This window comes from Schistocerca serialis, chromosome 2 (assembly GCF_023864345.2).
Source record: "Schistocerca serialis cubense isolate TAMUIC-IGC-003099 chromosome 2, iqSchSeri2.2, whole genome shotgun sequence".
Classification (NCBI taxonomy): Eukaryota; Metazoa; Arthropoda; class Insecta; order Orthoptera; family Acrididae; genus Schistocerca; species Schistocerca serialis.
Window position 1 is genome coordinate 917,246,995 of NC_064639.1, and position 280,975 is coordinate 917,527,969.

General features: G+C 42.4%; 2 protein-coding genes across 2 annotated transcripts; one reads left to right on the plus strand and one right to left on the minus strand.

Annotated features, from left to right (window-relative positions):
* The first annotated feature begins 5,084 nt into the window (after nt 1-5,084).
* On the plus strand, nt 5,085-169,165 carry LOC126456516 (sterol O-acyltransferase 2-like). Its single transcript, XM_050092264.1, has 10 exons — nt 5,085-5,472; nt 81,489-81,681; nt 92,565-92,735; nt 106,589-106,640; nt 128,106-128,294; nt 130,022-130,185; nt 139,388-139,661; nt 151,927-152,161; nt 157,274-157,413; nt 169,073-169,165. The coding sequence occupies exons 1-10, from the start codon at nt 5,085-5,087 to the stop codon at nt 169,136-169,138; spliced, it is 1,872 nt and encodes a 623-aa protein (XP_049948221.1). The 3' UTR covers nt 169,139-169,165.
* Nucleotides 169,166-205,658: 36,493 nt separating this feature from the next.
* LOC126456517 (juvenile hormone acid O-methyltransferase-like) lies at nt 205,659-268,766 on the minus strand. Its single transcript, XM_050092265.1, has 8 exons — nt 268,614-268,766; nt 262,725-262,945; nt 258,774-258,906; nt 237,823-237,970; nt 234,448-234,557; nt 229,246-229,264; nt 213,223-213,388; nt 205,659-205,758 (listed from the first exon to the last, which is right to left on the minus strand). Exons 1-8 carry the CDS (start codon nt 268,764-268,766, stop codon nt 205,659-205,661), a joined length of 1,050 nt encoding a protein of 349 aa, XP_049948222.1.
* Between the last annotated feature and the right edge of the window lie 12,209 nt (nt 268,767-280,975).

The window sequence follows — 280,975 nt, forward strand, 5'->3', positions numbered from 1 at the left end:
AACCCAGTGGAATGTTGTATGAGAGAAATAGGATGCTCAATAAGAACCTATTGTAATAGTAACCGTAAGGTTTGAGGAAGATATGTTAGTGAATTTGAAAGACCTATGAATACATTACCCCATAGTTCTACAGGCTTTTGTCCAGATGAGACAATTCTGAAAAATGAAAGCAGAAGTTTGCTATCTAAATTAGTGTCATTTCTAGCAAGTAAAGATATCCCATTGGATGAAAGAAGGAGATGATGTGAGTGAAAATGAAGAAACAGGCTGAGGTGAATGCAAAAAAGCATGATGCAAAAGTAATTACAAGCAAGTTCAAAGAGGGAGATTTAGTCTTGGTCAAGACACACACTAGATCGAGCGAAATTGATTAAGAAATTTTAAAATTTAATTTTATTTACAAAGGTCCATTTGTGATAGACAAATGTCTGCATGACAATGCCTACAATTTGGTATTTCCGATATCAACACGGAGGTACGGTCATCACAATGTCGAGAACATTAAAAGATATTTTCCTCGAGAAGTAGAGGAGTGAAACATGTTGTAGTCTTTACAAAAATTTGTATATTAACGAAGTTTCGAAGGTTGAGAAACTTAGGAAAACCTCAATAGTTATGTTGAAAGTAATACCAGAAACCGAAAACAGAGATAAATTTTCAAAAATGTGATAAAGGAACTGTTGTGACTTCCGACAGTCTGAAGTAGTGCATTTCATTAAATCAAAAAAGTGAAATTTTATTGAAGGTGAAAATTAATTAAGAATTGAAAAAGTTTGCGTCAAGCATTGTCCGAATGAAACTAATAAATTTTTTAATATTGCAATGTGATAGGAAGACATGAAGAACGGTTGCACCCAAAGCACGTAATAGTGTTTATGCTTTACACCTGATTATCCAAAGATATCCAGAAGTAAAACAGGGGCATGTGTAACACTATCGACCTTTTTAGAGTCGAGAGACATTGCACTAATGAAGCAAAGAATTAGATTTGTACAGTATGCAGTGTGTAATAGGGTTTATAGAAGACAATATTCTTAGATGGTGTGAAGTTTAATGTTTATATGGAATTAACAAATGTTTATAGTATTATGTAAATATCAGTAAGTATCTTTTATTTAACTGTGTATACTTGTTTACAAAGTGAAGTCAGCACCAGCTCAGGGCTAAAGTTAAATATAGGTGAAAACCAGTAGGGATTTACCGACGTTCTGGAAGGTCGGAAAAAGTGGAGATTTTTTGCTGCTAATGAAAACAGGGAGGAGAGGGGAGAAGTGGAGAGGGTCAGACAGGCGTAAGACTCTGTTGAGGCAGGCGACGAAAGCTGATGCGCGCTGTACTCGGCAGTATTGTTTAAACAAAGCTAAAGTTTAACTGCTTAATACATGTGAGTGAAGGGGAAGTGCTAAGGCACAAGTTTGCAACGCTTTAGATGAGATATAAAATTACGTCTGCAACGAGTGTTGGTTCCTGGATGTGAAATGGTCTAAGGCATCAATTACTTAGACTGACGCAGATCCCCAGGAAAGCCAAATTCATACACTCCTGGAAATGGAAAAAAGAACACATTGACACCGGTGTGTCAGACCCACCATACTTGCTCCGGACACTGCGAGAGGGCTGTACAAGCAATGATCACACGCACGGCACAGCGGACACACCAGGAACCGCGGTGTTGGCCGTCGAATGGCGCTAGCTGCGCAGCATTTGTGCACCGCCGCCGTCAGTGTCAGCCAGTTTGCCGTGGCATACGGAGCTCCATCGCAGTCTTTAACACTGGTAGCATGCCGCGACAGCGTGGACGTGAGCCGTATGTGCAGTTGACGGACTTTGAGCGAGGGCGTATAGTGGGCATGCGGGAGGCCGGGTGGACGTACCGCCGAATTGCTCAACATGTGGGGCGTGAGGTCTCCACAGTACATCGATGTTGTCGCCAGTGGTCGGCGGAAGGTGCACGTGCCCGTCGACCTGGGACCGGACCGCAGCGACGCACGGATGCACGCCAAGACAGTAGGATCCTACGCAGTGCCGTAGGGGACCGCACCGCCACTTCCCAGCAAATTAGGGACACTGTTGCTCCTGGGGTATCGGCGAGGACCATTCGCAACCGTCTCCATGAAGCTGGGCTACGGTCCCGCACACCGTTAGGCCGTCTTCCGCTCACGCCCCAACATCGTGCAGCCCGCCTCCAGTGGTGTCGCGACAGGCGTGAATGGAGGGACGAATGGAGACGTGTCGTCTTCAGCGATGAGAGTCGCTTCTGCCTTGGTGCCAATGATGGTCGTATGCGTGTTTGGCGCCGTGCAGGTGAGCGCCACAATCAGGACTGCATACGACCGAGGCACACAGGGCCAACACCCGGCATCATGGTGTGGGGAGCGATCTCCTACACTGGCCGTACACCACTGGTGATCGTCGAGGGGACACTGAATAGTGCACGGTACATCCAAACCGTCATCGAACCCATCGTTCTACCATTCCTAGACCGGCAAGGGAACTTGCTGTTCCAACAGGACAATGCACGTCCGCATGTATCCCGTGCCACCCAACGTGCTCTAGAAGGTGTAAGTCAACTACCCTGGCCAGCAAGATCTCCGGATCTGTCCCCCATTGAGCATGTTTGGGACTGGATGAAGCGTCGTCTCACGCGGTCTGCACGTCCAGAACGAACGCTGGTCCAACCGAGGCGCCAGGTGGAAATGGCATGGCAAGCCGTTCCACAGGACTACATCCAGCATCTCTACGATCGTCTCCATGGGAGAATAGCAGCCTGCATTGCTGCGAAAGGTGGATATACACTGTACTAGTGCCGACATTGTGCATGCTCTGTTGCCTGTGTCTATGTGCCTGTGGTTCTGTCAGTGTGATCATGTGATATATCTGACCCCAGGAATGTGTCAATAAAGTTTCCCCTTCCTGGGACAATGAATTCACGGTGTTCTTATTTCAATTTCCAGGAGTGTATTTGCGATGGTGGAAGTCGCATAATTCGATGCCACGACGACAAGTAATAATTTCCGTCGCTGCAGAACGGTACGTGCCTTCAAAGCACTTAAATCTCCAGCAACTATGTGCACAACGACACTACTGAAATTTACCGTCCATAGTTCTGTATACGAGCTGTGTTGACAAGTTTTTGCGTGTTTTGTTCAGTAATCATTTAATTTTTTTTCGGAAAACTACTCATTTAACCTAAAATGTTCCAAGTAGGGTTCCTTTCCTATACTAAAGAGAATGAAACCGAGAATCCATTGGTGTAGAACATTATTGCGCAACTGAGTGTTTTCTAGCAAAGTAAATTTAAATTATGACTCAAGTGCTACAATTAAAGTAAATGTGGAGGATTGTAGATTGCCTTGAAAGTGAGTAAAGTAAATAACAATTCTGCCTAGTGTGTGAACTTGGTTATTGAGGCCTTCTGTCCAAGAAATTACGTAAAGTAACTATTTCAATAAAACTGAGAAAAACCAAGTATAAAAAACCTTTTGCAATCATTTCGATACTAACAAAGGTATCGTACAATATTTCTTGTGTATAATACATGTTTTCAGAGGCAGTGTTGCCGATTTTACCATCAGAAACGTAAGTAGGCATTATTGTCGTTCCATCGTTGTTTTCATGGACCAGAACGTTCTATGTGTGCGTGTGACCAATTCTGAAAGCAGTCATTATTCAGCTATCTACGTGCATTAGCCTTTTCCTTCAGTTGTAGAAATTATTAAAAAAGAAAAACTTTTAATGAGAACTAAGATATAGTAAAGACCAAATTTGGCGAATTTGTTGAATAACGTCAATCGATTCGTCATATTGGCTGGCGACCGTGTTTTTCAGTATTATTATCACTCGCAAGAAGTAGTTCGACGAGAAAGAAAAGCTGCAAGCAAGACTATACGATAACTTCACATTGGACCCAGCTTTCTCCATTACGCGGCATCTGAGGTCACTTGCGGTTGTTAAGTAGGTAGTTGTGTTTAAGTGCTTCAACTACCGAAGCTAGAATAACATCTGAAGTACTAAACATAATTGCAAGAGTAGAAACCGTGAGTGTTGTAAGCGGCCTTTAGACAGGACTAGAACAAATACTACGTGTACATACTATCGTTATATATGTCTTCAAATGTCAGAACAGACCTTACATCGCCATGCTACCGTTATAATGGGGCAGATTAGTGCATTCCTCCAGTCTTATGGAATGTTTTCAGTGTTCCAAATAGTCTCTATTAATTTGTGAATCCTTGCGATAAGGTATTCACCTCCTTCCTGAATTATTTGAGCATAGATGCCAGCTTATCCTGTGCTTCTGTCCTTTTTAAGCCGTTTTATATGCTTCCAGATCTCTTCTACAGTTGGCGGTAGGTATTCAGGGTCTGCTGTCTGTGGTAGGGGGAAGTTAGAGAGTGTCGTTGGGTCTTCACAATTTGACAAGTCACTGAAATATTCTTCCCATCTCTTTGAAATTTGATATTCATTTGTCAGCATCTCTCCTTTGGCATCTTACCACAAATCTCGAAAACTTTTTTACCGCCCTACTTAAAATTTTTACACGATACTCTAACATTCGGACGGAAATAGGCAGATATATGGACATTGGCTATATACTCTTGTAATATACTACACATGTATACGTACACACACACACACACACACACACACACACACACACACACACACACACACACAAACATCATAATTTAATAGTGGTCGACTACAAATGACAAACGAATCATACAACAATGCTAAAGGCATACGTTTGACGTTAAGTAAACTGTACTACTCAGTGTGCATGGGTGTACAGGTGTGATACCGTTAGTTACATAAGCCCAGTCGCCACAGCAAGATGATATCACATCGGATGGGAAAAATCGGTTTTTAATCGTCCTGTAGCCTAAAACCGCATAAAAAGAGTCAGAACATTTAGCAACGCGGAATAGGCATACTGATCCATTAGCTCACAGTCAACCCCAGGCTAGTAGTAAACCTGAAGATAACAGTACAGCTGATATTCGCACCGTCGAGGAAACAAACGGTAAACAACCTGAGTGTCAAAAAGACAGTGCAGTCGCGGTAGGACAACAAATAACTCAGAAATGCCTGCCAAGGAGATTGTTCAAGGAGACAAGATGGGCGGTCCTCGAGAGGGAAGTCTTGAAGCGCAATCAGTGGTACATCCACAGGAAGCAGCTGTGGATTCGCCATCTGGGACAAGAGAACAATCACAAATTGACACAGTTGATTCTGCTGGTACAGAAAAGTCGAGTCAAGTTTCTAATGGGACTGACATAGTGAAAAGCGAGATTGATGGTATACCAGTGCGTTACTCGGAAGCGATCTCCCTTGATGGGCTCGAATTGTCTGCGAACAACCGTTGTAGAGGAAAGAAAACTGTAGGACTGCAGAGTGAAATAGAACCAAGAGGAAATTTAGGAAAAGAGAGGCGAAGGCTATTCTCAGCCCAAAATCCAGACCTAGTACAAGGTCAGGAACAAGTGTAGACATCGGAACTGAGAAGAAGTAATTCACAACTACAAAACACAACAATGGCCTGTTAAAGTTCTGAAATTTGTTCTTTAAACAACGGTCTATCAGCTAAGATAAAACTGACATATCTCCAAAGATTCTTACACTCGGCTGAAATCGATAAAGCACTTCTACTGGAAGTTGAAATTGACAGGTAAATAAAATTGCAGAATATGATGCAGTTCTCAACAGATCTGAAAGTGCAGGCACAGTGATGTTAAAAAAAGACGGTATTCAAGTAGCAGAAACTGGTAGGCTTTTTAACGCTAGAAGAATATCGGCACAAATAGAAGATATAGTCTTTGAAAATCTGTATGTTCTGTCTGGAAGCTGTCGTCGAGGAGCGAGGAACGAGTTTTTCCAGCAGGATGTTATATCTGGTTCACCAACAACATGCAGCAGGGTGATTGTAACTCCTTTATTACGAGAGCAAAAAAGACCAAAAGCCAAATTTCAGCAGCTGTGTGGAACTCTTATATGTAATCAAAAGTTTAAATATGATCGACAGGTGGAAATCAACGAAAGCAGATTCACTGGTATACAGTCCATCTATGTCACTAATCCTTCAGCGAACTGAATACACTGGATTTATGTTACTTAAGTTTTAGTACGTATACGCGGTCTCTAATTCTCTCCCATCATTACGCTTATATTACCAGACTCAATTTCCGCAAACAAACAACTTTCCGTGGGAAAGAGTACAAGAAATTAAATACTACCTTACTTAGGGATAAGTGACTGAGAATTATGGTCCTGGAAACGTGGGAGACCAGTGTCACTAGCGCAAAGAAATATCCCAGCAGGTTAAATTCGTGGGTAGAGAATGTAAAACCCAAACTACAGAGGTTGCTTGGACAATACGATTACAATGAAAGTGAGTAGGAAAACGCACAGAGAAATTTTCTTTCACGCCTCAAAAAATTATACCAAAATACAGGAGATATATCTGCTAATAGTTCAAGACAAGGTGCAGATATTGTCGGTTCAGAAAAGGAAACTACCGGGTCGGAAAGTGACGTCAAGAGTTGACAATATCATCCAAGGGCGGAATGCGTTGTATCATCATATAACCCAAACACTGGAAAGAGCAGGACATTAAATAATAGAGAAACACAAAATTAGAGACGAAATAACACAACAACAAGCTGTATCGAAACCGGAGTGAGTCGCTTGCTGCCTTAGGAGACCAGAACCTCGAATCAGTTTTTCTGAATGATGTCGACAACGTTCTGACAGAAGCGGTAGGCTTATCTCAGCGAAGAATTTACAGAAGAAGAAATGCACAACGGTGTGCAAAACTTACGGATGAAAGAAATTTTCGCATGGTACGTCACTGCCAAGTAAGATAGATGAAACTTTGACCATATAGGAAAAGAACTGCTGCAGTATAATGTAGTATAGAAAGTAACTGAAAGAAATACGCATTGAGACGAAAGGAACCGACAGTTTTATTCAAAGACATCAATTACGCTAAGGTCACTGCGACTCATGATAGTCCTCGGGACATTACAAACGATAGGACACTCTTCTTAATAGGGTGTGTGATCATCACGGATTGCAGTGCAGGGCCTGCAACGTGCTCGCAGGCTGGCCACATGGGTGGTACGGAGTTGCTGTGGTCGGGCGTTCCGTTCCTCCGAACTGCTGGATCATCGCTGATGCATGTGAACATGCTGGAACCCGTTTCCCCAACGCGTCCCACACGTGTTCGATTGGTTTTCAGTCAGGAGAACGGGCAGGCCAATCTATTCACCTAATATCACCTCGTTCCAAGAGCTCCTCCATGTGCGCAGTTCGATGCAGTTACAGTCTTTCAAAAAGAGCCTTGAAACACTCTGTGCTTACTTCTACTTTGTGATACCAGATAGGTTATTAATCATAATTGAGACGTTGAGACCAGAAAGGGGATATGTCACTCAACTGATGTTCTGAGATATATTGAAAAAACTGTATAATTCTGAATAGCGTTATTCCCAAACCCCATAGACTCGTGAGGAAGAATGCAATGTTGTACCCACAATCTGTAATCATAGGATGAAGGTAACTAATAGAAAATGGTAGGCTAATAGAAAATGACTCACATATCCTCTTTTTGATTTAAACAACAGTCAGTGTACTGAAATATTGACTTAAGTGGCACAGTCTCTCCACTCGGCGTTTTGATATGCCATGGAGTTCAACAATAAAGCTTTCTTGCATACCATAGTTTCCTTGAAGCCAACTTTAACCTGTAGATACAAGTGAATTAGTATCATAAAACAAAAATCTACGTAATCGTAATACCTTAATGCCTTAACAATTTGCCTTAAAGACGTTAGAAAACGTGGATCAAAGAAGTACTTAATTCGGGAACGAAATGGTCAATAAAATAATATTACAGTTCTTATGCCAGTTACCTTATTATAATAATTTGCTGTCCTTCCACGACTGATAATGGAATTTGGGCGTGGTCTCCTTGCTTTTGGAAAGAAGGGAAGAATGTGAGCTCTCAAGCACCCATCCTGTCCATCTTTGTTGGGCATATTGTTGAATTCTGTCAACAATAGTTTCTTCTCAGCAAATGAGAACTTCTCAAAACATTTACGCCGGCATCTGTAAACAGATATTAGCGTATTATTAAACTATATACTCGGCGAATAACATATTTTTACCGATTTCCTGTATTACAACTAAAACATAAATTGAAACCTTGAGTCCATGAAAGGAATTTATATTCACACTTTAGTACACTGTTTCTACACAACTTGCCTCTGCTACAGAATATTATATTATGTACAGATAATTCAAACAATGAACATTGTATGACTATTTACCTGCAGTCTGCACCTGTTTCCCTCCTAGGAATAATGTTTTGCTTTCCAGTTGGCATGCTCCAAACCCTTGAGCTTCTTTTGTGTAATCACATTCCTCTTCCACAATACGGGGCGTCTTTCCTTCCTTCTAAATTCATGTAAATCGTCTTCGGACTCGTCTGATGGTTGCGTCACCGAAGTCATTTGGAAATCTCACAGCTGATTATTGCAAACTGCTACAGTGCTGCCCTCACGCCTCACGTTCTTTCGTGCAATATAGGGACTTGTCTCTGTGACCAGTCTTCTTTCTGCACGAAACGTAATTTCAACACTGATTTTGAGAGGGAAAAATCACTGAACAACCATTTTAGAACCAACAGATGCGGAATCATGTGAAAATACCTCATGTACCCCAAAAATGATGACAAGTCCCGTTTCTGATCTCAACGCCTTAATTATATTTGTAATTGTTTTCCATGTTGTTGTACCTGAGAAAAGTGTGTATGTTTTGTTTTGTCTCACTTGACGACCACGGGGGAGGCAAGTTATTCCAGAGGTGCGTTGCCGTCGCGAACCTGTCTGAAACGGTCGATATTGAATTCCAGCCGACAACCAGCAAACGGAAGAACGCCTCGGAGAATTTGACCGTACTCCTATTACATTGTTAAAATGTCGAAGAAAAAGTGATGAAATGTATTGTTGTAACCGCTTTTGTAGAGATGCTCAAAATGTGAACAATAAAATGTGTGTGTGCTTCATTCAATCTGTGTCGCTTAATACTGTTAATAAAGTTAAACCACTTCAAATGATTTCTGAAGAATGTTCCGAAGTTATCTCAATCTAAACTGGGAAGTTCAATAATTTGTGACAGGATATTCAAGAGAGATTAATCCGTGTCAAATTGGTTAAAAACTGATTCAACGAAGGAAGATAATTCGAGTTTCAGGAAAGGTGAATAGTATGTCATTAATATAGAAATGGGGAAAAAGTCGTTGTTACGTGTTACGGCGTACAGCCAGCGCCGGCACGCCAGTTGGGAACGAAAGAGAAGAGACGGCTGTGAGAAGAGGTCAGCCATTCGCACACTGACCGACCTCCCTCCAGGACGACAACGGGACAGCAGTGGCCCCTATGTGGAGAGAACATAAGCGCCACGCCCGACTGGTGGCAGCCCACTTTTTGTCCATGCTGAAGAAGACTGATTATTTTGTACGTCGCGCTTTGCTTGCGACACATCTATCAAAGCTAAGTTTTGTAACTGTCTTGTGATAATAAAACTCATTAATAAGAATTGTTTGATTGTTTGTCTGGCGAACGGAGAATGCAGGATCCCTAGAGAAAACATTGGCAACAAGGGTGGGATTGTTGTTTGAAATGACAGTGGACAGTCACATGTGTTGATCCCCAAAGCTTTACAAAAAGAAGTAATTTAGTTACTTCAAGAAGGACACTGGGGGATTGTTCGTACGAAACAAGCGCGTCGGCACTGTACTTGTTAGGGAGTCGACACCCAAATAGAACAGATAACGTCACAGTGTCACGAGTGTGCGGAAAGTCAGTCCGCTCCGCCACAGAAATTCTCTGCTTGGCCTAAGTCGCAATCGCCATGGCAACGTGTGCATACAGACTTTGCGGGTCCTTTTTTGGAACATTCTTGGTTGATAGTGGTAGACTCTTGTAGCAAGTTTCCTTTTGCTGTGCAAATGTATTCGACAACGTCACATAGCACAATTCAGGCGTTGTCCTCTATTTTTTGCCTCGAAGATTTGCTTGAAACCATATCGTCGGACAACGGCCTTCAGTTCACGTCAAATGAATTTGAAACAGACTGTGTACGCAAGTGCATACAGCGTCTAACTAGTGCACTGTTCCATGGCCAAACTTCGCACCGCACACACACCATGGATCAAGCGTTGCAACTGTTTCTCCCCTCCTAGCGTTCGCGTCCACGAGGTGGACGACCGTCGGCGGAATTGCTTCACGGCCGCCGCCATCGGACACTGCTCCACCTGATCCACCCTTCTCAGCATCCGGCGCCGAAGGAAGGCCGTAAGTATCTCTTCGCGCCGCATGATACTGTGCTTTTGAGGGTTTTTAGCGGCAGCAGACGGTGGGAGAGAGGCGAGATCCTTCGTCGACTTGGAGCATGCAGGTATCTCATTTCAGGCCCAGACGGATGCTGCGCCGGCATCACAGTCAAATTCGCCACAGTCATGTGCACGGTGATCCTTCTGCATCTCTTTACCCACATTCACGGATGTCGAGGACAGCGCGGCCACAGCAGCCGCCAGAGGGTGTCATCACGACACTGCAGGACGACCACATGGAGAAGAAGCCTTCGCCTCCTCCGCCTCCTCTCGCCCTACCGCTCTACCGATGGAGCTGGACCCACCCACGCCGCAGCGGTCGACACCTCCTACATCTCGGAATGGGCCTCAGGAGGTGGACGCGTACCCTTCTGGGCGCTTTTCGGGGGACGTTTCCACCAATGCGAAGGCCGGATGGCAGGGTACGACCGGAAGCCTGACTTCCCTTGCAGCCACAGCTTCCGGCCCATCAGAGCGTGCACCAAATTCCTGCCTCCCCCCCCCCCCCCCCCCTGTTGTCGTGCTCCATATACGACAAAGGTCCGTCGATTTCGAGCTGTGGGGGGGCGAAGGAGGGAGGAAGGTCTTGGCGTAGAGTCAAGCGCCGGCAGGCCAGTCAGGAATGAAAGAAAAGAGATAGCTGTGAGAAGAAGGTCAGCCAATGGCACACTGACCGACCTCCGTCGAGGACGACAACGCGAAAGCAGCGGCCCCTATGTGGAGAGGACATAAGCGCCGCTTCCGACAGGTGGCAGCCCACTTCGATAGCAGTTTCAACGTTAGCCACTTCGTTAGGAATCTCTACATAGCACACACTTGTTTGTCTGTTCTGAAGAAGAGTGATTACTTTGTATGTCGCCCTTTGCTTGCGACACATCTATCAAAGTTAAATATTGTAATTGTCTTGTGATAATAAAACTCATTAATAAGTGTTGTTTGATTGTTTGTCTAGCGAACCGAGTATGTAGGATTTTTAGAGACAACATTACATACAGTAATATCTCTTCGTATAAACAGTGTATTCGAAATTCAAGATGATGCGTTTTTGATCGTAATGGGGAATCATACGCAGTTCGTAAACTGTGATTTCTAGGGTGGAACAGTCGAGAAGATCGAAATAACTCATGACGTTGAAAATTCAAGACAGTTCGTAATATGTTTTTAGTGAAATTACATTAACAATCAGTACTTCTGAGAAATATTAACTAAGAGTAATGGACTTCATTGAAACTTCCTGGCAGATTAAAACTGTGTGCCGGACCGAGACTCGAAATCGGGACCTTTGCCTTTCATGATGGACTTCATTGATAATCATGTAATCTCGAAAAGCTTTTCAGCAATCGTTAGATACATTTTGTTAAGCCAAATGGTCGTTTTAATCAATTTAGAACGGCAATAACATTAAATGTGAATGCTCAGCTTCAACCTGACTACGATTCGTAATTAAGTAAGGTTGTGACTGCAGATACGCTGAATTGTATTGCTGGAACGCTCATGTTAATCGAAGTTATTTATTTTAAATTTAGACGATGAAGTATCGAATCACGATAGTCCATAGTTGTGTGAAAAATGAAATAAATAGTTAATGATAGCAGAGAGAATATTAAAGATCATTATAATAGCGACGGCGTTTTGTTTCTAGAAAATTGCAAATTTACGGGAACAGCTGTGGGAAGATCTACAGGTCTCTTTATTTCAGATAAAAGAAGCTGGTAGACTGAACTTAATCCATTATTTTAAGAAGTTATACCGTCGTGAAGACTAACCTTTTTGTGCGTCAGCCCTGTTTCTGAGTTGCGGAGACAGATATACACTCCTGGAAATTCAAATGAGAACACCGTGAATTCATTGTCCCAGGAAGGGGAAACTTTATTGACACATTCCTGGGGTCAGATACATCACATGATCACACTGACAGAACCACAGGCACATAGACACAGGCAACAGAGCATGCACAATGTCGGCACTAGTACAGTGTATATCCACCTTTCGCAGCAATGCAGGCTGCTATTCTCCCATGGAGACGATCGTAGAGATGCTGGATGTAGTCCTGTGGAACGGCTTGCCATGCCATTTCCACCTGGCGCCTCAGTTGGACCAGCGTTCGTGCTGGACGTGCAGACCGCGTGAGACGACGCTTCATCCAGTCCCAAGCATGCTCAATGGGGAACAGATCCAGAGATCTTGCTGGCCAGGGTAGTTGACTTACATCTTCTAGAGCACGTTGGGTGGCACGGGATACATGCGGACGTGCATTGTCCTGTTGGAACAGCAAGTTCCCTTGCCGGTCTAGGAATGGTAGAACGATGGGTTCGATGACGGTTTGGATGTACCGTGCACTATTCAGTGTCCCCTCGACGATCACCAGTGGTGTACGGCCAGTGTAGGAGATCGCTCCCCACACCATGATGCCGGGTGTTGGCCCTGTGTGCCTCGGTCGTATGCAGTCATGATTGTGGCGCTCACCTGCACGGCGCCAAACACGCATACGACCATCATTGGCACCAAGGCAGAAGCGACTCTCATCGCTGAAGACGATACGTCTCAATTCGTCCCTCCATTCACGCCTGTCGCGACACCACTGGAGGCGGGCTGCACGATGTTGGGGCGTGAGCGGAAGACGGCCTAACGGTGTGCGGGACCGTAGCCCAGCTTCATGGAGACGGTTGCGAATGATCCTCACCGATACCCCAGGAGCAACAGTGTCCCTAATTTGCTGGGAAGTGGCAGTGCGGTCCCCTACGGCACTGCGTAGGATCCTACGGTCTTGGCGTGCATCCGTGCGTCGCTGCGGTCCGGTCCCAGGTCGACGGGCACGTGCACCTTCCGCCGACCACTGGCGACAACATCGATGTACTGTGGAGACCTCACGCCCCACGTGTTGAGCAATTCGGCGGTACGTCCACCCGGCCTCCCGCATGCCCACTATACGCCCTCGCTCAGAGTCCGTCAACTGCATATACGGTTCACGTCCACGCTGTCGCGGCATGCTACCAGTGTTAAAGACTACGATGGAGCTCCGTATGCCACGGCAAACTGGCTGACACTGACGGCGGCGGTGCACAAATGCTGCGCAGCTAGCGCCATTCGACGGCCAACACCGCGGTTCCTGGTGTGTCCGCTGTGCCGTGCGTGTGATCATTGCTTGTACAGCCCTCTCGCAGTGTCCGGAGCAAGTAGGGTGGGTCTGACACACCGGTGTCAATGTGTTCTTTTTTCCATTTCCAGGAGTGTACTTCTACGGGTGGCGGCCCACGGTGTTATGATAGAAGTGACAAGTGCAAACAAGTCCTTATCCATTTCGGACATTATTGCCCCGGAAGATTTGTGGACATCTTTCGTAAAGCAGAAATGAGAACCGAGTCGTAGATCTAAAACTCTCGTCTAAGGCTGGGACATTGTATGTTGGCTAGGCACAGAACCTCATTGTAGTTGTGTGTCTGATACCAAGTACCGACACGGCTATTGAACTGTGTCACCGCAACTGTTATGTATAAAAATGGACAGGCCCGAATCCACACCCGGAAAGACACACATGGGAAGCACAATGGCACAATAACATGTTGAAGGATATGAAGATCGATATTCCCAAACAACATTATGCTTCCCCACACCATAACACCTGGACTATCAAAACAGGCATGGGTACATAACGTGCTCCCACATGACGCCAAATGAGGCTCTGTGCAGCACAGTCGAACATGATCCTTTTGGTGGTCCAGGTGTCGTGGTGTGGGGAGGCATAATGATGGATGGGTGTACTGACCTCTACATCTTTGAACACAGTACACTTAACGGTCATCGCCATTCTGATCCTGTCACACTTCTCCCTGTCTGTCTTTTCAATGGTGTATTAATCCCAGACATAACTTTTATGGATGGCAGTGCGCGACCGTATCAGACAGCGCAGCTGGAGTAACTTCTGGAACGAGATTTTAGGCGTATGGACTGGCCTGCTGATTCCCCCAACTGAAATTCCATAGAGTACATGTGGGATGCGTTGGTGAGAGCTACTGCAGCACGTTCACATGCCCCAACGATCATCCAGCAATTGTCAACAGCGCTAATGGAGGAATGGAGCGTCATACCATAAGAGCTCCTTACCAACATTGTGGCCAGCATGTGTGGACGTCCATAGTGATCACTGTTATGTATGTGGCGGAACTATGGGCCTCATGGAAATAAGGTGACCCGGCTGAGTCACGAAATTTGACTCTTAGTCTGATTACGAGGTGTGGCCATTAATTGCACGCGTTGATCACGTAGACTGACGTGAGGATCAATGACCTATACTTGACGGGATGTATCTGGAACATCTTAGGTGATTAGAAGTTAGTAGATAGGAATACAATTAAATACTTAGCTTTAATTCAGCATCAGCGGTGAACGTCGATCCTAACTTTGTACAATAATATTTAAAAGTGCAGTTATAGACTGAACTGCGCAGACTTCTTTACAATTCTGATTGCTTCACACATATAGATCAATTGTCAATGCATAAACTGTATGTGGCGCCTGGCTAGGTCGTAGCTACTGACTTAGCTGAAGGCTATGATAAGTAACGTCTCTGCAAATGAGACCTCTGAAGCTATAACAAGTGAACCATTCCTATTAAAGTCGGCTGTAGAACTGGCCAGTACGCTATCTTGTCTCGTAAGACCAGCCGAGTGGCGGCGCTCGGTCTGCTAGGGTCGACAGTGGCGACTAGCAGGTCCGATGTGTACTGGCGGACCGCGGCCGATTTGAAGCCTACAACCTAGCAAGTTTGGTGCCATGCGGTGACACCACAATCACACACCGTATTAAGAACCATATCTCGCCTTTTGCAGTGGCTGGGGGATCGTCATGAATCGTGGTGACTTCAGTGAAATTACAGTGACGGAAAAAAATCACAACCTCAAGAAGGAGTCATGCGACATAAACGAAAGTTGGTAGGCATCCTTCTACATCTGAAGCACGAGCCTATTACAATTTCGCGACAGTCACATAAGAGCGGCGCCAGTAGCACCACTATGAGGGTGCAAATCAAGTTTGCATTAAATACACGCTGTAGCGGTCGTGAGGGTTAGTTACCTTTGAGACTGGACGTGGTGAGCTGATGTTAGGTAAGAAGGTCTTGAAGGCGACAAAGGTGCCGTTATTAACACCTCACTGAGATTGAACGAGGTCGCGTTATAGGGCTACGAGAAGCTGTGCGTTCATTCTGTGATATTGCAGGAAGTGTTGGCGGGAATATAGCCACTGTATGTGGTAGCTGACAGCAGTGGTCACGAGAATGCACGGCCGCAAGGAGATCGGGCTCCGGACAGCCACGTAGCGCTCCTGAGAGTGAAGACCATCGCGGTTTGTTATATGGCTCTGGGGCATCACACTGCACCTGCAGCAGCAATCTGAGCAGCAGTTGGCACCACAGTTACACAATGACCTGTTACAGATCGGATACTTCAAGAACAGCTTCGATCCAGACGCCCTGTAGCGTGCATTCCACTGACCTTAACCCACCGCAATTTACTAATTGAGTGGTGTCAAGCGGGAGCTAATCGGAGGGCAGGGTGGAGGTCACTTGTGTTTTCTAATGAAAGCTGGTTGTGCCTCTGTGCCAGTGATGACTGGATGTTGGTTAGAAGGTTGGTTTAAAACCTGCAGCAAACCCGCTTGTGTGCTAAACACACTGGGCATACACCTGGAGTTCTGGTCTGGGAGGCGGTTTCTTATGACAGCAGGATATTTCCCGTGGTTATCCCAAGCAACTTGAAAGCAAATTTGTATGTCAGTCTGGTGATTTGATCTGTTGTGCTGCCATTCATTAAAAGCGTTCCAGGAGGTGTTTTCCAACAGGATAACACTCGTCCACGTGCCAATATGCTGCACAGAGTGTCGAAATTTGTTTTGGCCTGCTCGATCTGTCTCCAGTCGAGCCCATATGGGATATCATCGGACTACAACTCTAGAGTCATCCACAACTAGCAGTAACCGTTCCTGTATTGACCGAACACATGCAATGGGCATGGAACTTCATCCCACAAACTGAGATCCAGCATCTGTACAACAGAATGCATGCACATCTGCCTGCATTCTACATACTGGCAGTTACACCGGTTATTAATGTACCAGCATTTCACATTCACAATGACTTATCTCACGCTTACATTAACTAGTGATCTTCCAATGTTAATCACTTACATATTTTACCTAGACAAATGTATTCCCAAAATTTCATTACTCTACGTCAATTATTTTTTGGTGTTGGAAGTTCTTTCCATCAGTTTGTTTTCATTGGACAAAAGTTCCATTTCTGTTCGTTTCATTGCGTAGTTGTTTTAGTTACATTCTGTTCTACATTGCAGCAGTCCTTTTCATGTATGGCCCACGTTTCATCGAGATATCTTACCTGTACTTTGCGGTGACACATCATGTGAATGTTGCTTCCGTTCTTAAGTGTTGCACACCAATGTACCAAGCGTTACTGAAAAGCCCAAAAGGAAAGTCACCAGGTATAGATGGCAGACCAACTGAATTTTACCTGAGGTGTTGCGATATATATAAAAAAGAGCTAATTCACATATTCAACGAGGCATGTAATGGCCAACTGCTTCCTACAACCTTCTGCAAACGGCTCATCTTATTGATACGCAAGAAATCCGCGCCAACGAACATCGAATCCATTAGGCCAATAACCTTGATGAACAACGACTGCTCAATACTAACCCAGCGGGTACAGATTTTCTGCGCATAGTATAATTGCCCTGAGTGACTACTGTGACATAATAACCATTATGCATTTTTGTAAAACAAGGGGCCATGTAATATCTACTGATTTTTCCAATGCTTTCGACCAGATCTCCCACAGTTTTCTACTGATAACATGACAGCAATTGGGAATCTGGAACAAATTTTATGATCTTGTTACAGTAATTTTACAAGGATCCCAGTCCAAAACGAGGATCAGTGGTCAACTAACTGAGGCTTCCAGTGTAAGTCGGTCAGTCTGCCAGTGTTGTCCACTTTCGACAGCCCAGTATGAAACTGCAGTCGAACTGCTCTTGAGGAAACTTAACAGTCCGCTTCCAGGCTTGAGCTTATTGTAAAAGAAAAGCATATGTAGAGTATTTGCAAATGACCTCATCATATTTATGTCTATTCAAAACCAGATAACACATGCAAACCATTTACTCAACACTTAATCTGAAGCAGAAGGAGCCAATATTAACTGCAACAAATACAAGCTAATGAACTTAAAAAAATCGTTACTGCTGGCCGAGCAATGGTGATTGCCCACAGGAAGAAAGATACAATGTATAGCCCCACACCTGGTTTCAGACCCATAACATATGCAGACTACTAACTGGCACCTGATGGTGATCTTTATTTGGGGCAGCAAATAGTTATGTTCCAAGTGAAGTCTTGATATGATTCAAAAAGTAAACCTACTGATGCTAGTGAATAGGCTCATCTTATCAAAAATTTATTGCATAGTGTCCATTTTGCGAATACGAGTGTGAACAGTCAAAAGTCTACTATCAGCGACTGCATATTTCGTATGCTGTGGAAATATTTTTGGAGTAAGATGCAGCCCACCAACATTATGTGCAGGCGTAAGCTGTTGCCAGCACACTGATTAGCAAAGATGTAGCAAGAAGATCGATGGCAAGCGTTGGATAAAGCACGCCTATCAGGAGAGAGGCCAAAGACAGACTCGCAAGCAATAAGCTGCCAACGCCTTCTCGACTTCAAGTATTGAGGCCGCCGCCGCTGACCGGAGACGCTCAGGTCCTAACGTAGTTGCTCAGTTACTAGCTGAGTCACTGACGCACCAACTCGCACTGCAGTTTGGCGTCTGTCATTCATCGCATAGTGGGACTTGTACTTCACCAGCAGTAAGGCTAACTTGGACTATTACGGAAGAGCTAGTACCACAGCACAGGACTCTCTTAAAGATAAGTAGCTTTCTGTCAAATAATTAAAGAACACTGTTAATCCATGTGTGCAGTTGTGTTGTAGAAAGAGGATTCTGGTCACCCATAACATCCTTTCCCTTGCTTCTGCGGTATGAAGACACAACAGTAGCGACGAGGATACAACACATTACCAGTAGAAGAAGGAGCATTAGTATTAAAAAGACATTTACGCAAAATGCAAAGCATTACTAGTACATAATGTCCTTAAGGAGATAAAAGTGCAGCCCTATCAACACGATAAATCTACTTATAAAAGTAATTCAACCACAAAGCCAAGCAGTACCCATCAATGTTGGAAAAATAAATTCAAAGCTCAGCTTTCTTAGAAACGCCACAGTTGAGAGCAGCTACATAACCCAGGGAGGAAAAATGTTCAATGGAAAGAAGTGGTACTACCACATTAATAAAATGTCGAATAAAACAGAATGAAGGTAAATACCCTCATGTAACTGACGTGCAGTGTGGAAGAACATTTACAAAAACCAGCTCACATTAGCTGGCAGGACCACGTGATATAAGATCGCCACTGAAACGATTCCAGTGCGCATAAAGCTATACTCAATACGTTTTGCGGGTTCGTCCAATTGTGAGAGGCGTAATGCAGAAGATACATTTATATTCCGATTCACAACGCAGGTGGCTTGAGGTGTATTGACGTAGATGATGCAGATGTAGAAGAAGTTGTAATATCAGACAAAAAGGGATACCGCGGCCAGAAAAACAATATATAGAATACCAACGTTATACCATGAACTGCAAAAGAAATGGAATTATGAAAACAATTTTGCAAGCTACGGAAGAGTGAGATATTACGACCAGTTCATAGACTGCTAAATCCTCTACTTTTTATGTTGTATTTGGGATGAATACTTTTTCCACTACTATTATTCAAAAAGTTTCCCTTTGAGAGCGTTGTTGCAGATTACATGCCACATAATGTGACTCCGATGCGTGTATATAAGATCGACATATAGACAAAGGATTAGTGTAGCATTCGTGTCTTTCCTTCGCCTATGCCGTGATTGCGGGAACATGAACTATGGCTACGTTATTACCAAATGCGCCCAAACAGGACCAACGTGCTGTTATCCTTTTCTTGGCTATCGAAGAACAAACAGCGGCAGACATCCATCAGGGAATGAAGAATATGTATGCAATTACGGTGAAATGTCCTGCGAAAACTGCGACAAGGGATGCTAGTGCTTCATGATAACACACGTTCTCGTATCACAAATGTCGTAACGCAGAAGTTACGCAAACTCAAGTGGGAGACACCGCCCTACAATCCTCACCTCTCCCCATGCGATTATCACGACTTAGGTCCCTTAAAAAAGAGGTTGAGGAGTCGACGATTCACGTCGGACGAGGATGTGCAGCAATCAGCTACAGGCTTCTTAGCGCAGCAGGACACGATGTTTCAGCAAATGAGTATCTTCAACCTGGTGTGTCAGTGGGGTGAGCACCTCGGTGATCAAGGCGAGTTTGTCTGCTTGGTATGCCGACTCTGACCTGTACGACCTTCGAATGGAATCTTTTTGATCGCCCCTTATATTTTAAATGCAGCTTACGCACTGGAAGTAGGATCACAGTGGTAAAAAGGGAAAATGCTACAACGAAGGAGAAGAAATCTATTTTGTTAGTTATTTTTTCTGTTAAAACGAAACAAGAACTTCAGTTTCTATAGATGTCGAAGTGACTGGATTGCGACAAAATTTCAGAACTTATGCATTTATAAACAAGCATAAATTTCAGTTTGCGGGCTATCCAAATAATATAAAATGATGAAATGATGTTGGTGGCCCTCAACTACGTACCCTCCGACTCGACGTTGAAATATTAAAAGTTTCGATGTGTAGGGGTTGGGATACGTAGTTGCCGCAGTACAGGCCAAATACTGCTGAGTCTACAGTATACGATAAGAATGCACACATGAATCGAATGGTCGAAGGTTTCTATCACTCGGCAACTGCGAATTATGAAAGTAACATATAAACTTATAAACGAAAAATTGCAATTAAAAATATGCAGGTACTATCCAAACGACTTTAAATGGTGAGTACGATAGTAGAAGCTCTTTTGAGATTGCGGTATATTCCTGCAAAACACTTACTGGTGTCGATGGTCCAGCAATTAAATAAAAGTTGAATAACAGGGAAACATTAGATTCCTACTGCACGTAATAAGTTATGAACAACAACAAAACTCGCGAGATATCCACTTCTAAACGCACACTACGTCTTCACTGTATAAACCGTGGAAATCTCACAATTGCATAAGTCAGCACTACGAAATATTTCTATCTGCCGCGACCACGCGCAAACCGCTCCACACTCCAAGTCTCTCTCGTGACCGTGCGTCCCGGCACTTCCTGTGTCCTATGCCGTACTCTCCAGAACTGCCGAACTCCATTCACTGCGGTAGTCCCCTCCCTTAATAACGAGCTCTGTGATTGGCGATAGCGCTCCTGTCATGTCTCCAAGCTAACGCACAATCACGGACATATTGAAACACATACGAAATACTGGATTTACATTTAAATAACTTGAAATTAAATAAATATTCCTACGGCTGGACCATAAACACGCTCTAACACACATTATTAAATACACAAACAAATTAAATAAACATATATTAAAGAATAGCAACAAAAGATAGGCCAGTAGCCTAATGTCTCTGTGCTTTCTAAACACAGTAAATATTTAACCAATTTCTTCATGAATAGTATATATCGGATATAAACAAAGACATAGATGAATAAATACATTTATAAGCATGCTGCTACCGGTTTTTCGTGTAACTGTATAGTACTTATGGACAGACGCAATCGGTAGTAATCGGCCACTTTGACCTCCAATAACTCATGTACTATTCAAGTTACATGCCTGTAATTTATACCAATTTAGGTTTACACTAATAGCTTTCTAAAGACACGTCGATCGACGAAATCGGATGAAGTGTTTAAATTTTGGAAATTCGTTGCTGGGTGTTACTTGTATAATTTACCGTCAGATACTCAACTTTAAACTAATAAAGATATTAAAAATCTGATTACACCATCAGAATGGTTGTGCAAATAATAGTAATGTACACGTTTATTTTTGAGGTATCATGATTCATCTGGCTACTATTAATTTCTATACGAACTGTCAAATGTCTGCCATGTTGGTTTCACAAAGTCCGCTTCTTTGGCACTCTCGGCATACAAGTCTCGTTCATTGACACAGCGTCACCATGGAATTCCCAACCACGCGACTGGACCATGCGCTGGGGCTACCCCTCTCGTCCGGCTAACATTCGGAACCACGTGTCTGCCGCCGGGCCCCGGCTGAACGAGCGGCCCGTGCGGTCACGCCAACTTAGAGTATTTTCAGGGCGCCACAATTCGCCCGTCACCTCACGAGTTTTACATCAAAGAGAGACATAATAGAATGAGAAGAAGCAGAAATCACGTTTTCAGAGTGAGGGAATATGCAGTCACCAGAAGGCGCTGTAGTACGTTATCACTTTTTTCAGCTCCACTAGGAAGAAATGTAATTAGAAAAATTAAAGAAGTTGCCTCATGAAACGAAATACACTGAAGCACCAAAGAAACTGGTATAGCCATGCGTATTCAGATACAGAGATATGTAAACAGGCAGATACGGCACTGCAGTCGGATACGCCTATACAAGACAAGAAATGTCTCGCGCAGTTGTTAGATCGGTTACTGCTGCTACAGTGGCATGTTATCAAGATTTATTCCAGTACGATCATTTCTCGAGTATACCATGAATATCTCGGAATCCGGTGAAACACCAAATCTCTGCCGGCCGAAGTGGCCGTGCGGTTCTAGGCGCTGCAGTCTGGAACCGCGAGACCGCTACGGTCGCAGGTTCGAATCCTGCCTCGGGCATGGATGTGTGTGATGTCCTTAGGTTAGTTAGGTTTAACTAGATCTAAGTTCTAGGGGACTAATGACCTCAGAAGTTGAGTCCCATCGTGCTCAGAACCATTTGAACCAAATCTCTAACATCGCTGCGACCGGAAAAAGATCCTACAAGGACGGGACCAACGACGACTGAAGAGAATCGTTCAACGTGACGGAAGTGCAACCCTTCCTCAAACTGCTGCAGATTTCAGTGATGAGCCGTCAACAAGTGTCAGCGTGCGAACCATTCAAAGAAACATCTTCGATATGGGCCTTCGGAGCCGAAGGCCCACTCGTGTACCTTTGATAACTGCACGACACAAAGCTTTACGCCTCGCCTGGGCCCGTCAGCACCGATACTGTTAATGACTAGAAACATGTTACCTGGTCGGACGAGACTCATTTCAAATTATATCGAGCGGATGGACGTGTACGGGTATATAGAGTAGCTCATGAATCCGTGAACACAGCGTGTCAGCAGGGGACTGTTCAAGCTGGTGGAGGCTGTGTAATGGTATGGGGCGTATTGTAGTTGGAATGATATGGGACCCCTGATACGTCTAGATACGACTCTGACAGATGACACGTACGTAAGCATCCTGTCTCATCACCTGCATCCATTCATGTCCACTATTCATTCCGACGGATTTTGGCAATTCTAGCAGGACAATGCGACACCCCACACGTCCAGAATTACTACTGAGTGACTCCAGGAACAATCGTCTGAGTTTAAACACTTCTGCTTGCCACCAGACTCCCCAGATATTAACATTATTGAGCATATCTGGGATGCCTTGCAACGTGCTGCTCACAAGAGATCACCACCCCCTCGTACTCTTACGGATTTGTGGCCAGCCCTGCAGGATTCATGGTGTCAAATCCCTCCAGCACTACTTCAGACATCAGTCGAGTCCATGCCACGTGGTGATGCGACATTTCTCCTTGCTCGCGGGACCTTACACGGTGTCAGGTAGGTAGACCAGTTTCTTTGGGTCTCCAGTGTAGTTACGTCAGTTAACTTCTTCTATCGTCCAGGAGAATTACGTTGTTTTAACAAACAAGGTAAAAGGCACAGAAGCCAGGCCGGGAAGACAAATAACTGAGCGAATGTAAGGGCTAAGGTAAATTAAGGTGGCCCATTAAAAAAATTAAAAAGAGTGTTTATCGTAGTTGCCCCTACATCATGGTGTTCCTGGTTCGACGCCCGGGCGGGTTGAAGCTTTTTTGCTCTGGGGAATCGGTGCTTATGTTGTCCTTATCATTTTATCTCATTTTTATAGACACACGATTCGTCGTAGAGGCATCAAGCGAAATGACTTGCACCAGACGCCCAAACACCGCCAGACAAGCTCTCCCTGACAACAATGCCATACCATCATTTTATTTTCATCTACCAGCAGTCAGCTTCGTTGGGTTGCAGATGACAAGCAGATGTTTCGTACACGCCGTAGGAAGTTTAACAACACCATTCATCGTAACCTACAGTTACTACAGCTACAGCTACAGCTACAGCTTTACGGCAGAGAAAACTTGAAACAGCTCGAAACAAACAGGATGGCCAACTAAAGAGTAGTTCTCTGTTCATGAACTAGTGTTACTTATTTCATGTCATACTCTTTCCTGTGCCGGTTTTATTTCGGATACCATGTACCTGGTGGTTATAATGAAAATGCAGCTACTCACAGAAGTCAACAATGATTTGTAATTAACGTGTGGCAGCAAAACTTGGTAGATATTCTGATGCGTTAATGCAGAACCGATTTTCGCTGAAAAAAAAGTTCAAATTTTGGCCTCCTATGCAAATCTGTCTCTGTGAATGCAAGAAAGACGCAGAGAAATGTTTCCATATGTAATGGTTCAAATGGTTGAAATGGCTCTGAGCACTACGGGACTTAGCTTCTGAGGTCATCAGTCCCCTAGAACTACTTAAACATAACTAACCTAAGGACATCACACACATACATGCGCGAGGTAGGATTCGAACCTGCGACCGTAGCGGTTGCGCGGTTCCAGACTGTAGCGCCTAGAACCGCTTGGCCACACGGCCGACCATATGTAATGGATTAGGAAAGACCGTGGACAAAAAAGCTCAAACAAGTGAGAAAGCCATAATGTTTATTTTATTATTAATCGCCGCTTACACCGTTTGTTCATTATGAACAACGGAGACATCGGCGAAATGCTGTACAGTGCCAAATTTGCATCTGGTGGCCAAAATTGGAACTAATTTTTTGCAGCGCAAATCGGTTCCGCTGCCAGACAGTAATTGCAGCTCACACTGGACCTCCGTGGGTAGCTGCACTTTAATTATAGCCACCCCGTATTAATTTCTCGTCTATGCATGTTCCGTAGTGCACATGATAAAGTTAAAAAAACTGCGCAAAAGAGTGAAAGGGTCATTTTTTTAAACCCCTTCATTTTCCCCTACTGCGACCCAAAAGTGTGAAATTTGTCTCAAAGGTGCCTACAGCCTTTCTCTGTAATGATTCAAAAGCGTGGCGCCCTGCGATTTCACACTTGCGCTCGGCGACGCCTCAAACAGCAAAAGTATCGACACATGCGAAAAGAAAGGCCAGAGCTCGGAAGTTCACGTGTTATGTGTGGTAGAAAATTAAGTCACAATGGCACCAAATTTCACCACGGTTCTGCCCAACGTCGCCTTGGACGTATCACACTATGGGGAGGTCGTCACTCTCCTTCGCCTCCCACCCCCACCCCCATCATCATAACGTTTCAACCCTTGGTTGACGTCTCTTCGAGGAAGGTCTGCATCACGATGCCCAACAGAGAACTCACACGATTTTCTTATGTGTGGCCGAGAAAATATTTCAGACACACTCCCTCTCAGAATCGATACGAAAAGGCTAAGTGAGGTGCCTTAAGGGCACCGATGAACTCACCCCCCTCCTTGGGACGTTCATTTATAAATATTTCGCGCTCAAAAATGACAGTTTTCATCGCGATATGCAACGAAACGATGTTCTTGACAACTTTCGATATTATTAATAAAATGTTACGGGTTATTATGGACTTCTTTGTAGAAAAATTCGAGGAGCAAGCATTGGAAACTGCGAACAAGAAACGGAATATTTGGTTCCTGCAAGTGTATGATACGTTTGGTTTGTGGTGGTGAGGGGAGATCGATAGTCAGCTGTTGTGGAACATGCTTTGCAGCCAGAAGATCAACACATTCATTTTGACAGGACTCAAGTACTGGCAACCAGAAGCGGATACCATGAAAGGCTATACAGGGAAGCCATAGAGATTGCAAGACACCCCAGGAATTTCAGTAGCAAGGAGGAGGACGTGAAATTGAATGACATTTGCATTCCGGTGCTGAAGAAGCTATGTACCTTTCTTCCACCATGGAATGATAGTAACAGTGGACGACGGCAGTGGACAACGGCCAATTACGCTCGCGTACTCAAAACATGTGACGTTACGCCACTGCGCGGAAGCGGAATTTTCCTGTAGTTACTAGCGAGCCAGAGTGTGAATCGCACATTCAAAGAAACTACTGTTCCCCTTGAAAATGTTCTTTGCAGATGGGGACGAAACTTTGGGTTTTAAGGCAAAATCCATTCGACCACGGCAATGTGACCCGGAAGATTTTATTATCTGTGACGTTTCCAGCATTGAAAGTTTACGCTATACAACTTTTGATACTGCCGGTACCCTTCCCCCTTCTCGCAGGATGATGCAGCTCTTCGCTAAGGACATTATGGGGCTGCGACTCCTATGGAAATGTTCTGACACCTCTGGCGTGTTCACAGGAACAAAACAGCAAAGTATCCGTTTAAGCCTCACCCCCATACCCAGTTCGACAATACTGTCGCACACCTCCTACACATCTTCGTCGACTGCTTTAAAAATGTACCTGTATGGAGACAACCCTTGACCGATGATAGCTAGGTACCTGCCCAGGGCAGGCAACTCCTTCGACAGTTTCAGATTCTGCATGCCTGCAAGCAGGTGCTGAAGCAGAAGCATAGCGCCAGTCAGCTGGAAGGTTTCGAAGGGTTGCCCGCCTACAGGTGCCTAGGAATCGGTCAAGGGTTGTTTCTGTATAGGTACATTGCTAAGGTGCTCAATAAAGGTGCGCTGGTGGCACCGAGTGTGCTGTCGGACTAGAAGTTGGAAGTCTTAGAGGAACCATTTATTCATGCCTGTCTCAATGATCAATATCGGATCGCCCCCCCCCCCGCCCCCACCCAAATCCTTCCTGTGATCAAGCCACAGGAGTGTGCTTTGGATGACATTCAAATTTCGTCGAATGATTTTGATCGGCCTTTAGCGGTTTCACCCTCTACATTCTCGCTCTACACTCCAAAAGGGTCAGATCAAAGGGGTTACAGCCCCACGAGTATTTAGAGAAGGGTTAATCTATCAAGAGGCTGTGCAAGCAGTGTCAAAGTGTTGTCCGAAATGTCCTTCTGTTGCGCATCACACTCCCGACTGTCGTTTTCGATCGCGAAATGAGTGTCAATCAACGCCCCAAGGAAAGGGGTGGTTTCATTGACGTCTTTTACACCACCACCTGAGGTCTTTTCATGTCGATTCTGAGAGGTGGTGTATCTGAAATGTTTTCCTTCGTCATTCAGAAGAACATCGAATGATTTTAATGCTGGACGTCGCGATCTTGACCTCCACAGTACAGGTGTCAAGAGAAGGAGTGATATGTGGGTAAGTGAGGGAAAGTGGTAGTGTTGGGCTGAATTATCGTGAAATTTGGTGCCAATGTGACATCATGAACCCACCAAACACCTCACATGAACTTCTGGGCTATGGCCTTTTTCTTCGCATGTATCAACACCTTGCTGTTTGAAGTGTCGCCAAGCCCGAGGGTGACATCGTCGGGTGCCTCGCTTTTGTACCATTGCAGAGGGAGGTTGCAGGCACGTTTGAGTCAAATTTCGCACTTCTGCGTCGCAACTGTGGGGAATAACGAGGTTTAAGAAAAATGTCCCTTTCATTCTTTCATACTGTGTAATTCGGGCATCGATTTTAGCTGTACATCGTTTACGGGCAGAAAAGATGTGGGGAAAAGGTAATGGTTCAATTTGTACCTTCTGCAGCATTCCTTAAGGTGGATTTCTGAATACAGGTGTGCTAACTGACCACAGATCCAAACTTACAGACTACCATACCACCATGTTCGTCTTTAGTGGGTCTCTAGTCTATGTTTCAGAGTGACTCGACTTTTCTCGATAAGAATCAGCTTCTCTACAAAATCAGCACAGTTTTAGAAACGAGCTTTATTGTGAAATTCTCAACGAGTGAAATATTGAAGACTGTTGGCGGCGGTGAGCATCTAGGCTCAGTGCATCGAAACTTTCAAAGGTTTTCGACACAATGCCTCACAGTCTTCTGGTACCAATTAAACACAGATATGTCAATGAATCATACATTTATAGACACACAAAGTCAGTATGGTAGTTTAAAAGTGCATCTTCCTTAGAAGCGCAGGTGACTGTGGCGCTATCGAAACCAGGAATTGCTCATATTCGCCATCTTTGTAAACAACCATTCAGCGTAATCTCAGCTCTGAACAGCACTGCTAATTGCGAGTGCTGGAAGATACACTGTTTTTTGACTAGTGAATCACCATCGTCCCAGAAACTAAACTGGTCGTGTTCGCAGTCTGTCATTGTGACTAACTGGACCAATACAGCGACAACACATTATATATGGTATATTAATATCTTAAATTTGATATTTTACGTCTTTTTTCATGTTTTGGTAAAAAACGAAAAAAAGCAGTGAAGTGTGAACGGTTGGGAGATCCCGAAGGGCAGATTCAGCCGCCTAATTGGAATGGTTTTCCCTCTCCTCCGCGTCCACAGGGACGTTTCCTTCGTGAATTGTTACAGCTGCGTACGTACAGAGTGACAATTATTGGAATATATGAAAAAAAGTAAATTAGTGACAAACTTTATTCAACATGTAAACGGCACAACACATATTCGGATCTGGGTTATGACATGTTCGATACGTCTACCGTTATTGGTGATGATGTGGCGCAGACGATTAGCGAAATCCTGCATGACCCGCTGAAGGGTCGGAACATCGACGCTGTCGATGACCTCCTGAATGGCTGTTTTCAGCTCAGCAATGGTTGTGGGGCTATTGCTGTACACCTTGCCTTTAACATAGCCCCACAAAAAGGATTCGCATGTGATCAGATCCGTAGAACATGGCGGCCAATCGAGGCCCATTCCAGTGGTCTCTGGGTACCCCAGATCCAGAGTGCGGTCCCCAAAGAGCTCCTGCTGGACATCAAACCTTCTCCTGCTTCGATGGGGTCGAGCTCCGTCTTGCATGAATCACATTCTGTCGAAATCAGAGTCATTTTTGTGTAATGTGGTTGAAATCATCTTCCAAAACCTTCACATACCGTTCGGCAGTCACCATGCCATCAAGAAATGTTGCACCGATTATTCCGTGACTGGACATTGTACATCACACAGTCATTCGTTGAGGGTGAAGAGACTTCTCGGTCGCGAAATGCGGATTCTCAATCCCCACTGCAACACTTTTGCTTATTGACTAGCTCGTCCAAATGAAAGTGGGCTCCGTCGCTAAACCGAACCTTGCATGCGCATACTAATTCCTATCATGCCCAGCGGCCAACCGTGCAGTTTGAACGTCCTATTATTTCGTATAATACAATAATTGTCCTACTGTACGGGTAGATGACAGTGAAACGTGTGTGTGGAGTGTAGTGCCATGTTGGTGTTAGGAGTAATAAAAGATGAGGGTGAAATCCGTTACCTACACATAGCCTACTGTTCTCGAGGTGCACCAAAGGGACCGCCGAGCTTAATGTCCCCATCCGCGGGCGGATCACCATCAACAGTGTCGTATACTTACTTCGCGAGACACTGCGGAGAGGTTTGGAATTTAACCCAGGCCACTGGCGGAAAAAGCGGTGAATAGGAACTTTACGCCACCATTCCTCCTGTTCCCTCTGTCTTCCAGGGAAAGAGAAAGTTGTGAACAGTAGACGGCGTACCCGTACGGTCACCCATCCAATTACTGGCCGCAATCGACGGTGCTTGATTTCGGTGGTCTGTTGGGAATCGGTGTGTCCACCTCGGCACAGCAGTTGGCATTGTCTTGATACGAACTCTTCTCTTACATCTACAGCTACATCTCTAATTCGCTAGTCCCCTTACAGTGTGTGGCGCAGCATACTTCCTGTATGCCACTTATCCCCTTTTTTGTTCGTCGTAAATCGTGCCAGGGGAGAACGATTGTTTCTAAATTACCACGCGAGCTGAGATCTCCCTAATTTTACCTTCATGGTCTTTTCACGATGCGTCCCTACACTGGTCTTTGACATACATTATCCATCTCCAGAATGAGGTAGCTAAAATCAAAACTCGTAACAATACCAGGTCTGTTCAAAAAATTCGGGAACTTTGCCCACAGAATTTTTCTACGACTACCCCTTACTTATTGTGCATGATCTCCTTCTAAATACTTTCTTTCTTTCTTTTGCTTGTGCCTTTCTCCCGCAATGACGCAGGATCGGCATGGTTAATCGGATTTGGCAAGGTTAATTTAAGGGGTGGCTGGATGACCTTCCTGCCGCCACCCCGTACCCCCCGGGACGGAATTAGTGTACCCCAACTGTCTGTGTCTAGTGTAATCCATGGAATAGTGCGAATGTGTTCAGATGTCTGCGAGCCGTGTAACTGAGGCGGGACGTGGGGACCAGCCCGGTATTCACCTAGGGGGATGTGGATAACCGCCTAAAAACCACATCCAGGCTGGCCAGCACACTGGCCTCCGTCGTTAAGCCGCCGGGTGGATTCGATCTGAGGCCGGCGCGCCTACCCGAGTCCAGGAAGCAGCGCATTAGCGCTCTCGGCTAACCTGGCGGGTGGATCTCCTACGAAATACTCTCCTCCACAATTGATACATCGCTCCCAACGCCGGTTCCACCATCGGAAGCAGTCTTGGTACGCCTCTTGCTGGATCGCGCGAAGCGTCGTCTGCGAATTTCCTTTTATCTCGTCTCTCCTTGCAAATGTTCGTCCTTTCAACGGGTGTTTCAACTTTTGAAATAAAAAAAGGTCCTCAGGGCCAGGCCAGGAGAGTACGGAGGATGGGGCAGCACAGTGGTTTGGTTTTTTGTGCAATGGTCACACACCAACACAGATGATTGTTCGGGTGCGTTATCGTGATGCAAGAGCCATGAAATGTCTCGCCACATTTCAGGCTTCTTACATTTTCTGAAGGGCGTCGCAACACATCCCAGTAGTACCATCGATTAACAGTTTGTCCCTCCGGCACGAATTCATGATGAACTAATTCTTCAAAATCAAAGAAACCTATCAGCATGGCTTTGACATTTGATCTGACCTGATGAGCTTTTCTTGGTCTTGGAGAACCTTTCCCGACCCACTGCGAAGACTGAACATTGGTCTCAACATCATAATCGTAGACCCACGTCTCATCATCAGTTATGATTCTCTTAAGGAACATCTCGTTCTCATTCGCTCTATCCAAAAGCTCTTCTTAAGTTACGAGGCGAAGGTTTTTCTGGTCTTGACTCGTAGGCCGTGGGACCAACTTGGCGGCAACACGATGCATTCCAAGGACGATGCTACTCAATAAAGCACTGAAGAATAACTAACAGATGTACTACAATAAAACTTCCGGCAGTTACACATTTAAACACAGCCTTGTGCAGGGAGGCCAACCGCATTTCGCTCCAACACACCACTGGCGCAAAATTACGAATGTTCCGAAAATTTTTAAAGAGACCTTTTACAGTCCAGAAGTTAACAGGAGCCGCCTGGGGTGTCACTGAAACAGTCCTCAGATCATCAGCTTTAGCTCTATCACACTGAGCTGAAGAATACCGCTGTTCCATCTGCATAAACAGTGCTTACTTTAAAATAATCAACACACAGCACAATCAAACAATGCCCCTCATCACAGGGTGTATTCGTCCCATAAACATTCACTGGCTACCAGCGTTTAGTGACGTTCCACCACCATCCATAAGGAGATCACAGTCATTGCTGAACGTGTGAAAAAGAATAAAAATGCACCCAGAATTAACTAATCATTCAGATATTTCATTATCAGAAGCCCAGCAACTGAGGTCTGAAAGGCCATCGTCGAGCACAGCAGTCAGCCTGCAGGACACTGACTTCAACATGCAATGTGCCTGCCTCTATCAATGGCAGGAACAATCTTCCGTCAACCATCGTCAACTAATTAAAATTCCCCGGGAGCAACCTGCAGGTTTTCATCTACCCCGAAGACACTAGTGCGTACTGAATCGGATCAGAAAAAAAGGTTCATATGGCTCTAAGCACTATGGGACTTAACATCTGAGGTCATCAGTACCATCGAACTGAGAACTACTTATACCTAACTAACCTAAGGACATCACACACATCCATGCCCGAGGCAGGATTCGAACCTGCGACCGTAGCAGCCGCCTGGTTTCCGACTGAAGCGCCTGGGACCGCTCGGCCACAACGGCCGGCAATTGGATCAGAACTGACGGGGACATATGTGGAGCATTGCTGCATCAGTGGGTAGGGAAATCCTCCCCTGAATCTGACTGCAGCGAAGATCAGCAAACTGTACGTCATGTAACACTTGAATGTTGCGTCAGAGCTTTCAGAGGTACGATGGAAGACCTTCTCAATTAGTCTATACAAGCTTCTGACTGTATTTCAAGACTGAACTTAGAGCTATGTATCGATTGCGAACTTCAAATTATGTGTATCTGTGTATGAATGTACATATCTGTTGTATGTAGTTGTCTAATATTACTCATGTCACAAATTAATAAATTGCTAACATGCCGCATTTTTGTTTCCGTATGTCATTTCGCATTTTAAGTAGTGGTCTGGTATTAACAATAATGTCATCCTCCAGAACGTTTATCCTTATTCAATGGATTGGGTTCATGGTTCCGCCAAAGTGAGCTACATTTTCTATGGCTTTCCAAAGTACTGTCAGATAAATTATCGATGGTCCCACTAACACGGTGCCGGACAATGTCTTAGCCATTTGTATCGGGAATAATGTTTCGTCTCTGACCAACAAGCGCTTTTATGAGTGCATCTAACTCTTGAAATTCCTGTTTCATCTCGTCTTGATATATGAAGGAGGAACACATCAGGACCACGCCGATAACGTCGAATGCCAGTGTCAGGAGAAGACATGCCGTAGATCAATGCAGTTCAAACAGACTGCTTTCGAGTTCTATTTTTAAGGGCCCCATGCACACACCAACTGACAGACCAGTCGATCGACTAACCGAATTCGTGTACAGCCTACACACGTCCCGACCGCCTTTAAGCAGCGATTACAGCGCCGTAATGACAATAGATGAACTTTTGTGAGGGCGGTTGGCACGACAGCGCTACATAGGGCGCAGGTTGTTTGGTGCAGCGTTGTTGGTGGAGGTGCGTTGGTTGTCGAGTTGGCATACCCAACCGACCCTCCGACAAGTAACACAGGTGGTCGGTCGATTGGCCAAAGCGTATGCACGCGTCCAATTTGTCGCTCGGTTGGTCGGTCTGTCGGTTGGTGCGTGCATAGGAGCCTATAGGCCTCGGTTTTATTAACACCGACTTTAACTCAAATATTTCTTTCGGTTCTTTAAAGACATTACTTGGTTCAAAGCAAAGATTAACATGTACTTGAACACACGTACTGCAGAACACTTTGACACCACTACTGTCGTTGCACAATGCCTGTGTACGGGTATAGCTTAGTTAGTGTCTTTGGATCAATCAGTTGATGCAAATCTGCCTATGCACTGTTAGCTATTTTTCCAAAGAGTGGTGAGGTGAGTTGAGCTTGACCCAGTGATGTCAACATAGTCCACCGTCTCGACGAGTTCTTGTGTACTTCAGTGTTTTAGAGTGCGTTGGTGGCAGTGTGAGGCTAGTCGTTTGTTTCATGCCTCGTAATTATAAATGTTTCTCGGTTCTGAAGAATTTTGTTGCCAGCAGCGTAACTGTTTACTAGACAAAAATTTGTTTTGCTTATACAGGCAGTGATTCCAGATACTTTTTCAGCAAGGTTTCCGTGTATACTAACTCAAACTTTTATGCCTTTCGTATTAGAAAATATTTATATGTGTAATGAAAACTTTTGCAAATCTTCCGTTTTTGTAATATATAGGAATTAAGACATCAATTTATAACTGCCATTTCGGTTTGAACTTATTTCAAGTGCGACTGCTCATGAAACGAACTTCCTTGTGTTTGGCACAATCGACCTCATTTATGGACTAAAATTCATATCCATCTTCGAAGTTTTTCCATCGGAGGCTATTTGCTTTGATGCCATATTAAGTGCGAATATAGGACGTTTCAGTCTGTGGAAAATGGAAAGTATCCCATGGCGTAGAAAAATTGTAGTTCATACTTCTGCAGGAATGTGGACTGAAGTAATTTTAATTTGAACAGCGTTATAATATCTGATGGCACTTTTCACCGCAACTTTTACATGTTACACACGGTGTGCTCCTAATAAATTTAGATTCATTAAGATACTGGCGTAAATTTTCTCAGATTCGCGAAAAAAAAAAAATTCCATTTTAAACCTCAGGACAGGAAGAGGACTGTGGAAGTGGTGTAAGAGATTCTAATAGTTAGTCTTGGTCTCATGTGAACAAGGAGGGGGCTAATTTGGCCGTTTCTTTTCCGCTTAAGACTCCACACATTCTTTCTGGAGTATATGCAACTGAGATGTTGTGAAACGAGAGCACTTAAATTTGACTCTTAAATAGCCCGTTAATACGCGTTTGTCTTCTGGTATTGGATGGTTGAAAATGTGAACCTGGATGGGTATCTTGCGGTTAGTCTTATTTAGCGGTCTCCACCGAAGAAAACTTAAAGCTGCCAGTTTAATACATTGAGGTTGGTTTCACAGTAGCTGCTGTGACTTTATCTGTTTCGAAACCTTGTGAACAATTAGCCATAAAATGCTATCTGCGGTGTGCTCTGCTGCAGTGATTGTTATACATTTGGTAAACGGGTTTCATTTTTTTATGAATTAGTGAGACCAAATTGTCTCCGACCCGGGTATTACAAACCACGTTTCTCATGTAAACCAATCCGAATATTCCTAAAATGTATGCGTTGAATAGCATAGCTTGATAAGTGAATTTTTCAAATACTTTCAATGTTCATTCAATAGTTATAGCAACCAAGGTATAGGACAAAGCGCTGTGTCATTAACTTTTCCAATATTATTTAGCGACTCAGTGTGGACTGAATCAAGCTTCCACTGACAGCCAGGTGAACTATTTTGAAAATTTTGGAATATGCTTTCTTTTTATTAAACTTAAATAATACATTTTCTGGCGATGGTTGTCACTCTTATGCTACTTAAGGTTGTCTTGTAGAAGTTGATGAAAGCGATAACTTTTCACTAAATAGCGTTTAACGAACTTTTAACGGACTTCCTAATAGCAGTTTTTAAGAATTGTAGCAAGTAGAATGTAAATGAAATGGACTGATTCCGCTTCAGAAACTTGTCAAACTAGGGAACAGATGCTACTCATCCGCTTTAATCCATTACATGATCAGAACTTCGCACATATATGTAAAATACGCCCAATAATAAGCCAGATAGTTCTTTTCACAACCACCGAGCGAGGTGGCTTAGTGGTTAGCACACTGGACTCGCATGCAGGAGGACGACGGTTCAAATCTGCGTCCGGCCAGCCATAATTAGGTTTCCTGTGATTTCCCCTAAATCTCTCCAGACAAAAGGAGGGATGGTTCATTTGGACCATTTTGAAACATTAAATATGTACTCCGTCCCTAATGGCAACAATGTTGACAGGATCTTAAACGCTACTCTTATTTCCTCCGTAATAGTGTATTAGGTGGCTTCGCGAAGTATAACTTTTAGCGTAACGTAGACCTCGGGCACGCTACATATCAATCTCGCCACATCCTATATTTTAAGAACAATTTATTAATGTTCTGTTGAGTGTGCCCTGTTATGATGTCACGTCGCATGTTGTCAGATGTGAAAACAGACATCTAGTATTGGTAGGTCAAACCCACCAGAATCTGGAATGACGGCAAAATTCGTAACAACCTTTGTTTCCTTTAAGAGTTTTAATAAAGGAAGAGTTACATACATTAATAGAGCGTTGGTTGCATCAAAAACAAAAAAACTGGATTGTTGTTGGTGTGGATTCAGTCGTTGACACTGTTGTTGGCCTGTCACACGTGATTCTCTGGCAGCAATGATTCAATGGAAAATATTAAGCAGAATTTCAGACGTAAATCTTTGGATATAAGTCGACTAATTTTTACTGGAAATGCAAATTATGTATGCTGTATATGGATCAAGTGAAGTCTGATTTGACCCGAGACGTAAATGTGTGTTATGAAGTCACAGAGGCTCGGTGTGTCTGAAAGGAATTATTTGCAGATGCCGTGTTGACGTCAACGGTGGCGCGCTCTAGTAGGATATGTGTTTCTAATGTGTTCATGAATGATGTTCATGCGGCATTGGACTTAGTGCTGTATTACTCAGTGTTTTGTAAGGTTGTTTCCGTGTCAGTTTTGTGTCGTTAGTTATTGGCTACTAGATTGTTTTAGGTTTTGATATTTAGTTCGTCATATTGTTGTTGATTGGAAAGTATATATATATATATATATATATATATATATATATATATATTTTTCTTAGTTTCGTTTGGTACTATTTATGGGTCTTACAACGAAATTTACTTTGTGGTGTGTGGCTGATATCGCTACTTTCGTTTGAGCTACAGCTCAAATTAAATATTAGATTCCAGTTTTTTTTTTTTTTTTGGGGGGGGGGGCGGCAGTTTATTCTCGAAGATTTCGTGTTACGTTTCGGTTTTGTTTGTTTTGGAATCGTCACGTAATTATTGTTAATTAGCTTGCCACCGCCCTAACACCCATACTTCCGGCATTTCTCCCGTTAGTTTTATTTTATTGCAGAGTTTGCTGGTGTATTTAGTCATGTTATGGTCGTCACATAGTATGTGCTGGGAAGTAGGGGTGTCCGTCATCTCGATGATGTCATGGATCTGAGACAGATGGAATCAGAAATTTCTATATATTCCCTGTATTCTATTAAGAATAACCAATAAACGTTTGTAGCATGCCGGCGTTTTTGTAAATTAAGTAAACAGTCAAGTTTTCTCTGTAGTTTGTTAAGGATGCAAATTTCGGGAGCAGTTTGAACTGCTTCAAGAAACAGGCTAATGTCTTCAGTTGTAACCAGTGGTCCCTTGCAAGATGAGTTTGATAGCGTGGCAGAGGATAAGTCATGTAGGCCTTCTGAGATACATCGTAGAGCGAACGCGTGGCGAATAACATGTAGTTGTTAAAAATTGTAATCACGCAAGTAGTTTGAAGGGAACGCAGAGAATTCTTGCAGAATCGATGTGTAGGATCTAACCGAAGTATAGGTACTTTGCGTATTTCTTCATGTGACAAACTTCTCAGGGGTGCCTACTCTCGTAGAGCAACAAACGTAGCAGTCTGTGTTCTGTACTTCATTGTCTGTAGTCAATCCAGAAGCTTACCTTCTTCCATTCCATCGAGTGAAATATATAATAAATAGCGTATACCTTCGTTGTTTTAATACAGATCTCAGAAAAACAGCGGAATTTTAAATCAGAAACTTGCTTATATACATTTGTGAATAGGCTTAATTCTTGTAACGTCTTTTTTGATTTTCGGTAATTTAATTGGTTTATTCTAGCTAAAGTATTATTTTTGCCATGAGTGAGAAGTGCCTGACTTGCCGTAGAATTGTTAGTTCCGGGATTTGGTGTGATGGATACAGTAGTTTTTTTCACGGGGGGACTGCAGTGGCGTGGGTGTTAGGAAAGTGGATCAGGCTCATCAGTGGTTATGTAGGATTTGCAGCAGAGATAGGAAGATAGTGGAACAGGAGGGGAAAATTGCTGCCCTTCAGGCTGAGCTAGATCAGGCTAGGGAAGATCTGGACAGGTTAAGGAGGGAGAAGGGCAAAGAGAGGTGGGAAGTGGCAACAGGTAGCAGAAGGAACAGGCCTAGAACTAAGTCTGACAGTTTTGTGGTGAATGTCAAAAATAAGTTTGACCTGTTGCTTCAGTTAGAAACTGATGAGCCTCAAGCAGAGGTAGGTGTAGACAGGAAACAACAAACTTTCAATAGGAAATTGAAAAAGAATGTAGGAAAGTCATGGAAAAGGAAGAAAGTTTTGTTGTTAGGCAGTTCTCATGCCAGAGGTGTAGGCCAACTTCTGCAGGAGGAATTAGGACCAGAATACCAGGTCACAAATTTTTTCAAACCAAGTGCTAGTCTGGATCAGGTGACAGAGGATTTAGGTTCACTCTGTAAAGGATTTACCAGGGAAGACACCGTGGTTATTGTGGGAGGGCCAGGGAACAGCATCGACAGAGATCCTGGGTACAGTATAAAGTGTGACCTGGTAAAGATTGCGTCTGCATCGAGACACACCAATGTTGAATTTGTATCTGTCCTGAGACGCCATGACCGGCCTCATTTGAACTCTTCTGTTGGGAGAGTTAATTTGGAGTTGGAATGGCTGCTTGGGTCGGGTGCGGGGGCTCAAATTGGTGTGGTTCCTGTTGATTATCTCTGTAGGTGGGACTATACCAGGCACGGCCTACATCTCAACAGGAAAGGGAAGGGGAAACTGGCTGGGGTAATAGCAGGAAATTTAAGGGGGGGAGGCACTGCCATGAATGGTAAAATACCAGTGGTTACAGATGTTGTAGCAGCACCTTTTTTAGGATAGGTAAGACAGAAAGATGTCAAGTTCTACGAGAGGTTAGGATTGAAACAAATCTTCAGTTTAGGAAAGAAATTAAACAGCACAATTCTAGCACATTGGATCACCAATCACAGCTATCAATTATAAATTTTCACCAATCACCAGAAATTTTATCTCCACCAAGTTGTATCTCAGTCCTAGGTAATTGCATTGATGAATTAGTCACCCAACCCAATTGACATAATCTGCCTCTCTGAACACCATGCGACCACTGGTATAGGAACTAGGCCTAAGCACAATGAGAAACTCAGACAGGAGAGTACTGCAAATGTTAGAATAAGGAAAGGTTCTCATAAAAGTATAATTAAAAATAATGTAAGTATATTTCATCAAAATATTGGGAGTTTAAAGAATAAAGTAGATGAGCTTCTGGTTTGTTTAGAAGATTTAGAAGCTGAGAATGAAATAGATATACTATGCCTGTCTGAGCATCACATTGTTACTGGTATGGATAAGGTAAATGTTAGTGGTTATAAGCTCTCTGCACATGTAATGAGAGAAAATATGGAGAAAGGAGGAGTTGCCATATATGTCAAAAGTTATCATTGTGCAAAAAGTATAGAAACAAGAAAGTTTTGTGTAGAGAAACATATAGAAGCATGTGCCTGTGAGCTTAAATTAAATAAAGGCACATTTATAATTGTAACTGTATATAGGTCCCATTCAGGAAATTTTCATCTATTTCTGAAAAATTTGGACTCCTTGTTGTGCTATCTGTCAGACGGGGGAAGCAAATTATTATTTGTGGGGACTTCAATGTAGATTCTCTGAAAGAGGGTAATAGGAAAAATGACCTTGAAGTATTACTCGGTTCTTTCAATTTGACACCCGTTATTGATTTTCCTACTTGGGTGGTAAAGGATAGCAGCTCACTGATAGATAACTTCTTTATAGACCAAGATAAGTTTAACCAGATAAATGCTCAGCCTGTTGAGAATGGTCTTTCTGATCATGGTGCACAGCTAGTTACAATATATGACATAGCTCCATTCAGCAATACTAAACAGTCCTCCAAAGTAGTACGTTCAGTCAACGATTTAACAATTGCAACTTTCAGGGAAAGCCTACAGCAGTTAGACTGGGATGAGGTGTACCGTGAACCTGATGCCAATTTAAAATATAATTTATTTCATGACATTTTTGTAAATGCATTTGAAAACTGCTTCCCCAAGAAAATAGTTAAATATACTCGTAAGAAACCTTGTAACAAACCATGGCTTACTAAGGGTATAAAAATATCTTGTAACCGGAAAAGGGAAATGTATCTGACAGCAAGAAAGAGTAGTGACCCAGAAACTATCAAAAATTATAAAAACTACTGTGTTATATTAAGAAAAGTTATTAAAAAATCCAGGAGTATGTGTATCATGTCTGAAATCAGCAACTCTGATAATAAAATTAAAACAATTTGGAATATTATTAAAGGAGAAACAGGTCAACCAAGAGCATAGGAAGACAGTATTACCATCAAATTGAATGAAAACTTTACGAACAAAAAGTCAGAAGTTGAAAATATTTTTAATAATCATTTTCTAAATGTTGTGGATATAGTAGGATCCAGGTGTTCATTAGAAGATGCTAGGCTGTTAATGGAAGAGGCCATACCTATGCAATTTGATACAATTGAAATCTCACCCACTTCTCCCTCTGAAATTAGGAAAATAATAAACTTGCTTAAAAGCAAAAACTCACATGGAATTGATGGCATTTCCAGCAAAGTACTAAAAGCTTGTTCTCAACAGATAAGTAAGATTCTCAGCCACCTGTGTAATAGCTCTCTGGAACAGGGCATTTTCCCTGATAGACTGAAATATGCTATTGTTATACCTTTGCATAAAAAGGGGGATAGATCTGATGTCAACAATTACCGTCCAATCTCCCTTCTAACAGCTTTATCCAAAATTTTTGAGAAAGTAATGTATTCAAGAGTAGCTTCACATATCTGTAAAAATGAAGTACTAACAAAATGTCAGTTTGGTTTCCAGAAAGGTTTTTCAACAGAAAATGCACTATATGCTTTCACCAGTCAAATTTTGAATGATCTGAATAACCGAACACCACCCATTGGGATTTTTTGTGATCTCTCCAAGGCTTTTGATTGCGTAAATCATGAAATTCTGCTAGACAAGCTCAAGTATTGTGGCATGAGTGGGACAGTGCACAAATGGTTTAATTCGTACCTAACTGGAAGAGTGCAGAAAGTTGAAATAAGTAGTTCTCGTAACATGCAAAGATCAGCACATTCCTCAAACTGGGGAACTATCAAGAATGGGGTTCCACAAGGGTCAGTCTTGGGTCCTTTGTTGTTCTTATTATATATTAATGACTTGCCATTCTATATTCATGAAGAGGCCAAGTTAGTTCTCTTCGCTGATGATACAAGTATAGTAATCACACCTGAGAAACAAGAATTAACTGATGAAATTGTCAATACTGTCTTTCAGAAAATTACTAAGTGGTTCCTTGTAAACGGACTCTCACTGAATTTTGATAAGACACAGTACATACAGTTCCGTACAGTGAATGGTATGACGCCATTAATGAATATAGTCCTTAATCGGAAGCATATAGCTAAGGTAGAATATTCCAAATTTTTAGGTATGTCCATTGATGAGAGATTAAATTGGAAGAAACACATTGATGATCTGCTGAAACGTTTGAGTTCAGCTACTTATGCAATAAGGGTCATTGCAAATTTTTGTGATAAACATCTTAGTAAATTAGCTTACTACGCCTATTTTCACTCATTGCTTTCATATGGCATCATATTTTGGGGTAATTCATCACTGAGGAATAAAGTATTTATTGCACAAAAGCGTGTAATCAGAATAATAGCTGGAGTCCACCCAAGATCATCCTGCAGACATTTATTTAAGGATCTAGGGACATTCACAGTAGCTTCTCAGTATATATACTCTCTTATGAAATTTGTTATTAACAACCAAACCCAATTCAAAAGTAATAGCAGTGTGCATAACTACAATACTAGGAGAAAGGACGATCTTCACTATTCAAGATTAAATCTAACTTTGGCACAGAAAGGGGTGAATTATACTGGCACTAAAGTCTTTGGTCACTTACCAAATAGTATCAAAAGTCTGACAGATAACCAACAAGTATTTAAGAAGAAATTAAAAGAATTTCTGAATGACAACTCCTTCTAATCCATAGAGGAATTTTTAGATATAAATTAAGAAAAAAAAAGAAAAAAATATTTAAAAAATAAAAAAATAAATAAAAATAAAGAAAAACAAAAAACACAAAAAATAAAGTTATATTAACTTAAGTATGTTGTTAAATTAACCTAATTATGTCATGTATTGGAAAATTCGACTCGTTCCACATCATTGCGAAATATCGTATTCATGATCCGTGGAACTAGTATTAATCTAATCTAAACATAGGGTACACTCTACAGCGATGCAATACTCCATTTTAGGTAGCAAAGCATTTCGTTAGCATTACATTTGTTGATTTGACTGCATTTCCTTAATATCGAAAGTGAGAACAGCAGGACTTCCATTGTTCACTTCGGACTGAGTCACGCCCCACGTCATATTGACGAACAGTACTTTCACTATATGGGGTCTACTTGTTACAAATGGATTACAGCTTACACCACTTTCCATGTCCTTGGTCACTGCATGGAACTATGCTAATCTAACATTGGGCGATCCAGCAGTTCTGTTGCAGTATCGTGCTATTTTCATGGAGTAGCAGATTGTCTGCTGTGGAGTATGAAAGGTTGTGGAGATTCTCGTTCGTGTTTACAGGTGGACTGTTGTGATCCTACACGGCCGTTGCGTGGATCTGTACAAAGCTCAGGAGTGGACCCTGGGTCCACACCAGTACGACGGTTCTCGCTGGGCGAAGGCAGCGTTAGCGCTTCTGTCGGAGTAGCACAAATAGACTTCAAAGGTGAAGGGAGCTTCTAACAGTCGGAAGACGTCCAAGTGGAGAAAATGGCGGAGGAGGCAGATGTGCAGTCTACGGGTGAGTGCTTACAACCACTATCATAAAGATCCTGTTTGTTATATAGTATTGTACAAAGGATTCTTGTACCATAGTTTAGTTTCAAGTAGGAAATGTTCCCACGATATGGTAAATCAAATCCATCACTTTTCTTGGGAGGTGGTGGGTGTAGAGAAGTGGTCACAGGTATTGTGACTGGTCGGACATGGCATTTCACGAATTTGTCCTGTACCAACTTCTCCATCTCAGAATAGCTAACCCAACACCCTCAATTACTTGTTGCATAGACCTATATTCTAGTCTCTGCCTTTCTCTACAGTTTTTACCCTCTCCCTCCTACTCCCTCATGTGTTAAAACAACCCCTATCACTGTCCCCTTCTTATCAATGTTTCCCAAATGCTACTGTCCTCACCAATTCTGAGGAGAGCCTCATCATCTCAGTCCACCTAATTTATCAATCTTCTGTACTACCGCATCTCAAACTTTTCGATTCTCTCTTAATTTGTGCCACAAATTTCTCTGCTCTCACATTAGATTCAGTAACACATCACTCTGTCCAGCCATCCAACCTTTTAGTCTGCAGCTCATGGTGAAGTGGCTAGTGTTGCTACTCCTGGATCACAGGGTTCTGGGTTCGATTCCTGGTTGGGTTGGAGGTTTCCTCTGCCTGAGGGAGTGAGTATTTGTGTTATCCTCATCATTTCACCATAATCTTCATTCGTGACTGTGTAAAAGTTGGACTGTGTACGGGCACAGATGACTGCGCAGCTGAGTGCCTGACAAACCAGTCATCAGCCAACCTTTAGTATTCTTCTGTAGCAGTACTTTTCAAAAGCTCTACCTTCTTGTCAACTGATACTGGTTAATGTATCACTTCTGCACAAAGTTACACTCAAGGCAAATGCCTTTATGAAATTCTTTGCAACTCTTAGATTTTTGTTCCACATAAACAAATTTCTTTTACGGAAATTCTTTCCTTGCTACTGGTAGTCCGAATTTTATATCCCCTCTACGTCCGTCAAATTCCCTGTGTATCACCTGATTTAATTAGATTATTTTGCAGTACACTTCTTTTAGTTTTGATGTTCATTACATAACCTTTTTCCAAGGTAGTATCCATTTTGTAAAACTGCTCTTCAAAGTACTTAGTCATCTGATAGAATTAAAATGTCATCGGCAAACTTCATAGTTATAACATCTCCTCGCTGAACTTCGTTTTAAAATGATCACTTGGTTTCGTTTAGTACTAATAGATTGAATAACAACTGGAATAGGTTAGTCATCTCTCTTCTGAACTACTGCATCCCTTTCATGTTCTTGGACTTACAATTGCAGTCTGGTTTCTTTTAAGTTATTGTTTTGAAGTCTTGTTACACAACAGAAAATTTGTATGCATAAAGATAGTTCATTTTTGATACATTTGACACGATGATCTTTGCTCACTAGCACCGCTAACCGGAATTGTTAAACTTCATTTACTTTCCTGCAAACTCTCTCAGCTTGGCAATGTTTCTTGATTTTCGGATTGCTTTCTAATGATCTTTTCACTATTAATACTAATTTGTCACAAAATACAGAAAAAAACTTTTTGGGAACTTCTGTTTCTTTCACCTCGCATTATTAGCCACAAAGGACACTTGTGGCCCATTCAGGAAAATTACGCCAACGTACGAAGTTTTTCACTTACAGCACCTATGTGAAAGAAAAGACTGAACTGTTACGGATTCAGCACTTCCCGTGTTAACGGAATTTTAACATTTTTATGTAATGTAGTTTGACGGACATGTACGTTCATTATATGTAGTTTCGCCGTTGTGATCTGGTAGCTTGGAACTATGCGCCACAATGAAACTGAACATTGGTAATTGCCTTCTGTTATACAGAGTTCTAAAGTTAACGAACGTGCACATATAGTGCGTCTCAAGTAGTAAGTGTTTGGTACCTAATTAAAGCTGTACGTCATGGGAAATATATAAATAACGCTGATTTTTCGAGCATCCTAATTCAGTGCATTATGCTTAAACTGTAGCATTTACTAGCACTTAAAGCTCCTATACAATATGCTGGCCGTGGTACCTGAATCTTCATTTCTGCCGTCTTGAGCATCTCCTATGTTAATTGAGTCTTACTAGATTTGCTTTAGTCATACTTTTATTTGCTATTGGTGTCGCTAATGCCTGTCCTAAATATCTGAAGCCTTGCCAAACGTTGACGCTGCTGACTTAACAGAACGAGAACGTAATGAAACCTTAGTTATTCCTGTGGTGCTCCTAACACAGTAGTGCAGTATCAGGTTTGCAGATTTAAGTACGATGTCATTTTCATATTGTCAGTTGGCTACATAGTACTGTAAATACTAAATATCCGTTATGCTTCTTCCTTACAGTGTCGCCAAATCATCTAAGAAATCCACACATGGAAGAACTCAGAGAAAGAATCAAGGTGAAGTATGAAACTACTTTTTAACAATTACTGCTAACACTTGATATGAATCTTTAAATTTGATACTGTCAGCTTAAAGCTGTTTGGGAGAAACTTGATTAGAAGCGAATCACTTAATTTTTCAGCTACGGGAGTTTTGTATGTACTTCGGGATATTATGGAGGCTGTAAAACTTTCGCAAAAAATACTGATTTCAAATGACGGTTTCAACTTTCTGGAATGCGCTCCACTGGCTAGATAACTCTCCTGTGAGACAGTGATACTGTCTATATACCCTTATGCCAGTAGCAAATGACCTGTGGCAATCTGACCACTTTCAGAAAGTTGGAGACACCCGACTGCAGGGCTGAAAAATGTACACCACTTACGCCCTTGATCTCCGCAACAACAGAGCAGTCAAGAGTCATTAGGTCACCGTTTCCATAGAAACAGAAGGAATTCCAGTAAATCTGTAGGTTTTCGTGGCCGTTGGCAGCAGGCCGCATAGAGTTTCTCTTCAGTTTCTTCTCACACAGTCGAAGTTTCAACCCCTCTACTGTGATACGGCAGCATTTGGAGCAGCGTATGTTGAAGAGTGGAGGTGTTGCCCTGGGATCCATATTTCGTCAAGCTTGGCTATTGTATTAGACAGCCATTCAAATGTAACTTATGTGAAAGGTTTTGGTCACTGAGATTCCTGTTTCGTGACAGGTCAAAGAGCACGACGCGTCGTGAGCTTCAAACCAATAATTTCCGGGCAATCTAAGTAGTTTCTACTATTCGAGCGGTATCTGAAGTAAGTAATCGTTGGACACGAAAATTAGTCTACTTTGCTTATTTTCTTTCGCTTATGTCGTATGGTATATTTTGGGGTAACTCTTCCCACTGAAAAGGATATTTTTGGCTCAGAAACCGGCGGTTCGGCCAATAATTGGTGTACGTTCGCGAACCTCTTGTCGACCCCTCTGCATCTGGCTCGGTATTTTGGCACTGGCCTCTCAATATTCTTTGTCATTTCTTGTTAACAGTATCAGCTCATCCCCAAGAATAAGCAGCTTTCACTCAGTTAATACTCGGCAGAAATCAAACCTGCATTTGGATCGGACTTCCTTAACTCTTGTGCAGAAAGGTGTGCAATATACTGCTGCATCCATTTGCAGTAAGCTGCCACAAGAACTCAAAAATCTTAGCAGTGATCCGCGCGGATTCAAATTGAAACTGAAGTTTCCTCACGGGTCATTCCTTCTACTCTGTTGAAAAATTAAGGTGATTCTTCAGTTATATTGTTGATTGCGTTTACTCAAATTTATGGCTTGACTTTTTGGGTTCATAAACATTTTATTTTTATCTGTTATTACTGTTACGTTGTAATTTCATGTACTGACACGTTCAATGACCTTGGAAATTTGCTCCTCAATTTGGTCTTACGGAACTTGAGGAGTAATTAAAATAGAAATAAACACTCGTATCTCCACGATTACAACGTCATCAATCTGTAGGAGCGGTATCACATTGTCCCCTAAGCCAGATTGATTCGTTGCAGATACATTTGAGGTGGTAACCCCTTCCCTCACCCCTTTGCTTGCTCGGGCAGTGGGTATGATGGAGTGCCTATATTCCGATCTACTGGCTTCAGTTAGCGGGGGGTTTCAATAAATCTGTTGCTGTGTTTCTGCAACAGAAGAAAATAGACAGAATAAAGGTTTTATTGTCAAAAAGGAAAGCTAATGGCGTTCGCGTATACGAACTTAGAATACGTTGAAAGCCTATGTCACAAATCTTGTTAGTGGATTCATGGGGTGGGCAAACTTGCCTTGTGAATTACCAAAGCCAGCCACAGTGCACAGTTGTGGCTGTCCCGCTGGGTTGCAGAATGCTGTCCCATACGTACGTTCAGTATTCTTTTGGCCAAGTTGAAAACTTCTTTACAGATCAGAGAAACCTTTGTTTTTTCACTCAGTTGGATTGTATCATCGAGCTGATACATCCACTTTTTATTGCCAATAAAGTTAACAGTACGTATGCTTTGCGATAGATGTGATCTCTTCTGAAAGACTAAAACATTACTGCAATATGTGCAGTTCGAAGCTACGGTCACGAATATTACGAGGGCAGGTTTTGTGACAGGGGGCACCGCCCCATTTGTCAGTGGATCTCCTAGAATACACAGTCTCAAAATGACTCATACGACTTCATAAGACAACGTCATCTGAACGACGGTAGACAGAAACCTAGTGTGAATTTTGACTGAAGTAAACGCAATCAACAATAAAACATAAGAATCAGCTTAATTTTTCAAGGAACTCCTCAACAGAGTTAAAGGAATGACCCGTGAGGAGACTCTTCAGTTTCGATTTGAAAGCGCTTGGATTACTGCTAAGATTTTTGAGCTCTTGTGGTAACTTATTGAAAATGGATGCAGCAGTATGTTGCTCACCTTTTTGCACAAGAGATGAGGAAGTCCGAGCCTGCTTGTTTCCAAAGACCGCACATAATATGCTTAACAGTAATAACAGGTGGAAAAAGGACGGATGGAGGTACATACAATTAACACACATCGTCGCGTGGCAGGATTTTCAAACTGAAAATATTAAATTTATCATAAGTTACATAAATGGAACTTTATGGAATTGATTTTTTATCGCTCATGTCTTGGGCCGCGTAAATACCTGGTTTGGGTCGCATGCGGTCCGTGGATCCGGGCTTGGACACCCCTTTCTATAGCTACCCATATCAAGACTTAATTTCGGCCGGAAGTTGGCGGAACGATTTTCCGGCACCACCCAGGTACCTTTATCTTAACTCACGGCAATAAGTCTGCATCGAAGATTTAAGATAGTACACTTGTTATAGCGCAACGTAACTGTAATTTACCGCTCCGCCTGATTGGGCTTCATTTCAAAGTTGTAATCAAAACATACCGCTAACTTTCGTGTCGGTAGTCTTCAGCTTGCGACTGCCAGCAACCTCTGCGATCTAGTAACATGGCGACGCCTCGTGTTACGTGTCAGTGAGAAATAAATAACATTAGCGTCTGCAGAATGTGCTTCCATGGAATATTGCTTTTTGTCTCGTAATTTATGCCACAGCTGTTGATAAACTGCTTACATTGAGCATACATTGCTAGAATTTGGCAGACTTCCCTCCCCTCTCTTGCCTTTGCTCATGGCGCTCAAAATATTTTCTTCTTTCACTGCCACGCACACTTTAGTGATGGAACAACCGAATGAAAGCAATAGATTCAATCAGTTGTTGCAAAACAATCGCATAATTAGGTTGTCGTTTTATCTACTGGTTCACTTATTCATTCATTCTTTTGAGTGAAACCAGTCTGTGAGACCTACCAAATGAAAACTTTAGATACCGTTGTTTGCTTTGCATGTTGACTGAATTATTCACTGTGTGGCGAGCACAGGTCCCAAAACTATTGCAGCATTTCCTCTTTTCCAGACCACCTCCACCTTCCTTTTCCTTCTACTTCCCTGTCCTTATTCCTTTCACTTTGCTCCTTCCTATCTCTCTTGGCATTTTTCATGTCGGCGAAGCTATCCTTCTGACTTTGAATCGTCTCGCGGTTTTGGTTCGTCTGCTTTTCCTCCTCTTTTTGGCTTTTGTTTATTGGTGCCCCTCTGGGACTTGACCACCATCTCTAAATTTTAAATCTGTAGTGTGAGCCAGATTGTGAAGAACTCCCTCCCTAGCGTCTTTGTTGTGGGTTGCTCTCCTCCTCTCTCTCCCTTTTTCCCCTTCCCCTTCCTCTCCACCACAGCCCTTTCGCCACCTCGCTCGGAAGCTAGTCCGTGTGGTGCGCTGTTATGTACCCATCTGGTTGAGCCACTGACACCGCAGAGATCATACTGCTGGTACCTGTGCTGTGAACACTTCGTGCAAGCCTAGAAGTGGTTTCCTATCTTTTCAGGGCATCAGAACTCCCTACAATGACCGTCCTGCCAGTCGACCGTTGCTGTGGCTGGGTGGTGCCCAAGAGCCCCCCCCCCCCCCTCCCAATCAGGGGGCTCACGGTCCTTTCGTGAGTACGTGCATAGCAAGCATGGAGCCCCAGGCAATTACAACCTTCCTTCTTTCCCGGGCTGCATTTCCTTCCCTTCCCGTCCTTTCTCCTTCTCCTCCCCCTCTCCTTGGTGTCCTTGTTTATGTTGGCCCCACTATCTTCCTGGTTATGTTGGCTTTGCGATTTGGTTTTGTTGCGTAATTACCTCATGCTTTTGGCATTCTCTGGTCCCCCTCTGGGGTTTGACCTCCATTACTAAATTTCAATTCCGCAGTGTGAGCCATTTGGGGAAGAGCACCTTACCTAGTGTCTGCGGCATGTGCACTCCTCTTTCCTTCCATCTTTTCCTTCACTTTGGAGCTGATCGAGAACAATTATGATATCGACGAAGCCTGGCGTCGGGAATGGGATATGTCTAACCCTGACCACCTTAACTTAGTCTTGGACCTAACCGTATGGCCCGGGGGCTTCGGTCTTCCCAGAAAATCTTGGACAGCTTTAAATCGTATCCGAACAGGCTATGGTAGATGTAATTACTGGAAGCACAAATGGGGACAGACTGACTCACCCAACTGCGACTTTGGGAATCCACAAACTCTACATCATATCGCAATGGACTGCCCTACTAGGAGATTCCCTGGCACAATGCAGGAGCTGCACCTCCTGGAGGGAGATGCTTCTGGCTGGCTGAGGGACTTGGACATACAACCATGAGTCTGGTCTACTCTTTTCCTTCTGAAAAACCTATTACTGGATACTATTACAATAATTTCTATGTATTTTTGTGTATTTTGTGTTTTACTTTTTTAGATCTAATTGTTTGTTGCCTGTAACATATTGACCATTCATTGTTTTTACACGTTGTTTGTGTTATTACTTACTTACTGCTGTATTCTATTAGCCATACGAAATATATATATTCACGTCGTTGTCTGATGCTAGGGTCCAAAGCCAGCGCAGTGGCCAGCCTGTGTGGTGGCATCACTATGTACCCTTTTGGTTGAGCCCCCTGAACACACAGCGATCACACTTGATACCTGAGCTGTGACCTCATGTAAGCCTAGGAGTGGTTGCTTGTCATCCTGGAGCATTGGAACTCCCGGCCACTGGTCGCTGTGCCAGACGCCCCTTGCTGTGACTGGGTGGCGCCTGTGGGGAGAGCCCCTGATCGAAGTGGGTGGTATCAGGGCGGACGCTATGCAAATGAAATGCATACGGGTCCAGAAATCTGGCCGTTCTTCTACAGCCATCTCTTTGAATGAAAAGGATTGTTTTCGTGCTGCTTCTTCTGCCCTTTTGGCCTTCACTTCCATGGCTACCCCCTGGGAGGAGGGTCAGGCACGTCAGCTAGGGGAAAAACCTTTTCCTCACTATCTGCTTTGCACCAGGACTGATGGGGATACTTTCACCAAAATCAGATCTTTATTTTTTGTGGAACACATTGAGGACAATTTTGGCGAAGTGGTCTCTCTGAGCAAGATGCAGTCAGGTTTGTTGTTGATCAAAACTGCTTCAGCTGCTTAGTCTGTGGCCCTTCATGCCTGTGACCGTCGTAGTAGAAATCCTGTATCCATTATCCACCAACAATTTTTGAATATGATTCAAGATGTAATTTTTCACAGGGACCTCATCTTTCAAACTGATGAGGAACTTAGGGACAGTCTAGGATGGCAGAGTGTTCACTTTGTTCGGCATGTTCAGAAGGGTCTAAAGGACAACTGCATTGAGACTGGTGCCTTTATCCTGGCCTTTGAAGGGAATACCCTCCCTGAGAAAGTCAACATTATGGTTTATCTATGTGATGTGAAGCTGTATATCCCACCACCTATGTGATGTTTTAAGTGCCTGCGTTTTGGAAACGTGTCTTCCCGTTGTTCGCAGAGCCCTCTCTGTGGTGACTGGATGGCCCCTCCATGAGGGGAGTTCCTATATTCCCCTCCTGTGTGTGTCAATTGTCATGGAAATCATTCACCGGATTGCCCAGTTTATAAGAAGGGAAAGAACATACAGGATTTTAAGTCCCTTGATCGTCTAACCTACACTGAGGCTCGTAAGAAGTATGCGCGTCTTCATCCTGTGTCAACGACGTCTAGCTATGTTTTAGTTACATCTTCACCCCTTCCTCCCCCTTCCTTACCCCGCACCCACCTTCCAAGTCTAAGGTCTGCTGCCACAAGGCGACCACGAGAGCCATCCCCTGCAGGTCCGGGGGTTAGAATAGGACTGAGATATTCCTGCCTGTCGTATGAGGCGACTAAAAGGAGTTTCAAATGTTTCGGCCTTTATGTGATGGTCCCATGTAGGGTTTGACCTACATTCTTCAAAATTTTCCCGAAAAGCGAGCCAGTTGGGGAAGGGCGCCTTAAAAGGTGCATAGTGTCTATATTGCATTGAGAACATTAGCCCACTTTCTCATAATCACACTGCAGTCCTTCCCATTCGCCACCTCTAGGGAGGGGACACCTTCCTGCATGCCTTTTCCACCATGCACTATGCAATGTCGATTTCTGCATCGACGATGACCATCGACTTCTTTGCGCCTGATATCCAGCACGGTAGCCCGTCCATTGTGGTGGGGCCACCATATACCCTGTTGGCTGTAGCCCCCTGACAACACAGGGATCGCTCTGCTGATGCCTGCAGCGTTAACTCCCCACATTTGCCAAGGGGTAGATGCTCATCCCCTGGGGCATCGGGACTCCCGGCAATGGCGACCCTGCCAGGTGGCCTTTGCTGCGGCGAGGTGGCACTCGTGGGGAGGGCCTTTGGTCAGAGTGGGTGGCATCAGGGTGGGTGACAAGAGATGAAGCTTAGTCCATCTCTTGCTGTTGGTGAAACACCAGCAGTCTCTAAGCGATCACGAGCTCAATTAAACACACAGAAGTACAACCCGAAATCGTTCCCCTCCATGGCCACACCATGGGAGGAACATCAGGCTAAGGATGGCAGCAGATCTTGTTCGTCCAGGTACCTTGTATATTCGAGAGCTGATGGGGAATCTTTCATGACGATGAAGCCTCAGTTTTTTGTTGAGCATTTAGAGGAAAAGTTCAGGGAGGTGGAGGGCTTGCCCAAAAGGAGATCTGGGTCAATCTTGATCAAAACAGTATCCTCTGCCCATTCAGGGGAGTTACTTGGTTGTGACAAGCTGGGGATGTTCCTGTAAACATCACGCCCCATAAGAGCTAAAATTTGGTCCAGGGTATCATATTTCACAGAGACCTTCTTTTGCAGTCCGACAGTGAGCTGCCCACCAATTTAGAGTGGCGAGGTACACATTTCGTCCAGCGTGTCCACCGGGGTCCAAAGGATAATCAGGTTTCCAGTGGTGCCTTCATCTTGACCTTTGAGGGTGATACATTGCCTGAGACGGTCAAGGTGATGGTGTACCAGTGTGATGTACAGCGCTATATTCCTCCCCCGATGTGGTGCTTTAAGTGCTGGAAGTTTGGCCATATGTCTTCCCGCTGTACTTCCAGCATTACATGCCGAGACTGTGGACGCCCATCACATCCCAATACTCCATGTGTCCCACCTCCCATCTGTGTCAACTGCGAAGAGCGCCATTCGCCTTGCTCGCCTGACTGCAGGATTCTTCAGAAAGAAAGGAAAATCATGGATACAAAACCCTGGACAGACTGACCTACATTGAGGCTAAGAGAAAATTTGAACGCCTGCATCCTGTGCGTATGACATCTTATGCCGACGCTACAACAGTTCTGGTACCATCAGCTCTGCCAACTCAGTTCACCTCTCAGAGCTGGAAGACTACACCTGCCCCTTTGACAGTCAGGGCATTTCCCTCCCTGTCGCTCCTGTAGCACCTCCTTCAGGAGCAACACCCCACAACAATTGGTGACGTCTGTCCTCACTTCTAAGTCAGTGAACCATAAGTCTTCTTCGGTTTCTTTCGCTAGGAAGGGGTCCCTTGGGTCAATCCCTTCCATAGTGGGAAAATCGACACCTGCCAGTGGCTGAAGAGCCCAAAAGCAGTTGGTTTTAGGGCTTCATGCTCATCCTCAGACCCAGAGACTGAGCCAGTGAAGTCCTACCAGCCAGGGAAACCCAAGGAACAATGAGAGAAATCCAAAAAGAAATCCCTAAGACCAAGGAAATTGTGGTGGCACCCACACCACCACTACCTACAAGCTCTGTGGCTGAGGATGGGGTGGAGATTTTGGCGTCTGTTGAGGACCTAGATCTCGCCAGACAGTGAGACACAATGTATATAGACTGCTCAGGCAGTAAATCGGTGACAGCAGGTGACTCTGAGGTGTAAACAGCCTCATTGAATGTTCCATGCCTTCGCAGTCTCATGATGTCGTCCTCCAGTGGAATTGCGGCTGTTTATTCCACCGCCTGGCTGAGCTACGGCAACTGTTAAGCTTTACACCTGCTATCTGCATTGCCCTCCAGGAAACCTGGTTTCCAATAATGCAGACCCCTGCCCTCTGCAGTTGTAAGGGATATTACAGGAACCATAGAGACTATAATAGTCAGGTGGAGTTTGCGTTTATGTCCTAAACTTGGTCTGTAGTAAACATGAGCCCATTCAAACTCCTCTTGAAGCTGTGGCTGTCAGAATAAGGACGACGCAGAAAATAACTGTCTGCAGTGTATATCTTCCTCCAGATGGTGCAGTGCCCCTGAATGTATTAGCTGCTCTGATTGATCAACTCCCGAAACCTTTCCTACTTCTGGGAGATTTTAATGCCCATAACCCTTTGTGGAGTGGTACCATGCTTACTGGCCAAGGTAGAGACTTCGAAACTTTACTGTAGCAATTCGACCTCTGCCCCTTAAATACTGCGACCGCCACATATTTCAATGTGCAGCCCAGGACTTCTCCCATTTATCCACTGGAGAGCATATGACGACCTGTGTGATAGTGACCGCTTCCCATCTTCCTGTCACTGCCCCAGCGTCAGGCACACAGACGCCTGCCCAGATGGGCTTTGAACAAGGCGGGCTGGGGAACTTTCACCTCTGCTGTCACCGCTGTATTTCCCCCTCACGGTAACATCAATGTGATGGTTGAGTGGGTGACTAGCAAAATTGTTTCTGCGGCATAAAACGCGATCCCTCGCTCTTTAGGCTGCCTGAGGCGTAAGGCAGTCCCTTGGTGGTCGCCGGAAGTGGTCTATCAGCCTGTTCCTTTTTGTCAGTGTTCTCCATATGTTCTTCACAGATTCTGATGAGAATCTCCTCATTCCTCATTTTATCAGTCGACCTAAGTTTCAACATACTTTTGTAGCACCACATCTCAGACCCTCCGATTCTCCTCTTGCCTGGTTTTTCCACAGAGCATAATTCACTCACGTATACATTCAGAAATTTCTTTCTGAAATTAAGTCTTACGGTTGATGCTAATAGACCTCTTTCGCCCAGGAATGCCCTCTTTGTCTGCGCTAATCTGCTTTGTGTGTCCTCATTTGGTCTGTCATGTGTTGTTTTGCTTCCGAGGTAGCAGCTTTTTCTCACTTCATCTACTTATAGTCCCCAATATTGATTAGTTTATTGATAATCTCTTTTCTGCTATTCTACATTACATTAATCGTTTATCAGTCTCTGTCGATGATCTGTCCTCATTAGACTACGCGTCCACTCAACACGTCCTTTAATTCTCCTCCACTTGTACTGAGGGCAGCAACGTCGTCAGCAAACGTTAACGCTCATACTTCCATCCTGAATCTTTATCCCACTCTTAGGCCTTTCTTCCATTTGTTGTTGCTTCTTAGACGTATAGATTGTTCAGTAGGGGCGAAAGACTACGCCGCTGTCTTACAAGACTTAATCTGAGCATTTCGTGTTCCATTCTTATTGTTCCCTTTGTTATTGTACTTATTGTATTCTATCTTTCGCTGTAGCTTAGTCACATTTTTCTCAGAATTTCGATCTTACACCGTTACATTGTCTAACGCTTCCGAGATCGATCATTCCTATAAATGTGTCTTATCTGAAGTTTTACTTCCATTGTCAATGGCAACGCCAGAACGGCCCCTCTCGTGTCATAATAGTCTATTATAGACTTAATTTTCTTTTAAGTTCTTCTCCCTACTATTCTTGTCAACTAGTTAGATGCACCAACCGTTAAACCCATTTTGTGTTAGTTCTGGCAGTTAACTATGCTATCTGCCTGCGTTATTGTGTTATGTTTCATAAATGTTCATCACCATGTGAGGTCCCCATTCCTAATCGGCCTATTGGACTGCGATGTAAACAACCGTGATTGCGTACGCCTGATGAAATTTTATGATGAGTAAGGTTATCGTTACCGAAGGAAAATAATAGCACATAGTAGGAGGAAAGCGTACAACAGACCCTTATGAAAAAAAGAATTCAGTATAAAGCTAACCTGAATACCGATACTAATTCTGAAACGAGTGGAATTTTTTGCAATCGCTCAGGAACCACACCGTCGCCAGCCCACTAGGGAAATGAATATCCAAAATCCTAAGAAAGGTAATGGGGAAAGAAAATTAAGGAAATAATCCCCGGCGTGGCAACAAAAGGCTGTCTCGCTTTTTCACAACATAACAGTTCACGAGAAAATAAATGGCTCAGAAAGCAATGAGTTTGCAATTACTATGAAATACTAAATTTTGAAAGCAAAGTTAAATGAAGTTGCTGGTTAAGTAATAGACTGATTGTAACTTAAACTTTAAGTAAAAATAACTTCAGTAGCCTCAGTGTAATTTCATGCAAAATTTGGAAAAGATGCAAGCAGTTTACTTTTAATTATTGAAAGATTGTACTGGATTTACTTTTAACATAAGACCAATAGAATACGTACCAACCAAGAGGAAGTTACTCACTAAGATAAATCCAGAATATATGAAACTGTGCACTCTTAATTTGTGCTGTATCTTTAGTTACTAGTTTTGCCAGTGAAGCTTTACGTTATTTTGAGTGAAGTTAGTTACGCCTCTGTTATGCAATACAAGAATGAACAGTTACTGCGGAAGAAAAATTTGGCCTGAAACTGGTCATTAGCAACGAAACAAAACTGGAAGTAAACAGTTAATCAATTTTCATATTTTTTACGACACTCGGTGATTGCATGGAAAGGAACCCTGCTTGGTAATAATGTCTGAGGTCAGTGACGACACAGGTGCCCTAAAGGTTTTAATTATTGCAGTTTATTATACAAGAAAGTTAGTCATTAAAGTTCGTTAAAGAAATGTCACTGGGTAATGCATGTAATGTTATACTCTGAGTTAAGTCTTACGATGCTGTAACTGTGCGGACGACGAAAAATGTAGCTGATGACAACGCATGAGCTGCTGCTGGTTGACAACTATGAGTCGTCCACAGAGCCATGGATAATTATGGGACAGGAAATAATATTGCAGCTTCCTGCACCTCTCCACTCCGATCGTGCTCTCAATACTCCCTGGTTTACAAAGTAGGTGCGCCTACTCTGGCGCGATCACAGCTGCACACCGCGTCTGCGGAGCGCCCAACACTCTCTTCAGCACTCTTTCAATACTCAATCTGCTGTGTCTTCCCTCTGCTTGCAGCGCGACACTCCCCATACGCAAAGATACGCACAGCTACAGCCGTTTCTTTGTTGCAATCGATATATTTAAAAAAATTCCCTTGACGATTACGCAGCAATTTACAACCTCGCCGTTGGGCACCCATAAGATCCCCAAAACACACACACACACACACACACACACACACACACACACACACACACACGCACGCACGCGCACACGCAATATTGATGTTAAGATTACACTCAACTATATACGTTTAAAAATACAGGGTGTCTCAAAAATGACCGGTATATCTGAAACGGCAATAAAAACTAAACGAGCAGCGATAGAAATACACCGTTTGTTGCAATATGCTTGGGACAACAGTACATTTTCAGGCAGACAAACTTTCGAAATTACAGTAGTTACAATTTTCAACAACAGATGGCGCTGCGGTCTGGGAAACTCTATAGTACGATATTTTCCACATATCCACCATGCGTAGCAATAACATGGCGTAGTCTCTGAATGAAATTACCCGAAACCTTTGACAACGTGTCTGGCGGAATGGCTTCACATGCAGATGAGATGTACTGCTTCAGCTGTTCAATTGTTTCTGGATTCTGGCGGTACACCTGGTCTTTCAAGTGTCCCCACAGAAAGAAGTTACAGGGGTTCATGTCTGGCGAATAGGGAGGCCAATCCACGCCGCCTCCTGTATGTTTCGAATAGCCCAAAGCAATCACACGATCATCGAAATATTCATTCAGGAAATTAAAGACGTCGGCCGTGCGATGTGGCCGGGCACCATCTTGCATAAACCACGAGGTGTTCGCAGTGTCGTCTAAGGCAGATTGTACCGCCACAAATGCACGAAGAATGTCCAGATAGCGTGATGCAGAAATCGTTTCGGATCTGAAAAATGGGCCAATGATTCCTTTGGAAGAAATGGCGGCCCAGACCAGTACTTTTTGAGGATGCAGGGACGATGGGACTACAACATGGGGCTTTTCGGTTCCCCATATGCGCCAGTTCTGTTTATTGATGAAGCCGTCCAGGTAAAAATAAGCTTCGTCAGTAAACCAAATGCTGCCCACATGCATATCGCCATCAATCCTGTGCACTATATCGTTAGCGAATGTCTCTCGTGCAGCAATGGTAGCGGCGCTGAGTTGTCGCGTTTGAATTTTGTATGGATAGAGGTGTAAACTCTGGCGCATGAGACGATACGTGGACGTTGGCGTCATTTGGACCGCAGCTGCAACACGGCGAACGGAAACCTGAGGCCGCTGTTGGATCACCTGCTGCACTAGCTGCGCGTTGCCCTCTGTGGTTGCCATACGCGGTCGCCCTACCTTTCCAGCACGTTCATCCGTCACATTCCCAGTCCGTTGAAATTTTTCAAACAGATCCTTTATTGTATCGCTTTTCGGTCCTTTGGTTACATTACACCTCTGTTGAAAACTTCGTCTTGTTGCAACAACACTGTGTTCTAGGCGGTGGAATTCCAACACCAGAAAAATCCTCTGTTCTAAGGAATAAACCATGTTGTGTACAGCACACTTGCACGTTGTGAACAGCACACGCTTACAGCAGAAAGACGACGTACAGAATGGCGCACCCACAGACTGCGTTGTCTTCTATATCTTTCACATCACTTGCAGCGCCATCTGTTGTTGAAAACTGTAACTACTGTAATTTCGAAAGTTTGTCTGCCTGAAAATGTACTGTTGTCCCAAGCATATTGCAACAAACGGTGTATTTCCATCGCTGCTCGTTTAGTTTTTATTGCCGTTTCAAATATACCGGTCATTTTTGAAACACCCTGTACGTAAACCATTATGTCCATTACGTACTAAATATGGTTTCTGTAATAACCTTCACATATTCAGTGTTATCAACTGATACTAAACGGCGAAAAATTTTGTATTGCGCAGAAGGTTTTTTATTTGCATTTTCGGTTGTACAACCGGACGCACGACAAACATAGAGATAACGAATTTCGTCCCGTGATTTTGCGAGCATGTGTGCATTCACTGCTGTAATACAGTGTCGCTGCTCACCCAAATCTGGTGGAAGAGGAGGCACAAAGGTATAAATGTCCATTGAAAAAACTACAGATCAGGTAACGTCGGTGACCAATGGTAAGAGATTCGTGCGCCTTTTACTGCCTATCCGACCCGTAATAAGTGCAACGCCGCTCTGCCGACTAAAATCATGCCGCATAGTTGTAACTGAATTTGACCTGTGGAAACGGAGAACACAAAACGTGGTTTGTTGCTGAGTTACCGCCCTTCACGGTTCGAATAACACGCCTTGTAATAAACGAGCTTGAGATCGCTGGCTGCACCAGGGAGACGGCTATTACTGACCACACACATTAGTAACGTAAAACTGACATCATGGGCAACTTTGTTTCGATCAGTTAGTTCCAGTTTAACCCATGTTCAAATCATGATGTACAAAACTTACTCTTACGGAATTGTATGAATCGTCTTGAAAAGTCTTGTATCTCTGCAACGGATCGAAATCAATACTACTAAAATTCATCGTGAACTCTTAGGAATTCCTTATTTTGAGAGTTCAGAGGAGAATTTTACATGCCCGTTTGACAGAGCTGTCCCGAATTAATCTAGTACGATATTCATTTCATCAATATGTATTAACAGGAACAGTGGAACACGAAAAATAACCAGTACTTCTGCAGCGACTGCTACCGCTATGGAGAGGCGCTGCTCTTTAGCTGCTGCAGTATTGGATATTCGTGTTCTACTTTCACTGTTAATACATACTGATTAAACGAATATCAGATTAGAATAAATTTGGACAGCTCTATCAAATGGGCATGTAAAATTCCTCTTGAAAAATCATTTTGTTTTGAATGGGAAACTATCAGAAACTTTGTTGACTTTGGATATCGTGTGAAAGACGTGGAGGGCAGTATTTGTTTCGGCTGATACCTGCTACACAACACCAGAGAAACTGCTCTCAGAAAGGGACGCATTTATGCACAAGTTTAATAAACACGAGATAACTTTCCGATTCCGCGACTGTATAAATCACCTACTTTTGAGGCGAACTACTCGTAGAGCCCTGTTTGGAGTGCAGTTGAACCTTGAAAGTTGTCTGATAGAGAGCAGAAAAGGCGAAAGTCGGAGGGCACAAGATCAAACGAATAAGGCGGGTGCAGTGTGTTTTCTGTCAGTCTCGCAGAATGCGGGCGGGCGCTATCGTGGAGTAGCAGCAATTCACTTAGTCTTCAAAGTCGTTGCTCTTGCGTCTGCAAGAAGTCTCAGTAATATACAAATGTCAGTAGTGATGTTACACCTCGAGGAAGCAACTCGTAGTACACCACACCATCACTGTTCCACCAAGTGAATAACACTATCTTTCGTCGATGGGTACAGGTCTTCGTACGGCGAAGCTGCTGATATCTTCGGGTTCAGCTATTGCTTTATTTTACTTATGTTACTCTTGCGGGTCCGGGGGTTAGAATAGACCCCCACAGTATTCCTGCCTGTCGTAAGAGGCGACTAAAAGGCGTCTCACACTTTTCGGCCTTCATGTGATGGTCCCCTGTAGGGTTTGATCTCCATACTTCCAAATTTTTCCGATGACCTAGCCAATTGGGGAAGGGTGCCTTAGATGGTATATAGTGTCCATCGTGCATTGACATCTGTAGCCCGCTTTCTCATCGTCGCATTGCAGTCCAACTGACTCTCCATCTCTTGGGCGGGGATACATTCCTGGGTGCAGTTTCCGCCATCCACCATGCTGTCGCTTTCTCCGTCGACGATGACCGTGGACTTCTTTGCACCTGATATCCAGGACGATAGCCAGTATGTTGTGGTGGGGTCGCCATGTACCCTATTGGTTGTAGCCCCCTGACAACACAGGGATGGCTCTGCTGATGCCTGCGCCGTTAACTCCCCACGTACGCCAAGGAGTAGATGCCTATCGCCCAGGGGCATCGGGACTCCCGGCAATGGCCATCCTGCCAGGTGGCCCTTGCTGCAGCTGGGTGGCGCCTGTGGGGCGGGCTCTCGGTCGGAGTGGGTGGCATCAGTGCGGATGACATGCAATGAAGTGTGACACATGTTCTCTTGCTGGTGGCCAGCCGCCAGCAGTCTCAGCGTTCCAGGGCTCAATTTAATGCAAACATGTATGGCCCCAAATTGTTTCCCTCTCTGGCAACACCATGGGAGGAATGTAAGGCTAAAAATGGCAACGAAGCTTATTCGCCATGCTATCTAGAATGTATAAGATCTGATGCGGAACCCTTTGCGTCCATGAAGCCTCAGTTCTTTGTAGAGCATTTAGAGGACAAGTTTGGAGAGGTGGGGGGGAGGGGGGGGGCGCTTGTCCAAAATGCGCTCTGGGTCACTTTTGATAAAAAAGCATCCTCTCCCCAGTCACAGGCATTACTCGCTTGTGACAAGTTTGGAGATGTTCCAGTTATCATGCCCCATAAGAGTTTAAATATGGTCCAGGGTATTATATTCCACAGGGACCTTCTTTTGCAGTCTGATGACGAGCTACGCACCAACTTAGAGCCGCGAGATGTTCATTTCGTCCAGCGCGTCCAGTGCGTTCATTGGGGTCAGTTGGATAATCATATTGCCACCGTTGCCTTCATCTTGGCCTTAGAGGGTGATAAATTGCCTGAGAAGGTCAAGGTGATGGTCTACTGCTGTGATGTCAAGCCCTATATCCCTCACCTGATACGGTGCCCCCAGAGGGTCCAAAACTGTTGTGGATACTTGTGTGGTGAGCACGGGGACCTGAGCTAGTGCTGTTCTCCTTCCTTTCCGGGCTGCCCTACCCCCCCCCTCCCCCGTTCCCTCATTGTCCCTAATCCTCCACCCCTTACCTCCCCTTCGTCTGGAGATGGACGTTTGAAAACTCCAGGATCCTGTTGCCTTTATTTTTCTCCATCCTCACACTTTCTTCCTCTATTGGTCTTTCCCTACGTTCACTCTTCTCCTTGCTTTCATGCCTTCTACCTCTGCCTCATTCTCCCCCAGGGGGGTCCACAACTCTTTTGTGGATACGTGCATAGCGAGCACAGGACCCCGAGCTAATGTGTCCCTCCTTCCTTTCCGGGCTGCATACCTTCACTTTCTGCATCCTTCCCCGTTCCCCATCTTCGCCCCCCCCCCCTCACCTCTGGCTCTTTCCTTCCTTTCTCGCCCTCTGGGAGTATGGTTTGTGCCTACGTCCGGAGACAGACGCTCGAAACTGTTACAAATTCCTTGCTTTCTACACTTGCAAGTCTTCATCCTTCCTCTGTCCTTCTCTTTTTCTTACCTCTTCTCTTTGCCCTTTTCTCCGCTGCGGCGTTTGAGACCCCTCTTCTTTCCTTTCCCTTTCTCTTTTCTCCTCCCTGTGCGTGTCTGAAGGCCGACCCACGCATTTCCATGTGTAGCCGGTGACGGGGTAAAGCGTAATTCCACGCCCCGGGTAGACAGGTAGGACACGTACGTACCCCCTGGTAACAGCCAAGCCAAGGGAGGTGTGATTACCCGAGCTGATACCTTCCGAAAGTGCCGATTGGTCCCTCCGTCCGTTTGTCGGGAGGTGTGACCTGAGGTGTGAACAATTACCTAAGGCGGGAGTGCCCTCAGAGAGGGCCCCCACAAGGGAGGAGCGCGCCATCGGAGACGCCGGTAATCATGGGGGATTCTTCCGCAATGGTTTCCTCACCTTCCACTATGTCTGCTCACAAGCATAAGTTCACTGAGTCTCAGCCACAGACAGTTCTTCCATCGTTGCCACAGTTCCTTGTTGTTTCTTGGTTTGACGAAGGTCACGACTTATCCACAGTCAACCCTTTCATTATTCAGAAAGGTGTCGACGCAATTGCAGGTCCTGTGAAGTCTTGCTCCAGATTACGGAATGGCACCCTGTTGTTAGAAACAGTCAGTGCTCTCCAGGCACAAAAATTGCTGCGTATCTCACTACTACACACCTTCCCTGTCTGGGGTGAAGCGTACCGCACTTTAAATTCCTTGCGTGGAGTCGTTTATACACGCTCCCTCGATGGATTGTCTGACGAAGAAATTCAGCACTACCTGTCTGACCAGGGCGTAACGGCTGTTCATAGAGTTATGAAAAGGGTTGACACGAACATCATTCCAACCCGCACTGTCTTCTTGACATATGACAAAGTTCAACTCCCATCGAAAATCAAAGCAGGCTATGAGATAATTTCCGTTCGCCCTTACGTCCCAAACCCTACGCGTTGCTATCGGTGTCAGCGGTTCAATCACACCAGCCAGTCCTGTTCCAATCTGGCCGAATGTGTTACGTGTGGCAAGGATGACCATGAGGGTGCTTGTCCACCTCCATCCCCTCGCTGCATCAACTGTATGGGTGACCACGCTGCTTCCTCTCGAGATTGCCCCGTTTTTAAGGACGAAAAGCCCATCCAGGAAATCAGAGTGAAGGAAAAGGTGTCGACCTTTGCTGCTCGAAAATTATTCGCCAGTCGACAGCCCACCGTGCCTCAGACAGGAAAATACAGCACTGTCCTTGCTTCTCGTCGGCCAACAAAGGAGGCGGCCACGCAGACTCGCGACCTCACCTTTAGTGCCGCGGTCGTCAGATCGGCCAACGCAAAGATCGCCCTTTCAACCTCACCACTTTCGCCTGCCCACTCTCTGGTTCACCCTTCGTCGGGTTCTGCTAAATCTCGAGTCCAAAAGTCAGACACCAAGACTTCGAAAAAATAGCATACTCGTAAAGAGTTTTTATGTACCGCAACCTCCCAACCATCGGTTCCTCCTTCATCTAAACGTCATACTTCCAAGAAGGCTACAAAGAAACCCAGCTCCTCTCCTTCTCTGCCAAGGCATGTCCCATCTACAGCACCACCTGGCGGAAATCGCCCTCGGCCGTCTTCTGTGTCGCTGAGGCGCACTGCTGGCGGCCGATCAACCGGCCGATCACTGGTGGCAGGAGCTGCTCCTGAACAACCTATGGATCAGGATCTTCTGCCTTCGGCTGAATGCCATTCCATGCTGTCGGTCGCAAGCTCTGAGCAGTCGTTGAGTTGACAGCAACCTTGGTCACATTCCTCAATTTTCTGTTCACCCTATATCCATTATCCACTGGAATATCCGCGGTATTCGAGCCAATCGGGATGAATTGTCGATCCTCTTACGATTCTACTCGCCGGTCATCTTCTGTCTTCAGGAAACAAAGCTGCGTCCCCATGACCGCTTTGTTCTCCCTCATTTTCAGTCCGTCCGATATGATCTCCCCTCTGTTGAAGGCACTCCAGCACATGGAGGACTTATGATTCTTCTCCATGATACTCTCCATTATCACCCAATCCACTTAAACACTTCCTTCCAAGCTGTCGCCGTCCGTCTTTCCCTTTCCGGATACACGTTCTCTCTTTGTACTGTATACATTCCATCGTCCACACCAATGGCACGAGCTGATCTCCTTCATCTTCTTGGTCAGCTTCTACCCCCCCCCCCCCCCCCTATTTGCTGGTTGGGGACTTCAATGCCCACCACCCGCTTTGCAGATCTCCACATCCTTGTCCACGTGGCTCACTATTGCTAGACGTCTTCCACCAAGCGGATCTAGCTTGCCTCAACACTGGGGTCCCTACATTTTTGTCTGCCTCCACGACAAATTTATCTCATTTGGACCTTGCGGTCGGTAGTGTTCCGCTAGCTCGGCGCTTCGAATGGTTCGCCCTTGATGATACACACTCGAGTGACCACTTTCCATGTGTCCTTAGACTGCAGCCTCAACTGCCATATATGCGCCCGCGACGCTGGAAGTTTTCCCAAGCTGATTGGACACTTTTTTCGTCTCTAGCGACATTCGATGACCGTCACATTCCCAGCGTCGACGATGTGGTCACACATATTACCGACGTTATTCTTACAGCTGCGGAACGTTAAATACCACGCACCTCCGAATTGCCCCAGCGTCCCCCAGTTCCTTGGTGGAACGAGGCATGCCATGATGCACTACGTGAGCGGCGACGTGCTCTCCGCGTTTTCCGCCACCATCCTACTTTGGCCAACTGTATCCGCTATAAGCAGTTCCGTGCGCGATGCCGTCGTGTCATCCGCGATAGCAAGAAGGCAAGCTGGAAATTCTTTATTAGCTCATTTAACACCTTCACTCCCTCCTCGGAAGTTTGGAGTCGGCTTCGACGGTTCTCAGGCGCGCCTAGTGTCTCCCCGGTCTCTGGGCTCATTGTCGCGCATGATACATTAGTGGACCCCGTCGCAATTTCTAACTCGTTGGGTCAGCACTTTGCTGAGATTTCGAGCTCTTCAAATTACTCGCCAGCGTTTCTCCCGAAGAAACGTGCAGCGGAAGTGCGACCTCTTGCTTTCTCCTCTCAAAATCGCGAAAGCTACAATACTGTTTTCTCCATGCGGGAACTCCAACATGCACTCTCTTCTTCTCGCTCCTCCGCCGCAGGACCGGATGGTATCCACGTCCAAATGTTGCTGCATTTATCAACCCATAGTCTGCGTTACCTCCTTCGCCTTTATAATCGAATTTGGACCGACAGTACTTTTCCCAGACGATGGCGGGAAGCTATCGTCGTTCCTGTTCCGAAACCTGGAAAGGACAAACATCTCCCCTCTAGCTATCGCCCCATTTCTCTCACGAGTAGTGTCTGTAAGGTTTTGGAGCGTATGGTGAATTACCGTTTAGCGTGGTGGCTGGAATCCCACAGTCTTTTAACACCTGCCCAATGCGGATTCCGAAAGTATCTTTCTGCAGTTGACCATCTTGTTGCTCTCTCCACTTATATCATGAACAATTTTCTCCGGAAACGCCAAACAGTAGCAATATTTTTTGATCTGGAGAGAGCATACGATACCTGTTGGAGGACAGGCATCATCCGCACACTGTTCTCTTGGGGCTTTCGAGGTCGGCTGCCCCTTTTTCTTCGCGAATTTATGGCAGAGCGCACATTTAGGGTGCGGGTGAACACTACTCTCTTCCGTACTTTCTCCCAAGAAAACGGGGTACCCCAGGGCTCCGTGCTGAGTGTTGTACTGTTTGCCATTGCCATAAATCCAATTATGGATTGTCTCCTTCCTGATGTCTCGGGCTCCCTCTTTGTGGACGATTTTTCGATCTACTACAGTTCTCAACGGACCAGCCTTCTTGAACGACGTCTTCAAGGATGTCTCGATCGCTTCCACTCTTGGAGCATCGAAACTGTCTTCCGTTTTTCTCCCAGTAAGACCGTTTGTGTTAATTTTTGGCGACGTAAGGAGTTTCTTCCACCCTCCTTAGATCTAGGTCCTGTCAACCTTCCGTTTTCAGACGTCGCTAAATTCTTGGGTCTTATGTTTGACAGAAAACTGTGCTGGTCCTCCCACGTTTCCTATCTTTCGGCTCGCTGTCTGCGATCCCTCAACACCCTCAGTGTCCTGAATGAATGGTACCTCCTGGGGAGCGGACCGAGTGGTCCTTCTCCGCCTCTATCGCGCCTTAGTGCGCTCGGAATTGGACTATGGAAGTATAGTCTACTCCTCTGCTCGGCCGTCTATTCTTCGGCGTCTCGACTCTATCCACCACCGTGGATTATGTTTAGTGTCTGGAGCTTTTTACACCAGTCCTGTGGAATGCCTTTATGCTGAGACTGCTGAACCTCCGCTGTCCAATCGGCGAGCAGTCCTTCTGAGTCGTTATGCTAGCCATCTGTCTTCCATGCCTGCTAATCCAGCTCATGACATTTTTTTCGACGCCTCCTTTGATGTAGGGTATGCAGGCCGCCCCTCCTCCCTACTACCACCGGGAGTCCGCTTCCGTCAACTGCTCCATTCTCTTTCCTTCCGCTTTCCTAAAACCTTCTTGACAACTTGGGGTATAGCACCGCCTTGGCTCCGTCCCCGGATCTGCCTGATCCATGACCTTTGTCGATTTCCCAAGGATGGTACCCCTTCACTTGTTTATCGTCGGGTATTTGCTGCTCTATGTGCACAAATGACGGACGCCACATTTATTTACAGCGATGGATCGAAAACATCGTTAGGTGTAGGGAGTGCCTATATTGTTGGCGACACCCCAAATCACTTTCAGCTTCCCGACCAGTGTTCGGTTTATACTGCGGAGCTTTATGCTGTTCTCCAGGCTGTCCACTACATCCGCCGTCATCAGCGGATACAATACGTAATCTGCTCAGATTCTCTCAGCTCTCTCCTCGGTCTCCAAGCTCTTTATCCTGTGCACCCTCTGGTCCACCGGATTCAGGACTGTCTGCGCTTGCTCCACCTGGGGGGCGTCTCGGTGGCGTTCCTCTGGCTCCTGGGAAACGTTGGTATCTGTGGAAATGAGGCGGCCGATATTGCAGCCAAGGCTGCAGTCTCTTCTTCGGCCAGCTATTCAATCGATTCCCTTCGCCGATCTACGGAGCGTTTTATGTCGTCGTGTTGTTCATTTATGGCACACGCATTGGTCGACACTTCCCCATAATAAATAGCGGGACGTGAAAGCTCTTCCTTGTGCTTGGACTTCTTCCTCCCGAACGCGTCGTCGGGAGGAGGTAATTTTAACTAGACTCCGGATAGGGCACTGTCTTTTTAACCATCGACATCTTTCAAGCGGCGATCCTCCCCCACTCTGTCCCCACTGCTCTCAGCTGGGGACAGTAAGACACCTTTTAATTGAGTGCCCCTATTTTAATCCGTTACGCTCCCGTCTACAGCTATTGCCTGATATATCGTCGATTTTAGCAGATGACACGCGCTCAGCCGACCGCGTTCTCAAGTTTATTAGTGCCAGTGAAATGACATCAGTCATTTGAAACTTTTTTTTGGGGACAACCAACCCCTTTCTGTAGTGGATTTTTAAGCCTTCCTTCTGCTTTTAGTTTCTCCAGTTTTATGACTTTCGTTCCCATTGCTGCTGGTTTCCATTTTCGGTTTTTTACTGTTTCCTAAGTCACGGACCGGGCGCTAATGACCATAGCAGTTTTGCGCCCTAAAACCAAAAACAAAAAAAACAAACAAATCTGCCTCATTCTCCTTGCCCTATTCTCCTTGTCTTCTTTTCCGTATCTTACTCTCCGCTTCGGCGTTTGAGATTCTTTCTTCTATCCTCTCTCTCTCTCTCTCTCTCTCTCTCTCTCTCTCTCTCTCTCTCTCTCTCTCTCTCTATCTCTCTCTTTCCTCTCTTCTTTCCACCCTGTGCGGGTCTGAAGGACGACCCACGCGTTCGCATGCGTAGCCAGTGAAGGGATAACGCGTAATTCCCCGCCCCGGGACGAGAAGTAGGGCACGAACGTACCCCCTGGTAAAGGCCAGGCCCAGGGAGGGGGGATTGCCTGAGATGTTACCTTACGAACGAGCCAATTGGTCCCTCCGTCCGTTTCTTGGGAAGTGTGACCTGAGGCATGGACAATCACTTCAGGCGGGTGTGCCCTCTGAGCGAGCCCCCATAAGGAGGGGGCGCGCCATAGGAGTCGCTGGCAATCATGGGGAGTCATCCGCAGTGGATTTCCCTTCTTCTTCCCTGTCTTCTGCCCAAAAAAGAAAGCTAGATGAAAATCCTGTTCCGAACATTCTATCCCCAACACCGAAGTTTCTTGTTGTCACATGATGTGACGGTGACGATTTCTCCAGTCAACCCTTTCGTCATTCAGAAGGGTGTGGATGCGATTGCAGGACCAGTGAAATCTTGTATTCGGTTGCGCAACTGTAACTTGCTGTTGGAGACAGAGCGCCTTCCAGGCCCAAAAATTACTTCGAGCCACTCTCTTACACACACACATTCCCTGTTCGGGTGGAGGCCCACCGCACCTTGAATTAGTCGCGTGTCGTGGTGTATACCAGGTCACTCGACGGAATAAATGTTGAGGCGATTCTGTCTTTCCTCTCTGATCAGGGAGTGACGGTCGTCCATCGGGTCATGAAAGGGGTCGACAAGGACCTCACACCGAACTGAACCATATTCCTTACATTCGACAATGTGCAATTTCCTTCACGAATTAAAGTGGGTTATGAGATCATTTCTGTTTGGCCGTATATACCCAGCCCTACAAGGTGTTACCAATGTCAGCGGTTTAACCATACACGGCAGTCTTGTTAAAATGCGGCTAAATGCATTACCTGTGGCAGGGACGCCCATGAGGGTGACTGTCCCCCTCCGTCCCCTCGTTACATCAACTGCATGGGCGACCATGCTGCCTCCTCTCACGACTGCCCCGTCTACAAAGACGAGAAAAGTATACAGGAAATTCGAGTGAAAGAGAAGGTGTCGACCTCGGCTGTTCGCAAGTTATTCAATAGCAGAAAGCCCACTGTGCTTGCGGCAGGTAAATACAGTACCGTTCTCACCTCTCCTCGGCCTACCAGGGAGGTAGTTACACATACATGCCATCTAACATTTAGGGATTTGGTCGTCAGATCGGCCAGTGCTAAGATCGCCCGATCAACGTCTCCTCTTCCTCCCACCAACCCTAAGGCTCAAACATCATCATCTGCTACTGCTAAGACGAGGACCTCTAAATCAGATGCTCGGACCTTCAAAAAAGGCACTCGACGATTTCTTGCGTACACAAACTTCACAGCCATCAACTGTTCTTTCGACAAAACGTAATTCTTCAAAGAAGGCTCATAGAAAGAAGAGTTCTCCGTCTCTGCCGAGGTGCGTTTCTTCTCCTGCGCCACCCAGCGGTTGCCGTTCCCGGCCATCTTCATTTTCGCCAGGCCGCACCACTGGTAGCCGATCAGCTGGTTTTTCACTGGCGGAGGAAGCTGCCACTCCTGACCAGCTCAGGAAGGTGGCAGGCGCAACTGTTGAGTTGATGTCCCATGACTCACCACCTGTCGATTGCAGCAGCAATGCACCCTCAAAGCCAGGCCCTCAGTGGCCATCGAGGTGACCCTTTCTTGTTTCTTTTTTTTTTTCGTTTTCATACTGGCACTTCTTCAATGGAATATTCGCGGCATTCGGTCCAACCAAGAGGAACTAAAATTGCTCTTTCGAATGCACTGCCCACTTGTCGTAGGTCTCCAAGAAATGAAGTTACGCCCATGAGATTGTATTGACCTGGCACACTATATGTCCATGCATTTTGACCTACCCCCTGTGGCAGGTATTCCGGCTCATGGAGGGGTCATGTTGCTGGTTCAGGATGATGTCTACTACGATCCAATCAAATTGCACACATATCTGCAGGCAGTTGCCGCCCGAATTACTCTCCACACTTTCACATTTTCCATTTGTACTGTTTACACTCCATCATCGTCTGCCTTTACTGGGGCAGACATGATACAACTGATTGCTCAGCTTCCTACACCATTTTTGTTGATTGGAGACTTTAATGCCCACCATCCTCTGTGGGGCTCTCCAGCATCCTGCCCGAGAGGCTCCCTCTTGGCAGACCTTTTCAACCACCTCAATCTAGTCTGCTTAAATACTGGTGCACCTACCTTCCTTTCGGATGCAATGCATACCTAGTCCCATTTGGACCTCTCAATATCCACTATCCAACTTGCAAGTCAGTTCGAGTGGTATGCTCTGTCTGATACATACTCGGGCGACCATTTCCCCTGCGTAATCCATCTCCTGCATCACACCCCTTCTCCACGTTCCACTAGCTGGAACATCTCCAAAGCCGACTGGGGGCTTTTTACCTCCCTGGCGACCTTCCATGATAAAACCTTCTCCAGCTACGATAGTCAGGACGCATACTTCACGGATGTTATTCTCACTGCTGCTGAATATTCCATTCCTCCTACTTCTTCTCCACGTCGAGTCCCAGTCCCCTGGTGGACTACAGCATGTCGTAGCGTTATCAAAGAAAGCAAAAAAGCTTGCTGGGTGGCTTTCACCAGCTCATTCAACAGTTTTACTCCTTCGGTTGTCTGGGGTGCCCTGAGCTGGCTATCTGGCACCAAGGTCCACTCCCCGATTTCTGGCCTGACTGTAGCGAATGAAGTCCTTGTGGATCTTGAGGCTGGCTCCAATGCCTTCGGCCGCTTTTTCGCGGAGGTTTCGAGCTCTGCCCATTACCACCCTGCCTTCCTCCCCCGAAAACAAGCAGAGGAGGCACAGCCACCTTCTTTCCAGTCTTTGAATCGTGAAAGTTACAATGCCACCTTCACCGTGTGGGAACTCGAAAGTGCACTCGCCCGGTCCCGATCCTCTGCTCCGGGGCCCGATGGTATCCATATTCAGATGCTGAAGAACCTTTCTCCTGCAGGTAAAAGCTTCCTTCTTCGCGCCTATAATCGCATCTGGACTGAAGGTCATGTTCCCACGTGCTGGCGTGAAGCTATTGTTGTTCCCATACCCAAACCAGGAAAGGACAAACACCTTTCTTCCAGTTATCGTCCCATCTCCCTTCCCAGCTGCGTCTGCAAGGTGATGGAGCGCATGGTAAATTCTCGATTGGTTTGGCTCCTTGAATCTCGACGCCTCTTTACCAATGTACAATGTGGCTTTCGTAGGCGCTGCTCTGCTGTTGACCACCTAGTTACCTTGTCGATCTTCATTATGAACAACTTCTTGCGTAAGTGCCAGAGGGTGGCTGTGTTCTTCGATTTGGAGAAGGCTTACGACACCTGTTGGCGGGCGGGCATTCTCTGCGCCATGCACACTTGGGGCCTTCGCAGTCGCCTCCCTCTTTATATTAATGCATTTTTAATGGATCGAATGTTCAGGGTACGTGTGGGTTCTGTTTTGTTAGCTGCCTTTCGCCAGGAGAATGGGGTGCCCCAGGGCTCCGTTTTGAGCGTGGCCCTTTTTGCCATAGCTATCAATCAAATAATCGATTGCCTTCCAGCTGACTTTTCATGTTCCCTTTTCGTGGACGACTTTACGATCTACTGCAGCGCTCAGAGAACATGTCTCCTGGAGCGCTGTCTTCAGCGTTGTCTAGACCGTCTATTTTCCTAGAGTGTCGCTAACGGTTTCAGTTTTTCTGGTGAGAAAACGGTCTGTATGAACGTCTGGCTTTACAAACAGTTCCTCCACCATCCTTACACCTCGGTCCCGTTGCTCCCTCATCCATGGAAACAACAAAATTTTTACGTCTTACATTTCACAGGAAACTTTGCTGGTCTCCACGTGTCTTACTTGGCTGCTCGTTTTACCCGTTCCCTAAATGTCCTCCGTGTTCTCAAATCATGGGGAGCAGATCGAATGGTTCTGCTTCGCTTATATCAGTCCATTGTCCGATCAAAGCTGGATTATGCGAGCTTTGTCTACTCTTCTGCCCGGCCGTCCATCTTACACCGTCTAAACTCTATCCACCATCGGGGGGTTACGTCTGGCGACTGGAGCATTCTACACCAGCCCTGTTGAGTCTGTATGCCGAATCTGCCGCATTACCGCTAAACTACCGGCGCGATATATTGCTTTGTCGGTACGCCTGCCGACTGATGTCAATGCCCGACCACCCGTCATATTTCTCCTCCTTTGACGACTCTATCGCCCGCAGATACGGGCTGTATGTCTCTGCCCTGTTACCTCCTGGAGTTCGCTTTCGTCGCCTGCTTCAGCACCTTGATTTTAACCTCCCTACGACTTTTCGAATGGGTGAGAGCCCGACGCCACCTTGGCTCCAGGCTCAGGTTCGCATTCACCTTGAACTCAGCTCGCTTCCAAAGGAGAGGACCACGGATTCGATATACCGCTCTGGGTTTGTCGAACTTGGTTCAAGGCTTGCTAATAACGTCTTTATTTACACAGATGGCTCCAAGACTACTGCTGGCGTCGGATGTGTTGTTGTCGTTGGGATGATACCTTTCAGTACCGGCTCCTTGACCAGTGTTAAAGCATTACAGCTGAGGTTTTTGCTCTCTATCAGGCTGTTCAGTATATCCGCCGCCATCGTCATTCTCCCTATGCCATCTGCTTTGATTCTTTGAGCGCCATTCAGTGTCTCCATGACCCATATTCGGACCACTCTCTTGTGCAACGCATTCACCGGTCCCTTCAGTTGGTAGCTGATACGGGCGCTTGAGTCCTTTTTTTTGTGGATTCCTGGCAACGTTGGCGTGCCTGGGAACGAAGCCCCTGTTGCTGCGGGCAAGGCTGTTGTCCTCCTGCCTCGGACAGCTTCCTTTTGTGTCCCATCAACTGATATTAGTTGGGTTCTTTGTCGGCGCGTTTCATCATTGTGGCATGAGGCTTGGTCCTCTCTCCATGAAAATAAGCTTAGGGCCATCAAACCGATCCCGACGGCTTGGACGACCTTCTCACGCCCTTCCCGGCGAGAGGTCATTTTGGCCAAGTTGCGGATTGGGCATTGCCGCTTTAGCCACCGCTACCTGTTGTCCGGTGACCCCGCCCCGCAGTGCCCCTGTGGTCATCCATTGATGGTGCGCCATGTTTTATTGTCCTGTCCCCATTTTCTTGACTCATGTTGTCCTGTCTGCTTTCTACCTTACAGGAACTCTTAGCTGATAACACTCGAGCAGCTGCTTGTGTCCTTAGTTTTATTACATTGACGGACTTGTCCAAAGAGGTCTAACGCTTTTATTTTGTTCCTCTGCATCTTTGTAAGTACTTTCTGGTGTTGCCCCCTTGCGTTTTTCTACACTATTAGTGCAGTAACGATTGTGACTGGGCGCTAATGACCTTAGTAGTTGAGCGCCATAAACTAAACAAAAAAACCTGATGAAGTGCTTTAAGTGCTGGAATTCCAGCCATGTCTTCCCGCTGTACTTCAGCCCCACACGTCGAGTTTGTGGACGCCCATCACCTCCTAACACTCCATGTGCCCCGCCTCCCATCTATGTGAATTGAATTGTGGAGCGCATCATTCGACCTTGTTTGCCAGACTGCAGGATTCTACAGAAAGAGCGGAAGATTATGGAATATAAGACCCTGGACTGACTGACCTACACAGAGGCTAAGAGAAAATATGAACAACTCTATCCCGTGCGGATGACTTCCTCTTATGTTGCCACTACAACAGTGAAAGCCCCACCAGTTGAGCAAATTCCAGTCGGCTCCCTGAGCTATAAGACTACACTTTCCCCCTTTACCATGGGGGGAGGGGGATGGAGGGCAGCCCATTGGGAATGTCCGTCCCCAGTTCTAAGCAGGAGAAGCATCCAACTTCTTCGGCTTCTCTTTCTTGGAAGGTGTCCCTTGGGTCCCATGTTTCCACAGTGGGAAGGATGATGCCTGCTGGTGGTGTAAGTGCCCACAAGCAGCTAGTCATAGGGATTCACGATCCTCCTCAGTCCCAGAGACTGAATCAGTGAAATCCTCCCAGCCACTGAAACCCAAGGAGCGTGAGAAAAGCCAAGAATACGACCTCTAAGACCAAGGAACTTGTGGTGACGCCCACCCCACCGCAACCTACAAGCTCTGCATCTGAGGATGGGGTGGAGATTCTGGCGACCACTGAGGACCTGGATCTCGCTGGACCCTCAGACACCATGGAAGTCGATCGCACAGAAACTCAATCGATGGCAGCAGGTGATCCAGTGGTGTAATCTGACTCTTCGATCCCTTCATGCCTTTTTTGTCCGCCGCAATGTCATCCTCCAGTGGAATTGTAGCGGTTTTTTCTACCACCTTGCTGAGCTCCGACAACTTGTGCCTTCACCCTTTCTTCTGCATTGCTCTCCAGGAAACTTGGTTTCTCACGATGTGAAACCCTGTCCTCCGTGGCTATCAGGTTATTATAAGAATTGGGCAGCTTATGAGAGGGTATCTGGTGGAGTCTGTGTCTACATCCCTAACTCTCTTTACAGCAAGTGTGTCCCTCTTCAAACACCTTTAGAGGCTGTCGCCGTTCAGGTTTGGACGCCTCAAGCTGTTACTGTCTGCAGTCTCTATCTTCCACCAGATGGTGATGTTCCACAGCATGTATTGGCTGCATTGATAGCCCAATTGCCGCCACCTTTTCTGTTATTGGGTGACTTTAACGCCCATAACCTTTTGTGGGCTGGATTGGTGGCAACAGGCCGAGGCACTGTCGTTGAGCATGTGTTAACACAGTTCCACCTTTCTCTTTTAAATAATAGTGCCTCCACACATTTCAGTGTGGTGTATGGCATGTACTCAGCCATCAACCTTTTGGTCTGCAGCCCTGGCCTTCTACCATTTGTCCAATGGAGTGTTCATGAGGACTTGCGCGGTAGTGACCACTTTCCGATCTTTCTGTCACTGCCCCAGCGTCACTCACCTGGGTGCCTCCCCAGATGGGCTTTGAATAAGGCTGACTGGGATTCGTTCTCCTCCATTGCCACTCTTGAGCCTCTTTCTCTTTGCGCCATTGATGTGGTGGTTCACACGATCACAACCAGCATCGTTTCTGCCGAAGAATCTGCAATTCCCTGTTCTATGGGGTTAACTTGGTGGAGGACTGTATCTTGGTGGTCACTGGAGACTGCTGAGGCGATTAGATATCATAAGTGGGCCCTCCAGCGTCATAAGCGGCATCCATCATTGGAACACCTGATTAAACTTTAAATGGCTCCGTGACCAAGCCTGACGCCTTATTCGCCGACGGAAGCAGGAGTGCTGGGAATGGATGTCTCTATCATTGGCACCTGTACCTCTCCATCACAGGTTTGGTGCACGATTAGGCGAGTCTATTGGTATCAGATACCTGTCAGTGTACCTGGGCTTTCCCTGAAGAGAGCAGTCTGTACTGAATCAGAAAAGATTGCAGAACTCTTAGCAGAGCATTATGCTTAGAGTTCTCCTCCTACAAATTACCCACTGGCCTTCTGCGGTTGGAAAGAGCGGTTGGAAAGTCGGAGCCTTTCATTCCATACACACCCCCTGGAATCGTACAATGCTCCATTCAGTGACTGGGAATTTCACAGTGCCCTAGCCACTTGCTCTGATACAGCTCCCATGCCAGATAGCATTCACTATCAGATGCTAAAACACCTCTCGGTGGACTGCCAGAAACACCTCCTCGACTGTATCTGGGTTGAGGGGGAGTTCCCCTCTCAATGTCGGGAAATCATTGTCATCCCAGTGCTGAAGCCTGGTAAGAATCCCCTGGAGGTGGACAGCTACCGCCCAATTAGCCTCACCAACATTATGTGCAAGTTGCTCGAACTCTTGGTAAGCTGGAGGATGAGTTGGCTACTTGAGTCTTTTGGCCTGCTGGCTCCATCCTAGGGTGGGTTCCATAAGGGGTTCTCTGCCACCGATAGTCTGGTCTGCCTGCAGTCTGCATCCACATGGCATTTGCCCGCCGTCAGCATCTGGTTGCCATCTTTTTTGACACTGGATGGCGTACAATACGATGTGGTGACATCACATCCTCACCACACTTCATGGGTGTGGTCTTATGAGCATGCTCCCGCTTTTTATTCAGAATTTTCTGTCGCTTCGTTCCTTCTCCATACAAGTTGGTGCCTCCCATAGTTCCTCCCGATTCCAGGAAAATGGGGTCCTGCGAGGTCCTGACTTGAGCGTCTCTCTCTTCTTAGTTGCTATCAATCTGCTAGCTGCAGCTGTGGGAACGTCCGTATCTGATTCTTTGTATGCTGAATACTTTTGCCTGTACTATAGCTCCAGTAGCATTGTAGTTGCTGAACAGTGGCTACAGGGCACTATCCGCAGGGTGCAGTCTTGGGCCATCACACACGGCTTCCTGTTCTCAGCTGGCAAGACCTGCATCCTGCATTTCTACCGGCGTTGCACTGTTCTCCCTGAGCCACAGTTTTATCTTGACGGCGAAGCTCTTGCCGTGGTGGAGACGCAAGCTCAGTTGACTTGGCTCTCTCATATTCGACAGCTTAAACAAACGTTGTGACCCCATCTTAACGCTCTTCGTTTCTAGAGTCATACAAGCAGGGGTTACCCTTCTACAACTGTATCAGGCATTGATCCAGTCCCGTCTTGATTATGGGAGTCTGGCTTACGGTTCGACATGCTTCAGTGCGGGATCCGATTCGCAACTGGAGATTTCCACAGAAGCCCTGTAAACAACCTACTTGCAGAGGCTGGTGTCCCTCCATTGCGGATCCGGCGCCAACGACTTCTGGCTGATTATGCTACACATGTTTGTAGCTTGCCCAGGCATCCAAATTACCGTCTCCTGTTCCTCAACTCGATCATCCATCTTGCATAACGGCGGCCCGGTCATGGTGCACGATCGTGGTTCGCAACTGGGCTCTTCTCTTTGGGCTTGAGGTTTTACCTCTCCCACCTCTTTTTCCGGGCTCATACACGTATACCCCCGTGGTGTGTGCCCCACCCACGCCTTTGGCTGGATTTGGCACATGGCCCGAAGGACTCAGTCCTTCCTGATGCCCTCCGCCACCACTGTCTTTCCATCCTTGCAACGTTTCAAGGGTGCGACGTGGTCTGTACTGACTGTTAGATGGTTGCTGCTAGAGTTGATTATGCTCTTACTCTTGGGGATCTTTCTGAACAACGCCCATTGCCGGCTGGCTGCAGCGTTTTCACTGCCGAGCTGCTCGCCGTCTCTTGGGTGCCCTAGAGTATATCCGCTCCTGCTCAGGTGAGTCCTTCGTTAACTGTAGTGACTCCCTGAGCGGTTTACAAGCTATCGACCAGTGTTTCCCTCGCTCTCGTCTGGTGATGGCTATCCAGGAGTGCATCCATACTCTTGCCCGTTGCAGACGCTCCGTTTTTTTTATGTGGACCCTGGGTCATGTTGGCATCCTGGGTAATGAAAGTGTTGACACGCTGGCCAAACAGGCTGTCGGTGCACCGGCTTTGGAGATTGGCCTTTCGGAGTATGATCTCCATTCAGTTTTGTGGCAGAAGGTCCTTGGTACCTGGGGTGATGAATGGTGCACCCTGCCTTCACCCAACAAACTTCGGATCATCAAGGAGACTACTGGTGTGTGGCACTCCTCCTTGGCCCCTCACAAGGACTCTATTGTACTCTGCTGGCTGTGCATTGGCCACACATGGATGACGGACGGTTATTTATTGTGCTGCGAGGTCACACCTCTCTGTCGCTGTGGTTAAGCATTGACAGTGGTCCACAATTTGTTGGACTGTCCGCTTTTAACTGCGCTTAGGCAAACGTTTGCGCTGCCTGATACGCTCCCTGCACTTGTAACGGATGACGCAGCCATGGTACGCTTAGTTTTGAGTTTTATTCATGCAGGGGGCTTTTATCGCTCGATATGAGGGTTTCTATCTTTTGTGTCGAGTCTGGCCTTTGGCCTACGGTTTTAGATTCGGTTTCTTAGTGTGTGTCTTGGGGGTTGGCTTTTCCTTTTTTGTTTCATTAGTCGGTCAACCACTGTGACTGTCTGTGTTTTTTTAGTTCCCCTTTTCTGGTCTTTGTCTATGTCTTGGTTTTCTGTGTCATCCCTTGTAATCTCCATGGCTTGTTTTTGTTCCTTGTGGGTGTTTCATGATGGTGGAAAAGGGACCAATGCTCTTTATAGTCTTGCCCCTTCAACTCCCACAAACCAACCTTTACTTGCATTAGCATGCAGACACTATTTCTCGTCACCAGTAACGATACGGGATGGGAATGGTCAGTGTTTTTCACAAATCAATTGATAACGAGCAACCAGAGATGTACATAAGGCCACTTATTGATTTGTGTGATTTTGGCTTGATCATACAATCCTCATACACCCAATTTTTGAACCCTACCAATAGCATGCAAAATTCGTTCGATGATGGAATGATCACAGTTCATCACATTTTCCAGTTCTCGAGTACGCTGACCTGTATCATTGTGGATTAGTGCACTTAAACGATCATCAGACCCTGAAGGCCTACCTAGACATGAAGAATCATTAATTTCAAAAACGGTCCTCCTTTAAACGAGAAACTTTTTGCCGTGATCTGCACAATGGCGTTATCCCCATAATCGACCCAACTGTACCTGGCTGCCTCTGCTGCTGCCACCCAACTACTAAACTCGTGAAGAACAACATGGCAGAATGTTAGGATTTCTCAACTTGACACTCCAATTTCTGGCGTCCACAGCACCACTCACTATCTACAAATAACATAGTGACGAGAGTGAGAGAGCTTTTTGATTGTTATAAAGAGAGAGTTAATTTGTTCATTCTGTTCTCTTTCTATTGTGAATTTTATACTTTTATGTACATTGTCAGTTCGTAATTTCTCAATTTGTTTTTGTGGTTCATCTATTAAACAGAGTACGTCTTCCATATACCTGAACCAATAGAGTATGTTGTATTGTTTGTTGTTGTTTTTATGAAAATGGTCTGTTAAGTGTGGTTTAGAAAAATATTTAGTAAGGCTCCTGAGACTAGGGACTATTGGTAATCCTTCTCATAAATAAAATTCATTATTGATTTTTAAGTAATCATCCTCTGCTATGAGTCTCATTAACGTAGTTCCTTAATCTGTTCATGTGGGGGTTGACAGTGTTCTCTGTTCCTAATCTGAGATTTCTATTCTTTCTGGTACTGGTGTGTTGGAATACATGATTCCTACACCAAATGAGAGGAGTGCTGGTGAGCCTGGGATTTTTCATCTTTTATTTGTTTTATTAGTTGTGTAGTGTTTTTAACGGTTCTATCTTCTTGTACTTCGAAATTTCCAGACAGTAATTTTAACATCTATGCTGAAAGCTTGTGTGTGTTTTCTGAAATTCGGTATTGGTCTTGCAGGGAGATTTGGCTTTGGAAGACAGGTGCAGCAGAGTTAATCATGGTCAGTTTTCTTTTACCTGTGTTACCAGTGTGACGTCTATATTTTACTGAGTTTTTTTACTTCTGTCCAGAATCTGTCTCTAAGTGTGATTTTACTTTTGTAATGTTATTTTGTGAGGATAATTCTTGTTCTTTGTTTATAAGAACTACTGTGTTCTACTGGCCTCCTTTTGAAATGACAGAGTTCGTTCCTAAGTTTTATAGCTTCTGTGTCTGTTATTTTTATTGGTTATTATATAATGGATTTCTTTTTCAATAGTTCTTTGTTAATCCAATGTTGACACTGCTATTTTATCTATTTTCCCTTGTCAGTATAACTTCTGCTTCTATAACTAGATTTTATGTGTAATCTTTACCTATTTCCGAATTTACCTTGTATTTTAATCCTTTCTCCAAGAGTTGTCTTTCCTTACTGCTTATTTGTGTGTCAGTAAGATTCACTAATCTTGAGTAGACTATGTGTGGTTTTGATGATCGTGATTAAAGTTTTTTGAATTGACTAATCTTTCTTCTAAGAATGTTTCCATTCTTTGTACGGCAGCTTTTTTGTGACTTTAGACTTTAAGTAGATGGGAGAAAACTGTCATATTAATGGCGTTTTCGAGTTGCAAATGTCTTGTGACTCATAATTTATCTCTTGGGTTGCGTATTGGGATTTTATTTCGAATTTTAACTGTTTTGGTGAGCAGCGTGCATTGGTTTTTGGGCGCTTGGTGAACTGTTCTTAACCTTTACATTGATATTTTTAGGTTAAAGATCATTACATTTGCATTTGCTGCTGAATTTTGTGTGTTGCATGATTTCCTGAACGTTCAGGTGAAGTCCTTCGAATTCCTTTCATAGACTACATCGACATGGCTGACTTGGTGTGAATGATTTTATTTGCGTGGCCATCCTCTACAGCAAGCGCAGAAATATTTGTTTTGTAAATCAAAATGTCTTCTCTTGCTACAATGTTTCATTTTCCCAGACACAGTTTTGCATTTTTTCTCTGTAAGACATTACCTGTGGGATCTATAATGATAGTTCTGATAAACTTTTGTTTAGATATACATTATTCGTAGTTAATAAACAGTATACAGCTTGCTTTTTATGCTAATAAGAGATTACTTACGATGCTTCCTGGTTTTAGTTGACTTTGGTATGCCTTAGCTAATATTTTTATAAATCACATTGAATGGGTCATTTTCACAAAGATAGTAGCAAAACAATACAACATCATATACTTGTTCAGGTATATCTATGACATACGCTGCTTAAGAGATGAACCAGAAAGAAAAATTGAAAAATTACACACTGACAATGTATATAAAAATATAAAATTCGCAATGGAAAGACAACAGAATGAATAAATTAACTTTCTGGATATTACAATCAAAAAGCCAAATAGTAAGCATTTATGTGAAACTTGAGGTAAACGCACAGCAACTGACATCATCCCCAAATATTCGATCCAACCCCCTACACAAAAGTAAGGAGCACCCCAGCACAAGCTCCATTGCGTCAACACAATCCCACTCAACAAAGGAAACTACCAAAAAGAACTTTACATAATGCAGACAGCCCAAAACAATGAGTACAATAGTAACATACTCACAAAGCTGAACAACAAAATTAAAAATAAAATAAAAGGAGAAAGCACAAAAAGACTGTTGACATCACAATAGAAACAATCCCAATGACTCGTTACCATAACAACTACACAAAATAATCAGAAAAATATAAGGGAAAACAAGATGGTACACAACGACACACAAACTCCCACTTAAAATGACCAACATTTCCAAAAGTCGGTGAATAAACATAACATACACAACAGACAACTCTATCCAAAACAAAATCACACTCCAAAAGCGACAAAAGCGAAGCAGGTATAAATCAGATACAGTGTAACACTGACAATGGCAGATACGTAGGACAAGCAGGCAGAACATTTCATGTAAGACACAAAGAACACACGAGAGCCTGGAAGCATGGAACAAACCACTCTACATTTGTAGAACATCTAATAGAACACAATCACAAACCAACTCCTAGAGAAGACTTGGAAATAATTAGAATCAAAAATAAAAAACACCACCTAAACCTGCAAGAAAATCACCACATACAGAAAACCAAACCAGAAAAAAAATCCTGTCGAATGATCAGGTGCATAAACCAAACAGCTCATTGTTTGCACTAACATATAAAGTAGTAGCACGCACACACGCAAAATTAGTGTTACGTCTATACTAGTGACAGAAGACTGAGAATGCATCAAAACAAGTGCAAACAAAATGAGAAAGGGAAGAAAAATGTTCGAAGCACAAAAAAGCTTGCTTACGTTTCGTTAATAGAGCGATACAGCGGTAGTACGACATGCATGTGCTTAGATCAGAGGGAACACAGATACCAACTAAAAACAGAAAGAACGTTTATTAATCACTTTAAAAAAATCGAGCAATGAACTGTTTTATAATACACGAATAATACATCTCAAAACAAAAAGGTATGATAACTCTATGGTTACATATCCCTCTGATGCCTTAAAGTGAAAAAAAGGCGAAACGCGTCTCAGAAACTGAAGTGCAGCAAGAGAAGGTGTTTTTATTTACAAAACAAACAGATCTGTTAAACATAAGGAGCTGAGTACTGACAATATGGCTCAAAGTTGCAGGTAGGTCGCAGGGAGTTCCCTAGATGCCAGATATGTACTATAGTAGAGATGATATTCGTACGAATTAGGACCCAGTAAAACATTGGCAGTTGCCCCCTACACACATTTAATTCGTTATGTTTGATATCATCAGAGCTACATAATTGTTAGAGAGTTTAATAAGACGCAACCAAAATGCAGTGTGAAACTTTCCTGGCACACAGTTTTAATCTGCCAGGAAAGTTTCATATCAGCGCACATTCCGCTGCAGAGTGAAAATCTCATTCTAAAATGCAGAGTGTTTTGTTAAGTCTTCCTTGCGTTTGTTTCTGGGAGCACAGCAGCTGCACGAGGAGACCCTGGAGCAACTGGAGCTGAAGCTGCAGCAGCTGCTGGAGACAGCGCTGGTGGCTGCGGACGGCCCACCCCCGGCTACCAGGCATCACCACCCCCACCTGCTGTACGACAGCGCCAAGTACCGCAACAGGGAGTAAGTCAACAGCGCTGTCTCTCTCTCTCTCTCTCTCTCTCTCTCTCTCTCTCTCTCGCTCGCGTGTAGGTACGCAGAGCTTGGTAAAAATATGGAAACACCGCGAGAGAAACGCATGATCGAACATAAATGCAGGTGGTAGCCAAGCATACAGATTGCGTTATTGTATTTGATCTCGAACGGCACGTTTGAAATGTCGTCAATACGTTGCCAGTGTTAGTCGTGTTCTGTGTATGTGTGATTACATTGTCAGAGCTAAGCGAATTCGAATGTGGAAAAACTAGAGCTTGTTTGCTGTGGGAATCCATAACCTAGGTAGCAGAACTGGTTGGTGTTCAGAGCTAGCGTACCGAAGATTCATACCGCGTACAGGGAAAGTGGGAAAGCATCATCCGCTAAGTCACGACGCGGACGGAAGTGTGTGTTGAGTGACTGTGACAGACGGTTATTGAAGAGGATAGTGAGGAAAACTAAGAAGCTGACAGCTGTAGAAGTCACTCCAGAACTGAAGGTCAGCACCAAAACAGGGAGCTATATAAACAGGGAACTGCAGGGCGAACTGAGATTCTAAAACCATTCACCAGTGATGCAAATCCCCGTAATGGGGAAAAAATGGGGCTGAAACCTTGAAACATGGACTGTGGAGCAATGAAAAGAGGTCATTTGACCGGATGGGTCTTGTTATACTTCTTCCAAACTTCTAGCCGAATTTAGGTCACAAGAGGGAAACATAGCAGGAGTTCGTTGATGGTTTGGCAGCCACAGCGTGGTACTCCAGGGGCCCCATGGTTACTCTAAAACGTCGTATTACTGCCTAAGATCGTTTGACCATTCTGGCTAATTGGGCCCATCCCACGGTATGTTTGTTCCCCTGTGCTGGTGCTGTGTTCCAAAACGAAAGGGCTCCTGTTTCCACAGCTCGCATCATCCAGGACAGGTTTTGTGAGCACGATGATGGATTATCGCATCTCGCCTGCCTGCCAATCACCAGACCTTAATATTATGGAGCCTCTGCGGTCTATGTAGGAGAGAAGGGTGCATGATCGCTGTCTACAATTATCCTCCTTACCTGAACTTGCCACTATTCTGAAGGACTAAAGGTATAAGATTGTCTTGGAAACCATTCAGAGACTACTGGAAGTCGTTATGATTGCGAACGGTTTTCGTGCACCATGTTAGACGTGGTAATGTTGCGTGTTTGGTGTTTGCATATTTTTGTCCATCCTTTATAATAAGTATTTTAATATAATTAGCTCAGTGTTTAATACATCGCTGTGGCATAACTGCAATTCAGATAACTGCAGAACTTGAAAAGCATGTGACACACACCTCAAGAAGCACGTGTCACCCATTTGGCGTATGGAACCATGAGAGCGAAAAACTCGTATCGTCATCATTTACTTAATATAAAATTGATCTGTGCGCCCACCTTTATCAGCATTTCACTTACGGCAACAATTATAGGCATACACTGATGAGCCAAAAAGTCACCACTGCCCACCACAAAAGTGAGTGCCATCTGGTGGCGCTGCGTGCAGTTGTCGCGGTAAGAAAAATATTGAAGCTATTTAGACGGAACACAGATACAGCAGAGATGGGAAAACGGGGAAATCTTTACATAATCGACGTCGACAAAGGACAGATTATGGCCCTGCTTCTGGGAACGAGCATTTCTGAAACGGCGAATCTGGTCGTCTGTCAGCGAGCTGCTGTAGTGAGCATGTATGGAGAGTCGGTGGACAAACGAGGAGGAGGAAGGGGGGGGGGGTGTTTGGACGCTTCTCAGCTTTGTAAAGCAAGACAGGCGTCGATCTCTGATGGACGTGACTACGTAAACAAAGCTGGTGCAGTGAAGTGTTTCGCAGGACGTTGTTCAGCGCACATTTTTGAACGTGCGTCTCCGCAGCAGATGACACCCTATGTGTGTTCCCTGTTGACTCAACACGTCGATTGCAGAGGGCAGTGATTCATCGAGATTGGATTGTCGACCAATGGAAACATGTCGCGCTGTTCAGATGCTCGACGCTTCCCGGTACATTAGGTACATTAGGTCGATAGTCGCATCTGGATATGTCAATCGATTATATGAGCCCCTTGTGACATTCAGTAGAGATAAACTGTCGTATAAATTTCAACCAGCTGTTTGAAACTACCTCCCTCCCCCCCCCCTTCCTCTCTTCCCTTACAGGAAAATACCACGATCAGCTTCGATGTAGGAACAAGTGGAAACTGACAGTGTATAGTAACGTATACACATTGTTAAACTGAGGAAATGGAGACAATTGGGTGTGGTTTCCTAAAGAAATATTCTTGTTCGCCAGTAGATTTTCTTCTAAAAAAATCTAAGTTATTCGGAGTAAATCACAGCCACGCATACCTTTTCAATATCTGAACACCTTACAGTACGTGCGTTTGAATTTGGCCATGCTATCATCATACTACATGTAAAAGTTCATTTTCTTGGCCAAGATTGTGGTGCTGGAAACTTTTGAGAGCATGGATTTCTTTGACCGGATGTTTGCAGCTTCATGTCTGTTTAATCAATCGGTATTCTCATGACTGACTCCCACGATCTGAACGTCCTGTGACTGCCCACAACGGAACGCTACGTATATCTAATAAATGCGAGGGTTGGAACTTAGTGGCAGCTATTTATTCCCAACCGATACAAAAGAGTTAGATGTTTGCATCTGTTACTGTCCTTGAAAGTAGTCACCAGCGTCGTGTAGAACCCGTTGCCAGCGATGTGGAAGGCGTAGTATATCGTTAGCAGAGCCTGTTCTGTTGATGGTGCGAATGGAGCGGTCTAAAGTTATGGTGATTCTCGCGTACGACTGTGATGGTGTTATCCTAACTCATTACGTTCCTCCACGGCATACCGTCAATGCACAGTGTTACTGTTCGTTTTTGAAGCATCACCTGCGACCAGCTTCGCGAAAGGAGGAGTGACACTTTCTCCGCAGCCCACCCATCGTTTTGAACGACAATGCGCGGTCGCATACGGCGCAAGCTGTGGCTGCTCTGTTCGGTCGATGGGACTGGGAAGTACTGTACCATCCACCATACTCCCCAGACTTCAGTCCTTGTGGCTTCGATTTGATTCTGGAGATGAAGGAACCACTTCGTGGCATTCCCTTCAGAGCTGCTGCACAGATTACATAGGCAGTAGACCGCTCCATTCGCACCATCAACAGGCTCTGCTAACGGTATACTACGCCTTCCACATCGCTGGCAACGGGTTCTACACAACGCTGGTGACTGCTTTGAAGAACAGTAACAGGTGCAAACACGTAACTCTTTCGTATCGGTTGTGAATAAATAGTTGCCACTATTTATGTTCAAACTCTCGTAGATCCTTATTGGTGCTCGCAGAGTTTTGCGTACTGTCGAACCGTTGTCTGCTTAAGCATTACAAAGCAGTTGCAAAATTAGTTTTTCAAGAACTGCCAAAAGGAACAGTTACACGTTTAACTGACAAACTGATTGCTGTGAACTATCGTCACTGGGAAGGGCACGATTGACTTCCCGCTTCCAAGTACAGCAGAATCTCATTTATCCGGACTAGACAGGATTACGGGTCATCGGCATTGTCGAAAATTGGGAGGTTCAGAAATACAGGACAAATAGGATGACGTGTGTTAAATGCCTTAATCACAAACGTCAGTTATTTCCACTATACACACAATTATACATGATCTTATGATAAATTTTGGACTACAAACAGAAAAAACAGCGAGTTTTATACACTGAGATAATCAGTTTCTTTTCAGCTAAATTCGTAGGCAGTCCACGGGCAGCATTATCATTCAGGCGTTTAATCAGCCACCGGTGTTAGTAAGGCCACAGTTGATTCCGCCTAGCGTTCTGAACAAACCGTTACTTTGTGTATCTGCGTTGTTGCCTTGTACGGGTCATGATGTCTTCACATTCAGCGACAGCTTCGTCTCCTAACACATCTGCCACCCGTGTCTTCGGACTAGGTATCGTGGATAATTTTGTCACCAGAAATCATGCTCTCCCTCTTTGCATGATTCCAAAGGAAAAGATCATTAGCTAGCGACTCATCTTCGTCGTTTCTGGCTGTCCTGCGACTACTTGACTTGCCGTTTTGAAACAAATTGCTTCAATTCTCCTCCTGTTGTTCATCAAATCTGACTCCATTGAAGTTCGAACACCAAACTGAGAAGCAGCATTCTTTATTCTCCTTTATTCATTCTATGTAGTGTCTCTAACATTTCGTCTACACAGGCTATCTGCTTTGCCTTCATTTGGCAGTCGTAACAATCCAAGGCAATAAGACTGCACATGTCACGGATGGCTGACACCGTGCAAGAATCCTTGTATATCGATGTCATCGTCTATTTGGCACCATCCACATGTACATTTGTATCTACAGGGATACTCTGCAAATCACATTTAAGTGCCTTGCATAGCGTTCATCGAACCCCCTGCACAATAATATCCTGTGGGGCTCGGCTACCACTTGATCCAGGGGTCGGATGATTGAGCGACTCGTCCATTCTGAGAATATCTGCCTTCTGAACGCGGTTCAGATAACACTCTTTTCCACAGCTACAGGGTGTTTTTCAGCCATTGACCTTTGTTTTTGATCCTCAGCTATTGCGGACCCAGTTCAGTGGGAAATGGCTCCATATTTACAGTCTAGTGAGCACCAGTGTGGATCCGTCTGCCGACTAGCACGGTGGCTGACAGAACACACAGATGGATGATACAAAGGGCAAATTGTTTGCAGTACAATCAACAGCCTATTTTTGAACAAAAAGATTTTGCACAGAAGGCGGTGGCTCGTACCGCTTGTGAGATCAAACGGGCTGCCGCAGACTCCATCCCCGGTCTAGTAACCAACTCAGACGACAGCTTGTACCTTGGTGGAATGACGACTGTCGATTGGCAATCAGGGCCAGACGAACAGTTCTGCGGAACTTGAAACACTGTCCAGCTACAGAAAATCTCCGTGCCTTCAGATCTGCGAGAGCACATTATAACACTCCTATTGCTCTTTATTTACGTTCTGAAACTATATTTGGTGACCAATTATGGCATTTAGAAGCAGTGCAATGATACAATCTGAAGGGAATTTTGTTGTTTTGACCGTAATGTGCCTAAAGGTGGTTGCCTATCGGACGTGAAAGTCAGAATTACGTAAATACACAACAAGTAACAGATAATATTTTACCTATTTAAACTGTTCAAATGATAAAGGAAAACGGTCGCCAGCCTAATTAAGTATAGGAATGTGTAACACTCCTGTTCAAAGAATATATGTATAAGTAAATTTAGTGGAAAGACACAAACTATACTTTCTCACACTAGAGTGCAATGAACCCAGTCACAAGCGTATGATAACGTTAAAGAAAGTGCCGACAGTCATAGCAGGAGAAACCTATTTGCTTAAACAACAGTTAATGACACCACTTTCATATTCAAGGCTTAGTCTAACTGAATAGCTTCAATAACATTACTATTAAAACTCGCTGCTAAATTATAAATCTGGGTATGGATTTAGTCTCAATTCAACAAATGTTTTTCTACTTGGCATGAAAATTAATTGTAGTTCCCTGGCAAGCAAAAGTTTTACCTGTCCTCTAAAGAAAAGTTATTTCCATAGGTAATGATATTTCCGTTAATAATTTTCTATCAGTGAGCACAGAAGGCAAACTATGGCTCCTGTTGTGATGGTAATATGCACTTTCAATACAAATGAGGATCAAGACTTTAGCAAGTATAAGTATATAACTTTCAAAAGTGACAGTTTTTAACTTTTACCACAGTGAGACACAAATTGACAAAGTTATAAGACAGTGACTCACCTTTTTGCAATTTTCAACAGGCTGCACTATGATCATTTAATATTCAAACCTCTATAAGCCACAGTTTTGAGAACATCTACTTTTGAAGTTGACATCAAATTGTTTTAATGTCTATTTGTACTACTTTATTACTTAAAATTCAATTATTCACTTCAGTCTTCTGAAAGCCCACAAACTTTTAATAAGCAGCATTAATTGCAAAATTTTCAGCAAGCCTCATTAACTATATCACACACTTTTGCCACTTTAACTTTGATTAGTTTCTTCTTACTATATTCAAGTGGCATTATTAAATTGACTGGGCTGTCCTATTTTCACAACATGGACACTCGGTAAGCATATTTAGCATGGGAAGGACCCCAAGTGGATATGTGACTGGGGATAAATCAAGGTAAGTTTTCAGAAATAGCTTTTAGTTTACCTTATTATTGGAAACATCCACATCCACATAAGCTGACCCTTCACTGTACCTTGCTAAGATTCCTTTATTCCGTTGCAGTGATTGCTCAATGTAGTCGCGAGTACATCGGGGCAGGTGGCTTTGCAGTTGGTAATGTTGAGCTCGGTCATTTCTTGGTAGCGACGATTCTCAGATTAATAAGTATCATTTCCAGAATAGAGCCAGCTATTTATCCATCCATCCGAGGCTCTGGTACATTGGAAAACGGCACAAAAAGCCTCTCTCGGCACCAGCACAATACGACTTTAACATAAACTGTTGTCAGTTTGGTAGCTCGTCCCCGACTAACTCGTTGTCCCAACTCTTCCTTCATGTCAACCACATTTTGCGCGCGCTGCATGATTCCGTTTCCGAACCACAACACCTTTTATACATATAAAGAACTAAGAACCGTAAGTGAAGATCAGCACATACAAAGTAGCAAACACACACATTGAACAAAATAGATCAATTACACACATTGACATCTCTACAAAAATTTATTCACACATTAAAATTATATACAGTAAGTTTAGTTTCCCTCCAACTACCTTACATAGGATCAAATCATTACATCAGTTTTTACAAAGGAAAAAGGCAAACACTCTTATGGTACCGATACAGTCAAATAATATTTACAACAGTTTAACTACAGAATGTTAAATAAAACAAAAAGGAAAAATAAATTAATAGAGCCTTAGGGCTCTGCTTTTACAACATGCGAGGCGACTGAAGAGAGAGCAATAGCACTTCTTGAACGGAATTCACGACTTCCATTAACCTGTCCCCTTCCACTGTGCAAGTTTGGGAATCAATAAGACTGATTTCAAGTAAGTACAAATCGTCTTACGGCCTCGTCAAGTAATGGGGTCTTGGTGGACACGCCAGAAGACATGGCTCAGTTTTTAGTTAAACACTTCTTTACCGTTATGACGTCAAACTCCTGTTTTTCAGGTCTTCCGTAGGACTACAGAGATGAGGAAACTCAATTTCTTCTCGCGTAATGAGGAAGTCTAAAGCCTTCCGTTCTACTCGTGGGAAATGGAATCAGCTTTGTCTGCAGCCAGACACACTGATCCAGGACCTGATAAGTTCCATTTGCCATGCTCCGTCATCTGTGCCCTGAAGCGAACGAACAGCTCCTCCCTTGTTTCAATCACATCTGGTTTCTTGGATAGCATCCTACATCCTGGAAGGATGCAATATTAATTCAATTCTGTAAATCAGGCAGGGACCGTAGCGCCCGTAACAGTTATCGGAGTGTAACCCCTACTAGTTGTATTGGTAAGACTCTTGAACGCATGGTCAACCGCCGCCTCGTCTGGCTACTCGAATCCCGAGGTCATCTGAGTCACTTCCAGTGCGGTTTCAGCCGCTTCAGTTCCACCCTTGACAATTCTACTGGAGATGGCGATACAAAAGTCCTTCTTACGCTGAAACAATTTAGTTTGTGTGTTTTTTGACCTCGAAAAAACATATGACACTACCTGTAGATACAACATGCTTCGTCAACTTCATTAATGGGGCCTTCGGGGACGCCTGCCTTTTCATATCCAATCCTTTCTCGAGGACCGGCGGTTTAGATACCGCGTTGGCTATGCCATGTCCGACTGCTATATTCAGGAGAATTGGGTCCCCCAGGGCAGTGTCCTCAGTGTCATATTGATTGCCATCGCTATCAATGGCATTTCCTCTGCAGTCATGAGTCCTGTCAAATGCTCTTTGTTTGTGGATGAATTTGAAATCTTCTTCTCTTCCTCTGAACTAACGACGACAAGGCAGCTACAGCTGACCATTATCAGGCTGGAAACTTGGGCCAGGACAACTGGTTTTTGGTTCTCACCCGAGAAGACTACATGCGTCGATTTTAACCGTGCTCGTCGAAGTTTTAACCAACCAGTGCTCACAATGGGGGACAATATTTTAAGTTTTTAAGACACTATGCGCTATTTAGTTTTATTATTTGACTCGAAATTAACTTGGTTCCCACACCTGAAAGACCTACGAACAAGGGGCTCCCAGTCATTGAATATTTTGAAACGCTTTGAGGAAAAACATGGTGTGCAGACAGATCCCGCCTCCTGCAGTTTTATAGGGCATTTCTTCGATTGCGTTTAGATTATAGCAGCGTGGTCTACGGATTGGCCCGTCCTTCCTACCTCGAGATATCAGATACTGTCCACCATGACGGCATTCGGATATCGATTGGAGCCTTTCGGACCGGCTCAGTTCGGATACTGTGAGCAGTAGTGGCTGTTGAACCGCAGCTCTGGATTCGGCGACATATAGTTTTCGCTCGATAGGTGTTGAAAATCAGCGTCACCTCAGTCACTTAGTTCAGCCGTCCAGGTCACCTTTGAACTGCAGTTCAGGAATCGGCTCCATGCGACCAAGCCCTTTAAGATATGTGCTACAGACTCTAAAGGATCTGGATATCTCAGGCATAAAAAAACACAGCCAGGGATGGAGCGCATTGCCGCCTTGACGTCTTGAAAGACCCACAGTGATTTTAAGCTTGACACAGTACAAGAAAACTTGTACTCCAGATTGTGCTTTTACAACTTTGTTTTTGTGAATTTTGAGTACATACCACAGTTACATCGTTGTTTATACAGATGGATCGCAGTAAGAGAATGTTCTGTTCTTCTGCTGTTTTCCCTGATATCGTTTTTAAAGTGCGTCTTCTGAAACAATTCACCAATTACGATACAGAATTAAATGGCATTCTGATGGCACTGGAGAGGGTTCACAGACATCGCCGTACAGGTTTCTTCTGTGTCAGACTCTCGTAGTTCACTGCAAGCACTTCACCAAATGTATCCTGTAGACCTGCTGATTCAGCTCATCCATGATTCCTTTCAGCAGCTGCAGCACTGTGGCAAGGTGGTGATCTTTTGTTTGGTAGTGGGCCACATTGGGATACAGGGCAACGACATGGCCGACAAAGCCGCTAAGGAAGCGTGTTTGGACGGTTCTGTCCATCAATGTCCCATCCCTCATTTCCTGACAGACACATCCTGCGTCAGCGGGAGACTGAATGGTTGCAGGTGACAGACAACAAACTGCAATCGCTCAAATCGACCACAAAGGCTTGACGGACTTCATCAGCCTCACCGCTGGAAGGAGGTTCTGCTTACCAGCCTGTGCATCGGCATATCCCTTTAAAACACGACTTCCTCCTCCGGCAGGAGGATCTACCACTCTGTGAAGTTTGTGACGTGCCGTTTTCAGTTAAGCATATTGTGGCTACGTGTGTCCTACATACTGATATTAGGGCAGACCTCAGTATCGATGGATATCTGCCCACCATCCTCGCAGATACAGACTCCAGTGTTACAAGGCTGGTGAAATTTTGTGAACTGTGAGGTCTCCTCCCTAAATTGGTGGGGAAGGGCGGCAGACATTAATAGATTATAAACTGCTCCGCATGTGGGGTATAGCCTTCGTCCTCTCCCATCAGATCAGATTAGCATGCTGACTTTTCTTCAGGGCGCTGATGGTAATTATGTCGAGCGTCCCTCAAACCTAATAATAATAATAATAATAATAATAATAATAATAATAATAATAATAATGCTCCGAGGATGTGTGTTGAAGTTACACATGTTGGCAGCTGTCTTTGTTTCGTATTCTGAAATATTTACTTCGTTTTTCTTTGGCGAAGGAACTTGGGAGGGCTGTGTTTAGTAACCCTACTTTAGCAGCACTGTCATCGATAGTATTTCCATTGCTGTCTCGCACAGAAGTCATTGATTCCTCCTTGCCGCTAGCATACGTTACATACGACACTAATCTCTTTGGATTTTCTGCCAGGCTCCATGACAAGGTTTCATTGTGGAAACTATTATCATCTCGCATTGAAGTCCGCGCTAAATTTCAAGCATTGTAAAAGATCGCCTATCTTGAGGATTTTGCGTTCTTTTAAATTTGGCATAGTTTTTTTCGTTACTGTTACTGTGTTCTTACCTGTTTCGAGTACCATGGGGGTTCGCCTCCATCCTTAATTAATTTATTTGTTATGAATCTCTAAATTGCTGTCGATATTGTTTCTCTGAGTTCAAGCCACATCTGGTCTACACTTACATTGTTAATTTGGAAGAAGTGGAGATTGTATCCCTAGAAGGTGTCAAGCGAATTTTTATGTGTCTTTCTTCAACAGATATACTTTTCATTTATTCTTGGGCGGTTTGGGAGTTACGGTAATCTGACTTGCTGCGACAGACCTGTGTTCACTAATCCCTGTATACGTTTTGATGCTCCTTGCTGGTTCCGGATTATTTGTTGCTAAGAGGCCACGTGTGTTCACAGAACCGTTTACGATTCGCGTGAGTTCACGAACCAATTGCTCGAAATTATTACCTGCGTAGTATCATTCTGTACAGCTGACTGCAATTAAAGTAACGACCTGGATGAACAAGAGATCGGGATTAATGGAGGATACATAAAACATGTTCAACTGTACTGCCTTCTTGGAAAACATGCTATATTTGGTGTTAGTGTGTATTAATTTCTGCAGTTGCATATCACAACGCGGTGATTCATAGTATACGGAACGCGCTGTTCAACAAACTGTTGTGTGTTAACCTACATTCCTCTGAATGTGCCCCACACAGTAAGCCTGCCAGGGATGGTTCGCTGCCACAGAAACAGTTCCTGGCCCGAGAGTCGGTGCTCACGGAGATGCTGAAGGTGCGGCACTTCCGCACCGTCTACAACATCTTCATCGCCACGCTGCTCATGCTCTTCCTGCAGACAGCAGTCTACGACTTTGTCATCGAAGGGCGGTAAGTAAACACAGCACACACATTTATACAAAAATGAAACTTAATGTTTGCACTAGTATGGACTAGGCCTATTGTAAAACTTTGATACATCAATACATCGACAGATTTTTTAACCATTATCGGTGTATATCGGCGATAATATTTCGCGAAGTATATCTATGTCAGAATGGCAATGTCGAGTGCCGATACTTTTATTTTATATTTTTTCACAGTTCCCGATAAATATGTAAAAAGTTGTTCTATTGGAATTGTAGCAGAACATAATTTTACTTCGACTGTGTGAAGCAGTCCTAATACTAGTAGAGCTTTCACCGCGCCCGATGTTTCTCTCCGACTGTGTGAATGAAGTAATGCACAAAAGAAGTCCGATTGCACTCGGGGGTTGCGGTGTGAATGGAATAACAAGATTTCCTATGTCAAGAAATAGCACGCCAGCTGCGTTAAAAAACAAGAGTCTCAATGCCAAGACTAGTCTTTACCGTGGGCGGAAACTTGTGAGGGGGAAATGGTGACGTAATCGGTGATCGGTGCTATCAATAGAAATTGCCATTTCTTTGCTTCACCACTCTATTTTTGACACAACTGCTGTATCCCTGCCGTTGGGAAAAATGAAAGAAAGGGGAAGTCGACATGAAGGGTTCCGGACAAATCCGAGATGTGACGGATTTGTCGGACATCTTATATTGTGCTACTTACATGCAGTTACCACTGTTAGCAATGTGGTTGTCGCCAAGCAAGAATGTGCATAGTTTTCCTTTCAATTTTTTCAGTGAGGGTGATAGACAGGCTGCTAGCTTATTGATGCACAGAACATGTAGTAGTAACTCGATACTTAAATGTACAGCTCTAAAACTGGCTGTATATTTACGATGTGGAGCCGATATTTTTATAGGCAGGTACGTAAATATTTTTCCTCGATATATAGAGCCGATATCGATTTCTTAAAAATACAGAGGTATTGGATTCCCGATATTTTTAAAAATATAAACAGTCCTAGTATGGACCTCAGGTTCCCTTTTTCCATAAACCGATCTCTTTTACGCTCTTGATCAGCGCGTTGCATAATTTCTGGTGTAGTTTCTGGTGTACAGCAGACTTGTTCAGATTTTGTGCACAATGTGTATTTAGGAGACCGTCGCGTTCTTCTCTAGGTTATGAGAGCTGTCGTACGGTTTCTCGCTGTCTGGACGCAAACGACTGAGCTATTGTTGCTGTGCGCAACTGTTTTAAGACTTCAGACTCCAGCTACCAACGCCCAACCGGTATCAGATTACATGATCCAGCTCCTACACAGCGACGACTGACCATCTCAGCTAAAGGAAAGAGTTTTGAGGAGGTGGAACAAAACCTGGAACGTACGATACACACCATGTTAGAATACTAGCAGGAAAATTCCTTTAAACAAAATCTCTCAAATTCACAAATCAGGGCTTTCCATATACACTTCAGAAGTCAGCGTGGGGGCGATCTATAGTATTATGAACAATGAACAAGTTAACAATTGCCTAGATCACTAAAATCATTCATTGATACAGATGACTGGTTTCGGCAACTCTCATTTGCCATTTTCGGATCTGCAAAAGATACCGAAAATACTAAGATACAACAACAAACATAGCTAACAGCATACATAATAGATCCAAAATTTGCAGTACGTGCAATAGCAACATACATATGTTTACACCATTACAGTGTCTTCTCCTTCAGCACAGTAAATGGTGCTATACATTTTGGTATCGTGAGCTATACTAGAAGTCGGCTAGTCAATTTTAAAATAATAGCTGTGTACACACACATTGTTGCATGGGTTACAAATGCTCACATTCGCCACTATTTTACAACTGCTAGATTCCATCGTAAACAACCTTTGTGGTACATAAATACACCAGGAGGCGCATTGCTGGTACAGGTAGATATCATCTGACACTAGATTAAGGCATAGATCTGTTATTTCATATAACTGCTTCTGCTTAAATTATTATCTAACATAGAAGCCAAGTTAGCATTCTATATTTTTTTAAATCGTTTGAAAAACATGTGCAACATCCATAAAACTTAATTTATGTGTAAACCTTTTTCTACCATTCTAAAAAATTCTAAAAACATTTCATGAATATTCTTATCAATTCTTTACCGTATTTTCCTTTACGCAAAATCACGACCACTACAAAAACCTATAACCTTTTAAAAGCTCTGTATTTACAGCGTGTGGTATCATATGTGATTAGATTAGTTTTCGTTCCATAGATCCGTGCTTAGGAGATCCTTGTGGATGTGGATCATGTCAATTTTTTAAAGCTGAAATAACAATACTAAAAGTATGAATATATACAATACATCATTTATTTCTATTAAAAAATTCTTCAATGGAGTAGGAGGAGTTGGCCACTAGCAAGTCTTTCAGGCTCCTGTAACATAATGTTTTTTATGTTTGCTGGTAAGTGATTGAAGATGAGTGTTCCTGAATAGTGGACCCCTTTTTGAACTAAAGTAAGTGCTTTTAAGTCCTTGTGCAGATCATTTTTGTTCCTGATATTGTATGTATGAACTGAGCTGTTTGTTGGAAAAAGATATATATGTAGGGTAATAGTAATACTTAAAGGGATGGCTCGATATCTACATGCACGTACAAGATAGTCCATCAAGAATATCTTCAAGGTGGGTGTACCAACAATGGAGTTATTTAATGTTTGCACTTTCGTTATCAATTACGATGTTTACATAAGTTTGTCAAGGAAAACACTTCACTCGAGTGCTAGGTGAACTCTCTTCCAATGTTAAATACCACCAACGTACAATTATTACACAATGTGGGATTGCAATCGCTCTTCATCTAAGTCCATGATCTAGGATTACCGGCTCACTCTTACATACATCTTTTCGAACGATAATCATCTTAGACGGCTAATGCCAAAATGTCAACATGTACTGGAATATGAGCAACGTCTAAATCATAATTTTAAAAATATTTTTACAACAAATCCATAAGGCAACTCTTCATACAAAATTACATTGATACCAATCTTCCTCTAAAAAAAAGTTCCTAAAATATTTATAGAAATCTTTTTAACCATTATTAGTATTAAATTACATTAAATGAACTTAAAATTACAAACATTTCTTGTCTTAAAATGCCATAAGTGAGCTAGTTTTATTACATTCTTAGATACTCGAAATCAAAGGAGCAATAAATACATTATGATACTTTTCATATGGAAAGTGTACACTGTACGTTTTTACCAATGGAGCTACAATTAATATTTTGTTTTTTGTTAGCAGACATGCCATTTGTACTAGCTTGTATACATCATCTCGTTCTAAGTCTAGTTGCAAGCTCGTTACCCATGTCCACCTGTAATTTTGTCACCTAAAGTTCATGTTAAGTCTCTGTTTTCCATGATCAACGCAGAGTTATAAGCCTGTTTAGATTACAAATGCTCTTAAAATAACTCATGATCTCTGGATGACAATCAAGGATGACCATCAAGGTGCCAGCGTGTACATCATCTTAACTTAAATCTATCCAGAATTACTAGGAATCAACGATAAAAATTACATATGGGACTATAAATAAACTAATTATTTTCGATTTTTTGACGTCTCACGTGGAATTGCAATAGTTCTTTTCGATCCCGTGATCAATCTAACAAACATTAATTTTTCCCCTTTATCTGATGCATAAACGTCTTACTTACAATGCGTCGTATGACATCTAGCTGAAATCTCGGCACCCGACATAATCTTACTTATACAACGTTGTCCCTCGATGTCTAGGTATATTCGTTCCTTTGTCTGATATTCACACACAATTATAAACCCTCTAGAATTGTAACTGATGATCTCGTATTGTTAACCCTTCATACACATCTGTTCTACGGTTACTGTTTTCACGTGATACTCATTAGATGATTAATGTAAAATGTGCTATCCTGAAATACAGTGTGGCCGTTGGTTACATTATTCTGTCTACGCCTCATGATATATTAATAGTCATTATTATAAAACAAAGGATACATGTAAAAGTCATGACTGAAACCAAAATACAAAATTTTTGAGAACATGAGATTGTAAGCTGCACAATTTTAGATCGCAGTCAGTAGGATATCTACTACACACTGAACATTGTTATTACAGATTATAATTTAATACCTTCCATAATCTGTAAAGGCAACGAATCTAATGACATGCTACATCTAAACATGCATAGTCGGTTTCAAGACGCTCTTGGACCTAATTAGATGCATAACAGCTCATCAAAAACAGTAAAGTTTGACCAGAGTCTAGCTGATCGTTCAACAAACGTTCCGGATGACGCTTTCGGTTGCCATATACCTGCAAATTCTCTAAAATCCTCAACCCCATCCTCCCTTTAGGGGCTCTTTTTTTAAGACTTAAGTGATGTGCCTTATGTTCGTAATATGTGTCCTGTCACCCAGGTGGTCTCCAGAGGCACGTTCGTCGTCAGCACTGGTATGCTCGTTAAACCTTCTAAAGAAATCTACCTATTTCCCTAACATAAAATTCTTGGTACTCGCCACAATCTTACGTTCGCCAGTCTTTCTATATTTTTCTTTGTCTTTCTCAGTATTACGTCTTAGGTTTGATTATACTATGTTAGCAGTATTAAATGCAAGCTTTTTTTTTTAAATTGCCGTTCAATTCTGACACTTGTTCTATATGCAATGCTAACAAATTTGTATAAAATTTTGATTGTAAATAGTTTCGTTGTACAGTGCTATTAACTGAATTATTTTTACAGGTTTGTTAACCTTCCTGTATAGGTCATCTACTAGGGCGCCATGATAGTCATTGACTACAGAGATATAAGCTGGAATACTTTATTATCATACTACATAGAATTGCAAGATTACCGTTAGAGAAAGTACGTACAGACCAAGAGCTGACGACACTTAAATCGCTTACTTTAACAGTGATAGCAATCCCACATGATGTAAGAATTGTGCACTTGTTACATTAAACACTGGAAGAGTGTTTACCTTGATATCAGGTGATCACACTGCAGCCGGCCGTTGTGACCGAGCGGTTCTAGGCGCTTCAGTCCGGAACCGCGCTGCTGCTACGGTCGCAGGTTCCAATCCTGCCTGGGGCATGGATGGTGTGATGTCCTTAGGTTAGTTAGGTTTACCTAGTTCTACGTCTAGGGGACTGATGACCTCAGATGTTAAGTCCCATGGTGCTTAGAGCCATTTGAACCATTTGATTACACTGCATTTAGGCGTCAGGTGACGAGATTCCATTTATACCTCGAGTGACGGGTTGACTTCCGTAAGTTCATGTGAACCTCGCAAGTGGCAACAAAAGTACAAACATTAAATAGTTCCGTTGTTAGTACACATACCCTGAATGTATTCCTGATCAAGTGTCATGTCTGTGCTTGTAGATGCCGAACTGCTACTTGACGTATTAAAATCAGCCTACATGTGATACCGTTAGCTGTACATTTAGAACTTTTAAATGATTATAGGTCGTCCTATTGGTTGTGATTTTTGAATAAAAGAAAATCTGTTAAATTATTAAGACTGATTATGGAATGTTTTAAAATTTTTTTGACTGATCTAAAACATTTATGTATAAATTTTTATGAAAGTTGCTCGTGGTTTTACAGACTATTTAAAAAAAATATAGAATGCTAATTTGGCTTACATGTTATACTAGTTTAGGCTTACGTAGTTATATGAAATAGTAGATCCATGCCTTAATCCAGAGGTTCCCAAACTTTTGTTTGTCACGTCCCCCTTCTGCCGAAAAGAAAACTTCCGTGCCCCCCCCCCCCTCCTAAAAAAATATTTTTATTAATTATCAAGAAACTATTGAAAAATTTGTGATTGGTTCAAATGGCTCTGAGCACTATGGGGCTTAACTTCTGAAGTCATTAGTCCCCTAGAACTTAGAACTACTTAAGCCTAACCAACCTAACGACAACACACACATCCTTGCCCGAGGCAGGATTCGAACCTGCGACTGTAGCGGTCGCGCGGTTCCAGACTACTGCGCTTAGAACCGCTTGGCCACTCAGGCCGGCGAAAAATTTGTGATGGCATGTAACATGATGGGCTGTTATTGTATCGAGACGCAGTTATTACGTCATCAGTCTAGTCTAGTGATTGAGCCACTCCTAAAGTAAAAGCAAGTCCTTGGTAGACAAGGAAAAATATTTGCGACCTTCGCAGATTAGTGGATGCGGGCCATTATTTTGAGTGTAGCTTATTACTTTCACTCATTATCAGAAATAGTCACTCAGTCACGATGTTGACGAACATCAGTAATTTGTACGCCTATAGCGCTCCCCATTGTCATTGCGCATAGGTTGGCATTTATGTCAACTACGACAGTTACTGAACGGCGACAAAGGCCCAATTCCCAGAACCAGACAAAAAATAAAAAATAAGTTTTAAGAAACAATTTTGCAGACTACACAGAACTTTAAAAATATGAATAAAACAACTTCCTTACCTTGATTACATTCCCTTGCTGCACACAATTTCTTCACCAGTATACGATTTTAGGACTACTCGTCGCTTGCCATATCTAGGATAAACTTCCTTCATCCAGAAGAAATACTATTATTAGTTGAAATAACATACCACACGTAACATCAGAATCCATAAGGATCACATGCACTATTTATATTTAAATCAGATTCGCTAAGTTCATTTTATATTGTTTCTTCGAAATAATTTTTTATAATTTTACAGTATTACCTGCATGTAAGGATAGTTAGGAGAAAAATAAAAAGTTCTCTTAAAATGTGACGTATTTATTATAAAAATATTATTTCCACACACGTGTGGCAAGAAACAAACAAAAATCAATGTGAAGGATAAGCTTGCATATTTTTTACAAGATTTTGAATTCTTGGCTGAATAGTAGAAACTGCGCAACGTAAATCATTGGCAATACTGAGTTTGCTTCTAAGCTTATTTTTTATCGTCACTACCGCTGAAAATGCTCTTTCGCACAAATAAGTGCTTGAAAATGGTAAATATAGTTTCAGTGCTTGTTCTGCTGTGCTGGGATACACTGTGAGATATTTCACCCAAAATAAAAGCTTATCCATCTTCTCAAAGTCATACTTCGCTGCAGAATCATTTTTAATTTATAAGACTTCCTCTTGTAGTCTGTCTGGCAACACATCCAAGTCAACGTGAAATGGATCCGTCGCTAACCTATAATAAATTTTATCATAACAACTGTTAGGGAAGTATCGTTCGAATTCATCAATGAGGTGCTGCAAATGGTTCAATATTTTAATCTTAGTATCAGTATCCTTAAAATCGTTGTGAAATCGGGCTTCTTCCAGGCTTCCAGACAATCTGGGAAAGCAGGAATAATTGCAGGCTAAAATTTTAAGTTTCCATAGTTGCAACTTATCAGTAAACGCTTTGATGGCATCCTGTTTGACTCTCCACCTTGTAATTCCAAATTCAATGTGTTTAAAGATTCGAAAATATGACAGATAAGCCAATGCAACATGGACACCGGGCTTTCTAAATTCCACATACAATTCAGTTTGTTTATTTTCCAAAAATTGCATAACTTCGGCTCGAAGTTCAAATAATCTTCCTAGCATATTTCCTTTTGAGAGCCAGCGTACTTCTGTATGAAATGTTTTATACTCTGCTCCCAAGGCTTCACAAAGAGCCGTAAATAACCTGGAATTTAATATGATTCACGATTTTGATGTACAATTTCAAGACATCATTGAGTTCCTTTGGAAGTGTCTTAGCTGACAATGCTTGACGGTGTATTACACAGCGGATAGCAGTAACACTAGGGTTTTTTTCTCTGAACATCTGCACGAATCCTGAACGACATCCAAGCATTGATGGGGCGCCGTCTGTGCATACGCCTATCAGTTTCTGCCATGATAACTCATTTTTACAAAAGAATTCAGAGACGGCTGCCTTTATATGAATTGCTTTTGTTGTCTTTAACTCTGTAGAGAACAGCAACTCTTCTTTAATTGCTTCATTTTCCATATAGCGAACGAAAGCTAGCAGTTGGCAACAATTCGCAACATCGGTACTCTCGTCTAACTGTATTTCGAAAAACTGCGATTGTTTGACGGCCGTAACTAATTGATTTTCTATGTCTTCGACCATATCATCAATCCGACGTTTCACAGTATTGTCAGAAAGCGGTATTTGTGAAAGTTTTTGTTTACTTTCTGACCCAAGAACAATATCAGTAGCTTTCAACAAGCAGGGTTTGACTAGTGTCTCTCCGATAATGACTTTTCTTGGTCCTTGAAATAAGTAGCGATAACTCATACGAGGCTTCCAGTACCTTTTCTGATGTCTGAGCGAAGGATCCAGCAGTGTCCAACTTCATCCGTTTCAAATTATCACATTTTGCAGCAAAATATTCCTTCGGCTTCTCTTTCAATGCACCATCCTTTGTCCACAAATGGCGTTCCAGACGAGAAGGTCTCGTGGAATCATTGCTCAATGCCTCATAGCAAATAACACATTGCGGCTGGTCAACACCATTTTTTTGTATAGAAGCAAAACCGCATTTGATATAATCATTATATTTACGTCTTTTCACGACACTCATGGTGAAGTAAAAAGAAAACTGACACTGATTTTACTGAGGCGCAACTGTGAAAGATTCAACGCGATTTCAGCAAAATCCAATACATCAGATGTGTCAGCAACTGCAAACAACCAACTGATATAAAGGAAAGCTACTGTCGTCTGTCGGCACCTCAGATGACTGCCTGTGAGGAGTGGGGCGAAGAACGGGTAAGCCCAGCCGCAGCGCAGGTAGTCAGTGCACTGTCTGTCTGCGACCTGATGGCCGAACAGGGCTCTTGCTGGGAGAAACGCGCTTTTCCCGGATTAGGGCGGAAACAGCCCACAGGCACCTTAAGAATTTGCTACCTGTTCTGCGGTGCTGTTCTGAGCAGTGCAGCCTGGGGTTTTATGCGAAAATCGTTTCGTGCCCCTATCTTTCGTTACTTATAAACGAAACGTTATAAGTTTTGAGATAACATCAATGAATTGGTTGTCAAATTTCACAGTAATGAAGTAAGGTCATGGATACACCTCACACATCGCTGGAAACTGTGCACAGTGCAAAGCAGTTATCTCTGTCCTCGTACCAAAAGAAGCGATTGTCGCAGCAAAGAACGTACACCAATTTGAAACGAAATTATGCCGTATTTCAGAAAGGCAGAAGCAAAATAACTGTTTTGTCAGATAGGTGATCCGAATGTAAGAGCTGTAGTACTGACCGTTCGAAAAAAAAAAAGCCTCACTAATGGACTTCATTGTCTACCTAGCTGGGTTATGTTTCATTGTTGGCACTCACGACAATGTTTCCAGAACGGCGTGAAGTACTCTGCCCAGAACGAACACTTGTACTAGTTTCGCATTCACGTCGTGCACATTTTTCTCGTGACAAAGGGCATAACCCTGGCGTCCAAATTACGAACCCGCCAGTTCATTTGAAGCGTATACAGTCTATTAAAGTTACTGTAATCGCATCACTGGGGATCCGTGGGTTGACAGGGTAATAAAACGGCATTTTTGCAGTTACGCAGTATAAGTGATTATTACTCTGATGAACATAGCCTGCTACGGCTAAAAGTTATAACATGATTACGTTCAGTTCATGTGTACAAATGTACGGAATAGTTAATACCTGACTTTTCTGTTTTGCAATTGTCAGAAGTAAGTTGTTTACAAATCTGATATATTAGAATTAATGCATATCGCCTTCGTAATTTTGAGAGTTTCTGTGTGTGTCATTCTGAACGTGTCATTCTGAACGTGTCATTCTGAACGTGTCATTCTGAACGTGTCATTCTGAACGTGTCATTCTGAACGTGTCATTCTGAACGTGTCATTCTGAACGTGTCATTCTGAACGTGTCATTCTGAACGTGTGTCATTCTGAACGTGTGTCATTCTGAACGTGTGTCATTCTGAACGCGTGTCATTCTGAACGCGTGTCATTCTGAACGCGTGTCATTCTGAACGCGTGTCATTCTGAACGCGTGTCATTCTGAACGCGTGTCATTCTGAACGCGTGTCATTCTGAACGCGTGTCATTCTGAACGCGTGTCATTCTGAACGCGTGTCATTCTGAACGCGTGTCATTCTGAACGCGTGTCATTCTGAACGCGTGTCATTCTGAACGCGTGTCATTCTGAACGCGTGTCATTCTGAACGCGTGTCATTCTGAACGCGTGTCATTCTGAACGCGTGTCATTCTGAACGCGTGTCATTCTGAACGCGTGTCATTCTGAACGCGTGTCATTCTGAACGCGTGTCATTCTGAACGCGTGTCATTCTGAACGCGTGTCATTCTGAACGCGATCTTCAAAAGCTGTATGTTCTAGGATAGGTTATCGAGATAGGATTGCGGGAAGTGGGACGCCAAACGATTGCATTTAGCACCATAATCTATCATTAATACCTACACATTCATTTTTATTAAAATATCGATATTAAAAAGAAATATTAAGTTTATACCGCTAACTCCACCCGCGCCCCTCTTGCAATATCATCACGCCCCCCAGTTTGGGAACCTCTGCCTTAATCTAATCTGAGATGGTGTTATCGATTTGTACTACCACTTAGCCATCTGATGTACTTATGTATCACTAAGAACGTTTACGATTGGATCTGTCAGTTGTAAAATCGTGGTGAATGTGAGCGCTTGTAATAGGTGTGTACTTTACTTAAACTGTTACTTAAAAACTGACATGCTGACTCGTAGGATTGCGGGAAGTGGGACGCCAAACGATTGCATTTAGCACCATAATCTATCATTAATACCTACACATTCATTTTTATTAAAATATCGATATTAAAAAGAAATATTAAGTTTATACCGCTAACTCCACCCGCGCCCCTCTTGCAATATCATCACGCCCCCCAGTTTGGGAACCTCTGCCTTAATCTAATCTGAGATGGTGTTATCGATTTCATGAAAACCCTGCAAGAAATAATACAATGAGATAATTCGCTAACAGTAAACGCGGATCCTGACCAAAGGTCCTGGTAACCACTGTCGGGGTACTGTGATTCTTCACATCAAGACTAGGCTCACGATACCAACATGTGTAGCACCACTCACTGTGCAGAAGGAGAAGACCATGTAATGGTGTAAACATAGGTATGTTGGCTAATCCATGCATTGCAAATTTTGGATACAATTATGTATGCTGCTAGCCTACGTTAGTTGCTGTATCCTCGCATTTTCGATCCCATGTTTTGAAGATCCGAACAGAGAACTGCTGAAACTGGTCATTTACATGAATAAATGTTTTAGCGATCTTGGCAGCTGAAATGTTGTTTGCATCTATGCACAAAACAAGCAGACTTGAAGGTGGTTGTATCATGCAGTGGCCTCACCTTGGAACACGTGAATGAACGGACATACATCGTTGACCTACTGGACCAGTAAGTGACGTACAAACATCACTGGGAGAAGACTGTCATGAAAACCCTGCAAGAAATAATACAATGAGATAATTCGCTAACAGTAAACGCGGATCCTGACCAAAGGTCCTGGTAACCACTGCCGGGGTACTGTGATTCTTCACATCAAGACTAGGCTTGCCCGGTGTGATCCAGATTTGTAGATGTCAAAAGGGCCAACTTAGCCTTAAATGGAACTCAGGAACTAACAACCGCTTGCATGGAACCCATGCCATTCAATGAACGGGGCAGAGGGGCTGGATTTACGGACATGAGTTCTCGGAGAACTGATCACAGACACAGTGAGACACTTACGAATACCTTCGATGATGATACACCTTATTTGGATATTCCTGTGAACTTGCGAGACTTAAATCCAGCAAGAGATACTCGAACCAAGATCGTACCGAAAACTACCAGGAGACGCCCAGTGCAAAAAACTTGAGGGAAGTTTCGGAGAAGCGTTAACTGCATCAGAACATGTGTAAGACCAGTGAAGGCAAACGCAATCAGGTAAGGCCTTACAGATGCGACGAGAGACGTAATTGTACCGAATATCGGGATAAGGAAAGTCTCCTGACTCAATTGTCCTTTAAAACTATCCTCTAAGAGTTACGACAGGGAAGCAAGAAGGCATTGGACTAGACCCAATTTTGGGCTGAAAAATATCGATTTCTGGACACAAAAAATTAAAATTCAGTGCCTGCGTTGTTTCGTGAAATAAATATTCTCTCGGGGTTTCGCAGACCTGCTGGGTGAGACGGCCGGAGACATCTTAAATAATTGAAACATCTACGAATAGTGTTTCAAAGGAATGGGTACTCAAATCGGCACTCTGAACGGGCGTTGCAGGTATTATCCGCAACAGTTGAGGAAGAAGTTTAGATTGCGAAAGGGAGGCAGAGAAGCATCTGCTTTACGCTGGCCGAGAGATGTGTATACGTCTACGGGAATATACTCCCATGCATTTCGCTCAAGTTAAACAAGATACAATATGTTCTTCGTAACGTAAGCGACATGTGAATGTGGGATGTGTTATATGACAGAAGGCTATTAGTACGATCGAGGAGAGGTGAACTGAATATTAGCAGCACACCCCAGTAAAACTACCAAGCCAACCAGCTGTCACAGAGCACTGTGCCGGACACAACTCTGAAATTAAGTAAAACTCTATCGTGGTGCAAATGTCAAGTTTCTGGAACAGTATAAGTCATCGATAAAAATATTTTGGTAAAACTAATATTATTACAATGAGTTTGAGTTTCGAACAATTTTACTGCAATATTTTATGTGGTCACTGTTATACAGGTTTCTGAGCCGTGCGGGGTAGCTGCGCGGTCTTGGTGGGCTCCTTGTCACGGTTCGCGTGGCTTCCTTCCTCCTCCCCCCCCGTCAGAGGTTAGAGTCCTCTCTCTCTCTCTCTCTCTCTCTCTCTGTGTGTGTGTGTGTGTGTGTGTGTGTGTGTGTGTGTGTGTGTGTGTGTGTGTGTGTGTGTGTGTGTGTGTGTGCGCTCTTAGCGTTAGTTAGTTTGTTAGATTAAGTAGTGTGTATGCTTAGGGACCGAGGACTTCAGCAGTTTGATCCCATAGGATGTTAACACAAATTTCCAGTTCCAAAGCTGGCCGCTGTGGACTAGCGGTTCTAGGCGCTTCAGTCCGGAACTGCGCGACCGCTACGGTCCCAGGTTCGAATCCTGCCTCGGGCATGGATGTGTGTGATGTCCTTAGATTAGTTACGTTTAAGTAGAACTAAGTTATAGGGGACTGATGATCTCCATAGTGCTCAGAGCCATTTGGACCATTTTTTTCCAATTCCAAATATAAAGGTTTCTGCAGAGGATTACTGGTAGATATTGTTTACCGAGGCTATTAAATATTCACTCAGAACAAGAGTCTGTAAATAATGCGTATCTGTTCCAGCAATACTTAAAGTGGCATGTTTAATTAAGTGAAAAGAACATCAATCAGTACTGTTCTCATTGGTCACTCCTATGCAGATCTATCGACATTGTCTTTGCATTGAATCTGGTGAATCGACTCTAGTAGCACTGTAACTGTTCCCTGCAAAATTTTTGTAATACAATTCGTGAAGTAGTGGAATTTGTCCGGGTACCACACAGTAATCACCACATGGATAATGTCAGTAATTTTTCACAAATTTTGAGCGAAGATAATTGTAGAAAGTATTGAAATGTGACTCTGAACAATCGCTACAGTTGTTTGAGCAAGGAAAAACGCCCTTCAGAAATTGTATAAATGAACACGAGTAGTTTTCAAAGACGGTGGTGGTCCACTTTTCCTAAGGAACATGGGAAATGGGTGACCACCTTTATCTCGAGATTGAGTTGATTTTTTAGGTGTTACTTGTATTTGGTTGGAGGAGTGGTGTGTTGTGTACATTGCAGAGTGAAGCTTGGCCTGTCGCTGGTGTGGTGGAACTTTTCCGGGTACCACACGGTAATCACCACGTGGCTCTGCATGCAGACCGCCACCTGCTGTCTGTACGCAGTCTTCTGCCGATGGTCAGCGTTGCGGGTCGCTCTGCCTACGAAAGGTCAGTTACCGTAGGTTAAATGATCTTAGAAATTCGAGAAAAATTATGTATGGTGATAAGAGGTTCAACACAGGTAAGTGATACTGTGGTACAGAAACAAGGTGGTGTAGAGGCATTGGGGTGCTCTGGAGGTGGTAGCTGTGCAGTCCAAGTCACAGACAGCACTAAGGCATATGAATCCTTTATTTCCAATAGTTATTACGGAAGACCCGTGTCCACGTCAGGCTGTTAGTGGTAGGTATAAAACTCGTGGTCCACGGTGAGGGATGTGTGGATGAGGCATATCCAGTAGGCCAGTGATCTCCCAAAAATACCATTCCTGGCGACTGTGTTGTGCTGTGCTGTGCTAGTGCCAGTGGTAATATTCATCCGTAGGCCACTTCCACAAGGATGTGGTACTTCTATCGGGATTATATTTAAAGAATAACAAAAATAACCATTCATGTGTACAAGCGTTTACAGATCTAGTTTAAGGACGGGACGGGTGGTCTGGTGTCCTTACAGTAGAAACCACCCCAGCATTTGCCTAAAGTAATTCTGGGAAATCACAGAAAAACTAAATCACGATGGCCGGTGAAGACTGGAGCCTGCACCCACCCGAATAAAAGGTCATTCTGTTTAAAACATTGCTACCTCATTCGGTTTGTTCCTACTGTACAATATTGTTTTACGCAAAAGTTACTAAATAATGTAAAAGACTAATGCTACACTAATCATTCGTTTCTCACTCCCACTCAATGGGAACACTACCAACACACACACTGAAGCGCCCAAGAAACTGGTACAGGCATGAGTATTGAAATACAGAGAAATGTAAACACGTAGAAAACAGCACTGCGGTCGGCAACGCCTATATAAGACAAGAATTGTCTGGCGCAGATCGGTTACTTGTGCTACAATAGCAGGTTATCAAGATTTGAGTGAGTTTGAACGTGGTGTTACAGTCGGCGTACGAGCGATGGGACACAGCATCTCCGACGTAGCTATAAAGTGCGGATTTTCCCGTACGACCATGTCACGAGTGTAGCCTGAATATCAGGAATCCGGTAAAACATCAAATCTCCGACATCGGTGCGGCCGGAAAAAGATCCTGCAAGAACGGGACCAACGACGACTGAAGAGAATCGTTCAACGCGACAGAAGTGCAACCCTTCCGCAAATTACTGAAGATTTCAACGCTGGACAATCAACAAGTGTCGGCGTGCGAACCATTCAACGAAACATCATCGATATGGACTTTCAGAACCGAAGGCCCACTCGTGTACCCTTGATGACAGCACGACACAGCTTTATGCCTCGCCTGTGCCAGTCAACACCGACATTGGACTGTTGACTGAAAACATGTTGCCTAGTCGGAAGAGTCTCATTTCAAACTTTATCAAGTGGATGGACGTTTACGGGTATGGAGAGAATCTTATGAACCCTTGGACCATGAACGTCAGCAGGGGACTGTTGAAGCTGGTGGAGGTTCTGTAATGTTGTGGGTCGTGTGCAGTGGTATGGGACCCCTGATACGTCTAGATACGACTCTGATAGGTCACACGTAGGTAAGCATCCTGTCTGATCACCTGCATCCATTTATGTCCATTGTGCATTCCGACGGACTTCAGCAATTCCAACAGGATAGTGCGACACCCCGTACGTCTAGAATTGCTGCAGAGTGGCTCCAGAAAGTGGGCTTCTGAGTTTAAACACTTCCGCTGGCCACCAAACTCCCCAGACATGAACATTATTGCGCATGTCTGGGATGCCTTGCAACGTGCTGTCCAGAAGAGATCTCCATCCCCTCGTACGCTCATGGATTAATGGACAGACCCGCAGGATTCATGGAGTTAATTATTACCCTCCAGCACTAAATCAGACATTAGTCGAGTCCATGCCACGTCGTGTTGCGGCACTTCTGCGTGCTCGCGGCGGCCCTTCACGATATTAGGCAGGTATACCAGTTTCTTTGGCTCCTCAGTGGTTTCATAATATTACACTAAATACAGTATAAGGACCATAACGGAGATTTCAGGTACCAATTTTGCGTAACGCGACTTCCTATTTGCTAGCGTCAAAAACTGATTGAGCACCTCCTATAGCAAGTGAGATGTCGACCTCAGAAAGAGAATGTCTTAGTATTAAACATAGCGTAGTCTTAGGAGTAACTTTTTCATGAAAATAAACAGCGTGAAAGTTGTATGTGAAACGTTTGATTATCGCTGTTCTTATTTCTTACTTTATCAAACCAGTAGTCAGTGTTATCTAATGGTTCACAGTCCAGAATATATTGCTTATTACATACTTTTAAGAGCCTTTTAAATAATTTTTCTTGGGAATCTATTCAATCTCCTTGGGCTACATACTGTACAGTTTTAGTCTTTCGTAAAAAAGCTGTTTTGATTTTTATATTTTTTCTTTCTTTGTAAAGGGAAGTTAGACCTAGCTCTTGTTCCATGATCATAGACACAGCTATTTGTGCAATAGTAATGTTACTTTCGATATGTATAGGTGGTGCATGAACGTATTTGCATGATGTAGTTAACAGCCAGTGTTTTGAAAAGGTCCTTACAATGTGCCTGACTATTTTTGGTTATTATTCTTATTGCTGTTTCCTGTAGCTGATAACTGTGTTAATGTTTTGTGTATCTGTTCCCAAGAAACGAATTCCGTAGTTTAGAACAGAGTGTACACATGAATAAAATGTAACTAAACGTCGCTGCCTATTGTACACTGACCACAGAACTATAAGGGCGTAACGTGCTCGTGACATTTTGTTTCCAAGTATCTTCGTGTGTTCACGCCATTTCAACTGAGAATCAATATACATTCCTAGAAATTGTTTGCGCAGCACTCTGGATAGGTACCGTCTATACTGAAATGTCATTTTCCTTCCTTAAAATTGATTGCATATTGATCAGTTGATGGGTCAGCTGCTCTCGAGGCGGCTAAGGCGTAAGGAAAACGGATTGACGGACTGCCTCGTCGTGTGGCGGACACCCAGTGGACCTGTCACTGGAAAGCCCTCTGTTCGATTCTTGGCCAGTCGGTGCTGCGGCTAGATCACCCCAGCCAGGTAGTTTCCAGGATGACAGTACAGCGATGGTGACTTCATGGCGAAAGCCCACCTTAAAGCAGACCCCAGACTCGATGACTCGCCATCAAGGACCCAGCCTGATTAGGCGTTCCAGCACGGACTTTTTGAATATACCAATATAATGACTGACCAATTACCAATGAATATTGTTCTTTTCTCAAGTTAATTTATATACATCTATATTTGTCCAGCGTAGTGCAGAAACTCGAAATGGGACGGACTCAACAAGTCGTTGGAAATCCGTTGCAGAAACATTCAGCCATGCTGCGTCTATAGCCGTCCATAATTGTAGAAGTGTTAACAGTGCAGGATTTCGTGCACGACGTGACTTCTGATTATGTCCCATAAATATTCGATGAGATTGAAGTTCAGCGATCTGGATGGCCAGATCATTCACTCGAATTGTCAAGAATGTTCTTCAAACCAATCCAAACAACGGTCTCATGACGCAGTGTCATCTGTAAAAATTCCATCTTCGGTAGGAAACATGAATGACTGCAAATGTTCTCCAAGTAGCTGAACATACCGATTCCCACTTGGTCCATTTGGACCAAAGGACCCAGTCCATTCCATGTAGCCACAGTCCACACCATTATGGAGCCATCACCAGCTTCCACAGTACATTGTTGAGAACTTGGAACCATGGCTTTGTGGGCTCTGCACCACACTTGAACCATACCATCAGCTCTTAACAATTGAAACAGCTGTAACTGGGTAACCTCTTTTGACGTTAGTCAATTGTCAGGATGAGCATTACTGCAAATAGCATTCGATTCTAAAGCATTATGCCAGGGTGAAAAACACTAAATTACTTTTTCTCTCTTAACAACATGTGGGCAGGGTGGGTTCTTCCTTGGCTCGGGTATGAGGTAGAATGAAACAGCATTTTTACATAAGATAACTAAAAGATTCGTACAATGGCTTCCTTACTGTATTGTTCTGGCTGGGAGAGCGGCAGCTGGTCGTTTGCGAAGCCTTCTGCTGCTTGAGCGGCGGCGTCTGATTACGCCTGGCGGTGTGTCTCTCTCTCATGTCGCTGTTTCGTCCAGTTGACTGGAGACGCGCATCGTGAGGTGGACCGTTTAATTATTGAGAACAAAGTCGTGGATCGGATGGTGATACCTTGGATGTGGCGTCCCAGTGTTTCTCTTCTCTATGCGGTCGCGTGTGTCAGTGTTGTGCGTCAGCCAGCGGAGTGACGCAGCGGGGGAAGGCCAGTGTCCCGGACTAGAACAATGGACTCCAGCTTGCCAGTCTTCGGCTGTCAGATCTTCATCCCAGCTCACAGGTGACTGCTGATGTGAGGCCGTCTTCTTCCCGTCCCGTAAAAATCAGTCTTCAAATACCTTCCAACTTCTGTCTTCTGGCGGCGAGGCTGCTGCTTGCTATTCCATTACAGTGGTGGACTCGGTGCTTCTGTGTACGATGTAGTCTCTTCCTGCTTGATGGTCTGCAGCACCGACTTAACTGCACTGGAACTGTACTGGAACTGAACTGAAAATTACTGTCGGGCACACTGCGTCCCGCGTATTTATTTACTCCAGTTCACTGGAGGTGAAAGGCTTCACGGTCGTTGCCTCTTCTGTCACGTTCAAAAGCTTCTCGAAGAATATTCTTAACGTCGGACATTGGCTCTTGGAATGTAGGCGAGGGCCATTGAGCACATGAGGCAATTGAGAAACACGTGAGCCGGTCGGGCAATGCCCTGACGGCTGAATCTACAGCATCCGCTTACGTGGGAAGGGCGATGGCTTCTCCTGAACGTGCTGACATGCAAACGCTGGCAGTTGCCACTGCTGCTCTGCCCGCTGTTTCCCAGTGTGTAACTCTTCTAAACTAAACTAAGTTTTTCATTTATTTTCTAATTTCTACTTTACTTCAGTTCACTATCTTAAGTACCACTCAACACAGCGACTCATCTGACCAGGCCACAGTTTTCCAGCTGACTGGGATCCAGCCCATATGATTACGAGCCCAGGAAAGACAATGCAGGTGACGTTCCATTACTAAAGGCACTCGCGTCGGTCATCTGCTACCATAACCCAGTAACGCCAAATTTCACCGCGCTGTCGTAATGGACATGTTCGATCTATGTCCCACATAGATTTCTGCGGTCATTTGATGCAGTGTTGCGTGTCTGGTAGTACTGACAACTCGATTCAAAGGCTGCTGCTCTCGATCTTTATGCGAATGCCATCGGCCACTGCATTGTCGGTGGTGAGAGGCAGTGCCTGACATTTGGTATTATCGGCACACTCTTCACACTGTGTATCTCCGAATACTGATTTTCCTAACACATTCCGAAATGGAATGTCCCATGCTTCTTGCTCCAACTGCCATTCGGCGTTCAGAGTCTGTTAATTCCTGTCGTGTGGCCTTAATCACGTCGGAAACCTTTTCACATGAATCACCTGAGTACAAAAGATAGCTTCGTCAATGCACTGCCCTTTTATACCTTGAGTACGCGATACTACCGCCATCTGTATATGTGCATATCGTTATTCCATGACTTCCGTCGCCTCTATGCATATTCGTATGTTTACTTACGAAACTGATTGAAAGGCTTCTGAAAATTTATTTTTTATCTAATCTCTCAGCAGAGAATGTCTAACAGTTGACCTACAGACTTCCAACTGTGACAACAGCACAAGGAAACAGAATACGGAGATGAAATTGTCATGCTAAAAAGACTACACAAATTAAATGCTTTTGGGTCTTAGGGACATAAGACTACGCTCTGTGCCCTGTTGTCGTTCGACGGAGCCCATATATCGTGTCATGGTGGATGTGGAATAAACAAGAATTGCTGTCCTTTTGTTTGCACTGAACGAGCTTTATACGACTGTGTTTCTCGTCTGAATCGTGGTCTGTGGTCTCGGAGTTTTTCTAGGCGTCAGTATTTCTTTTAAGGAGCACATTTCTAATTGCGTACACTGCATTACTTAGGATTTTTTAGATGGTGCAGGGTGTAAGAAGAAAACTGTTTATTACAGGTCGTCCAATCTTGAGAGTCGGTCGTTTTCGCCCTTTTGGTGCTAATTTACCACAGTAAGTTTGAATTCGGCTTCTGTACTAAGTGTAAATAACTAGCCTAGCACTCCAGCACTCTTAATGTGAAATCAAACTCGGACTTTCCTTACAAGACATAAATGAAGGTATGGATCAACCCAACCAGGTAGATGCAGTGTTTCGTGATTTCCGAGCAGCATCTGGGTCAATGCCACAGCTACGCTTATTGTCAAAAGTACAATCATAGGGGTATGAAGTGAAATTTGTGACTGGATTGAGGACATTTTAGTAGGGAGTATGCAGCATGTTACCTTTTACGGAGAGTCATCGCCAGATGTAGTAGAAACTTCAGGTGAGCCCTACGGAAGTGTTCTGGGATCCTTGCTGTTCATGTCGTGTATTAATGACCTTGCAGACAATATCAATAGTAAAACACATTTCTTGCAGATGATGCAGTTATCTATAATTAAGTACTATCGGAAAGAAGCGTAAATATTGTCAGGTCTTGACAAGATTTCAAAGTGGTGCAAAAATTGTCAACTTCCTGTAAATATTCACAAATGTACAATTTTGCTCTTCAGAAAACGAAAAACGTAGTATCCTAAGACCATAGTATCAGTGTGTCACTGTTGAAATCAGCCTACACGTATAAATACTTGGAGGTAACACTCAGCAGAGATATGAAATGACATGGTCACATAGGATCAGTCGTGGGTAAAGCTGGCGGTAGACTTCGGTTTATTCGTAGAATACTGGGGAAGTACAGTTAGTCTACAAAGGAGATCCCTTACAGACCACACGTGCTACCTGTTCTAGAATATTGCTGAAGTGTGTGCTGCCAGTATGAAATAGGACTAACGGGCGATATTTAACGTATACAGAGAAGGGCAGCAAGGAATGGTTAGACTTGTTCAATCCGTGGGAGTGTCACAGAGATACTGCAGGTACTGAGCTGGCATACTCTTGCAGAAAGACGTAAACTATACCGAGAAAGTGTATTAACAAAGTTTCGAGAACAGAATTAAAATTATGACTCTAGGAGTAGAATATATTCCCCTACGTATCGCTCACACAGGGGTCGTGAAGATAAGAATAATTACTGCATGGACAGGGGCATTCAGTCAGTAATTCCTGCCGCGCTCCATACGTGAATGGAACAGGAAGAAACCCTAGTAACTGGTACAATGTGACGCACCCTCTGCAAAACGCGGAGTGTAGATGTAGTATGAGGGAACGAGTCGACGGGTGGGGAGCAGCTGCGGCGCCATCGTTCAGACTCGTCATACTCGTTGAACAGCAGCGAGGAAACTTAGCAGTGACGTACAACCGGCGCCTCGCTTTCTAATGTATGGAACGCAAACATTAGGGTCGTCCTCGCCTCGTTTGATCTCGAACAACAATTGACGGAACGGAGTGCTGGCGAGGTGGCGAAACACTTCACCAGCTGATAAAGTTAGGCAGCACAATTACGGCAGCGGTTCCTTCCCTTGACTTGACTCACTACAGTGTATTGGGAAGTTGGACAGTTAGGAGCTATTGTGTATGCTGTCGTTCTCCTGGTGGCATATGGAAAGTAAGTCTCAGGTCTGAAGCACTTACATACCAACGCTGGATGTCAAACATGCGGCGGCGCGGTTCCTTCCGTCCCTTTACGACGTACCTGCACCTACCTGTGAACATTGTCTCGGCAGATCATCAGTAGGGAAGCCGAGCGAAACCTACTGTACTTCGACGTGAACCAGGCTGCAATTAATGTCACCAATCTAAGTTTCGGGAGAAAGTTTTCACACGAAATGAAAGATTGTAAATTTTATCCTTAATATATTCTGAAACTTAGGTGAACGAGTATCACTGCCAAGCCCGTGCTAGTCTTAAGTCACTCATAATCCCTCTCACTCACGTTAGCAAGTTTATGGTGCTGCATTTCCCGAAAACGTAATAGCTACAAAAATACGGATTGTTTTTGATTGAGAATGCTCGACAAATATTCTGTCTGTACCTAATGCAGTCAGTTGTTAGCCACCGACCTGCTTAATACGCCACGCGGAATTTTTCTCGTCATCAAATTCATTTAAAAATTCCGAAATTTCTACACCCCCATCGGAATAATTATGCCGTCACTTTACAACACTTTTGATGTATGAAACACTGCTAGATCCGGCAACTTATCATTTCCATCGGAAGTACTACTACTACTAAACATGTCCGAACTGTTTCACGGCTAGGCTCCGACTCCCCTCTAGAATACTATGTCTTCTCTACTAGCAGAGAAACGCACACGAAGAATATTGCTTTACCATTGGTCAGTTTACTCAACAGCAAATAGCAAAACAACATTCTCCCGCGTCAGTCCGCACTTTTCATCAATAACCAATCGCAAAGTAGTAAACCTAACTTTTTACCGACGTAATTATCTAATATGCTGAAGTTTTGTTTATGCATAAAGGTATTTACTATTTTTATTTATACCTGAATTAACTTTCCCTTTACCATAAACTTACTTTACAAATGTATTCTACAAAAAATCCCCTTCGTCCACATCCATACTTCTTCGAAATGTTCCCACACTAAATCCCACTACATAACTCGTTAAACAATTATCTTCATATTAGCCTTAAACCACACTCACACATCATTCACACTGCTAAAACACACAACATTTTACATACACGAAAAGACATAACACTTTCTGCCGGCCATTGTGGCCGAGCGGTTCTAGGCGCTTCAGTCTGGAACCGCGCAGCTGCTACGGTCGCAGGTTCGAATCCTGCCTCGGGCATGGATGTGTGTGCTGTCCTTAGGTTAGTTAGGTTTAAGTAGTTCTAAGTCTAGGGGACTGATAACCTCAGATGTTAAGTCCCATAGTGCTCAGAGCCATTTGAACACTTTCTGAAAATACTAGAACAGTTATTGAAAAGCATTCTATTACCTTAGTGCACTCTAGTGGGCACAATCGAAACTAAATCACAGTCCCCTATCCAATACTGTCCTCTGTCGGCTGATACATAAATTACGTGCGCGTCCAGTCTCACGTCACCATCTGTCACTCTCCAGCTCTGAAACACATCTCCCACTTACCCATCTCCAAGGCAGGATCGATCGATATACGGCGTTACGCCTCAAACAGTGCAGCGCAGATTGGACCATGCCGTCCGGCAATGATTGCTACAAGGTTCTTTCATTGCCAGCCAAATGGCTTCTGGACGCCAGGTGCGATCCCTGATGACAATGTCACACCCCTCTGCCGGGAGAGTATTCAAGTAATCCTCCAAACACTTTGATGTGTACATCTTAGGGTTGGTCTGTATCTTTCCATCCAGACGAAGCTGCTGAATCCAAGCACCTCCTGCAAAACTCCAATGGCATTACTGAATTGTAGGTTACAGTACGCTTGTTCGCCCACTGCTTGAATACTGCTCAGCGGTGTGGGATCCGTACCAGATAGGGTTGATAGAAGAGATAGAGGAGCTCCAACGGAGAGCAGCGCACTTCGTTACAGGATCATTTAGTAATCGCGAAAGCGTTACGGAGATGATAAACTCCAGTGGAAGACTCTGCAGGAGAGACGCTCAGTAGCTCGGTACGGGCTTTTGTTGAAGTTTTGAGAACATACCCTGCTGAGGTCATTAGTCCCCTAGAACTTAGAACTAGTTAAACCTAACTAACCTAAGGACATCACACACATCCATGCCCGAGGCAGGATTCGAACCTGCGACCGTAGCGGTCTCGCGGTTCCAGACTGCAGCGCCAGAACCGCGCGGCCACTTCGGCCGGCAGAGAACATACCCTCACCGAGGAGTCAAGCAGTATATTGCTCCCTCCTACGTATATCTCACGAAGAGACCATGAGGATAAAATCAGAGAGATTAGAGCCCACACAGAAGCATACAGACAATCCTTCTTTCCACGAACAATACGAGACTGGAATAGAAGGGAGAACCGATAGAGGTACTCAGGGTACCCTCCGCCACACGCCGCCAGGTGGCTTGCGGAGTATGGATGTAGATGTAGAATTGTTACGTAACTTTATAGCAATGAGGGTTAAATTGAACTTCGGGTTGTCATTGCTAGAAACGTTAATCGCGAGTTCCGCCGTTTCTTGACACACTGTGACTAGATAGGCTGAGAAGTTTCTTCTGTCGCGCTACTTCTAACGGGGCTGTTCTCTAGGTCAGGGCTTAGGTCGCGGTTTAGGGACAGTTTGCACTTAACCAACATTAGCTACACTGTTGAGCCAAAACATTACGACCGCTGCCCAGTGCAAGACTGAATGCCGCCAGGTGCGGCTGAGGACATGAAACATCTCTAATACCATCTCCTGGTAAGATTGTCGGAAACTGAACTTACAGTTGTGCTGCTAACAAATGCAGCAAATTTTGCATTGGCCGATTCTGCTAAAACTTACGTCAGACCCTAATTGACAACGCGGTGTTGGGAACTCTTATATGCGGCAGTTTACCGGGGTACACGCCCCTCTGTTGATGCTGACCTACCTGCCAGTACTGCGTCCTCCAAGGCCAGCCACACTTAGTCGACCTGTCGAATTCACCTGACCTTACCCCCAGTGCAGTTACCAGTACGCTGCTCTCCAACATTTAAATTCTGCCTGATTGTTTTCAACAGTCACACGTAGGAAATATTACTAGACCTACAATTAAGATACTAATTCTGGTGAAAGCTATCAATGTTGTGGAGTCCAGTGTATTCAAAATAAGTGGTTGTGCATTTGTAATTTCATGGAAACAAAATCACAGATGGCACTTAAACAGAATTCAGTGTTTGCTCAGACATGCGCCAGTTCTTATGGAGAAAATATTTCCTGCTTTCCAGCTTGGCATATATTCGCGTCAAGTGCTCCTTGAAAGAAAGTGTCCTGTCTTAGGGGTCCCGGGCGGTGCAAAAGAGCATTAACTTCCCGACAAGCCAAGGAGTAGAAGCTGCCACATAATTTCAAAGATTTCTTGACTAAAATGAATTCGTTACAAGAAATAGAATAACTGACCAAAAAGTAATTTGACATTTAAAATTGTTGGAAGTACTGGGAGTTACTGTCCTATGTAGTCGAACACTTAAGATCACTTGTGATGTCTTTATGGCACTGATTGCGGCAATGTGATGCCAGCCTGTTCTCTACCCACTCAGACATCTTTCTTCGTTATATTCTTCGGAGGAAAGTTTATACTAGTGGCAGAGTCAGTCTACATCTGCGTGGTTACTCTTCAATTGATGCTTAAGTGTCTGGCAGAGGTTTCTTCAAACCACCTTAAACTACTTCCTTGCGGTTCCACCCTCTAAAAGCACTTGGTGAAAAATGAACATTTAAATCTCTCTGCACGAGCTCTCATTGCTCTTATTACGATGATAATTTCTCCCAATACAGATTCCTGACGAAATATTTCCAGATTCATAGGAGACAGTTGATTGAAATTTCGTGAAAATATCTCATCAGAGCGAAAAACGCCTTTGTCTCAATGATTGCCCCTCCCCCCTTTGCGTGATACACTCCCCTATTTCACGATAATACGAAACGACCAGCCCATCTTTGACTTCTTCGATGTCCTCCGTCAGTCCTATCTGGAAAGGATGCCGTAGGACACAGCAGTACTGTAGCAGAGGATGGACAAGAGTATTCTAGGCAGTCTCTTTAGTAGACCTGTTGCAACTTCTCCGTGTTCTGGCAATAAATCAGTGTTTGTTTTGCCAACCCAATAAATTAAATTATCTGTGTGAATGTTCTCCTTTGTTGCTCGTAATTGTAATTTCTAGGTATTTAGTTACCTTGACAGTATTTAAATTTGTGGATTTATTCGTACCCGACATTTAAGATTTCTTTTCGTAGGCATGTGTCTGACCTTACACCACTACTTATTCATAGACAACTGCCACTTTGCTGACCGTACAGACATTTTGTCTAACTAATTTAGCAGTTTTGATCTTCTGATGATTTCTACGTGACGGTGGATTACAGCAACATACACAAATAATCTAAGATGGCTGCTCAGATTGTTTCCTAAATTGGTTATATGGATTAGGAACAGTAGAGGGTTCATAATACTTCCTTGAGGAACGCCAGATATCACTTTTGTTTTATTCGATGATTTTTCTGTCGATTGCGCTCACTACTTCGTGTTTCACAAGGATATCTTCTGAATCCGTGCCGTCTGTGTCAGTAGACCGTTTTCTTAAATGTAATACATAATTCTGGAACACAGTAATGGCCCATAACCCTCCTGCAAGTTGACATCAGTGATACGCGTCCTTAATTTATCGGATTAATCCTACTTCCTTTCTTGAATATTGGTGTGATCTGTGCAGCTTTCCAGTCTTTCAGCACCGATCTTTCGTAGAGTGAGCTGTTGTATGTGATGGCTAAGTATGTCCCTCCAGAATGAGATTTTCACTCTGGAGCGGAGTGTGCGCTGATATGAAACTTCCTGGCAGTTTAAAACTGTGTGCCGGACCGAGACTCGAACTCGGGACCTTTGCCTTTCGCGGGCAAGTGCTCTACCTGCTTTTCCGCTGCAGAGTGAAAATCTCATTCTGGAAACATCCCCCAGGCTGTGGCTAAGCCATGTCTCCACAATATCCTTTCTTTTAGGAATGCTAGTTCTGCAGGGTTCGCAGGAGAGCTTCTGTAAAGTTTGGAAGGTAGGAGACGAGATACTGGCAGAAGTAAAGCTGTGAGGTTGGGGCGTGAGTCGTGCTTGGGTAGCTCAGTTGGTAGAGCACTTGCCCGCGAAAGGCAAAGGTCCCGAGTTCGAGTCTCGGTCCGGCACACAGTTTTAATCTGCCAGGAAGTTTCAAGTATGTCCCTATTGTACCATGATACTCCGAAAGTAACCTAAATGGTATGCTATCTGGACTGGAACACTTGCCTTTATTATTATGTGCTTTAAGCTGCTTCGCTACATCGAGGATATATAAATTATTCAAGATGGCAACTGTTCTAGATTCCAATTCTGGAATATTTGCTTGGTCTTCTTTGGTGAAGGAATTTCGGAAAACTAAGTTTAATAACGCCGCTTTAATGATACTGCCATCGGTAATATTACCAATTGTATCGCGCAGTGAAGGTATTGTGTTGCAGCTGGTGTACTTCACACACAACCAGAATCTTTGAATTCCATCACATTTGGACAGTTTCGTTCAAGGAAACTATTAAAAACATTTTGCAGTGAAGCCAGTGCTAAGTTTTGAGCTCAGTAAATCACCAGTCTTGGAAAATGTGCGTTCTTTTAAATTTGGCATATTTTTTCGTTGTTTCTACAATAGTGGTTTTGTCCTGTTTCATGTATGAAAGGGGATCCGTACCATCTATTAATTTATTCGGTATGTCTCTAAACTGCAACAGATGATATTTGTTTGAATCGATGCCACATTTACATAGCTGGCAAGGATCGAAAACTGTCAGGAAGCCTACAAGCAGAATTTTTATCTGTTGTTTTAAATACATATATTTTGCTTTTACTTTTGATGAATTTGGATTTTGCGGTGGCCAGTCTCGCTACTACGATCATGTGTTTACCAATTCCTGTATCCGTCATATGCCTATTGCTCAGAACTGCTTGTTGTTAAGAGGCCACTACGTTTTCGCAACCATTTACACTTACAGGGTTCCTGAAGTAATCAGTGAAAATTATTTTCAGAGAAAGCATTTAGTAGCACTTCTGACGCTGTACTACCGGCTTTGAACATTCATTTTCGCCAACATATCGAACGTAGACTGAAGTCACCACAACTGTAACTGTGAGTGGTGTAGGCCCTACCTATTTGAGATGATACTACTGTTTTCTTTGAACCGTTTAGAAACTGAATCACCTGTGTCGGCGGATCGTGAAAAGGAATCAGTTTTTAATTTACTCCAGTTGGCGTGTATAACGTCTATCCATAATAACTCCCAGGAACTATCTCCTTCAAATTCACTACAAGATGAAATACTTCCAATAGCAACAAACCAACCGCCACCAACTGTCAGTAATTCACAATGACTTATGGAGGGAACTCGCAGGTTCATACAACTCATAGGTTCATACAACTTATATCAATGATGTATTTTCAGCATACATGGTAATTCCGTGACTGAAATTCTGAGCCACTGCTACAGCATTAAAATAAGTTGACAGAAAGGTCCTTCAAGCAAGTCTCTGAATATACAGGGATGGTTCTACATGATGGTGGCTGTCGCTTTGTGGTGTAGAAAACTGTGGTCATTTGTACTCCAGAACCCATTTAATTCTTGCAGACTAGTTGGTAAGAGCTGTCTGAGCCCGTAATTGTCAGGAGTCTCCACGACAGCATCTGGAAGCATCGTCTGCAATGGTAGCGTCGACTTGGATGACCGCTTACTGTGTGCGTTTTTCGCTGGACTGTGCTGATGACTTCTCAAGGGGTGCTTCTGCCGACCCGTATGTCCTCAATGCAGTGGCGTACTTATAACTAGTTCTGTCTCGCGGAGGCCCCTCCAGCCTGTCTGTTGCTCGCAACAAGAAAGTTCATTCTCCTTCACCCTTCTTTTGTATACTGTTTTTATGTCAATCTTTCAAACCCTTTTGTTGTTAAAGATGGTACTTTACCTTGACTAAAATAAATCATTAATTATTAGCAGATGTAATGGTATGAGGTTACATAAGAAGGCTTCTCCCTTTTTTTTTCTTTTAAGGTCAGATCTGTCGTGAAATTAACACCATCTTAGAAATCCGATGAAGCTTTGCTCATGTATGTTGTGCAGTCTCTGTAGTATTCCCACTGACTACGTCATGTCACTCGGGCAGTGAGCACGTACAATGTCTATAACAGTGTCTACCACACATTGTGAAGTGAGTAGAGCCATTACACTGAGGTGAGAAGTCATGGTATAATGATAAACATACACAGATGGCGGTAGTATGGCATACATAAGGTATAAACGGACAGTACATTGGCGGAGTTGTTATTTGTATTCAGGAGATTCGCGTGAAAAGGTTTCTGATGGGATTATGGCCGCAAAACGGAAATAAAGACTTTGAATGAGGGATTGTAGTTGGAGCTAGATGCATGGGCATTCCATTTCGGAAATCGTTAGGAAATTAAATATTCCGAGATCGACAGTGTAAAGAATGCGCCAGAGATACCAAATTTTAGGCTTTACCTCTCACCACCGACAACACAGTGGCCGACGGCCTTCACTTAACGAACGAGAGCAGCGGCATTTGTGTAGATTGATCAGTGCTAACATACAAGCAGCATTGCATGAAATAATTGTAGTAATCAATGTGGGACGTACGACGAACGTATCCGTTACTACAGTGCGCTGAAGTTGGTTGTTAATTGGTTACGGCAGCAAACGACCGTCGCGTGAGTGTTTGTTAAGAGCATGACATTGCCTGCAGTGCCTCTCCTGTGTTCGTGATCATATCGGTTAGAACCTACACGACTGGAAAAACCTGGCCTGCTCAGATGAGTCCTGATTTCAGTTGGTAAGACCTGATAGTAGGGGTTGAGTGTGGCACAGACTCCACCAAGCCATGGACCCAATTTGTGAATGAGGCACTATGCTCCTTAATGGTGTGGACTTCATTTACGTGGATTGGAACCCATCATTGACAGTAAATGCTTATGTTCGATACTTTGAGACAATTTGCAACCATTTATAACCTCCATGTTTTCAAACAGTGCAATTTTTGTGGATGACAATGCACAATGTTACCAGGGCACAATTTTTCACGCATGGTTTGAAAAACATTCTGGACAATTCGAGGGAATGATTTGTCCACCCAGATCTCTCGACATGAATCCCATGGAACATTTCTGGGGGATGATTGAGAAGTTAGTTCGTGCACACAATCCTGCAACGCCAACACCTTCGCAATTATGGACGGCTTTAGAGACAGCATGGCTGAATATTTCTGCAGGGGGCTTCCATCAACTTGTTGAGTCCATGCCACGTCGAGTTGGTGTACTGCCGGGCAAAAGGAGACCCCAACAGGATATTAGGAGATAGCCAATGGCTTCTGTCACCTCAGTGTAGATTTCTTTATGCTGAGGTGTTCCACCTGATTTCTTGCAGCCCACTAACGTAACTGTCATGCGTGACTGGGAAGAACAGCAATGGTGCAAGACTTCTGAAGGATGACGTACATTAATTCATTATTCAGTCGGTCAGGGAAGAAAGAGATTGCCAACAGATGAGTTTGTTAGAATGGATCAGGTGGTTGGAGGAAATGGTCTACGAAGGGCAATTCAGAACAAGGGAAGGGGAATGCTGTCATCAGGCATTGGTCTCTTTACGACACATTCTTGCAGCGTTTTCGATGGCGAATGTTTGATCACCCACCATAGTCGGGTCTGCGCAACTTCCTATTTTCATCTCATTGCTCACATGATCAGCTGGCTATGAGGACAGTGTTTTGGCACAAACAGTCTGCTGCAGAGCAGCGTAGAGAATGGGCAGAAGGCCCAGGTGGCTGCCTTCTGTGAGGAGGGTATCGGAAAGTCAGTACACTCCTAGGACAAACACCTCAAGTAGGAGCGAGACTACGTAGAGAAGTAGCTCGAAGGTGTAGAAAACGCTGAAAAGGAAACATTTCTCAATGTTTCCATTTCGCGATCGATAGGACCTTGAGAATAAAATATCGCTTGTGTAAGGAAGGTCAGTTTGATGGAGACCCTGAGAGGCACATTCAATGACTGGTGTCTTGCATGTGTAATATTTCTGGTCTTACAGCCATCATATTCGGTTTCAAGAAGCTCTCCTTAGAGCAGCTGAGAAGACAGCAGTAACAAGATGACGTAACCTGGTGTGACGTACCGATGACAGATGGTTCACTCTGTACGGATATCGTGAGAAAGGCTGCCTAAATTGTGGTCCTTCTCAGCGTTTGACTGCTACATTCGGAAGTTGCACGCCAAAATGATAAACTTCTATTATTAGAAAAACTGAGCAGCATATTTACTTAAGTTTCAAATTAAAGCATCTCAGTCGCGTGCTGTCATTCCATTATTTCAAAAGTACAGGGTGGAGAAGAGGAAACACATGTTTTCCACTGCTGAATGACTGGGACACAGTTTGATAAAAATAATAACAAACAAGCATTAAGTGATAGATTTCTAATGCAGTTTTGAAATATACATACTTTAATTAGGTTCGAAAAATGTCTTGGAGATGACGTCCTTCTTGCTGGGTACAAAATTGGATCCTCTCGCGAAAGTTACGCATGGCACTCTCCAACATTTCATTCGGCACGGCTTCAATTTCCTGACGAACGGAATTCTTCGTCATCGACTGTGCGAGACTTGTTCATGTAGACTTTTGATTTTAAATTTCCCCACAAAAAAGTCGCATATCGACAAATCGGGCGAGCGAGGGGGCCAGTAAACATCACCATTCTCGACATAACATGTGCTGGGAACATTTGTCGAACCACTTCCATGGATGCTCTCGCTGTGCGAGCTGTGGCACCGTCCTGCTGAAACCATATTTCTCTCATGTTCACTTGACGCCTTTCAATTTCCGGACGAAGAAAGTTGTTTAATATTTTAACAGAGCGCGCTGATGTCACAGTAACTGCGGTTCCTTCCTCTTCAAGAAAATAGGGTCCAACAATCCCCATCTTTGAAATGCAGCAACACACTTACTTTTAAACTGTGGAGAGGTCTTTCGTGTAATTCATGTGGGTTCTCCAGAGCCCAGTACCGACAATTTTGAACACTGACGTAACCGTCCACATGAAAATGTGCTTCATCACCCATGAAGACTGTAGCATCTGCATCTTCCGTAAAAATTTCGTCCATTACGCGACAAAACTCTCTGTGCTGCACAAAATCCCCTTCACTAAGCTGCTAGACGATCATTATCTTGTACGGGTGAAACTTAAGATCATCATGTAAGATGCGGTGATGCGAACGACGTGACATACCCAGCCCTACAACCTGTCGTCCATCCGATCGTTTCGGACTAGCAAGAACTGCCGTTCTCACTCGGTCTACTTTTTCCGGAATACGAACTGAACGGGGAAGACCAGGTGGTTTCTTTTCTATCACAGATCTAGTACTTATAAACGCTGCAACCCATCGGACTACATTATTTCGATCAGGCACTGCACCTCGACGTCCAGCTATAAAATTTTGACAGAAAAGACGTTTCACTGTGACTACAGAATCATTGTTTCTACTGCTCGACAACGAACACACGATGCTCTAAGCTTCAACGCTCCATGGCGACTGAAACTGCATTGTCTCTGCTGGCCGGAATGGCCGAGCGGTTCTAGGCGCTACAGTTTGGAGCCCCGCGACCGCTACGGTCGCAGGTTCGAATCCTGCCTCGGGCAGGGATGTGTGTGATGTCCTTAGGTTGGTTAGGTTTAAGTAGTTCTAAGTTCTAGGGGGACTGATGACCTCAGCAGTTAGGTCCCATAGTGCTCAGAGCTATTTGAACCATTTTTTGCATTGTCTCTCTCGTCGCCGCGTACTAGCGGTTCAAAAAACATGCGTTTCCTCTGCTCCACCCTGTATTAATACCCTGCAGAATAATAAAAAACTGCTAAACGAAAAGGCAGACGAAGCACTTCGGAGATCTTCGGATCGCGCCTAAATTACATGACGGGCGAAGTAGTTTAGCAGTAAGATAGAGCTGGGCAGACTATTTTCGGAGACAGAGCTGTTGTCTGCAAGGTGTCAGTTAAAACTTAATTTACAATGTCTAGTTCGTAAATATGAGAGCTGTAACTACGAAAATACCCAGTTCATTAATTTGCTGTAGAAAAGAAATTATTTTTGAGTACAGTGTAATGTGATTGTGCAGTTTCTCTTCTGACAATAAAAAGCGGGGGCATCCCGTGTAAACAAACTGATTACCTGTGTAATTATTCCCAAGATAAGTTCCGCGCTAAGTCTCTCCTACGGTCTCAAGATACCGAATTCACGACCTTCGCGCTATTTTGTGCGCAGGGAACAGTTTCTATAGAAGACTGGAGGTTGATAAACGTTTATTAGAACTTGTGCATACCACTCGGGGCGGTGGAAGCAAATACACCTCGCGTGAGATCAGTGACACCTCATCTGTGGCAACACACAGGTGGTATGAAAGAGAAATGTTCTTAGGGAAGGGGTTTATAATACGCACGCATATATAAATCTGCCACTCTTTTTCGACTTGCCATTCCTGATCTCGGTAACTCCTGCCAACCTCCCTTCAACACCCCCCCCCCCCCCACCCCGCCTCCGACCTTTCGCCATTATTTGCCTGTGTGCTGCAGAAAAGACTCACAAGCGACCATCTTTCAACCTTTGAACACTGCTGCGCAATATTTTGAAAAAATGGTGTGCCAAAATGTAACAGAACCATCGCTGTTTCCCCTCGAACTTCATGCTGTCATAATGTTAAAAGCTACACTTACTACACTAAGAGCTACACTGTCCCCTTCAGGTGGTAACCAACTGACATAGACACTCATTTGAAACTACCAAAAATGTTTGAAGTATAATATTTACCAAATTTGTCCAGCTACCAAGTTCACGTATTTGTCATTATGCAATCTATTCATTCTGATGCCGGTGTCTGTGTGTCTGTGTGTCTGTGTGTCTGTGTGTCTGTGTGTCTGTGTGTCTGTGTGTCTGTGTGTCTGTGTGTCTGTGTGTCTGTGTGTCTGTGTGTCTGTGTGTCTGTGTGTCTGTGTGTCTGTGTGTCTGTGTGTCTGTGTGTCTGTGTGTCTGTGTGTCTGTGTGTCTGTGTGTCTGTGTGTCTGTGTGTCTGTGTGTCTGTGTGTCTGTGTGTCTGTGTGTCTGTGTGTCTGTGTGTATTTTTAGTGTCTGTGTGTATTTTTAGTGTCTGTGTGTATTTTTAGTGTCTGTGTGTATTTTTAGTGTCTGTGTGTATTTTTAGTGTCTGTGTGTATTTTTAGTGTCTGTGTGTATTTTTAGTGTCTGTGTGTATTTTTAGTGTCTGTGTGTATTTTTAGTGTCTGTGTGTATTTTTAGTGTCTGTGTGTATTTTTAGTGTCTGTGTGTATTTTTAGTGTCTGTGTGTATTTTTAGTGTCTGTGTGTATTTTTAGTGTCTGTGTGTATTTTTAGTGTCTGTGTGTATTTTTAGTGTCTGTGTGTATTTTTAGTGTCTGTGTGTATTTTTAGTGTCTGTGTGTATTTTTAGTGTCTGTGTGTATTTTTAGTGTCTGTGTGTATTTTTAGTGTCTGTGTGTATTTTTAGTGTCTGTGTGTATTTTTAGTGTCTGTGTGTATTTTTAGTGTCTGTGTGTATTTTTAGTGTCTGTGTGTATTTTTAGTGTCTGTGTGTATTTTTAGTGTCTGTGTGTATTTTTAGTGTCTGTGTGTATTTTTAGTGTCTGTGTGTATTTTTAGTGTCTGTGTGTATTTTTAGTGTCTGTGTGTATTTTTAGTGTCTGTGTGTATTTTTAGTGTCTGTGTGTATTTTTAGTGTCTGTGTGTATTTTTAGTGTCTGTGTGTATTTTTAGTGTCTGTGTGTATTTTTAGTGTCTGTGTGTATTTTTAGTGTCTGTGTGTATTTTTAGTGTCTGTGTGTATTTTTAGTGTCTGTGTGTATTTTTAGTGTCTGTGTGTATTTTTAGTGTCTGTGTGTATTTTTAGTGTCTGTGTGTATTTTTAGTGTCTGTGTGTATTTTTAGTGTCTGTGTGTATTTTTAGTGTCTGTGTGTATTTTTAGTGTCTGTGTGTATTTTTAGTGTCTGTGTGTATTTTTAGTGTCTGTGTGTATTTTTAGTGTCTGTGTGTATTTTTAGTGTCTGTGTGTATTTTTAGTGTCTGTGTGTATTTTTAGTGTCTGTGTGTATTTTTAGTGTCTGTGTGTATTTTTAGTGTCTGTGTGTATTTTTAGTGTCTGTGTGTATTTTTAGTGTCTGTGTGTATTTTTAGTGTCTGTGTGTATTTTTAGTGTCTGTGTGTATTTTTAGTGTCTGTGTGTATTTTTAGTGTCTGTGTGTATTTTTAGTGTCTGTGTGTATTTTTAGTGTCTGTGTGTATTTTTAGTGTCTGTGTGTATTTTTAGTGTCTGTGTGTATTTTTAGTGTCTGTGTGTATTTTTAGTGTCTGTGTGTATTTTTAGTGTCTGTGTGTATTTTTAGTGTCTGTGTGTATTTTTAGTGTCTGTGTGTATTTTTAGTGTCTGTGTGTATTTTTAGTGTCTGTGTGTATTTTTAGTGTCTGTGTGTATTTTTAGTGTCTGTGTGTATTTTTAGTGTCTGTGTGTATTTTTAGTGTCTGTGTGTATTTTTAGTGTCTGTGTGTCTGTGTGTATTTTTAGTGTCTGTGTGTCTGTGTGTATTTTTAGTGTCTTTTTTTCTTAAACGCTGCCACTCAACAATCCGATGCTGGTTCAGGGTACGGGCGACGCGTTCTGGACCTTGGTGGCCTGGTGTCTCTGCTGTGGTTCCAGACGCAGTTCTTTGTGCTGCCGGCGCGAATTGTGTATGCCAACAGGCTGCCCCCCGTATCTGCTATGATCATTCTTGCCGAACAGGTTAGTATTAGCACGGGGAGCAGCTGACCACTGATTAGATAACAAATCAAAATTTTGTACATCTTAACTACACTACTGGCCACCAAAATTGCTACACCACGAAGATGACGTGCTACAGACGCGAAATGTAACAGACAGCAAAAAGATGCTGTGATATGCAAATGATTAGCTTTGTCAGAGCATTCACACAAGGTTGGCGCCGGTGCCGACACCTACAACGGCTGACATGAGGAAAGTTTCCAACCGATTTCTCATACACAAACAGCAGTTGACCGGCGTTGCATGATGAAACGTTGTCGTGACATCTCATGTAAGGAGGAGAAATGCGTACCATCACGTTTCCGACTGTGATAAAGGTCGGATTGTAGCCTCTCGCGATTGCGGTTTATCGTATCGCGACATTGCTGCTCGCGTTGGTTGAGAGCCAATGACTGTTAGCAGAATATGGAATCGGTGTGTTCAGGAGGGTAATAACGGAACGCCGTGCTGGATCCCAACGGCCTCGTATCACTAGCAGTCGAGATGACATGCATATTATCCACATGGCTGCAACGGATCATGCAGAAACATCTCGATCCCTGAGTAAACAGATGGGGATGTTTGCAAGACGACAACCATCTGTACGAACAGTTGGACGACGTTTGCAGCAGCATGGACTATTAGCTCGGAGACCATGGATGCGGTTACCCTTGACGCTGCATCACACAGGAGCGCCTGCGATGGTGTACTCAACGACGAAGCTGGGTGCACGAATGGCAAAAAGTCATATTTTCGGATGAATCCAGGTTCTGTTCACAGCATCATGATGGTCACATCCGTGTTTGGCGACATCACGGTGAACGCACATTCGAAGCGTGTATTCGTCATCGCCATACTGGCGTATCACTGGGCGTGGTGGTATGGGGTGCCATTGGTTACACGTCTCTGTCACCTCTTGGTCGCATTGACGGCACTTTGAACAGTGGAAGTTACATTTCAGATGTGTTACGACCCGTGGCTCTACCCTTCTTTCTATCTCTGCAAAATCCTACATTTCAGCAGGATAATGCACGAACGCATGTTGCAGGTCCTGTACGGGCCTTTCTGGATACAGATAATGTTAGACTGCTGCCCTGGCCAGCACATTCTCCAGATCTCTCACCAATTGAAAACGTCTGGTCAATGGTGGCCGAGCAACTGGTTCGTCACAATACGCCAGTCACTAATCTTGATGAACTGTTGTATCGTGTTGTAGCTGGATGGGCAGCTGTACCTGTACATGCCATCCAAGCTCTGTTTGACTCAATGCCCAGGCGTATCAAGGCCGTTATTACGGCCAGAGATGGTTGTTCTGGGTAGTGATTGCTTTGAATCTATGCACCCAAATTGCGTGAAAATGTAATCATATGTCAGTTCTTGTATAATATATTTGTCCAATGAATACCCGTTTATCATCTGCATTTCTTCTTGGTGCAACAATTTTAATGGCCAGTAGTGTATAGTGCTTGTTCTTTCCGTGAATTATACAATTCGCAACCTGCTTCGTCAAATCTTAAACCAGTAATTTCTTCCCAGTTTACCTAATAGCCTGTCACATTGAAATTGAAATTTGACATTTGATATTGTTAAATTTTTCGGCAGTTCAAGATTTATAACTCTCAGGCATTGTTGTATGCACTACGTGCAACCCTTTAATTTTTCTTTCAAAATCGTAAATGCTCTCATTTATGACAATTATCATTTTCTAGGTAAGGATGCTGATGAAGACGCATGCGTTCATTCGCAGCAACGTCCCGCATGTTCTGGCGTACAAGCCACATACAGAGAGAAGTTCCAGGCTGGTTCCGGAATTCAGCAAATTTCTGTACTTCATGTTCGTGCCTACACTGTTATACAGGGATTCGTATCCAAGGTAAATCTGTTGATAGTTAACAAAGATGGTAGGTTCGTTATGACGTATCTCTTTCTTTAGGAAACATTTTGTATTAACAGCCAAAAAACTTTTAAAGAAGCTCTGTATTTAAGCATGGACCCAATTTCTCACTTAACGTAAATTTTCGACAAGATCTCGAAGGTTAACAACCTTCGCATCCTTACTGTGTTCTTGGTTTTATTTGGGTATCTTGGCAGGGGTTGCGCGCTGTGAGACTACTCGTAGTTCCTGAGCGGCTGTGACAAGTATTCTCCTGAACAGTGCATGCTGTTTCATTTCTTTCGCACCTGCGTTTCATTTCCACATTCTCCCACAGCTTATGCCTACTAACATTTAACTAAGGCAATATTACAAGGCAACTAGTAACTCTGGAACGCAATACGAGGGCGTTCAGTAATTAATGCAATACTTTTTTCTGAAAGGTCAATTTTATTAAAGATTCCTATACACCAGATTATTACCCTCTCTTTGGGCTAGAAAACCCTGTTTTTCAACATAATCTCCAATGTGATGACCTAAGGCCACCTTACTGTGCAGGTCTGTATGCCCGCATGGTACCACTCTACTGTTGGACCCCGCAATCAAGGTATTGATGCCACAATAACCTCCCCATCATCCACATACTGCTTCCTGCGGAGTGCATTCTTCATAGAGTTACGCAAATGGAAGTCGCAAGGTGCGTAAGCGGCGACGAACTTAGCGGGTACAAACCTTTGAGTACTGCAACTAGAGGACGAGTGTGTCAGTACTACCAGCAGAGACTTCAGTTGTGTAGCGATGTGTTTGTGAGTCGTCTATCATCTCGAATAGGTGTGTGCGCACGTTCAAACGTTGGAGGAGTCACAGCTGTGAGCGGCCGGCCAGCACGCGGGACGGGGGACAGATTCGCTCTACCTTGTTGGGATGATGTCAGACCCCTCGACCAACGACTCATCGTGCTTTTGTTAATTGCCAGGTCTCCGACGACATTCTGCAAGCGCCTATGATTATCCACAAGGCTCTGATTTTCCGCGAAAAGAAACTCGGTGACTGCTCTCTTCTTGGAAGGCACCTCCGTTAGAGACGCCTTTTTGGAGGCTGCGTATGGCGCCTCCACCTACTGGAACTTCGTGAAACTATAGGTGATGAAGCGGCAATATTTCACGATACGCCACAACAAATTCCTCATTTCTTAAATCGGAATCAGCTGAGAAAAGTGTTGCATTACTTACTTAACACCTCTCGTATAAACAGATTAACTATTGAGCAACAGGGTCATCACTAGGCTTTCACCCGCAAACAAGTCACAAGTTCAAATGGCTCTGAGCACTAAGGGACTTAACTGCTGAGGTCATCAGTCCCCTAGAACTTAGAACTACTTCAACCTTACTAACCTAAGGGTATCACACAAATCCATGCCCGAGGCGGGATTCGAACCTGCGACCGTAGCGGTCGCGCGGTTCAAGACTGTAGCGCCTAGAACCGCTCGGCCACACCAGTCGGCGAAAATAAGTTCAGCTTATATGCGTGTCGAGGTACGAAAAGCGAAGCTGCACTTAGTGTAACGTATTATGATTATGACGATGATGATTGGAATGGAGGCATATTTAAGCATTACCAGTGAACAAAATGCGTATTTAGCAGCACAGAACACTAAAAGAAACTTTCCTGTTAGGATTATCGTAATACACGTACATGTTACTCATATAACTAAATATATGTACTATTAAAATATCCGGTATATAATTCACATGCTAACGAATATACATATAGCCAAATCTGGTCACTCATCCACGAGTGCTACCGCACTTCCATGGAACATACTCTGCAGCCAAGAATGAATTCGTGTCCCACTGTTTTTAGCAGGCTGCCGTCCCTATTGTCCATTTGAAAATCTCCTCTATTGTGGGGAGGGGCGGGGAATTGCTGGTTTGTGAAGCTGCCCGTCTGTCCAACTGTCCAACAACCGCTCTTATGAGGAAGAAGCCTACGGAACGTGCTGCCCTGGGATTGGCTGCAAACTGTTTCCGCCGACTTGGCACCTAAGTATGCGTTCAATGACACCCTCCGATCTCGTTACCTTACAAAGTACAGTTTTTGTCCATTTTTGTTACCCTGTATCCTCGCAAGTTAGATACGTTACTTACTTTCTGCATTTCTATTAAGTTCATTCTTTACTGTGGCGTCATGTATTGTATGTTGACAGCCATGGAGTGGCAGCTGGTTTAGCTGTGATAGTTTGTGGAAAAAAATCTTCGCTTGCCGACAATGTTTCGTGATTTATTGCTGTTAGCACAGTGCGAGTGCTGGATGTAAAATATTACAGGTATTAGTTCGCCAGTGTTTGCAGTTGGTGTGTAGCGTTAATGGGATGGGATGTGATGGCAACGGTGTCATACCGTATTATCACTTAATTGCTGTTTCCGACACGATGTTACAAATTTGTTGCTCGTATCAGTATTTCTGACATTTTTGTGAAATTTTTTCTCTACAGTCGTGGCATATTTGCGTTTTCCAGATACGTATTTTAATACGTTCTGTTAGGTATCTTCGTCTGTCTCTGTCCGATGCGAATTTTGCATTTGATGTTAAACTATCTTCCCAGCGGTACAGTGACTAAGACATTTTAAACATAACAAGTTATACACTTGGGAAAAGGTAGTAGAATAAGTAAAATTTAAGTCATTTCAAGGCAGGAGCTCTCCTGATCGGTTATCTTACAAACTCTAAAAACAATGGTGAATCATTTTCAAATTTTCGCGGCACAGTCATTGTTCCTTAAAATTTCGGTCGTACACACACATAAATTTCACTTCTTCTAAAGCTTAGTCGATCCACACGATGATACCAAAATATCACTACGAATTGCGCAGTTGTGATATCTTGGGGTCTTCATTACAGAAAGTGGCGGATTCCGTCGCAAAATTGCAGCTCGCAGTGAAATTTACATATCACCGTGTAGCTATAGATCTAATTCCATGCATATGTTGAACTACTTTGCCGCTGATCAACGCCCCGTCGCCTTGTGTATCTATGGCAGAATGCACAGTGGCACGGTCCGTGGGTTTAAAATGACTGTAGTAGTACTGGAGCGCCAGTCACCCGGCTCACTCTGAAGATGGCTGGGCGCTATACAGCCGAAATATGAGGAGAAGAAGCGATATTTATGTAACTGGAACAATGTAAAAGCAGTCCACAGTATCTGAGAGTTGGTATAAGGACCACAGTGCTTTACTGGGCCTGGTGCTGTGGGTATCTTTCGATAATTTAACTAGATTGTACATCCAGTTACAGGGAGACTAGAAATTTTACGTGGAATCCTAACCAAATTCCAGCTTCCCATTTTTCGTTAAACTTTTCCTAGACATAAAGGAAGTGAAGACGGAAAAAAAGTCCCTGAACTGAGAGGATTCAACCACAGGCCTATGAATATACACTCGGGCACTTACCTACTGATCTGCGAGTCCCACCTAGAAACCTTATAACTTATAATGTAGAAAAATCTGCAGTTGGAGGACTGAGTAGTAGAAATTTTATAGTGAAGATAAAGGTCTACAGAAAAATACTGTGGGATTTGAGAGGCTTTATCTGTATTTAAGGAAATAAGATTTCTTTTCTTATTGCTTTTTATTCCTTTACGTGCAAATTATTGCCGGGCAACATTTTACTTACTGCAAAATAAATGCATTCAATTGAGGCAATTAAAAATTCGTAGTGTAGCAGTGGTGCTGGGTTGAGTAAAATGTCTCACTAGAACACCTTTAGTGAAATAATTAAACTGAATAACCAAGTATTTGAATATGCTGCTCTTACTGCATACGTGCCTCCAGAATAAAGCTAGCTTACCTTGAAGACCTTGTCATCTAGACGGTGTTTGCATTGGATATCGAATCTACAGCGGAGTTTTCAGCCGTATCATGTTACAAAGTAAGGGATAGAGGGAGGGCCACAGGAACATACAAGAAAAGCAATAAAATACAACAGAAGGAGAGGTAGCTTCTAGATAATGGGACTGCACAAGTCCACAATTCTAGATTATTCTTTGTATAGCGAGTCCTCCAAGGGAATGTGAAGTTAAAAGAGGAAAAATAATTGTCTGATTACTGCTCGTTCAGCGCTCAAGAGGCCTAACCAGTAAAACATTTGAAACAACCTAGAGATGAAGATGGGAGACACTGTTGACCGTGAGAAATTATAGACATGAAAATAAAGGGCAGCAAATGCGGCAGCTCTTACCTAACCACGGCAGATGGCGTGTGCGCGTAGTTAGGGTGATTGAAGTAGGCACGTGGATACCCTCCTGCCGCGACCATATCCTTACCGACGTGACTCTACACAGAAATTACTCCATACAAATGGTTGCCAATACATGTTAAGCAAAGTTGGCGGCAACTTCCACTCTTCTTCTCGTGATTGAGAGGACTGGGTGTATTGAGAACTTGGGTAAGACAGGGGCCCGGAAAGCGTCTCATTTCTTTCATTGGCTCAGCGGGTACGCGGTGAAGCGTCTCCACAGGTAATGAATTTCCTCAGCCAAATTTACTGGAGTGGTTGCACTGACCACTCCTGTGGCTTTTTAGGCAGAGTGACGGGGGGAACTCCCTGGCACTTAGGCTGGCTCTTCTGCTGTGGCATCAATCAGGATCCCGTGAACAGTATTCCTCGGTGGTAGTGGGTCTGCAACGCCAGTTTGAACAAAAAAAGCCTCTTTTCTTCAACGATCTAAGCCGTACTGTGAGTTTACTAAATGTCATGGGCAGAAATTGAAACTACTTTTTCACGTTCTGACGTTCCTGACTCTAACCACGTCGATGTCCAGAACAAGGAGAAAAAATATTTTACTAGAAATGTGCATATTGACTGCTTAGATAAGCACACAGATGACCTGTTATTGTGACCATCATATTTGTAATTTTGACCCCCTGAGTAAATCTGGGATTAGAATTTTTAAATGGTTATTAATGGGCGACTGGTTAAATGTAAAGTGATTTTCGAGTAGAAAAGGGGGGGAAGCTAGGCTATGTGGAACACTGCAGTCTAATGCAAGACCCGTATGTCACGAAATTTTGATGGGTCACCACCCAATTTAGTTAAAACTGGGAAAATTAGTATTAGAAATGAATTAATCACTGAATTCGTCAGTATTACTAAAGTGTTCAGCAAGCAGGATCCTAAACTTCAACAAAAAAATCATAATCAGACAAACATCTAAAAGTATTAGGTCTGCCTTTTGCACGTCAGAAACGGCAGGCTGGATGTATTAAAATTCTTAGAAAACAGAGGGTTTGTATGAGAAACAGTCTTCACAAAGAAATTTTAAAGTATGTTTGTCGTTGCCTGTTGTTTTACTAATACTATTATTGTAGTGAGTGTTGAGGTATATTGTGGTGATTAATAAAATGGAAATCTTAAACGGGCATGGGAAAATTGATATAAACATATACGATCGACACGTACAAAAATAGAGATAAAAAATTTTACCCATCGCAATAAGTCATAGCTCAGTCATCCCTATCACTATGATTGAATTATTGTGAATACGAATACTATGGGACGCTTTCCGACAAAGAAATTTATATCCATCGTCTTCTACATGAAACTAAGGTACACTCTAGTGAAACTCCCGTAAACGCCGTGAATATTCAAGAAAAAATAAAGCTTACAAAGACTGAAACTTCCTGTCAGATTAAAACTGTGTGCCGGACCGAGACACGAACTCGGGACCTTTGCCTTTCGCGGGCAAGTGCTCTACCGACTTTTTTTTCATTTTATTCGTTGTTGATCGTTGTTTGGTCGTTGCGGACGTCGCAAGACATCCTGTTCAAGTTCGGTGGTTGATCCTTCCACTGAGTTTTTTATTACAGAGGCCAATCGGCTCTCTGGCCGAACACGATTACCGACTGAGCTACTCAAGCTCGACTCACGCCCCGTCCTCACAGCTTACTTTACAGACGCTCTCCTGCGAACCTTGCAGAACTAGCACTCCTGAAAGAAACGATATTGCGGAGACATGGCTTAGTCACAGCCTGGGGATTGTTTCTAGAATGAAATTTTCACTCTACAGCGGAGTGTGCGCTGATATCTGCCGGGAAGTTTCATATCAGCGCACACTCCGCTGTAGAGTGAAAATTTCATTCTACTTACAAAGACTCTTGAAAAGGCGGGCCGGAGTGGCCGAGCGGTTCTAGGCGCTACAGTCTGGAACCGCGCGACCGCTACGGTCGCAGGTTCGAATCCTGCCTCAGGCATGGATGTGTTTGATGTCTTAGGTTAGTTAGGTTTAAGGAGTTCTAAGTTCTAGGAGACTGATGGCCTCAGAAATTAAGTCCCATAGTGCTCAGAGCCATTTGAACTCTTGAAAACTTCAAGAATACAAATATGAATCATATAGACACGAAGACGTATAAAATATCAAGCAGAATTAGGAGTAAAATCTACACAAGATTGTACTGAAATTATACACCGTGAAATTACTACCACGTGGTACGAACGAATCTACACATTCTTAAAACTGAAACGAAATACAAGCAATAAAACAAACTAGAAAACATAACACATATATTCCAACTAAAAGAAAAGTCAGAAAACTGACCTTCAAACCCGTGTTAGAGTACGACTTCGTACCTCACGTGTTCTGTTTGTGGGGCAGCGGATTGATAGTAATATACTCGTAATAAATATCGTATTTCTTCGTTCGTCGCCGTCTTTCACGACAGCCTGAAAACTATTTCTGTAATCAGCCAGAAAGCGATGGACAACATACTGACCATAGTCCTCATTCTGCAAGTCCACAGTCTTATTGTACTCACTGAAAGAAATGTTTCTACTCAACGAGACTAGGAACTATGACTATAAATGAAAGTTTGACTTCTGATTCATATATTTGATAAAAATGTACACGCACAACGTAGTAATATTCACGACGACGACGACGACGACGACGACGACGACGACGTCTCTATCATAAATAGCACTGTGAATAGTTCAGAGGCGACCTCTACGATAAGTTCCCATTAAATGATCTTTCGCCCTGAGTTCTAATAATCAAAGTTAATTGTTTGTTAGAAAAGTGAAAAATAATCTCACTTTTGTTAACATTACGATCGTACACAAAGTTACTTCCCCGAAATCTAAGCGATCCAGGACGGTGTTACAGTCCTCGCGATTTCACTTCCTATTCTTACCGGAAACATGAATTTAGCAGCAGATTGTCTGTGACGTCATCCGAGGTAGTGCGTAAGACAGTGATAGCTGGGTGCGAGGTGTCTCTGTACTGCCTCTCAGGCCGTATTTATACATCGGCGCAGCGGACGGTCGAACGGAACATCTGATGTCATCTGCTCTATGCCTTTAAATTGCGGCTTTCTTGGACACATTGTAGCACTGTCATGGACCAATTTAAAATCTTCATAATTTTTATATGAATGGAATTAAGTTATCTTTAATTAAAGAGAAAGTTTTAGCTCGACTGTATTTAAACTTTGCCGGCTAGAATTATTAGAACGCAACTGACAGAACATTAACTCTGAAACTGCCTGTTTAAGTTACATTATATTGATTGGTATTTACATCAGTCTTGAAACTTATTGTGACTCTATTATTTAATGGATGTAATCACTTGCCGTAATCGGAACTATCATTAATTTAACTGATACTTAATCTATTTGAAATAGGGATGGTCTTCTTCCAAATTTAGTTTTTAGTGAATTTCTTGAAAACTGTTACAGGTAGCTTAATGGGGCCACCAAGTTAATGTTTTTATGTCAAACTGAAACTTTATACGAGTTTTGATATATCTGAGTCTAATATTTAGCGCTTTCGATTTTTCGTAATACGCCAGTTTTGACTGAAATGTTGTCTCGATCAAGTTGAAACTTGTAAGTGTTGATTGTGACATACATGTGCACATTCTGGACTATTTTTGGTTTTCCAGCATCACTATTTAGCTCCACTTGTTTTTTTCCCCTAAAACAATGTATTTAGGGAAACAAATTCATCTGATCACTCTGAGATTTAACAATTTTAGCATTAATACGCTGAAGCATATGTTGCCAAAGTTTGGAAAAGGTACTTTAGTTCTTAATTTCATTCTTAGATTATGGCGCTATACTTTGTATGCTATGCACAGGCGCATTATGATGACGTGGCGCTAAGGGCAGTGAACTGGGGTTAAGTTCCGGCACACTCGATCGCCTCTGTATCTCTCAAGTGATACAGCGCTCGTTTTGCCACGTTTACACAAAGCAAGAACCGGAAAAACTTACTAAATACAAAATATGTAAGATACTCTCGAAAATGTAAGAATTAGACTACCGAACTTGAAACTGGACTAGCGAATCAAACGTGTACATCAGTTAGAATAGCTACACAGCATCTGTCATTAACACATCTCCCTGTAACGAACTTCCTCCAGGTAGCCAGAAGAAATAAGAGGGGTCCTTTTCGCCACCAACTTAACTACTATCGAAATACTACCAAAAGGTACAAAGCTCTTCGCCTTGACTGAGAAAGCCATCTTGGCTGCACCGTTACTACCACAGTGGACAGCCAGACACTGTACTGCTACCATGTGAAAGACAGTTTCAACATACAAACTCACTCACTCACTCACTCACTCATATACAGTATAAAGAGAAGAATTTTGGAGGCACAGAATGTGGGTAATATACACAGGATTCGGTGCTTAGTTGAAAAGTCTATACCCCATTCACAATTGGTTGAGTGCGAAACAGCATGAAAGCAGCAGTTCAGTAACATGAAAAGAATCTGAGAGGCGTTTCATTATTATTTATCGAATAATTAGATACACAGTCTCCGCAAGGGCTGGATGAAATGCTCGCTAAGACCTCTTCACCTGTGTGTGAAACTGTGGAGAAGTGTCAGGTTTACAATACATTAAAGTGTGTTCAGATATTTCTGGATTGTCAGTTTACTGGTAAAGATACATGGAGAAATGTTCCAAATAATGACTTTTGTTTGCCATAATGACTTTTGTTTGCCATAATGACTTTTGTTTGCCATAATGACTTTTGTTTGCCATAATGACTTTTGTTTGCCATAATGACTTTTGTTTGCCATAATGACTTTTGTTTGCCATAATGACTTTTGTTTGCCATAATGACTTTTGTTTGCCATAATGACTTTTGTTTGCCATAATTTTAGCTGTATTGCTGCGAGTTATGCTTGAAAACTTCTGCCACAGGACGAAAGAAATCCGCTGGAAGGTGGTAGCCTGGCACTTGGCTGAGGTGTGTGCCGTCATTCTGTTCATCAGCATCACCTTCGAGCGCAGCCTGCTGCCTCTGTTCGTGGACTTCGGGAAGCACCCTCCATGTCCCCGGTCGCTGATCGCCGCCGTTTTTGGAAGTATGGTGCCGTCTCTTGCTGTGTTTCTTAGCTGCTTCTACTGTGTACTGCATGCGTGGCAAAACGCATTTGCTGAGATTATGGGTTTTGCTGATCGCATGTTTTACAAGGTAATACTTCTGAGCATTAACAACATTGTATGTAAAGAACCAATATGTTACAGTTTATTTATTATAAATTGTTATAATTTTTGTTATAATTTATTATAAATTATAATTTTTGTTATAATTTATTATAAATTATAATTTTTGTTATAATTTATTATAAATTATAATTTTTGTTATAATTTATTATAAATTATAATTTTTGTTATAATTAATTACAATTTATTATTACACTTTATTATAAATTATAATTTATTAATTATAATAGTGTAGTGTCCGTTCGTGTCGGTGCACTTTGAAGCAATGTGTTTTCAGTGATCCATGCAAATAAGAAACTCTAAAGCTATGTTGGAATGACTTAATTGTGCGAGCACTATGGGAAGCAGATACTGGAACAGTTGGAGGTATGGTTCGGACCTGAAAGCCTGCTCGGGTGGCCGAAGCAGTTGCAATTTGGGAATACATTTCATGTTATACGTTATTTAGTCCATGAGACAAAAGTGAAACAGAACTCTTTATCCTCTACTAAAGCCTCAAAGCATTGTTGGCATTTAGGCAACAGAAAGGAGTTTTTTATTTAGTAATTCATTTTTCCTAACAATATTGTAGTCGCGAAGGTCCTTCCTGTTACAAACGAGTTCTTCACATTTTATCCTTGTTCTATAGACACCGGTGTGACGAGAGCTTACATTAAGTGTGGAGTACTACTTTGAAGTAATTATAAAAGACATAGTACAAACTTATATATCTGTAATGGGAATAGCAGTTCATTTGTGGGGAGTAAAAAGTCAGAATTGTAGACAGATAAATGAGACTATATTTGGTGGCAAAATGGACAGTAAAGAAAAGATGATGTACTTTAACTCATAACTCACAAGGTGTGGGCTCTCAGACCACGCCAGAATTTTCTAAGTCGCTCTCGTAGGTCAGTTATGGGGGATTGTTTTTATATACCACATACCCTCCTTTAATCACCAACCCTACACATTATTATTGCCAGTTGCGTTATCGCCTTACTTGATTGTTACTGACATGACATGTGTTGTTGACATGTGATGGGGTCTCCTAGACCGCACCTTGTGAACTACGGACCTGTTTTAGTCATTTGAGTACAAAATGTGTTCACAAGAACGTGACAATTTACGCATTCAAATTCGACGGAAGTTTTAGTCAGTGGCTGGAGAATGATGCCAATGACATAGAACAAGAAGACAAAGAAAATAACGATTTTTAAATAGCCAGTGATCATAATTCTGCTAGCACACAAAAGGACCATTCAGAGGAAGAACTCCAGGACAATGGTGATGAGCACCTTTCAGTTTCTCCAACAAAATACTTAAGTGTTAGTTAAAATGAAATGTGTTCTGAGTGGTGGTAAAGGAAAAATGTAGATCTGAATACAGAACGTTAATTTTGCAGCCTTTCTTTTTCTGACTATAGAGCTCAGTTCTTATATGCGTGTTTAAATCCCTGAAATTAGTTTCACATGAAAATTTGCTTGCTACAGAGATACCAGAATTTTTGAAAACGTAGGGTTCAGTTCTCTAACAGTTCGTTTATGTGTACCATTGAAGAAACTTCACAAAAGTATTTTTTGCGTGATAAAAAATAAAATTCTGCTTGCTTTATTTATTGCAATAAAATCGACAAAGAGTATTTAAACAGCACTTACCTATTTGTAGCCATAAATGTTGTATAACATAAATTAAATTTTTACAGCTAAAATCTTTGTTTAAATTTAGGGGTCCCAGAGGACACGCCTCGTAGTTTACGTTACAGAAAAGTTACGTCGTGAGTTAAGGGTTAAGAAACACCGGAGAATGGTAAAACACAGCTACTAAGAGGATGAAAAAATTCGTCCCTGAAAGACGGAAACGTAAGTGGAATAGAATGAATTCTTGTCAGCCTGACAGAAGTGTCAATACATGCACAAATTTTTGCAGAAGTGGGGATGCGAAACGATCATTTTCTTTAAATCCAAGAGGATGTTGAATTGTGCTTGGTGGTACGTACCAAGTACCACAGACGGAAAGCAGAAGTTGAAGAGTTTGCGTTTTTTTTTTTTTCAGCTGTAGCACTAAAAAAGTTGCAACTTGCGTTGTAGTTACGGTACTCCGGCACACTTAATCTGTGATATGACACATCATGGAGATGTTGCATTACTTAGCCAGTGAAGTGGACGTAGCGTATGGTAGCTGTGCAACTCATCTGGCAGCTGTCATTGTAGCTGGCTGTATCACGCACTGATACAGATGGAGTGAAGGATGCACAAGACTGCAGTATTCATAGTTAGAACTACACGTCTCCAGTTCTCGGAACTTGCGTCGTCTTGGACTAAATTTTAATTCTGGAGGTCACACAGAAGGAAGGACAACACATGAACACGTTTGACATCCTGACCAAAGGAAGTATAGAAAATTCTGGATAGCACAGGCAAGATAATTTTCTGCAAGTGATTAGCTTTCTTTGCTACCTATTGAATATTCTCGTCGAATTCTGCACTAAAATTCTTCCCAGTTTTCTGATACGCCACTGGGGTCCTATCAAGAACAGTAGGAGGGGGCGCGGGGGGAGTGATATCCTCACATCGTTAGGGTACTAAGAATACTTCGGACTAACTTTTCATTTACTTTCACGCACAGGAGCTCTACTCACTGGGAAACTAAATACCAATGGTCATTCAGTTGGATGATAGTATTGATATCTTTAGAGCAGCAATCTAAGTAAAGTTAGAAGTCATTGGCACACCAAGGTTTACGTAAGGACAGAACCACCGCCATGCCGTTAACAGGAATGAGGAAGCCCAAGGCTGACTGGAGTGGCGCTGCTGAGAGACTTTGGTTCCAAACCACTTCATTCCTAAACAGTTTATCAAGTTAGTTTCATATCACTTGTGTGAAATATCAGAAAATTTTATCTGTGACGCGTTTTATGAACGATATGTCGACCTGCTGTATCTAACGCTTGGCTAAAGTATAACGATGGCAATATTATGTAATCCTCATTTTGTCTCGCGTATTTCAGGCCATTGGGAGCAAGGAGCTATGTGTGTTCTGGAAGAAAGGGGGGGGGGGGCGACAATTGTTCTTCTCAGGTAAACAAACCAGCCAGTTACACTAATCTAATGACTCTTATGTAAACAAACTGTTCACTTGGGTGCATGTTTTGTTTTTTTGGCTATAATTAATGGTCAGTAAGTGCCATGATAATTACCGTATTTTATGGACAAAATGTTCGCCTAGTGGGTTTGTGTTTGTCCAACGCTTTTAGCTTGAAGTGATAACTTTTATTTTTAATTGTCGTAATTCGTGTCCCAAAAATGAATGCCCCCTCCATGCTTCTACTGGCTACGTCCCTACTACCACACTCACTGCTTCTTTGTGTCCGCAAGATTATCATTCTTAATGTGGACCTAACTCAAAAAGAAGAAGCAGCAGCAGTATATACAGGTTACATTATAAACTACCAGCATAGCATAGCATAGCACCTAGTGGTACTGGCCTAGTTTTAAAGAATGTTGAGCACCTTTATGTATATATAAAGGCTGAATCACCTAAAACTTGGACCACAAATTTTGCCGAAATGGATAGTGCTATAGATATGCGATTTCCACAGAATGGATTGGTAATCATAGGTTCGTATTGTTGGCCAATAAACATATTTTAATAACACTTATAAAGACTGTTTTTTTGCGCAGAGGTCCACTTTTTAAATTAAGAATGCCTGTTGGCGTGGACAAATTAAAAGTAGGCTAAATTAGAATGCCATCGATGTTTGTTTCAGGATTCTAGTGTGAGTCATTTGCCAGATACTTCATTTTGAAAAGTTCCCACTCTGACACTTTTACAGTACCTATGGTAGCACATATTATAGAACAATGCAAGTGTGTGCACTAGTTACCTCAATTCTGACCAGTAACGAGACAATATCCAATCACAGGTTATGTTCAAAAGGACCACTGGCAGTGTCACTACATCCTTCCAGTCTGGTACAGAGCAACCACTGCACACATGCTAGCTTTTCTGTGGAGACGTCCGAGCAGGTTGCAGTAATACGCCGTTGTATATCATCGGGTGTAGTTGGTATGTCCTCGTAGGTAGCCTTTTTCAGCTTTCCTCCACAGGAAAAATGCTACTGGAGTCAGTCTGGGAATTTGTCAGCCAAGGTAATGTCCTCCAAGAATTTGGAAACAATTCGTGAAGACACTCTGTAGTTCTTTGTGCAATATGGGATGGACAGCCACCGTTTTGGTATCACAGGTTCCTCCTAGTGTGCAGAGGAACGCCTTCTAGCATCTGTGGAAGATGGCTCGTTAGTAGGCTGCAATACTCGTTCTCATTCATTGTTCTATCTATGAAAAAGGGACTTACGAGCTGATGGTTCACTATCCCTCACCACACGTTTATGCTTCATAAACGCTGACGTTCCACCTGACGAGACCAACGGGGATTGGCAATAGACCAATAGTGCACGTTCCGGCGGTTTACCTGGTTGTCATTGGTAAATGTGGCTTCTTCATTGAACAAGAGACATGATAAATCTGGAGTGTTCTATCTTGATGCCCATGTACAGGAGTTAACACGAGTACTCAAGTAGAGATAGTGTTGCGGATCAGTGGACAAAGTTCAAAACCATCGCACAATATGCATTCGATGAGAATGTGCCAAGCAAGGTCGTAAGAGATGGAAAAGAGCCACCGTGGTACAACAACCGAGTTAGAAATCTGCTGTGGAAGCAAAGGGAACTTCACAGCAAACATAAACATAAACATAGCCAAAGCCTAGCATACAAACAAAAATTACGCGAAGCGAAATGTAGTGTGGGGAGGGCTATGCGAGAGGCGTTCAATGAATTCGAAAGTAAAGTTCTGTGTACTGACTTGGCAGAAAATCCTAAGAAATTCTGGTCTTATGTCAAAGCGGTAGGTGGATCAAAACAAAATGTCCAGACACTCTGTGACCAAAATGGTACTGAAACAGAGGATGACAGACTAAAGGCCGAAATACTAAATGTCTTTTTCCAAAGCTGTTTCACAGAGGAAGACTGCACTGTAGTTCCTTCTCTAGATTGTCACACAGATGACAAAACGGTAGATATCGAAATACATGACATAGTGATAGAAAACCAATTAAAATCACTCAAAAGAGGAAAGGGCGCTGGACCTGATGGGATACCAGTTCGATTTTACACAGAGTACACGAAGGAACTTGCCCCCTTTCTTGCAGCGGTGTACCGTGGGTCTCTAGAAGAGAGTAGCGTTCCAAAAGATTGGAAAATAGCACAGGTCTTCCCCACTTTCAAGAAGGGACGTCGAACAGATGTGCAGAACTGTAGACCTGTATCTCCAACGTCGATCAGTTGTAGAATTATGTTAGAGTATAATGACTTTTCTGGAGATTAGAAATATATTCTGTAGGAATCAGCATGGGATTCGAAAAATACGATCGTGTGAAACCCAGCTCGCGCTATTCGTCCACGAGACTCAGAAGGCCATAGACACGGGTTCCCACGTAGATGCCGTGTTTCTTGATTACCGCAAGGCGTTCGATACAGTTCCCCAAAGTACGAGCATATGGACTATCAGACCAATTGTGTGATTGGATTGAAGAGTTCCTAGATAACAGAACGAAGGATGTCATTCTCAATGGAGAGTAGTCTTTCGAAGTGATTTCAGTTGTGCTGCAGGGGAGTGTCGTAGGACCGTTGCTATTCACAATATACATCAATGACCTCGTGGATAACGTCGGAAGTTCACTGAGGCTTTTTGCGGATGGCGCTGTAGTTTATCCAGAGGTTATAACAATAGAACATTGTACTGAAATGCAGGAGGATCTGCAACGAATTGACGCATGGTGCAGGGAATGGCAATTGAATCTCAATGTAGAAAAGTGTATTGTGCTGCGAATACATAGAAAGAAAGACCCTTTATCATTTAGCTGCAATATAGCAGGTCAGCAACTGGAAGCAGTTAATTCCATAAATTATCTGGGAGTAGGCATTATGAGTGATTTAAAATGGAATGATCACATAAAATGAATCGTCAGTAAAGCAGATGCCAGACTGAGATTCATTGGAAGAGTCCTAAGTCAATGCAGTCCGAAAACAAAGGAAGTAGGTTACAGTACACTTGATCGCCCACTGCTTGAATACTGCTCACCGGTGTGGGATCCGTACCAGGTAGGGTTGATAGAAGGGATAGAGAAGATCCAACGGAGAGCAGCGCTCTTCGTTACAGGATCATTTAGTAATCGCGAAAGCGTTACGGAGATGATAAACTCCAGTGGAAGACTCTGCAAGAGAGACGCTCGGTAGCTCGGTACGGGCTTTTGTTGAAGTTTAGAGAACATACCTTCACCGAGGAGTCAAGCAGTATATCGCTCCCTCCTACGTATATCTCGCGAAGAGACCATGAGGATAAAATCAGAGAGATTAGAGCCCACACAGAGGCATACCGACAATCCTTTCCACGAACAATACGAGACTGGAATAGAAGGGAGAACCGATAGAGGTAGTCAAAGTGCCCTCCGTCACACACCGTCAGGTAGCTTGCGGAATATGGATGTAGATTACCAAAAGCGTTTCCATGCAGGTCTTTATGGAGAGTGGCGTGATAGGGATGGAACCTTTGTCTATTGAGAATGCGTAGGACACTTGACACACCACTTCCTCGTGCGATTGCGTGGGAGCTAGCATGCGGATAAAGTGCAACACACCCAAAACGGTAATTTTTGCCCTCTTCTGTCCTCACTTGTTCCTGTTGAACTACCACTTTCAAGTAAGAGGTTGATATATAATTGCCGAGGTGGATGACTTCTATTGGAATAGCTTGCTGCAGGCACAATACAGAAACGAATAGAATTCTTGCTACTCTCTCCACCATGAGCATATCGGCTTTTCCTACATTGGTAAATCCTATCGTCCACTCGTGACCTACTGCTTTGATTGCCACACGCTGACTAGAAAGTCGCACATGCACTTGCGGAGCACACAGGCACACTGCAAGCAAACATAACATTCTACGTAGCAACTACGCAGGTTGAATGGCACAGCAAGTGTAGGGGTGGGAACTGTTCAAATAACGATATCTAGAACCGATTTGTAATGGAGTAGAGAAGCTCTACTTATGAACGCAAACTGTATCACGAACAACAATACGCACGTTCTTTCACTTTTCAACATAGTCACGGTGAAGATTTAAACATTTGTCAAGATGTGGCACCAGTTTTTGCATCCCACCATCAAATAACTCTGCAGCCGGCCGTTAGCCCAGTTAGTAACAGTTTCATTCAACATGTCGTCACTTTCCAAGCGCTTTCCACAAAGAAATGCCTTCAGTTTTGGAAGCATATGAGTCTGATGGTGCTAAGTCAGGGCTGCATGGCGGACGATCCAGTAATTGCCAATGAAATGTGTCCAGCTGGGTCTTAGTTCTTGTCGTAACGGGAGGCCGATGATGATGTCCCGTACTCCTAGGAGCGTAGGGGACGATGCGCGATACACGCACCGACGTACTAGACAAGGTCCTAGTGGGGAGGGGTTTGTCATTGCCTTCCTCCGATCGTAATGGAGATGAATGTTGATGATGAAGACGACACAACACCGTCATCTCGAGGCAGGAAAAATCCCTGACCCCGCCGGGAATCGAACCCGAGACTCGGTGCGCGGGAAGCGAGAACGCTACCGCAAGTCCACGAGCTGCGGACTAACGCTAGGCCGAGCACTGTCGTGAAGCAGAACGACGCCGCTAGAGAGCAGTCCCCGCCGGCGATGTTGAATAGCGCGCCTCAGCTTCAATAATGTTTCACAATGCCTCTCAGCATTGTCATTCCTCTTGACAAAAAGTCAAACAGAAGAATGCCTTTCCGGGTCCAAATAACCGTGGTCATGATTTCGCTTGTCGTATGAGCTTGGGAATTTTCGTGGTTTCGTCGGGGATTTTGAATGATGCCACTCACTGGATTGATGTTTATTCTCTGGAGCGTAGTGTGCCAATCACGTTTCATCATTGATCACAATGCAACTCAAGAACTCGTCACCATCCTTCTGACAGCGCTCCAAAACAGTCAAAGAATGTGCCACTAGCTTTGTGTTCTTCTGTCGACAATTTCGGCAACCATCTCTCAAACATTTTGTTGTAGTGAAGTTTGTCAGTAACAATGTGAAAAACTACTGATCTTGAGACTTGTGGAAAATTCTGATAAAGCTCGTCAATAGTGACGAGCCTGTTTTGGCTAATTGTGTTATCAACTTTGTGTCATGTCTTAATTCATGACTGTAGACCGTCGAGATCGTTCATTATGACGAACATTTGTCTTTCCTTCCTTCATTAAACAGCCTGACCTACACCATTTACGCACATTTCCATCATTCATAACACTTGCACCATAAACTTCAACAAGCTGCCGGTGAATTTCAGCAGGACGAACTTGTTTCGCATTTAAGAACCGAATAACCAAGAGCACTTCACAATCGGCTGAATTACTGATTGACATAGCCAAAAACTAAGCAGTATAACCATACAACCAACTGCGGCCATCCGTGAACGGACGTCACGCGACAGGACGCACGGACACGCTGTCGGTTCGTACTTTAAAAACGACCGTCGAGTTTTAACCCACTTTGTTTGTTACTGTCAACAGGCAGTTTTACATTTAAAAAGTGAATGTTCGTAGCCACGTGTCAGCTGCTGTTTCCAAAAGTGTCTTTGATTGGAACATGTCGAACAATTAAAAAATTATACAACAGCTTCAATTGACACATGTCATTCGTAAAATTTATCAAACATGTGGAACGCAATCAACAAACTATTACCACTACCATTGTTTGAAAGTTAAATTAATGCGGCGTTCGATATTAGAATGCTTGAATACATGAGTGACGTTACATGTGAAAAAGTGGCTTTAGTCAGATGGGTGTCTGTATTTTGTCTCATTACGCTTCGAATATTTCATTGAAATCTCTCACCTGCACTTGGAAGTGTGATTGACTGTGCAACTCTTTCAGGTCCGTAGAAAGTTGTTTTTATTCAGACAGCGAAATTATTTTAAACAGTGCGAAAAATAAAGCAATAAGTTATGATACTGAAATGTTTTTGGCCCAATTATATCGATATTTGGTTTCTTCACGTTACCGAAGTTCCTCTCATAGAAGTTGAACAAGTGACCTTTCAAAAATGATTTATAAAAGCTAGCACCACGCTAAGTTATAAAAAGATACAAAAAAGTACCGCAGAACACATTTTTATAAAAGGTCTTTTTTATCAAAGGAGTTAAGACCATTTTTGATAGTGTAGTACTGGCCTAGGACGGACAGTTCGCGTGAGTAGAATTTTGGGATGGACGAGCTACGTTCTAATCAATTTTCGTGCGGCTCAGTACGAGAGGCATGACGATGAATAATACGGGCCGGTTTAAGACCCTAGCGACGCAAGCTGCCGCTTGGGCCGAAAAGGGGTGAGCGGCACCAGAGGCGCCATAATTGTAGGATCTCCGTCAAGGTCGCGTCACATAATAATAGTGTCCGCTTGGGGGGCGCAAAGCTGAGAAGTGCGTCCTAGTGCAGGATTTGTATACAGAGTGTCCTGCAATTAGTTGCGAAAACTGGCAACGTTGCAAGTGTGTCGGACGATAGAGGCAAAGGAAAACACCAAATACGTCGTTTATGTTACGTAACCAGCCCCGCGCACAAGACTTGTCCGTTATACCGTGATGACTTAAATGAATGTACAGCACAAATAAATACGTTGACTTGCAATACACTGATCAGCCAGAACATTATGATCACCGACCTATCGGTATAAACCGCTGCAGCCGATAGTAACGTCACCTGGCCAGAAATGACTGTTAGACACAAGTACTGATGTAGTATCATTGAGCGTGCTGTCCGCGTGTAGAACACGGAAGGCGCCAGATCTAATTTAGTTTGATCGATAGCGGATTCTCGACCACTTTTCAGTTGTTAGAGGAGTGCTGTGGTATCCCCAACACGTGGTGAAACTGAGGTGAAACCACGTCCAGAGGTCGTGGGGTTGGGCGGCTACCCCTAATTAAAGATGTGAACCGTCCGTCGTAGGTTGGGCAGGCTGGTAAAACAGAACAGGCGGCGAACTGTGGCGGAACTAACATAAGACTTCAGTGCTGGGCAGAGTAAAAGTGCGTCTGAACCCTCATTGCACCGAACACTCCTAACGATGGGCCTCAGCAGCTGCTGACCCATGCATGTCCCAATGTTAACACCACGACATCTGCAACTACGGACTCAGATGAGCACGTTGGCGCAGTAGCAGAGCATTGCATGGTCTGATGAATACCGATGCCGCCTTCATCATGTCGACAGGAGGGCGCGAATCCGTCGTCTTCCAGGGGAACATCTCCTTGACACCTGCACTGCGGGGCAGAGACAAGCTGTCATCGGCTCTGCTATGCTCTGGGGAACAACCACGCGGGGGTCCATCTGTCCAGCGGAGCTCGTACAAGGCACCATGACGGCCAAGGAGATCGTACACTGGTTGCAGACCACTTCCATTCCTTCATGACGATCATGTTTCCCGACAGCACTGCATTTTTCAACAAGATGTCACATGGCCGGAGTACGATGAAATGCATCAAAGAGCACAGTGGCGAGTCCATTTGATGAACGGATACCTTTAATGCGATTCTGTCTTTTAATTATTCGGGAGTTGACCGTCTGGTTTTAAACTTTCTTTCCTTTTTCGTTTAATTTGATTGGGAAACCGTTGAGATGGAACTTAACATATACATGGATGGACATGAGACATGAAAGGTTGCAGTAAATTTTTCATCTGTGATTATTCCTTTTCGTATGAAATATTCTGTTGCAGATTAATAAAAATGAATTTCTTTGAATATTCCAAAATAATTACTTAAGTTTTACTTTTATTCAAGTACTGAAGCTGTTTGTGTAAGAATGAAAATATTATTGTCCATCGAACTTAGCAAACATTTTCACTTTGCAGTGGATTTTTGTTTAACTGGATATACCCCGACTAGCTTGGAAGCATAATACTATCTTTACCATATGAAAATGTTTTCCTTTTTGATATTGCTAAGTTCTCATGAAAATTATTCACTTTTAAATACACTTTACGATATGTTCAGAATTTATCACTTTTTTGAATGAAAATTTACAAAAGCTGCGTCTTGTATCCACCTGTGAATGCACAAGACAAAATCTACTATCTCCTTTTATTCTGTGGCTGGAATGCTGTGGAAAGAAACACTTTATTATTTTCGTTCACCTCTACCTGTACCCTTTTTAGGATGTGGTCGTTATAACTATCGTATATTTAAATCTGCCGCTGCTGCAAACTGCTCGCTCGCGGCGCAGCTCCGCACCTCCAGCGATATCCAATAAAATGCTGAAACTTCTTAAATAAAATGGGTAATGTCCGGTGCGAACTTTGCAGTAATTGTGACAAACAGATTTTACTATATAAATATACTTCAAGAGAAACGATTAAAATCTTCACACACCTTTTACAATCCCAGCTACAAATGGCGTCAATCGTCGACTTATGACAAATGATAACTACGTAAGAGCCTAATGCGACGTCACAGGTTCCTCTCCCCATTCAGTCCGTGCAGAAGACAAGCGATTCTATTACAATATATTGCCTATTTATATCTTAACTAATTCTTGTACAGTCTTTGTCATTTTGATTACATATCGTTTCTTCTGTAGCGGTTTTCACATCCTCGGCCACAGATAGTATTTCACACTCTTTGAATAACCATTCATAACAGCAAAATTTATAATTATATTTTAACCTCACAAAATTGAGTCCATTTGAAATTCAATTAAAAGAAATACATATAAATTATATGTTACAGTGAGCATTATACATCGAAATGTTCTTTTAACTTTGGATGCGTGCTGCCAGAGAACGTTACATACCCCATCTCGCCAGATCTGAACCTGATCGAACACAGTCGGGTTGCGATTCAATGTGGCATCAGAGTTCATTGCCTCCCCCCCCCCCTTCCCCCTCGTGGACTTTACGGGGATTAGGTGTGCGCAGATATGGTGCCAACTCCCCCCAGCTACCTACCAAGGCCTCCTTGCTTCCACGACACGATGCGTCGCCGCAGTTCCCTTGCTAAATGTGGACATACTGGCTATTAGGCAGGTGGTAACAGTATTCTGGCTAATCGGTGAAAGTGACTCTGTTACAGGTGCAAAGCAAACTTGAAGTTTGGTGTTGTACACCTGCGGCGAGACACGCTCGCAGTCAGATTTCCGCGCTCCGTTGCAGGACTGGTGGAACGCGCGGTCGCACGCGGCGTATTACCGCACGTGGAACGTGATCGTGCACGACTGGCTGTACGAGCACGTGTACCGCGACGTGAGCCGCCTGCTGGGGCCCGGCCGGCGCACCCAGCCGCTGCTCGCCGTCTTCCTGCTGTCCGCTGCCGTCCACGAGTACATCGTCACCTACACGTTCGGCTTCTTCTACCCCACGCTCTTTGTTGCGTTCGGCATCTGTTCAGGTGCGTGCTATCTCTTAATGCTGTACGGGTTCAAAGTTCCAGAACAAATTTAACTATAACGTGCAACGAAATTTAAGGGCCAATTTTCTGAAATACCGCCAGTTTCTTTCGTTGCACCAGAGACATCCGAAATACGGCTTGAACGTGCCTACAACGTTCCTCTGTAGTAGAGCATGGCTTCTTGTGACGTCACTCTCGTTCTCCGCGACGCTTCAAACAGCAAGGTCTCACATGTGCAAGGAAAATTAGGTAAAAGCTTAGAAGTGCATGTGAGGTGTAAACAGGGTAAATGACTTCACACTGCTGTCACATTTCAGCAAAATTCTACCCACCGCCACAGTGCACGTGTCACGCGATGGGAATTTCGTCACACTTCCCCTTATCCACATCTCACCTCTTCCCTTGCTGCCCAGCGTCAAAATCGAGCAGTTCTCTTACGTGTGGACGACGAAAAGGTATCAAACACATCGTTGCTCAGAACTGACACTAAAACGCCTCAGTATTAATGTCATAAAGGGCGTGAATGAAATAACTCCTTCCCTTGGGGATAATTCGCTATCGAAAACGATTGTTTGGTATGGGATTTGCACCAGGACGACGTTCTGGACAACATTTGTTGCAGCTGATCTCCCCATACGATTCAACCCTTCCCTAAGGACATCACGGGGCTGCAACCCCACTCAACGTGGTCCCGTCTCTTTGGAGTGAAGCATGACCACAATTTTGTTTATCCTCTGGTGTACAAAATCAAACTGCTTGGGATCGCTCAAAAACATTCGACGAAATCTGAACGCGATCCGAAACAAAAAGTGTGTGCGCCTACTTTTTGATACCTTCTTTTTTCGCACTCTCCTGTGGCTTATGCACGGGAAGAGGGAGGGGCGAGGGGTGAGCTATAAAGGAAGGTCTGACAATTTCCCAATGGGTTGACACGCCCATGGTCTCATTCGGGCATTGTAGTTGTGTACGACTTAGTAAAAAAAATGGTAGCGAGAGATGGGCTACAGTGTGTTGTGGCAACTGTCTTCGTAGGAAAGCTAGAAAGGAACAGATGATTTACGGAAAAGATAACACAATAAACAGATGATTTACTTAACTGGCATTTCTCAAAGCCTACGAAGACTCACTACAAACAATGCAGCAAGTAGTCCAGCTCTAGCTCTCAATATTAACAAGGAAGATGCTTTCTGAACTAAGTCACGAATGATGGTGTCGGAGCCACGACTGGGTGGCATCCGTGTAGTGTCACATAGGCTCCAAATGCAGGTGGTTGTCTGGCCGCCACCGGCCACCCTATGTAGCGGTGACAGAGGGCGCTCACAATCCAGAGCTGCTGTAGGCGTGGCTCAGTAGGCGTGCATCATTGGGTCCGCCGTGTCCTGTACGACTGCTATCGGGGTCTGATGGAGACTTCCAATTCCGTTACCAAATTTGACGTCCATGGGATGGTATCGATAAGTAATACCATAGCTGCGAAATTTGTTGTCGGTGTGGCATCATTAACACTACTTAAACCTTATATGTACTTCCAAGCTCTGGCCATTTTTTTTATTTTTTTCGTATGTCGACATCTTGCTGTTTGAAGAGTAGCTGAGCATGAAGTTGACATTGCAGGGCGCCACGCTTTCGTACCATTACAGAGGACAACTACTGGTATGTTAGAGCCATATTACTAATCACTGTGTTGCAGTGGGAGGAATTGACACGGTTGCAAAAAAAATAGCGCTTTAATGTTGTTGAGTAGTATATAAAAGAAAAACACAGTGTTGTCGGTTCTGCAGTATTTATTTTGTTAACCGGTTTTCGGATTACAGTGCTACCGTCATACTTCAAATACATATCGTCGTCAAAGAGAACACTAAATTCGTGAAAAATACTGAAAAAGATTTTACACATTGAGAGTACAGACTGAAAGTCCTCTTTGACAGTGCAGTGATATTAAGGTGATACAGAAACTGAGTAAAAGATGGAACTGACAATTGCAACAACAGGATAAGTGGAGTACATACACATTTGCAACAAAATAAGTACAGGTATAGACTGAAATACGGTGGGAAGCACGGGAAAAATGTGAGGATTTAGTGAGTTTAGAAGAGGGGAAGTACTGGGCCTGTCTGGCCATATACTATTAAATCAGTTGTGTGTGCCAGACATTTGTTGGTCATCTGAACTTGATCTGTTTTAAGTTTTTTGCCTTTGTTTCCTAAGTTGAGGACATGATACTACGGCTGGTATCTGTGGCCCACATGGAGATGCTCAGCAAATCTGAGGTCATAATTCTGCAACCTCCATCTGCGTTCATCTTCAGCCAATCTAATAGCTATAATTGTGCCTGGTTGACCAATATAACACAACTAGGGCAGAAATTTTGCATACTTCGCTGTTGGCTAATAATTGGATGTTAACTTTAATACTGAAACTACACTGTGCTGTGGTGGTTCCCACATAGTTTGGACCTCAGTGTTTTGGCTACATTGTCTGATGCTTCGCTAGACATAGAATTGTACACCACTTGCTACAAACATTGGAGAAACAACAGAGGGAAGGTATAGGAGGATTGTGTCAGTCAGGACATGGTTACAGCCATTTGTGGAGGCAATAAATTTTATTGTTTAAGTCTTTAAAATCTTATTTTTATGTATGAATAGATAACAACTCTTGCACACTTTAGTGGAAACCTGAAACTAGGTGTGTTACTGGTATTATTGTGCCTATAGCTGTAATTTATATGAAGTCCGAAACAATGTGATTGCATACTGATACCAATAGTCACAGCAGCCAATAGATTTCTGAACTGAATGTTTCTAGGTTGGCTGTTTGTTATCCAAAATTATGGTGAGCTGTCTTGTAGTGCCTATCAACATAAACAGTAAATGATTTTTACCTATGTGAAGCAGCATTTACTATTTCAACTCTACGACTATTTATTCAAGAAATGTGGGTATTGTGCATGAATATCTCATCTAAAAGTGGACTAAGAAGGAACTGAATAGCTAAGCCAGTTTCTACATAGTCCCTTCAATCACATGAGCCAAGTACGTATAACTACCAAGTCTCAAGCCATCCATTTCGACAGGCTTGCCGTTAGATCTGTAGATAAACTCACTCCACTACTGGTATATTGGAATAAAATTGGAGATATCAAATGGTACTGATTTAGCAATGTGTGAGATACGTCTTTTATTCTGTTTAGAAGGCGCGCTGATTTCGAAATACTAGGATTTCGATGATTCTTACTTTTTAAGTAGCGTAAATAGTGTCCAATTTACAGCTGGACAGGTGGGTTAATTTTGATAAGGTAGTTGTGCAGCTTATAGAATCTGGGAGGCATGGAGTTCATGTTAACACTGTGGAACACAAATAACATTGTTCTTTCCATTTACAATTACGAAGTTTCTCTACCAAAAATACAGAAGAATCAATTAATATGGAAAGATTTAAAATCATTACACATTTTTTGGGCCATACGGTCTCAGCCGCCTTGCCATGGTTCACGCGGCTCCCCCTATTGGAGGTTAGTTCTCCCGTGGGCATGGGTATGTGTAAAATGTTAGATTAAGCAGTGTGTAAGCCTAGGGACCGATTACCTCAGCAGTTTGGTCCCATTGAAACTTACTAACACCACATTTTTTGTTCCTGGTTACATTGATAGTAACCTTGGTTCGGAATATTAGCCCATTACATGTAAAGTTAACAAGACACGTTACTATTCAAATCCTTATAGTGCACTGGTAGTTTTGGAGTGGAAGTGGATGGTGTAGAACAGGTACCAGGTGGTTCTATTACCCTCCACCACTGATGTAGCTCATGACGTTGAAGTGGTGGGCACGAGCCAGTTGGTTGTATGGACTCAGTAAGGTGAGCTGAAAGAGAGTAAAAAATGGCAGAAAGCAGCTGTGGTATTGGGAAGTACCAATGAGCAAGTTTTCACATTTGTTGTTGTACCAATGTGGACTATCCAACGAGTCTTACACGAATGATACACCACTTACAGACGTGTACCACGGTTTAAGAAGATTGGCCGTAAAATTAAATAATCCTAGTCGACAGGGACTAGAGAACAGTTGGGTGAAGCAATCAACATGATTGCAATCTGAGATCTGTACAGCTCCTAATTACTTCAGATGAATATGGCCTACTTGGAAAAAGTTGCACGCACTTCCTCACCAAACTGACGCAATACAGTGAGCAGCCAGAACACTATGACTGCCAACAGCCAGTATGTCCACTTTTGGCACAGATAACAGCGTTGTTGCACGGAAGCAGGCCGCCTTAGTAGGCCGCTGGAGGGAGCTGGTACAACATCTGCACACTCACACATATCACCTAATTCCCATACGTTCTGGGGAGAGAGCGATGAGCTCTAACATCACACTCACACCCCGCACGTGGTAGATATCGTTCAGAACTGGAGAGTTGCGGGGCCAGTGTATCAACTGGTATTATCCACTCTGCCCCTCAGACCACTCCTGCCCAACGATAAAATATCTGGATGTGGTTGCGCCTCGGTGTCGTGCAGTTTTCTAAAGGCTCATGCCTAGCCTCAGGGCCATCACAATCTGCCCTGGGTCAAACTTGCCTGTTCTACACATATGCAGCTACTCATTGATACTACATGCGCTGCGCATGTGTCCGACAAACAGTCGCTCTTGACCAGATGATGGTTCTGCTATTGCCTTGCACGGGTTTCTATCGATAGGTCGGTGGTCATAGTGTTCTGGTTCAGCAGTGTATAAAGCCTAGAAACTTCCTAACACAGTATTAGCCCGATGTGCCGGCCGGAGTGGCCGTGCGGTTCTAGGCGCTTCAGTCTGGAACCGAGCAACCGTTACGGTCGCAGGTTCGAATCCTGCCTCGGGCATGGTTGTGTGTGATGTCCTTAAGTTAGTTAGGTTTAAGTGGTTCTAAGTTCTAGGGGACTGATGACCTCAGAAGTTAAGTCGCATAGTGCTCAGAGCTATTTGAACCATTAGCCCGATGTCTCCTGTGGGCGACTTATTCTCTTTTCCAGTCTACTTACTCTCTACACTTACCTTGCAGCCTAATGAGCGTTTAACACTGAGAACTTGCGGAGAACTGTCGCGCTACAATGGCTTTGGTCGTGTGCCGCAGTGGGTCTGGTGTTCGTGACGCACGACCAGCTGAGGGGCGGCAACGTGATGCTGTGGCTGCAGCTGATGGTGGGCACCGGGCTGCTGGTCAGCGCCCACCTCATGGAGTGGGAGGCCCGACAGCGCTGCCCTCCCGCCGTCGTGAGTACCCTCAGCTACATGGCACATACTGTCACACACTTGCATATTAATGTTCATGTTTGTTAAATGTCAGCTTCACCGTCTATCTGCGCAAGACATAGTTTCTACGTATGATATGACTGCCAAATGAACTGTTGGCGCAAGAGTTTGCAACGTGCAAGATCCTTTATCATTTAGCTACAATATAGGTCAGCAACTGGAAGCAGTTAATTCCATACATTATCTGGGAGTAGGCACTAGGAGTGATCTAAAATGGAATGACCATATAAAATTAATCGTCGGTAAAGCAGGTGCCAGACTGAGATTTATTGGAAGAATCCTAAGGCATCGCAGTCCGAAAACGAAGTAGGTTACAGTACACTTGTTCGCCCACTGCTTGAATACTGCTCACCGGTGTGGGATCAGTACTAGATAGGGTTGATAGAAGAGATAGAGAGAAGATCCAAAGGAGAGCAGCGCGCTTCGTTACAGGATCATTTAGTAATCGAGAAAGAGTTGCGGAGATGACCGACTCCAGTGGAAGAGTCTGCAAGAGAGATGCTCAGTAGCTCGGTACGGGCTTTTGTTGAAGTTTCGAGAACATACCTTCACCGAGGAGACAAGCACCATATTGCTCCCTCCTATGTATATCTCGCGAAGAGACCATGAGGATAAAATCAGAGGTTAAAGCCCACGCAGAGGCGTACAGACAATCTTTCTTTCCACGAACAACACGAGACTGGAATAGAAGGGAGAACCGATAGAGGTATTCAAGGTACCCACCGCCACACAACGTCAGGTGTCTTGCGGAGTATAGATGTAGATGTAGCACCTTTTCCCAAGCACTGATTTCCGTAGGCTTTCTATTCAGACATCATTTATCTTCTACATGTGAAGCAGTTTCTTCCTGAGAGTGCGAAAGATGTGCTATTGCATCTGCAGTTTGGTGGAGAGCTATGGATGGTTGCCTCATTCATTTCTTGTTGATCCTTTGTTGAAAAATGAAGAAATGAACGAAGACCCACAGTTTGATGAGTTAAATAATGAAACACTGTAACAGTTGCTTATGTTTTCATGCTTAGCGCAATGCGTAACCAGAATTTCTCTTTTAGAGTGATTCTGCATACATTAATACATTTAGTGACGTCTGAGTTTTGATTTCCTGCCTCTCTTGTATTGTAGATTTTTGTGAAGTTACACTGCAACACAGAAATTGGACAAAATGAATACTGCTAGCTGCTGCATAGCACAGACTGGCAGGAATTTTCAATTTAGATACACTGAACGCATCAGCTGTTACTCACATAACGAATATTCAGAATCAGCAATAGCAAAACCCACAAACGCTGGAACCCATTGGGAAACAGAGATGATAAGATACTCTGCGTCCAAAAATCACGTACAATACATTAAATGGATGAGCTTGAGATTTTTGTAAACAAAAAAATGAGAAAAATTATCAAAGACTAACTAGGTAGTGAGCCACTTGGCCATCTTCAGTTTTTTCCTGTATATGATAACTGTAGAAATTTTCATATTTATGTATATTTCCACGTGCATGGAAAAATATAACTGGTAATTCAGTACTCAATAGTGCTAAAAACTTATCGGTGACATTTTTATATTTATAATGTAATCCAAAAACTCTGTAATACCTCTGTGTACAAACTCTTCGTGAAACCTTACTGTCATATCTCTATAGCATGTTTCGATTACAAAAAACAGTGTGATACTAGTGTCCGTGACATGATTTGCAATGGAGGATGCACAATACCTATAACTAGACACACACAAATACCGTATCTAACATTAGAGTATAAAAACACTGCAGGATCCAGTTTGTCCGAATTTTCCAATTGCAGTATAGCCTCAGAGAGACATCTAGAGTCAAAGGAGAAAATCACACTTGCAACCTCATCAAAAATATTCATGTAAACAAATGGACTTCAATGTGAGAATAAATTCTCGAAACGTATTGTGCTAAGCATGAAAAAATAACTGGTGCAGTTTTCCATAATTTAAATCATAAATGACGCAGCTGCCGGCTTTCCTAAAACGTCGATTATAATGAGCGAAATTAACATTCGTTCTGAGATAGAAATTATTTTCACTTTGTTTGGCGGCGCCAAATTTTAATATACAAATCTAAATAAAAGTAGTCCACTTTTCTTATCTTCATTCTCTTATGCCGTATGGCATTATATTTTGGGATAACTCTTCCCAATCTCAAAGGATATTTTTAGCTCAGAAACGAGCAGTTTAGGTGATGAGTGGTGTAAGTTCGAGAACCTCTTGTCGACCCCTTGTTCACTAGTGTGGGTATTCTGACATTGGCCTCTCAATATACATAGTCTTTAATGTCGTTTCTTGTTTACAATATCAGCTTATTCCCAAGAATTAGCAGATTTCACTCAGTTAATGCTAGGCAGAAATCCAATATGCATTTGGATTGCACTTCTTTCACTCATGTGGAGAAAAGTGTGCAGTATACTGCTGCACCCACTTTCAGTAAACTACCACAAGAACTCAAAAATCTCAGCAGTAATCCACACGCTTTCAAATCGAAACTGAAGACTTTCCTCATGGATCACTCCTTCTATACTGTCGAGCTGATCCTCGAAAAATTAAACTGATTCCTACGTCACATTGTTGACTGCGTTTACTTTAACTTATGGCTTGTCTGTCTTTGGGCTCATTAACATTTTATCTTTTATTACTTTTATGTTGTAATTTAATGTATTGACAAATTCCATGACCTTGGAGATTCTCCTGTTTGGTCCTACGGAACTCGACTTGTAAATAAAAAAAAAATAGATTGCACCACACTGGTTCGCCGTCGCCATCATAAGCCAATTTACTTGATGTGGCTTCTTTGAGTCGGCGTGCAGCATAGGTTCCCAACAGGTTCCTCCGCTTCTGCCGATCTTGAGCTTCCCGTTCCCAGTCCAGGTCAGCTGTCTTTCTCAAGTCTCTGTACTGTCTGTCCAGCGGGCTTCCCTTCAGTCTTCATCGGTTAACTGGGAGCCACTCCAATACTTATAAGGGGAACCATAGGTTGTTTCATCTCTTTCTCAGAACCCGGCTTCACTTTGTTTTCCTATTCAGTTTAGACATTGTGATTTCTAGAACTGCTGGAAATAGTTTCGGGGATAATCACCTTGTTTTACACACTTTTGAATAGAAACATCATTGGTTTCTTCAACTCATTTTTCTTGTGTTACAGCCTCAAACACAACTGGTTGATTAATCGAATCGAATGCCTTTTCAAGACAAAGAGCTAGATGGGACTCACTTGTACTGTTGTTTCACCTAGAGTGAGTATACGGTCAATTGCACTTAATCCTGTGCGGAAATCGGCTTGCACTGTTGGCTGAGCATGTCAAGTGCAGTGCTCAATCTGGAGTTCGAATTCTAATTTAAAAAATGTAGTAATGGACAGAAGGCTGACAGAGTAATAGTTCTTTGTATCTTGTTATTACCTTCCTTACGTATTGGGCTTATTTTGGCTGAACTCAAATCTCTTGGGAATGTACCATTGTACAAACAACTCGAAAATATTTTAGCTAAATGCTTCCTAGATTGCTAATCCATTAGCTTTAAAGTATCGGCTGAGATGTCATCACTGGAGTAGTTCTTTTTCTCGTCTCCTCTATTAATTATATTCGAACTTCATCAAATAAAACTATTTGGATAATATTACTTGTAGTACTATCATCGCTCTTGTATCCTCAACGTTCTATCTCAAAACGTCAATTTTCTTTTTCACGCACTCTCATGTCATTCGTTGTCGTCCCTGCCCCTGCTAAAGTTCGACTCACTCTCTGTTTTCTCTTCAATGATAACAGTCCGGCGTCCACTTCTGCCAGCTACATCCATCTACGTCACGCGCCTTGCTTTAGTGGGGGTTGTCATAGGGTAAGGTTCACCATTAGTTTTCCAGGTTGTGTGTTTCATTGCGACCCTTCTCAAGCCAGTTTAAAGAAACTACATGATTCAAAAAATCCGCTTCCATCACAAGTCGAATAGTTTGCAATAAAAGCTAGGAATCGCTAGCTTTCCATTTTTATTTTTTTCTTCTTGGGGTGCATATTACGTTAAATATTCATACATATGAAATGTAGTTAACATACTGAATTATTGTGTAATCTTGAGAGGAAAGCTACATCTATCTCCAAATTCAAGAAAATGGATTACATGTAGTTCAGCTCGTATTTAGAGAATGTAATGCTCATAACGTGCCTCATATTTCATAAAATGTTTGACTTACCTAATGAGGTTTTGGCACATGATAGCCTGCAAACAATTATTTTGCTATATGGCTAACATGAGAAACTTTATCTAAAAATGGTTCAAATAGCTCTGAGCACTATGGGACTCAACTGCCGTGGTCATTAGTCCCCTAGAACTTAGAACTACTTAAACCTAACTAACCTAAGGACATCACACACACCCATGCCCGAGGCAGGATTCGAACCTGCGACCGTAGCAGCAGCACGGCTCCGGACTGGAGCGCCTAGAACCGCACGGCCACCGCGGCCGGCAAACTTTATCTCAACATGTGAGAAGCTACAGAGTTTTTATATATAATAAAGTAATTTTTAAGGGTCATAGATACTTGATGTAGTTGAAATTGAGTGGAATCTTGAAAGTGCGTTATTCAAGGAGCAACTGGGGAGCAAGGTAAGTCAGTAGTTCATGAAAAAGCACGTTTTTGTAAAAAAAATAAGTTCAAATTGTAAAACCCACAATAATTCTCGTAAAAAAAAATTGTCAGTAATCCTTACATACTACATAATTATCTAGAAAAAACGGTCAGTATCCCATACGTTGTGGTAGGTAAACCAGTCTCACTTATTAACCATACAGCGAAGTACATTTCCTCTTTGCGTGATATGATGGTAGAAAACGCGTTTCAAGATCTCAAACCATTTATGAGATATGTCGCGAATATTTCATTCTGGCTTTACCGTCTGCACGCACGAGTTTGAGTACACTATATGCACTCCATTTGCATGAAACTGAAGATAGCTACATCTCCTCAAAATATTATATAATTATTCAATATGGTAACTGTATTTCATGTGCAGCAATGACCTAACATGCCTGAAACAAACTCTTAGTGACTTATTTTTCATTACCGTCACTGGACAGGCGACTATAAAGTAAAATGTCTCCCAGGAATGGGAATACACACAACGAATGTACCAGTGTAGGTTAATACACTTACGCTTGATGGCGTAAGGAAGTTTGGGTCTGGCTGTGGGGCATCCTGAAGCAGCTCATGGTAAGGTGACTGCTTGAGATAAGAGGGAATTCCGGGTTGAGGGTGTCCTGCTCTGGCAAAAATTTTGGTTGCCATTCCATTATATGGCTGACGGTTGCTCATATTCGCAACTCTAAATACATTTCATGTAAATAAAACTGGCAAATAGTTAGCACACTTTCAAAATCTTGTTCTTCTGAAATACTAATAGTTCTTTACTCACTCGAAGTAATCAGTACTATCGGCAAGGGAGCGCAGGTTGATTACCTACTTGTATATTTCGAGAGGCCTTTTTACACCGTTCCTCAAGAGGCGATTTATCAAAAGGGAACCTATGGTGTGTCGTGCGATTGCATTCGTAATTTCCTATCGGAGAGGAGACAGTTCACAGTAACTGATAGAAAGTAATTGAGTAAAACAGAAGTGATATGTAGCGTTCGTAATAGACATAAACGATTGTGAAGACAATGTGAACAGCCGTCTTAAATTCTTTTCACTTGATGCGGTAATTTAATGTCTTGTAAACTCATCAGAAGATCAAAACCAGTTGCAAAATGATTTTGATAAGAACTGTATGGCGCGAAAATTGGCAGCTGATCCCAAACAATGAAAAGTGTGAGGTTATCAACATGACTGCTGAGAGAACTGCATGAATTTCGGTTATAGTATAAATCACACAAATCCAAAGGCTTCCATTTCGACTAAATAACACTGAAAAAGAAACAATTACATAGTAAAGCGAACTAAAGCCTACGTTTTGTTGCCAAAGTACTAGGGAGAAGGAACAGGTCTACTAGGGAGACTGCCTACCCTAAGCTTGTCCGTCCTCAGCTGGAGTATTGCTGTGAGATATGGGATTCTTACCAGATATTACAGACGTAGTACATCGAAAAAGTCCAAAGGAAGGTAACTTGTTTTGTTATCTTCGCGAACTAGTGGAGACAATGTCACGGATATGTTACGCCAGTTGGGAATCGTTAGAACAAAGGCGTTCTTCGCTGCGGCGGTATCTTTGCACGAAACTTCGAACAGCAGCTTTCTCTTCTGTATGCGGAAATTTTTTGACGCCCACCTTCATATGCTGAAATGATCGTCGGAATACAAGAGAAATCACAGCTCGCACGGAGAGATTTAAGTGTTGGTTTTCCCCGCGCGCTGTTAGAGTGTGGAACTTTGGAGAAACAGTGTGGGTGGTTCGATAAACCCTCCGACAGGCTCTTAAGTGTGAATTGAATTGCAGAGTCGTCACACAGATGCAGACACCAATTAGAACTCTTGATAAACCAGCAGGGGTAGCATTGGGAAAACCTTTGAAGGTAAACAGCAGCGGGACTACCACAGAAAACTTGAAGAGCGCCCTGAAGGAAAGCCGTAACACGAACCAGCAAGTAAGCTTACGGTGGATACTACTCTGCCTCACATGGGCTGCAAGTACAGGGCGCGGCGTTTAACTCCGTACGAATTTGTTTCAATTTGAATTTCCCGCCATACAGTAGTACGACCGGAGCTCACGATTGGAGTTCTTCAGCCGTAGGCATCTAATAACACTCAGAACCTCAAAGTGGCCGAGATACTTCAGACAAGTGCGGAGTACAACCGAAGAGCCGCGATTATCGAAACTCTTCGCGCTGGGCGTTCGCCCACTGAAATAGTTAGATTTTTCGGGTACCTACGATCGGTTGTCGTCTATATTGTAGCCACGTATAACGCTTCGGAGAAGCCTGGGGTTCACGTCCTAGGTGTTGTGTCCAGTGAGGGTGATTTCATGCCACTACATTTCTTTGAAGAGGGACAAACTGTCACAATAGAAGTTTATCTGGAAGTTTCGACGAATGTCGTGAAACCGTGGATGGTAACTGTGGTATCGGGGAGACAATGTCTTCAAACGGAACGGTGCACCGGCTCATACGATCCATTTACTCCAAAGCTGGCTTCGGAGTTCTGGTCAAAGGAGTTCTGGCCCCCCCCCCCGAATAGCCCAGATTTGAACTCCCTCGACTAGTATCTTCGGAGAGTGGTAGAGTGAGTTACCAATAGACTAGGCACCCTAATGTCGCATCTCTAGGCACCGCTATCCAAGCAACATTCACGAATATGGACAGCGCTGTTTTAAAGAGTGCGTGCGATCCCTTAAAGACAAGATTGGAGACGATCACTGCGACTAAAGAGGGTTAAATCGACTAATGTTACTCTTGAAAGATACCACTATTTACATGTAAAACAATTTTCATTTCTACTTTGTTTTATTAAACTGGCTTTTAAAAAAGTTTTATTTGTCTGGATTTAAGCGCAGAACCCTGTGAGCCTCCTGCAGAAGCTGACAAAACAAAGCGCGCCTTTCAAGTGATTGACTGAAGAGTGCAATACTGTTCTTTTGCTTTACTGTGCTTTCACAATAAAACAGCTACATCAAAATGGTAGTGTCCCGAGGTGAATGTAAATACTAATTTACGTATAAATTTAAATGATACGCAATTGTAAATGATTTGTGTAAATTAAGAATGTGCTTCGACGTTTCAGAGGGTACGGTAGGATAGGGAATTAAGCAAACGGCCGATACTTTCGTTATGTCGTTACGAAAAGATCCACAAATTGTCTATGCGTGCTTTACACCTATTTTCGCCAGCTGCGACATAGTCGCTTATATTAACAGTGATCCAATACTGTCAAATGTTTTTTATTCCAGTCTTTGATCACAATATCAATTCTTTTGACGATGACTGATTTCAGTCAGTAATGACCATCCTCAGATTTTTTATACACCATGTCCTAAAGTGATGATTTGACGATGCTATTACGGCCTTATCACTTTAGGACACGGTGTAAACAAAGATCTGAGGATGGTCATTACTGACTGAATCCGGTCATCGTCAAAAGAATTCATATTGTGATCAAAGACTGGAATAAAAAACACTTTACACCTATCTTCGCTGTTTACAAGAGGCTGAGAACTATTTCTGCGGTATCGAGAAAGCGATGAAGAACATAATGACCACAACTTACAGTCTAAAAGTTCACATTACCATTTGTGCTCACTGAAAGAAAATGTTCCTAATAGCTATTTACTCAGTGGAATCAGGAACTATGACGGTAAATAAGTTTTGAGTTGTAACTGATGTACTCTATAAAAGTTCACATTCACAAAATATGTCCTGGTTTTCTGTCTAATATACTTATCTGAAACAGCAGTATTAGCACTTTAGAGGCGGCCTCTACGAGAAGTTCCAAGTAAAACGGTATATCGCCCTGACTTCTAATTAGCAAAAGTTAACTGCTCGCCTATAATTGGAAAATAATCTCGCATATGCCATGAAATTTTGTCAACATTGATTGTGGCACTCAAACAGTTACTTCCGTAAAATCTAAGCGATGCAGGACCGTGTTCAGTCCTCGTGAGTTCACTTTCTACTTCTTCCAAAACGCCTTGAAGTCTGCCCAGCTCTGACGTATACTGGCACGGCTAACCGTCAACCGGAACATCTGCTGTCAACTGCCCTAGACACAGGTAGCAGCATCTAAATGGCCCCTTTCTTGGACACGTATTATTAGCTCCGTCGTCTAACAATTTACAATCTTCTTAATTTTATGTAAATTGAGTTAAGTTTGCGTTAGTTACTGAAATTTTTTAGCTCGACTGCATTTAAACTATGGCAGCTTTCTCGTTCCAAATGTTTGTTAGTAAATAACTTGCAAACTAATAGATATTACATGGTAATGTTTTTATATGAAACTGAGGCTACATACGAATTTTTTACCTTCCTCAGTCTAATATTTGGTTCCTTAAATCTTTCGTAAAAATGGCGATTTTGACGAAAATATTGCTCCGATCAAGTTGAGACTTGACTTTTAATTGTGATACACATTTGCATGTTGTGAACAATTTTTAATTTTATAGTTACATTATTCAGTGTCACTTACTTTTTCTTAAAATAATATATCCATCGAAACGTATTCATTTGATCACTCCGAGACGTTAACAGTATTAATGTAAATATGCTGAAGCATACACTGGCGAAGTTTGAAAAATTTATTTTAATTTTTAATTTCAGTCTTAGGTTATTGTTTAATCATTTGTATGTTAAGCACAGGCGCGTTATGAAGACGTGGCGCTAGTGGTAGTGAAGTGGGTAAAGTCCCGGCAGGCTCGCTCGACCCTCTACCTCTTTCAGTGACACAGCACTTGTTCCACCTCACGTGCACGACCCACAGCCAGCTGCAAACCCACACACACAGCCGTTCCTGGATAAGTCTATATTCGTATGCATTACGTACTTCCCGTACAGGGGAAGACATATCAACTGAAACTCGCTGCCTGGTATCGGTGGATGAATACGATACTGCAGTGACTGTGTTCTAAAGAAAAATGACTTTAAGTTCATTCTAATATGCACACATGTCCGAAAGAACGGGGCATCGTATTTTTTTTTACAACACAGGCACTGTAATATCGTATCGATATTTCGCAACCATCTTCTAGGGGGTCTTTCACGTTTTCTTCGCTCAGATGGTGTCAATTCATAGCGTCTCTTTGGTCATCGGTTATCGTTTGTTGGATGTGCTCATACCGCCGCGCGGGATTAGCCGAGCGGTCTAGGGCGCTGCAGTCATGGACTGTGAGGCTGGTCCCAGCGGAGGTTCGAGTCCTCCCTCGGGCATGGGTGTGTGTGTTTGTCCTTAGGCTAATTTAGATTTAGTAGCGTGTAACCTTAGGGATTGAAGACCTTAGCAGTTAAGTCCCATAAGATTCACACACATTGGAACATTTTTTGTGCTCATACCAAGTCAATATTTCGCTACATGTGGAATCGAGAATGTGTTTTCTCAGTTTTTTCATTTCTGACTTACTCGTCTGTAGATGAGACAACTTCTTCAATAAAAACTCACGTCGAGGGACATCAGTTTATTTCTGTTCTTTTTGGTTAGCTCCATATTTCAGGAAAACGATCTACAGCTGACAGAAGGACCTTCGTTTTCTTTCTAATTTTGGCACTCCATAGCCGACACATGGCCAATTACTCTTTTCCTTGCCAAATTTTGTTTGTGATGCCTTGTGTGCCTCTTCTCTAGCCTGTAAAAATGACTCAGGTACTTACATGTTCAGAGATTTTTAATTTTACATAATCGTACGAGCCGCCTTGTCCTTCACTCATTAACATTCAATCTTTTCTTTTTGTCAGTCAGTCTGTGTTTAGGGTATTCTCCATACAGTTTCTGTAAATGTAATTGCAGTCGTGTTTGTCTCCCGCTATCAGGACCTGGTCGTCAGCGAAGAGTTAAGCGAACAGTATTTCTTGTCGTGCAGGAATACCCGTTTGCATCATTTTCGCTTCCACTTCGCAAAACGTCTCGCCTAATCACCTTTGTCTGAGACCCTTCTTTACGAAGAGGTCTTGGGAATATTAGTTACCTACCATAGTATTGGAACAGACATCTGTCGAATTGCTTCAATATATCTACTGCCGATGCCAAAATATTCAATTGCTAGTCACAGCGTACTTAATGATACTGTATCGTATGCCTTCTGCAGATCAATAAAAGTGAAGCAACATTCACATTTATAGCCTCATTTCAATGAAGTGTCAAAATATGCCATTTGTGCATAAGCGTCCAACCTATTTTTGCACCTCAGTTTCTATTATTTTTGCTTCTATTGAATGCTTTATTGCTTTACCGCACAATCTGGCTGTTGTACTAACAACTTTAATTCGTCTATAGTGTGCAAAAACGAGTTTTGAAATAAGTTACATATTACACAAATGAGAGAATTCATTTTGGGGCTTTAATGCCGATAGAACCAAACCTTGAGTATTTTTGAAGTGCTATGGAAAAGCCCATATGGCTATGCCTAAAACTGCGTTAGGAGTAGAAAAACCTATCAGAACTTAGGGGAGCACCAGTTTTGGTGTAATACTGTATATTGAGGGAAAGTTCCATTCCCAGATCCCTCCAATGAAATTACCTTGATAGTAGTAATTAATTTTAAATGACAATTAAGAGATAACAATGAAGAGAGTAATAAACCAAAATAATGAATATTGTAATAAAATTTCCTAGCTGCTTGAGTTAGTATTTAGTTTTATATTTTTGTCGTATTAAGTTTTTTTTGTATCAAAGGCTGGAGAGAAAATTTTGAAGTACTGTTTTGCTTAATTCTGGGTAATGAGCCACTTCAAACTAAACAGGAAGTGTACTTTCAGCAGCACATTCCAGTCCTTATTGTAAGTTGATGACAAAATGTATTAATTTAGGAATATTTTGATATTACATGTAGATATTGTCACCCATCGTCACAAATGTCATTTTGTGAGTTCGTCCCCAAATGCTGCTTGTAATTCGAAATGAATCTTCCAGTAAAGTCTTCTGTGACCGAAGACTTTCACGTTCCACAGAGAGCATTATTGCAAATAATTGTTTCAGGATTCATCTTGGGATTTCTACATTCCCCGGTCATGGTTCTGCTTTTCGTCATTGGAGGGCATCTGAACTGTCAAGAACTAACACTATGGCGATGCCTGCTTATTTGATGGATTTGTACTTCAAATTTGTTTGTTTGATTTAATGCAATGATTTTAATAGAAATGTTTCTAGATAGTTGAAACATCTTTTAGCGTTAGAATAATAAAGAAAATTTACCTTATCACTAAAATATGACTAATTTGTCTCTTTTTCGTCTTGGTTCATTGGCTTCATTGTGTCAAGTACTTCGTTGCACCATGTCTCCATCAGGTGCGACGAATTGCTCTTGCGACAGCAAGTCGTTGTCATACCGAGGGATGCATGTGTCACCATGAATCCCAGACACTGTCTCACAAGATGTTTTCATCAGGATGAAAGGGTGTTTATTGGCGTGAAGCTGCCCAAGTGGAAGAAGCTATCCAGCGATGCTGAATGGCGAAGTTGGACAATAATACTACAGGTCCAGCTAGGCTTCAGCAGGAGCTGACTAAACAAGGGAAACTGAATGAAAGAAGTCACAGCTACTCAGCTCTGAGATTCGACCACAACAGTCTGGTGTATCTTCCAGGTCCGAGGTTCGGGTACATGATCACATTTATATGTGTACATTGTGTCTGCGAACACTGTCTACATCAGCTTCGGTGCTAGAGGTGGACATTACTATAGTCACCTACCAAGGACTTAACCTCCAGCATCAACAGGCAACTGCCTCAGCTGGGAACCCTCCGCAGACAACTTGGAGCATTCATATCACCAGGTCTCATGCTGGTGCCCACCACCCTAGTGGGATGGACGTTGGAGCATCCTGAGGGACTCTATCTTCGCTGATCACTGCCCATTGCAGGCATGTGGCTTTGACTTCAGCTTAAGCAAGCATTAGCACATTTTTGTAGAAAAGTTGCGAAATTTCAGTGATTGGTTGACTGTCAGTCTACACTGGAGAATTGAAGAAGGCACTAAAACCTAGCCCTTAGTTGGCATTTCCGAATTACGAAAAAGTTTATCCCGTTCTGTGATGTGAGCAACCAAGTTGTAGGATGCATTCTGAGACAGGAAGACGCTGGCAGTGAACACATACAACATATGCATCAAGACAATTACATAAATTGGGACAGCATTACTCGCTTACCTAAGATGTTGAATTTAGTATATGGCAGCATTTACTTTCATTGTTACCTGCAGAGCAGGAAATTCATAGTTACGACAATGCAGCAGTTAAGTGGCTGTAAGGGGTCTCCAGACTGACTCGATGTGCACTGCTTCAAAATCGAATTCACTAAATTTTAATGTTAAAAACCAGCAGGAATCATGGCAGTTTGGATAGGTTAAGCAGGAAAATTGGAGCCATGAAACAGCTCTGCTGAATCTTGCAGAATGGCAGAAGGTACAGGCCACTAACACAGCCACAATTTGTTATGCACATTGGGCCACCATGTAGAATGACAAAATTTGGGCCCTGCATCATGGTACCTGCAGCAGTGAAAAATGTGTGAAGAGGCCCACAGCTGCTTATTTGAAGAACATTGAGAGAAAAGGTAACTGTATCATAAAACAGCTGAAAGAATTTGGTGGAAGAGGACGTTAAGCAGTATATAAAGAACTGTGTCCCATGTACCAACAACAAAAACCACTTCAAAGATCAGTGGAGGTGTCAAAGCCATTTGAAATGGTAGGGATACACATTTTGAGTCTATTTAACCAGACAATGGAGGTTAACTGACATGCATTAAACATCATAGACCACATTTCAGATTAGGTTATGATGTTTACCGTTTCTAAATCAGCAACTGAGTACAATAGGACAAGAGACGGTAAAAAACTGATTATTGAAGTCTGCTCCACCTGACACAATAATTCCAGATCAGGGCACCAATTTTGTATCAAGTAAGCAGGCAATTATCTCCTCTGCTGCGAATCAATAAGCTAGGATTGAGTCCCTTTCACCCTCAGGTAAACAGGAGAACTGAGCGTAATCATTGCAGTAGTGGTAGAATGTCAAGTGAACAGTTACTGCAGTGACTGGGACCTTTATCAGCCTTATTTAACAGCTGCATACAACTCAAGAGTACACTTTAGTGTTGGGCTGTCATCCTATGAGGTGATATATGCTGGGAAGATGTCACCTTTCAAAGTTATTAAACGTAAAATTGGGAAAAAAATGAGAAATCAATAGGACAATTTTCAAAAACGTTGAAGACTGTGTGGAAGATGGTGAATGAGGTAAATACTAGAGCCCATGAGTGGCAAGAAAGATGAGACAAGTTGCTGTGAAGTTACTTCTACAGGATTGACCAGTGGGTCATGCCAGCAGGTCCCTATACACTTAAGGTCATAAACGAAGAAACCCTTACATGCTACCAGGATCCATATAAGGTCACAGAGGTGACAGCACATGTGAATGAGTATTCGCAGTAACCAGTCCAAATGTCTATTATCCATGAAGGATGTTATATCGAGTGTAGGTGCTATTCCCTACGAAGGCAAAAAGGCAAAGGTAAGAACAGATGGATAGAGACAGAAGTTAATACACAGTATTCACAGGACTCAAATCTTGCATGTGCACTCAAATCTTGCTGTAAGTCTAGAGTTTCATGAGGCATGCAAAACTGATTTGTTGTAAAACATGTTTTGGCTACTTAATTGTCCTAGCTCCATGGAGTTCTTACAGTTTGTTAATTTAGGTGATTTATTTTACATTTTCTGATATAGTTTCTCACAACAGGAGTGATTGAAAGTGTAAAATGTAAATCTGATGGCAATACACCTCTTTGCGGAAGGAGTGGTGGATGCACTACAGAATGAATCACTCAAAAAGATGTGCTGTCCTCCAGGTAGGGTGACGCTATGTTAACCAGCCACCAATGGACACCAAGGTTAGCTTGAGACTCTTAGGGAGTAAGTAATGAGGAATGGATTCCAGAGAAAATACGCACTAGATTGCATCTTGAAGCTTGAGAAAAAGCAGTATTGGAACAGATCCGAATGGAGTATCAGGGATTTGAGCTCTCATACGAGCAGTTAAGAGTAGTTGGCTCAAGTGGCGAATTTAGCACGACACACTTTGCTGTTTGAAAATAGTACATGGGTAGGTGCAGGTGGGGAATTACTGAAGACAGTATTTGGAATGGCAGATATTGATGTTATCAGGGAGTTAAATAGCTGATTGGGACAAGAGCAAGAATTACAGAACAGAAACGAGACAGTTAAGGAGTGCCATACCACACAATTCGGAAATACCGGTACACAGAAAGGTGTGTTGAACAATATCCAGATGGTAAGGGAATTAAACTAATGAATTAATAGGATACATGAAGACGGCCAAGATTCAGACACAATGTAAATCAGGTATGAGAATTCCCATAGCAAGACTTATCCAATAACTAGAGGACACACAGGGAGTGACCAGGCGAGGATTTTGATGCATTGGAATCTTAAACAATGATAAAATGTGAAATAGATCAGGTACTAAATTCTGTGTCAGTTATCAACGGGACAACTATAATGTATCTGTGTTGGCCAGAAAAACGATTAGATGATTCAGACCTAACCTTCTAAAATAACTTGAAACAAGACCACAAGCTTCCGCTGGATGTGCCTCACAAAACAGTCGTTTTGCCACTGAGTGAATGTTAACAGCGTGTTTGACAGTACCACAGTAAACAGCGCAATATGATTGTGACAAAATGTCTCGGTTTCTGGTACCACTGTGGTTTCGATGTAGATTTGTGTAACTTACATCTACTTCAAATTAAAAACTGCCAGAACTGTTGAGCTCCCAGTGCACCACTTGGCAGAGGATTGGACTAAAAAAAAAGTTCAGGATTAAGGTTCAGCGAATGAACCATAGGGTTCATGCATTGAATTAGAGCAAGAAGACAAAACTTTTTCTTTTATTCCAATTAGTGAAATGTAAGTTACTTCTTCAGGTGTGTAGAAATGTCTGTCTGGAGACCTGATTTCTCCAAAGAGGGAGGAATGAGGTCCCATGACCCTGACAGGTGATGTGAACCACACTTCTGTCGGTCAGCAAATTGCCATCATGCAGAGGGAAGTGAGTGTCAGTAGTAGAGCAAAGTTCATACGAGCACTGTTTGCTAGTGCAGGTTGTCTACATCAGGGGCAGGTATGCACTCAGGGTAAAACCTATTGTTCTCCTTCGACTGATGGGTACTTAACCTATTGTTCTGCTAGAAGGATCCTTCCTTTCGACTGACAGGTCCTTAACCTATTGTCCCTCACCCCCTCTCACTCCACTCATCCCTGGACATCTCCAACCCACCCACCTCCCCCTCGCTGTTACACCTACACTTCTGATATCGATTTGATTAACTATTTAGTTAAACCAAACCCCCTCCCCCACCTCCCCCAGAAAATTGTGGGAGGTTCACATTCCAGCAGGACAACGCAACACACCATGGCTACATCCACTAACCTAAGAAAATAGTGGGAAAAAATCACTTGGGCTGCCTACTACAACCTGTCATCTGACCACCACCTCTTCCTTGGGAAAGGACTCAGCCTGTGCTGGACAGGATGGACGTAAGTATTTTGCAGGCAGTCTTTATTTAAACAATTTGAAGTAGTACCTCCATCCAGTGTGTCCACCATGAGGCCCAGAGTCAAACAGACCTAATACACAGTACTGACAACATAGGGTACTATCGCCCCTCCCATGACGAAATCCGAGATTGTGGTCTGGAGGGGAAAATGGTGGGGAAAGCCTATGCTGGGCTGCAGGAGAAAGGAGTGTATTTATTTCGGAACAATTTATTTATGAACGGATTTGACATAGTATATTTATTACACTGATACAAAACGCTCACCCCGACGTTCTTGAGGTCGCAGTAAATAGTCTACAGACCTGCAAACCACTTGTACATAATACAGTACAGTGATGTGCAGAGACACAAACAACTCTGGGGCAAACATGTTGCATAACCCAATGTTCAGCACAGTACTCTGGGTGTCTTAACCTAATGTTCGGCCCTTTGTCATTACTTAACCTATTGTTCTGATACGTGGTTTTCCATGTCACCCCCATTTCCTGAAACTATTGTACCGCCGTTCATACCAAATTAAGTAATTAGTTATGTCCTTCCACCATTTTCTGGTACACTTTTCGAATTTCTGAACGCCATTTCTGGCGCATTCTTCTTTGTCACACACCCCATTGTGCTAGTGTACTGCATTTTATATAAAAATTATGCAAAGTAACCTAGTGTTCTGCACTTAACCTGCTGTTCTGCTTCACACCACCCACTCACACACACCCTCCCCCAAGTATTGTATCGCTAACATGATATAAAAAATTTATGGAAATTAATTAAATCGATAGTCTTCACATGTACGGGGTAGTTTTTCTTAATTTGCAGCATCCTATTGGTTGGTAAAATCGATGGAATATAGTTCAAACAAAAGATCGCTATTAAAAATTACATCCTGCCGTCCCCAACCACTGGACTGCACTCCCAAGAGTCAGGATGCACTGGTGGCCCCCATGAAGTGACGACACAGCTCTTGGCTGCTGAACTCTGCTCAGGTATCACTTCGCCCCCCCCCCCACCCCCACCCCCAAGGCTGAAGCAGCGGCATCCCTTTCATACTTGACACCCGAGAAATTCCTGTCTAAATATGTGTTCACCTAGGCACCATTACTGGTGCGATGATGCAGGGCTGCGGATCCAGCTCCATAGAAATCTATTCCAACGCTTCCCAGAATAGCACAGCCTGCTTTCTCTTCCTTGCAATCCTAATGGGGTATAAGAGCTACATCTAGCCATGCTTACCTGCCCAGCGCAGCTGACACATCGCCGCAATGCGCGCGTAGCTACTATCTCATTACAAAGATAACATCGTTAAATGAGAGGAAATATAACAAAATATTTTTTTTGTTGCAACACAGTGGGTTGTTCTCAAAATGACTGATAATTTGGATTTTCGTTTTGAATTTTGAATTTAAATCAAATTGCTTTTTGGAAAATTGGTTGTGTAATAAAAGCTAATCCTGAGCCAAATTATTAATCACGTTAATAAATGTAAGACACATTGATACTGAAACGTTACATTTAAGTTGAAAAATGAAATAAACTTTTTTATATTTTTGCTTGAGCTAAAATTTTCTGTTCAAGCATGAGATCTTTGTTTATTATTTGCATTTGCCCACACTTGCGCAAGAGAATTATTTCTTACCACTTTTTTGTAATGCATTGTTGTCAATTGTGGCTCTGGATATCGGCTGTTGAACTGAAATTAAAATCTTAAAACTACGTATCCTGCTGCTGTGTTTGTCAGCTGTGGAAAATATGCTTATTATAATTTACTGGGAAGAATTATTCGCTTCCAATAATTTTATAAATTAAGATTGCCACATAATGGCGTGCATGGCTGCAGTGGCGGCTGCAATTCTTTCGCTGAAAATTACTTGAAATGCAGGTATTTAAAGGAAGTGGACATCAGAGATGGCTCACCTATTACAAATAAAAATGAATATTAACATCAAACTACTATATTATCAAATTAAGATTACAATTGATCTTACATTCAACAGCACTTGCCAATATGTCTGATTTCTTGCACCAAAGACAAGAGAGGTAGTGTGTGTACTGATAAAAGAAGACAACTAACAGTCCTTTTCATCTATATTGTCCATTATTGTCAGAGTGCATCCTTCTTATTCTTTTCACTCGAAAGTCTTAACAGAATTTTGGATGATGATGATGATGATGATGATGATGATGATGATGATGATGATGATGATGATGATGATGATGATGATGATGATGATGATGATGATGATGATGATGATGATGATGATGATGATGATGATGATCATCATCATCTACCACCTGAGTGGTCAGTATTCACGTACAGTATAATAATTAATGCTGAGATAAAATCTCTTGTCCATTTTATTTCTTTTATATACCACATTAGTTTTTTGCAGTATTTCCACTGGGTACGGCGCATCTAAAGAGTTCAACTGTGTTATACTGATGTCACATCGCTATGTAAAATAAGAACCAAGTTGACCTCTCGGAAATTGTATAGTATCCCAGAAATAGTTAATGCTCATTTTTGTAGAAGCTTTTGTGATGTCTCAGCTTGTCTGCATGGAAATTGTTGCTGTAACAGAACCTGTTTACGAAAATAGCGCAGAGTAACGTCCAATGCATTCTTCCTTGTGGTCCTAACTTGGCACCCTGTCCATCACTTGTTACCCTTCCTGCTTTCAACATATGCAAACCTTCTCACCGCTATGTAGAGACTCCTATATCCCAGCAATCCCAGCACAAAGCACGTCTTGTGAATGAATGGATCATTATGATTGGCTGTTATCGAATTTACCCCCCCCCCCCCCCCATATTACTGATGCTGCAGGTGTGGAAGCAATGTGTGCCTTTTTTTCCTTACTGCAGACGAGACTTTCAGTGGCAAAAAACTATTTTACACAGATCGCCATATTGCACCAACAATTAAACCTTGCAAAGTGCCCTCCATATCGTCAGATATGGAACCTGTCCTACTCAATTAAACTGCTCTCCCACTGAGGACGGAAGCTTGAATATTAGAGCATGAAACCGATCTCCAACAGTGTCAATGTAATAAACATACAATTATCCTGCACCATACAAAATCACTCCTCTTACATCATTTGTACATATACCATGAAGACAGCATATGCACATGCACCATAGGTATACTCGTGGCACTAGATGTTTCCTGCAAGGTTGGGTGGTCATCCACTCCCAGCACATGACCAGAGCACCCTCAGTGGTTCGAAGTCAGTCTCAGAACTGTTCTACACATTCAGGGTATGCTCCCTCCGGCAGAAACGCGTTACTGCTTCTGGACCTGACCTGCTTGCTTGCCTACACACATCTCCAGACTTTGGGATTACAAGAACATCTACATCTACATGAATGCTCTGCAAATCACATTCAAGTGCCTGGCAGAGGGTTCATCGAACCACTTTCACAATTCGCTATTATTACTATCTCGTATAGTGGGCGCAAAGAATGACTTTCCATATGAGCTCTGATTTCCCTTATTTTATCTTGGTGATAGTTTCTCCCTATGTAGGTCGGTGTCAACAAAATATTTTCGCATTTGGAGGAGAAAGTTGGCGATTGGAATTTCGTGAGAAGATTCTGTCGCAACGAAAAACGCCTTTCTCTTAATGATGTCCAGCCCTGTATCATTTCTGTGACGCTCTCTCCCATATTTCGCGATAATGCAAAACGTGCTGACATTATTTGAACTTTTTCGATGTAATCAGTCAGTCCTATCTGGTAAGGATCCAACACCATGCAGCAGTATTCTAAAAGAGGACAGACAAGTGTAGTGTAGGCAGTCTCCTTAGTGGGTCTGTTACATTTTCTAAGTATCCTGCCAATAATATGCAGTCTTTGGTTAGTCTTCTCCACAACATTTTCTGTGTGTTACTTACAGTTCAAGTTGTTCATAACTGTAATACCTAGGTATTTAGTTGAATTTATCGTGTAACCAGAGTTTAACGAGTTCCTTTTAGCACTCACGTGGATGACCTCACACTTTTCGTTATTTAGGGTCAACTGCCACTTTTTGCACCATTCAGATATCTTTTCTAAATCGTTTTGCAGTTTGTTTTGATCTTCTGATGACTTTATTAGTCGATAAACGACAGCGTCATCTGCAAACAACTGAGGATATCTGCTCAGATTGTCTCCCAAATAGTTCATGTAGATAAGGAACAGCAAAGGGCCTATAACACTAACTTGGAGAACGCCAGAAATCACTTCTGTTTTACTCGATGTCTTTCCATCATTTACTACGAACTGTGACCTCTCTGACAGGAAGTCACAAGCCAGTCACACAACTGAGACGATGTTCCATAAGCATGCAGTTTCACTTCAAGCCGCTTGTGTGGAACAGTGTCAAAAGCCTTCATAATGTTCGAAAATAATATATGTTCTAAAATACTGTTGTATATCAACGTTAAGGATATGGACCTGTAACTTAGTGGATTATTCCTACTACCTTTCTTGAATATTGGTGTGACCTGTGCAAACATATGTAATTTCACATGGTTTGCCAGACTATCGTGCCATCTTCGTGATACTTCTCGATATCAGGCACATAGAAATACCGCTTATGTAGCAGTGCCGCTGGCACAACATAATTCTGAAGGTACAGACTAGAAATCTGAAACTTTTGCGAGGTGGAGCGTGCTGTAAACCACTAAATAACTAGAAACCTATCACGTCTGTGAAGAGCATTACATGAAAACTCGAAAAAATAGAGGACACTGATATTTCCACTTGCGAATACCAATTTCGGTGATGTACCAGATCCCAAATCATCCCTGTAATTTACAAAGCCAACTAAGATGTTTCTCGTGTCTAGAGAACCAGCAAACGTGCATTCCACCTATCTTTCGCCTGCTAGGCGCACACACCACAATCGATATTCTCTCAACTAAATAAAGGTGCGAAATGTGCAGAAACAGTCCACCGGACAATTTACTTGGAAGGGAATAATATTCCAGCACAAACACACGTCCATATTGAATCTTCTCAAATTTCCATGCGATCACGAAAGCTCCCAACACATACTAAGTATTAGTTCGCTATTCGGCCATCTAGAGGACGACACCGTTAAGTCAACTACATTTCTGCTTTGCAGCAGCCCTTTCCATTCAGATGGTCCCTGCCGTTAGCGGAAAACGTGAATCATTCCCACCACAGGCCACGCATAGACATAATCATCATCATGAGATCGGCCACATATATATTTGATCGCTATACTTACAATTAAATCTTAAGATTGCGGTTTCAGTTGAATGGCATTCGACAATGAGCGAAGTATCAGAAATACAACCTGCTGACGGCTTTGGCTCTGGAAATAGAAATATCTGTACAATTCTTATGACTTGACATACGCCTCCCTTCGCCATCACAGTATTGCACGTCAAATCCATAACTTCCTTACTACTGGACATAGTCATTTCCTTTGCAAATGGCTGAATGCGAACACATGCTTTACAAGCCTCATGCTCAAGGCGAACCTATCACACTTCCCCTACTACTAAGTACACTGCTTAGTCAGTAACTGATTGCTGGCGATACAAAATAATACTAACCGAAAATCAACCATGGGTGGACATGTCTAATAAGTTTCCTTGCGAGTGACGCCACTATGTCCTAGAAAGACAGGCGAAGTCGTCTTACAAACAGCGAGAAGTTTAAAAACGCAACCATCACAAGTGGTCTAGGTTCTACAGGTGCATACAAGTATCCCTGTTAAATGCTATACCCGCTCTACAAATCGAGGTACGGCATTGCCTCTGAATGAGGTGGTTTTTGTCCACACAAATACCGTGACACTGAATACAGACGTTGATCGCTGGAGTATATAGTATCAGACCAGCCGTGAGGCTACACGTCGCCGACGGAGCAAGCTCGTAATAAAATTACCCAATTTAGAAAGTGATTCAGCTAATGAACATGGTATGAAACTAGTATTTTCAACCCATGGATATTTCTCCAGTATTGGTAACGCATTCTGTCTCAATGCCATGTCAGAGGTTCGGTGATACATCAACTGGGCTATAGGCGATGCTTGATTGAGAAGGATAACACAGTGTGGATGATGTGCTGATTGAGGTCGCAAGAAATGCACACTAGCTCTTCAGATCTCTAGCGCTACGCATCCGCTAGAAATGCTGTCTGGGAATTGGAATCAAGCCCTCCCGTTCATGCAGATACCTGCATAGGATCCTATGAAGGAGTCCTTCAGTGATTACAGCCACTAGTGAATCATATTTCTGTCACTCTTTCTCGAACCGATCTGCTACAGTAAAATTACAACCTCGTTTTAGGTAGCCCCCATGCATCTTGAAACTGCTGCCATTTCTCCAACTTTACGTATTTGATCGTTCTAATTTAAGTCGGAACTGAGTAGGAGTCAGAGAAAGCTATATCTACCACCTTCTGTAACCCATGTAGAAAGAGGCTAAGCTGCGTTACTGCGACAGGACTGTGTTTGACCATTGATGGAAATCAATGTGAGAAGGCCAAGGATTTTTGCTACTGCACTGTGGTGCGTCCCCCAACCTACATACAGGTACTACAGATCCACGCCATTCACTTCTATCTTCTCAACATGCTACCTTCGTTATTCTTTACCATCCATCAGAGAAAAATTACGAACTATAAAAGCTTCAAAAATTTCATCCGATGCAGAACTCGATAAGATTTTTACCGCATCTCTCTCCTCCCTTATATCGAAATCAAATACCGAATGCATGCAGGCATGAGATGATCCTATTAAATATACACATATTGATCAACTGCACAGACCAGTTCAAAGTTTCATCGCCTGTACTGTAGGATGATGATCGTATCCCGCTAAGTATACTGTAATTCGCAAGATGCGCTCTCTGTGACCCAGTCTCGTTGTTTTAAACATTGTTTTTTTCCGCTTCAGCATGTTTTGTACACTGTCAAACATTTTTTGTTTTTCCGCCACGACTTCGAGGTCTGTGTCAGGTTCTAAACTGACATTAACACGCTCTGTTCCACGGCCTCTCGCAGAAAACTAGACGTAGCACGGTGTAAATCATGTTGCTACTGCTGCTACCAAAGCTCACCACACACAACGGATGATTTTAAATAAGTCAGTTACAACATAAGGAAATTGGAAGAGTTTTGCAGCGTTGTGGGCAGTTTCCAAACCACAGCCCCAAGGTGATTCACGAACTCTGCATTTAAACTCATCTGTCACAGTGACTGTTGGTACATTGCTAAGTCAGCTGTCTACATCACAACTACTGCATTTCCATTTCAGATAGTGACGCTGCACATGTATGAGCTCATTCACTACACGGTATGTCTACGGACGAAGTCAAATTGCGCTCTCACAATATGACTACGCTCAAGATTTTTGTTAGACTTAAAAATTATAACAAAGAAAAGTGACAAAATATGCATTTTAGCAAAATTATTTAAAGGGTTTGTTTAAATACATATTTAAATTTATGTTTTTACCTGAAATAGTATTTCGTATATCATTGAACTGTTCTGTTTAGGGAATTTCTTAGTTACAGTTTATCTATAAACAAGAAATTTGTTTACATAAGTCACATGACACCGTTTCCTCTGTGAAATTACGATTTGTATCCATGATGGATGCTTCCAAATCGGTCGCAATGTTGGTAACAGCTTTGTAGGTTTCCCCCCCTTTCTCGTCTCATACCACTTTAAATTCCTGGTTATCCAGGGGTTTTGCTTTAGAAGGGTGGATCCTTCCATATGAATCACCCTGTGTAAGTTACTCCATTTCGAGAATATTTAACAATGTTTAACAGCGAAAATGTAAAGTACGTTTACTAACGTTGTAAGTGTTCTATTGCATTACTCGTGTGGTGATCATCAGAAAGAAACCAACTGAGAAATCTGTGTATAGTGTTAAAGGACGTACTGCGAAACTGTTGTTTAACATTAGAGATGACTCAGATGCAGAGGAACTTGACAAGTTCACCATTATTTAATTTTGCGCCCTACTCATTCTCAAAATGCAAAATCTTTCCTTGCATGGTGTAGGAGTATGTTGTCCAGGGTCGGTTAAATCGCTTCAAAATAGCAATAAGAGTTTCAGTTCTTTAAGGACATCGTAAGGGGAACCTGTAATGCATCTTGTTGTGAAGAAAAACAATTGAAGGCTTAACTTGTAGCACTACCGAGATATGTCAGGGTAACTGGTAATTACAATATAGCAAATTTCTCGGAACATGATGAATTACACTTGCATTATTCTTCCTTCATGTGATACGTGGCCTTTTGTTGCATTAAAAACAAAAACGAACAGTATTAATTTCAAATTCCTATTGTAATATTTACCTAGCAACGTTTAAAATTTCTTTATTGAATTTTTGATTCAACATTGAGGCCGAAAGGTTCTTTCTTACATTTAAGAAGTCGAAGTTTACAAGTTTTGCCAATATGTCGAGTGACAGTAGGAACCATTGAATGACTTAAGAGCTAAATGTATGGATTTACAACAGTCTACAGAAAACATTATAGGATTATTATTTTGATATCCAGATTACGAAATAATGGACTGAAAATGAAACAAACTTTCCAGCAGAGATGTAGTGGGATCCTTACCACTTCGAGAGGCAGCTTTACCTGCGTTACATGTCTTTTGGTTTCATATAAAGCTGTCGTGTTTGTCTGCGATAAGTGAAACTGTTGAACAGATTGCAACTTTGTTGCTACCCAGAATCAACGGTGAGAGATAATAAATCAGGACTTATCTTTGTATTGTGGTGCATCTTTACATAACAGCTGTCTTGTCATTTCCACTCTACGGGTACGCCTTTGTGACAATAGCTGCCGGGAAATTGGGCCAATGCAAAGAACAATCAGAAGTTGTACATGTATACGAAGTATTCTAAATCCAAACTTTGTTTCCTTGCGTAACTCATAAAAACGTAGCGTCAGTTTATAACACTGTAGGTTATTACTACACTGGAGAGGAGTCTTCCGAAGTAAGAGTGATTTCAGGTGTGCCGCAGGGGAGTGTCATAGGACCGTTGCTATTCACTATATACATAAATGACCTTGTGGATGACATCGGAAGTTCACTGAGGCTTTTTGCAGATGATGCTGTGGTGTATCGAGAGGTTGTAACAATGGAAAATTGTACTGAAATGCAGGAGGATCTGCAGCGAATTGACGCATGGTGCAGGGAATGGCAATTCAATCTCAATGTAGAAAAGTGTAACTTGCTGCGAATACATAGAAAGATAGATCCCTTATCATTTAGCTACAAAATAGCATGTCAGAAACTGGAAGCAGTTAATTCCATAAATTGTCTGGGAGTACGCATTAGGAGTGATTTAAAATGGAATGATCATATAAAGTTGATCGTCGGTAAAGCAGATGCCAGACTGAGATTCGTTGGAAGAATCCTATGGAAATGCAATCCGAAAACAAAGGAAGTAGGTTACAGTACGCTTGTTCGCCCACTGCTTGAATACTGCTCAGCAGTGTGGGATCCGTACCAGATCGGGTTGATAGAAGAGAAAGAGAGGATCCAACGGAGAGCAGCGCGCTTCGTTACAGGATCATTTAGTAATCGCGAAAGCGTTAAGGAGATGATAAACTCCAGTGGAAGACTCTGCAGGAGAGACGCTCAGTAGCTCGGTACGGGCTCTTGTTAAAGTTTCGAGAACATATCTTCACCGAAGAGTCAAGCAGTATATTGCTCCCTCGTACGTATATCTCGCGAAGAGACAATGAGGATAAAATCAGAATGATTAAAGCCCACCCAGAAGCATACCGACAATCCTTCTTTCCACGAACAATACGAGACTGGAATAGAAGGGAGAACTGATAGTGGTACGCAAGGTACCCTCCGCCACACACCGTCAGGTGGCTTGCGTAATATGGATGTAGATGTAGATGTAGGTGTAGATGAACAGCAATTCCCCTAAAGTGTTACTCCTTCGATATGAATTTAAGTTCGACGCTAATCATTTACTAATGGAAATTATTCGGCCACAGAAGGTTAACTAACCAATAAAGAAAATTATAGTTCCACGAATTGAAACAGCAGTTTTGAACAACATTTATTATATGATTCTTAAACCTTGAAAGGAACTCCGAATATCTCCGTAATAGGGAAACGTCCCTATAAAGGTAATCCATTGAGGACAAATCAGTGTTCACGATAGAAGGATAAACATACTTATTCAAAAATTCACGAAATTACTGATCCGTGCGTATATGTGAAACACTAAACTTTACTTGTCCTGCCGGTGGCTACATTGGCGCTCTTCTGTGGCGTATACCGTCTCCTGGCGTATTTTTCCCTTTGAATATCCTTGAGAAAAAGGATTTAATATTTTTCTGTAATATGTGGAAAATATTGACATTTATTCATGTGAAGAACATCGAGTGAAAAGGACGAAGGCAATATGCACGATTTATCATCTGTGTAGACAATGATTAAAGAAGATAATATTTATTCTGTTAACTTTCATTTGTCTGGTAAAAGAGAAGACACTGCACCTTTTCGAGTTGGACCACTTCCCTGGCAAGACGCCCTCTTCCTACCTTTCATATTCAAAGATCCGTAACAAGTGCAATAATTGTTTCAATAGTAACAAATAACATTTCGTATTCTGAAAGCGATTTAGATAATTTAACAATCTTTTATTTATAGGAGAAGTGTGTCCTTTCCTGCAGTTATTGAAAGTTTTATTAGTTATGATCTTATCGTGCTGTTGTCCGCCATTACGGTCGGTACAACTATTTTTAGTAATTACGGCTCTTCTAGCCCAGATATTTTTGAGAATAGTTCTTTCTATGCACTCATGCAAGTGGTAAAGCATGTCCGACATTTTCATTTTCTGGTGCAAATTTTGCCGTAATGGACCACTAAAGTCGAGTATGTTATTTTTCACACAAGCGCCATTACAGAGGCTGCAAATTCTATAACTAAATATGCTTCATGCAATTAAAATTAACAAACCATAATTTACCACCGCAGTAAAGTCCGATGTGGTAATTGTTAATCGAACTATGGACCTTCACACTAGCAGCTGGTAACGCTGATCGTGTTTTAAGGACACTGTGTTTATATTTAATTACTCTTCCCATTGTCACGTCTCTGCTGGTGTCGTCCTGTCGGCAAATTGCCGTATCCAACCTTCAAACGTCGTGCAATGATGATCGTCTAATGCAACCGAGCAGCAGACACATTTCTCGTTCAGCTCCACTGATTGTGTAACTAAATAGTCGCCTGATTTAGTGTTATCCGCGAAAAAGATCTGACAGCATTTATTAATTACAGCCAGCCTGTATCATTCGTTTTCTACCTCAGAAAATCCAAGATAGAATAGATTGAACTTTACAAATCATACATAGATTTCACTTTATTGCATTGTTAAGATAACATTCCAGAATTGACGATAAAAAGGCACTGTAATTGAGATCTTCTTTTACTCGAAGATATCTCCTTTCTAAAATTATAAGTCTTTATTATCAGAACAATCCTGTGAGGTCTTGTAGGTGGTACACGTAGATTTGAGGAATATCACGACTAAAGTCAATGCTACTGCAGTTGTTTGCTCTCGCCTGCCCCAACACTTGCTTTATTCGCATATCAGCAAAGACAGTGATAAAGGTGTTGATGATTGCTGAGATTGGGGCTCTCGACACTGACGTTAAAATTTGTTAACCTCGGGTCCAGTACTACAGATGGGCAAACAATGTATGGTGAATGTTGTTACCTGTAGAATACTGGATGTGAAAGAGTCTCTCTTCCCCCTGGCTGTCAGTCTCCTCACTGGTTTGATGCAGCCGACCACGAATTTCTCTCTCTGGCAACCCATTCAACTCGAAGTAGCACTGGCACCCAAAGTTCTCTATTACCTCTTTGATACATTTCTACAGTTTTTACCATCTCCAGCTCCCTCAGGTACCACGTCCGAAATGCTTCCAGTCTCTTCTTTTTCGGCTTCCCTCACAGTCCATAATTCACATTCCACAGAATGTGATGTTCCAAACGTCGATCTCCGAAATTTATTCCTCAGGGTCGATGTTTGGTGCTAGTAGACCTCTTTCGGCCAAGAAGTCCTCTTTGCCTGTGATTGTTTGATTTTCTACTGTGCACTGCAGAATTGAACGATGAAAGTAGCTTTTGCACAATGTTTTACCAGCAGCTACCAATAGAAGCAAGCAGTACAGAAGGTAACTGAAAGAAACACGGAATGCGACGAACAGAAATGACACTTTTATTTAAAGACAATAGTTAAACTGAAGTCACAGTAATTTATTAAGGTCCCCTGGATATTACGAAAGGTGGGACATGGTTCTTAATAGATTGTGTGATAATCAAGGACGGCGGTACGTGCTCCTCAATGCGCTCCCATGCTGTCACAAGGTTGGTAAGGAATTGCTGTGGTAGGTCGTTTCATTCCTCCACCAGCGAGGTTGACAGCCGCTGGATGGATATGGACGTGCTGAAATACGTCTCCCCAACGCATTTCTCACGTGTTCGATGAGATTTAAATTGGGGGAATGGGTAGGCCAGTCCATTCGCCGAATATCCTCCCGTTGAAAGAGCTTCCTTTATCTTCTCCACCTGCGCTGTTCGCCGCGATCGTGCACCGTCATCCATAAAAATGCACCCCTAAAAAGACGCACGTCAGAAAGGAGTACAGCGTCGCAATAGCTTTGACTGGTGAGTGTGTTTCGTCCAGAGATTTGGAGGTCATGCAGAATGCCAATGCAAAGTTATGACTCCACCCAGCCACAAACATTTGGACCACCAAAACGATCAATCCGACTATGTTCCTGGCTACATTACGTATTCCCACCTCTCGCCATCGACCTCACATCTCGTTGGTCCACCCCTTATGCTCTTAACACCATCGGAACTGTGTGATTGCAGCGTAACGCTGGTCGTCGCACAACGAGACCAGACCCCTCCCCCCTCCATCACGCCCTTGCTGTGGCGCTGTGGAGTTTGAGACTGCTTTGCAGACCTTTTAAATGTTTCCAATTGTACCTGACGGCCTGTTGCACTTGTAGCTGTCAGCTGCTGCTGTAGTTGACTGTGGCCAATCACCTCCTCTCCTCCTGGCAGCAGTTCGGAACGCTCACCATACACGTTAACCAAAGCTGTGAGCAGTATTAAACTCTAGGGCTACACTCATCACACTTGGTACTTCTTCCAGTTAACCGTGTGAAGTCATCCACATGTCGTCTACGGACCATGTTGTTACGAAGAATATCACCGCAATACACAGTAACTGTCCACTGATCCCTTCACCTATCTCCTGGCTTGGGGCCAACCGCATGTGACGTCCAATGTTCTGTGCACGACTGGGAGAGTTCTGGTAAGATGCTCCCACACTTTCGTCCATTTCCACCAAGTAGTTAATGTGATATGTTACTTAATCTATATCGTTTTGCAGAGCGGTGTGTGTTTTTCTTCATTTCTTCAACATGTGTTATTTTGCTTCCGAGGTAGCAGAATTCTTTCTTGTCATCTACCTCGTGGTAAGTTAATCTCTAATATCCATGCACCACCATCATTCACCGTGAATGCTCAGAGTAATGGTGGTTAAGATTGATATAACGTGGGCAGTTTTAGGGGGCATTGAATTACAAGATTGTGTGAGAAAATGCTTCTTAGCTAGCTGGATGCCGGTGAAAAAGAGAGAATCTGCAGTTCCCCCCCCCCCCCCCCCCACTCTTTCATGGGTGCCTGCAGTGAAAATGTGGTTCCTCCCCCACGTTCCAAAGGCCTATAAACCCTGATGGACATGGAGTAAGGTTTGCCGTAAGTTTGCTAAATGGCGCGCTTGATTGCCGGCTGTCAGGGAGAGGAGTTATGGTTACCTCACATGCTGGATCTCTCAGACAGTGTGACAGTCGGCGCGTAAGCTAACGGGCTCAATTGACTACGTGAACAGCAAGGCTCGCAAGCTGGCCGATCTGTAGTCTTTCTGAAAAGATTTCAAAGAAACTATTCGGTAATCAAAATTGCATTCTCGAAAATTTTATATCTTCACTCATCAGTCTCATGAGAATTGTCTGTTGTTTCTTTAGTGATTATACTTACTGAGATAGTTCGAGAATAAGTAAGGTACTGCAGTAAATTCGAAAGGTTCGCACCGAAGATAGCGATCGCTAGGAATTTGGATTTTGGAGGATGTTAGATCATACTTCGCTACCTTTGAAGTGAAGTGTAGGTAACCCACTGAATTGTTCTTTAAACTTTGGAGGATATCGCTGTCAGTCTAAAGTCTGTAGAAAATGAATTGTATGTACAACACTGCGTCCTGAATTAGCGTGACAGCGAAAAAAGCGAAGTATTCATAAATCCCTCGTATCTTATAAATAGTTTGAATGATCGAAACAAGATTTCGGTATGTGATAGCACACAAAGAGGAGAGTATTTTGACAAATGATTGATATGTGAAACTCCTACAACTACTACAATAGCAAGCAACTACAGATTTTCAATGAAATAATGTAATTTTTAAGGCCGTCAATAGTTGTGGGAACTAGAACTGCTGTGTGTTTCGCAACAATATAAGTGAACTGTAGCACTGAGAATGGGCTTTTTCGTAAACTATTTAACAATCTTGCTCTCATGTGGTGGTTTGGTAATACATCCTCTTAGGATTCTGTCACAATTTGAACTGGATTGGAAGATTACTGAGATGAACATTTGTAAACAATATTGTGTTTTGGCAACAGAAATAGATTTTAACACGGCAACAAGAGACGTTACTGATAACTTTTCTATGAAGGAAAAAGATTTCTAAGAACTCTGGGGAAAATAAATTACTACTTTTCTTGAAATTTCGGTGTAGTCGTATGATACAGTTTATTTCTGATAATGAGTGATTGGTAATGAGATTGACCTAAGGCTTTTATTTCTATATCTCAGTTATTTGAGAAATATGAAAACATTTCAGTTTACAGACTTTTGTGTTTTACCCCTTTTGGTGTAAAGAGATCGTCAATATCTTCGATGAGCTTAAAGGTCTTTGTGGTGAAAAAATACATCTTTCATTCCATGTAGGGACTGGAACTAAAGGATCGTATTCATTTTTTCCATATTTCTCAGATAATTTAGATATAGAAATAATATCCTGTGGCCTGTTTTGTTACCAGTCGTTCACTATTGAAAATATGCTGGGTTATAGGACTACATCTAAATTTCAACAAAATTAGCAATTTATTTCCCCCATGTTCATATATTTCCTTCATACAAATGTTATTAGTAATGCGTTTTGAGTAATGGGTTACTTCCACTCGTTTCTACATTGAAATCCACTTCTTTTGCCAAAACACAGTATTCCTAAACTGGCAACTGAGGAAAAGAGAAATCAGTAGTTAATCAAAATACCCATTCTTGATATGAAAATAAACTGTAATTTCTTCACATATATTGTTCCAAACTCACAGCAATTCTCGTTTCTCCAGCTGTCGGTTGCCCTTAAAAATCACATTATTTCACTGAACAAACCGGTACCTGCTTGAATATGGCTCTACATATGGAAGTTTAGCAATATAATCATACGGAAAAATACTCTCCTTTTTCCGTACTGTCATTTAGCAAAATCTTGTTTCGATAGTTCAAAACGTTTATGAGATATGAGGAATGTTGTGAATATTTCATTCTGACCCTCCTGTTGGCACGTGAGTTTGAGATGAAGCGCTTTGTATTCAATACATTTTCTCAAGAATGGAGATAGCGATATCCTCCCAAGCTTAAAGAATAATTCAGTGCGTTAGCTAAATTTCACATGAAACAAAATATGACCTTACTTGTACCAAACGCAAATTCATAGTGACTCCTATTTTTCATGGCATACTTTAAAAATTTCAGGCAGGAGTTTACTTAATCTCGAAATATCACTGTAACTATGACCATTAATGACACGATAGGCAGTTCATCATGAAGGTAGCGAATTAATGTTTGTGATATGCCAGAATCAAGTTGTTTTATCAAATAATTTCTTTACAATCGATTGAGAAGGAATTCAGGTCAGCTTAGAAAGGAAACATCCTTCGGACAAACTTGTTCAGCTATTTCCTTTGTTTTTCAAGTTATTAAGTAAATTGTGTATTTTTGATGTAAAAACATAGAAACATTACACATTGTGAACTTTTTTGGCTTAAATTGCAGACTAGTTATTTTAGACCATATATACTATATAATACAGTGTGTCCCAGAAGGAACAGTCAACATTTATGGATATTACAGGAATTCTGGTTTGAAACAAGAAAACGCCACATGGACACATGTCCTATTTCGAATGTTAGTACACGGACTGCAGATCATGTTAATAATTGAACAGCTCGTATGCCAGAGGAACTCTTGATGAAATGTTACACCAGTATTATATGTACTCTTGGTATTTTGATCATACTTAGAGATCATACGATCTTCTGGTAGTGTTTGCTGCGTAAGTAATTCTGAGGCTCCATGTCAATTATAAGGTAATAAATATAACTGATCTCTAAATTATTTTCAGTTAGAACAATTTAAATATCGCTAAAATCGGTTGGTCTCATTCAGACAAGAAAAAAAACCTGTGCTTGTGTGTCCTTTGTTGTTGTTGTTGTTGTTGTTGTTGTTGTTGTTGTTGTTGGTGGTGGTGGTGGTGGTGGTGGTGGTAAGTTCTTATGGGACAAACTGCTGATGTCACCGGTCCCTAGGCTTACAAACTACTTAATCTAACTTAAAAACTAACTAAGGGCAAAACAAACAAACAAACGCACACACGCACACGCACGCGCGCCCGAGGGAAGACTCGAATCTCCGATGGGGGTAGGCGCGCGAACTGTGGCAAGGCGCCTGAGACCGTGGGGCTACCTCGTGCGCCTGTGTGCCCTGTTCTTCTTATGCTCGAGAAAGGCAAGGCTAGGTAGCATATACCGCATTTACAGTTATGTACAAACAGTATGCCTCGCAGAGAACGCCTAAAACAGTTCACTTCCTAAACAAATTCCTATTACATAAAAATTGGTTAGTGCTTTAAATATCATAAAATCTTGATGAATGTCTAATACAGATTACCTCTTCGTGACAAACTCTGAAAAGGAATATAATGTCCATAAGTCTCAAGATGAAATAGTTATACAAAGAAGATCGGTAATCGATTAACATGACATAACCTATGTAATTACAATGATTATGACAACTGAAGTCTTCACTTTGTATTGATTTCAATGTGAAAAACATTTATATTCCATTTAACAAAACTGTTCCGTGATGTAAGTTATTCTCTTCATGGTGATGGCAGGTCCACCAACTGGCAGCTCTGGAATTAATGACTATGCAGCTAAGAGACCGATACTCAGCACTTATATTGCACTTTCAAATCGATATAGCAGATCATTTCTATTTCGAGATACAAACCCTTCGTTGCGCATGGAAGGAAAAAGAAAGAGGTACGGATTACTAATTTTTGCTATCCCGTGATACCCGGATTGTTAAACTATTAAATATTATAATAAAAAGTGACTTAACTCTTGTCTTATAGCTGCAAATTTATGCAATAACACACCCACATATCAGGGGCGTGACAATGTAACAGCTACAGTAACGTAAGCAAAATTCACAATAATCTGATGGTATGACTAAACAATGACGATATCTAGCCAACTACATGGAAATGTGGCTTACTATTGTGAAATTACACAGGTTCGTTACATTGTTTCATTGGAGCTTCCTGTGGTCTCTACTGTGTGATATCGCATGCTAGCATTACCAGCTGAAGACGACAAGTGCTTCGTACTGCAATATAAAGTTAATGATCATGCATGGCGATCACTGTGCTCTTTGACTAACGCTTCAATTTTAATCGAACTAAGACCTGTTTTTGACAAATAATACAGACAATTTAGACATGGCTTAACAGTGTTTACTTTTTTGCAAAGATCAAGCTATTGTTTTCGACAAGTGCACTTTCAGGTGCAAGTTTTTTCAGAAGTAACAACCATAAGTGTTTTGTCGTGTCACAGAACAAACTTCTGTATATTTCGATAAATAATACATACAATTTTCTTCTCTTTGTGGAACCTTGTTCAACGTTTTGATTGACCATTTTGTATGTTTACATTTCATATTATGCTCCTTACAATAATATCTTGATATTAAGTAGGTGTTAATTAGAGAAAGGAAGGGAAATAGTCTGTAACGCTTTTAGAGACCCTTAGCGCCGTAGTTACAATCGGTAAATGTTGCAACATTGCCGGCCGCGGTGGCCGTGCGGTTCTGGCGCTGCAGTCCGGAACCGCGGGACTGCTACGGTCGCAGGTTCGAATCCTGCCTCGGGCATGGGTGTGTGTGATGTCCTTAGGTTAGGTAGGTACAAGTAGTTCTAAGTTCTAGGGGACTTATGACCTAAGATGTTGAGTCCCGTAGTGCTCAGAGCCATTTGAACCATTTTTTTTGTTGCAACATTCCTTAAAAGTTCATTTTTGTGTATAGCCTCATGTAGGCCTGAAAACGAAGTATCAACGCTTGCTTTGCATTTCATTTTTAATAACATGTGATTTATATTGTTGTATAACAATTATACATGGAAATAACGTTGTGGCAATTGATTTGAGAGACCACAGTCAAGCTTTAGGTATCACACATTAACTGCAGTCTTCCAATTGCTGACAGTTACAGAACAACGATTCGGACTGTCTATTTGTTTGTGTACTTGCACGCTGAGCGTTGTATTTTAGATAAGCTTGTTGACAAGAGCTGCGTAACCTGCTAGTTATATCCCAAATTCCTAGTTACCCCACCATTGTCAACAACTTTACCTATTTTCATTTAATAGCACTACGCTGGATTTAATATTTTTGGAGCGATGTTTCCTGACCGTAAGGCCTTATTTGACATATTTTAAATTCTGATTTTCGTTTTTCAGCACCACGTCAGCTTTTTGTACAAATGACGTCTAAAGTTGTAGCTGCAATCACATTTTTTTTTTCTGACACAGGATTCTTTAATTGTACTAAATTTATTTATTTTGTAATCTTGTGCAGAATCACTACACCCTGCATTGGAATAGACAATAGCATATGTTAACTTAAAACGCTAATAATTATTATGAAGCGCAAAACATGTATGGCAATTTAATTTCGCTTCGCTGGTTTCACAGCAACAAGTTTCTTCTGACATGGGGCAAAACTTCCATTCATTGACTATTTTCACCAGTGCCATCTCTTTTTAGCATGAAACAATAGTCAGCCATGATGTTCTTCAATGACAGTGCCGAGATTCGCAGGGAAAATTCAATATGTAGAAAATGAAGCTTCACACTCACATTACATCAAAATTTGATGAAACTTCGCAACATCACTTTATTAATGATTTTGTAAATGAGATGTTTGTTGTTGCGCACAAAGTTGGCCACTACGTCTTTAAAAAGAACCAGAGCTTTTTTCTCCACTGGATTCACTGTACTTTCAAACAAATCGTCTTTCATAAAATTTGTGATCTGCGGATTCACGAACACCCCTCTTTAAGCTTCTTGTATTTTTGGAAATCTTGTTATCAAGTACAGGAAGCAGTTACCATTTTTTGGAAATACTGTAGTGAACTATTCATTAGTCCAAGCGTGATATGAAAAGGTCATTATATTTTGCGAACAACTGGTTCATTTATTACATTCTATGAACCCAATTGGAGGGTTCATCTTTCTGGCCAGTTAGTTACCTTCGAATGCCTGTTTTTGGCTTGGCTGTCACCCTCACAAATGAACATGACATTTTTGTGAAGCGAGTTTGTTGACCAGTAACATGCCAGCTACTCTCAAATCCCCACATATTGCGCCATAATGTTTTTCATAGTTGCTGTGTTTCAACATAGATTTGAGGATTCCGTACTGTGGGAAGCAGGTAGGTCCAAGGCCAAACAAAAAGCTGAAATCGATAGACTGAGTTCAAAGTAAAATAATATTCATCTACTGATAACACTAAAATTACAGTTTGACTACGTGACAAACCAGGCACTGCCTGGCTATTCATTTTGTCAATTTTCTGTTACAGACGAAAACAAAAATTGATCTGTATTTATAAGGAAGTATTGTAAAAATTTGATTTCCTTGTATTCATGAAAACACCTCTGAACTTACGAAATAGTCGTACAAAGAAATACGCGTAATTTTCAAATGTATTATTCGAATTGAGAAACATGATTCTGGATAGTTTCTGTGCACTGGGGACAGCTAATTCGCGTGTCTACAACGCGATTTTGTGAACGTCTCTATGGCAACGGCTCTTCGTGGCCACATAGACGACTATCGTTTTCGCCTACAACCATTTGCGTTTCGCAGTTAAAAGCTGTCAAAGGCGTTGCGATATATCAGGTATTCCCTTAAGTCGACTCGACTGTAGGAGTGTCTTACTGTTAGTAGTAAAGAATAAATGTGTGAAAATTTCGTGTGTGATGTTGCATTATTTTCACACATCTCAAGTGTTTATGACGCCATACCTGTTGAATCAAATGTCGTGCAATGATAGGTTCATTCAGCAACATATGTTAATACTGTCAGCGAAAAATGCTGTGGGCAGAGTAGCAAAATGTAAATTTAAATGTCATGCACAATGCTGATGCCGCAATGTTTTGCGCGTCTCAGTGTTTATGACGTCATGTCTGCAGAACAATACGTGGTACCATGATACACGTTTTAGAAGTGCGTTTAACGGCGTATGTGGATAGTGCCTACGACATTTATTGCGAATGCAGTTACTAGCACATTAGTATTACATCTAAACGTTACACATAAGATAGTAGTTTCTCATGCATCTCATTGTTTATGACATATCTCCTGAACTGTAATAGGTAGGTGGTTCTTACTTCCACAACGATTGTTGCCTGACAGTAAGGGATATGTGTACCAATTTTGGTTGAAATTTGTCCACTGGTTTAGTAGGAGATGTGAAACTTACACACACACACACACACACACACACACACACACACACACACACACACACACACACACACACACACACACTCGTACAACCATTAAACGAAAGAAAATTTTAGCCGCAGAAGGAATAACGACAAAAGGATATTTTATTAAAATTTTGCTATCATGTTCAAATTATAAATATTATATAATTAAACATGATGGTCCAACGAAATTACATCAGCAGTTAGATACATAGTCTTACTCCAACGTTAAAGATATAAGAAGACTCTTAAGAAAATGTCTGGATACAACTTAGCACCTTGTTTAGTGTCATAGCTTAGGAGAGCAAAACGGTACTTTAAGTTCAGAACGGACTGGACTCAATATCACTTTGTGAATAATCAACCAATTAAGAAGAATAAGATAATAATTACAATAAACACGAAACTCTCATTGGCAGGAGCCCAGCGCCGTCACATAGGCCTTGGTACTGGAGCTGCAGTCCATCAGTAAATACGCATATAAGGAAAGGTCACAGTTATCCTCAGACAACTGCAGGGTTGTTGTTGTTGTTGTTGTGGTCTTCAGTCCTGAGACTGGTTTGATGCAGCTCTCCATGCTACTCTATCCTGTGCAAGCTTCTTCATCTCCCAGTACCTACTGCAACCTACATCCTTCTGAATCTGCTTAGTGTATTCATCTCTTGGTCTCCCTCTACGATTTTTACCCTCCACGCTGCCCTCCAATACTAAATTGGTGATCCCTTGATGCCTCAGAACATGTCCTACCAACCGATCCCTTCTTCTGGTCAAGTTGTGCCACAAACTTCTCTTCTCCCCAATCCTATTCAATACTTCCTCATTAGTTATGTGATCTACCCATCTAATCTTCAGCATTCTTCTGTAGCACCACATTTCGAAAGCTTCTATTCTCTTCTTGTCCAAACTATTTATCGTCCATGTTTCACTTCCATACATGGCTACACTCCATACGAATACTTTCAGAAATGACTTCCTGACACTTAAATCTATACTGGATGTTAACAAATTTCTCTTCTTCAGAAACGCTTTCCTTGCCATTGCCAGCCTACATTTTATATCCTCTCTACTTCGACCATCATCAGTTATTTTGCTCCCCAAATAGCAAAACTCCTTTACTACTTTAAGTGCCTCATTTCCTAATCTAATTCCCTCAGCATCACCCGACTTAATTAGACTACATTCCATTATCCTTGTTTTGCTTTTGTTGATGTTCATCTTATATCCTCCTTTCAAGACACTGTCCATTCCATTCAACTGCTCTTCCAAGTCCTTTGCTGTCTCTGACAGAATTACAATGTCATCGGCGAACCTCAAAGTTTTTATTTCTTCTCCATGAATTTTAATACCTACTCCGAATTTTTCTTTTGTTTCCTTTACTGCTTGCTCAATATACAGATTGAACAACATCGGGGAGAGGCTACAACCCTGTCTTACTCCCTTCCCAACCACTGCTTCCCTTTCATGTCCCTCGACTCTTATAACTGCCATCTGGTTTCTGTACAAATTGTAAATAGCCTTTCGCTCCCTGTATTTTACCCCTGCCACCTTTAGAATTTGAAAGAGAGTATTCCAGTCAACATTGTCAAAAGCTTTCTCTAAGTCTACAAATGCTAGAAACGTAGGTTTTTGCCTTTCCTTAATCTTTCTTCTAAGATAAGTCGTAAGGTCAGTATTGCCTCACGTGTTCCAGTGTTTCTACGGAATCCAAACTGATCTTCCCCGAGGTTGGCTTCTACTAGTTTTTCCATTCGTCTGTAAAGAATTCGTGTTAGTATTTTGCAGCTGTGACTTATTAAGCTGATAGTTCGGTAATTTTCACATCTGTCAACACCTGCTTTCTTTGGGATTGGAATTATTATATTCTTCTTGAAGTCTGAGGGTATTTCGCCTGTTTCATACATCTTGCTCACCAGATGGTAGAGTTTTGTCAGGACTGGCTCTCCCACGGCCGTCAGCAGGGTAACAAGAGTAAACTAAAAACCTTGCCGCAGTCAGATAGTATAACAACACTTTCTATAAATTTAACAAGCTGACTACACATCAACAACATATCCTCCTGCAAGACTACAGTTATATAACAGCATTAAAATATGTGTGCGATTCATAGATGGTTAAAGGTAATCGTACAACTTTCCATTCACAACCTACACTCCCACGAAGTTTATCGCTATACAGAACCAATAGTGCACTAAAACTTGTATAGCCAAAACTTTCCACCAATCTGATATACTCAGTCTGTTTATAAGAAGACCACATCAACGACAAATATCCCTACTGTTAGTTATGCTGCCACTGTTTGGGAATAGTCATTCATAATTTGTTTTTTTTTTCCATTAGAAACTTTTGACAAACAGCACTTCTATACCGAAAATAAATGTGCATACAGCTCAAGAATACTTTTCACATTTACGCATATTCAATATATACCTACCAAGACACCGCCTTAACGAAACACTGTCCGTGTCGGCGATGGGGTTTGTGTGATCCAATGAAATGGAGGGCTACGCCGGCGGTGGTGTAACTACCAGCAGGGCCTCCCAAGCCGGACAGGTCTCTATAGAGGATCCAAACAAAGTGTGTCTCACAACGTCCCGTCTGGTGTCCTGTCCTGTCCCATCCTATACACTCCCTTCCTTTCCTTTTCCTCCTTGTGATTGTGTGGCAGCAGACACAGTCCCCTAATGTGGACAGAGGAAAATCATGGGAAACCAGGACAGCGTTGATGCACATAGGCCTTACTGCAAAGGGATGGATAGCGTTCTGTAGTCGTGGTGAAGACAAGCTATCTAAGGGGTAAGGCCCTGAAATAAAACCTTGGCAGGTGTCCAGGCCATGAGGTGGCAGCCCCACCAGGACACTCGGGGGCTGTGGGCTGATAACCCGCACCATCAAAAAACACATATCACAGAAACTAAAAGGAGAAGCAGCCGGATGGATCTTAAGGATATGACCTTTGGCCTGAAAAGGAAAACCCGTATCGGTTTTTGGAATGTAAGGACGTTGAGAGAGGAAGGGAAACTAAGACAGGTTGAAAAAGAGATGGAGAACTATCGACTAGATATATTGGGACTAAGTGAAGTAAGGTGGCCAGAATCTGGGGAATTCCAAACACAAAATGGTGGAGTGTTGCTGTATGCGGGTCAGACAGGTGAGGACGCAATGCATAGGAATGGTGTAGGGCTCTTACTATCTAAAAGCAGCGAGAAGAGCTTACTGGAGTGGAAACCAGTCTCAGAACGGATAATAACCGCACGCTTTAAAACAAATGTGCGATATGTCACTGTAATTCAATGCTATGCACCTACTGAAATAGCTAAAGGAGAATTAAAAGATGCATTTGATACAGAGCTTAACGGAGTCCTTAGACAAACAAATTCTAGGGACATAAAAATTTTAATGGGTGACTTGAAAGCAAAAGTTGGTTCAGCAAATGAAGGGCTTGAACATATCATGGGCGTGCATGGAATGGGGATCAGGAATTTAAATGGTGAAATGTTGATAGATATATGCGCTGAACATGACCTAGTCGTTGGAGGCACATTGTTTCCCCATCGTAACTGCCATAAGATGACGTGGGTTTCTCCAGACCACGTTACCGAGAATCAAGTAGACCACATAGTCATAAGCCGCAAGTTCCGACACTCTCTGTTAGATGTCAGAAATAGAAGAGGGGCAGACGTTGGAAGTGACCACCACCTAGTTTTGGCGGAATTCAGACTGAAGATAGTGGCAAATAGAACCAAGCTCAATCACAGGTGCAAGAAAATAGATGTGGCAAGATTAAAAGACCAACAGATCAAAGAAACATTTGCCCTTGAACTACAAAAACAGATTCCAGGTCCTCTCTGAAGAAAATTTTATGGAAGACGGAATTGAAACATGCTGGCAAAAAATCAAAGACAGTTATTTAGATGTGGGGGGAAAAAAATCTTAGGATTTAAGGCACATCAAAGGAAGGAATGGATCTCCGATGCTACGTGGAATGAAATCAGCCACAGGAAAGAACTAAAACTTAAGTTAAATTTTTGTAAGACAAGAGCACAGGAGAGCGAAGCGCATAAAGAACACATGGAGGCGAACAAAAAAGTGAAAACATTGCTACGTCGAGATAAAAGGAAATGGATAGATGAGCAAGCAAAATTAGCAGAAGAGGCAGCAAGACAAGGAAATATGAAAGAGCTCTACAATATTACCAAACGGTTGTCAATGAAGAACTTCAGACATGAAGGACCAGTTAATAACAAGGATGGGGTGATGCTTACAACTCAACAGGCACAGTTACAGAGATGGGAGGAGCACTTCAAGGAACTGTTAAATTGTGAAGACAACTAAGAGGAACAAGTAAGAGATGTTCCAGAGGAAGTCGAAGAAGATCAAGATATAAATTTGCAGTGCCCCACAATGGACGAAATTAGGATTGCCTTGAAAACAGTAAAAAATACAAAGGCTCCAGGCCTAGACAACATAGCACCGGAGCTCTTAAAAGCTGATATTGAAAGTACTGTTAAAATGCTCCATCCTTTGCTGAAGCATATTTGGCTTGAAGAGAAAGCTCCAAAGGAGTGGAAAAATGGTTTGGTGGTAAAGCTCCCAAAAAAGGGAAATTTCTCAGACTGTAACAACTGGCGTGATATTACATTGTTGTCAGTGTCCTCACCAGAATTATTTTAAACAGAATTAAAGAATCCCTTGAAAAGCGACTGCGTAAAGAACAGGCCGGTTTTAGGGCACAACGCAGTTGTGTTGATCTTATTAACACTCCTAGGATCATTTTAGAGCAAAGCAAAGAATTCCAAGCAACCATGTACCTGGCATTCATTGATTTTCAAAAGGCCTTAGACTCCGTGAAACATAAAGTGCTCTGGCAGGTATTGCGGAAGTATGGCATACCACAGAACATCTGAAACATCATCAAAGATCTATATGATGGCTACAAATGCTGCGTACTCCACAAGGGAAATATGACAGAGCCCATAAAAGTAACAACTGGAGTCCGTCAGGGTTGCATTTTGTCACCAACACTTTTTCTACTCGTTCTAGACTCTGTTATGAGAAGAGTCACAACAGGCAGGAGACGAGGAATCCAGTGGGGGATCCACGAACGTCTGGAGGATTTGGATTTTGCAGACGACATAGTTTTACTAGCTCCAAGGCTGACTGATATGCAAGCTAAATTAAACTTGCTGAAAGAAGCAGGGACTGCTGGCCTCAAGATAAATATAGGTAAAACAAAGGAAATGAGAGTAAATTCAGGGAACATGGAGGTGCCATTGTTAATAGGTGGGCAGCGGGTGGAGACTGTCAACTCATTCCTGTATCTGGGTAGTATAGTGGAGGAAGATGGTGGAGCTGGAGATCATGTGGAAAACCGCATTAAAAAGGCAAATGCTGCCTTCATACAATTGTATCCAACATTGAAAAATAGAAATATCACGTATAAAACAAAAATCCGTATCTTTAATAAAAATGTGAAGTCTGTCCTTCTGTACGCCAGTGAAAGCTGGAAAATGGATAAAAAGATAACATCCCAGTTACAAAGCTTCATAAATAGATGTCTTCGACGCATCATGAATATCTGGTGGCCAAAAAAAATATGTAATGAGGAGCTCTGCCGAATAACAAGCCAGATAACCAGATACCTATAGAAGACTAGATACGAGAGAGAAAGTGGGGATGCTTGGGGCACACCTTAAGAAAAACCAGATGGAGCCATCGAGAAAAAAGCATTGGAATAGAATCCCCAGGGAACAAGGAAGAGAGGAAGACCAAGGGGCACATGGAAGAGGACAGTGGAAGGGGAAGCAAAAAGTGTTGGCAAGACCTGGGCAGAATTGAGGCAAATGGCCAAAGACAGAGACGGATGGCGAGTTCTCCTGGATGCCCTATGCCCCCATAGGGTCCAAAGGAATTAAGTCAAGTCAAATTTGTGTTGCATGCACGGAAAATTACTCATTATTGGCACATTTGTTATAATAAGGTAATTATTGAACGATCAATATAATCCTTAAGTACGATACGCTTCATTCCAAAATAAGCTGGGGTGACAAGTCATACCTTAGTGATATGCACATATACAGATGGCGGTAGTGTTGTGTACACAAGGTATAATAGAAGGGCAGTGTTTTGGCGGAGCTGTCATTTGTACTCAGGTGATTTCGTGTGAAAGATTTCCGATGTGCTTATGGCCGCACGACGGGAAGTAACAGAATTTCAGCACAGAGTGGTAGTTGGAGCTAGGTGCATGGGTCAGTCAGTTTCGGAAATCGTAAGAGAATTCAATGGTCCCAGATCCACGATGCCAAGAGCGTGCCTAGAATACCTCTGACCATGGACATACCAGTGGCCGACGACCTTCACTTAACGCCCAAGAGCAGCGGCATTTCCGTAGAGTTGACAGTGTTAACAGACAAGCAAAATTGAGTGAATAGCCACAGAAATCAATGTGCGACGTACGAAGAACGTATCCATTAGGGCAGTGCGGATACATTTGGCGTTAATGAGCTATAGCAGCATACGACCGACGCTATGGATATGGTAACAGCACGGCATAGGCTGCAGCTACGCCCCTGGGCTCGTGATCATACAGGTTGGACCCTAGACGTCTGTAAAATCGTGGCCTGGTGAGATGAGTCCCGAAATCAGTTGGTGAGAGCTGATGGTAGGATTCGAGTGTGGTACAGACTCCTCGAAGCCATGGACCCAAGTTATCAACAAGGCATTGCGCAAGCTGTTGGTGGCCCCATAAAAGTGTGGCCTGTGTCTACTTGGAGTGGATTAGGTCCTCTGCTCCAGCTGCATCAAGCATTGACGGGACATGGTTATTTTGAGCTACTTGATACCTTTTTTTGCCATTCATGAACTTCATGTTCACAGACAACAATGGAATTTTTACGGATGACAATGCACCATCCCATTGCGCCCCTGTTCTTCGCTACCGGTTTGAAGAACGTTCTGAACAGTTCGAGCAATTGATTTAGCCACCCTGATCGCTCGACATTAATCCGATAGAAAATTTTCTGATATAATTGAGAGGTCACTTCGTGTACAAAATCCTGCACCGGCAACACTTTCGTAATAATGGGCGGCTGTAGAGGCAACATGGCTCAATATTTCTGTAGTGTACTTCTAAAGACTTGTTGAGTCCATACCATGTCGAGCTGCTGCACTACTCCGGGCGACAGGAAGTCTGACACTATACTAGGAGATATCTCATGACTTTTCTCACATAAATGTATGTATGACACGGTTCATTTCTAAAAGTGATACACTGTCACCCAATGCCCAGCTCCCAGCCACACAGCTGTGTACCGCAGGTCGTCGCCTTTCCATGTGCCGACTACACAACTGCCGGAGATCGCATTTCTAGCAGTACTCATTGCTGAAAAAGAAAAGCCACCTAACAGAAAAAGAGCTGTCCAAAAGTAGGAGCTATGCAAAATTATGCCTGTGATCAAAGATATGTCAACTACACAAAGAAGAAAAACTAAGGAGACTGATTCTGACTCACACGTCTCTTTGAAGAGCGATGACAGCCCCGATAATATCTATCTGTTTAGATTTTACTGTAATGACAGATCTAGCACATGTAGTTGGAGAAGTATATAACTTGGTTATATTTCTGGGAGGAAAGAGGAATTCACACAGCTACAGCTATGTCTGCACCGTTCAAAAAGTACTGAAAAATGACCTAGAGTTATGAATATATGGTACATTATGTCGACAAAGACAAAACAGTTTTCAAATGGATGAAAAATAAATAATTGATAGATTGATTTGATATGGAAACTGCCAATTTCTCATGTTGCTGCTGGGGTGGGAAACGGTCCCGTTGATATTCATGAAAACACATGACAGTGATTCTCTTTTCTGAATATTTTATTTTTGTATTACTGTCAATATAGTAAGTTTAATTGTAAACAGTTCTTGTCCATTGCTGGATAACTAAATAGTACTCGATTGAAATACGAAAAACGAAAGACCTCAACCTTCTCCACTGTTCGAACAATATCACTTGTGTATCATGCTTTGGACCTGCCGTGTGATGTCTAAGAATTTCAGTCCACAAAAATGGTACACAGTTTTAATTTTTTCTGGCCTGTATTTGTAACTTTAAAGAATTAAATGCTTTCATTTTAAAGCAGCACAAATTGCCTAAAATTTACAATTTTTTCCCCAACAGTTACTCTTCTTCTCTGAAGAGTACAGACAAATTTTGTGATTTTAAGCAATCTTAGGCTACGTGCAAATCTGTTAACAAAGCTTAAATAACTTGAAAGTTTCCCCCTGCATCTAACGATATTATCGTTACCTATACCATTTCACAAAAAATTTCTAGGCTATCTAGTGAAATTTTATTATCATTATCATAAAATCTGATATGTAGCCGTATGGTTTGTATTATGAAAACACTTAATCCGACACCTCACCATTCAAACATTTTCTGGAACTTTCAGCTACGGGAAGTAGAAGCAAAGAACAATAACAGAAATTAATTACTCTTCTCATAAATCATGAAAAATATGTTCTCTTGCATCTGATAAGTTCTCTTGTATCTGACTGCAATTTTTGAAGTATTCTCTAACATCTAACAATTATATTGTAGTACTCTTGCACGCTATAGACAACTTACCTCGTCTTTCCGCTGCAAATGCGTGAATATTCTTCATCCAGCGACATGCTAAAATAATTCAAAAGAAATACTGCGATCCATGCAGAGTACAGCGCATGGTCACAGCTAATGATGCAACCACTCTCCTTGTTTTTATAGAAATTAAATGAACAGGAGGGGTTTAGTCAACAAGCCTTAAGCGGTGTAAAAATGAAAGGACTCAACAAAAACTTTTAATTTATGGTATTCTGAAAACTGATGATTGACACACTGACAAACTTCACTCAGACCTTTCTTTTCCTTGAACATTTTAAAAACTTCAAATATTCCACAATTTCGTACATCAATAATTACGTATCTGGTGACAACAAAGATATGAATATTACTTTAAATGTATGCACACACAAAATTGAGAAAATCCCTTCAGCGCTCAACTAGGCGCACCAAATAGCAAATGACCGGAGATCCTCGATTAATAAAGAGCTCTCCTCCGGCGCCATCTTATCACGGTCGGGGCGCGCTGCAGCCTCACCTGACGCGCGGCTTCTCCCCACGCCAGGCTGCGTCCCACTGCTACCAACAACTAACTGTTCGCCCGCTACCACTCGCAATAATAATATCTCAAAGTTGCTGTAGGCACGCAGCAGCAGAATCAATAGCCAACTCTCCAAAAGACGCTATGAACGTCCAACTTTCAAACTCTATCGGTGCACAATCCGTTTAAATAGTAACTAGAAAATGGCGATTTGGCCACTCCAAGACAAAGTATCTGTTTCAAACAGAAGCGTACATGGATTCCTTCCGTACTACGAACTCGAGTAAACGCGCTATAATAGCTGCCGTTAAATTCAGGCTGCTCCGTTGCCAGAAGTCACACTACTCTAGGGCAGCAATCACTCAGTGTATGTGGTGGGCTCATAAGCAAACCACATTGAGAGCTTGTGGAAAAGCACTTCTTGAGCAAACAAGCGACTGCCTTTCTTAGTGGTTCCGACCAACGACCAACTCACTAATCTCGTCTGTGTCTTGACTGCTGCCAATAACCAGTTCTGCCAACAGAGAGGGAAGAGCAACTACTAGGCAGTATAGGTAACCGATAGCCTTGGGCTGCTAATGCAAACCTAGGCAATAGTGCCGCATACGGCACAGTACATCTCCTTGTGGTGCACTGAGTGTGCAACTGGTATTGAGCCAAACAAATTCCCATTACGTAAAAGTACATCTTTCTGCTATGTTTTGACAAGACTAAATAACCTCCACTGATATGGATCATAAACGTTCAGTATCACAACTAAGAGCCATAACTTCTACAATAAATAGTTTTACTTATTCTGTTTCTCTGTTCCTGTACAGAGAGAATGAGCCTCCAGGTAATAGGTGTTTCGCTTTCAGTCTACGCCCGTACAGTTTGGCAGGATCCCTTGTCAGTCAAGTCCCGAGTTAAATTACTTATATCGTTTTAACTAAATAATTATGGCACATAATCTTTTTCTGGCTTGTAATCACCTCTCTCATCGCATTCATTTTTGGTGCTGCTCTCCTCTAGCAAAATCTTAAGAATCGTATGTGGGTTTGGAATAGGGAGAGATTCACAATGCATAACCGGTCGTAAGGGCGAAGAAATGTTAGAACATTTTGTATCTTTCTTTCTGTGTCCAACAATAACCATAACAACAAAAACAACGATATACATGTTTTTGCAGCTCCCTCCACACTATGGGAATTGCAAAAAGCACTGATTTTCTCTTCCCATTATTCCACAATCTCAGTCCCTTAACATATGTACGGCGTACGTTGTGAGGTGTTCAGCTTTTGTCTTGATTACGAAGCCTTATACGAAAAAAGTTTGTTTAGTATACATTTTTCACAAAACTATTAATGACCAGTCTTTTCTTACCAATTAAATAGCTAACACAAACATAATAGAATACGTTTGTGTTATTCAAACACTTATTGAAACTCATTTAAGAAACTGGAAAAGTACATCTAACATTGCAAATGTAGTCTGTCAACACTGTAGCATATCCACAATCAACTGAAGCTTCCCCCTAGCAATCAGATGGACGTGACAGTATAGCCAGCTACTCCACATTATTAAAATAAAATTTTTCTTACTTGCAATAAAATTTCTCCTTGTGAAACTTAAAGCTACATGAAAAATGCGTTTACTCGGCTTGTGAAAAGGCTGTACACGAAAAAAAAACTGATTTGAAATTAGTAAGAAAAAATACTCAAAGAACAGTGAAAATTACACAGAATTAAAAATCATATTGGGTTGTATAATCGATTGCCTTTGACTGAGGCACAAAATCCGGATCGTTCAGATACTTTTGAACATAGCGCCGTACTGCATTGTTGCGTCAGCAGTCTTGCAAGGTATAACAGGTATACTTCCAATGTTTTTGAACTTTTTTTAATTTTTCAAATTTAATTGGTTTTAATTGCCCAATAGCACAACTGGGTTAGTTTCACTTATTGCAATTTTGAATTTTCCACCACCACCACCACCACCACCACCACCACCACCACCACCACCACCATCTTCCATCTCTTTTTTATACCACCAGCGTCACTGTGACGTGGGACACACGCTAAAGGATACTTCAACCCAATAAAGACAAGGCAATAATTGTCAATGAAACACAAACCCTGGCTTGTAATTTCCAACAGATTTTATTTAACAATTGCATGACAACAGCAAAATGCTGTTACCCCAGAATAATATACAAAAGTACACTAGAAATTGAAACATTACTAAAGAGACAAAATGTGTACGGGCGTCAAAGCCCACCCTAAACAAATAATTTTAGAAGCCTGTTTACATAAATCTTAAGAACTATATAAACAGTAAATGGTTTACTGACAAACACTCCCACAGAAGCAGGACACCTTTTAAGATATAACAGTTGTAAGACATTAAAAACCCAGTAGAATGAAAGGCATCTTTCAGGTATTACAAAAATTTCAGTGACAAGTAATGGCAAATCAAAGGTTTGCGGAAATACAACTTAGATCGAGCCCGAATGAAAGCTGAAAGGAACGGTGAAAAAGGAAAGACGGACGCCTCGGCGTCACCAGGAACAAATAACAAAATATTCAACTTAGATTCGCCGGAGAACTGCTGTCTACGGATAAACACGGCGACTGCGCTATCGATTACAAATCAAACTGGCCGCCGCCAAGGCGTCATCCCCCAGCTAAACGACCAGCTACAACTGACGACGCGCACCGCTGATTACACCACGGAAACACCAACACAAAACCACACCGCAACTGGGCAGTACCCTGAATAACACTTTCCTTAAAACATTACGAAATTTCAAAACAGGAATATTACCACACGGGATATCTGCACTATTTTGTCATTAATAATACGTGTAGACAGGCTTATTCCTGCCAGAGCAGGAAGTGATGATATACTCAAAAATATAAGAAGCTGGTCATAGTGCTAAATCACGCACTCGTAACTTAACTCAAAATATAACCCCAGAACCGATTAGTTATATGTATTCCATAAACACACACTCAGTAATAGCACCCAATAAATTATTCATCATTGAGCCACCGCTTGTTTACCTTTGAACACGTTAGCTAAAATCCAGCAGACAGCCAGAAAATTCAACCTGTGGTTATTTCGGAGTGCACAGACACACACTTAAATATACACTCCTTGCCCATATTTGAGTGCGTTCAAAACAGGCAAACCTCGTTCACAGAGGTAACAACTATTCAATAAGTTGTGCACGTGTGGTCAATAGCGGTCGCTCGGTTCCAGACTGTAGCGCCCAGAACCGCACGGCCACTCCGGCCGGCCAATGCGTTATTCATTTACTGAATCTGTGAAGCTCTTTCTCTTAAACAAATCATCAAATTTTGCTCAAACTGTAGTCGTTTGCTTGTCTGTACGTGAACATCAGTTCTACCGACTTCCGTCTCATTCCGATAATTTCTTCGCGGTGCCTTAAATGGCTACACAGGATAATTGAAATGGCCTGGGAGTCGGGACAGGTTCCATCAGACTGGACAAAAGCAGTAATCACACCAATCTTTAAACATGGAAACAGAAAAGATTGTAACAACTACAGAGGTATCTCTTTAATCAGCGTTGTGGGTAAAATCTTCTCAGGTATTGTTGAAAGGAAAGTGCGAGTATTAGTTGAGGAGCAATTGGATGAAAATCAGTGTGGGTTTAGGCCTCTTAGAGGTTGTCAGGACCAGATCTTTAGCTTACGACAAATAATGGAGAAGTGTTATGAGTGGAACAGGGAATTGTATCTATGCTTTATAGATCTAGAAAAGGCATATGACCGGGTTCCTAGGAGGAAGTTATTGTCTGTTCTACGAGATTATGGAATAGGAGGCAAACTTTTGCAAGCAATTAAAGGTCTTTACATGGATAGTCAGGCAGCAGTTAGAGTTGACGGTAAACTGAGTTCATGGTTCAGAGTAGTTTCAGGGGTAAGACAAGGCTGCAACCTGTCTCCACTGTTGTTCATATTATTTATGAATCATATGTTGAAAACAATAGACTGGCTGGGTGAGATTAAGATATGTGAACACAAAATAAGCAGTCTTGCATATGCGGATGACTTAGTTGTGATGGCAGATTCGATTGAAAGTTTGCAGAGTAATATTTCAGAGCTAGATCAGAAATGTAAGGACTATGGTATGAAGATTAGCATCTCCAAAACGAAAGTAATGTCAGTGGGAAAGAAATATAAACGGATTGAGTGCCAAATAGGAGGAACAAAGTTAGAACAGTTGGACGGTTTCAAGTACTTAGGATGCATATTCTCACAGGATGGCAACATAGTGAAAGAACTGGAAGCGAGGTGTAGCAAGGCTAATGCAGTGAGCGCTCAGCTACGATCTACTCACTTCTGCAAGAAGGAAGTCAGTACCAAGACTAAGTTGTCTGTGCACCGTTCAATCTTTCGACCAACTTTGTTGTATGGGAGCGAAAGCTGGGTGGATTCAGGTTACCTTATCAATAAGGTTGAGGTTACGGATATGAAAGTAGCTAGGATGATTGCAGGTACTAGTAGATGGGAACAATAGCAGGAGGGTGTCCACAATGAGGAAATCAAAAAAAAACTGGGAATGAACTCTATAGATGTAGCAGTCAGGGCGAACAGGCTTAGATGGTGGGGTCATGTTACACGCATGGGAGAAGCAAGGTTACCCAAGAGACTCATGGGTTCAGCAGTAGAGGGTAGGAGGAGTCGGGGCAGACCAAGGAGAAGGTACCTGGATTCGGTTAAGAATGATTTTGAAGTAATAGGTTTAACATCAGAAGAGGCACCAATGTTAGCACTGAATAGGGGATCATGGAGGAATTTTATAAGGGGGGCTATGCTCCAGACTGAACGCTGAAAGGCATAATCAGTCTTAAATGATGATGATGATGATGATGATGATGATGACGATGGTGCCTTTTTTCTCTTGTCTTAGAGTGTAATTAGTGTGAATGAGAAATATCTTATATCGTTTTAATACTAATAAACCAAGTCAATTTCCATCGTTTTTTATTGCAGAACATGCTTGTCATAATTGATTATTAATTTTGTGTGCCAGTAACGAAGACAGAAGGCACAAGATTTCATAATATCTCGGGCCTTCAAATTAAACGAACTGTAGTATTTAGTAAAAGAAGCCGCTCCTTACAACTTCTGTCGTGTAAGAAATATCCAAAATGATAGTACGATGAGCATCAAACGTCGCACCAGACTACTTTAAAAAGGCGGAAAAGAAACTCTCCCAGAACACGTTGATGCTCAGATTCGGTTACTACTCACCATACGTAAAAATAGCTAAAAAATTTTCGAGGATAGCAACATCTGTAGTTGCTCTTTAGAAAATGACCAGCTTTCTGGTGACGAAGTTTCATTTCATCATCTAACGAATTTCTGTGTATCATAATTGGACTCATGACAAGCAGCCCTCATTTGGCCATGGCTTTTTCACGAGGCTCGTTACCAATGGCGCAACTCTTTGGAGAAATGTTGCATTCGCAATAGACGTAATAGATATCTCGATTCGAGATATTGCAGTCCTTTTAGATTATCCTGATATTTTCACGCTGTGAAACGAAGGCTTGCTAGTTAATCACTTAAAGCTAGAGATTTTGCTTGCTATCGTGTTTACAAGTGCTGTTTCAGTGAAAAGTTAAGTGAAGTACTGTTGCTGTATATGACTGCATCCTACTAATTCGAAGTATCTCGTATTATTTTCTGCTCATACTGACATTAGAGTATGTTTATTATCCCACTGTGAAATATGAACAATTTGTTGATTCTGCAACCGCTCCATACTGAAGAATCATATACTTCCGCTCGCTCTACAGAAGATCCGTACCAAAAGACTGGAAAGTTGCACAGGTCACACCAAAATTCAAGAAAGGTAGTATGATTAATCCACTAAATTACAGGTCCATAGAATTAACATCGATATGAAACAGGATTTTGCAACATATATTGTGTTCAAACATTATGAATTACTTTCAAGGTTGGCTAAAATGGTTCAAATGGCTCTGAGCACTATGGGACTCAACTGCTGAGGTCATTAGTCCCCTAGAACTTAGAACTAGTTAAACCTAACTAACCTAAGGACATCACAAACATCCATGCCCGAGGCAGGATTCGAACCTGCGACCGTAGCGGTCTTGCGGTTCCAGACTGCAGCGCCTTTAACCGCACGGCCACTTCGGCCGGCGAATTACTTTCAAGGAAACGGTCTATTGACACACAGTCAACACGGATTTAGAAAACATCATTCTTGTGGAACACATCTAGCTCTTTACTCGCATGAAGTGTTGAGTGCTATTGACAAGGGATTTCAAATTGATTCCGTATTTCTGGATTTCCGAAAAGCTTATGATACTGTAACCACACAAGTGGCTTGTAGTGAAACTGCGTGCTTGTGGAATATAGTCTCAATTAATGACTGGACTCGTGATTTCCTGTCAGAGACGCCATAGTTCGTAGTAACTGACGGAAAGTCATGAAGTAAAACAGAATTCATTTCTGGTGTTCCCCAAGGTAGTGTTATAGGCCCTTTGCTGTTCCTTATCTATATAAAAGATTTAGGAGACAATCTGAGCAGCCGTCTTAGGTTATTTGCAGATGGCACTGTCGTTTATCGACTTGTAAAGTCATCAGAAGGTCAAAACAAATTGCAAAACGATTTAAAAAAGATATCTGAATGGTGCATTAATTGGCAGTTCATCCTAAATAACGAAAAGTGTGAGGTCATCCGCATGAGTGCTAACAGGAATTCGTTAAACTTCGGTTACACGAGAAATCAGTCAAATCTAAAGGCAGGAAATTCAACTAAATACATAGGAATTACAATTACGAAAAAATTGAATTGGTAGGAAGACATAAAAAACGTTGTGGGGAAGGCTAACCAAAGACTGCGTTTTATTGACAGGACACTTAGAAAATGTAACAGATCTGCCTACACTACGCTTGTCCGTCCTCTTTTAGAGTATTGCTGCGAGATTTGGTATCCTTACCAGATAGGACTGACGGAGTACATCTAAAATTTCAAAGAAGAGCAGCACGTTTTGTATTATCGCGAAATAGGGGAGAGAGTGTCATTTAACCAAAGGCGTGTTTCGTTGCGCAGCAATCTTCTCACGAAATTCCAATCACGAGTTTTCTTTTCCGAATGCGACAATATTTTGTTGACGCCGACCTAGATAGGGGGAAACGATCACCATGATAAAATAAGGGAAATCAGAGCGCGTATGGAGAGATATAGATGTTCGTTCTTTCCGCGCGCTATACGATATTGGATAGTAGAGAATTGTGACGGTGGTTCGATGAACCCTGTGCCAGACACTTAAATGTGATTTTCAGAGTATCTATGTAGAAGTATATGAAGATGTAGATTCTAAAATAGGTAACTGTCAATCTCTTTTTTAAAAAAAGCTTTCTGCTTTTTGTGAAGCAATGCCCTGATTTGATAACTTTGAGTTGTCGACCCTATTTAATCAGAAAACAATTTAGAATGAGAATTTCACTTCGCAGCGGAGTGTGCTCTGATATTAAACTTCCTGGCAGATTAAAACTGGAATCGGACGGGAATTTTATAAAATCTTAGTGCTGCAGAGTGAAAATATCAATCTGGAAACATTCCCTAGGCTGTGGCTAAGCCATGTCTCCGCAATTTCCTTTCTTCGAAGAGTGCTGGTTCTGAGAAGTTTACAGGAGAGCTTCTGTGAAGTTTGGAAGGTAGGATACGAGGTACTGGCAGAACTGTGTGAGGACGGGTCGTGAGTCGTGCTTGGGTAGTTCAGTTGGTAGACCACTTGCTCGCGAAAGGCAAAGGCCCCAAGTTCGAGTCTCAGTCAGACACACAGATTTAATCTGCCAGGAAGTTTCAGAAAACTATTTCTTTCGCCCTCGTACCTTAAATTATTTGCGATAATGCAAATGCAGAGGTTTGACGTCATTTTCCTTTGTGCCACTTCTGCAGCTTATTCTGCTAGGAAACGTAAACACTTTAAGTTTTCTAGTGCCACTTTCTTCAAAAACATAAATAATTTCATGCCACTACTGCGCACTCTGAAAACATTTAGATAAGCATAGATATTAAATATTGGGCAACAAAGGGCTTCGCTGAAGATTGTTTTTCTGGTCGCCTTTAACTTCAAGTACCACTATCCGGTTACGAGGGCGCGTTGAAAAGTATTGCCTCCGAATCCTTTTATTTTGTATCCAATATCAGGAGTTACATGGCATGCGTATTAGCCGGTCGACTTTTCCGCATCGCTGACGTAAGTTGCAACTCTCTGCCACTTGAGGACTTCCAACTATAGTATGAAGCATGGCGATGTGTTACGTGCACTGCGAGACACTGAGAAACCTGAAAGCGCGAATTCCAAGAGTTTGTCCGCATATCGAACACCCTCTCCTTCAGCATAACAATGCCAGGCCACGCAGGAGCGCTGCGACATCTGCAACAATCCGACGTCTTGGGTTCGCTGTCAACGGCCGTCCTCGATACAATGTCGACTTGGCTCCATCCAATATTGAGCTCTTTCAAAACCTTAAAGAACACTTTCGAGGACTTCAGTTTGATAGTGACGAAGTGGTGCAACCGGAGGTGAGGGCGTGGCTCCGTCAACTAAGTCAAGCATTCTACAGTGACGATATCAACAAACATGTCCCTCGTTGGGAGAAATGTGTTCGTCACCATGGTGACTACGTTGAGAAATAAATATGTAGGCATGAACAATAAAGATGCATCATCTTCATAAGGTTGGATTATTTAAAAATCTTTAAGAGTTTTCACATAAAAAAATCGGAGACATTACTTTTCCGCACGCCGTATTACTTCACACTATTTGAGGGGTGCAATTTTGGTATTGCAGTGTTTACAAAATTTGGCATGAAAATAGGCCTAAGTCATGCAATAGTAACCCCTTTCGTAATAATCTGAGTTGCATTTCTCAGTGAATACCAGTAAAGGCATAAATTACAACTCTTCTTAAAAACACATTTCCTTTCGCCATCATTGTCGACATGAGGAACTACTAAAGGTGCAAACCTTTAGTAGTCTCTCTGTCCGGTTACTTCACTCCATTCCATTGGTAAGCTCCCTGCTTATGCTTCTGTTGTGGTATTTACACTAAAGCAGCAAACCTTTGGTAGTTCTTCATTTCGACAGAGGTGCGAAACGAATCATTTATGACTCTGATGTTAAAGTGAGAGAGAAACCAAAGAATTAAGGGAGCAAAGAAGTGTCATGTTGACATCCTGATAATTAAAGGCGGAACACAAGCACAGTTGGAATATCTTTGACAGGAGTATCGTCAAAACTGTACAGATCAGGATACTCTTATAGTGCCACTTACACCTGAGAGGATTTTCCAAACAGTTTACGGGAAGATAATTACATATAAATGTCTATAGTTTAATTCTCTCTTAACAACAGACTAGCCGGGGAATTCTGTTTGTGCTCTGTGTTGTTTGTCATTTCCGTTATTAAATATTGTTTCTTGTTCAAGCGGTGGTGCAAAACTCCCAATTACAGTTTTCTGGCCATAGCCACCATTATGTTAAAGTGGATGTAGTATTTCGGCTCTCCACTGCTTCCAACGTCCTTTGATAATCCGTTCAGTTTCTCCATACGCTGTAGCCAATCATCTAAGAAATTATCCTTCTGGTCTTCCGGAACGCGGTTCAGAAATGGACATACTGACTTCATAAAATCTAAAAAAATAAAAAGGCAAATATTAGATTATGATGAAAAATCACAAAGCATACAAATATTATATTTGAATAATGGTTTAAGATATCGAAAGCAGCATTTTACCAAGATATAGTTCGAAAAGGAGGATGTTCTACAGTATGTTCAATGCTTCAGACTATCTATCGAGGCACTGGTAATTAGTTTTTATTCATCCATAGAGCATTTACATACTGTGTCAGACAAGTCATCTTAATTGAAAACCGAAACAATTTAAAAAATTTAAGGTATAGCTCTAGGGAGCCTACATAATTAATTTTTCCCTTTATTGTTTTGTTTTATTCATTGTGTTTAGTAGTAAACGACAAGACGTTCAGATAGTAGTTCTACCTGAACATTAATTTTTCATTGTTTCTGTTTATATCTATGCTATAAAGTGCCCGTTTTCGACAACACAGGGTGATTTTTTTTCACCCGTGTACAAAGTCTATGGACTGATCGATGAGAGGATACGGAACAAAAAAGGTCTAATGAACTTATGTCCGGAAATTCATGATTTCCATGTATTCGATCATACAGTGTTATACAGATTGCGGTCTAATGCACGCTGCAGCATGCAGCCATAGCTACAGTATGTGTTGAAAATGATTTCCGTGTGCCTCAGGGCATGTATACAGGGTGTTACAAAAAGGTACGGCCAAACTTTCAGGAAACATTCCTCACACACAAAGAAAGAAAATATGTTATGTGGACATGTGTCCGGAAACTCTTACTTTCCATGTTAGAGCTCATTTAATTACTTCTCTTCAAACCACATTCATCATGGAATGGAAACGCACAGCAACAGAACATACCAGCGTGACTTCACTTTGTTGCAGGAAATGTTCAAAATGTCCTCCGTTAGTGAGGATACGTGCATCCACCCTCCGTCGCATGGAATCTCTGATGCGCTGATGCAGCCCTGGAGAATGGCGTATTGTATCACAGCCGTCCACAATACGAGCACGAAGAGTCTCTACATTTGGTACCCGGGTTGCGTAGACAAGAGCTTTCAAATGCCCCCATAAATGAAAGTCAAGAGGGTTGAGGTCAGGAGAGCGTGGAGGCCATGGAATTGGTCCGCCTCTACCAATACATCGGTCAGTGAATCTGTTGTTGAGAAGCGTACGAACACTTCGACTGAAATGTGCAGGAGCTCCATCGTGCATGAACCACATGTTGTGTCGTACTTGTAAAGGCACATGTTCTAGCAGCACTGGTAGAGTATCCCGTATGAAATCATGATAACGTGCTCCATTGAGCGTAGGTGGAAGAACATGAGGCCCAATCAAGACATCACCAACAATGCCTGCCCAAACGTTCACAGAAAATCTGTGTTGATGACGTGATTGCACAATTGCGTGCGGATTCTCGTCAGCCAACACATGTTGATTGTGAAAATTTACAATTTGATCACGTTGGAATGAAGCCTCATCCGTCAAGAGAACATTTGCACTGAAATGAGGATTGACACATTGTTGGACGAACCATTCGCAGAAGTGTACCCGTGGAGGCCAATCAGTTGCTGATAGTGCCTGCACACGCTGTACATGGTACGGAAACAACTGGTTCCCCGTAGCACTCTCCATACAGTGACGTGGTCAACGTTATCTTCTACAGCAGCAACTTCTCTGACGCTGACATTAGGGTTATCGTCAACTGCACGAAGAATTGTCTCGTCCATTGCAGGTGTCCTCGTCGTTCTAGGTCTTCCCCAGTCGCGAGTCATAGGCTGGAATGTTCCGTGTTCCCTAAGACGCCCATCAATTGCTTCGACACCTTCGTTCTGGAAATCTCTCTCAACACAAACGTACCGCGCCACGGCTATTGCCCCGTGCTAATCCATACATTAAATGGGCATCTGCCAACTCCGTATTTGTAAACATTGCACTGACTGCAAAACCACGTTCGTCATGAACACTAACCTGTTGATGCTACGTACTGATGTGCTTGATGCTAGTACTGTAGAGCAATGAGTCGCATGTCAACACAAGCACCGAAGTCAACATTACCTTCCTTCAATTGGGCCAGCTGGTGGTGAATCGAGGAAGAACAGCACATACTGACGAAACTAAAATGAGCTCTAATATCGAAATTAAGCGTTTCCGGACACATGTCCACATAACATCTTTTCTTTATTTGTGTGTGAGGAATGTTTCCTGAACGTTTGGCCGTACCTTTTTGTAACACCCTGTATACGCGCTGTAGCATGCTCTGTCTCACACGTTCGCGTGGGCCAGGCTGCATCCGAACAGTGTCAAAGGCAGCATGAATATCCTCCTTCCTTGTCTGCATATCTGGAATGGGTTCTGTGTACAGGATACTTTTGAGATGGCCCCATAACCAGAAACCACACCGGTTGAGATCCGGTGAACGTGAGGCCATACAACTGGACACCCTCGTCCGGTCCACCGATCTGGCAAGACACGACTGACATGCGTCCAGTAGGCTGGAGAACCATCACATAGCCACCACATAACCCTTCGAATCATCAATGGCAGTTCTTCCAGTAAGGGAGGCAAAGTCACCCGCAAGAAACGCCAATAATTCCGGCCCGTTATGCGACGCTGAAGGAAGACTGGTGCCAAAAGACGATCGCCAATTTCCCGGCCCGCACATTCAGGCTGCTCGGATGCTGATACTTCGCTGTCACCATACCATGGGGGTTCTGCATATTATAGCACAGATCACTGATAAGAAAGTTGAACATATCACTACTCGTAAAATAGGACAGACGACACAAATCCCAGAATTGTGGTTGCCTGGGGAAGAAACCAGTGACGAAACTGCTCCCGATGTGGAAAGTCTGTCTCTAGAACGCCCTGCACACGTCTTAAGTGATAAGGATAGTAACAACTATCATGGAGAAAGTTTCACTCGGTCGTCTGGCGTACCCTGCACTGGCGGGGAAACCGCCAGGTACTGACACGGCGGTCGCCTTCCTGGTGTGTTAATCATATTTTCTTCCAAGTCTGGTGTTCGAACATTTCGGGTACGTTCCTCATGGTTTCCTGTTTCCTGAAACGACCCTGTATCAGAGAAATGGTAAAAAACTGAATGCTGTGGTTATTGTCGGTGAGGATAGCTCTCCTGGTACAACCTTGCTGCCGCTTCCCCCCCCCCCCCCCCCCTCCCCGACGTTGCCATTTGCCTTTATGCTAGTGATCGCTATGTCGGAACCATTGTGTACAACACTGTGTCACATCCACTACAACGTGAATCACATAGAGAAGTGAATCGGACACAACGTTACCAATTACTATGGCAGGAGAGGGCTCTAGGGCATGACATCTGAGGAACTGTACCACCCTCTAGGAGAAAACCATGCATGCTGTAACTGTGGCTGATGGTAAAGGATCGCGTATCAGACCTCAGCCTCTGTATCAACGTATGATTGAATAAATGATCTCTAGCTGGAAACCATGCACTTCCGTACGTAATTTCATTAGACATTTTTTTGTTCCGTATCCTCTCAACGACCAATCTCTGAGTTTGTACACGGTGGAAAAAAAATGACCCTGTAGAGACTGAACAGTCGAGTTGTAGGGCGGTGAGTAACATGAGAACGCGGACTGCTGACATGTGGCAAGTCTGGTGCGTTGGTTTTCGCGCGTTAAGTCATGGATAAATCATTTAAATTAATACGTGCGCGTATTCATGGGAACTGCAGAAAGAGAGCGAGTAATATTCTGTGAACTGTGTGTTGCACTTTTATTTCTGAGTAAACTGAGACAGTTTTTGGGCGCAAATCGGTAGGCCACTGGTGGAACAATGTGTGTGCGTGGTACATCGTTTGAGTGTTTCGAAGACTGAACTTTTATGTGAGTAAATCTAAAACTGTGTCGTATAAATCACTGAACTGAAACTGTATCGCAAGTTCCACTGAGCAGAACAATATACGAACATATCTTCGCATGTTTCAAGTTATGCATACTCTGGCCCTGCAATTCCACGACATCGAGATCACGCCGACAGCTGCGCCAGTATCGGAGTCCTGTCTCTACCTCAGATGTATAACGGACCTAAAAACATTTTCAGCATATTATCGTCCAATACCAGACTCGCCATACTATTTTGGAACACTGCATCGGCGTGAGCTGCAGTCAAAGCGAAGATTTTTGAAAAAGGCTGCTTTGTAAATAAGGCTCCTGGCTGGAAAAGTAATGTAGTACGTTATTTGGTTTCTCTTTAAAACAAAATTTGCTCCGGTCATAATATTTTGTCAATCTAGTTTCTCGTTAAAACAAAATTTGCTCCAGTCATAATATTTAGTCAATCTACGACAATGTTTTCAAAATTTTAGAAAGCATTTTGTAGTTGGAGCACAGCGATCGGTATGAAAAATCTGGAAACGCGATCGAGACTGTTTTTATTTGATTTTTATGGTAGTGTTGTCACTGCAACAGTACAAACACATAAATGTACCCTATAACGTTTTTACTATTTAGTAAAATAATAGCCATACTTGCTCTCATTCATTCAGTGGATTAACCGCGTTGTGTAGAGTCATGTTACTGACGTAATACATAAATAACTTTATGAAATGAACTCGTATTTACAAAACCATTACACTGTTTGCTCGCACACCTATTATAAGTGTGCTTTGTTCTGACCGGGCGAGAACTGTAGCCCTCGTAATATTCAAATCTGACAGCTGGTGTACATGTGTTTGAGGCTGGTATGTTTACAAGATTATGTTAAATGTCAGTGTATTTCACGTAATTGAGCACATTTGTGGATGCACGTATACGTATTATTCAATAATATTTTCACGGTATACTTGTGGGAACTAAATGTCAGGGAATGATGCATTATTTCATATTGCCCAATGTTATTGGCTGTATGTAGGTAAAATTGAAAGTTGTGAAATGTATTATACGGCATACTGACGGGTCTACTGAAATTAGATTTTAATGCTAATGTCTCTGGCTAATGCTATATGTCAGTCAGCGCAGTCTGTCAAGCTGTTTATTTTGCGCACTTTGATGTTTTGTGAAATGGAAATGGGTTCGAAATAGAGGAACGGACATTTATTATTGAAAGTATTTAGTGGTTTCCAGTCTCACAAAGTACTTAATTGTTGCATTACATATTTACACAGTAAAATAATGTTGATGAAGAAACACAATTTAGGAACAGATTTTTATTATATTTGATGTATTCCCAGTAATTTACAAAGACCTACTACACCTAGAATGGGGCACAGAATATATGGCATATATACACTCCTGGAAATGGAAAAAAGAACACATTGACACCGGTGTGTCAGACCCACCATACTTGCTCCGGACACTGCGAGAGGGCTGTACAAGCAATGATCACACGCACGGCACAGCGGACACACCAGGAACCGCGGTGTTGGCCGTCGAATGGCGCTAGCTGCGCAGCATTTGTGCACCGCCGCCGTCAGTGTCAGCCAGTTTGCCGTGGCATACGGAGCTCCATCGCAGTCTTTAACACTGGTAGCATGCCGCGACAGCGTGGACGTGAACCGTATGTGCAGTTGACGGATTTTGAGCGAGGGCGTATAGTGGGCATGCGGGAGGCCGGGTGGACGTACCGCCGAATTGCTCAACACGTGGGGCGTGAGGTCTCCACAGTACATCGATGTTGTCGCCAGTGGTCGGCGGAAGGTGCACGTGCCCGTCGACCTGGGACCGGACCGCAGCGACGCACGGATGCACGCCAAGACCGTAGGATCCTACGCAGTGCCGTAGGGGACCGCACCGCCACTTCCCAGCAAATTAGGGACACTGTTGCTCCTGGGGTATCGGCGAGGACCATTCGCAATCGTCTCCATGAAGCTGGGCTACGGTCCCGCACACCGTTAGGCCGTCTTCCACTCACGCCCCAACATCGTGCAGCCCGCCTCCAGTGGTGTCGCGACAGGCATGAATGGAGGGACGAATGGAGACGTGTTGTCTTCAGCGATGAGAGTCGCTTCTGCCTGGGTGCCAATGATGGTCGTTTGCGTGTTTGGCGCCGTGCAGGTGAGCGCCACAATCAGGACTGCATACGACCGAGGCACACAGGGCCAACACCCGGCATCATGGTGTGGGGAGCGATCTCCTACACTGGCCGTACACCACTGGTGATCGTCGAGGGGACATTGAATAGTGCACGGTACATCCAAACCGTCATCGAACCCATCGTTCTACCATTCCTAGACCGGCAAGGGAACTTGCTGTTCCAACAGGACAATGCACGTCCGCATGTATCCCGTGCCACCCAACGTGCTCTAGAAGGTGTAAGTCAACTACCCTGGCCAGCAAGATCTCCGGATCTGTCCCCCATTGAGCATGTTTGGGACTGGATGAAGCGTCGTCTCACGCGGTCTGCACGTCCAGCACGAACGCTGGTCCAACTGAGGCGCCAGGTGGAAATGGGATGGCAAGCCGTTCCACAGGACTACATCCAGCATCTCTACGATCGTCTCCATGGGAGAATAGCAGTCTGCATTGCTGCTAAAGGTGGATATACACTGTACTAGTGCCGACATTGTGCATGCTCTGTTGCCTGTGTCTACGTGCCTGTGGTTCTGTCAGTGTGATCATGTGATGTATCTGACCCCAGGAATGTGTCAATAAAGTTTCCCCTTCCTGGGACAATGAATTCACGGTGTTCTTATTTCAATTTCCAGGAGTGTATATATACCAAGAGTACATACATTAGGGCAAGAGGTCGATACACATCAACTCAGTGCTGACACACATAACACATATTTAGAACACGAAATTTCAGCACCGTCTCTAGAACAAATGTTTTTATGTGCTCACAATAATCATGAAAACAACATCATTTCAGAGCACTACGCATGGTACTCTATGTTGTTAAACCATACAGTTTTCCCAGTTCCTGGACTTTGTCTTTACTGAGAGCCTTGGTCAATAAATCAGCACCTGCTTCCTCCGTACACAAACAGTTTATAGCGGTATCCTTCTGTTTTAGCGATACCTAGTAAAATGGTGCCTAGTATCAATATGCTTGAATCGTACACTTGTTATTTGCTTCTGATCTAGCGTGATAGTTCTCTTGTTATCGGAAAACACTTCGGTAGATTCAATAATCGTATGTGGCTCAGTTTCACCTATTAGAGCTCTTAACCATAACACTTCTGGTATGATGAAAAAGAATGCCGTATTCTGAGCCTCAACAGTAATCAAAACCACTGTTGTTTATTTCTTGCAAGGCCACGATGTTAATCCTCCCATCAACTTGAAACAGCTGCCTTGAAACATTCCAAGTTCTAGTTCACTGTCTTACAATTACTTAATTGGTAATCACCAGTTCCCTTCAAATATCTAAATGTTCTTTTAACTGCAACCCAACGATTAATTGTAGGGTCTTAGCAAACAAACGGTGATCTGGCTTGATTTCATTCAATACAAATTTCACAACGCTAGTTACAACACATATTCCTTTTAACCTGTTGCCGTATCTTTTAACAAGGCCAGACTTTTCCTATTAAGATGTCCAGTCTTTTATGCCGTAAAAAACTGTTTGCGGAATGTATTGAATAACTATTTCAAACTTCAGGAACATATAATTTATAAATAACTTTTTCTTTGCTATCTGTGGCTGTCACACTGCTCCTCTGATCAATTATTTCTCCACCATTCAAAATAAAAATATTAACTTGTAGCCCTTATGCACTGCTTCACTAAGTGAAGGAAAATCTTAATATAATGTACATTACTGGCTGTAATACAGTGTCATTCTGCTTTATCATTAAAATTAAAGTTTGTCTTTCCTTCCCATTCACATTGTAATTGAGAACCAACCACTGTTAGACCAACACTGTATGTTTTAGGTGAAACATCGTATAAAACTCATTGGCCTTTGGTTATGTTCATAAACACGGCAGAATCAAGGAACTAACCTTCGCTGTTACTCCGAATATTGCCATGAATAATATGCAGTGCCTTACCTTTACTGTTTGCTTTCCTTTCTGTTCCCTTTGAAACAAGACTTTTTTTCTTGTGTACTCGTTTTTCCGTGCAGTGCGATGCAAAATGTCCCGTTTTTAGCATTTATAACATCGAACAGGTTTTTTTTTTTTTTTGTATTTTCGATACGAAGCCATTCCTATGTCCTGGGAAGAATATTTTTATATATTTTTAATACCTTGACTTTTACGCTGTCGCCTGTGATTGGTTTACTTGCACTATCTAGCCCTTTTATTATGTGAAAGAACTTAGCATGTAGCTCCGTTAGTAACAAGGTACCAATGCATTTATTAGCAATGTCGAATCCAATATTTCTTATACGATTCAAAGTAGAATAAGATTTTGTTCACATATTCATCAACATTTTTACACCCGTCTAGACGTGTGGTGATAAGCTCTCTTTGCAAATCCATTTTCCTAGTCAACCTTCCGTCTTCAAACACTCTTCTTAGATTGTCCCATACTTCCTTTGGCGTGCTGGCCTTTTCTGTATGAAGGTAATTAACATGATCCGACTTGAAGAATTAATTTGGAATTTGCCTTACGATCTTTGTTCTGGAAATCTGAATCTGTGGGAATTCAAGGTTCCATCAATGACATCCGAAAGGTCGTCCAACTGCAGATAAGCTTCTACTGCAGTCTTCCAAGCAGCATAATTATCTCGACCCATAAACATCTCAGTCTGCCTCATGTGGGCATAAGTTGTTTGCACAGTTGCAATACGAGTATTGTAGGTTATAAACTGCTCACGATTGATATTAAGTATACCACAATTTAATGGTTTAAGTTATTCACTTCGGTCTTCCTAGGCCCATAAACAATTGAATTATATATCTGTACAGTAAAATAATATAGACGGAGAAATACTGTTCACGAAAATAGATTTTATTTATTATATTTAATTTGCTCCTGGAAGTTTGCAAAGGCATACTACACAAAAGCATACAACACAAAATCTAGCGTAGATACCTAAGAATACATATAATAGGTAAAGAGGTCTGTACACATTAACTCACTGCCAACACACAAAACAAATATTTTGTTCATCAAATCTCAACATAAATGGAACGAACATACCAGTCACCATGAGAAAACGAAGCAGTTCTATCAGTTGTTGTCGAAATATAGGGAAACGTACCTGGGAGCACATAAGCTTCATTTAATAAAGAAATTAAATTCATTGTGGACAAATTATAGGAAAGAACTGAAAAGAATTACGGGTGCATCTAAAAGCGAGACTGCTGATACCGAGCTACTGGAATTACCACTTTGGTGCGTTGAAGCCTTGAGCTTTATGCAAGGGCACGAAATTTTTTAACGTAATTTAAGTAAAATTACGTGTACTTTTTGTTTTCAAAACTGGATGTAAATAAGTAAATACTAACCAGATGTAATTAGAATTATAGATGTAATCACGTGAAACAGTTTATCTAATGAGCGAGCATCCATCCTCAGAAATTTCCGATACTCATTTGGCTCGCTTATTGTCAAATCACTTAGTACATTTACATGTGTCAGTTGTCCTCTCTTATTATATCACTCCTTCATTCGTCTACGCTTCCTCTTTTCTTGTATGAGTGCGAAACCAGCTCAAATAAGAGCTGGCATCAGTATTTGCCATGTTTGCACATCCGAGATTTGACACCAATATTGTGCCATATCGATTCATTGTCTGGAACCAGCTGCTAATATGTTGCACAGTATTGCTGCCCAGTATTATTGATAGTTTAGGGGCCACTTAATAAGATCAGGGGAACACTTGATCCCACAGTCATTAACACTGTTTGAACTTAGGTCGACCATTCACATAGTGTCTGAAAGTTGTCTTATGATTTGTCAACTTCCAAACATCGTATTTCAAGCACGTCTTAAGGCCTAGTCGCACTTGCCATCATGTCATCTCATGTTAAAGTGTTCCACTTCAAATAATAGCACTCACACTGGCCATCTCATCACGTCACATCATGGCAACATCGAAGTTTCTCGGGTACAAAGTTTTGAGAGAGCTGACGTTATCGTCCGTTGTTGACCATGTGACCTCAGGTCACTTCTTCCCAACACTCAACCTTGCTCTCGTCCCCCACACTTCGTTTCATCCTGATTTCATTAGGTCGTGGTTTTCATTGTTGCTATCAGTTATGTTATTAATTATTCTTTATCCATTCTTTCTTATTTTTTGCTATATATTATCTACTGAAAACAATTGATGACAGCCATGAGAGCTGAGATCATGCAATCTGAACTGACTTGACGTGACATGACATGTGACGATGGACAGTGTAAATACACATTCACGTGACAGGGCCTGATGTGATGGCCAGTGTGAAGTTTTCTACTAACGAGCAGTCTCTGCTGTCATACCTGTCCCCACTGGTCGATTATATGTGTAGTTGCTTCTGCTGTGCTGGTTTGTGTTAACTAAGGTATGTGAGGCAAGTGTAGGCTCGGCCAATGAGAGCTGAAGGCAGCTGTACTGACCTCATGCATTGCCAGTCTGAAGGGAACAAAGCTTTCTTTGTGCTATTTTGTTTTGTTCTGGCTATGGTGGTGTGATTTTTTCTTGCGTATGTAATGATGTGGTAATAAGCAGGGCTGCTCATAATTATACTGAGAAGGAAGCAGAATGGTGCAGGAATGCAGCCTTGGATTTTTAATTGTGAAATTATACTGAGAACTGTATATTATCTTTCTTCATGCACCTGTGCTGTCACGTAAGATAATAAGTATCTCTAACTTGAGCTTGGTGATTTTTACTGGGGAAGTAGGTTACTTTGGAAGGAAGCGGCATGAGTGGGACCATAAATTACGATTAACTTGGGGCAGTTTTCGATCTCTGTGTACTGCACATTGATTCGTAATTGAGTTAAGCAGCAGGTTTGTTTTTCACCAATCGTTTCTGGAATTTTCTTAGCGCCACAAATACTATATAGATGAAGTCAATGTCTTATTGTGGCTATGAGTACCATATGCTTTTGTGATGTTAACTGTGATGTTGCTCGTAAGAGTATTAATTTTATATCTTGTGTGTTTAAATAATCCTAAGATATAACAAATTTATCCTTGAAATACATGAGGCAAAGTTTATTTACGTTGTGCAATAAAGGTAATTAATTATGATCATGTCCCATCAGATGAGCATTGTTTCTTTAAGAATTATTTTCACAAGACATAGGTTCTTCAAAAGAGAAAGATTGGTTGCAGTATTCCAACAGACATATTTCAGGTTCCCAAAGGTAAGGTTACATCTAGAACCTTGTATCATTAGTGGTACTGACATGTGTCCATGCAGTATTTTGTAAAATATTATGCTCTCTGCTTCTCTATAGAAAAGCGTTCTGATTTGTTAACAAGAGCCAAGCATGGTCTTTTCACCTGCTTTGCCTATAAGGCGTAACGTAGGAAATGTTTCTAGGATCCCATGTTAGTTTTAGTGATAGGGAAATTACTCATCACAAAATAATAAAAAATTATGAGAACTGATTTTACTTCTTTGCTTAGTATGTGTACTTGTGTTGAGCTATTCTCGAATGGTAGTCAGGCTACATCATAATATTATTTCCTGGGTGAATATTCATGATGGAAAGAGGGAACTTTTAAGGAAGACTTACTTCAAAGCTACAACATGACAGCTAATGTACATATTGGTGACCCTGCCAGGATGAAAGGACAGGAATTTTCAGAGTTGTCTAACAAATATAATTTATCTGTCTAATGAGTATTCTTGTTAATGTTCACAAATCTTTTCATCTATTTGTTATAAATTTTGTTCTCTGAAACAGTTATCAGTTTGGCATACATTTTATTACAGAAAGTCGTTGCTTGTGCTGAGAACACAGGACAATTTGCGCTAAAGCTTATGATACATACTATCTTTTCTCCATTTTTAAGCACTTAACTGATCAGTAATGAGTGCATACTTGGTGTGGATCAACAGAGTGTCTTCACTTAATTCTAGACATAAGTGACTGTGAGGGAGAATAGTAAAGAGTACTTTGTCATGCTCATGTGATAATTACTGTGATAAGAAAGGACAATCTGGAAAGTAATTTTTTGGTATTTATGGTCTAAATACGAATGGCGGTTGTAAATGATTACTTCTTACACTATTCTATGTACTGAAACAAGAGACTGTCGAAACGTAGTGAAAAATTTCTTGAATTTAAGGTATAATCAGCATTTTGTTATTTAAGTTTAAATATAGAGTGATTTTTTTCAAATATGAGATTGCCAGATGCTAAGCAGCAGAATGTTTAAATGATGTACTTTTCTTGCTAACTTTTTTTGAGTGTTAATCTCATAAACATTTTCGTCTTGCCTTTTGCTGAAGTGCTGCTCTGTGTCTTAAGAACTGGATCCTGAAGAGCTAATTTTCATTCGTAATCAGTGTATATTTTGGCATGTGAGCTGATTTTCTGGATTTGGATGCTTGTTCTTTGGAAATGTGTTTTCCGTGAGGAATATTGGTGCTGATATGCTATTTATTTTGTTCGACTTGGAAACTCGTCTGCTGATAAAGAGCATATCTGGAACTTCTGTGATGTGTTTCAGCAGTTGATACTATCACAGCATGGACAGTGCTACAAATGGATGATCCAGTTTCTACTAACAGTAGTGTCGATTTTGAGGGCATCCCCCCCCCCCTCCCCCCAGGTACACTTTATCGCAGTTGTTCTGCACGAAAGTGCCAAACAAACTGGTATAGGAATGCGTATTCAAATAAAGAGATACGTAAACAGACAGAATACGGCCCTGCGGTCGGCAACGCCTATATAAGACCACAAGTGTCTGGCGCAGTAGTTGGATCGCTTACTGCTGCTACAGTGGCAAGTTATCAAGATTTTAGTGAGTTTGAACGTGGCGTTATAGTCGGCGCGTGAGCGATGGGACACAGCATTTCCGAGGTAGCGATGAAGTGGTGATTTTCCCGTACGACCATTTGACGAGCATACCGTGAATATCAGGAATCCGGTAAAACATCAGATCTCCGACATCGCTGCAGCCGGAAGAAAACCCTGAAAGAACGGTACCAACGACGACTGAAGAGAATCGTTCAGCGTGATAGAAGTTCAACCCTTCCGTAAACTGCTGCAGATTTCAACGCTGAGCCATCAATGCGTCTCAGAATGCGAACTATTCAACGATACGTCATCGATATGGGCTTTCAGAGCCAAAGTCCCACTCTTGTACCCTTAATGACTGCACGATACAAAGCTTTACGCCTCGCCTGGTCCCGCCAACACCGACATTGGGGTGCTGATGACTGGATACGTGTTGACTGGTGAGAAGAGTCTCGTTTCAAATTCTATCGAGTGGATGGACGTGTACGGGTATGGAGACAACCTCATGAATCGATGGACCCTGCATGTCAGCAGGGGACTCTTGAAGCTGTTGCAGGCTCTGTAATGATGTGGGTCGTGTGCAGTTGGAGTGATATGGGACACCTGATAGGTCTAGATACGACTGTGACAGGTGACACGTACGTAAGCATCCTGTCTGATCACCCGCATTCATTCCCGTCCATTCTGTATTCCGACGGATGTTCAGAAAGTAATCTTTCGGATTTATGGGCAGCCCTCCTGGATTCATGGTGTCAGCACTACTTCAGACATTAGTAGAGTCCATGCCACGTCGTGTTGCTGCGTGCTCGCGCGGTCCCTACACGATATTTGGACATGTAATAGTTTCTTTGGCTCTTCAGTGTAGAAGACTGATGGAAGAGGGATTGTCGAATAATTTAAGCATACTAAATTCATTGGTTACATTAAATTTATCTCATTTAATTAAATTCATCTCATTTAATTTTTGGATGGAGCCATCTAGAACTTAACAAGCTTTGCATAGGATTTAGGTTCTGGTGTGATGTTAGGGATACTGAAAGATTGTGTATAATGAGTTATTGTGTACAAGAGGCAGCACTTCATATAAATACCTTGCAGAATGTTGTTAGTTATTTCAGCTTTACAAGGATATTTCCTTAACATATTTTCAGCTCTTCATAGTTTCCAGAACGAAACTATGTCTCGAAACCTGGCAGATAATCCAGTGAGAGTCTGATCGTATGTATAGTAGACCGGTGGCAAGACGCAATCAATACATTTACTACGCAATAACAATGCTGACGTCAAAAACGGTTCAAATGGTTCTGAGCACTATGGGACTTAACATCTGTGGTCATCAGTCCCCTAGAACTTAGAACTACTTGAACCTAACTAACCTAAGGACATCACAAACATCCATGCCCGAGGCAGGATTCGAACCTGCGACCGTAGCAGTCCCGCGGTTCCGGACTAAGCGCCTAGAACCGCTAGACCACCGCGGCCGGCAATGCTGACGTCACTGACGATAGTGCCACTAAAGTAGAGTTACTAAACACAGTTCCCCGAATCTAGCGTACCAACGGATACAACGTAAATATTCCAAAATTGCAGTCTAGAACAACTGCCAACATGAGTAACTTACAAGCAGATATCATCGGTTTAGCGAAGCACCTAAAACACTTAAGAAAGGCAAATCTTCCGCTCCAGATTGTGTACCAATCAGATTCCATTCAGAGTACGTTGACACAATGGCTCTGTACTTAGCAATCATATACAGTCGCGCTCTCGTGGAAACGTCCGTCCCCAAAGACTGGAAAGTTGCGTATGTCATACCAATACCCAACAAAGGAAATAGGAGTAATCCGCTAAATTACAGACTAATATCCCTAAGGCAACTTGCAGAAGAATTCTGGAACATAAACTGTGCTTGAACATTATGAATCACCTCGAAAACAACGATTTATTGACAAACAGTCAACAAAGATTAAGAAATATCGTTCTTGTGAAACACATTTAGTTCTTTATTCTCAAGAAGCAATGAGTGCTATCGACAGGAGACGTCAAATTGATTCCATATTTTTAGATATCCAAAAGGCTTTTGATACCGTTTCCCCACAAGTGACTTCTAATTAAATTGCATCCCTATGGAGTATCGTCTCAGTTGTGTGACTGGATTCGTGATATCTTGTCGGGAAGGTCACTGTTCATAATAACTGACGGAATGTCATCGAGTAAAACAGAAGTAACGTTCGACGTACCCCAAGGAAATGTATTAGGCCCTCTGTTGTTCCTAATATGCATAAACGATTTAGGAGATATCAGAGCAGCCATCTCAGATTTTTTGCAGATAATGCTGTCATTTACCGTCACATAAAGTCATCAGATGATCAAAACGAACTGCAGAATGATTTAGACAAGGTATCTGTAGTGTGAAAAAAGTGGCAGTTGAATCTAAATCATCCATATGAGCGCTAAAAAGAACCCGTTGAATTTCAGTTGCAGGATAAATCACAAAAATTTACAAGCTGTAAACCAGCTAAATACTTAGGGATTACAATACAAATAACTTAAATTGGAATTATTTCACAGATAATATTGTGGGGATACCAAAGCAAAGACTGCGATATACACTCCTGGAAATGGAAAAAAGAACACATTGACACCGGTGTGTCAGACCCACCATACTTGCTCCGGACACTGCGAGAGGGCTGTACAAGCAATGATCACACGCACGGCACAGCGGACACACCAGGAACCGCGGTGTTGGCCGTCGAATGGCGCTAGCTGCGCAGCATTTGTGCACCGCCGCCGACAGTGTCAGCCAGTTTGCCGTGGCATACGGAGCTCCATCGCAGTCTTTAACACTGGTAGCATGCCGCGACAGCGTGGACGTGAACCGTATGTGCAGTTGACGGACTTTGAGCGAGGGCGTATAGTGGGCATGCGGGAGGCCGGGTGGACGTACCGCCGAATTGCTCAACACGTGGGGCGTGAGGTCTCCACAGTACATCGATGTTGTCGCCAGTGGTCGGCGGAAGGTGCACGTGCCCGTCGACCTGGGACCGGACCGCAGCGATGCACGGATGCACGCCAAGACCGTAGGATCCTACGCAGTGCCGTAGGGGACCGCACCGCCACTTCCCAGCAAATTAGGGACACTGTTGCTCCTGGGGTATCGGCGAGGACCATTCGCAACCGTCTCCATGAAGCTGGGCTACGGTCCCGCACACCGTTAGGCCGTCTTCCGCTCACGCCCCAACATCGTGCAGCCCGCCTCCAGTGGTGTCGCGACAGGCGTGAATGGAGGGACGAATGGAGACGTGTCGTCTTCAGCGATGAGAGTCGCTTCTGCCTTGGTGCCAATGATGGTCGTATGCGTGTTTGGCGCCGTGCAGGTGAGCGCCACAATCAGGACTGCATACGACCGAGGCACACAGGGCCAACACCTGGCATCAAGGTGTGGGGAGCGATCTCCTAAACTGGCCGTACACCACTGGTGATCGTCGAGGGGAGACTGAATAGTGCACGGTACATCCAAACCGTCATCGAACCCATCGTTCTACCATTCCTAGACCGGCAAGGGAACTTGCTGTTCCAACAGGACAATGCACGTCCGCATGTATCCCGTGCCACCAAACGTGCTCTAGAAGGTGTAAGTCAACTACCCTGGCCAGCAAGATCTCCGGATCTGTCCCCCATTGAGCATGTTTGGGACTGGATGAAGCGTCGTCTCACGCGGTCTGCACGTCCAGCACGAACGCTGGTCCAACTGAGGCGCCACGTGGAAATGGCATGGCAAGCCGTTCCACAGGACTACATCCAGCATCTCTACGATCGTCTCCATGGGAGAATAGCAGCCTGCAATGCTGCGAAAGGTGGATATACACTGTACTAGTGCCGACATTGTGCATGCTCTGTTGCCTGTGTCTATGTGCCTGTGGTTCTGTCAGTGTGATCATGTGATGTATCTGACCCCAGGAATGTGTCAATAAAGTTTCCCCTTCCTGGGACAATGAATTCACGGTGTTATTATTTCAATTTCCAGGAGTGTATTCCGCATGAGATAGGATTCATAAAAGACATCTACAAAGTTCAAAGAAGGACAGTTAGTTTTGTATTATCACGAAGTAATGGGGAGAGTGCCAGGGATATGATAAACGAACTGGGGTGGCAGTCATTAAAACAAAGGCATTTTACCTGCGGCAGGACCTTCTCATGAAATCTCAGTCTCTTATTTCTCCTCAGAGTGTGAAAATATTTTGTCGGTGAACACGTACATAGGGAGAAATGATTACCATAATAAAATAAAAGAAATCAGAGCTCGCGCAGAAAGATTTAAGTGTTCGTTTTTCCCGCGCGCTGTTTCAGAGAGGAACTGTAGAAAAGTAGCATAAAGGTGTTTCGATGAATCCTCTGCCATGCACGTAATTGTGAATTGCAGAGTAATCCTGTAGATGCAGATGTGAATGTATAGTGCTGATTAGTAAGACACACAGTATTTTAGCTTGACTTGCTGTGTTACCCAATGCATGTGTTGTTTTGTGGGTAACTAATGACTATATATTGTGCTTTGAAAATGTTAGTTTTAATAGTGATGATGTTGTAAAAAAACAGAATTTCCAGTTTGGGTGCTTCACAGTACTCAATGGTAATCTGGAATCACTGGAACAAAGTAAAAACTACATGATGCAGATAGATGTTTACTGTTACAATCGTTTTGATAATCATTTCCTTTCATCATTAGTTTAGTGTGTGGCTCAGTCATGAGTTCTACTTTTTATGTATTTTTGCTTTAGGCTTTACACAATTCACATTTTATAGGCAAGTTGCTGTAAAGGTAACAATTTAACATTGTATTACGTAAATTAATCTTCATTTTATTAAACGTTACGAAGAGAACAGAAAGGGAGAGGGGAATTCATTTCAAAGGACTTGATAAGAAAATAAAAACCACTTATCTGGAACTGAGCAAAAAACTTAGCTGAGAATATAGATAATAGTGTTGCTACCCTGCAGGGACAGTTACAGAAATATGAATCTGTTAATAGAGAGGTTACCATGAAATTCAATGTATTTAGCTTTCAGTCAAGGTGGGATTTCCACACAAAATTTTGTGTAAGAATTTCTAATGTTGAGAGTAAACTTTCCATTGTTGCACAGAATTGGTTAATTTCTGGCGGCTGTTAATGAACAAATAAGCAGTTGCAAAATGATTTTCAAAGTTTTATGGAAGAGTGTTAAGAGAGTAAGAAAGAAGTGGAACCAAATCAAGCAGTAGTTACTCACATTGAAGAACAGATTTCAAGTCATGTTACATTAAAGCCGGTGTTAGAAGATAATTCTGAATATTTAAGGCTTAGTTCAAACAAATCAATATCAGAGGGTAAGGAAGATATTACGAATATGGATAAGAAAGTTCATGAATTAGGTTCTTCTCTTTCACAATTGGTTATTACTGTTATGGTTTTACTCTCCGTATTGCTGTTTGTGAGTATGAAGAGATGATATCACTGTTGAGTTTTAAGATAATGAAGATGGGAATGATCAGGAGGAGTAGGGAATTAGGACAAAATTGTGTATGACTGAAGAAAGGTTAAGTGAAGTTAGTGCATGTCACTGTTACAGTAGGGATCACGTACTGCACGGTGATGTGGATTCAGATCATGAAGACGAACCAGATCCTTTGTGCCATTCCGGAGTTGGAGAACCCAGTGTAGTCATAGAGAGCTTGATCAAGAGAATGAGATTTGTGAGGATCTGTCTAAATTTGCTTGTAGTAATTCCTTACCTGTCAGATTTTACAGATGCTTAGGAATACAGCAGTTGTCATTCAACCTCATGTTTGTTGGAGCAATTTGATTTTATACTTGTGCCTAGTCTCCCTGCTGGCCGCAAGACTGAATTTGTGTACAGTTACTTGGAAAGTGAATTTACTGTGCAGATACATATATTGATTAGAAATTGTGAATCCTATGAGGTGTTTAGGACTATGTGCTTGCTTGCTTATTGGTCTGAGGCAGCGCAAGACTGACTTAAACACGGTCTTCTAATGATGCAAAATTTTTGCAATTGTTGTTTATACAATCCTGCTTGATTATTTGAATATATGTTATTGAAAAATCAGTTCTTATACAGTCTTTATAGTCGATTCGTATCTGTGTAATGAAACTTTTGCCACATTTACATCAAATTATTGTAGCTGCTTGAGTGAAAGACTACTTAGGGTGTCAGAGTTTATTACAGATGTTGGAATATGATAATAGTGATGAGAATGCAACTGGAAGGAGTAATAATCAGTCTGTGTGTCTTGATCGAAGTCTATAAGGGACTAGAAATTACGATCGCGGGCAATATATTGAACGACGCAATAGATATGGTAATGGGAAGTGGTAGCATCGAGAATGATGATAGAACAGGTAGAGACTGTTGGAATGGTAGACGCTTTGGTAACGATGGAGATAGCAGGGGATATAACAGAGATGGCCACTGGAGTGATAGGAACTAAGGTCTGAGCACTGCGGAGCTGCAGTCAGCTGATCCACGGAATAAAGGGCCTGTGGAGAGCCCACCAACACGGGACTGACTATTACCATATGCAGCCCATTTCGATGCTGGAAAAATGACAGAATAGCTATGAACAGGTAGACATGTTGAATTCTTAAGATGTGAAGGAACGTTTGCTGGATGAGAGATGATAAAATGTGAATACTATGGTGAATACAATGCTTCAGGTAGATGTTAATGGAGTTGTTTTGTCTTTTGTTCTTGATAAGGCTAGCCAGACATAATTTTTTGATGGAATCAGATTATAAAATGAGACTCTCAAGAAACTGATAAGTAGTTTTGTTACTCAGGCAGCAAAATAACTGATGGTGGCTGAAGCAGAGACAATATAAAATACAGAATGGCAATAGCAAGAGAAGCGTTTTTCAGAAGGAGAAATTTTTTAACACACTATAATATAAATGTCGGGACGTCCCCCCTGAAGAACTTCCTATGGAGTGTAGCCTTGTATGGAAATGAAACTTGGACAATAAAGAGTAGAGGCAACAAGAGAATAAGGTCATTTGATATCTGGTGCTACAGAAGAATGCTGCAGGTTTGATAGGTATAACTAAAGGGGAGGTATTGAATAGAACTGAGGAAAAAAATAGTTAACGGAGCAACCCGGCCAAAAGATGCGTTGGCTGCCGCCCCCCTCCCCCCCAAAAAATATTCTGATTGTTAGAAGACGGCGTCATTCGAACACTTCGTGTCGACTGTTCTCTATTCGAGACTACTGCTACCCTCAGCGATCCCAAAGTTTTGACACTGTAATTTCCTGACGAAGAGTTGTTGTCTTGTGTGTCAGCAAAAGATTAATTGACCAATAATAGTAACTGTACTTATGTTTAAATGATGAGTACCCAGCATTCCCCTGATATGTATTTCTTCCATTCTTCTATTAATTCATCTCTGTATTCCTCATCTCTCTGTCCTTTTCCTCTTCTTTATTCTCGGTTTGTCTCCTCTCCGCCTCTCTCTGTCCACCTCCTCCATCCACTAGTCACATGAGGGTAAAAATCATAGGGAGACCAAGAGATGAATACCCTAAGCAGATTCAGAAGGATGTAGGTTGCAGTAGTAACTACTTTCCGTGGTATTAATACATGTTCGTTTTCAGAGTGCCCATCGAAATGTTAACCTGCCTTCCTTTTGTTGCTGATGGGTTACTGACCGTATTAGAGTAAGGGAAATGAATGTTATTGAATGTTCAATCAGCGTCTTTGCAATACACCATATATGACGGTGGTCAGACTGTGCTCACATTTGTTTAATTGGAGGCCATATTGGAGACGCGGGAGAATGTCTGACATTTTTGGAATGACTTGATGTGCTACAAGAATTTGTTTAGAGATTTTAATAATTGCATTGAACAAGTATTGTCCTAAATGTCTAAACTAATAAATATTAACTGAGAGCTTCACAGGATTTCTGGAATTCCAATGCTAAGAGATCGGTTCGGGCAATCTGCGAGGAAATTTTGCGCGTCAGCGCGTAACTCGGAAAACCGTCTCGTCAGTAGCCTGGGCAACCAGGTGCACCGGCCAACGACCACGAGGTGGTCGGACCTTCTGCTTCATTAGTTGCGAGCACCACACGCAACAACAGCAAGAAAAACAAGCAAGAGATGCAACAAGATGACCTACGAGAAGAGAAGTACAAAAACCAGCATATCCAAAAATGAAGTAGGTAAGGCAGTCAGTCTGCTATTAGCTACTGTACGTGTAGGTCAGAATCCCTGAGAAGGCACAACGACGACACCATGCCGACAACAATGTTTAAATGAGCTTGTGTTTTGATAACTGTGTCTTGACTGGCAGCTGACTTTAATTCTATAGACATTAAATATTATGAGTGTTGTTTACCAGTTGAATGATTACATTGTGATATTTAAACAGAGCAAAAATTTACTAATGAATATTGTCTTCAGGTTAATGTCGTTTTTGTATTCGCAAATAAATATGTAGTGAAATGTTCAACCTGTCTGTAAAGTAGTACAGCCCTGCCCCCACCTCACCACCCCCCACTCACACACAACCCATGCATATACCCCCCACACACACACACTCACACACCATTCCTCTCTGTGAGTTATGTTGTTCTTCTTCTATCACATCAGACAAATCTTCACCCTCATAGAGGTTTTCAATGTATTCTTTCCACCTATCTGCTCTCTCCTCTGCATTTAACAGTGGAATTCCCGTTGCACTCTTAATGTTACCACCGTTGCTTTTAATGTCACCAAAGGTTGTTTTGACTTTCCTGTATGCTGAGTCTGTCCTTCCAACAATCACATCTTTTTCGATGTCTCCGCATTTTTCCTGCAGCCATTTCGTCTTAGCTTCCCTGCACTTCCTATTTATTTCATTCCTCAGCGACTTGTATTTCTGTATTCCTGATTTTCCCGGAACATGTTTGTACTTCCTCCTTTCATCAATCAACTGAAGTATTTCATCTGTTACCCATGGTTTCTTCGCAGCTACCTTCTTTGTACCTATGTTTTCCTTCCCAACTCCTGTGATGGGCCTTTTTAGAGACGTCCATTCCTCTTCAACTGTACTGCCTACTGCGCTATTCCTTATTGCTGTATCTATAGCGTTAGAGAACTTCAAACGTATCTCGTCATTCCTTAGTACTTTCGTATCCCACTTCTTTGCGTATTGATTCTTCCTGACTAATGTCTTCAACTTCAGCCTACTCTTCATCACTACCATATTGTGATCTGAGTCTATATCAGCTCCTGGGTACGCCTTACAATCCAGTATCTGATTTCGGAATCTCTGTCTGACCATGATGTAATCTAACTGAAATCTTCCCGTATGTCCCGGCCTTTTCCAACCTCCTCCTCTTGTGATTCTTGGAGCACATACGTTGATGACTAAAACTGACAGGTGGGACCTGCCGAGGGAGAGGCCAGAGAGGATGGAAAAGGAACGGAGAGCAAGAGGCAGCAGGGGAGGGGGCGGGATGAAAAGAGTAGGGGTGTCAGCGGCTACACCAAGAGGCTGGAAACTGGTGGGGCAGGAGATGAAGAGGGAAGACAAGGCAGGAGGAAGTGTAGAGACACTGAATGGGGAGCACAAGAGAGGGAGGGGGAGTAGGAGGGGAAAGAGACGAGAAGTGTGGGGGAGAACAGGGAGCCCTGAGGAGTAGGCAGGAGGAAGATGGGGTTAGAGTTGGTTGGAAGGGAGGATAGGTAGGATTCAATTTATAATTTCAATTGAAGTCTCTCCCTATGACAAGAAAACCTACCAACAACATCACTATGAAACACTCTGCTCCTATGGCTCGTTCTCCGAGAAGTTGGCTCAAACCTGTAACCGTCTCGTCGTGGAACTGAGCCACTAACAACACTGCCGGACTGACGAGACATTTTCCGGAACTGCTGCGGGAATAATTTTCTCCATAGAAGCCTGAGGACACCTCATCTTCGCATCAGCAGAGGTCAATCTAGCTGCAAAAATTTTCTCCACAGCAGCTTGAGGGCAAGCCTCTTCACATTCCCTGAGTCCAGTCTACCAAGTCCGGGTAGTCATAACATCACATCGAGGGGTTCATCAATAATAACATTCTAATGTTCAATCTGCACACATACTGAGCAAGGAATGCACACTAGATAAGAGACTAGCGACTAGTGAGGCAGGGAGTCTGTAAAAGCATTTGATTTACATTTTTGGCACTTCTTTGTTGCTTTCACCCAAACCTCTAAGGTGTCACACACTCAGATCGGTACCACCTATTGCATGTCGATAGAGTATCAACCAAAACACCGATTTAGTTCGAGCTACGTTCTGTCGTCTGGTAGAAGATGCGTAAACGGTAATTAAAGGTAACACCAGAACTACGGAGCACAGGAAAAGCGTATCTGTGAGCTATTGTTTTGTGGATCTCGGGGTGTGTGAGTTGGTAGAGTGTGAGGTCTACGTACCAAAGGTCCCGGGTTCGCACCCCTCTGATTAAAAATCCTTTTAAGCGTTTAAGCGTGATATTTATATGGGAGAAACTTTTGCTAATACTGGATTTGTATGGGCCCCACGAAGACACTAGTGTTCTTCGTGACAAGCACGTATAAAATAACCTACCAGGACACAAAATCGCAATTCACGTAAATCCAGCAACACAACCTTCATTTATCAACCGTCCGATCTTCATTTCTTCAGAGCGTACAAGCATATGACGCGTAAAAGTCTGATGCTGCTCGAGATTCTTCGGAAGAGATTAGTCAGCAACAACGGAAAAATCTTCTTAAGCTGCAGACCGTCACATACAGTCCGTCTGGTTCTCCACATTTGTATAATTCTCACCGTCACCGGTGGATAATGGCTTTAAACTTCGACAAAGTTCTGTTTCAGACCCAAGCTTTCATTCGGCAACCTACAGGGTGGATGCACAAATGTGAGATTTATCAAACGTGCTTGGTGAACAAAAGTAATTTGCTTCACACACTTCTTCGTATGCAGCCAGGATTGTGAAGCCTTAATTCCTGAACGAATCACGCTCTTTATTATTACTGCTATTACTTTTATTATTATGACCATTATTATTCTTATTATTATTATTATTACTTCTGAACGTGTGATGCAAATGTTTCTTCCTTTTCTGTTCTAGTTGTATATTCTGTGAAATTACAAATGTACTCTACAGGTTTACCACATACTTTCAAAGAAACGAAACGAAAACAGACTGCCAAGTGCACAGTTTTATAAACATGAACGTGTTTCCATATAACACTTTCACTCATAATATAGTAAAGAAAAATTGCAGTAATTGGTTTAAAACCCAGTACGCTTAGTACGACGATCTAACTCTCTACCAACTTCCCCACGGAAACTGTACGTGATAGTTACTGATCGTAATGCTTTTTGTGTGCTCCATAGTTCTCATGTTGCTTTTAATTAACGTTTACGTCGTTCTGCTGGACGACAGCACATAGTACAAACTAAATCGGAACTTTGGTTGACACACTATGGACATACAACGATTGGTACAGATCTGAGTGTCCGACAGTTGGAGGTTTTTGCGTTAGCTGCACCGAGGCACGTGTAAAGAGTTGTTTCTCAGACACTGGTTGACACTAGAGGTAAAGGAGCTGCTCACCTCTGCGCTGCATCTCACTCGGAAAGAAGAGCACCTGCGGCGCGACGTCAGAGCGCAGCACCTGGTAGCCCTCGCTCTGCAGCAGCTGGCGGAAGTCGCTCACTGGGTCCTCACTGTGCTGGTACGGAGATACGAACTTCTCCGAGTCCTGCGAGGAAGGGGAAAATCCGTGAACATCGTCCATTACAACGTTTGCAAACGATTTGTCTTCAGGAAAGAATACATCACATTCTGCTCCCAACCCCATGCCTCATGGCTCATATCCCTGTAATAGACCTAGATGCAAGAACTGTCCCGTACGCCCTTCCACCACCACTTACTCCAGTCTATCAAAGGCAGGGCACCTGTGAAACCAGTCAAGTGATCTAAAAGCTAAGCTGCAATTACTGTGCTGCATTTATGCTGGCGTGACTGCTAACAAACTGTCTGTCTGCATGAACGGCCACTGACAAACTGTGGCTAAGAAACAGCTGGACCACCACATTGGTGAGCATGCTGCCAGCACAACTTTCTTCATGTCAATGGTTGCTTCACAGCCTGCACCACCTCGATCCTTCCCACCAGCAACAGCTTTTCTGGACTGCTCAGGTGGGAACTCTCCCTGCACTATATTCTACGTTCCTGTAACCCTCCTGGCTTCAACTGTCGTTAGTCCTTGTCCTACTCTCTAGCCCCTTGCATGTTCCCATTCCAACACTACACAGCGCTCTACTTACCAATGTACCCACAATCCTTTTATCAGACTCCTTTCTCGTTAACCCCCCACCCCACCCTCCGTCTAACTTCCCGACTGCACCTAGCTGCCCTACTCGCTCTCCATGGTCCCTGTAAGCTTCCACAGGTAGGACTTTAGCGTCCTCCACTCCACATTGCTATCCCTCCCCATCCCAGCCTTCTCATTACCACCACCACCGAGTTCCGTCTCCCATCATGCGCAGCTGATCGTAGTGTGGCCTCAGCAGCCAGAGAGGGCTGTGGTCTCTAAGTGGTGTAAAAATTTTAAGCTTCTAAGTCGATGCAGTCAAACGATACAGCTATGTATGTCACATATTTCCACATTCGCAAAACTCATTCATCAAGACCTATAGGATACTTCCATTGACCTAGAATCATGAAATTTGGCTAAAACAAAGTTTCACAGTACAATTGTAAAGCAAAAAAAATTCGAAAATGCTTAATTTGTAATTCTATAACACGAAAAAATAATTTTTGGTCATTTTTTTATCCATCTGTCTACTTGTCTGTCCGTCTCTTAAGACAAATTTTCTCTGTAACAGATAGGCATATCATATTCAAATTTATGTGATATACTAAGGTCTATGGCCACTTCGCGGTATAAAAATTTTAAGCTTCTAAGTCAATATGATGAAAGAAATAGTCGATTATCACATATTTTGATACTCGTAACCTCACTCGCCAAACATCTTAGGGTACTTACCATTGACATAGAAACATGAAATTTGGCAAGAAGCACGGTTTCACAGTACAAGTAAAGCAAACATCCTAAATTATCAATCTTTAATTATATAACACGAGGAAAAATATTCTTTTGTCATTTGTTATCGACTTCAAATTTGAAAGTAAAACATTATCGAAAGTCTTGGAATCCCTGCGACCGATATCTTGCTAATATCAATGTCGATAACAGGAAAAAATAGTCAGCATCATCGATTCCCATAATAGATAAATTCTCTACATACCTAATTAAGTTTGCACGCCACCCTCAGTGCGTGAGTCCTACTCACACCTAGCAAACTTTTTTATTTTACTTTATTTTATTTTTTATATATATGTGACTTCTGTTTCGTGTTATTAACCCATATTGTAGTACAATGAGACTTATAGCAAAGATGTACATAAAATAACAGAATCTGTAACATTTCCCCTTCCCACAACGAGTAATACAACCAATAGTATATGAAGGTTAGGTGTTGTACTAGCGTTAGCTGATAAGTACTGCATTGCCCTGGTATCCATTTTACCAATCTTCTATTAGAAACGAAAACAATAAATGAAATGTGTATGTCGTGAAATATTGAGAAAGATTCATTTTCGTGTATTCGTGAAAACACCTTCGAAATTATGAAACAATAGTATAAAAATATGTGTAATGTACAAATGGATAACTGCAGTATCCTAATTAAGAAACACAACCCCGTACAGTTTCTGTGCGATGGGCACATGTGCTTCGCGTGTCTACAACGCGATTTTGTAAACGTCTCTATGGCAATGCCTCTTCGTAGCTCTATAGACGGCTACTGTTTCCGCCTAAGCTGTTTGTGCTTCGCAGTTGAAAGTTGTCAAAGGTGTTGCAAGGTGTCGGGCATTTCCTCAAGCTGACTCGACTGTACGAGTTTCTTAGTAGTAAAGAATAAATGTATTAAAACTTCATGCATGATTAGGCAATTTGTCACGCTTCCTAGTGCTTATGACGTCAGCTGTCTTGAATTGTGTGTCGTACACTGATATATTTGTGTAAGTACATTCAATGACATGTGTGGATACTGTCTGCAAAATATTTTGTAAATAGAGTTGATAGTAAAGGAATAATAAACTTAAACGTCAAGCACAATGAGGCAGTTTTTCACGAACGTCAGTGTTTATGACGTCATATGTCCTGAACCACGTGTCTCGGGCATGGTTGTGTGTGATGTCCTTAGGTTAGTTAGGTTTAAGTAGTTCTAAGTTCTAGGGGCCTGATGAGCTCAGAAGTTAAGTCCCATAGTGCTCATAGCCGTTTCAACCATTTGAACCACGTGTGTATCATGATATACTTTTGTAGGTGCATTTAACGGCATATGTGCACATTGTCTGCGGAATTTATTGCGAATGCAGTTAGTAATAAATACAGAAGTAATAAATTTAAACGTCATGCATGATGCGGCATTTTTCGTCGCATTTCATTTTTTGTGATGTCATATCTCCTGAACTATTTTATGTAGGTGGTTCTTACACTCACAACAATTGTTGCCTGACAGCAAAGGATATGTTTATCAAGTTTGGTTGAAAGAGTTCCAGTGGTTTAGGAGGTGATGTGGAACACAGACACATATACATTATATATAATACATATAGATTCGTTGGTTGGTAAACTTTCTAACTGTGCAAAATGACATACATGAATCGCAAGAATAGACTGCAGAGTGAAGCTTCCAAAAGAACACTATACTGTGTGTAATTGGAGAGTCATTCCTTGATTTATTTCATTATAATCTTTCGTGACCTGCAACATTAAGCACTGTGAGGTATGTCAAGCTCTATATCAACAGAGAAAAAAGCTGTTAAAAGCTTTGACGGTAATGCAGATCAACAAGAGTAAAAAATTGTTTCACCTTATCGTCAACATGTCTAGAGGAGACAAACATACCATATATACACTGATGAGCCAAAACGTGACCCCTGCATGACTGAAGGCCACCTGGTGACATTGTGTGCGTGCGACATGGTAAGAAAAGGATACAGGATTTTAGGTGTATAGGTGCAGATATTTCTGTTAATGCCTGAGAACAGAGTACTGAAAAACATTACATCAGTATTTACTTCATTTGTAGAGTAATAATTACATGTATTATGAGTAGCATGTTTTTAGGTTGGATAGTAGCTCCAAGTAAACGTGTTACAAGCAAGCCATTGCTGTTTATTTTCCCTTTAGCAACTGCTCAGGCATTGAAATGTGGTTGTTTGGACAGGTGTAGTCCACTACATGGTGCAGTTACGACCAGGCAGAGAACATCAGGCACAAAATTATGTAATGTGTTTGCAGGAAGATTATTAGACACAGAGAAAGACCAACTAACACACTGAAGTGGTTACATATTAAAGTACCAATGATGATATTTTCTGTATCTATACTCCTAACACTCTATATAAGTGGAGCAGACACGAATGGGGGAGTCACTCTAGCGACGATCTGGATTGCAAAGAGAGAATATACATCTCAGAGACAGCAGGGCTGGTTGGCTGTTGACCTGCTACTAACATTAACTTCTGTGGAAAGCGGTTGAAGGACAGTGAAACAATGAGTAGGGTTTCCATGGGACCTTTAATCAAAGGCATTTGACAGTTCTGGACTGTGTGAACCTACATCCCTCCATGCCTAATTTCTTCTTAAGGTAAACTGTCAGAGCTACAAGACCAGAATTGTGCTAACAGTTGTTTAAGAGGGATGGTAATGAACTCATGTCGATGTCTTGGTCGCCAGTTTCGCTTGATCTGTACCCAATGGAACACACCTGAGAATTTATAGGTTGCCAACTCTGCATCCACCAACCACCAGCCCGTAGTATATGGAAACTCTGTGACTTGAGCATACACATCTTAAGTCAGACACCTCCAGAAAACTACCGAGGGCATAATATATGCCAACTGCATGATCTTTGCATAGGCATCTTAGGCCAAATATCTCTGGCAACCTACCAAGGGCATAATATATGGGAAATGCATGATCAGTGTGTAGGCATCTTGTGTCAGATACCTCTGGAAACTTACCAAGGGCATAGAACTGCGTCACTTTCGTGAGTAGTCAAAATATTTTGGTCATCACTGAAAAAAAAAATATTAGTAGGAAAACGTGAGAAGAAATGAAATGCATGTCTAGTGGAAGATAATGCAACATGACAGAGATAAGTTATAATCTGTATTATCGCAACCACCAGTGAATAGGATGAATTAGTTTGTGGCATGATGCACCATGACGACCATGACAAAACACGTGTAACGATTTTAAACTGCCTGTCAACACTGCATATATTTGGGCTGTTATTGAGACAGGGACGAGTTGCTTGACCTTACACCAACGGAATTCCCAGACCCCCAAGGTCTCATACTGAACACCAAAAACGCTGGAAAATTGGCCGTGTACGATACTAAATTGAATAATTAAAATAGGTACAAAATGAGCGATGATAAAAACTGTATCTAGAATAGAAAAGAAATTTCAACAAGTATTACTGCTGTAGAGACCTACAGGTCCTACGATACTTCAGGTGCAGGACTTGTTCTGAAATGATAATTAGCTAAGTTGTTAGAGATTAACATCCACAGACAAATATTGATTCAGTCACCAGCAATGTCCCTACGGATTGGCATTAACAAGCATTATCATATTGTATAGAAATATGGGAAATGCATTATTGTAAATAGCCGACAGACCCTGTGTATCTACTTCTACGACAATGCTCTGCACGCCATTGTAAAGTGCACTGCAGCGGGTACTTCTCAAGGTGCCTATTATCAGGGCACTTCCCGCTCCACTCAGATATGGAGCATAAGAACAGTGATTGCTTAAATGCGTCTATCCATTCTGTAATATGTCTAATCTTGTCTTCAGCGTCCCTATGAGCAATGATATGTAAGGATTTGTAGTATGTGCTCAAACTCATCATTTAAAGTTGGTAGATGAAACTTTATAAGCAGGCTTTCACCAGATTGTTTACTTCTATCTTGAAGTGTCTCCCTGTTCAGTATTTTCAGTATCTCCATGATGCTCTTCCATTAGTCACTCAGTGTAATAGGGCTGTGACCATTCACGCTTAACGTCTTTGTATGCATTTCATATGATCTGATAGTCCTATTTTGTAAAGATCCCACACACTTGCGTATTATTCTAGTTTGAGAGTAGTATAGCTGTGCCACTTCGAGCTTAGCCTGCATTCTTAACCAATATTACCTTCCCACTCTTTCTCCCCTTATGACGTCAGATACTGTTGTCAGACTTCATGTTACAGGCCAATTTTCCTGTGTATAAAATGGTGTTAAATTCAAAATCAAATTGTGCTAGAGGCTTTTCCCCACTCTTCTGATGTCAGTGTGGAAGTAGGCTAGTTGTCCTGGATGTAAATTTGTGAGAAATCCAAGTTGCTACGTTGTCCTGTTAGTGACACAGCTATATGACATCGCAATCCAGGATGGCTGACCTGTAAATGTAAGCACAGCCCTATGACGTTACAATTCAAGATGACTGACATCAGAATACAAGCACGGGCTCTTTGCTATCAGAATCGAAGACGGGGATCCTAGAAGGCTGATACAACCACAGCTCTATGATTTCTGCATCCAAGATGGCGGACCTGGGAATACGAGAACATCCTCATTAAGTCAATATTCAAGATTGGAATACAAGCACAGCCTGTAGGTTGCCAGATCACGTTTTATATGTGTGGAATTCAAGATGGTGGGCCTGAGCATACAAACACACAGCCTACGTGGTTGCCAAGTCACTTTGTCCTGAGCTTAAAATGGTGAGAAATTAAAAAGTCCTTGGTATTCCCCAACTCCTGTGATGTTACAGATCATTTGCCTTAAGTCAAGTCCTCTAGTGCTATGCTTCAACAACTGCCACCAATGATCATGTAGGATCTTTATTTAAACAAATACCACGCTGTGGAGAGCCTCTGCATGTCGGAAAGGCCATGTGGCAGGGCTAATAGCCGCCATGCATACCACATATGAACTGCTGTTGTGGGAGGATTGGAGCCAAGAGCACCAAGTGTCACTCACTAGTTGGTGACAACTCAACTTACAGATGCAGCAGCACAACATCGATTTGAGTGCCCACCGCAAAGTGTCGAATAGTAGCTTTGAATTTCCGCCACTAGCGTGCTGTTTCTCGTAGCGCTGCATTCACAACCTTTGTGGCCTAAGTTAAAATGGTTATGAAATTATAAAATACAAGAAGCATAATTATATTTTAAACCAAATTAAGAAATTGTAGGAAATTCAAAAGTCTTCTAAGTTTGAAATGACAAACAGCCCAGGTGAACTAAACAAGAATTGCAGAAGCACATTCGTCTTCCTAGGGGAAGACTTGAGCTGAAGGAAAAACGTGTGCTATGATCTTGTTAAAAATTTCACTACAAAACTTTATATATGGGATGGATGACAGCCGTTAAAACAAACAATAATTTGGCTTGGTCGTAGTCAAACAACAGTTGCGCCATAAACATGGTGATCTTATACGCACCCACCATGAATCAAGAAAAGCAGCAAGTCGAACTGTAAACCTTGAAAACCTCAGAAATATATAGGATGAAGAAAGAATCACATTTCATTATAGTAGGAGTGTGTAAAACCTAGTTGCATGTCAGGTGCAGGGCTTAGTCCCATCTAGTGAAGTGATGTTGAACACAGAGGTCCACAACAGCGCACAGGAGTTCTGCTACCTGTCTTCAGGAGACAACACCAATGCTTGGTACAGTCACATGACTCACTGAGCAGACGATCATTGGCAGCCATCCTTATGATTAGTGGCGTGTTCTGCCAGCTAAGAGCTCAGTGGTAGCCTGCACGGACGTTTGACATCGTGACAGTAGCTAAGCGATATTGATTTTCGTAAGGTTTTTGTGACTGTTATATTTGGGTTATGAATACTTATCATTGTCCTAGAAGCGCATCCCCAATCTCGTTTAATATCTCCTGCCATTCTCTACATAAGCCTCCAAACAACCCTCTATAATTGATCCTACTAGTATCTTTTATGCTTTTTTCTTTACGTGACTTTTTCCGTGAACTACCCCAACGTATATAAGTCTTCCATTTTATTTTGCTAACATTGCTTTATGTGGTACTTCTTATTTTTTTAAAAACCAAACCTGCTTTTCTACCATGGAAACTATACATTAAACAGTCAAGTATGTATATTCACTCAGCAAAAGACATGGCACAAAGTTTTTGTAAAATTCCCGCCCGATTCCAGTTTGGCAGTCGCAATTTTTTTCAGTAATTTCAACAGAGTTGTGACAAAGCAAGCTCTGATATTTTTACTTTCCCTCTTATTTTTCCATCTGCCTCCTTAAAATTTAATTCTTACCTTTTAACTAATTACCATTAACATACGCGAGCATAATCTGCATTTTCATAAAATAGAAAGGCTGGCCCCCAGTTTTAAAGAATATAACACCAGATCTAATTTTGTGCTTAGTTTTATGTATGCAATTGATTTTCTAATTTATTTTGACTATTCCTATTAGTATCTTTCATTACAGGACGAAATCAATATTTCTTTCGTGACGTAAATTCTGTTGTTGACGTATAAACAAGTATAAATTCTGTACTAATTATAAACATTTGGAGAAACAACTAATTGTGTTCTTAAAGGATCTATTTGGGTCTATTCAAAAACGTGTTCCAAAGTAATTAACAGTTTTGCCAAAAGTATTGTTTGCGTAACAATATTTGTTAATTTGATTATTTAAATAAATTATTCGGCCTAACTCTTGTAGTAGAAGAAACTTTTAAAAAGACGGAATTTTTCGATGTATTCAGTTAATTTAATGAGTTAAGTACTAATTGTAATTTCTGTAAATTTAACTTCGAACAATGTGTAGTTTCAGCAGGACCCGATTTTTTGGTCACGAGACAGATCACGTCTGAGTTTCAGTCGAGGAACCTGTGTTGGTTAGAACGACAACAATGCGTGAACTTAACAGTGAAGTAAGTGTTACTCAATTAGGCCGTGTGTTAAAAAGGGACAGTGCCTGCTCCATATATACCTTTCTATTCTACAGGAACTCTGAACTTTGTGGTTAGGTTTTTACTGCTCGTAGATGTTTAATGGGAAACTATTATAGTAGTATGTGGATGTTCGCCTGCAACTTATTAATGAGACTTATCGAAAGTTAAACAATAGTACACTGCCCGTATTATATGAGTATATGGGGGGGTTGTGAAAAGTGAAAGTTAACAGCTGTGAAATACAACTGTACACTTGTCGGCTACATTATTTAAAGTAGTCAGTGTTGTCCTTCCACACTCCAGTTTTCAGCCAGGACAACAAACGAAGAAACAAAGCAGGCGAATGTCGTCACAGAGTGCGTAAGTAAGAGTAAGGAATGACTCATGAGTGAAATATGTTTGGTAGCTGCACTGGGCACGTCTCAGAACTCACAAAATTAAGTTGTCAATGATGTAACAACAACCTACAGTCTGTAGATGCATATTTTAAAGTAAAATCATCCGAGCAGTACTACACTGGTCTGCACGACGCAGGCCTTTAAGCGCTGTATAGCCACCTGGCGTTTTTATCACAACGTAGGCAGAGCTACATGACAGGCAACATGCAATGTTACTCCATATAAGAATGTACGTACTCGGCAGTATAAATGTTTTAGATATTGTGGTCGAATGTTAAGACATCAACGTGAGTGGTCCTCAGACCACTCAAGTACGATTTCGGCATTATAGCCCAGTTAGTTATAAGGATGCTCGTGCAGTTAAATGTCTTGTAATAGCTCATAAGATGTGTGGCCGGTGTAATGGAGTACTAGCAGTTCTGATACTGGTAGTAGTACATTCATTCCATAGATTCAGACAGTAGATTCCTTGGTGAATTCAATATGATAGTATCATTAGATTCTAACTGCAGATTCGAATCGGTCCTCATCTAGCTGCACTGCTATGACCACAAGCTTTCCTGGTGTATGGCAGCAGGACACTTATTTTTCAATATTGCTTTTGCTGTAAGTATACCTTGGTGTGATGGAAATTTGACCTTTTTCTAGCAGAAAAAACGTTAAATTAAATAATCCGTCTTTTAAAGAGAAAGCGACGTAATGCAAATACTAGCATTGCAATTTTAAGTGATTTCCGAACGATTTCTCGCATAAAGTTGTATTTTCCGTTACACGAGGGTGAATCATATAAACAGTTATAAACCGAAATTTCTGTTTTGTGCACCTTTTTGTAAATCAAGAGCGGCGCGATCTCTGCTAATTGTTGCTTTCTGTATGGTTAGAACGTTGTTGTTCCGTTTCTTTAGTCATAATCGTCATATAAGAGCAAGAGGTACCACCATGTGTCGTGCAACGCTGTGCAAGGTGCGGTGCTTAAATTTCAATTTGAATCTCCCACCATATCATAGTTCCGCCGGAGATTGCCATTGGCATTCTTGAAAGCCACACGCATCAAGTAAACAGAGTCAGAGCCTCAAAATGGCTGAGATGTTACGAACAAGTGCAAAGTACAACCGGAGAGCCGCGATTATCGATAGTCGTCCCGATGGGCGTTCGACCACTGAAACAGTTGGGGTATCCGAGATCTGCTGGTTACGATACTATGCTTCGGAGAACTCTGGGAAAGGTTCTGCTGAAACGGTGAGTAAACCTCATTCGAGAAAACGAGTATAACGAACAGCGACAGTCATCGAAAAGGCTCAGACTCTGATTTCGGAGGAACAACGACAACCGCTGAGGAAACCGGTGTCAGTATTGACTATCAGCGAGCGAATAGTGCGTCGGATGGCAAAGGAGGACCTTACACGAGCCATTTGTCCAAAACTGGCTCTCGCATGACGTTGACATGTTCAAATGAGTTATGGGCCCCTCGACTACTGTGTTTGGAGCACAGTGGAACTTTACCTATAAGACGGGGCACCCTAACGTCGCATCTCTGCCTACCGCTACCGAAGGAGCATTAGCGAATATGGGCAGTGCTGTTTTAAAGAGTGCCTGCGGTCGCTTCAGGGCAAGATTAGAGGCAGTCGTTGCGGCTGAAGGAGGTCGCATCAAGTACTGTTACTCTTGAAAGATACCATTGCTTATATGTGAAAGGATTTTCATTTTCATTTGTATTTTGTTTCCATAAATTCGGTTTAAAAAAAAGTTTCGTCTGTCCGGATTTAAGCGACGCGTCCTGTATAACCAAACTTCTCAAAACGGAGGGCCTAAAACTGTCCGAAATTTTGGAAATATTTGCGACACAGCTCGGCGACAGCATCCTGAGAGAGATTCAGGTCTACAAATGGTACAGTTTTTAAGAAGACGAGAAACAGTTGAGAATACAGCACACCAACGACTACTGGGGACCAGCATGACTGACTAAGGTTCTTGCGACAGTCTTTTCTGACTTTAGAGGGGGTCTAATCGATTTTCTACATGCCCACCGTACCACGATCGGTGCATACTATTACCGAACAAAACGTGAGTATCGTGAGGAAAAAGGTGTATTTCCAAGCCGAGATGTGATCCTGCTTTATGACAACGCTCGACCGTCCACAGCTACCTGAAATCAACAAAAATTCACGAATTTTTGTGGACCACACTCGAATATCCATCCTACCGTCTGGAATTATCGCCCTACAATTTTCTTTTGTTTGGAACACTGAAGAAAGCAATCGGAAGTCGCAGATTTGACGATGTTGGTGCTTCGAAGTGATTTTGCACAACTGGCTACTGTCACAGCCACATTCATTTCACGAAAATAGGATCAAGTCACAGCCTGTCCACTGGGAAAAATGTGGTTGCCATTCAGGAGACTATATAGAAAAATTAGTTGATATGTGTGAATTTTTCTGAAGCTTAAACAAACTCATAAAAAATTTCAATTGATATTTCATTCACCATCAACCATAGGACATCTAGCAATTATAATGGATTTCTAAATGGTGACATAAGAGGAATCTAGAGATGTAATCGACACATTATATTCTGATGATCATAATCTATTCTGGAGGTAATGGGACTTTCATTTGTTTTCTTACGTGTTTCCATGGGATTTCTAAGTAATTTTCTATCAAATGCTCATATGACTCCTTCAACAAGGGTTCTTGCGCAGGAGATCTTCTGCTGGTAAGGGTTGCACGTTCAGGAGACGTGTAATGGAATGGCCGTGTATGTGAACTGTGAGGAAATTCTACTCATGTCAGATAGTTTTATATTCTGACAGAATGTAACTTTGCAGTGTTACTTGAAAATGGCCATAAGGCCGAAATTGCAATAGTAACAATAAATATTTTATACAGTCAACGGCGACTATGATGTCTTTTAAGAAATATTATATGACTGTGAATCCCAACCATGAGAGGTTAATCAAATTCTGCAAGTTGGCTAGGTCTTGGGAGATTGAAAAATGTTCACTACAGTTAGACCTTAAAATATTTCAGACAGTCATCGCACTCAGACTTTTTCAAGTTTATGAGGTCTTTGATTTTATGAAGGTTACTCAGATATATATATATTATTATATATATATATATATATATATATATATATATATATATATATATTTGAAATGCCAAAGAATCTGGTACACCTGTCTAATATCATGTAGGGCCCCCGCGAGCATGCAGAAGTGTCGCAACACGACGTGACATGGACTCGACTAACACTTGAAGTAGCACTGGAGGGAAATGACACCATGATTCCTGCAGGGCTGTCCATAATTCCGTATGAGTGCGAGGGGGTGGAGATATCTTCTGAGCACGTTGCAAGACATCTCAGTTATGCCCAAAACGTTCATGTCCTCGGAGTTTGGCGGCCAGCGCCAATGTTTAAACTCAGAAGAGTGTTCCTGGAGCCACTCTGTAGCAACCCTGAAAGTGTGGGGTGTGGAAATGTCGTACTGGAATTGCCCGTCGGAATGCACTATGGACATGAATGGATGCAGGTGATCAGACAGGACGCTTACGTACGTGTCACCTGCCAGAGTCGTATCTAGACGTATCAGGGGTCCCATATCACTACAACTGCACACGCCCCATACCATTACAGAGCCTCCCCGGGTCGAACAGTCCCCAGCTAACATGCAGGGTCCATGGATTCATGAGGTTGTCTCCATAGCCCTACACGTCCATCCGCTTGACACAATATGAAACGAGACTCGTCCGACCAGGCAATATGTTCCCAGTAATTGAGAATGCAATGTCGTGGTTCACGGGCCCAGTCAAGGCGTAATGCTTTGTGTCGTGCAATCACCAAGGGTACACGAGAAGACCTTCGGCTCTGAAAGCACGTATCGATGATGTTTCGTTAAATGGTTCGCACACTGACACTTGTTGATGGCCCAGCATTGAAATATGCAGAAATTTGTGGATGACTGTCACGCTGAACGATTCTCTTCAGTCGTCATTGATCCCATTCTTGCAGAATCTTTTTCTGGCCGCAGCTATGTCGGAGATTTTATATTTTACTGGATTCCTGATACTCGCTGTACTCACGTGTAATGGTCACACGGGAAAATCCCCACTTTATCGCTACCTCGAAGATGCTGCGTCCCATCGCTCGTGAGACGTCTATAACACCACGTTCAAATTCACTTAAATCTTGATAACCGGCCATTGTAGTAGTGGTAACCGATCTAACAACTGCACCAGACACACGTTGCCTTATGTAGGCGTTCCCAGCCGCTGTGCCGTATTCTGCCTGTTTACATATCTCTGTATTTGAATACTCATGCCTATACCAGTTTCTTTGGCGCTTCAGTGTAGCTTAAAAATATTCCACATGTGGTTCAATGTGCGTGGGTGTCAGATTTTCTATAGACAATGAGAGTAGGACATTTTGGTAGACTCTATCTCAGTTCTAGCTCACTAGCTGATTCGTTCCTCTTAAGCTAGCTCACTAGAACTTACACAGAACTTAACAGAACTTCCTACTATAATCCACTTTTCAGGTCTAACTGACTTAATTTCTTTTAAATTACTTAGAAAAGTTAATGGTTCAAAATGGTTCAAATGGCTCTGAGCACTATGCGTCTTAACTTCTGAGGTCATCAGTCGCCTAGAACTTAGAACTAATTAAACCTAATTAACCTAAGGACATCACACACATCCATGCCCGAGGCAGGACTCGAACCTGCGACCGTAGCGGTGGCTCGGATCCAGACTAGAACCGCACGGCCACTCCGGCCGGCTAGAAAAGTTAATATAACTGAACATTTTTTCGTGTCACGTTAACCAACTTTTTTCATACAAAAGGTGAACGTAAGAAAATATAGTTAAATATTTCATATAAAATGTAAATGTAAGAAAATAAAATTTAATTCTTTATAAAAAGTGAACGTAGGAACATAAACATAATGAATTATGGTGAATGTAAGAAATCGATCCCTTGCCCAAAATTTTCTCAATTCTTTCTTCTGGAGGAGCCATAAGATTTTTATGAACTCTCGATTGTACTTGATTTTTTTAGTGTTTTTTTTACCGACAGTTCTACCTCATTCACACGTAAGTTTAATTTTCTGATGCCTCGATACAATTTCTTTACAAATCCATCAAAATCCATCTTTTCGTTACTTATCTTTTTAAAATTCATTAACATTCTTTTTTCTAGACAGACACCACATTGCTTTAGCTGTTTGATATTGTCCATTTAAAGATTATGAAATTTAATAGGACAAAATTAACTTCATTCCAAAAAAGTGCAAAACGTTCGCTATCGAACACCTTCCACTCGGTTAGTCCTATAAACCGAGCATCTGGCCTCTGACCTCCCTACGTCAGTGCATCTCGGAGCGTTCCCTCTGAGTTAAAGATAGCTCCATTATTTCGGGCTGAAACGCACCACCCACTCTTTAGGACGTGTCTTAAACATGCCCATTGGATTGTGATAGATCATACGGAAGCGAGGATGGAAAAAGTTTTGTCAAATATCTAGTTCTTCACTAACCACTCACGCTTTAATGATTTCATGAGATAATGGTCAAAATCCTTCAGTCTTCATACTTGGTTTAGAGCTTTGACAGAGTAAATAAGCTCTAAAATTGTATGTATATTAGGTATTCGAGTGACAAAGTACATACTATAAGCACTACTTCCATCAGCTCATTTTGGATATAAAAAAGTTATTTACTTCACATTTTCGTGTTTTATTTGAATTGAAGAAATGTAAATAACATGTAAATGATAGTACGAATACTGAAAACAACTTATAAAACAATTAATTAACGTTTAAAGTAGAACATATTCCGCTATTATTTTCAATGGATCGTCCATCAGCGCCATATCTGAAAGAAGTTTTGAACTGCCTTAGATTGGCGCGAGAGAATGTTTCACGTAACTCATGCTGCAAACATCGCAAAAGAAAGTTTACGTAAGTTCACTCAACGCGCATCCTTGCTTTCACTGACGTGAATTGTTGCTCTAGGTCAGTATTATCGTTATCTAGAGGCCACCCGCAGTCGGATAAAATACGAGTTGTAAGCTCATAGCGCCAGCTGAAGAAGACTTGTCCTACGGCCAGCGATGTCTATCGATCTCAGATAAATATTAACTGATTTTGAAATTGAAAAGGCTAATATAATCTACATAAAAAGAGCTATTCAGAAAAAAAATATAATGAGTAATCATTTTCTAATTAACATACTAAATTTTTTAGTTTTTATTTTTTTTATTTTTCTGAAAATATTTCAAAATAAAATGAAAACATGATATTAAAATTTCTTTAATTTTTTTCTAATTTTTTATTCATTTATATAGTTAAAAACTTTCAATAAGTATTCTGTGCCAAGAATTATAAGTTAAATTTTTCTTACAATACATTGTTACATACGTTAAAGTATCTGAAGGAATTTTTTCATTAAAAGTTCCGCACAAAGTTCCTTAGTCCTTTCCTGTGAACTTACAATATTATTTCTACACGCCATGTTAATCACATAGATAGGATAGTTACTTATGAAATTAATGGAGTTATGTCAGCGTCTGATTTGAGTAGTATAACTCATTTAATATCGAAAAATTGATTGTATGCTTTGAGAATATTATTTGATGGATTAATGTTCCAAATTTCCTGTGGGAAAATTTCATTTCTTCCATTTTTCTGTGGATTAACGTGGTCGAATAATGAAGAGTGAAGTAACTGATTATTTTTACGATTTGTCTGAACTGTAATAAATTCGAAATATGGCATATCAAATTCTGCAGAGTTATGTGATACCTAGTTCGAAATTTTTCTTATCACTTAATCCTGCAACTTCTACAGTTGTACATGAACTTTTGGATTTTTCAGAATATTTTCTCGTTGTTCTAACTCGTAAGTTGGTTCATATTTAATAATTAGTACACGAATTTCCATCAATTCTATTACAATTTATCCTTCCTTAGGAAGTGTATCTGTAATTTGAATTCAGCATCATTATAATCAGGTCATCTAAGAATTGCCTCTCCGGAACTAGAAGTCCTAGTAAAAATTACGTGAAGTCTCCTTCGCACATCATTTCTGTATAATCTTTAAAAATTCATGAACAATTGATAACGGATAAAGTACTTTATTTTTCTGTTATTTAGAATATGTCCTTCTAAGCTTATTTTATTAATAACAGATGAAGTCAGATATAACACAGCTGTTGATGAAACCAAAGGATGTTCGATTATAGGTAAAACATTATTTCTTTTCTTTATGGTCACAAAATCAAACAGTTTTTCCACATAATTATTGGATTTTCCATCATACGTTGGATAATACGATTCTGATCCATCTGGATTAGCTATAATAATTCTAAAGTTCACGAAAAATTGTGCATAGTTTGGATGAAGTCATCAATATTTATTTCAACCTCAGTACCCTCTGTTAAATTATTTTTACTTTTCTCATTTGCAAGGAATGATTTTTTTCATTTCCTGCCACTTTGAAGTTAAGAAAAGTGACCTAGGAAGTGTGTTCGTATTCTCAGGTCCACCACCTTGGATCGCCATCTTGGTTTCTGATGTCATGTTAAATATCACATTATATCCTAAGTTATAGTAATTACGATGATAAGTGAAATTGTGAGATTACATGACACATACACACATACTCCGCAAACTACTGCACAAAGCACGGCAAAGGATAGGTAGTATTGTAACACACGTTAGGGGTTCTCTGCCACACGAAAAGCTGTCCCGAGTAGCGATGAGTGGCAGCGTCTCGCTAGAACGAACATGGCGCCGTCGGTAGTAGAGGGGGTGTGGCACGGTCGCTTAAAGCTGTCACTGCAGAGAAGACTCACCTCGCGATGGACAGGTATAGGTAGCGACGTGGCAATGTCAGATTTACGCGTGGCTGGTGAGTCCGTGTACTGGTCATCTGATTATGTGCGATGCTTGTATTCGAAACGATTTACTTTTGTGTTTGTGTTGCTGCAACATACAAGGTCAGGGAAGCATAGTATATCCTTTTAATAAAGCTCCACCCGCTGGACATTTCAGTGCAGTTGTATCGGTAGCACGTAAAATTAACAGAGATTCATATAGGCGAAGAAAATGGTAACGGATAAATTTTGGAAAGATGTTTAATGAAACGTGATTAATTAACAATCAAGGAGTCAGATGGACGTGTTACAAGAAGTCTGATTATGTTAGCAGAAAGCAGACATAATTTACCATTAGAATGATATGCTTCCTTGTTTGCTAGTAATAAATTTTACGCAGTTTTAATAATTTAGTGACACTGTGCAGTCATTCTAGTTACATTTGTTATCATTTGTGGGCCGACTGTCGAGTAAACTGGTGTCTCTCTCGGCTTCGCCCTCGACGCCGCCAACCAGCATCGCATCTAAGTTTAGCGTGTTACCGCAATCCATCACCTGCGTCCATGCTGGTTCCCGAGCTATCTTGCTCAACCCACAGAGGGTCTCCCGGTAACCAGCCAGAGGGTGCAGAACAGGGGTCGCTCCAGACATGTACTTCTTGCTGCACCCGCTGCAGCTTCGATAGCCAATAGGGAAATTATAACCTTCCGCCGTGCGAGTATTTCTCCCGGCACGGATCCGGCTAGAGCCAGCTCCGTCTTCGCCAGCCAGCGACTGAAGTAGCACCACTGCTTCGATACAGCCTCAGATGGGACGTCGCCCGCGACCTGCGCACCGAGCCTTTGTGTTCCGCGCCGTGGACAAGTCGTGCTGCCCGTGAGATACAACTTTGCATACGTACTTTGTTTTGAAGACCGACTTTTCGTTGCTCACGTGAACGTAATCTGAGCTCTAAAGAACCTATTCTGACTTCGTTGTTTGTGACGAAACTTTCCTACACAAAACTAAGAAGAATTTCTGGAGAACGTTTGTTTTCTTCTGTTGTACTGCATCAGAAACAGTGACTGTTTCTGTTCGAGGTTTATCTATTCAAATAAATAAAGTTTAATTATGTTTACTTGTGATATTGTGGAAACATTCCGAGTGAGGACCACTTTATTGTAACAACTTGAATTAATCAGCGCAAAAGCGTACATCTTCTTCTGTGTTAGAATTTAGCTGGCCTTATGGATACACAGAGTGGCAATTATTGAACTATATCAAATAAAATCGTCATAACTTCTGAATGGTTTGCGTTAGGACGTTCAAACTGCACTGTTGGCCGCGTGGCATAATGGGAATTAGTATGCCCATTGTTGTTCGGTTTAGTGACGAGGCCCAATTTCACCTGGATGGGTTCTGCAATAAGCAAAATTGGCGCATTTGGGGACTGAGAATCCGCAGAGGTGTGGTTTATGGAAAACGGAGCTCGGCCCCATCGAAGCAGGAGAGTGTTTGATGTCTTGGAGCAGCACTTTGTGGACACACATTGTGGCTCTGGGCCTCGACTGGCCGCCATATTCTCCAGGTGGGGCTGAAAACAGCCATTTAGGAAGTCATCGACAGCATCGACGTTCCACCACTTCAGTGGGTCATGCAGAATTTCGCTATTCGTCTGCCTCTCATCACCGTCAATGTGGCAGGTATATCGAAAAGTCATAATCTAAATATGAATATCCGTAGTGACGATGTCGAATAAATTGTGTGCACACGTCGTAGTTTGTAACTAATTTACGTTTTATTCAACTAGTTCAATAATTGCCATCCTGTAAAAGTCATAATTATACACGGGTGCAGAGTCTGCGCCTAAAAACTAGTTATTTTGGAACGTCCCACAAGAGAACGTCTGAAGCCCCTTTTACATGGACGATTTTGTGGCCTCCTTTGACTACACGTGGCAAGTGATTCTACTGCAGCGCCATGCCATTTTATTCCTGTACCGAGTCTCGTCTGTCGTGAGTTGTTGCTCTTCTTGACACATCAGCGCCAAAATTGCTTGCTTCGTGAGACCTGTCTGCTCAACAGTTTGTTTCTTGTTTGGTGAAAATGAGGTTATCAGGAATATCTCTTTTTACTAAAATAAAATCTACATATAGTAACAGAAGTAAGAAATATCAATGAAAATCTGTTAATGACCAAGACGAAATTCATAGCGGATGTTCTGGACAAAGGGCGTATGCTGAATTCTCCACACTCTGCAGAAATTAAAGAATAGGTAAAGTAGTGTCACCCAAATACTTCCAAACATCTACTTTTAGTTACTCTAAAAAATCCACTCAACATCAGAAATTTTGCATTGCCCGTTTATTTGGAAATCCACGGCACAGAAAACAAAAATTGGCTCTGAGGCTAGCGTCTATTTTCATTTGCGATGTGTTCAGAACACCAAATCAGAAACACAGACATTTTTGTAATGGCAAAATCCTATGTTTCCTACGAGAGGTTTTTCACAGCACTCCTGAGCCAAAGTTAATACATGGTGGAATGTTTCGTTGTTCGGATGCAGGCTTGAAACTGCCGTTTGTGTACCATCGATGAGACTGTCCAGCCAGCACTGGTCCAGATTGCCCCACTCTCCAATAACGATTCTGCGTAAGTGGCAGAGGACGTGGTCGTTATCGAAGTCCGACTGGTTTCACAGTATCGAAGAAGAAGAAGAGCTAATAGCTTATAAGACGCCAATTTTACAGTCCATGTTTACTGGACACTTTTTCTTTCTGTCATATTCCTAACTACTGATCATTCCTCCCGGGAAACCCCCTCCCCCCCTCCTCCCCCAGGTTTGTGGCTCGAGTTCAGTAGAGAATCGTAATTAAGAGAGTGAGAGGGTATACTGAAATGTAATTCCTCCGAATTTTTTAATTTGAAAACTCGTAAGGCTATTTAAATAAACCAAACTTTATTAACATTCTACTTCAGTATTCTTCACGTCTACATATTTACTGCTCAACAAAGTCACCTTGGTGAGGAACACATGCCCCCAATGAGAGACCAGTTATTTGATACAGTCAGTGTAGAGTGTCTGACGTTATTGACTCAGCTAAAACCTTACCTCTAATTGCACTGATTCATCACTATCAAAGAAAGGAGGTGTTTCTTAAGTTTTGGAAAGAGATGATGCTCTGCCACACACAATGAGGTTGTTGTTGTTGTTGTGGTCTTCAGCCCGAAGACTACTTTGATGCCGCTGTCCATGCTACTCTATCCCGCGCAAACCTCTTCATCCCGAAATAAGTACTGCAACCTACATCCTTCTGAATCTGCTTATTGTACTCATCTCTTGGTCTCCCTCGACGACTTTTACTCGCTTCATTACAAGCACAAACAACCCAGCATCGCACATTCTGATGTCGATACAATCATCACTGTACACAGTTTTCATTCATCTACAGATTTCAATTAGAGGCATGTTGTCTGCGGTTAGAAACTTGATTACAACACGGCGTTTGTTACGCACCGACTTAGTTAACGTTACACACCTCTATTTTACAAGCAACAGTTCGAAACCATGTCGACCGAGTAATATGCAAGATCTTTAATACCTCAACCTGTATAGAGAACAGAATAAAAATTCGGAGGAATTACTTTTTAGCACGCCCTCGTATCTGCCGAACAGTGACTTACTAGGCGCATCAGCGCTCAGAAGCTAGAAATTTTACCGTAGCAAAAAAAGCTGACTACTACTGAGGTAGGTCGCATTCGGGAGGACGACGGTTCAATCCCTTCTCTGGCCATCCTGATTTAGGTTTTCCGTGATTTCCCTAAATCGCTTCAGGCAAATGCCGGGATGGTTCCTATGAAATGGCACGGCCGATTTCCTTCCCCATCCTTCCCTCACCCGAGCTTGCGCTCCGTCTCTAATGACCTCGTTGTTGACCGGACGTTAAACACTAATCTCCTCCTTCACTACTGAGGTAGGGCATTTTTAGAATTATTAATCATTTGCCAAGTATTGCAAATGGCTCTGAGCACTATGGGACTTAACTGCTGAGGTCATCAGTCCCCTAGAACTTAGAACTACTTAACCCTAACTAACCTAAGGACATCACACACATCCATGCCCGAGGCAGGATTTGAACCTGCGACCGTAGCGGTCGCGCGGTTCCAGACTGTAGCGCCTAGAACCGCTCGGCCACTCCGGCCGGCGCCAAGTATTGCTGAGATTTAGCAGGACGATGGCTAGACCTAAGTGTTACCTGCATGTACTGGGCCCAACGCGAGTCTTTCGCCATTTCTTCAAGCACTGTGTAATGAGTCATGTTAGCTATTATGCTGAAGACAGCCTCTCCGCCAGACACCAACAGCTTGTGAATGTTCTGGACAGCACGCCTGTGAAAATATTAATTTATTAGAGGGCGTCGCCCCAGTGGAAGATACGCAAGATTTCTTGAATTTTTCTAAGAATTGTATGAACGAATTAGAACAAAACTATTTTAAATGAAAATATACAATAATAATACTGAAAACCCAAACAAAATAAGGTGTTTTTAATTTCATTAATACGTTGTACAAACGTGGTTAAATTAACGAGCTTCAACTTGCTGTTCCCAACGCCGAACACATAATGATAACGAAAACATTGTAAATGTGAGCACAAAAATGAAATTAAATGTGACGGTAACTTCAGTGTCGTTATAGGTCTTCAGTGTAATCATTCCTTGTTCTCTGTTGATATCTTGTGCTATTTGAAAACCAGCAGACTGCGCACACCTTGGTGAAAATTCAGAATGGCTCTTCATTAATCCCATAAAAAAATTAGTGTCTACAACTTTTTTTGTTCCCGTAGCTTCAAATGTTTCATTAAATTATAGACAAACTTTAAAATTGCTACCTTTTTAGGGGCAAAGATTAAATTTTCTAAAAATTTAAGACGTCTGACTAGTTAATCCTCCAACCGATCAACGAAAGAGTTTTTAAATTTATGATAAGAACATACCATAGTTGTAACGTAGCCTGGTATTAAAGGCAGCGACATGTTCTTCTAATGGACTCTTAGGGACAGGGAGCGACCCTGCTGTTGAATGTTGCAGCTAATGCGCTATTGACGGCATTTTTTCCCGTCACAGCATCCCATTTTGATTTCTTAGAAATTCTCATTCTGACACAATGAAAGGGATACGTTTTCACGTCCAACTTCTCTTCTGCTGTATCACACAACTCGAATAGATGAATAGATGCCAATACCGTGGATCGGAGGGGGGGGGGGGGGGGGGGAGAAGTAACAACGGCCGGATATGCCGTTTTATTTTTACTGAGACCAGCAGCAGCTTCTTCCCTGTACCCATCTCTAGTTTCCTTTCCTTCTTTTTCCGTTGAGTTCAAAGCGTGAATGACAATTTTTTCATGTCTCATAGAGAATAGAGGCGTTTATTTCCTCCGAAGTAGTTTTACAGCTTCTAGTTCTACACTACTCTCTCCGTAGTCTCTCGTTCAAAGATGCCTTACAGAACAACATGTAGCGAATAATGAACTTTCGTGGTTCTTTCTGTATATCGAGAAGGAACATATTCAGTAAATAGTACGCCTTTGCAGCTTTTATTTTTCTTCCAGTTGACTAGTCGAACATGCGCCAAATCCTCTTCTGGTAAAAAAAAATTTGCTTCTATCGGGAGACCAGAGGTGGGCTCCATCTTTTAAAATTTGTCTTCATCTAAAAAGAAAAAAGGAAACATTTTATAGTGAGCGGACACTAAAAGGTTTCAAAAAGGGTCTGGATTGGCAATAAAATATTGTCACTTCTACCACGTCGCGGCAGTACGCAAGTTACAATGTGGAAAGTATAAGGTGGCAGTGTCTTTCCGGTGTGAGTTAGGGCAGATCCGTGAAGGGAAAAGCAAAACACCAGCCGAGAAGACAAAGGAACGCACTATTTTTTGTAGAATACCATATCTGGGTGCACTACATGAAAAAAATTGCAGTCGTAAGAGATGTAAACCATTACTTCAGAGTGTTTTACATTTTCGGATGTAAACAGAAAACCCAGGCACAAGCAAAAAGCCCTGGTAAAAAAATATAATAAAGAGGCTGGATATTGTATTACATGCAATGATTGCCGTAAGAAATATATAGGACACATCTGTAGGTTATTTCAAATAAGATTTCAGGAACACCATATCTTAAATAACCCAAGAGCTAAATTAACAGCGCACTTAGCAAAGAGGGACACAGCATCACAAGTCCTTCAGAAAATTTAAAAATATTCCATAAGAAAGAAAAAAGCCACATTTAGAATGTGTTAGAGAGAGTAAAAACTTTTAGATATAAAAACTAAAACGCACAATTCACGTTGAATAACCAATTGGAATTAAAGCACCATATCATTCTGGCTAATTTTGATTGTTTGTATGATTTGGTTTTAGAACGTAATAAAATTCTGTATTATTCTCGTGTGTAAAGGTATCGACCCAGTGCTCCTACTCATGAGTACATGACGTCACACTGTCCATATGAGGCCCACGAGAAATACAGGCCGCAGCGCGTATGTCACGAAGGTAGGCCTGAACTCGCTCGCTCGCTCAACTCGGCAGACAAAATGCGTTCCTAGACCTGTTAATTCGTAGCTGGGTGTGTACACACTAACGAGAATTGCATCTTCTACTGGAATTTGCTATTATGAAGTCCTACTGATTAACAGTACTACAAGGAAATGTAATACTCGATATAAATGTGTATAGCATTTAGTCTATTCTGCTTAACAGTCCTCATTTCATACAAGAAGTGGTTCATTCTGCAACTGATAATCATTGTGGCATGATTTTAATTTTATTGTACCCCAGTACAGCCGTAACAAACTGTAAGTAGGCCTATGGACTTCCTGTCATTGTAGGACTAATAACAGTAATAATCCATAATAGCGGATTCCAGTAAAACACGCAATTCTCGTTCGTACGTACACACCTAGTTAGCAGTTAACAGATGTAGAAACGCAGGTTTTGTCTGCTGAGTTGAGAGAATGAGCGAGCGCAGGCTTACATTCGTGACGTACGCTCCGCAGCCTCTTTCTTGCGGGCCTCGGTCCACATGGATAGCTTCCGTTCCGCCAGCCACATAATCTCTCCTTGTCGGTCATTCAGGACGCTTTTGCTTTGTCCTACACTGGGCTGCCCTTCTGTCACACTGGTAAGACACGGCCACCTGATATTTTACACATAGTAATCTGCGTAATGTTGCGACCAATCATGTTAGTAGTGACAATTTTTTAACGCTAAACCGTCCCTTTTTAAAAACTTTCAGCGTCGACTCACTACAGTATACATTTTCTTTCGTCTTTTTTGATGGAGGCAAATTTTAAGAAATGGAGCACGCCATAGTATGACGATATTCACTCAATAGTAAATCCTGACTAGGAGCAACGGGTATGCCTGCCATCTTTTTAAGTTGTGACTATATTTTAGACATTCCTTTCTTAATTTTAATATCTTCAGTGACGCTGTACTTTGCTTTTTACAACGTATGTTGCACCTGACGATGCGGCTTTAGGCAGCGAAACCCACTGTGCTTCAATGAAAAACAATTTAACCAATTGTTAGCGGACTTCTTCCTAACGTCTAGCCTTTCAAAAGTTGCGGTTGGCCTGAATATAAAATAGTTTATTTCTATTTTAAACAGTGATCTTTACCTTCTGACTTGCCCTCGTAGTTACATGGTGCTCTGCGACTTCGTTTTAATACATAATACATTCAAAAATGGTTCAAATGGCTCTAAGCACTATGGGACTTAAAACATCTGAGGTCATCAGTCCTATAGACTTAGAACTATTTATACCTATCTAACCTAAGGACATCCACACACATCCACGCTTGAGGCAGGATTCGAACCTGCGACATTAGCAGCAACGCGGTTCTGGACTGAAGCGCCTAGAACCGCTCGGTCACAACGGCCGTCAAATACATTCTTCTGCCAGTCTGGCAACAAGCCTTACATAATCTAGTTTTATCAGTAACATAAGATACAAATATCGATAAACTAAAACTATTATTGGAGAAAATGTATGATTGCTTGTTACGGCATTTCTTGCTCATGGAAGTACCACAGTAGCAATCCATAGCTGGAGTGATCAAGTGTAACCCCTCTTGTATTACAGTCGGAGAAGTAAGACAGGCCATCTGTTGTACGGTATGGGATAAGGCGACAAACTGAGTACACACCTGTTGTCGGGCACCCAATGCAGCAGCAGCAAACAGAACACCTTGCCGAAGGGCGCGTACTGCCACACGGCGGAGTTCTCCAGGTCGGGCTGAACCACGTCCAGCTGCTCGTACGTGATGGTGCCCGGCAGCGCGTTGTGCTGCCTGCAGAACTCCAGCATCTTTGTGCTGATGTCGCAGGCCACCAGCTTCGTGCCCGGTGGCAGCCGCGGAGCTAAAACCTGCCAGTGCAGAAATATACTTTCTGATTTGCTCTTCTAAGCTATACAGCATATAAAGTTAATCAGTGCTTCCGTTTCTTTGAATAGGCAAAGCGATCCACAGGTATTGCAGATCATTGATACAAGCGTGCTGTCCAATTTCCAGACATGTCGAATATTGAGAAAAGAGGAGGGTGATGAAAGAGGCCACAGATGTCGAATGGAGAGCACGGTGCAGATTATAGAGCGTCCAGTCCGTGTGTCGTGGTCTGGTACATGAGGGCGGCTCGCCGCGCTGTCCGCGGAACGCAGCTCACCGGGCCAGCTAAACCCTGAGAGATGTACACGGCTGTTGGGAACGGTCTTAAAAGCTTGTAAGGGTGTTGCAGGGTAGGTTGCACTGGGAAATAATTATTAATCGCTTCTGATTTTGTTATTATTGAAGTTAGCTAGACGAGTAGTTGAACACGTGAATTCAAGCAGCGTACCGGAGAAGCTGTTGCCAGACATATTCTTCGTTCATTTCCTCAGACAACACAAGCGTAGCTTCTGCTCACCTAGCTTCAATTTATAACTTCCGGAAAAGGCACATTTTAACTTGTAATGAGCATTTGAAGAAGTGGTAACTCACGAACTAACAGATGTCTGTGCACTACCGCACTTTCGCCCGTGCAAGTGCTTGAATTGCTAATTAAATCGGACTTGCCGCAAAGTATGAATTTTGTTCTCAGCAATTATTTCTCAGTACAGCCTACCCTGCAACACCCATACAAGCTTTTCAGACGGTCTCTGTCAACCCGGCGACAACTGACAGGTAGTTCAGGCGGCGCATCATCAACCGGTGTCTATCTGAAAACCCGCCGGTATCTTGGAAACTGCATCGGTTGTGGACGGCTCCTGTATAAAAGGGTGTGCTTGTCGGGTCCACGCCTTCAGCAAGCGCTTAACGCTTGTGTGAGGAACATCAGCTGCGTTTGAGCTTTATTGGAGTTGGATTCGTTTCCAGATTCATGTGTCTTTGTGTAAGAACGTTGCTCATAAATTGGCCAGAACACTAGCTATGTACAATTCCTTTCTTTTTAGGGTTCCTTACTTCAGTCGGTAAAAATCGAACCCCTGCTGGCTTACTTTACTGTCGGTCTGTCTGTCTGTCCACTGTCAAAAACCCTTTTCCTCAGGAACGAGTAAACGTATCAAGTTCAAATTTATGTCACATACTAATATCTACGGTCCCTTGACGGAGTAAAAACGTGAAGCTTCCAAGACAGTGAAATCACGAGGTACGGCCACTTGCGACATATTTTGACACTCGCAAGCTCACTCATCAAAACTATAGTTACTTCCAGTTCACCTAGAATCATGAATTTTGGCATGAAGCAAGATTTCACAGTTTATGTAAATTTGTAATTGTATCACACGAAAAAATATCTTTTTGTCATTTGAAATCCGACTTCACACTTGAAATTAAAACATTTTGGAACGCCTTGCAATTCCTGGTACCAATATTTTGTCAGTATCAGTGTTGATAACAGGCAAAAGTTGTCGAGATTCTCCATTTCCGATATGGATGAACTGTCTGTATACATAACTAAATTTGTATGGAACCCTCACAACGCGAGACCTAAACACACAGGCCAATTTTTCGTTGTACAGGATGTTAATAAAATCGTACTATGCATTACGAGGTTGCAGTATGGACTAAAACAAGAAAAAAATCCAGTGTACTTGGGCTCTAAGATGTATAACTTAAGTGCTATGAGCATTTGTTCATATAGGCTCGTGTGAAACAAATTTCTAATACTGAACAAGTGGTAACAGCTTTTAATATATACATTTTAGAACCCATGTTTAATTGATATTTTTGTCTTGGTTTGAACCACATTATCACCTCTAAAAAAAAAAAAAAATCATCCGAACATGCCTTGGAAGGCCCAACGGTACCGCCCTGCCTTCATCTCATCCTCAGCCCACAGGCGTCACTGGATGTGGATATGGAGGGGCACGTGGTCAGCACACCGCTCTCCAGGTCTTATGTCAGTTTACGAGACCGGAGCCGCTACTTCTCAATCAATTAGCTCCTCACTTTGCCTCACAAGGGCTGAGTGCAGCCCGCTTGCCAGCAGCGCTCGGCAGACGGGATAGTCACCCATCCAAGTGTTACCACAGCCCGACAGCGCTTAACTTCGGTGATCCGACGGGAACCGGTGTCACCACTGCGGTAAGGCTGTTGGCATCGCCTCTCAAATTATGGGATAATTTTGTAACATCTTGCATAAATAATCCCTGTTTAATCGTGAGCACCATGTTTTTTCTTGCTTTCGAAAAGGACATATCGATTTGTTACTTATTACACAATGGAAAATTCAAGACAGAAAGTAACAGTACTATGAAAAAGATAGTTGATACTCACTATCTTGCGGAGGTACCGAGTCGAAGATAGGTACAACAAAAATACTGTCAGAAAATGAGCTTTCGGATAACAGGGCCTTCATCGAAAATAGTCGGAGATTATGATCATGTATGTGTGAGTTGCGGTTGCGGTTGCGAGTGTGTGTGTGTGTGTGTGTGTGTGTGTGTGTGTGTGTGTGTGTGTGTGTGTGTGTGTGTGTGTGTTTGTGTGTGTGTGTGTGTGTGTGTGTGTGTGTACGTTGTCTATTTTCGACGAAGGCCTTGTTAGCCGAAAGCTCACTTCCTGACAGTCTTTTTGTTGAGACTGTCGGCGACTCACCATCTCCGCTATATGGTGAGTAGCAACTATCCTTTCTTGTTAATTATTATAGGTGCCTGAAATTTGGTGCACTTTTTGTGTATCAGGTCGTACTGTAAATCGGGAGATGAAGAAGGAATATGCAAGTAGAATAGAAATCCCACATCGTGTCTCAAATCTGTTGTCGTACATAGGATGTTACGTATAGCTTTCTTTATTAAAATTCATGAATGCGTGTGATAAATGTAAAGCCCTTGTTGCTAGTGGTGATGAGTTCCATGTGTGCGGGATAGACAGTGACAGTATCTCATTTACTCAATCTGTGCAGCGGCGCATTAAAGCTACCATTTACTGGTAGTCTGTTGAAGGAGAAGATAGTGAAGTAGCTGTAACAGTGGCAGTGCACCACAGCCCACGGATAAGCAATTACACCGCGATTCGAATATGTTCGTAGGTAGTAATGTACAATATTGCATTGTCATAGGGATTATCCACACCACAAGTCGCTGCATCAAGAACTTCATGGCGCCGATTACCATAACCGGGTTGTTGTTGTTGTTGTGGTCTTCAGTCCTGAGACTGGTTTGATGCAGCTCTCCATGCTACTCTATCCTGTGCAAGCTTTTTCATCTCCCAGTACCTACTGCAACCTACATCCTTCTGAATCTGCTTAGTGTATTCATCTCTTGGTCTCCCTCTACGATTTTTACCCTCCACGCTGCCCTCCAATACTAAATTGGTGATCCCTTGATGTCTCAGAACATGTCCTACCAACCGATCCCTTCTTCTGGTCAAGTTGTGCCACAAACTTCTCTTCTCCCCAATCCTATTCAATACTTCCTCATTAGTTATGTGATCTACCGATCTAATCTTCAGCATTCTTCTGTAGCACCACATTTCGAAAGCTTCTATTCTCTTCTTGTCCAAACTATTTATCGTCCATGTTTCACTTCCATACATGGCTACACTTCATACGAATACTTTCAGAAATGACTTCCTGACACTTAAATCAATACTGGATGTTAACAAATTTCTCTTCTTCAGAAACGCTTTCCTTGCCATTGCCAGCCTACATTTTATATCCTCTCTACTTCGACCATCATCAGTTATTTTGCTCCCCAAATAGCAAAACTCCTTTACTACTTTAAGTGCCTCATTTCCTAATCTAATTCCCTCAGCATCACCCGACTTAATTAGACTACATTCCATTATCCTTGTTTTGCTTTTGTTGATGTTCATCTTATATCCTCCTTTCAAGACACTGTCCATTCCATTCAACTGCTCTTCCAAGTCCTTTGCTGTCTCTGACAGAATTACAATGTCATCGGCGAACCTCAAAGTTTTTATTTCTTCTCCATGAATTTTAATACCTACTCCGAATTTTTCTTTTGTTTCCTTTACTGCTTGCTCAATATACAGATTGAACAACATCGGGGAGAGGCTACAACCCTGTCTTACTCCCTTCCCAACCACTGCTTCCCTTTCATGTCCCTCGACTCTTATAACTGCCATCTGGTTTCTGTACAAATTGTATATAGCCTTTCGCTCCCTGTATTTTACCCCTGCCACCTTTAGAATTTGAAAGAGAGTATTCCAGTCAACATTTTCAAAAGCTTTCTCTAAGTCTACAAATGCTAGAAACGTAGGTTTGCCTTTCCTTAATCTTTCTTCTAAGATAAGTCGTAAGGTCAGTATTGCCGGGTAGTGGTTTGTAAATGGACACGTCAACAAATGCAATCGACCTCCACGTTATTTCCCGAGAAACTATTTTCCAGTGAGTCTATATTCACGAACTATGGTTGCGTTAACCGGGAAAATATGCATTACTGGAATGAAGACAATCCCCACTGGTTACAACAAGTTGACCATCAGCGTCCTTGGTCGGTTTACATATGGTGATGCGTCATAGGAAACAAACTCATTAGTCCGTATCTTATCGACGGCACGTTGAAGGGGCACAAACAGGGACAATCGGTACAACTGTAAGATATTGACCCGGACGTTCGACAACGCATGTGGTATCAGCATTACGGTTGCCCAGTACATTACGCAATTGAAGCACCGGAGCTATTAAACCGTTTTTACACTGGTCGGTGGATCGGGAAAAGTGGCCCTGTTAATTGTTCTGCTAGGTTGCTGTCACCGGATTTCTTCCGGTGGGGATATTTAAAAGATAAAGTACATCAGCAGGTGCCAACAGGCCGTGAAGACACGATCGACAGAATCAAAAACGGCTATGCTGCTAGTCCCGCATCTATGCATCCGTCCTGTGTACGGCCAATTGAAAAGTGGATGACTAAGTGTACTGAAGCTGGCGATACTACGTTTGAACACTTACTCGAAATGGAAAAGGAGAGTAGAGTTCGTCGCGAGCCATGGCCACAGTGCCGCGTCAAGTACTCCCCTGTTCGATTTGTCGGAGGACTACAACGTTGCGAATGGGGTACACAATTAAAAGTTACGAAATACTGGCCTGGCCTGGCCTAACTTCACAGCATGGAGGTGCGGTCCCAGATGCCATTCAAGGGCCATTGAGTATCATGTCATAAATTACGATGGGGTACCCATTTCTGTTCCTCTGATTACAGCGTCATCTGTGGCGAAAGGAAGGAAATGCTTCAGACAAAAGTATACAGATTTGGCCATAAAATCGTAATCTGCAATAAAAAAAACGGGGGTTCCCATTGAAGATTTCGAAGTTGCCCATACCAGCCATGCTCATGGTTGGGTGGCTGGTTGAGTGTGATATTACTGGATGTCCCTCTCTGAGACAGACAAATTGGAATTTGAACTTTTTTTTTGGTCCGAAGTGTAGTTTCGAGATACTTCAGTGTCTTCTGTTAAAATGAACACTCTGTATACCTCCTTTTCTCAGTGGTCCTAGATATTCAAGAGCGACGATTCTTTTCTGAATACGACGGAGTTGCTTAGTAGTCGATTGGTCTGATCGAGTAGTAACGTGACTGGAAGTGAAGAACCCACCTTCCTGGTGACGTCACCGGGCCCGCAGCCAATGTCGAGCACCGGCAGCGGCTGCCTCGGCCACGTGAGGACCGACCACAGCTCGTCAACCTGTTTGGCGGCCAGCACCGTCAGGGGCGTGCACCCGAGGTTGTACAAGTCCGGCTTATCCATGCTGGTTAGAAGTCTATCCCCCTCACAGACAGGAACAAGATGCTGATACCTGGAAGAAAGATGTTTTTAGAGAAATCTCCCTCCACGTCAGATACAGTTTAAAGGGACGGTGGACGTTAACCTTTTGTCATTAGAGATGGAATACTGGTCAGTTTCTGGAAGACGTCTTTAAACCAAGGCCGAAGGAAACTGACTACTGCTTCCCAGTTATTTATGAGTTAATGAAATTTATCGTAAATAATATACCTCATTTTTCAAACCAACAGTTTGCTCCATGGGAACAGTTTTTAAGTATCTTTACAAAAGTTTAAGGTCGCCGATTCCGGTCCAGAAGGGTGTCTATTATTCAGAAACACACATTAACAATATATTTCCAGCAGCCATAAAGACTTAAGCTAGTAGTAAAGTTCAGTTTAAAAAGATCCTAATGGATTTATTGGTGACCCACTCCCTCGATTTAATTCCTGAATTTCTTACTAGAACCGTTTGATGGGCGCTTTGTATATATTAATAACATCAAATAACACGAGCGTTTCGTAAAATAAGACTTCTGTACGTCTTCAGACCCGTAATGTGATCAGTATAAGTAAGTGTTGTGAACCGATTTTGTCTTTGATGGTGTACGGTTAGAACAGCCTGAAAATTATAATATACACCCCAGTGTACTGTACGAGTACGTTTACATGTTCGTGGCAAGTTATTTACTAATTGCATACAGATTGTAATACTAGTTGCTATTTTCCTTTTCCTGTGTATGTCAATGGCGCTGCGTTAATAATCACTTGGAAAACGTCCCTGTTTGATGAAACCGGTTCTAGCGTTCAAAAACAAAGTTACAACTGGTGCCGTGGCATGTTTTCAGTTGGTTACAACTCGCGGATACCATAAACAATCATGTTAAAATGTAACCCTTAACTGTACATAATTTAACTTCAAATAGTCTTTCCCTGTGTTTTTGTATGATTTTTTATGCAATAACTTTAATCAATCATCCGTGCACGCCGTTGTGCTCTCTAGTAGATGCGCATTTGTCTCTATGTTAAATAGTAGCATCATAGACCGCACAGTAATTTTTGTGACACTGGACATGTTTGTACTACATTTTACGAGTTACTCACTGTAACGAAATTCTGATGCTATGCTCAGTCATTTTCTTTTCTTTTTAAAAGGTAAACATTGTAAGTAGGTAGAAGTATTTTCGAACAATATTTTTTCTGTCTATTTTAAATATGAAAATCATGAGTTAGCAATCGAGACAGAGCATCTTTTTATAAATGTGCGATAAAGACAAATTTTATATTAAAAATCAAGATAAAGTACTCCACAAACTTTGATCGTGTCAGGTCTCATAGAATTTTAGTTAACGTTCCTTCGAGGGTTTTACTCTAAATGGCAACAAGCGTCTGGCCCTTCGTTATCTGGTGGTGATGGTGGGGGGAGACCCTGCATCCGTTAAGTGTCAGTTTTAAGTGGCATATAAGTTGCTCCTACATAGATCGTATAATTTGTGGTCGTTCCTGTGACCGCCGGGAGAAATCTTTTGGTTGTTTCTTAAATAAAAATTTAAAATAACTCGACTGGTTACATGAATAACGCAATTCACGCCATTTACTTTGGCAAATTTGTTACAAAAACACAAGCGCGCGTTAGCATTGCGTCCAGTAAGCTCCACGTTTACCAGAAGGAGAGTGACATCTGCCACTCACTTTTTTTCATGTGGCTGGAGAAAGTGAGACGGCGTCAGAAATAAAATCGCTCACATGGGCTTCCAATCGATAGTGAAGGATACTTGAAAAGAAAATATAAAGATGAAAACGCTACATAAAAGCACGAAACCTAACGGAAGGTTATTTTATCGCAACTTCGGGAGTTCTGACACAGTACAATAGCTGTAAAAGAACACTATGTCATAAGGCTAGTGATAGAAATGCAGGAGACTACAAATCTATGTAGCCAAAACGAACCCCTTTATGTTAATAGTATTGAACTTTGTCTATCAAACTGTTGTGGGTTGTTGACCGCATTGTCAATACATAAATTGTCCGGCGTTTCGACCACTACTGTAGACGGCTTCCTCAGGGCTTTGTGCTGAGCTACACTGCCTAATAAGAGAGACATTAGATAGCGGACAGCGCGCAAAGCGACTTACACGTGCGAGTGGGGCACCGCGGTTGTCGTACGCACACTGAGCGCGGGCACGCCGCTGCCCGCATTTGACGAGTACGCAGTGCTACGTCACTACATTCCGTTTGTGATTCACCTGTTTCCACCAATGGCAAGAAGTAATCTTAACACCAGTGAGATATGTCTTTACCCACCAATGACAAGCAATAATATAAAGACTAACAACGAACGCCGAACACCCCTTCTCCTATCCTCAAGTACCCCATCAAATTACGTAAAGCAATTTCCTCCGCCTCCTGAGGAAGGTCGTTTGCAGTAGTGGCCGAAACTTCGGACAGGTCGCTTGCAGAAGTGGCCGAAATGTCGGACAGTTTTATATATTGATAATGCTGTCAATAGCTCAGAAGAATTTTATTGATAGTGAAAGCTAACGGGCTCTGTAAACGTGTTAACGGTATACTACGCCTTCCACATCGCTGGCAACTGGTTCTATACAATGCTGGTGACTGACTATTTTGAAGGACAGTAACAAGTGCAAACAGGTAACTCTTTTGTATCGGTTGTGAAGAAACAGTTGCCACTATTTAAGTTCCAAACCTCGCATAATACTTACGGTTATCTGGCTTTCTAAACTTATGTATTTTACTAATGTTTTAAATTTCACTGTGGAAACTATTATACAATTTTATTCCCTAATGGAAAATGCTGTTGTAAGGGTTTGTTTGTTTTTCTTTGCTAAATGTAATTACGAAGTGGGTTTCGTCCTCTGGAGATTTAAAGAACTAATAGTGAAATACTTATAAATTGGCTGTACCCTTCATACAAAATGGCCTTAATTCAGCATATATATTTGTTGCTTAATAAAGTTTTAATTTGTCCAACATCAAGTGCAACTGCCACAAAAAGATCGTTACATGGGATGTTGACTAACTGACTATGGCATCGGGAGTATTATACTCGTATTTGTTATACTGTAATAAGTTCAGACAATTGGGTTAGGTACACATTTTATGTATCTGTATGGCCTGTTCCTTAAAAGATACTTAACGACAGAAGGAGTGGACACATGGCTGCAGCTTGTTTCACACTACCGTCTACGTGTAAGTCGTTGCTGAGCCGTGCTGACCCCGGCTTATGCGTTGCTTTAAAACTTGGCTGTTACTCTGCGTTTGGTTTCCCGCGGTTATTGCGGTTATGCCGTGGTTCTTCCTCTTTTTACGGGTGGCAGCAGCGGTGTGTATCGATATTTGCACCGTATACCATCTTCTGTCTGGTGTTTATAGTTCCGGCTTGGCGGTGTGCAGCCAATCCGTCAGTTGGAGCGGATCAGCAAGCAAGTGTCTGCGTGGCATATTCGGCCGGGCCCGCTGTCGGTCTCTGTGCAGTGTCGGAGCATGGGAGGCTGTTCCGAGTGCTACGAGGTTCGTGGCTCACCGACCCAGCACATGAAAGTTGAGTGGTGATTTAATTACCGAAGCCACGTCTGTTCACGTTGTCCCCTTGGTTGGTGGTTCGCTGTTGGTGGTATTCCTGGGAGCAACAGCGAGTGTTCGAGTTGGTGCAGATTTAGCCGCCGTGTGGTGGAATTTACTACATTTGTCGGTTTGAAATTCAAGTGCACCAGCGGAATTTTCTGCCTTGTGGCCGTTAGCATTCCGGTTACCTGCCCAAGTCGCTGACGTAAATTCAGGCAGTGTCCTTTCCTCACCTGTTGTCACCGTCCAACATGGTGTGTAGTTTTTGACAGCTTAATGTATTTTTGGTTGTGGGCGGCTACGTCTGTAACTTTTTGGCTTTGGAATTCTCGTATACTGGTCGGTGGTTAGCAAGTGGTCTTGTCGGTGGGTCCCTAACTGTCTCTTGGTTGTGTTGCCGGCGGATCGAGTATAGTTGAGCCGACTTCTTGTCTCACATAAGCGAATTTTAAGATTTCAATGGCAGATCGAGCCCCCTGGAAACTTATGAGCACCGTTGCCTATACTGCCTTTCGTGTTGGCGTTTAAGTGTGTATTTTTAATGGTTCATAGCCAATGGTTGGAAATCGTATGCTTGTAATTGTGTTTTTAAAATCAAAGGCCTTTGGCCGTTTTAAAAGTAAGTTTTTCTAAATTGGGCAAGTCTAACATTGTCTGAAGATAAAGCTTGGGCCTTTTGCCTGTGGAAAATTTATTGTATTGTTTTAAAGCATCGGCCTTCAGCCGCTTTAAGTTTTAAGGATCTTACTTATCAAGTATCACCCTTTGGAAGATAAAGCTGTGGGCTTTCTGCCTGTTGAGAATTTATTGTAGTGTGTTGTTTTTAAAAGCACCGGCCTTCAGCCGCTTTAAGTTTTAAGGTTCCTACTTATCAAGTATTACATTCTTTCAAGATAAAGCTGTGGGCCTTCTGCCTGTTGAAAATTTATCGTAGTTGTATTGTTCTTAAAATGATGGGCCTTCAGCCACTTTAAAATTTTCGATTCTTACTTATCAAGTCTTACATCACTTGGGCTTAAATACTACTTAAGGTTAAAGCCTGGAGCCTTCTGTCTCAAAAAAAAAAAAATTTATAGTTGTTGTATTTAATTCATGGGCCTTCAGCCGTTTTAGAATTAAAGGCGTTTTCTGTCGACAGTCAAGCTTAGAAGTTGCGCTGTAATGTTTGGACAACTACATAAAGTGTTATGTTTGGAGATTAACTTACAGCCGATCATTCTGGCTCCCTTCCACAGTTCCTACTACTTGTCCTGTTCTGCGGGTTTAGCAGGACGTCTCAGCTGCTTTCAGGCATTTTATTCAGGTCATCGCAACTGCATTTGTAAGACCCTTAAGATGCTAGAATATGAGCAGTAGGGTACTGAGGCTCCCAGGACACTTTTGATATCAAATTGATATGTAAATTTATTCAGTTGATCAATTATTACTCCCACACCCACCCCTATAACAGTCCCACCACCCACTACCACCTATACCCCCACCCCAAATCCACCACATACCCAAGTGAAATCATGTGTTTTCCTCAGCCTGCACATTGCTCCCCAACGCCTTCCCCTCACCCATTCCCATTGGTGGGAATTGCAAATATGATGGCAATTTCGAATTATGGCGAGAATATCGAAATTTGTTTGTCCCACCACTACCCTGACATCCCACCTCTCCTCCATCCCACAAAGGAAGTGGTCTGAAATTCAAAATGATGTTGCTATTTCCAGGACTCGAACTCTGGTCCTTTTTGACAGAAAGCCCAAGTGCACCCACAACACAAGGAAACTGTCCAAATGCAGGAGAGGAAGGTTAGGTTAGTGTATTTTATTTATTTTGGTTGGGAAATTGATCTACAGATTGGTCTTAATGACATAATTAATTGTAGAGATCAGTCCTAACTACATAACTATATGCATAGCACTGCGTAAGTAATGCAGAAAGTAGCAATAGGACTCAAAAATTTCCATACAACTGATGTTATCTCTCTGGGAAAGGATTTCACAATACCACTCAACAGAGAGGAGTTTAATAAGTGTATTACTTGTAAGCTTGCAGCTGAGGACTGTATCTATCGCTGTTTGGCGTCAGAGTTTGCTACAGATGCCTGCTCGACAATCGCATTACAGCCCAGGTAATCGAAGCCAATACATGCTACTGCAGCTGATGGAAAACGCTTCACTGTTTTAATTACACAGTGAATTGGTCGTGAAAAGAAAAACCAGCACTCATAATCAATGGGGAAAAATGTAGTTCCTAAAGATGGCAGAGGGGTGGCAGTTGAACATGCATTTTCCACATAGTACAGCTAAGAACTAGCAGAATTATAGGCACTCCCACCTCCCATAATTGACTCCCCTGCCTCCCTCACCCCTCCTTCCACCTTTGCGGGGTGGGGGTGGGGGGGACACAAGCGCTTTCAACTGCTACAGTGTGCCATCTGTGGCATCCTGCTATTCTCCTTGGCCGCTGGCTGCACCCAGCCTTGAGGTGATGGTCTAGGCATCGGCCCTTCGCAAACATAAAAGGATGTAAAGCCAACTAAACAGTATGAGATAACTCAGGACCATCCCAAGTACAAACTGTTCGTTCATCTAAAATGTAGCTGCACTGCACTGCCCCTCACACTGCCCCTTCTGTTGTGGGGCAGCTGCCCTAGTGACCTCACACACAGAAGGCCCACCCCAGAAAGTGGCTACCTTTCTGAACGTGAAAACGCTTCACTGTAACAATAGTATTTAATCTCAAGGCACTTTTTGTATGCGAGCATATTTTAAAAAGGAAAACACACTCAATATATCTTCAACTTTTATAGTCCTGTCTTCGTCAGTTGCGTGTAATATTACGGTATATTAATAATTTTACTTGTAAGCTTGCAGCTGGGGACTGTATCTGCTGTTGTGGAATGGGGGAAAAAACCGCAAATTGGCGTTCATAAGAAGAAGAACAACACTAAAAATACAATAGGAGCGTAATATGTAGGAAATTGTCCACGCAACCTGTAAGTACCGTTCAAATCATTACTACTTAATAGGAAATACCAAACACCAGAACTGTTTATAGCCTATAGGCATAATGACAAAAATTTAAATAAAATAGCTAACATATGTACATATTCCAGGCCACTGATGATGCCTTGCAGAAAATAAAGGCGAAACGCGTATGGCACTAAAATTGTGTTTTATTCAGTTGCTGTCAGACGGTCCATAAGTAAAAATTATTAATATACCGTAACACTCAATATAGTTTTTACGTTTGCTGCAGGCTACAATGCGCATCTTATTATTTTGCGACACCTAACGAAGTGAAAAAAAACTACAGAACCGCCATCGATCATAGATGACCAGAGTGCTGAGGCCTATGCTGTAAGTAGGCTGTTTAGATTTTTATATTGGTAACGCCATGTAGCGCTCTGTATGAAAATCACTGGCTGTGCTGTGTGCGGTCTGTGGCTAGTTTGCATTGTTGTCTGCCATTGTAGTGTTTGGCAGATGGATGTTAACAGCGCGTAGCGTTGCGCAGTTGGAGGTGAGCCGCCAGCGGTGGTGGATGTGGGGAGATAAATGGCGGAATTTTGAAATTTGTAAGACTGGATGTCATGTACTGCTATGTATATTATGACTTTTGAACACTAGTAAGGTAAATACATTGTTTGTTCTCTATCAAAATCTTTCATTTGCTAACTATGCCTATTAGTAGTTAGTGCCTTCTGTAGTTTGAATCTTTTATTTAGCTGGCAGTAGTGGCGCTCGCTGTATTGCAGTAGTCCGAGTAACGAAGATTTTTGTGAGGTAAGTGATTTGTGAAAGGTATAGGTTAATGTTAGTCAGGACCACTCTTTTGTAGGGATTATTGAAAGACAGGTTCGTTGCGCTAAAAATATTGTGTGTCAGTTTAAGGACAGTCATGTATAATTGTTCAAAGGGAACGTTTCATATGTCGACCCTTAGTCGAGGATACCTCACTGGAATCTTCTGATTTTTTTTTCTTGTAGTTTGTGTAATTAGTGTAGCTATTGTTTATTGCTAGCGCGTAATTGTAGAGAGAATCTCCTTTGTAGTTGCTTTATGTTGTGGCACGCATGTAGATTTGCACCAAGTATTTCGCAGCTCCAGTTGCAATTAACTAGTTATTATTTTCAGTGCTATGTTAATGTGTTCTCTTATTTTTGCTCTTCAAATTGTGTTTTTCTGTGTTATCGTGTGAAATATTGTGACAATAATGGCGTGTGAAAAACGTAATACTAGGCTCCAAAGTAAACTGAGACATGACAGTGAAGACGAAAGCAGTGTGTTAGCGCCACCGTGTAATGAATTAACTAATGTTCAAAGTAGTAATTTGGTAATCGTGCTTAGGGAAACGGAGCGGGCTGTAAATAATGGTGTAGGCAGTGAAACAATTAGTGAACAGGGAAGCATTATCGATCGATCGGTCGGCAACAGCTTGCATCCGAAAGGACAGGACACAATCTCGCAAATACTGTAGATTCAGGTTTTGGGACCCCACAGTTTTCTCAAATAAGTCAAGACACATTTTCTGCTTGTCAAAATGTGAATGTTGCCGGTGCAAATTCACTGCCGAAAAACACTGATGAACATGTTTCAGACACCAGTGCATTGTTATTACAATTAATACAACAAATGGGACAAACACAGCAAAAGCTTCAAAAGTTAGACACAATGGAGCAAAATCTTCAAAAGTTAGACACACTGGAACAACACCAGAGACAAACACAGCAACAGTTAGACGCAATGGAACAAAATCTTCACACCACGCTTGAACAAACACGTGAAGATTTAACTACTGAGTTACATAAAATAGAATCGAAATGTCAAAAAGTCTGTAATGATGTAAAAACACAAATTTGTGAGCATTTCTAACCTATCTTTTCGCGTCATGAAAATGCATTACAGAATCACGAAGCAGCCATAAAAGAACTGCAATCTATTGTTCATGAAAATTACGACACCTTGCAAGCTAAAATTGACTCAGTTGCATCTACCGATTCGGTTACGCAACTTGCAAAAACTCAGGAAAACTTAAAGGACACAGTAGATACGATTTCAACACAAATGGACACTCTGAAACTTGGTTCAGAGAAACACACAGAGGAAATAATTTCACTATCGGATAAAGTAGCCGAACTTTCAGATCAGTTCGCTAAATTATCTACATAGGTAGATGATGATCTGAATGACACAAGACCTGTAGCCTTCACGGACACTGAAGAGTATGAACAAATTAGAAAATTCAAACAAAATCAAAATCAAATTCATACACGGTACAAAAGAGAAAACCGTAAAGTACAAGATCAGTTGGTACAAGTAATACAAGAATTACATATTTCAGAGGACACTCGCGCTCCAGTATGGGAAGAGGTACATAGAAATACGAAACAACCACAAAATAATAACACAGGACACTTCGGAAATTATGAAAGAAATTGGCAAGGCACATTGAATTTTGAGATGGAACCGCCGAAACGACGTAACAATGACCGATATGCGACTCGCCGACATGATGAATTTGACTATAAGCTGTTCATTACTACATGTAAATTCAAAACATTTAAGAATTCCGGCAACGACATTCATCCACAAGCGTGGCTCCATCAATTCTCTCATTGTTTTCATCCCAACTGGTCATTAGAGCACAGATTAGAATTTATGTGTGGCTACTTAGAGAATGAGCCAGCTGTAAGAATGCAATCGGTCATTCACGATTGTCACAGTGAAGGAGAATTTTATCATGCCTTCCTCTCAGCATATTGGTCTCAAGCTACACAACACCGAGTAAAACATAGCATCATAATGATGAAACATTTCGAACAATCTGAATTTTCCAGTCTTGTGAAATATTTTGAAGACATGTTCCATAAGAATCAGTATCTGTCAAACCCATACAGCCCCTCAGAACTCATCCGCATTTGCTTAATCAAATTGCCTGAACATTTACGACATATTATTTTAGCAGGACGTTGCAAAGACGATATTGAAGCTTTTCAGGGACTATTACAACAACTGGAAATTGACTCTGACAATCGCGGAATGCGAAAACAGGAGCACAACAATTACAGGTCACATCCATCACAATTCCGCGATGACAGAAATAAAAACTGGACACGACAAGGCTATTCGTACAGCGTAAATCGTGACAAAAACAGACACCACCCGTATGACAGCCGTTGGCAGAATAATAGTTACAGAGAAAGATCGCATTTCTGTAGTAATGAATATGACAGAGATAACCATAGAAACAGACAATATGGGAACCAAAATAATTATTATCAAGGGAGACAGAATAACTTCAGACGTGACAGTTCAGCGCGCAGTTACGAGTCAGGGATAAATTCTCCACCACGTGACCGACAAGAAAGAAACTATGGAATCTACCGACATGACGACAGACGATACGATCGTAACGACAGATCTGAATTGCATCAGAACTGGCAGGATTCAAACAGAGCAGGGCCCTCTCGACAAGGTGAATTTGTAGAAGTTAGGTCTCCTAATCCCAATAACGACGCGCGCCAACAAAGGAACAATGACGCGCACCTCAGGCAGCCGCGTGCGCCGGGTGGCTCAGAGAATAATAACATGGACGCTAACCTTGAGAAAAATTTTAGCATTCCTCACCGACGTATACCGCATGATAATTCCGTTCAAGTTGAACCTCTGCGTACTGGGAAGGGTAAAGGATTGCATCACATTTCACATGTAAAACCGTTTATTGAAAGATAATTTACTTTTTAATTTTGTCTTTGCCATAAAACTTTTCACTTCACGTTTCTAGTATTCATTGTCAGACTTAGAAACTGTTACCATGCAACAATGTTTGAAGTTAAATATCCAATCAAGAACCAAGAGAAATTATTTAAACAGAAATTACGAATGCATTGTTATAGTGAACAGATGTCACAGTGTTATTGTGTGTGTACATTCTTGCTTGTTAGTTGCACGATTACGTAATGACTATAAGGCTCACATACTTAGAACATATACCGGCACTGCTAATGAGATTTTCATGCAACATTTTGGTTTACTTGAAGAGAGATTCTTTATTTGAAGTACTTTCTGTGGGATTAAAGATGACTTAGCACTTGATTTCTTTGACAGCTACACTTACATCACGACGCTACTAATGTGTGACACAATTTACACAGTTGCTTTTTTGCTGTATCTGCTTTATATCTGCACAGTTTTTCTGAATTCTTCTGGAAAGTAAAACATGTTTAATAGTAACTTTGTGGTATAGCTACAACAAGACAGCATTTTTTGTTTTGTAGCACAACAATACGTTACAGTGTAGTACTTTCTTGTTCACGGTACTGTAGGTAATAACTACGATATCTATACGCAAAGCATTTCACTTTTGTTTATCATGAGGTAAGTACATTGGCGTCTGCAGAACTTAGATTTCGGAGGAAAATAACTACGACACTTCCACAGAGATTATCTTCCAGCAAGACACACATTTAGCGCTACAGGACACGTATTTGAGTGATTAATTTTGTACTTAAATCATTTATTTTTAAAGATATTTGAAGTACAATGATATAAATGTTTTCCGTGATACATTTCATTCCATTGCTGTAATCTGTAACACCTGAGGGTATAATTACATTAATCCTCAGGGGGTACACGCCATTTTGTGTTCCATGTGTTTGGCAAGCACAAGGAGCCCTAGCTAATATGTTATTTGCTTATACAACATTACACATCGGTACCATATTTCTCTAACACACAAATTACACAGCTAACTGATCATTTAACTGAGAGATAAACATTTTTTTCACTACATCAGTGACACATGTTTACGCAATTACACAGTTGGGTAACTTCACACTTATGAAATTGTATTTTGTCTGTACTTTGTGAACTGTTCATATTTTTTCGGAACCATTGTGATACTATGAGAGCTTTGAATGATGTATTTGGTAAGGGAGCATGATTTTAAAGTATGTTTGAGGTAGATGACACTATTGAAATGAGCAGAGAATTTTTTTTAGGTTTTCACATTATTGCAGAAAGCTACGACGATTTTGAGATTTGACTGAGGTGTTATGATGTTATTTTTATGACGACGATGTGTATTATGCTGTTGAGGTATGTTTATGATCAATAAGCTGATGATATATGAGGAATTTGATTATGCTACATATTTATAATGATGAAATATTGAAGCATGTCGACGAATATGTATATGTGTAACAAGGTAAGGAATAATGAGTAGTGGTTAGGGACTCTGACTTGTGAAAAAGTATGTTGTAAACCAAGAATCGTATTTTAAGAGTTATGAAATGTGTGTAAATGCTTGAATGTATCACAATGCCAGCGAAAATTTTTTGGACACTGTTATATTCATAAGATTTTGTTTCTACACATTTGCAACACAAATTCTCGACCCGTGAAATTTTGAATATGAGACTGCCACTGTAGTGCAAACTGGTGTTGTAAATATTTCGGTAAGAAAGCCAAGTGACCTTGACGTAATGCGTCTTGAGCGGCCAGCTCTGTCAGACGCCTGGAGAAAAAGCCATTAGTGTGTGCCTTTTCAGAGGCACAGGTAAAAAAAAAAAATAAAAAAAGAAGCCATTATCCTCGCTATTGACATTTCTTTGTCGAA

Excerpts from the sequence above, each read along its gene's own strand:
- LOC126456517 (XM_050092265.1), bottom strand. The coding sequence starts at position 268,766 with ATGGATAAGCCGGACTTGTACAACCTCGGGTGCACGCCCCTGACGGTG. Across the intron at positions 237,971-258,773 it reads GTTGGGCCCAGTACATGCAG|GACTCGGAGAAGTTCGTATC; the intron begins GTAACACTTAGG and ends CCTTCCTCGCAG. Across the intron at positions 205,759-213,222 it reads GTGGCTATGGCCAGAAAACT|TGACGCTGGTGGTATAAAAA; the intron begins GTAATTGGGAGT and ends CCCACGTCACAG.
- LOC126456516 (XM_050092264.1), top strand. The coding sequence starts at position 5,085 with ATGCCTGCCAAGGAGATTGTTCAAGGAGACAAGATGGGCGGTCCTCGA. Across the intron at positions 5,473-81,488 it reads AAATCCAGACCTAGTACAAG|AGTGTTTTGTTAAGTCTTCC; the intron begins GTCAGGAACAAG and ends TCTAAAATGCAG. Across the intron at positions 152,162-157,273 it reads TGCGTTCGGCATCTGTTCAG|TGGGTCTGGTGTTCGTGACG; the intron begins GTGCGTGCTATC and ends CGTGTGCCGCAG.